Source organism: Oreochromis niloticus, linkage group LG17 (genome assembly GCF_001858045.2).
Source record: "Oreochromis niloticus isolate F11D_XX linkage group LG17, O_niloticus_UMD_NMBU, whole genome shotgun sequence".
NCBI classification, from domain to species: Eukaryota; Metazoa; Chordata; class Actinopteri; order Cichliformes; family Cichlidae; genus Oreochromis; species Oreochromis niloticus.
Window position 1 is genome coordinate 21,186,172 of NC_031981.2, and position 255,259 is coordinate 21,441,430.

Consider the following 255,259-nt stretch of genomic DNA (forward strand, 5'->3'; position numbering starts at 1 on the left):
TTGCTGCCCATCCTGTCCCTCTCTCTGTGAATGATGAGGTGAGAGTTTTTGTGGATTATGAGGAGGGTTTGGTTTCCTTTTATGATGTAAGTGCTGCTCTAATCATCACTCCTGTCAAACAACAAACACTTTTTTAGAACTAGTATATTTTGGTGTTTGGTTGTAATTTTGTTTTGAGTTGGTAGTTTTTGAGGGTAAACCTTTGGTTTAGTTTTAAGGGAGGCTCAATAAAATCAATGTTTCGTTTAGAAAAGCAGGAATTTAGAAAGAATGGAGATACAAATTATTTCAAATGAATTTTTTTATTTAGGTAAATGTGTGGGTTTTTTTGTTTATTTTAGAAACTTTGGAGTATTTTAGAAGAAATGAAAACAGTGTAATTAAACTTTAGTGAGTATCTTAACCTCCCCTGTTGACATTGAAATTAAACTTTTCTATTATGGATGTGTGCTATATTGTAAATATTATACCATAAAATAACATGAACACGAAATACACTAACATTTCTGATTATTTAATATTGATGTTCCATTATTTTACTGTATTTCCAATTTAGGTACAATTAAATATTAGTAAGTATTCTAAACTTAAACTTAAAGCATAAGTCTTGGGCATTATTAAGAAGTGTTATTTATATAGATATTTTGCACCACATAGTGAAAAAAAAAGTTTAGTGTATAACACTGAAAGCCACATGCTTGTCCCCATTGCCCTTTACAGACCCACTAGTAATATAATGTTGTAGTAAATGTTTTTATATTATAATAAAAGGGTGCAAATAAACATTTGAGAGGTTTTGTGACTCTGGCTGCAAGATGAATTTGACACAGGGTACCAATAGTACTACAGTCGTGATCAAAAGTTTAAGACCACTTGAACAATTGCAAAAAAAAATCATATTTTGCATCGTTGGATCTTAACAAGGTTCCAAGTAGAGCTTCAACACTCATCAAGAAGAAATGTGAGTCAGACAAAACATTTTTTGAGGATGCAATTTATTGAAAACAACGCTTAAACTGAAACAGGCTGTTTTACAGCTATTCAAAAGTCTCTTTAATAATGAATACCTGGAGTTGTTACTACAGCTTAGAACTGAATTGGCAGAAGGAAATGTTGAAAGCCAGGACGATTTTTGTATAATGCAAGTTTATCTAAGAAAGGCAACCCAAACACTGGCAACAACCTGCGCTTCTTTCTATGTCTCGTACCAATGCTGATATGTCCAAACAGGAAAAACTGGTCTATACAAAACAGTTACACAGGAGTGGATCATATGCAACAGGTGTCTTTCACAATTGCTGCAAAAGTTCAGAAACACTTAAATGTCAAGATCATTCGTGATTCATCTGCAATGAATCAGCAATAAGAGTATAAGCAATAAGATATTTGCAGTGTTTCTACACACATGAAATCTCACACTCAAAAACAAGAAATCTCACACTCAAAAACAAGGACCGTTCATGTGACATTTGTGTTACAGTGTTATAACAGCTCTTCCAGTTATCTTGTGTTGATCTATCGTTGGTATTGTTTATTTATAATGTAATTGCAGCGCTTTGTACTGTACTGAGTGTGTCTCACTGTCAATAGAAAATTGTACTTAGTAGTCAGTATAATCTTTTAATAATATAAGTTTGCATATGATAGAATACTGCATGATGACCTCTTTATAACTCAGACTGTTTTGATTCACTGTGACCCGTTATCATGCAGGGAAGGAGCAGTACCTGCTAGATAAGAGCTTAATAAGCAGTTTCACTTTGTACCAGGTAGAGGAGCCTCTCCTGGCACACGCACACACACGTGCACACACACACACACACATATCCGCACATGCTCACGCATCAACATTCCACTGAACAAACATATTCACTGTTGTATTACTCTTCTTGTGTATAAATAAAGACCAGGGCAGTGGCAGAGTGCAAGTCTCGGAGCCCTCACTCCAAGTGCAAGTGCTCTGTGGCTGCCCTTGCACGCATGTAAAACTGTGTGTTTCTCCTCTCTGATTCTCAGCTGAAGAAGTGTCTTAGAATAAATCTCTTGACATTTATTTTGGTCCTTCGAGCCGGATCAGAAATATCAGAACTGTTATCTGTGACTCTGTTCCAGGATCTGGCACACTGTTTCCTGACGCCGTGGGAAGCCAGCACCGAAGTCTGTGCACAGCCCTCTTAGACGAGGCCGAAAGACCTGGGACGTTAAAATTCGGGTCCAGGCCGGTGTTTTTAGTCTGGGCCACGGCGGTGGGATTCAGTCTGACGATCCGAATCACCAGTGAGAAGACTGAGGGTAAGAGAAACACTGTTTTGGTTAGGAATCGCCGTAATGAACCGAAAAATAAAATAGGTTAGGAATCGCCGTAATGAACCGAATAACAAACAAAATAGAAAAATAAAATAGATTAGGATTCGCCGTAACGAACCGAATTAGACTTAGGTTTTAGAGGTAGCCGTAATTACTTCGTAACAAATTGTAAAAGCGCGCAAATGTCTATGTGTGTATGTGTTTGGAAGTAAGTTGATTTTACAGCACAATACGCTGCTGAACTACTTCCGTTTTATTTATTTATTATTTTGTTTTTTCTTTGCTTGAGGCTCACGTACTGGTGACAAAGGAGAACGGCTGAGTTTCATCTCATAAAACTGATACCGCTTCATTTTTTAGAAGTGAAGTCGAAGGCCGTATCAGTAAACCACTCTGAAGTCAAGCGTGCCAGTGACGGCCCAGCAAAATCTTTGAAAATGGGGAATAAACAAGCAAAATTAACACCTGATGAGGAATGGTTAGAAAAACAACAAACCGGAGCAGGTAGAATAAGTGCAAGTAGGTGGAGAAATCCACGAAAAGCTAAAAACCGTAGCTGGGAAGGGAAATGTAATCCCTCAGCTGTTACCCAGCTGAGAGCTGCTCTGAAACAAGAAATTACATTAACAAAAGACCCAAAGAAAAAATTTAAACGTAAGGAAGCGTGTAGACTTTTCCAAGCATGGGAAAATGAAGCTGAAAAGGAAGATGTCTCCAGCTTGGGAAAGGGTGAAACTGCAGATCACCTGCAGCCCTTGGTGGATACAAAATAAAATATAAATAAAATATTGTAATACACTATTGCTGTTATATAAAAAAGATAATAACATTAATAATGACATAATATTAATATGAAGAGGCACCTTCGTCAGTTATGATGTGAGGTGGATAATTGTTAAAAGTAGTCTGCATCAAGCTTAAGGTTTGCTCAAATTCTGTACAATGACATATGAGATGAAGAAGATAAAGAAAATATCTAAACTACTAGAGGCACTTGACCTGTTTGAAAACCTGTCATCCTAGATGAGACATTGTTGAAATATAGAGCACACCTATACTAACAACTAATAATCTAAACCCTGTATATAACAGCTAAAGCTACAAGATTGAGAAGCTGAATTAAATATGTGGTCACTGCTAAGCTGATGAGCAAGTAACACATTTTTTTAGAGCAGGAGCTGCATGCTATTAAAGCTCAAACATGCAGCTGTCTGTGAGCTCAGTTTTTTCCCTCATACCTCTGATTTGTTTTTGGCAGCAGCTTTTTTGCATCGTGACTCATGTGTGTAAAGCGTTCATGCCATCAGCAACTTGTTTTGTTTTTTGTTTTTGTTTTTGTTTTGTTGGCTTGAAAAATGAATAAATTTGTGATCATACTTGTGGATCACAGTGACACATAATGATTAGGCATATGGTTTACAAATACAGATGGAGTTTATTCTAAAGTTTAAGGAGAACAAAGAAGAACAGCATTTTCAGTTGTGTCTTGGCTGTTGTTCTTTGTGTAGTGAGCTGAGGTTTTTTGTTTTGTTTGTATTTTTGTTTTGTTTTTTGTTTATTTTTTGACGTGTTGCTTGAGTGAGGAGTACTGTGACTTCTGAAGTAGCTCTCACCATGCGACCTTGATGATGATAATTTCAGAACTAGCTGAGAGCTGGGTTGAGAGCTCTGCTTTGTTTTAGGCGACAAGGCAGAAAAGTTCAATCTTAGTTTCTTATTTTGAAAAAAAAAAAGGGGGAGGTTTTGTGTTTCTCAGCCAAGAACAACTACAATTTCATTTTCTGTTTTTGAGAAAGGATAATAATGATAATGATAATAATAAAAATAATAAAACAAAGAGTGATGTTTTGTTTAAGTGTTGAAGAAAGCTAATACTACAACATACCGTCTAGTGCACGATCTGCGAGCAATAAATGAAATCATCTTATTTATCTTTAAATAAACGCCAATTATGGAGACCTGAAGTCACATGCTTAGGGCACACCCTTAGGTGAAGGCAGAAAGCTACTAAACAAAGAAAAGAAGCTATACAAAATGCACCACAGCCACAAAACTAAGCATTCACATTCTTTCTGACTCTTAGTGAGCCTGAGTTATGACCTTGGCTCCCTGTTTTTCTTCCTCCACCAAAGGTGGGGGTGACGCTCCCGTGGCATGTGCTCCGTTCTCCTTACTATCAAAAAAGGCCCTGACTCTCTGAACACAATATTCTTTTCATTACTCGGCAGTATGAAATGTCATGAAACAGTGTAACTCACTTACAATAAATCAGCAGTATAGGATAATACAAACCTATCTAATAAATCTAATGATTTTCACATTCTTTTAACTCAAAAGTATGATGCAAACTAAAACTACATACTGATTACACAAGGAGTATGATGTGGCCTACAGCACTATCTGATTCACTCATTTTGATTACAGGTACAATGTAATATATAACGGCATAATAATCTCACAACTGCTACAAGCACATTTACCTTTCTTAACACATGCGAGAGAAAGGCAGCTGTTAAGGAAATGCCCTTTTGCGTGAGACAGGCCCACAGGCCCTGCATGCAAGCATACTAACACACATACATGCAATGAAGAACAGCTTACACTATAGCACACACTATACATGCGCCTATATCTCTCATTGGTGTTAAAACAGGAAAAACTTAATAGTTTTGTTATCAAATGCTGAATTTATCCACTGCTGACATTTAACTCTCCAGCTTGCAGGACAATAGGAGAAACATTTGTGAAAATAGAGAAGAAAAAGAAAAAAAAATAAAGACAGAGAGTCTGGTATGACCAAGCAGTAATCAGACAATAAATTTAGTTGGTAATACAATAAATTGTGAGATGCTTTCTGTTTGATTGATGCAACACAAGTAATTTACTGTACGAAGGAAAATCTCTTTTGTGATAATATTTTGAACGTGCATTTCTGTTGACTTATTAACTTAGTGCATTATAAGCTGATATGCAAATTAGTTGATTGATACTAGATTTGAAAAAATGAATGGATTATAAAATAAGTGAATAAGATGTAACAGAGGGTTGAAATTAGTTTCTTATTTCTAGTGTGTGGAGGAAGGTTTTATCATGGCACACGTCTGTTTACATGGGAGGACACTCCTTATGTGATACGACATTTAGCAATTTGTAAATGTGCAGCACATCAGAAGGATGACTCTGAAATTACAAAGGGAAACAATTTTGCTGACAAAGCTGCAAGAGCAGCAGCCATAGCAACCACAGTCTTATTAACAACTCATGAAAATCACACCATTCCACTATCTGTACTGCAGGACAAACAAAAAGCAGCACCACCTAAAGAACAAAAACAATGGCTAAAACACGGAGCAGTACTAGACACTGATGACATATTGAAAATAGCAGGAAAACCCATTCTACCCAAATCATTACACAAAACAGCCGCTCTAGTGAGCCATGGTTTAAGCCATGCCCTCATCAGGAGGGAGGATCTGAGTAGTGATCTTTATGATAAACCGTCAATTCTACACTATGATTTTTGAAACTTCAGCAAAAGAATATGTGAGAACATGTATGACCTGCCAAAAACACAATACCCAAGGTAACTTAATACCAAATACCACCTCACCCATTTCATACAATTCACATGGACTTCATTGAATTGAATGAGTCTCAGGGCTCAAAATACGCTCTAGTAATTATAGATGTTTTCTCAAAATGGCCAGAAATCTACCCAGTGAGAAAAAAGCAGACGCAATCTCAGTTGCAAAGTGTCTATACAACCATTTCATTCCAACATATGGAATTCCTACTCTGATAAGATCAGATAATGGAACCCATTTTGTAAATGACGTGATCAGCAAAGTATCTGAAGCACTAGGTTTCAGTTTAAAACACCATTGTGCCTACCATCCATAGAGTGCAGGATTAGTGGAGAGAACAAATGGCACTATAAAACAAAGGCTCAGAAAAACAATGGAAGAAACTGGCAGACCATGGCCAGAATGTGTAGGCCTAGTCAAAATGTGGATGAGAATAACACAAGGAAATAACAAACTGTCCCCATTTGAAATCATACATGGGCGACCTTTTCCATTGCCAGTTATTAGCGAGCCACTAGATAAATCAATCCGTGAAACCACTCTGGCAGATTGGATGACTCAATTGTGAACAAACAGAGAAGTTGTTTTGAACAATAAACTGCCGCAAGACTCTTTTTCACCTATTTCTTGCAGGTTGAAGCCAGGTGACTGGATCCTTGTCCAAGTACTCCAAAGAAAAATTGGAGCTTGCCTCGCTGGGAGGGCCCGTACCAAGTGTTATTGACCACACCCACAGCCTGTAAAATTGCAGAGGGACCCTCCTGGATACATCAGAGCCACTGCAAAAAGGTTGAGGTCCCGGGAAGCCCCGACACCAAGGAGGAAGCACATTAGGGAAGTCTCACCCACGCTTGGTTGCTTCAGTGGTGAGGGGGGAGTGCTGATTGGGCCCCCGTAGGGTAAGCTCGCACTTCAACTTCCAGCCTCTGATCAACTCTAGGGCAGCCAAGTGAGAGGTGTGACGGACCTGTTTGCAACCATGGGCAGGTGGACCCTCTTGGTTACTTTGACTACGACGCTCACCCTTACAGGACCCCAGCTGATGCCAACAACAGCTGAACCACAAGGCAGACAGAAAAGATGGACGCACGACAACTCCCACCTAAGAGACATGACGCAAGACCACATCCACCCTTGGATGAATAATGCCTGGTCGGAAATCGGAAGAATCGGAAAATACAGACTGTTATGTCTGTTCTTATATGCCCAGCACGTCAACACACCCCACACTATATGGCAAGTATATGAACAACACTCAAGCAAAGTGTGCAGCTAGCTTCGCTGGCATTGGATTCCAACACAGCCAAATCATCCTCGAAGAGACAAACCCATCTACCTTTTACACTCTTCATGTCAACCTTCAAGGAGGGTTACAACGCAAGAAAATCACCGTCGAAGACGTTGTACTTGATAAAGGAGCATGTGATCAACTTTTCTGGATCAACTTCAATGTGACAAACCGCAATACATCCATCCACTTCCCAGTGACAATGGGCGTATTTCATACTGCCCCCAGGCTGGACAGGAACATGTGCTCCCATATTCCTATCAGACCAAACCTTCAGGATGACCGCAGTAAACACCACTTCTACAGCACGCCGGAAAAGAAGATCAACGCTCCCCGAAATTCAACCACATGACCCAATATGGGGAAGCAACATACCCGAGGAATTCAAATTATGAACTCCTGGACAGAAAGTACTTCATGCATTGTTCCCCTGGGTGGGAACCGGAAAAAACATGCTGAGGATTGAAACTCTGGACTACCTTTTGGACTTTTCCTGAACGCTTCGTGCAAGATCAACGAACAGCAGAATCAGGAAATTGATGCATTACGGATTGCAGTGATGCAACATCGAGTAGGTCTGGACGTGATACTAGCAGAGAAAGGGGGACTTTGTGTCCTCTTCAACAACACCTGCTGCACTTACATACCAGACAATGTACATTCATCAAACATGACTGACGCACTGAACGCCTTGAGACAGATCCAGCAGGCCCAAAATCAGGACTATGTAAGTGATACAAGTGACTGGTTTTCTTGGCTTTACACTGGCTCCTGGCTACAGGTGCTAAAAAGACTACTCATTGGAGTTGGAATATTTTTACTTTTATTTTGTGTTTTTGTAACATGTATACTGCCATGTCTAAAACTCATGATTAACCGCATAATTGTTTCCACTGTTGCTGCATACATAGCCGTGACAAATGATGATGATGACTCCGACCTGTTGGAACATGAAGACTTTGTGTGATTAATGATGATGTGACAGAAAATGTACAACAAGATGTTACATACTGATATTTCACTTAAAAGTTATACGTGACAACAGGAGGGAATGTCAATAGAAAATTGTACTTAGTAGTCAGTATAATCTTTTAATAATATAAGTTTGCATATGATAGAATACTGCATGATGACCTCTTTATAACTCAGACTGTTTTGATTCACTGTGACCCGTTATCATGCAGGGAAGGAGCAGTACCTGCTAGATAAGAGCTTAATAAGCAGTTTCACTTTGTACCAGGTAGAGGAGTCTCTCCTGGCACACGCACACACGCACACACACACACACACACACACATATCCGCACATGCTCACGCATCAACATTCCGCTGAACAAACGTATTCATTGTTGTATTACTCTTCTTGTGTATAAATAAAGACCAGGGCAGTGGCAGAGTGCGAGTCTCGGAGCCCTCACTCCAAGTGTGGGTGCTCTGTGGCTGCCCTTGCATGCAAGTAAAACTGTGTGTTTCTCCTCTCTGATTCTCAGCTGAAGAAGTGTCTTAGAGCAGCGGTCCCCAACCCCCGGGCCTCGGACCGGTACCGGTCCGTGAGTCGTTTGGTACCGGGCCGCGAGAGTTGAGGCTCAGGTGTGAAATGTATGGTTTTCAGGGTTTTTATCGGTTTTCAGCGTTATTCTGTTATCGTTTTTATTGTTAACTCGGTTTTCCTGGGTCTTTTCACGTGTGTTATGAATAAATCTTTTTTTCATACCGGTACTAGTTTTATTTTGTTGTATTTATCCGCGACACCTTAAAGGCTGGTCCGTGAAAATATTGTCGGGCATAAACCGGTCCGTGGCGCAAAAAAGGTTGGGGTCCGCTGTCTTAGAGTACATCTCTTGACACTCACAATGGCCACCATGACTGAGAACTCTGTACCAGTTAATGACTTCTGATCATTGTTTTCACTGTTTTGGATGTTAAGCTAATAATGCTGCATTCCTGTAGTTGGAATGTGAGGGAGCTTCTCCACAAGGGGGTTTACTTATCTAGCTATGATAGTCTTAGGACAGGGGTCTCAAACTCCAGTCCTCGAGGGCCGGTGTCCTGCAGGTTTTAGATCTCACCCTGGGTCTACACACCTGAATCAAATGATTAGTTCATTACCAGGCCTCTGGAGAACGTCAAGACATGTTGAGGAGGTAATTTAGCCATTTGAATCAGCTGTGTTGCATCAAGGACACATCTAAAGGACACCGGCCCTCGAGGCCTGGGTTTGGACACTACTGCTATATAGAACTTGACTGCATGCTGAGGTGGCAATTCAGTCATTTGATTCATGTTACAGTAGCTCATGAGTGAATGAACATGGTGCATTAAAAGTACTTTTAGAAGTACATTTTTTCCAAACACTTACATTTACTTAAATTTACTTGAGCAGGGTAAGGGGTTGCCACTTCAGCATGCAGTCAATTTCTATACTCTTGCTAATGACCTACAAATTTTATTCAGGTGTGTTGCAACAGGGACACGTAAAAGTTTCAGGACAACAGCCCTCGAGGACTGGAGTTTGAGACCCCTGTCCTAAGAGAACTCCAACCTCTCTCTTGGAAAATGTGACCAAATTCTGTTATCTTTAAGGTCCATAGTCGCTGAGTTTTAGGATATATTCTACCTATTACAGTCGTGTTTCTTCGAGGACTTCTTGTTAGCCATACATTTTTGCCAGACTAACTTTAGTGCAGGTGAAGATGTGCAGAACAAATTCACATTGACCAGACCATATTTCTCTGGGTGGTTTGCCTGACTTGACCTTACTGTATTATCTTCAGCTGTTTTATTGTGTTCAGGTGTTGTACTGTGCTCTTGTTCTTTTACCATCCTGTCCTTGCAATGAATTTTTATCTTCAAAGCATTTTATAATTTCAGAGAGTTAATAACCAGCTAAAGTTTAAACTGCTGTCTCTTACTCTGTTACACTGACAATGAACACCACAGCCACCCTGCAGTAAAAGTGAAAAGCTGTCAGCAAAATACTCAAGTATAGCACATATACCTGATAATCTTGGATAAGTACAGTAAAAAAAAATTGCACTTTGTTACTTCTCACCTCTGTGTATGAGCAAGACAAAAGTTAATTCATACAGATTTACTTCTTACAGACAGATTTTAAGCCGCTCCTTTTTTCAGTTGTGTGGGTTCAGGATAGTTTTTGATTGTTGATTTAGTTACAGTGCTCATGCCCTTGACTGTTTAAATGTCACAGTGTCAGTCCAGGAAGAGAAGGGAATGTGGGTGTCATAAAGATGAATATTTGTTTGGTTGTTCTTTTTTTATCTGCTGTTGCAATTTACCTTTAAACTGTGACACTCTCTGCATTAAAAAGTAAATCCTTACCTGTCTGGTAAGTGCCAAAAAACCCCCACCTGAATTTCATGACAAGTTGGTCATAAAATGCCTCCACTCCCTCAGCCAGCCTGCTTCACTTCTTCCTCAAAAAGACAAGCCATAAACTACAGACCACACCCTACTGCCACAGTTGGATTTACAAGTTGAAGCTAACACTTGTATTTTCAGAGGTGGTTGAACTGAAAATAATCGGTGGCTGCAGCTGTGGAATGCTTCCTGCATTTAAAAATAAATCCTAACCTGTCAGGTAAGTACCAAAAAAAACCATCAGATAAGTACGATCAGATAAGCAGCCGGTGTCCTCAGGTGAGGCCCACCGAGGCTCAGTTCACGTTTGCACACGTAGCAGTTTCTCGCATCTGGCAGGTTCCTGCACCTGTCCCGGTTCCCAGGATGAGTCTGTATAATCTCTGGCAGAGGTCAGCGCCCCACCACCTGCTCCTGAAACCAAGCTAGACCCAGAGTTTATGTGTTTGGACTTCTGGTTATCCTACAGTTGACCCTCTGTTTAGTATTTGTATTCTTAGGTCACCCTAGTTTTCTTATCTAGTCTTTAGATTTCTTTTGTCATGCCTCCACTCTGTTCCATACCCCATGTATAGTCATATCTCTGTCGTTGTTTATATTTTCAATGTATCCCTCACTCTTTTCTGTTTAGTCACATGTCTGTGTTTGGTCCATATCTCATTAGTTAGATTATTGTCCACTCGTGATTGCCAGATGTTTCTCTGACCCGATTCCCTGTGTGTATATATTGTCTGCATTTCCTTGTGTTCCTTATACCTCATCCCTCTGGATGTGTGTTCATCTGGTTAGTGCTTCCTTGTTCAGTTCTTAGCATTTTTCTAGTTTCTGTTATCTTCCTGTAAATGAGGCAAAAACATTTTCAAGTTCAGTTCTGCATGTTACATGACAGATATGTAATGATGTTCAATGTGTGACTCATTGAACATGAGTCACACATTACAGAATTGGTTCCTGATGTGCTGGTATTAAAATAGACATACTGTCAATTAATTAATGATACTATTTTGGCCAATTCAAAAGCAACAAATAAATAAATAAAACTCAAAAATATAAAAGCTTTATTATAATTATATAATATTTCCACAAAAGCACTGAATATTTCATAGACTCTGAAAATCAGAATCAGCTACAATAACAATAAAGATTCTACACAGTGCATTCAATGATTTTTGTATCTAATGCCTTGTGTGAGTACAAGAAAATAATTATTAGAATGTAATGTGTTAAATTTGTTTAGATCAGATGAATAGGAAAGGATTTGTCTGTGTGTTTCAGTTTGGTTTAGCTGTGGGCTTGAGAGTGTGTGTAATTGTTTAGAGAGAAAGGAATTTATGGACACTGGGAGTCTGGTGTCATAAAAGGAGACAGGAAGCTACAGTTGCGGGGTTGCTGATGCTGATGCTTGTACCTTTAATAAAAGTTCATAATTGCCATAACTTGGAAGTAGGTTTGCAGGAGACTCTCCACATGCTTATCTGTAAATGTAAAACAACAAGAGGCCAATGGCCCAGTGGATGCAGAGTGGGGGTCTCAGTGTTTGTAATATGTTAACTCTGTTTTCTATGTTGTGTAGAGGAATTTGGTGTAGCTTGGGTGAGGAGATTACTTTTATGACCAGCAGGAAGTCACATACATAGAGACACACACACAGTGCTTTGACTGTCACGACGCACCCACACCTACGCGCATACACTCACTCACGTGCACTCACATAGACATACAGGTACGCGCACACACAGGCACTCACGTGCTCGTGCATACACACACAGACACAGAGTTTGCAGCACACCATGGGGGTTTTATGATGGGGTCGCTTCTATAAAGCTGACTGTAACAAACAAAGAGGTGAAGATTTTGCAGAGGGACACCGGCCTGGCACGTCTTCCCTTCTAGAAGATGCATGCTTAAATGAAGATGAATAAAGATGAATAAAGGTTTTGTGAAATGACTACTGAGTTCTGGTGCCGTCTCTGGATGCCCGAGTAATCAAAAGAACCAGGGTGAAACTGATTTCGTAACACTTGCAACCTGCTCACAATTCAAGTGGGAATTTCGCAGAAGAGAAACAGATGCTTGAACTTCAGTGCAGTTCGGTGTCTAGCTGCAATTCTCTTCAGTTCAGTTCTGACAAATTTAATCTGACCATGTTCATGCAACATAATTTACTTCAACTTAGACAGCAGCTACGTTATAGTAGTGATTATTTCATCATAACATCTGCTGCTATTTTAGGGTAGACACATGCAGCACAGGTTAGAAAGGTTTAGGCTAAGAGTCTAAAGCTGATTCAGAGAGTTTAATAATCATCTTAAATGTTTCTTACCCTGTTACACTGACCATGAACACCACAGCCACCCTGCACTAAAATTAAAATCTATCAGAAAAATACTCAAGTACGTACATATACCTGATAATTCTGTAACAAAATATTTGTTATTTCTCACCTCTGTGTATGACTGAGACAAAAGTTAATTCATACAGCTCATTTACTGCATGGGTTATGGTTTCAGATATGAAGCCACTCTTTATTTTGAGTTTGTGTGTTCAGGTTGCTTAAATATCACAGTGGCAATACAGAAAGAAAGGAACACGTGTCATAAAGATAAACATGCATTTTTATCTTTAAATTCTTTATTTTCTGCATTTGCAGCTTTGCTTATTTGACATATAGTTGCGCATAATTTGTTTCTTGACTTTTAAACTTGTGATTCGGTTGATAAAGCATATAGTTAGGGCTGGATCAGGTGACCTTGAATCCTCCCTCAGTTAAGTTCTAATAGGCCTAGTCTGCTGGAGGCTTCCCATGATGCATCAGTACTTCTTCTTCACTCTCTGTGTGTTTATACACCTCTCTCCATTTCCACAGTTTGTTTTTTGTCCTGTTTCTCTCCACTCACCCCCTGAATCAGTTAGGGCAGATGGCTTTGGTTTTCCTTCCCACTGTCAAGTGGTTGCTTATATGGGATTGTTAGAGTTTTCTCTAAATTATCACCTTGAGGCAACTCCTGTTGTTATTTGGCACTACATACATAAAAATGAAGTGAACTGAATCGTGACAATGTTTGCATTCAAGTTAGTAAAGTGCCAAAAAAACACTTAATTACAAGTTGGTAATGTAATAAGGTTTCTCTCTCTCATGCAACCTGCCCCACTTCTACCTCCTACAAGCAAACCGCAACCCAAACTCTTGCTCCTTAACAAAGTGTGTGTATTTATGTGTCAAATACTTGCCATTAATAACCCATGCACAACAAAAATATTAATGACTTAACTTCATATCCACAGAAACTAAACGTTTACATCTCTGCAAGAAGATAATGATAGTGCTCATTATATAATAAGATTTAGGCTCGTGGTGCCATGTCGTCAGTCAGAAAGATGCAAATCAGCAAAAATCTCTGACTTAGTTTTTCTGATTAGAACACATCAGAAATGATCCACAATAGACTTAATCGAGAGAGTGAGCATCACAACGTCTCCCCAACAAAAGCTGCTACAACAGGTCTGGAACTTCACAGAAATGTAAGCTTTATGACAGAACTAAAGTACCAACATGCATCCATTAAGTGTGAGTACATGTGTTACTGATCGATAGAAAAATGTGCTTGGGTGAATAAGGCAAGTTAAGTAAAGTACTTTGAGCTAAAACAGGTATGTTAAACAGATATATTAAAACAGATGTGTGTATTTTAGATGGTGCTTTGCTCTGAGTTCATAGTTGCATGTCTTTGAGTGCTTTAAGAGAGACAGCGATCTTCCTCCAGCCACTGTCAGTTCGTACCTCTGATCACAATCTGATCTTTTTTTTTCCTTTTGCCTGAAGAAAAACAAAATGTATTTTTTCTTCACATCTGACTGGAAGCTCAAGGAACAAACTGAATGGACTCAGATCACTACCGCTCGTGTCTGCACACTACTTAGATCATAGGTGTCAAACTCTGGCCCGTGGGCCAAATTTGGCCCGCAGCCTAATTACATTTGGCCCGCGAAGCCATACCAAATTATTATTAGAGCTGGCCTACTGCTATTATACAGCTAATATATATATTGTTTAGTATTAAGCTTTGCTTGTTCCATATTCAGTTTTTCAGAAAAACTTGTTTGAGTCCATAAGAAGAGATTCATTCTTAAATCTGGAGGAAGAATTTTTTTTCAATAAATATTAATGTTAGCCCGCGACCTTGTTCCAGTTTTGAATTTTGGCCCACTGTGTATTTGAGTTTGACACCCCTGACTTAGATGCTCCTAATAATTAATGTACAGCTTCCCCTTGCTTCTTTATGTTTTGCTTCCAAGGAGCCAGACTTTCTGGTCATTTTGTAAAGTGTCCTTGAGCGATAGTTCTCCACTCTTCCTGAAGGAGTGGGAAGGAAAAGTTTTCCTTTGGACTTTAGCTGCTTTTGCACTCGTTTTCAGTCCAGTTCTTGTATCTGTCCATTCTTCATTACTAGCAACCTGTCACAAAAACACACATTCTTTAGATGGATCTATGAAAAATAGCAAAGGTTTTACAGGCATATATTTTTATTTTTGCACCAACAAGGTGATTCCTAAAGATTTATTAGCCAGAGGCTTGTCATAACTCAGCATGGTCTGCAGCATGTCCTTAAAAAATTGAAGGATAAAGTCTCAGCCCTAAAAAACGCCCCTCAAATCTACAGCAGATGAACAGTATATGAAAGTCATGTCCTTTAAAAACAGGAAGAAATCCAGCACCCAAGAGATCTGAACCCAAGAGATGCATCTGGACTTTCAGTTCATCCAGCTACTGTTCATTGAAGCCTCAACAGAAATGGTCTCAGTGGAAGGGTGGCTGGTAAGAAGCCATTCTTGAGGAAGGGAAATGGAGAGAAGAGGCTAAGCTATGAAAATTGCACAAGAACTGGACTTGAGTGAATCAGATAGGATGCAGTGATTTTTGGATTTTTGGCACTTCACATTTTAATAAACCAAAAGACAGAAATCAGATTATAGGATCTGTGGTGTTGTTTATTTATATTATGGTACTTATCATTTGTGATGTTTATTACTGTGTGCATACCTTATTAGGAAAGATGAGATCAAAATGTTGCCAGACAGGGGAAAATCTTCTCTTCATTGCTGATTCCAATGAAGAAGAAATGCTCAAGTAACTATGTAACACGTATGTAATCCAATTCCACAACACAATGTGATGGGGGAATCAGCTCTACTTTGCTGCCCATTTAATTTCGAATCTGCCGCGAACCGGAGCGCCAGTTCCTGAATCAGTCACGTGGTACGGACTGCCCGCAAGGCCTCGAACATCACTGCATACGTAATCAAAGCAAGCCTCGATACGCGCTACACAAAAACTCTCCCGAGATTACCCGACACACACTTCGAAGCTTCGACACACAGGACACATCACTAGTGTGAAGTGTTGAGAAAAGGACCCAAGAGCAGGCCCTGATTTTACTGCAAGTGAGCTTTATTTAAAAATGACAAGAAAATAGACAGAAGTAGAGATGGGCAGGGTTCAAAACCTAAAATGGGCAAACTAACCAAACAAACCTGAAACCATGAACCACAGATTGAACACAGGGGACATGGGGGAGGACACGCAGAATGCAGATGGACCAGCAACAAGCAAAGGAAAACATAGTGCTTAAACACACAGGCAGTAACGAGGGAGTGAGAAACAGGAGGGAAACACAGCTGGGACTAATTGCACATAACGAGACTAAGGAAGCAAAGCAGAACATGCTGACAAAGGACAAGGGCTGTGTCCCAATTCAGGGTCTGCACGCTTGAAGTACTCGCACTACACGTACTACGTACGGTGCGTACTATAAGTACGAGAAGTGCGGAAGTGAGAGGCTTGTGAAATGGGACGGTCTAGCCTTCGTCGCGCTGTTCAGGTTGCCTAGCAACCATAATACTAACCGCGAGAAACGTTTCATACAGCTTTGTTTGACAGAAATGAAGGAGACAAAATGTTTTGTTGGTCATTCATTTTTGTCATGACATCACTGTGATTAGTTGAGTATCTGAGGCTGAGACCACAGGACTGTAAAACATGATAGTTGAGCTTCATTTCTGTACTGAACAGTCATTTCAAGATTAGTTAGTAAATAACAATTAGCTAATGTTGTTCATGAGACTAAAATCATCTCACTGTGGTAATGTAAATATAATATGGCCAATATTATAGTATTGTCAGATTATTATGATATATATACTATAGCTGTCGAAATTAACGCGTTAATTGCGATAATTAAATTTTGGAATTAATTACGTTAGAATGTTTAACTATTTAGCGCAACACGCAGAAAAGTCGCTCCCATAATTCCACTTGATTTGTTTACCGCGCCACTGAAAATGGAGAAGCAGGAACAGGATGGCCTTCTGGATGGGGAATTTAAATACAAGAAGAACATAGATGGGACAATAAACAAACGCGTTGTAATTTGCACTCACTGTAGTAAAGAGTTTCAATTTCACCGTTCAAATTCGACCTTAAAATACCACCTTAATGCCAAACACGCGTTTGTCGGGGCAGCAGCTTCACCCGGCCTGCGTCAGACCACTCTTAGTGAACGCAGGCCACTCGGTAAGTCTTCTTTGGACAAACTGACCGACAATATAGCCAAATGGATAGCAAAGGACTGTAGACCGCTAAGCATTGTGGAGGACAAGGGCTTTGCGGATGTTTTAAAGGTTGCATCTCAGGACGCGTCCTACAAGCCCCCAGCGAGAAGCACAATAACAATTCGAATCCACGAACTGTATGAAACGGAGAAAAAGAAAAAAGAAGAGGCTTTAGTTCACACAGAATGCGTGGCTCTGACAGGAGACCACTGGACATCATTGAGTAATGACAATTACCTGGGAGTTACTGCGCATTTAATCACTGAAGCCTGGGGTCTGACATCCTTTGCGCTGACTATAATGAAAACGGAAGAGCGGCACTTTGCGGAGGCTTGTGCAGAGCAGTTCCAGACTGTTGCTCGCAGGCGGAGAATTGAGGAGAAGGTGACAACAGTAGGCACGGACAGTGCGCGCAATATGATCGCCGCGGCTCGCATCATGCCATTCAATCACATGCCGTGTACCGCGCACATTCTACAGAGATGCATCACAGTGAGTCTCGCAGACAGTGGCTTTGTCACTGCGCTGGCCAAATGCCGCAAAATTGTTGGCCATTTTAAGCACAGCTCAGCAAACACAGCAGAGCTGAACGCAGAGCAGGTGTCACTGGGGCGCAAGCAGGAGCCGTTGGCCCAGGACGTGCCTACGCGCTGGAACTCCACGCTGGAGATGGTGAAGCGCTTGATCCGCAACCAAACTGCAGTAACCGCGACTCTGGATAAACAAAAGCATAAACTTGTCCTCCTGACGCCTCCAGAGTGGGACAAACTCCAGAGACTGGAGACACTTCTAGAGCCCTGCAGGTGAGCCTGTCATTGTGACCATAATTGTAGGTTTAGATTAAATGTATCAAACATACATCTTAAATCAGTTTTGTTATTATGAAAATGTCTTATTTAAAAAATAAATGAAATCAAATATTTTATTAATATTACCTAGTATTAAAAAGCTTTTTTTAATTTGCTGTCTTATCTGTGTGTGTGTGTGTGTATTCCACTGCAGATATGTGACTGAACTGCTGGGAGGAGAGGCCTACGTCTCCTGCTCTGTAGTTCTACCAGCCTTCTGCCACCTGCGCCGTGTCATGGAAGTAACTGATGAGGACCCTGCATATGTGGTGAGGTTTAAAGAGAAGTTTAAGGAAGGCCTTGCTTCCCGCCAGGAACATACCAACTATGCATGGCTCCAGATCGCAACTGCACTGGACCCACGTTTTAAAGACCTACGCAGTGTGCCCAAGACTGACAGAGAAGCAGTGTGGACCACACTGGCAGGCATGCTGCATGAAGACTCTCCTAGAAGATCACACACTGCAGAAGAAGGTCCAGCCAAGAAGAGGCTGAGCCTGCTGCAGATGGACTCTGACTCTGAGTCAGAGGAGGAGGTACAGCAGGACAGAGCCATACAGCGCTACAGAGCAGAGCCCTGCACTGCCTTAGAGGACTGTCCCTTACAGTGGTGGGCAGCTCATGCAGGAGCCCACAGCCAGCTGGCCCGCCTTGCTCGCAGATACCTGGCCACTCCTGCCTCCACAGTGCCCTGTGAGAGGCTGTTCTCTGTAGCAGGGCACATTGTGAACAAGAAGAGGTCTGCTCTGCACTCAGAGAACGTGGACAAGTTGGTTTGTCTCAGCAACTGGCTGAAGGATGAGTAGACCAGAGGACCGTGTGTTTAGAGCTTGTTCTATGGTTGAATGTGATTTAAACAATACTTTTCACTGTTGTTCATATTTTTTTGCACTAATCTACCTTACCCAAAAGGATGATTGGAGATTTTTTCTATTTTGCCTGTTGAATTAGGCCTATGTTCTGTGAACTTGAAGATGTATATGGATAAAACAATGTGCTAGATTTAAACGGGTGGAAAACATTCAGTAAAAATCCCTCACAATTATTTGAAGCCCTGTTCTGCTTGTACTGCTTGTACTCACAATTAATAATAAATAAAACAAACAAGTGTGTTAAAAACCACTATCTGTCCCGATTTTTACACATATATACACATATACACATATATTTCGAGTTGCGATTAATCAATTTTTAGGCTGTGATTAATTCGCTTCCAGCACAACACCCAGCCTACGTCAGACCACGCTGAGTGAACGCAGGCCACTCAGCGTGGTCTTAGCATTAAATAACACTAACAAGTGTGTAAAAATCCGCTATCTGTCCGTATGTTTGCACACATTTTGGTCATATTTCGAGTTGCGATTAATCATGATTAATTAATTTTTAGGCTGTGATTAATCTGATTAAAAATTTTAATCATTTGACAGCCCTAATATATACATATATACTGCAACTTGAATCTGTATATATATATATACAGATTCAAGTTGCAGTTATTTATATTTCCTATCACCTTAAATCTTCACTCAAAGACAAGTATCTTTGACAGTGTATATATAGATGTATTATGCATAAGAGACAAATATTGTTTGTTTAATATGTTGGCATTATTACATTTGGCTCAATGCTTACATACATGTGTAAAAAGGAAAATGTACAAGCTGTGAAAACTGTTTCTGATAGAATGAAGATCAGACTGATATATGAAATATTCCTTTATTGGGTGAGAAAATCAGACCATGTCATAACTGCTTTAAGTCATACAGAATAGATATCAGAGCCTCAAACAGGCTGACTTCTGCTAAATGGGTCAAACTGGGTAGAAAGTCTACAAACACATAACATCCTTATAGAATATGATGTAACACTATAGATCAACTTACCTCAGAATATATAAAGCATATAAACAATTACAGCAATATGATGCAACAGACACAGCAGCACTACTAATCCAAAATACTCAAAGCTTCATAGAACTGAAACAAACATTTATTTTTAGCTCCATTCTGCTGCTGATACATACTGTAGGTTTCTGAATATTAAACTTGTTGCTGCCTTTCATAGTGTGTAACTTGAAGGCCCTGAGTACTTTCTCCCACACTGAAAACACTGGAATGATATAATTATTTGAACATTACCTAATAAGACTGATTCAGGACAGACAATTAGTTATTTTAAACTTTCCTAGCAGTCCTTCACAAACAGGGAACAGTCTGTCTATTCTCTCCATCTGTCAGCTGCTGCTGGCTCTTCCTCCTCCTCTTCCTCACACAGTGCTGAGTTTGTCCTGGTGGATCATCAGGGGTGCAAAGCCTCACAGATGATGTGCAGCAGTGGGTCCCTCAGTCTGTCCTCACTCTGGACACTTGCAGTTGTCACACATGGAAATCAAATGTGTGATAAGCTGCAGGATTCAAACACAAGTGTAACTTATAAATACATGTTCATACTTTTATTCCACAATCAGAGAGAAAGAAACAGAGAGAGAGTGCAGGACAGACAGACAGGTGACAGTCTCAGGTGTACACACTGCTACAAAACAGCACAAGAGAAGGAGGATTTAGTGTTTGTGTTATTACGAGTGCTAAACAAGAAGAGTTCCCAGATGGTACAGTGGACACATGTGTGACTCCTGTGATTAAAGCATCTTTCTTTCAGCTTAACGAGTGAACCGTCAGCTCGTTCAAACACACGTTAAAGTCTGTTTGGCTCGACACCACCAAACAGAGGCAGCAATATAACATAGCTAGCATTAACAGTGCAGTGAATCCTGCTTGTGCCGTGATATTCAGGACTGCAAGCAGCATTCACTGACTCTCAGCTTGTTGTGTTTGTGGATATATGACTGACTTTAATTATCCACAAAATCATCACATTCTCTGTAAGATTAAGGTCAACTATTGAATGGCGTGTATTTTAAAGTAAAGGCTTTAAAACCAAGTTACCGCTGAAAGTACAAACATCACTAATGTCACATAACTTTGCCAACATGTGGTCAACAGTAATGTTTTAATGTTCTTCGTTATTAAACATTCGTACATAAATAAGTGACATCATATTCACTTTTGACAGTTCACTCTTCGGCCGCTCCCTTCTGCCGTATTTTGTGGCAAAATTATCCACACCCACCGCCGCGCTATGAATTGTGGGATATATGGGACCACGAAGCGTGCACCAGACCACGCTTGATATTTGGGGAAATCGACGGTGCATTTGGAGTATGCATTTGAAGTACACTTCGAATTGGGACAGCCGTCGTCGCATGGTGGTGACGTAATCCCACTTAAAATGCGTACTTCAAGCGTGCGGTCTCTTAATTGGGACACAGCCAAGGACTATCAACGTAAGACATTTAACACACAGACTGAACTCAAAACATGTAAGCTTAACACTTGGTACTGGAGGAATGAAACAGAGCCAAGACTCACAAAACACAAGACTAGGGATAGACCAGTCCGACATACAGAATCGGTTTCAGTCCGATCCTGACGTAAATTACCAGATCGGATATCGAGGAGAAAAACAAAATTCACAAAAGCACCTCACAAAACCTGCGACATGGTGTAACTCAGGTAGTGACCTTAGCACGTCGGAGCAGCACGTGATAGAGCGGCTGTTGGGTGCGAGACCTGTCGGCGGTCTGGAGTTCACACTGAAAGCATCTGGAGCCTCGCTACGTGCTGCCAGTCTGCTTTTTAAGTTGCTGAATATAAAGATTTTTGTGTTGATATTGCACTTCTTTTTTCCAGAACCAAAGAGTTTTTGAAATCTGCATAAAACTGCATTTTAAATTACTTTTTAAATATTACTTTAAATACTTAAAGTTCTGCTATAAGCTTAAATAAAAAGATCAGTATTGCTGAACTGCAAAATATTTTAGGTGCAGTGTATTTTTCACATACAAGTATAAAGGAATAGCTTTAGTGTTTTGTTTTTTAAAACTTTAGTATGATTCAATAAAAGCACTAGATGTTACCAGTCCCTGATAATGCATTGCTTCAAATGGAGATAAATGAATGGCATCGTGCCATCTCTACACAAGACGTGGCTAGACACTGAAGGAGGTAAAACATAATCACTAGAAGCAAGGAACTAAATAACCTAACATAAACCACTCAGAGAACATAAACATAGAAATATTCTTTTAACCCCAAAACACAGTCCAATGGAGACTGAAGAGTAACATAAACAGAACAACCATAACTGATACAAAACAAGGAATATCAATCATACACAAAAACACATGGACACTGGGTCACCGGACCCAGGACCAACTGGCCTGCCTGCAGTCCAAACCTTTCATCAACTTTTGAGAAGCTTGCATGAGTTGCTGAATGCCTCCCAAAAATTCCCACAGCAAAGAATCATGAACATTTAGAACTACAATCTCAGCAGCAATACCAACACCTTTCTCAAGACCCCTTATAAGAAGAACATGTCCCTATACGACCTCTGAAGTCCCTACAATATCCTCAACATCTTTACAACGCCTTCAACAACCCAATTTGTTTAAGACTCGTACAGCTAATTTCAAGGACCCTTTTAATTTTTCCAAGGCTCATACAGCCTCCTCAGCAGAAATGTGAACAAAGACTCAAAGAAAACGTTAATGGACCTTTACAGCATCATCTACCACCTAAAACTTCAACCAGACCACAATACAACTTTTTCTAAGGTAAATCACCATCACATTTTCTTAAAATAATAAATTCTTCTTCTTTCTGCTGCTTCCTTTAGGGGTCATCTGCCTCTATCTCACCCATCTGGTAACATACAATTATTGTAGGGCCTTTGCCTTACAATATAAAGCTACTACTGTCACTCCTCAACAGTGTTGGGACTAAAGCGTTATTAAGTAACGCATTACAATAACTACGTTATTATTGTGGTAACGAGCATGGTAACTAGTTATTATGCCAAAATCAGGAATGCGTTAATCGTTACCGGGATTTAGATAGGGTCGTTATTCGTTACTTCGTGTGTTGCGTTTGACTTAACTCGGAAATCGGAACACGAACCTGGGAATAATGTCACACTCGAGTAAACGGCGTTCTGGTTAGCCTCCTCGGAAAAGTCGGGATTCCAATATGGCGACGCCCTCGAAAACGGTTGTTTTGCTAGCCCTCTACAAAAACAAATTACTACCAAACACATATGCAGCTCATCTGCAGTCTGGAGTTACCTACATCTTCCTACTCGGAAGGCAGAATTTCCGAGTCCCGAGTACAAAGAAAAGCACCACGACTGCAGTTTCCATGTTGGACGTAAAAAGCACACGTGACGCTGTGACGTAAGCTAGAATCATGGCGACAGTCGAAGATGGTCCAGGCGTGGGTTTTCTCTCCTGGAAATGTTCACATTATTTTTCCTTTCTGATGATAAAAGACAAGAATATTGTGGTGAACTGTACTCTCTGTGGAGGTTCTAAAACTCTTTCGACATCAGAGACTAGCAATTCTAAATGGTAAAATGGTAAATGGCCTGTATTTATATAGCGCTTTTACTAGTCCCTAAGGACCCCAAAGCGCTTTACATATCCAGTCATTCACCCATTCACACACTGGTGATGGCAAGCTACGTTGTAGCCATAGCCACAGCCACCTGGGGCGCACTGACAGAGGCAAGGCTGCCGGACACTGGCGCCACCCTCTAACCACCACCAGTAGGCAACAGGTGAATTGTCTTGCCCAAGGACACAACGACCGAGACTGTCCAAGCCAGGGCTCGAACCGGCAACCTTCCGATTACAAGGCGAACTCTCAACTCTTGAGCCACGATCGCCACGCAAGCATTCTAATCTGATGAAACATCTTCAGAAACAGCATGCATCTACCAAGTTAGTTGAAAAAGAACCCAAAGGTAACGTCGGTGACTCTAGCTCCGTTGACGCTATTCCAGCAAAACAACGAAAGCTTGATTTCACACAGCCTGCTGCACAGTCCATCACCCAGCCCCAGCTACACAGGCTGATTGCCAGGTATGTTGTGGAAGACATGAAACCCATCTCAACGGTTGAGTCGCATGCTTTTAGACAACTGATTAGTCACATACCTGTGCGAGGGAGAGCTGGGAAGGCACCATCCAGAAAGACTGAGCTGGACAACATTAACTCATCTCATGGCCTATCGTTTAAAATCACATCAACTGTAACGGATAATGGCTCCAATTTTGTCAAGGCTTTTAAAGTGTACCAGCCACCACCTGAGTCGGATGACTCTGAATATGAGGAGGATGAGGTGACTTTTGCTTCTATTGGGGATGTGCTGCAGAATGGAGCTGATGATGCTGATGACGCAATTTCTTTAACGCCACATCAGAGATGTGCATTGCACACACTGAATCTTATCCCTTGCACTGATGTGGAGAAGTGGCTATTGTCTGAAGCTGCAACAAAAACCATCTACAGAAGTGCCACCACAAAATGTGCAGGGCTGTGGAACAAGGCCAGTCGTTCCACAGTGGCTGCTGAGATTGTGGAAGACATTATTACAAAGAAGCTACTAGTACCTTGCACAACAAGGTGGAACTCGTTCTATTATGCTCTGGAGAGAATTTCAAAGATACCTTTGGTGGAGCTCAACACAATCTCATCCACATCACAGTTGAAATGTTTCAATGAGAGGGAGCATCAGTGTATCAGAGAGTACTGTGCAGTCATGAAACCACTTAATGTGGCACTGGAAATTCTACAAGGACATTGTTTTTATGGCACACTCCTACCCACACTGGAATCGCTGATGACCAAGACTCTGGCTATGAAAAATGGTCTGCAAATTCTTGTTGGGCTACCAGATGCAGTTGTCCAGGTAAGAGATGATATTTTCATTTGTGTTTATCTTTAATGAAATGTGTTACTCAATTGCTTTTTATATTGTGCTGTGCTGTTGTGTCACATGCAAGTGAATGCTGTTACAGTTACAGATACTTAACCCCAATAAATAAAATACATACAACGTAGTAAAATACACACTATTTACAAAATAAAATACAGGGTGGGCCATTTATATGGATACACCGTAATAAAATGGGAATGGTTGGTGATATTAAAGTCCTGTTTGTGGCACATTAGTATATGTGAGGGGGCAAACTCCTCAAGATGGGTGGTGACCATGGTGGCCATTTAGAAGTCGGCCATCTTGGATACAACTTTTGTTTTTTCAATAGGAAGAGGGCCATGTGACACATCAACCTTATTGGTAATGTCACAAGAAAAACAATGGTGTGCTTGGTTTCAACGTAACTTTATTCTTTCATGAGTTATTTACAAGTTTCTGACCATTTATAAAATGTGTTCAGTGAGCTGCCCATTGTGTTGGATTGTCAATGCAACCCTCTTCTCCCACTCTTCACACACTGATAGCAACACCGCAGGAGAGGCATCCAGTATCCGTAGTTTCAGGTGCTGCACATCTCGTATCTTCACACCATAGACAATTGCCTTCAGATGACCCCAAAGATAAAAGTCACTTTTGTTGTTCCAACAGTCTTGGAGGGATCCATCCAATGTGGGTTAGTGTCAGACCAATAGCGGTGGTTATGTTTGTTAACTTCACCATTCACATAACAGTTTGCCTCATCACTGAACAAAATCTTCTGCGTGAACTGAGGGTCCTGTTCCAATTTTTGTTTTGCCCATTCTGCAAATTCTGTGCGCCGTTCTGGGTCATCCTCATTGAGATGCTGCAGTAGCTGGAGTTTGTAAAGGTGCCATTTGTGAGTAGCTAATATCCGCCGAAGGGATGTTCGACTAATGCCACTCTCCAGTGACATGCGGCGAGTGCTACGCTGTGGGCTCTTGCTGAATGAAGCTAGGACAGCCACTGATGTTTCGTCATTAGTGACAGTTTTCTTGCATCCACATTTTGGCAAATCCAACACTGAACCAGTTTCACGAAACTTAACAAGCAGTTTGCTAACTGTAGCATGGGAGATGGGTGGTCTCGTAGGGTGTCTTGCATTGAAATCTGCTGCAATGACCCGGTTACTGCGTTCACCAGATATCAACACAATTTCGATCCGCTCCTCACGTGTTAACCTCTTTAACAGGTCAATGGCTGTGAACAAAGAGAAACTTGTAAATAACTCATGAAAGAATAAAGTTACATTGAAACCAAGCACACCATTGTTTTTCTTGTGACATTACCAATAAGTTTGATGTGTCACATGGCCCTCTTCCTATTGAAAAATCAAAAGTTGTATCCGAGATGGCCGACTTCTAAATGGCCAGGCATGGAAGGACCTCGCAAAGGCACGTCTGCTGGTAGAGTGTCGAAAACTTCTCCCTGAGCAAGATCAGCTAAAACCAGGTACCAGCACCACCAAGACAGCACAGCACCCGGGTTCTAGCAAAGAGGATGAGTTCTTCTCCTTTGAAGAGAATGAGGACATATATGCGACTGCTGAAGGTGAGGTAGCCGAGTACCTCAAATCAGGAGCAACAGGGTTAGACTCTCTGAAGCATTTCCTGATGATAAAGAAACTCTCTCTTAAACTTAACGCAGCCACTCCTTCAAGTGCCCCAGTTGAAAGGCTTTTCAGCCTGGGAAACCTGATTCTCACTCCAAAGAGGAACAAGTTGTCTGATCATAAGTTTGAGAAGCTTCTCCTCTTGAGGTACAATTGTTGGTTTGATGGAACCAAAGTTGAGTAGTGCTCATATGATGATGATGTGTTGCCTTCAGTGGTGCTCTACAAGGTCAAGGAGGTTAATATTTCCAAGTTAAACTTGGGCTTCTGAAGCACTACTTATTATTTATTTTATTTCTGTTTGTCAGGATGAAAATACTTATTATTAATTTTATTTCTCATCTCTTTCTCTGAAAATACTTTTAATGCTGAACATGAGGTCTCCAGTTGGTGCAATTCAGCAGTTAAGTTTACAAAGTTAAGTTCAGTCAAGTTTACAAAGAATGGACAAACCTCACCGTGTTTATGTTAAATCATTTTTGCACTACATTTTTTGCACTTTGTTTAATGTTTAATGTTGGCACTGCTAAAAGCATACTTTCTGTCCATTTAAATGGCAAAAATAAATATATCTTTATATATATATATATATCATCATTAACTTGCACTCACACTACTACACTGCCATTTTAACCATTTTAGGTTCAGGCCATTAGGTGGCACAGTGTACTTGTGGCAGGGTAGTGCTAACATGTAAGCAAGCTAGAAGACTGGCATCCTTTCTGGGTATCCAGTTAGGGAAGCACCACATTAATAAGAGAATTCTGGGTAAAACCAAAGTTACTTTCCCTAGTAACTAGTGACTTTGAAAGTAACGAGTAACTTGAAGTAACTGAGTTACTTTTGATAGGAGTAACTAGTAATGTAACTAAGTTACTAATTTAAAGTAACTTACCCAACACTGCTCCTCAATCTGTCCTCTTCTCTTTCTCATTAATCTTCTTTCATCTTCTCAGCACAGTCTCTACACTCCTTAAATTTTCTTCCCTATCCTTAATCACGCTAATCTGCTGCACATCCTTTCCAGCTCACTCTGCTGAGCCAATAGATACAATTCCTTTTCTCCTTCTTTAGTGTGCATCTTCACACACAGCTCACTAGAAGCCTTTTCCTTTGCCTCCTCTCTCTTTGCTGAACGCCTATTCCTCTGTCATTTCCTCTTCCTTTGAATGCATTTGGATATTTTTTTGCTCCCGTCGCTGTCAACCACACTTTCAGATCTACTCATATGTGAGTCTCTTTGAACAGACTGCATGAATCAGCGCTCTGTTTCATTCACAAACCTGCCGACAACCTGCGCCTGCGCCCAACACACATATACACACACACTTCTCCAAGCTCCGCCCCTCCCGCGGAGCAAGACGCAGACCCGGTGGCGAATGAGTAACACACATTGAAAGGAGCGACAGACAGCAGCTCTCTGTTCGTCTTTCTGCCGGTGTTGTTCGTGGCCGCGGGGACAGGTAAGACCCGTGACCGTCTCTGCTCACCTGACAGTCTCAGACTTGACCTCAAACGCATTCACGCTCTGTGTTACTTCTCTTTTAAACAGGGGTGGTTTTTACAACTAACAGTACCTTCGGAATTTGACTAGCATGTATTTTTAAATATATTTATATTTAAATTTGTTTGTTTCTTATTTGTTTTTCTGCCACTGTTTTCACAGAAATATTTTTTAAATATTTGTTTCTCTTATGTTTATTAGATTAATAAGGAAATTTAAAAATATATAAACTGCAGGTTAACTTCACTGTGTCTCGCTAATCATCTGATAATATGTAATATTACTATTAATAATAATAATAAATATACTACTACTACTACTAACAAGAACAAGAATAACAACAACAATAATAATAATAATAATAATAATAATAATGATGATGATGATGATGATGATGATGATGATGATAATAATAATAATAATAATAACAACAATTCACGGGTTATTTGCTCATTGATATTGTCTTATTAAGTGTTTTATTTGGCAGGTTTCCGTGTTTTGTTGCATTTAAACTCAAATATTCCTTTTTAATTCTACCAAAAATGTTTAAATGGCACAACTTAGTCAACAAGAAATATGCAGAGTAATATAATCTAATCCTACAAAGCGTCTCCTCACTGGATTAATGATCTACTGAGATAAAACATTTTTTATCTCAGTAGATCATGTTTTATATGACTGGTTTTACTAGCTGTGTACATGAAGACTTACTTGCTTCTTTCTCCTGAGGTTGAGAATTAGTACTGAACAGTGATGTGATGCTAACAAAATTCCTTAAAATTCAGGATGTTGGAGTCCTTTATTTTCAAGCAGAGACTTTATAAGTGGGAGGTATGGCTCTCAAGGAACAAGAGGATTATGCAGCAGCAAAGCTGTTTTTTCTTCTGGAAGTATAACATCCTGGAGGAAAAAAATTCAAAAGATTATTTCTAGGCAATGTCAGCTAATTTTTAATGCAGTTTTTAATCAAACCATATTGTGATTATATACATGCATTTTTATGTGCAGCTAACAACTGAAATTAGAGTTAATTTACAGAAAGCTTAAACTTAACTGCCCAAATAATTGCCCAGAGACATTTAAAGGGGGCGAGACTTGTTTCAAGACGGACTCTGTGCATGAACGTCATTGATTATCTGATTATCGTACTCTGTAGAGTTATAAAAACTTGTAAAAATGAGTAGAATGTCAGTGAAGATGTTTAAATTATTTCATTTACTTTAAAAATCGTTTTGTTTCCCTCCACAGGTCATACTGCAGTGATGTTATCACTCCTCCTCTTCCTCCTCCCTCCCTTCTTCCTCTTCACACCCACCTGGGCGTTGGAGTTTCGGTATCACAACAACCATGAGATTGAGCAGTACCTCAAGCAGGTCAGCACCTCCAATCCCGACATAACACACCTGTACAGCATCGGCCAGTCTTCAAAAGGTAACGCTGCTCCTTCCGCTTCCTGTCCCACCTGTAATTCTAAGACTTAGTTGGGAGTTGAAATGACAAAAGGTGTGAAATGACAACTTGTGATGATCAGAATAACAAGATTTCCTGTGCGGATGTGTTCCTTGTGAAAACTTCCCCCGCAGCATGTGTTTAGCATATTTTTATTAGAGTCATTTTATTTTGATAGCCATTATCAGATACGGTGATAACAGAATAAAGGAGGTTATTGTTCCTGCGCCAATGTCTTGGGGCTTTTTTGAGATGAGGAGCTCTTATTTAAGGGATATCCACCCAGCAACAGCTCAGTGAAAGAATCTAAAACGGTGATTTTGCCAGATGTGTAAACAGTGTTGAGGTTTGAGCCTGAGGCAGCTGCTGCTATGAGCCGGTGCTGCGGAAATGAAAATGAACTGAATCTGGTTAATAAGTGAACAGTTTCAGCTTTCTCAGCTCGACTGACAGACTGGGATAATTTGTATCTGCTGCAGTGAGTCTGCACACTTTTTTGTTCTCCTCATGATTCAGTTTGTCAAGATCAAGAAATGCTTCTAACGTTCTCTATTTTTCATTGCATTTGATATTCAAAACTGCATACATGAATGACTTGCACAACCACACATGGAGTCCTTTTGCACTACTTCCGAACACTTTGCACCTGTCCTCTACTGTGTGCCTTTTACGGAGCCCCACAAGGGACAATTGGAGAAAAAAAAAAAAAACGAAGATGAACTTTTGCAAGATCCCGCAAAACTTTTGCGGGACCTCGCAAAAGTAACTCAGGAGCAAGATCCCAGCCGCATCCTTCGAAGGATCCGGCCTTTGCGGTCTACGTGGGCCGGGTCCTCCGAAGACCGAGAAGGCCGGAAGTGCAAGGCTGTGAAATGGGACGGTCTAGCCTTCAGATTTGCATCACCAGCTGTGTTGGTGAAGTTTAATAAACTCAGCCATCTGCTCCTTGCTATCTAAAATATAACAGGACATTGGAGTAAATTCTCGACCATCTCACACTTCTGTTTAATCAGTTTGCTGTTTTACGTTTATTCAGCTGTGTGAAAACCAGAACTTTAATCTCAGCCAAACCAATTTACTGAGGAACAAATAAAATACTGACAAAAGCCAAACAATAACATTTTTAAGCCGTCTAGGTGACTTATATATCATAATCTGAGTAGCGAAAGGTTGCAGGGGTTTTGAAAATGATCTTAATTTTTTTTCCTCCAATGTCCCTTGCGGGGCTCCATAGCCTTTTCTCTTGATTTCTATATATTTCTCCTGTTTATTATTAATTGCTGCTGTCTTACTACTTATCCTCCTGCCTGTGAAAAATGTCTCATAAGTGAATATCGCTGGCTGGCCTTATATTTCTGAAAGTATGAGCAAAATCAGCCTCTGCCACTGTCTAATCACAGTCATCTGCATTTGAACATTTGAAACCTGACTACTTTAAATCTGCATCTACTAAACTTTCACTTCTGAGGCAAATTCAGTTTTTTTTTTTACATTCTGAGAAGAGACGTTAGGTCATAATGGGACTTCCTTCTTTCCAAATATTAGAAGACAACCTTTCATAATCCTGCAACACAACACCCTCTTAACAATTTTCTCTTCGGTGGGTATCATGTATTGTGCAGTGCTAAAGTCTTGGACTTGCTGCTAAAAAGCCAGACTTGCTCTAAAGCACAGTCCTTAAGGGCCGGTGTCCTGAAACTTTAACATGTGTCCCTGCAGCAACACACCTGAATAAAATTAGTAGGTCATTAGAAAGACTATAGATCTTGACTGCATGCTGAGGTGGCAGTTTAGCCAATTGATTTGTGTTACAGCAGCTCATGAGTGAATTAACATGTTGCAATAACAGTACTTTTAGAAGTACAATTTTCCAAACACTGACATTTACTTACATTTATTTGAGTAGGGTTTAGGGGTTGCCACCTCAGCATGCAGTCAAGATCTATAGTCTTTCTAATGACCTACTAATTTTATTCAGGTGTGTTGCTGCAGGGACACATGTTAAAGTTTCAGGACACTGGCCCTTGAGGACTGGAGTTTGACAGCCCTGCTCTAAAGCATGAGCTCTCCAGGCTTTAAGAAGGTTTTCACTCATTTTCAGTCCAGTCTTTGTACCAGAGGAATGTTTGTTTTTCTTTATTTTTAGGCACTTAACTCCAACCTATGAATCATAACTCAAGGGATGAACCAGTGTTGTGTCAGTGGCTACAGGTCTTATGAAATGATGAATACAAAATTGAAATCTTCAGATCATTGTGAGTATGTACGGAGGGGGTCAGGAGAGAGATCCAACTGTGAGAGTCTACAGCCATCTGTAAAAAACGATGGACACTCTGTGTGACTCAGTTTGGGGCTTCATTTCAACCAGTGATTTTGATCTTCTCAAAATTGATGAAATCACAAACGCAGTACCACCAGCTTTTGATCCAGCTTTCAATACCATCTGGAGAGCATCTGATTGCCTGCACCTTCATTTTTCAGCACGACAGTTATCCCAAACACACTGCCAGAGTGCAGTAAAACCACACTTAATAGAAAAACTGATGGTTGGTGTGTACTTTTGTTTTGCCTCTACATCCACGGATAATTTAGAATGACCAAGCTAACAGGCATGTCTTTGGACTGTGGGAGGAAGCTGGAGGCAGGCACAAGTAGAGACATGCAAACTCCACAAAGAAGCATTCAGTATTCAGACCCCAGATTTGTGCAATTCTTATTGGTTTGGAAAAAGAAAATGACAATTTCATCCATTTAACATTAAATCTCTGACAAAAAGTGAGTAACAATGAATTCTGTTTGAGGCGACTGCAGGAAATACAGTACAGCAGACGTAGATTTAGATTTAGACGCCACAATGGGAATGATGGTTAATTGATGAAGCATCAGGCATCAGTCTCTATACCCACCAATGACTGACTGACCTGACTCTGTGTCTGTTGGTGGATCGTATGACAGGACAGTATACAGTTTATAATTTAATCCCAGACTCCTTAATCTGACACACACACAGCTAATCTGAGCTAATCTGGGACACCAGCTGGCCTCCGTCCAGCCCGAGTGTGTTTGTGCATTTTCAGTCTCATCTTGTCTTTGTGCAACGAGTCAGTTTTTCCCTCAGGCTGCTGCTCTGATGACTGAGTCACACTTTGCCGTGATTTACATGAGTGTGTGTTCCTGGCTTGTTGAGACTTGTAGTTTCATTCATTGAGTAACCAGTAGTACTGGCACACAGTACAGTTACAGAAGTGTGTGTGGGTGGGTGTGTGTGCCTGTGAGGAAACTGACTAACTGACAGAGGCAAAATTTAAACCTCAAAATTGCAGGTTGCCAAACCAAAGCACAGAGTTCAAAGACACTGAAAGAGCAAAGAGGGATTAAATCCTTTGATTAAAAATATTAACTTATTTTAGTTTCTTTTAATACAACAGATAAAGAATATTTATTGTCCTTCAGTTTACGGCAAACATTAAAAACATTACGTGTAAACATGTGAAAGATGCATTGATATGATTCTTTCTAACCAACAGGAAGCGACTCGTCTGGTTGCAAAACAAGAAAAAAAACATATATTTTTTGAAAAATGATAAAATGAGCCCGCTTCCCACTTCCTCATATCCCTTTATGAGCCTCAGTTTAACACATCACAACTTTGATTTTGTAAATTTTGTCTCCATTTAAGGTCAAATGTGTGATAAAGCAGAGTGCTGTTTGGCATGGACACATGGTGATGGACAAGCTGAACATTTAGTGTTCCTCCGCCCTTCAACGTATCTGAAACTGACCTTAAAGTAAAATGGTATTCCAGATGTTTCCAGAAATAAAATGGAAGTAAGCAGGGGAATAAATGCACAGCTGCAGTTTCTCTAGTTCCCATAGACTCTTAAAATGTCCAACTTTACAGCAGAAATAATCACACTTACAGCCTGATATAAAAGTTTGTTTTTCTTTCTAAATAATTTACCCCATCTTACAGCTGTGCAGGGGTGAATTTTTCATATCAGTGTGTGTAACCTTGATCAGATATTTGAAGAAATATGTGAGAAGAAAAAGCCAAGCAGAGAAGAGCAGATCTTTCTCTTTGGCTGTGTTTTTTTTTACTCACTTTCAGTTCAGTCCTTCTGACCATTTTCAGTAGAATATTTCATTTTCTTGACCTTTGAATCATTGAAGCACAAAACAGGCTCCGATCTCGAGGAATGAACCAGTGGTTTGTCTAAACATAACAGATAACTTTACATAGACCTAATTTAAAATTGAAAACAGACAAGACAAGGACAAAAGAATAAGCGTCAGGCATTAAAAAAAAATACAGCAGATAAACAGTATGTGAAAGTCATGCAGTGAATCTGGACTTTCAGCTGATCATCTACCGTTCACTGAAGCCTCATCAGAAATGGTCTCAGTTGAAATGTGTTTATTCTTAAGGAGGGAAACACGGAGAAAAGGCTGAGGTATGAAAATTACACAAAAACTGGACTGAAAGTCAGTGAAACAGATTTGGTTGAGTGATAATCGCTTCAAATCATGACCAACATGTATGGAGGAGGTCAGGAGAGAGGTCCAACAGGGACAGTCTACGGCCATCTGTAAAACACGGCGGAGGCTCTGTCATGGTTTGGGCAGCATATCAACCAATGGTGTTGGAGATTTTTGTTAAAACTGATTAAATTAAGAACACAGAATATAGTTTGATCCACCCTGTAACACCATCCAGAAATCGCCATAGAAGAGCTACCTCACCAGGTGACCTCACTTTCAATGATGAGGATGTACACATCGGGGACAGGGAGGAACGCTGAACCAGGGGAAACTAAAGGTTGGGGAAACCTGCAGTCAGCTGACACTGAACATGGCTGATGAAGCCTGTCTCCCCGTGACAAAGCTGTGTTCAGATGAAGAGAATTAACTTTCTACTGTTTACTTAACTAGACTGTGGACCTTGTAATTTTTAATAAATAACTGTACCATTAATAATATAAAGAAATAAGGGGTGGACTTTTACACAGTAGTGCATGTACTAATCTGAAGGCTCCAGAATTTGTTAACAGGACACAGGGAGGGCCCTACAAGGATGGATTTTGGCGGCTTATCATCAAACTGACCTTCAAAGACAACAGATAGCAATAATTCACAGGATGCAGGCAGAAAGGCAGCATGGGATACTTATGTGGACAGAGCAGGGTTACTGGATGTCAAGAGAGAGAGATCACTTTCACGTTCACATGTTTTGAATTGCTGCTTACTTTCTTAGTACTGAATGCTGACCGTATTGAATGTTGTAATTCATTTTTCTCCTCAGTCAGTCTGTCAGCGATGAACGCTCACAGCCAATTTAGAGAAGCAGGTCTCTGGAGACCGGGTGGACATTCAGAGTTTTATTTATTTTGTGATTTTTATTGTTGGTTTCTGTCGTATTTTGTGTGTGCTTGCTTTTATTGCACATGTCGTCACTCTTAAGTGTGAAAAGCTTTTTTGGTAGTGAATATTTGTGTGCATGCTGGTGTGCTTTTCGTAGCATTCTTAACTAACCCAGGTGACAATGAAACGTTACTTAATCACATATTTTTATGTCCCAGTGCACATCATGTTCAATTAAGCAGATGTGAGCAGCACAAACTGTACCTCTAAGCTTTCTCCTGAAGGCTCTGTTTGCTCTGCGTGTCTCTCAGGTCAGCAGCTGTGGGTGTTGGCTTTGGGTGTCAGTCCTCACCAGCACACAGTTGGCATCCCAGAGTTCAAATATGTGGGTAACATGCATGGAAATGAGGTAAGACAACACACACACACACACACACACACACACACACACACACACACACACACCACACACACAACACACACACACACACACACACACAGAGAAGAGTGCCACTCCCTGTTAACAGGAAGCAGGACTAAAGGAGGACAAAAGAGATCAACAAAAGCCATTCAGAGTCCAGAGTCTGTGGATTCCTTTGTGTGTGGACAACAGTGTGTGATGACCTGCATTATTCTCAGATAGAAATGGACATTGTGCCGAGTCAACATTACAGCGTTACACAACAATAAAACAAATATGAAGAAATATAATACAAATATGAATTCAACGTAAATAACTGCCATGAAAAAAACTTAACAACGGAAAGAAACAATCGACCAGCTGGCACAGCAAAGAAACACTAATCTCAGGTTCTTTGTATACTTGGGCAGGTCAGTTAGTAACTGGGAATACTTGTAATGGAAGAAAGTGTCTCTTATTATATGTATATGAATGGCTATTGTACATCTGAATGAAGCTCATAGTATAGAGAACATAAGAATGTGACAGGCAGCTGACTTTGAATGCCTCACTGTTCCGTTTTAAAACAGAAATGGATTGGAGGCGTGGCTTCTGTCTGTCACGCCATGTAACATGCCTGATCTGAAAGATGGCATTTTCAAGGTTTTGAAGATTTGCTCATTTAGCATGTGGCCAAAACCCAACTCCACCCTTGGTTGGGCTCTCAATGACCTGCTGGATGTTTAGAGGAAACTAACCCTGTATGATGCCTCACTTCTTCTGACCACAAAACAAGAATAAACAACCTCCTTTTAACCACATCACAAAGCAACACTCATAATTACAACTGTATGCACAGGTGGTTTGATTACACCAAACACGGATCAGGAGAAAGTGAAGTGCAGCCAACGGCATGTAAGCTAATCACAGCACTGTACTGTGTGATTCAGTCTAGCACCAACCTTAACAGGGAGACAGCATTATGCAGGATCTTTGGTCGCACAGCTCTTTGAGCACAGGTTTGTGGAAAGTTTAATATAATATTTTCATATTTCTATAAATGTTTCTCATTAAACCCAACAAACACTTTGACAATGACCTGGTAGTCTTTTTTTGTCATCTAGTCACCATCAAGAAATGGTTCAAAATGAAAACTGTGCCATGACGTGAAGGAGTCACTTTCATGATCATCCAGTGATGTCACTCTCTGGCCAATCAGTGGTGTGCATTCTGTTGACATCACATCTTTGGCCCGACTCAGGTCACTTGGAACCCCAGTAGTACTAAAACAGTACCTGATACCAGGTTCTACCACCTAATGGAAAACTAAAAACTGAGGGCACTGAGACCCTTAATCTGTGAAGTTCTGCAGATAAAAAGCTACAGTTGACTTTTTATTCTATTTCTTCACAAGAGTACACAGGTAAATCAGTTAGCTTTTATTCTAAATGACAGTATGCAGTATTTGAGTGTTTGACCCTTGGGAGCCATATTTAAAAAATAAAATACCTTATATGCATTTTCAACGTGACGATTCTCAGATTTTGTGCAAAAGTTTTCAAACTTTCGTTTTAGAGGAAAATGATTTGCTTGATCTGCAGTGTTACACAGCACATTCAGCCAGAGTTAGGTCATCTGTGTGTCCCAAGTAAGTATACACTAACAACAAGTTTTGTTCTGACTGGAAAAAACAGAAAAAATTCAAACTGTGAACACAAAGGTTATTCTAATAACACAATGTAATCACAAACATCATTTAATAGTCTAATAATCCCATTGGGATAAGACAAATTAAGTCTGCATGAATGTCCTTAAAACCAGACTTAAACCTTTGACCAGTGTCAGGTTGCCATGGTGACAGTGGACAGCTGCACACTGCAAATGTGTGTGAAAGTCAATGGAAGTGTCCTTAAATAGACATGTTACGCCTGGACACACATGCACAAACAGAACCAGTGGCGTGTATCGGCTCAGAGGAACACGGCCCTTTCTCCGAGTCTCCCCATACATACACATGGAAACAGCAGGGTGGTGAATGGGAACGCTGAAAAGGTGCCGTGTAGCGTGCACTGTCTGCGAGTACTCAGGAGTTTCTGAGTAGAGTTTATTTCCTGTGAGGCTCACATGCGTTCTGCCACAGCTTCTACTGATTAACATTGAGAAACTCTGACTTGGCCTCCGAGGCGCCAACAGCAGTGAAGCAGTGAGCTTGATCAGGCAGACAGACAAATTTTATTGTATCTTCATTTTATCGCATCTTTATTTTCCCCACACTGACTTCCAGCTCAGTTCTGTATTACATAGCAGAGGGGCAGGTTGAAACATTCTGAAAATGAAACTTATTTATTATTACATATTTAGTGTATTTGATGCACAATGTGTAAAAAAAAAAAAGCATGTTATAGAGCTAAAAGAAAAAGCTAAACTGAAAAGCATAGGAGGAAAAAATGATATTAAAAGTGTAAATATGAATTTATTTAAAAACAACCTCAGAGTAGCATCAACCCAACATTTTACATTGTGTCATCATTTATGTAACTAAACTAAACTAAACTACAATGCAGAATCAGTGTGTGAGAAACAAACTACAGCCCACACCTTGTTGAGACGCTTTTAGCAATAATAACTGCTGACTGCTGACAGCTGTGGGTCTCACACTGACTCTAGAATACTTTGCTGTACGAGTTTACGGTCCACTCAGTGACTGTAAGGTGACCAAATCATCCCTTCACCACCGTGCTGAGAGCTGGTATGTGGTGTTTGGTTTGGCTTCCTCCAGTGCTTTGCATCATGGACAAAGATTTCCACTTAGAAGTGTTGCAGTTTGTCCTGATGTGTTTTTCCGCACCAAAGCCATGCTTTCATGTTTGTTTTAGAGAGAAGAGGCTTTCTCCTGCAACCCTTCCAAACAAAACATACTTGCTCAGTTTGTTTCTAACTGTGCTGTCATGAACTTTAACATTTAGCATGCTAACGGAGGCCTGTAGAGTCGGAGGTGGAGCACTTGGAGTTTGTTGCAGTATCTCTGACCGTTGCACTGTCTGATCTTTGAGGTGTAGAATGATAGACTTAAGGACCAGATGACTGTTTTTATTAACCTAGGGCTTAAAGTGAAAGAGTGTGTACTTTCTTTTTCACGTCCTGTTTGTTTTAAACTGTGCTTTGAGTTGGAAACTGTTGTTTAGTAAATTTTGCAGTGCAGGAAGCAAAGAACATCCATCGTATATCCACCGCATAACAGAAACTCTGAGTGAGCGAGGAAGAGGTCGGAGGATGTTTCTGTCATCGGTGCTCAGATGTGCAAAATACAAACAGCCATCATGGCCTGGCAGAATAATGTCAGCAGCAAGAATGCAGTCTTGCGTGTTAGAAATGTTTAGTAACACTAAATCAAACAGAGAACTTTCAGCGGCTTTAAACTTCGCCTGAAGGATGGTAATAAAAATTTAAACAGGAGGCACTTCCTCCTTTCACTCATTAACCTCGTACTCTGAGTGTGCTGCACTGACCTTTCTTTGGATTCACTTGGAAGCGTGTTTGTTATTCTAATTCTATTTTTTGTCTATTTTAATGACAACATCTGTCATATTGTAAATGACTCAACAGCTTTTGCACAGATGTTCATGTTCCCCAGTGGCTAGATCTTGATTTTAAAGTGAAAGTATTTTCCTACAGTGTCACTGAAAGTTCACGTTTCTCTCTTCAAATGTGATTTCTACTCTTGGATCGATGTCTGTGTGATTTTGGACATTTCTGTTCCCTGAATGATGAATCCTGAACAATTTGCCTCAGGTGTTCATGTTCCCCTTGAGATTAATTTTAATATATTTGACTATGTTTGTTTAAAGCCTTAGGCATATTTATTTATAGCATATAAATACATTTTAGGTTGTATAATAAAGCAAATATATGAGATGAGTTGCAAAGGAGTGACGACTTTCACTGACTTTGTGTTTAATTTACATTTTGTTACTTTTGCGTTCAAAATAAAGATTTGATTGACTGCCCTTGGTTGCTGCAGACCTTATGCACCATCCATATATTTATTTATTTATTTAAAACAATGACAACATTCAACATTTGACTCCAACAAAACTGAAGAGCACAGAGGTAATAGCGCAGAGTCGCAATGTGATATTAATAAATATAAAAGACACTAATGGGAATAAATATCTTTGGAACATCGTCATGTGTTTGGCAGTTTCAAACATGATCGCTTTTTTGTCATAATCTGACAGATTTCTACTCAGAATCAGGGTTTTCACATGTGCTGCTTCTGTGAATTAATTAGGACACACTTTTTGCAGTGATGTAAATTTCTGTTGCACATTACCCGTCAAACAGGTGACAAAGGGAGGTAGTTCTTTGGAGGATCCAACCGTTAAATCATTACTGAAATATCTAACAATAAGCAACAGCCAACGCCTACCAGCTCTTTCTGTGACATGGTGTGATTTTCTCCCTAGTTTTTTTGTAAAGAAAGAAAACACTGGTTTTGCGTTCGTGTGGGCGACAAAGAAAATGAGGGCACATCGGTGCTCTCTTGTCTTCCAGGGAAGTTCAGCTGCAAGCTGTAGACAAACACTGAGGTTCACCTCAGCTTCACTCAACATTAGGTCACATAAACACGGCTGGACGGCTTTAATCTTGTTATCTAAACTTGTTGGAGGAATTGTTCAATGACACATGGACTGTATGGGTGGCAAACACCACCATATATTTTGGTTTCATCCAGTAACGGCTGCTAGATTTTAAGATATCAGTAATTAGACTTGACTTTTTTTTAGCATAAACTTACTTGGGATATTTTACTTTACATTTACCTAATTCAGTAAATCACTGCCCTTATTTCCCATTTTCTAAACTGCAGAGCTATGGGGTGGCCAAGACTTTTGCACAATACTGTATGATGTTTTTCGGTGGTGGATATTCATATGAAATTAAGCCAAAGTTGGCCAGAGTTTCAAATAATGAGGTCAGTGTGTGTAAGCCAAAAGCTCAAGCTTCACACTGCTTCATTTCAGATGTTTTTTTCTGCTCATGGATCTGGATGATGTCATAGGGAGAGAATAAAACTTCAAGGGGGGCCCGTTTGAAAACAGCCTATTTAAGACAGAATGTGAAGGGAACTGTGAAACATGCAAAACTGCTCAAGTAAAGCCCAAGAAAAACAATCTGGAATAGATCCGCTGTCAACTGCCAATATCACCTGTGCCCACAGAGAGGGATGAAGGGAAGCCAAAATCTGCTGTTCCTCTAATGACTATTTGAGGGTCTAGCAGAGAGTCAGTTCCAATATTCAGTTCAATTTTATTTATATAGCACTGAACCACAGCAATAATTGCTTCAGAGCACTTTATATTGTCAGGAAAAGACAGTACAATAATACAAAGAAAAAAGAGAAAACCCCAAAAATCAAAGCAAGCACTCTGGCGATGGTGGGAAGGAAAAACTCCTCCAGCAGAACCAGGCTTAGGGAGGGGTGGACATCTGCCGCGACTGCTTGGGGGTGAGTGGATGAATAGACTTCGATGTTAAAATGCCTGCATTTACAGCAGACAAGTTTATATCCTGCTGAAAAAAAACCTGTTTTGTCCTCTATCACAACATCTTCATAGGGGAATTTTTTTATAACTCTTCCATTTGGTTGTTTAGTTCAGTTCAGTTTTATTTATATTGCACCAACAGTCGCTGTTCGAGGCATTGCCTCTCACAACTGCAGGGCGTCCCCTCCTCTCTGTGGAGACTGACCTGGACCTCCGAAATGCTTGAATCAGCAGCTGCTATGTGATGGTTTCCGCTTTCTGACTTTTTAGCGCCATTTAGCAGAGAAAGAGGAGCAACAAAGAGCAGCTCGTCCAAAGCCAACGATCCTTGAGTTAGTGTTTCCATAGAGACTGATAAGGAATGTGTCGATTGTACAAAACACAGGAAAGCCAGAACTAACAGTAGCTTACTTTATCGAATTTCCTCAACCATGAAAAAAGTGTTGGTGGATAAAATTTCCCGCGCTGAAAACTGGCTCCACACCGACCCTGATGAAGGAACAGTTGCCTAACGTAACAGAGCGTGTCAGTGATGTTCGGCTGATAGAAAGTAAAAAGATAAATCACAGTTTAAAGATGCAAAACTAAAAATACAAATGTGTGTTTTCGTGTGATGGCAACAGAGAGAAAAGATGGAGGGAGTTTAAATGAGTGACGGAGGAAAGCAATATGATGGCTGGAGGCAGCGCTAGTCCTGACATGTGTGTGAGTGTGTGTGTGTGTGTGTGTGATGTGGTTTTGGATACACACCTTTCCCACCCTTCTGTCATTCCCACTCCCAAGGCTCTCATTCATTCACAAATATGTTTTTCTTCCTCCTCCCTACACTGTCTTCATCGTCCAATAAGCCGCCTGTATCCGGAAAAAATGCCTCATCGTGACTCGTCCCTGGATTGCATTTCAATTCCTCGCTGACTCACGACATCACTTCCTCCCCCGCTGTTTTCTTCAGGCTGGAACATGCAGGGTCAACACACAGAAAACAGAGCAATGGTGGAATGAAATTAAAAGTTAAACTCACTGTTAGCCCAATAAAGTGAAAGCACTGCATTGTAAAGTTTATGAAAAAAAAATCACTCTAATTTTTTTTTAAATAACTGAAGCTGTTAAACAATGAAAATAAACATTTCTTCATGTTAAGGAAGTTATATTATTATTGAAGAGCTAACAACTGAAATTAACCTCGACTGTGTCTGCCTGTACTGTCATGTGATACCAGTTTATACAATTTTGCAACTAAACTTAACGTCCTCATCTGGAAATACTTAAACTTTCCACACATATCACTAAAAGAAAACTGAACTGATCTGAATATTTATTGACTTCACTGCAGTTTTCACGCTGTGCAAACCATCCATTTAGCCAAAATGAACCCTGGACACCCATAAACTTGGAGTTCATTCGTTAACCCATTCAGATACTCAGATTAACCTGGAAACATCATCTTTTCTACTGTTTTTCATATGTAATCATGTTTTTCGTGGGTTAGTCAAAGGTTAGTCTCAGTGGAGCGTTTAGGAGGACTGACCTCGACGGGTGTTTTAGCTCTACGATGAGCCACAGGGATGGCCCAGCTGCATGTAGGAGGTGAATAACATAATGTCTTTTGTTATGGTGGAAAGACATTATGTTATATTGGCGGAAGTGGAAGTGATTACTTCACAGTTGGTTGACCATACCTGCACTAACATCTGTTCACCCATTCTCCTGAATATGAATCCTGCATAATGCATAATGTAAACTTTGTGCTGTTCACTTATCACTTATGTGTGAGAACAAGCCATAAATTCCATTACAACATTTGTTTTTCCCTAAATTTCTTTGTGCATGTTTGTGTGCTTTCAGGTTCTTGGGCGAGTGCTGCTCCTTCAGCTAATAGATGAGCTGGTGCGCAGTTACCGTAGCAACGAAACATGGTCCTTAAGGTTGCTGAACAGCACACGTATCCACATCCTGCCGACAATGAACCCCGACGGCTTTGATGTAGCAGACAAGGACTGCTACAATGGCCAGGGCAGGTAACGCAAACAGTTTTACCTCTGTTTTAAGTTTCGAGAGACCTGCTGTACACCCTATGCTCATCAGCAACTGGTAAAACATTAAGACGGCAAACAGACGTTTCCTGACTGGGAGATGGAGACCAAAAACAGAGCTAAAAGAGAGATTGAACACTGCTGATTGTGTTGCTCTCTGTGTGCAGTGTGTATTTTAGCAAAAACTCCTAAAGATGAACTCAAAGGCATGAACTAAACTCTTACGTTAAACAGTAGGAAGTGAAATTGTACAAGAGAACAACTGAGCCGTTGTTGAGGACTCAGAGCTTTATTTGCTGCATGCTCATGCAATATGCATGACTCCCTCCTGAGGGACATATCTGCCTCTGTAGCTGCTAAATGCTCTGCTGTGTTCACCTGCTCGTCTTTGATGCAGCCTGCCTGCTGTTGGCTGCTCAGCAGGTCATGTACGGTGGCTTTTTTAGAGCCTCGACAACTGAAAGCAGCTGCCTGCTGTGAGATGCAACATCCAGATAATGAATTAAAACTGTCCAAAAACATTGCTGGAGGAAGTATTCAGATCCTCTTCTGTAATTAAAGTATTGACCGCACGCTATAAAAGTACTTAGATTAAAAAATATCACTGAAGGAAGAAAAGTTTAATATTAAAATTTTTAAATTTTACTAAACAGTAAATAAATAAATAAAAATAAATAAATAAAAATAACTGCACCCAAAATTATGTCAGATATATTAAACTTTAAAAAAACACACCTTGGACTTGTTTTTACTGCACAAAACAAAACGAATATGTAGAAAATATAATACTATCCCCTGTAAAGGCTGCCCAGCGACTGAGCTGGCCTCTGTAAATGCAACTTGTGTTACCGTGATTCTGGGAAGGTGTAACAGCATATCTTGAAAGGCAGTCTGTTTTTTTATACGCACTTCCACACTCCCCCGGGAGTCGTCTCATCCACAGGCATATGGAGACATTCCAAGTCTGGTATCAAAAGATCTGCAGTTGCAGTTTTCTTCCTCAATCAGCAGCAGAGCATTGAGTGCAGGAACACCACGATGTGTGCTGTCTTTCAGGACATCCTGTTGTTGTCCTGCACCATCTCCAGTTGATTAGGCTTGTAGTCCAAATAAATATGGCCAGATTTCAAACTGAAATAACCCATGACTATGGTGACTTATGAGAGGCTGTCTTATTTCATATTTTTAGAGGCAAAGCTCCAAATTTATGCAGCATTTAATAACTATGAAGTAGTATTAAAAGTTTACGTTCCTCAGATTTGTGAGGAACGTGCTTAGGGGCAGTACTTGACTTAAACCACTTAGTTACAGCTGACTGGGTGTAAAGTTCCTCGGATTACTGAGGCTATGCACCATCAGCAGCCCTCTTCATGGGATCCACTGTTAGCATAAACATATTGATAACATAACATGAAAGCTGGAAAATATTTCTCACACTTTACGTTTGCAAAGAAGAATTTTGTGTATGTGCATGTGTGAGTGTGTGTGAGATTAAATGCCAAGATAACACACAGATATCTTGCAGTCACAGCTTGATTGTTTTGTAAGCTTAAGCTTCATTGGTGCACCCAAAATACTTTGATTAGCAAGATAAACACACACACTGTAGATCTATATCACACATATGCACACACAATTATAACCTGTGAGTATCTAATTATGATTGTTTCGTCGTCTTTGTATATTCTGTTTACAGTAGACTCATGTCTGCAGTAACTGCTTGTGGGAACAGTCTCATTATGTGGACTTGCCTCCCATATAGGTTTAGTCCGTGTGTGTGTGTGTGTGTGTGTGTGCGTGTGTGTGTGTGTGTGTGTGTGTGTGTGTGTGTGTGTGTGTGGTCTCTTTGGGGGTCACTGCTTTCCAAACCTTATAAGGAAACATTTCACTTAAGCACATGAAAGTGAGTGAGATGACAAATGAGATGGTGAAGCCTTGTTTTTAATATACCAGCACTAATTCCTACACAAACGTGCCAGAAGAATCGGATCGTCCTATTGGCTGGATTACTTTTCCTTTCGAGTTCAGGTGGATGAGGGAAGAAGTTCACTTTTGAGATTTCAAAGAAGAATTGGATCATTATTTGGAGATAAAAGACTCAGATCAGACCTTTTATGATAATAGGTCCATATTTTTACTCTTGGACTTCAGTACAGCGGCTTTACATGATTAACAGATCAAAATAATCCTTATTTATCTCATACTGAGCCTCAGTGCAGCTACTTCTTTCATCCACGGTCTGAAACTATAGTCAGTAAATAAACGATGGACGTGACCATAGTGACATCACTGACTGGTTTCAGACTCTGGCGTTTTGAAGCTTCAGCTTTAGCATTTTTGTTGCTTGCATGTTGGTTTTTGTGAGAAGTGACCATTTGGGGTTTTAGTGCTAACCTATCACTAATGCTAGCTAAACTAAACTGTACAGATGCAATATGAACAATATAAACAAAGCAGCTAATATCTGCTAATTAGTGCTAAGTGACAAATTAGAGGCTCTATAGTTTATTTGTACATTTGTCTTACTTTGGCAACAGTGCAAAGGAAAAACGTTTTTTAGCAGCCACAACCAGTTTGAGAAAGATGGGCGAGAGATTAATAATAACTAGTTATTGTCACTTGAAAAAACTCAGTATATATATGCTACGTCATTCAGAACAAGACAAAAAAAGTATATTATACACACACTGACTTATCATGTTTAATATGAACATCCACCATTGATATGACAAAAAAATAAGGGACAGCACAATGGATCCCTACATGATGTGACAGAAATGCACTTCTAAATAAGTCAGTGCTCTGAGTTCTGTTAGAGTCCTGTGAGGTCACTCATGACTCGTGATGTCAGTGGGTCATGCGATCGAGATCCCCTCGACGGCCCTCGCTGTGATCTGAAATATAACAAATCCCAGTAGAACACAGGATGTTTGTGAGTTCGGATTTCCTTTGTGTAGTGTTCAAATAAACTTGAAAAAATCGGATCCTTCTGTAAATGCCTGAAAACAAGAGCAGAAGATGGCAGAGACAATAATGAAGACAGAAACAGCCTGATCGCAATGAAAAAGATGTTTGTGATCTCTTATCGTCAGTAATTAACAGTGAACTGATGGCAGCCTGTCTGTCCACAGAAATCATTTTGTGTCTCAGCTGCTCTTTAAATAGAGACACTCTCATCCTGCACACTCAGAGTATCGTGGGAACTGTTTTTAACACATGTGCCTTGCTCAAGGGAGCCCTGGCAGCAGCTATATAATTTACTGTAAGTTTTAAAAAGTTTTCAAAGTTTGTTTTTTAAATAGACGAGAAATATAAGAGGTAAACTATGATTCGCACAGAAGTCTAAGAGGTGAAGTCACACCCCTCCTGATTTCACTGTAATTGCCCAGGCAAGAGAGGAAGTCTACCCAAGAAGGCTGTGTACTCTGAGCTGATACAGAAATGAAAACAGCATTTTCATGCGTGATGTGACCATTTTTCTCCGTCAGGTACAACGGCAACGGCATTGATCTGAACAGGGACTTCCCGGATGCTTTCGCTGGTGTCCAAAGTCAGCAGGTCTTTGAGGAGAGAAGGGAAGCTGAGGTTGGTTTCGCTTTGGAACGAGACAGCGTTTTTAAGTTTCCTCTGTCATCAGGATGCTATGATGTGTTTCAGGTCCAAGCAGTGATTGGCTGGTTGAGGACGGAGAGTTTTGTTCTCTCTGCAAACCTCCATGGAGGTGCTGTGGTGGCCAGTTACCCCTACGACAACAGCAATGGAGGTAAGCAGCAGATCCAGCAGTCTGACTTTAGCTGGTCGTCCACGACGGTCCCACAGTCGTTTTTTTGTGGATCTTTTTAGATTGTTTTTGGAGCTTCTTACTTGCTTCATATGCAGCATGTGAAATGGAGAATGCAAAGCAGGAAATAGGCCCTCAGACACACCAGACAAATATACAAGTACAGAGAATGTGTGATGAGTGCACCTCTAAACAAGAGCGTAGCTTTCCTTCATGTGCTAGATGTGGAATATTTATAATTTTCAAAGATAATAGAGCTGGAATATTCAGAAAAGATCTTAATTTAACAGTTTGTTCTTCCCCTCACCTCATGGCCACGGGCTCAGGGTACTGACAGAAAGAATGAAACTACAAATGCAGAGAAAGGGGAGGCTCAGACCAGAAGGTATATTCACAGGAAAAATAAACACCAGTTTTCAGCATGAAATAAAATATTTGTTTGGCAATCTCCCTTTATCTGAAATAATAATGAAAAAATCTAATAAAGACCTGAGCTTTGAAAAACCTGTTGGAGGAGTCAGTTGAGGTATTTCAGGCACTGGGATGCCTCCAGGACTCAGATAAGCTGCAGAAAAAAAAATGTGCGGCTCATAAAAAGCTCATTCTGTTGTTCTGAAAAAGAAAGAAAAGACATTTTGAGTTTGAATAAATCTAGCTTCTCTTAATCTCTTATTTGAAAGGCTAAAACTCTTTAAATGCTGTACTTCAGATGTTTATGTGGGAGCACATAAAGCTATGGCTTAAAGCCTGTTTGTTTTGTATTTGTATTGTTTGAATTTGTTGTGTTGACTTCAAAATGCAGAAAAGGAAGTGTGTTTATCGAGATAATCAGATTTATAACTGCTCAGTAGAACTATTTTTAAACAGTCATTTAGTCAGAGTTACTGCATTAACTTTACCAGCCTGCAAACTCACACACAGAAAAAACATGGGGAAAACTTCAGGAAAAGGCAACAGGAAGTGCTGCTGGAAACAAAATAATTCTAAAGCTCAAAGAATCACCACCAATCACAGGCTTTTGCTCTCATCATTTAAACAGGTAGCGAACTGGTGGGCGGGGCTAGCATCGCTCCTGATAATGACGTGTTTGTTCACCTGGCTAAGGAGTACTCGAACAAGCACGCCTCCATGTACCAAGGTAACCTCTGTATGGACAGCAGGCCGTTCCTGGAGGGCATCACCAACGGATTCCAGTGGTATCGTCTGGAAGGTCAGCGAGTTTAGCTAAGCTTAGCTTACAGAGAGACTGGAAACAGGAAACATTCATCTGGTTCTGTCAAATAGTTCATTTACTACTGAAGTGTTTAAAGAAGGATAGCAAAATGATCACACAGGGATTTGTGATACTTTAGAGAACATACAGAAGATTACCTTCTGATTAGCATTGTAGAAAAACCACTACAATAACCACTACTAGCTTTGCTCCACAATTTATTTATATTGAAGTCCTGTGAAAAATTAAGTGCATCCTCACTGCGCCAATAGGAATTATTACTGTAAGTAGCAGGCAGGTGCTGATAATCAAATCGACTTTTTTACCTGATCATCAGTGAAATAAGCACTGAAGTTTTTGCAGGTTGCAGGTCTGCAAAATTCAGGTTTGTGTTAATTCAGTACCAGAATCTCCCCAGAAGTGGACGTCTGATCAGATTTACCCCATATTTTTGTATTTATTCTTTAAGTCCTCCCAGAAGTAAAGAAGTTAAGACTGTGCAAAACCCAAATACGTCATCTCAGATCCTACAGGCCTCAGTTAGCATGATACAGGTTAAAGTTTGTAAAGTATCATCTGAGCAAAACACAAGACAAGACACAAGACTGTAACAAAGTGGAAATCTTTATCCATGATGCACAAACCAAACACCTCATACCAGCTGTCAGCACAGTGGTGGAAGGATGATGGTTTGGGCACCTTGCAGTCACTGAGTCGACCATCAACTTTTCCCCAAAATTGGATCAACAGGACAATTTTCCCAAGAACAGCAGCAAATCTCCAACAGAATGACAAAAAATAATAATTATAATAATGATAATAATCAAGGTGCTGCAATGGTCCAGTCAAAGTCCAGACCTCAGCCTGACTCAGGTGCTGTGGTGGGGCCTTCAAAGACCTATGCACACATGAAGGCTGCAAACCTAAATGAACCTAAGCAACGCTGTAAAGAAGTGGACCAAAATTTCTCTATAGTAATGACAGTCTGATAAGGTCATACAGAGAACCATTACTTCAACCTTTTGCCACAAAAAGGAGGCTCTACAATCTGCTGAATCACAGGGTGGACTTGGTTTTTCACAGTGCAAAGAATCATGACTGTACAAAGCTTTTACAGGTTCTCCATCTTCACTCTTTGAGTTTTTATCTTTTGCTCTATCTGAGCAAAGCAGCTTTTTTTCCATTTTAATTAAGCAAGACTTTCATTGCTTGTGTTGCTTGGAAAGTTGGGTGAATTTCAACTTTAAATGCTGAAGCTTACACTGTAAAGATATTCCAAGATAGTGGGAATGGAAGGTTTATTGTCAAAGTGAAGGACAAGCATCCCAGCAAAACTACAGGACAGGAAATACTCTTACACTCATCACTTTAGCTTCCCTAAAATGTTCTAATACCTCAAAGGAGAAGAGAGTCCCTGGCATTAAAATCTCTGAGTGACACATAAGGAATCACTTCTAAAATAAATCCTCTTAAATCTTGGATAAACTCATATATTGCCTCACATTAAACTTTTGGTAGACTGTTTGTGAGCTCTTAATCTGTGACAAATTGAATGTTTAATTTCAGCAGTAGAGAAACTTTTTTTTCTTTAACTGTCATGAATTTGAAACTCGTTACAGGAACCTTTGGAAACTACTGCAGGTTAAACAAGGCCAAACAAATACACCAAGTCACCATAAAATAAACAAAAATCCCCTAGCTATGCAGCTTTAAGACTAGGAACAACCCAGAATGCATCTCTCACAACTAGAAAAGAACTTCCTGCGATTTTTCAAACATAATCTTCATTTAAAAATAATCTCTTCGTATTTGGAGACAGTTTCTGAAGACAGAAACTCGATGCGGAGCTGCTGAGCGCTCAGCACCCGCGCAGCCCGCTCTGGTGTCGTTCTGCAGAAACCTGATTGCAGTAACCTTATCACGTATGTGGGAACTGTGCACGGCTCGAGGGGCTCATTTGATTGTCACAATGGAGATTTGACTCTTGTTGTGGGCATTCATTAGAAACAGACTGGGATCCTGTTTTACAGTCCAGAAACCTGGTTATTCAATCAGGACTACTCCAATAGACACCTTATCTGAGGTTACTCAAAATTAAGACATAAAGATCAAATCCCTTTTTAGGATCACGTTTAAAGAGATTTTGAATTTCCTTAATCTTCTGACAGTTCATGGACCAAAAGTATTAACTGATGTTTAAAATGGTCAGCGAAATATTTGTAAGAGTAGCATCTGACCATCTGTGCTGCTGCAGCTTAGTCTCAGCGTCAGTGTGGACCTGAATGTGTTTGATTGTGTGCATCAGGTGGGATGCAGGATTACAACTATGTGTGGGGGCAGTGTTTGGAGATCACTCTGGAACTGTCCTGCTGCAAGTATCCTCCAGCCAGAGAGCTTCCTGCTTTGTGGAACGACAACAAAAAGGCTCTGCTGGCCTACATCCAGCAAGTCCACCTGGGTCAGTATGTCTCTGTCTTTGAGTCCACCTGTCTCTATTGAAGCAGTATTAGTACTTGATAATAACCTGGTATGTGGTGTTAAGGTGTCAAAGGTCAAGTGTTTGATGGTTCAGGCGTGCCAGTGGAGAACGCAGTTGTGGAGGTCAGAGGTCGCAGGAATATATGTCCATTCAGAACCAACCAACTCGGGGAATACTACCGTCTGCTGCTGCCTGGGAACTACACATTCACAGTAAGACTTTACAGCCCAGTGCAGCTTATTCTTCAACCCAAATAAATATTCACTGCCACATGATGTTTGTTTTGGGAATTATGGTCATGTTAGAGTAAAAAATAAAAACACAATAAAGCAGGGTGTACTTAAGGTTGGGCATACCATGTGATTGACATGTTAACCTGTGAGTCTGCAGTGTCTTTGGCTTTTTAGCTGCTTCGCAAATGTTCAATAACTCAATCACTGGATCTCACTAAGTGATGACAGCAACCTGATGATAATGAATTACAATAGTTATTCATTATTCATTCATTAATTACAAAGTGCATGAACTAGTTTTTCAGCATCACTCTGAGACAGGATGGTTCCAGTTTTAAAGATATTGTGCAAATAAATGAAGCAAGTCCTACTCATTTGTTTAATGTGGACATATCTTGGTCAAAAATGACAACCTCACAGTGTCACTGAAGGTCAAGGAAATGTCATCCAGAGAAAGCATATGGTTAGATACCATATTTCTAAGATTTTTAAGGCACAGTACAGTAACCTTAGTTTTGTCTGAATATAGAATCAGGTAATTGGAGATTTTCCAGGTCTTAATGTATTTTAAGATATGCCTGTAGTTTTACTAGTTGATTTATATCGCCTGGTTAAATGCATAAATAAAGCTGGGTATCATCTGCATAGCAATGAAAATGTATACTGTATTTCTAATGATATTGCCAGGGAAGCATGCATAATGTATGTCCTGCTCTCCCATATCTTTTATTGTAGGTAACATATCCAGGTCACGAGGTTTTGACAAAGACTCTCAGTGTCCCGTATGGTCCGGATCAATACTCTGCCCTTAAACATGACTTCCTGTTACGACGCATAGCCCGAACGACTAGACGGACGGTGGGTAGCGCTACCCAAACTGATGCCACCCCTACCTGTAACTACACTTTACAACAGAAAGCGGGTGGACCCATGAACAGGCCCACATGGAGCAGCCTGGCTATAGGGCTCAGCATGGCGGCAGTGCTGCAATCCCTGATCGACTGAAGTGAAATTGCCAGCCAGTGTTTGCAGGTTCAGTTCCTTTCAACATCAAACCAAACACGTACAGCAAAACTGTGACATGTGCAGCCTTCTGAGGAGACACATGGAGCAGGAGTTTAACAATTCCTGCAAGCTTTGTTGCCACCAACAAATCTGAGACCATGAAACCATGAGATGAAATTTAGTGGCGAATACTGTGATGATCAGAGCAAAAGAGGAGCAGCCAGGTTCATAAGCATAGAAGTTACATACTTCTGATATGGATAACAGGAATCATTTGCAAAAGACATTTTAACATGTAGCAGTAGGATGAGCACCAGGTTAGAGGTTAAAAACTTATATGAGCCTTTATGTTATATGCTAGCACAAATTTTAACCAAAGACCCCAACAACCCAAATGGCTGTTTTCTTAAGATAACTAATGGGTAGAGCCTCTAGGCCCCTTATTATAAATAGCTTTTCCTTACAAAGCGTACAATGGCGTTGATCATCACTTAGCTATTCACGTGGATTATACACACATAACTTGTCCGCTATTGTACGCAAAGGGAAAATGTGTATTCCATGATTGGCATGCAAGCGGTTTATGCATGTTGCTGCAGTCACTGGAAGACATCGGTTCCAAAAAGAGGGCTGTATCAAAAAACCTCTCCTTGATATTGCTTTGATTTGTATTTGACATGGTCACCTGTATCTTTTAATGGAGTCTGCAAATCGTCTGCAACATTCAGCAACTACCAAGTGTGTGTCACATTGTTAACAGTTTGCTGTAGTTGGCAATTGTTTGCAGACAAGTTGGCATCTTCCTCGCAAGCTATGGAAGACTAAAGCAATTGCAAGGAGGTTTTTGGTGCAGCAGCATAAACCTCTTTACACAGGCCTTATTCACTCAACCCTACAACATCACATATCCAAAATGTCACGCAAAACTTGAATATGGGTGCTAAGCTATGTTTCAAAGTGCTGACTGTTATTTGTTTTTTCCTTTTCAATGCTTTTGTAGATATCTTGAAGTACTAGCCAAGGTATATCAGATTGACTTCAGCTTTTAGATATGTGGAAATTTAATATATGAAAAATCCAAAAATAACAATTTGATTGTTGATTGTTGTTGATATACCTTTATTAGTCCCACAAGGGGAAATTTCATGTTAAGGCTGCCGACCTATTGCACGCAATGGCGGCGCCATCTTACCCTCCGACCATACATACATTACACAAAAACATCACATGGGGAAGACAGGTCAGAGAGGTATACATGGAAAAGCACAACATGAGGAAAGATAAAGAGAAAAAAATAACTCCCCCCAGACTGAGCTCCAACAGGGAGATCAGTTTGAGAACAGAAAAAAAACCCACCTCTGCACATAGCACATGAAAAAACTCTTAATACACCAAAGAAACACATGACAAGCAACAGGGATGGGTAAAGGGTGAGAGACAGCCAATGTAGACAGTACATCCGGGCCTGCAGCCTATGCGCTGGTCTCCATGATCCACCGTCAGCATCGGAAGGGAATAAGCGTCGAAGGCATTTGGAGGGGGAGGGGGATGAGTGTACATCTGCATGTGTATATGTCTGTGTGCGTGTGTGTGTGTCCAGAGTTCAGCTGAGACAGTGTCCTTCGCCCTGCCAGGCTAAGTAAACAGTCTTCCAGCCAACCCAGGTGGCCTTGCATAGAATGGGAAGAACAGTCTAAACACAGTCGTTATCAGGGAGTTTTTGTTCGGCTCCAGCCTTGAGCTCTCAGCTGGCACCGAAGGGATAGCCGAGTTATGATGATGGTTTTCTTTTTATGCGAACAACTCATGAGAATTTCAAAGTTGTTCTTAACACTCCGACACCGACACTGGTCTCTCCATTTCCCGTTGGAGAGCCGCTAACTTCTCCATGATGTTATCCAGCTTGCACTCCGTGGTCTTGTCATTCTTGTGCCCAGAGAGCCGATTCTGAGACCTCACGACCGTAGTGAGCTGTTCTAAGATGTTATCCAACTTTCGCTCAGAGGTGTTATCCTGGGCGAACTTTTCCTTGATGTAATCCCATGTACGCTCAGAGGTGTTATTCTGAGTATTCACTGCAGCTGTGAGCTTCTCCAAGATCTTAACCATGCTGCACTCAGTGAGCCCATTCTGAGAAGTCGCGCCTCGTCCCATCGTTTCAATCCCAGCGGGCAGCCTTGTGGGGGTTTGAAAAGCCGATTCCGCTTCCTTAATTCTCCGATAAGCCAGGGCCAAGCCAGCTCCGATCAGCAAGAACCCTGTTATCATGGTTCCAAATAGGTAGATATCTTCAGCATCCTCGATCGACAGTTCCGCCAGGCACACAACCCTGCATGTCTGCCACCTGTCCATCGTGTATCCAGCAGGAAAAGTTCCTCCAGGGCACTCAGGCTCTCCCGAGCTGGGGCTTCTCGTTGAGAAAAGGGTGTCAATTGCATTCAGAGACCAGTTGATCAAATCCATAATTCTCTTTTAGGTTTTAGAAACAGACTGTGAGAGAGTGTTCCAGGGAAAGTACAAAAAAACACGAGACTAGACAAGGACACAAGAGGCTAAGCAGGGAAGCTAAGGGAGAGGAGAGGAGGAGGAAAAAAAAGTGCGACCGCCTTCGCCGAGAGCAAGAGAAGTTCATGGCTAACTGGCACTTTAACCACCATGCCATTAGTAACACCTCTTTTTTCACCACTGTTAAAACCCTAAAAGCTAATAGCTAACTGTCTAGCCCCTCAGATAGCTGACTTAGCTTGGTCATTAAAAACACAATAATTTCACATTTAATATAAAAAATAACTAGACCTTTTGGAACAGTTTATGCTTCATCTTGGAAGACTCTTGAAAAATGCAGCTAACAAGGCACAATAGTTTCTTCAGTTTTAGACTTTTGGTTGCCTTACTTTGAGTAAGGCAACTGAGCTTTCAGTTCATATGTTGTTGTTCATATCAAAGCAAGCGCTTGCACAGATTTACACAGTTTTCACACCTCAAAGATGTTTTAAATGATTAATAAATATCTGTAAATACTTTAAAGTATCTTTTTTATAGCCTTAATAGTAATCGAGAAAATACCAAACAAAAATTCTTATGAAGGGTAATTGATCAGTGAGATAGGATTAAGGAGAAATGGGTGTTTTTATTAAGATTTTAAAAAGAAGACAGAGTAGCAAAAAATATTTCCTGCACTTCGACAGGAATAAACAGGTTTTAAATGTAGATTTATTCAAATGGCAGCTTTCTGGGGTTTTTTTTAACATTTAACATTTACACAGCAGAACAAAGCAGTGCTGCCTGAGGATTCAATCTCTCTGCTAAGATGTGATTTTTATTTTTATTTTTTATGTGACTGTAATTTTATATACGAGGAGGTGCAGGGGCACTTTAAAATTAGCACTTGCAGGGACTAAATGCTGTTTTTAGAAAGGGGGCAGTGTTCAGGACATTACAATGTGGAAATGATGATGGTGTGAGCTGAAGTGTTTCCAGTGGCGCTGCGCATTACTCAGATGGTCAGGCTGTATTAATCTTTTTCTGCTTATTCCATTCATTGTTACCAAAGCGGAGGCAAAATTAAGGTGTCACAAGATGATTTATAATATATGTAATACAATTCAAATTCAATTCTATGACTTCTATGCTTACTTCTCTGGCCTCTTTATTTCTTTTATTTATCGTGTATTATTTAATCTATTTATTTGTTTTGATATTAGATTAAGAGATTACGTGAAGAGGTAGGTGAAGGAAGTAAGAAGTAAAACCTGAAGAGCAAACAATTCCAAAGCACCACCTGGTGGAGGCAACTCACAGCAAGTCTGTCAACTTCAAATTCTCTTACTGTGTTGATTATGATGAGGTTTATTTTACATAAAGACTTATAAATGCCAGTTGTCCTCTTTGAAAGCCAACAGGAGGTTAGTGATGCTGATTTGGCTGCTTGGTGACACAGTTGGTGATTGTATTTGCAGCACTGCTTCCATAAAGCTGTCCTTCTCCGACTCATGACACACAGTCGTAAGCAAATATGAAAAAATCCTCTTGCTAATGATAGAAAAAATGATACTCCTTATAACTGCAGAACTTGGCTTAAAATAATCCACATTTTAGATTTTCTTCTGGATCAGAGTAAACCAGAGATACTTGTGCACACAGCCATGACAGCACTGCAAACAGAAAGTGTTAAAAGCTAATTTGGCATATTTTTAATGGCCAAAATGTAAAGAAATAAAGCATAACATGGCTCAGACTTTAGCCCAAACATTACACTTCCTGTTTGTATCCCTAAAGTAACCAAATTATGTTGCTTTCTAATATAAATATGAGAAGGATGGGACCCACAGTTTTATTTAAAACCTCAGGATTTAAACCTGAACCATCAGCCTCAGCACATACAGTATCTGTACGCAGTTTATATTTATATACAGTGTGTATGTAAATGTGTATCTAATTCAGAGCGGCTCGGGTGACACAACAAAGACCGTAAATCTGATTTAAACTCCACACAGAGCAGCACCGAGTCATTGTACCCGCCCTCAGGACACAAACTCAGCATTCTTCTGCAGATTTTTTTCCCCAGATTTAAACATTATTGTTGCCAAATGTCTTTTTCCACTTTTGTACTGTTTTGTATTAAATATGCTTTATAACAGTCCTCTGTGTCATGTTGGGAATGTTGTGACTGCAGGCTTCAGTCACTTTTTTTATGTTTCTTCTGTTTCAATAAAATTAAAAAGTAAATTCTGTCTCAAAGCCGACCTGAAGTAAACCCACTGCTCAGTCAAACTGGTTCTTGATGGAAATATGATTTTAATATAAAATGATTAAAAAGTATAACAAAATAACTGTGTGTTTCGTTTTTACATCATCTGCTAGCTTCATTCTTATCATCTTCGTTCTCTTGTGTGGCTTGTGTGGATCTGTATGGAAGCCAGGAAGTGTGTCCTCCATTTCCCCAGATTTGAAGGATGAGTCAGGTGTATCCTTCGTGGCCCAGCCAATTCCAGTTACCAACGATGGCAGCAGCTACGTAGTTTTAATATTACTCTTTCAGGGGAGAATGTCGCGGTGTAAACTTCAAATATCTGCTCGATTTATCAAGACATCACATTTTTGCAAAAGTGCTCTGACGTTTTCAGAGATGTCTGTTACCCACCAGATCAATAGCAGACCGGGAGGTCAAGGCTCACCAGAGCAGCGAGAACATCGGACTCCCAGCACATCGTTTTCAAATCCCCAGCGGTTTTTCGCTACTCAGGTTAAACATGATATATAAGTCACTTAGATAACTTGAAAATGTTATTGTTTGGCGTTTTTTCAGTGTTTTATTTGTTCCTGAGTAAATAGGCTTGGCTGAGATTAAAGTTATAGTTTTCACACAGCTGAATAAACATCAAACAGAACACTGATTAAACAAAAGTGTTAGATGGTCGAGAGACCAAAGAGCGGACAGCTGAGTTTATTAAACTCCACCGAGACAATCTGCAAATTTCATTAAAAGTTTTATCATCTTGTCTTTATTTATAGTTAGCACATACCTTAAACACTTCAAGCTGTAAGTGAGTGATAGTTATATAAGAGCAGGTGTATGCTGGTGCAATAAGCTGTACGTTTTACGTTCAATTGATGCATGATCTGATAAATAATCGGTGACTAGTCGACTATCAAAATAATCATTTATGGCAGCCCTACTGCTGGTTACCTGCTGCTGCTGATGTCATCGTGAGCACTTCAGGAGCAGCTTGTTGATTTTAATGATTGTTAGGCAAAGGATTCATGAAGAAAAAAAACTTTGTATTGATTTATTTTTTTCAACATTTGATGGAAATGCTGGTTCGTTCTGACTCACTCCTGCTTCCCACTGCAGCACATTCATGACAATACTTCCCCCCTGTTTCCTTAATGTGGAATTACACTTTGGGTTATGTGTTCTTTCTCTAAAATTTCACCTCAGATTGTTCTGCACCCTGCTCTCATTTACAGCCTCTGTTTCCTGGCATTAGGCACATTTGTGCAGCTGGAAAACTTTATGATTGATTATTATTTCTCTGCTTAAACAATGTTGAACTCTGTGTATTGATACCTGAATGTCTTCTGCATTGGACGAGTTTTGAAGACAAGCCCAAGAATGATGCATGACATCAGTTCGTGTATAAATAAAAGATCATATAAAAAAATGTGTGTCAGGTGAAAGCGTGGTGGATGTAGCCAGCATGACATCATCTTTGCAGACTGAGCGTTAGCATTGATGGCGTCGGCCATGTTGAATTTTTAAGCAGAAGCTTTACAGACAGCGCTCGGCTGCAGCTGTACATTATTTTAAACAAAATCCAAAAAGATGCATTATACCATAAATTTGCTCTCTGAACAGCTGTTATGAGGAGAACTGTCCACAGAGGTTAAAACAGTTTGGGTATCGGGCTGTAAACATGTTTATTCTGCTGTAGCCCTCAAGTGGTCATTATAGGAACCGCAGCTTTAGCTTCATTTTGTAGGCCTGAAGGTTGTTTGTTTCAGATCTGCAGAGAAAGAGTGTTTTCATCAGTGAACATACAATAGAGCGTGTAATTCCAAATTATTCAGCCTTTAGACATCCTTCCTTCCTTCCTTCCTTCCTTTTATTTTTATTTTCTGACCTGTTCGTCCGTTTCACTCTAATGTAGCCGCTGAAGGAGCGTGTCATCCTTGTTTTATTATAGCAGCAAAATCTTATCATCAAATCTTCCAAACTCGGCACGCTGAAACTTTTTTGTGAGGATGAAAAACTCTCAGCACGAGTACAGAAGTCATTTTCCACTTCCTGCTGGAAACGGCGAGAACAATCAATTATTTCCTGAAAGTCACTTTCCTGTCGCCTGTAATTGAGGTGAGAGCAGCGGCGAGGCTGGATGTGAGGTTAGAGTGTGGGTGGCATGACTCATTGTAGGTTTAAGCACAGAAGGAGCAGCGAGGACAGAGGCCAAGAACAATAATAAAAGTACTTCCGTGGAACAGACTGCTTTCTTCTCAACAACAGCTGTCATCAAGAGCCAGACACCACAGATCCGACCTGCTCAGGAACACTAAACACTCACTGCAGACTTATTGTTGGCTTTGTTTTGAGTGGAAGTTTGTTTTTACCTCCCACTCTGTGACCTTTGGGCGGTAATGAGGAGCACTCACAACAAACATCAGAAAAAATGGAGGGTCCCAAAATGTCCCAAATGTTTTTAACATCTTGGAGCTTTGGTGATAAAATTCCATCTTCCAGGTTGTTTTAAGAGGATGTAGTAAAAAAGCTGTCGTGGACATCGCAACACTCCATTTTTCCTCCATTTTTGTTTAAGGCCGAAGTTTGTTTTGCACGATGTGCTGGTTTGAGGTTTTATTTTGGCAGTTTTGGTTTTAAATTGCATCTCTTTGTGGTCTCTGTGGCCATTTACTGTCTGTTTGTGGTATAATTTTTGTATATTTTTCATACTTTGTTGTCTTATCTTGTTTCCCTTTCGTGAGTTGTCCTTGTATATTTTTCAGATCAGCTTCCCCGGTCCTGTTCCTGGTTGGTCTGATCAGTAACCGATCCATGCTTTAGGTGTGCTTCCCACTCTTCTGTCACCACTTTCCTCTAATCCTGTTTCAGCTCCATTTGAGCAGAAATCCACCAATTAAATCAATTCTAGCTGACTTTGATCTGCTTCCTCTAAAACTGCGCAGAGATTTTAAAGCATGACACACACTCTGAAACACACACTTGAAGTTCTGCTCCCTCAGCAGCAGGGGTCAACACACTCTCCGTCTCTCCTCCCTCCCTCCCTCTCCTTCACCTCCTCCCTCCCTTGCCATCATCTAATCCTGTCTCCTCCACACTGGGAGCTTCAGCTGAGAGTAAGAGCGAGATAAGAGACGTTTTTGTCCTCTCTGTTCGAGCTCACTCTTCTTGCTCCATTTCTCCTCTCGCTACTGTTTTTTCCTTTTCTTTCTGAGATGGGATGTGGAAATTCCTCTCCAGCCAAACACGTGACTAACAACAACAGCAGCAGCAAGCGCAGCAGAGGTGAGGGCACTGAAAAACTGAACATACTGTTAGTCGTATGGAGCAGCTTGCAGGTTTAAGGTGTCTTATTTTGCCTTTAGTTATTAAAGGTGCTTTAGTAACTTTTTTATGTCCTGCAGCTGTTAGCGGTCCAGTCTGTAGAGTTTTTGACTTTGGAAGTTGTAGGAGGTGAAAGCAGAGTCTGTCTGCTCAAAATCAATTAAAGTTTTCAGGGATTTCTGACACTCCTGGAAATGCTGGAAAGCAATTCATCTGTAAGGTTTAAGTTACAGTTCGTGGTGTTTGGCTGTTTCAAAGTTCATTTGTGCTTTTACTTAACTATAATTAAAAGCAATCAGGATCGACTGATTTTACTTTTTATTGTTATCATTTGGGTTACTTCAAAATAATTTAATGTGTGATTTTAGTCATTGTGCATGTCTTCAGGATGGTTTTGGTTTTGTGAGTAATTTTCTGTTAGTGTCTGTTTTTTTTCGGTCTCTTTCTGCTGATTCGTCTCCCATGTTGGTTGTTTTTAAGCGTCATGTGAGTCACTATCTGATGGGCTGATATCTCTTTATGACTGTAACCTTATTTTCCATCTCATTTTGGGTTGTTTTTTTTTTTTTTTTCTTTTGCTTCTTGTGCATTTTTTGAAACTCCTGGTTTGTTCTCTGAAGGGAAGGAGAATCATTTCCATTTGTTTATGTCTGTCTGTCTGTAGCGAAGAGAAGGACGGACGGAGACAAACGAGAGGGGAACAGCGACTCGCTGCCAGTCAGGAACAACAAGAGAGACTTTTTTTCTGAGAATATTATTTTTTAGGAAAGGCTGGATAAACTTTTAATAATCAAGATTTAAAGAGAAAAGTTAATAAAACACGACAGAAAGATGAATCAAAGTGTCAAAGATTGTTTATCTGGTGAGGAAATTATTGGTGATTTTTGAGCTGTCACAGATGTTTAAATCTTACAAATCATCAGTTTTTCCATTTATACAAAGTTTTCATTATAAATACCCAAAGTAAAGTTTTCATGGCTGTCTACTTTCTCACCTTGGCTCTTTGCTCTGGATAAAACAAATACTGAATTTTCAGTGTGTGAAAATGTCAAAGTTTTTTTCTTAACGAAGTGATTTCAGTGAGCAGGAACGAATTTAACTCTTGATTGATCTTGTTTCTGTCACTGACTTCAGATCCTGCTGAGTTTTCATCAACGCTGTGAGTACAGTTTCAAACGTATTTTCATCTTGAAACATGTCACTGTTGTTTGACCTTCCTCTCATGTTGTCTGTTAACATAAATCAGCTGACTCTGTGTGTGCGTGTTTGTCAACAGATCAGTTGAGTCAGTGCCAGAAGATGACAAACGGAAGTCAGTCATTCATTTTTTCATTATAAAATCTTTTTATCTCATACATCACAGTTATCTAATATATTTGTCTAATGAGCTGATCTGTGCAGCTGACTTTGTGTGTGTCTGTGTGTGTGTGAGAGATCAGGAACTATGGAGGTGTGTACGTGGGGTTGCCTACAGACCTGAGCAGCATACCCCAAGTCCAGATTGGCTCACTCAGAGGTAACACATCCACGGTATCAGCTGATACCAGTTTCACTTTTTATATTTATACAGCACCATTTCACATCAGCAGTGATCTCCAGACACTTTCTATAGTAAGGGGTAGATCCTACAACATTAGAGTGAGAACTCCAATGATCCCACCCATGAGCAGCAGCTGGTGAAAGTAAGGAGGAAGGACTCTTTTTAAACTGGATAAAATTCTTGTAGAGAACTCAGACTGTAGAACTCAGTTTGTCTTTGCAGTTTAGCAACCTCAAGACATCCAGATCTAAGCTAAAGTTTACCACAGGAATCTACTTTGGGACCTCTTTCATTTCCTATTTTTGGGATTTGAGTCAGGACGTTCAAGCAGAAATACACCTGATACTCCCATTTACATACATGCTCCATCTGTCACACATAGGATCATTGTCATGCTCACTGCCAATTAGAAGTTTCCATATGATCTTGGATGGTGAATCAAAGTCTAATGGTACTTTTCTGTATTCATGATTCCACCATACTCCAACACCAGTGGCTGATCACTGTTACACCTCTCTCCTGATCTCCTCTGTACATACTGATGACGATTAGAATCAAAACCTTCCGATTTGGGTTCATCTCTCCACCAGGGCTTAAATGGTTTCACAGTTTATTCTTCTTTTATAAGGACAAACTGCACCCTTCTGTTGAGATATGCCAAGTCTTCAGCTATCAGTTCTTTGGGAATCGACTAGTTGGTGTAAAAATATTATTTTATGTCTGTTAAACTGTGTTATCTTTGGCATTTTTTGTAAACTGAACTAAATAAATGAAAACAAATGAATGTGTCTCTGTGACAGGCTGCTAGTAACGAGGTGTCTAAAGATTGGTTTCTTGCTAAGCTGTCTCATTTATAGACACAACACTGTTTAATCCCATGGGTTAGGTGGCTTTTTATGCTTAAATGATTAATAGGTCAGATTTCAGAGGCTTAACAAATAAAACAATTCCTCTGAAAATGTTCAGGTACAAGAAGTGGACTGAAAATGAGGAAAAAGCAGCCAATGTCCAAAGAAAAATTTTGAAAGACTCGCAGAAAGCCTGGAGAACTACAGGTCAAGTGCACTTTAAAAATTACAAGTCTGACTGCTTGGAAGGAATATATAAAGAAATGAGGGGTGGCTCAAGGCTTTTGCACAGAACATAATGGAAGCTGTTTCAAAACCAGGCGTGTTCAAATCCAATAAACTGTGACATACAGGTGATCTAAACCAATTGAATATAATGACATAAATGATTACCAGACTAAGTCTGACCTCCTTTGACCTTGTGTGAGTTTCTGTGCTCTGCGTCCTGGTTTGTTTGCTGTGGGGTCCGGGTTAAGATGGAGCTGTTGTTCTGTTTGAGTAGGAGCAAAAAAACTGGGAGCACTGCAAAGTCTGAACACATAAAGAAGGAGGAACCACAGCGCCATAAACTTAATGTCTCTGCCCACATCATATCCCAAATATGATCAGAACTCATGACGAGTAAACATGCACATCCTCAATTTCCTGTTGAATCTTCAGGGTCACGAGAGCCTGGGAGAGAGAGAACTCTGAGCACGCTGTGTGTTAGTTAGCATTTTATTATTAATGTGTGTGTGTGTCTGTGTGTGTGCGATGTCAGCTCCGTATTTTGTAATGTAGTGATGCTATGAGTGCATTTAACATATTGTTTGAGTGTGTGTGGAAGTTAATTAATGAACTCTTCCACTGCTGCAGAGCCTCCGATCGACTCGCTGTCCCTCAGGAAACCGCTGTGGGGGGACTGACTCTGGTTTTAATGAAGGCAAGGCAAGTTTATTTATATAGCACAATTCAACAACAAGGTGCGAGACAAGCCTGTGCATGCTTCACTGTGTGAGTGACGACCTCCTCCGGTTCCTCTCCACTGTCTCATTAATGAGAGCTGAGATGTTACATCAGTGGTAAAAGGGCCATACCAGTGTGTCTTTGCATTGTACAATTTTCCCACCATGCACCATTAAAGAGTTACGTGGGTCCTCAACTCAAGGCTCGGGCAGTATGATGGTACATTAGGGTATTTAAAACATTTTAATGCAGCTAAAAAAACAGATATGGACACAGTGTCATGCATTGTAGTGCATGAAAACACCACCGGAGGGCAGTAACACCGCAGCTGAGCTCAGTGAGCTGTGAAAGACTTGTGAACAAAGTATAACAGGTGAACTGTTCAAGAGTATTCCAGGTTTAATAAGGTGTAAAAAGTTTTTGTTTTTTTTTAAAAAACATGATATGTAAAGTATAGAAAAAATCTTTTTTATACTTTATACTTTATTTCTAAGGTATAAAGTATAAAAATAAAATGACACCAGTAAAGACCTGGAAAGTATGGAAAAACACACTTTGAAATATAAAAACATGGAAAAAGGTGCAAAAATGGCAAACAGACTAAAATAAAAAGGGAAATACCAGTAATGACCTTTAGGACACACTGACATCCAAACTAAGAGCTCTGTATAGATTGCAATGGTGCCCATCGAAGCCTATTTTAGTCTGTGCTTCTCTGTGAACTGATAGGTACGGAGGAGGAATGACACAGCGAGAGGGAGTTTGTTGAGTGAGGAAAAAGAAACCCTGCAGGCGTTCATCAGCTCCTCTGTGTTGTCATCAGGAACCCACTGAGTCTCCACTGAGCAGCAGCAGCACCCAGCAGAGCCAATTTCATCTCTCAGCGTCCCCTCAGAGGGTTTGGATGGAATCAACTCCACCTGATTCCGCTGACTGCGGCGACCCTGACAAACTGGTTAGAGAGTTAGAGACGTAGATTTGGACCTGGACATTCAAATCGGTCACAGTTTGCTGCTCAGGCGACGTAACGCTGCAGGCTTTTTATTCCAGGCAGGTGCACCAGTGGGAGCTCAGTATTTGGCCTCATTGGATTGATTGGTAGCTGCCAGCTGTCCTTATTACATTTGTACAGTTTTTGTGAATATTATGGCATAGCTCCTCTTGTCATTGAAAAGTGAAGTCAATAGGCATGCTTTATATGTTTTTGTATTGTCAGCCGATGGCCTCAAGATTTTGAATGATTCACACGAGATTAAACTGCTCACAGAACACGATCTGCAGCTTACCGCTCAGTCACATTAGAGGAAAAAGGACGGCAACCTTCTGGCAGATAGGGACATTTGTTGGTTTGCATTGTTAGTTGCAAACTAAAAGACTACCCATAGGTTGAGCATACAACACTCTCAACCTCTGGGCAACTACTTTTGATCCCAATGCAATTGCACAGGTCGCCTTGTGGGAGGGAACCTGTCTGCAAACATCTTGATGTATGCTTAATCATCCAGGTAAGTAAATCCCTAAAAGTTGATTCTGTTCAGCTGGACGTAGCGTTTTCAGTGGGGGGAAAGTTTCATCACTCATCCAAGTGAGTTCTTCAGTCTCAGCTGACTGCAGGTTTCCCCAACCTTATAAACAGTATGGTACTCATGGCCATTCACTGTTAGACATTTTATTGTATTTTTACAGTAACTTACAGGCAACACTATTGCCAGTAAGTTACTGTAATTACTGATCTACAGTATCTTTACTGTTGTGATGTTTTACAGTTCAACCACTTTACTGTAAACATATATTACAGTATAGCAGCTTTACTGTAAATGTTGTTTGTGGTAATGCAGCTTTACTGTAAACGTGGTTTACAGTTAGAAAGACTTACCGTGATTAAGTTTTATAGTATCACTGTACTGCAAATGTGGTTTATAGTATAACACTGTAATTGTGTACAGTATAATTTGTTTAGACTGTAATTGTGTTTTACAGCATATAAAATAATATTAACATTCATATTCAATATAAGAACATTTACAAAAAACAATATAATTCAATAAAGTAGTCTCAGAATAGTGAATTAAACCAACATTTATTGTTGATAATTTTTTTTTAACAAGAAAAACATTTTTCAACTGATTAAAAACAATGTCAATAACCAAAATAAATAGAAGCGTACATGAAAACTACACAGTCCTTCACCTTTCTGTGTTTGATTTTTTTAAGGAAAACAGTTTTTCATTCCACTAAAAACAGGACAAACCCACCAGCATGAACATTAAATAAACTATTACAATTGTAAAACAAAAATCCTTTACAAAATGTAATAATTATCAGTGGGTCCCAGGAAATAGAATGTGACATGGGATTTAGATTTTCGTTACCAGGATGGTCGGGTTCAGCGTAGTCTTTATCACCACCTGTCAAAGACACATCATCAATATTCATGTTTGCTCAGGTTATTCACTTGTTCACATCTGTCTGAGATCATTCATACTGTTGTATGGATGTGTGTACAGTATGTATATAATTATCAGCTATGTAAAAGATATTATCATCTCTGTATTCTTACCTAGTTGGAAGTCCTCCATTCAAACTCAGAGAGCCGCTGGAGGAAGGTGGTGATCCGAGGGCTGATGCTTGTAACCTTCCTCTTTACGACACGACCTGTCTTGCGGCTTGTACCAAGTTTTGCAGGGCATTTTGTTCCCATGTCTGGATTGATCCTCACAAAGAACCTTTTAACGGAAAAAAGGCTGCTTTAATTTCAAAATTAAAACATACATTACAGCAATCACCTATATGTTTCTGCAACTGTAGTCAAGCTATCACATATATTTCATTCTTAAATGGTGTAAGCTTTAATGGTGTAAAGTATTTACCTCTGTATCATCTCCAGTGTGATGGACGCTGACTCCTGATACTCAAGGTTGAAAACGTAGTATGACGCAAAGAAGACAGCAAGGGTGCTGGCAAAGTCATGCATCTGCTCAGGCTCATAAAATACCTTGCCCTCCAAACTGATCATCCAGCGGCTTGCAGACATGAAATTATTCCCTAAAAACAGACAAGAGTCCAATAAGACAATGTGCTCACCCTTACAAATAAGGTTTCCACAAGAATGCTGGATAGCAGGCCTCACACTGTACAAAAATAGAATCCACACGGTTTGCTGCTATTTCTCTTATTATTTATTATGTAATGAAAATTATGATCAATTACAGGAAAAAACTGCCTAATGTTTTGGCATTTTGGCCTGTGCTGAAATGTTAAGGCTGTTTTTTCCTGTTGGTCATTGTGTATAATAAATAATAAGAGAAACAGCAGCAAACTGTGTGTATTCTATTTTTATACAACATAAAACAGACAAACCCCTGTTAAGTAAGTTGTTGTGGGTACAAATACCACAATAATTACATAGATTTTTTACAAAAATATTACAAGAGGATTGAAACTATTTACTTACCAAGCGCTATTACCCTTGGTGTGATGGGTAAGGTCATCTCTCTCTCAACAGACATCTTGGTGGAAAAAGCCTTTAAAACACAAAAGGAACTGATTTGAATGATGATACCCAAAATCATTGAAATATTTTTCCTTTGTTTATGTTGACAGTATTGAGAGTGCATGTGTAAAATTTTAAATATAATTACGTCAGCCAAGATGAAGATTGAGTCCTCTTTTTCTTGGAAGTACTTCATCAGAAGAAGGATGGCTGCTGTGGCGATCTGGTTGTGGTTCAGCTTTGCACTGTCGCACTCACGTAGCAGATGTTCAATCTCCTTGTTCCACTGAAGTCTCTGGCTTTGATCCTCTAGATGATCACATGGAGTTGGAGTCAGATTCTCCTCAGAAGGCTGAGTACAGTCTATATTTTCGGGGAGAGTTGACACCTGAGTTGTTATCACCGGCTTATGTTTCCTGGATAAATGTGTGGCAAAAGATGAGCGCACTCTGAAATGTTTGTGGCAGTCATCATAAGGACAGACAACTTTCTTGCCATCTATAATATGAAATCTCAAGTGAGTGCATAATGCTGAAAAATTCTCTGCCACATAGAAACATGCCTCAACTCCACAAGCAAGATTTCCTTTAAAATGGGTGTGTTTAGTCTGAGCCCTGCGATAGCGGTGGTTCCTGTGCATATGGGATCTGAATGCAGAAAATGTTCGATAGGAAGAAGGACATTGCTCTATTCCACATGTGAATCGATAATTAGCTGTGTGCTGATGTTTCTTCGTATGATAACAAAATTGTCTTAATTCTGAACTACAAACACCACAAAATTTACACCTGTACATGGCTGCATGTGTCTGAATTTGACTTAACTTTTAATTTGCAAAGAGCATGGCAACAACACAACAGTGACTGAAAAACATCTCAATCTATTATCTGTTTGTTCTATTATTAAAGAAGGGATCTACATTGCTTGGGTTGTATCAAAAAATGGGAAAAAGTTAAAAGAAAAACTATCTATAGATCAATGTTATTAACTTAAACCATGCAGACCCTGAAACACTGGAGGAAAAATTTTGGAGGGTCTGTCAAGCTGACGTTAAACCCCTTAACAATGGCACTGCAACTAACTGCGACTAATTTACAGACCACTACACTGTCTTGCTTTTTAAATGGAACCTATGAAACAATAAACCACAGTTGAGATTAGAGCAGGCTAACCTGCATGAGAAACTTCAAAACTGGGTTAGATTGTTTTAGCAGTCTTTAAATTTCCCAAAAAATGTTGTCTACCTTTATTCTCACTAAATATGTCTTTTTACCTGCTGTTTTGTCTTGTCTCTCAAAGAACTGAGGCTACATCACACTGTCAGCGCGGCCAGCAAGGGCAGGAGGACAGCAATGCACCACACTGGGCGGGAAAAGACAGAGAGACAATTGTTAATTTAATGTTGCATTTATTTAACCCTTGAAAAATATATTTACATAAGTAAATAAAAGAAAAAAAACACACAACCCATCTTTTCCAGAATAATTCAACTAATTGCTCTTTTGACCAACCTAACACAGACGTTACATGGTTTTCCTATGAAAAAGACCCTGGAAGACGTTGTATTAAAGGAAAAAAAACATGCTCCCCTTCCCACTTAAAAAAATAATAAATATTAAACTTAGGTTCAAGGTTCAAGGTCCTTTATTTGTCACATGCATAGTTATACAAGTATAACACACAGTGAAATGTATCCTGACATGCTCCTCGACATGTGCAAAAACGGGGGGGGGGGGGGGGGGGGGGGGTGTAGAGGAATAACATTATAAATATATATAGTATATACATTGGGTGAATGTGCAGTAGAAGCAGCAAGCAATGTGGTTGGAGTTCCTCGCGCCACCAACCTAATGTTATATTAACTTTTTAATGTTGTGTACTGCAGCTCACACAAAATTAAATAAAGCAGGCTAACCTACATGAGCAAGCTCAAAACTGGATAAGATTGTTTTAGCAGTATCTAAATTTCCCAAAAAAAAGTTGTCTTTCTTTATTCTCATTAAATGTGTATTTTTACCTGCTGCTTTGTCTTGTCTTTCAAAGAGCTGAAGCTAAATGTCCCACTGTTAGCGTGGCCAGCTTCTCAATAGTCATAGAACAGAAGCGCAGGAGGACAATGCACCACACTCGGCGGGAAAAAGACAAAGACTGTCGTTGCGCCTGTGTTCCTCGCCCCTCCCCATGGAAAATATATATCTAAATATATATTTAAATAAGAAAAGAAAAAAAACACACACAACCTATTTTTCCAGAATAATTCAGCTAATGTGCTATTTCGACCAAGCTAACACCGATTTTAAGCCCCCCCTCCCCACCCCCCACACAAAAAATATATATGCTCTTAAAAATTAATAAACGAGTATGTTAGGTAGGAGAGTCCTTTGCATTACCTTATGACGTCCCGTTTGCAGTTTCCACACAGAGGTCCAACAATAACGAGGTGCAAAATCTTTTGTCCTCTCGAGCATATCGTAACGAAGAGTTAGCAAAGTTGGCCTGTCTTTCCTCTCCTGTCAATCACTGGATCACAGGTCATGTCAGTCAGGATATGGAGTGGTGGTTGGTAGAGGTAGGTAGGTGGGCGGGGCCAGCATGCATTCAGTGTGTGTTTCACTAAGTTAGGTTGACTAGTTCCCAGAAGAGTTCTGTACATGTTGCACGTTCAGTAAATGAGCAATTCAGTTACTGCTCGACTGAGAAGCCTCCGCGAAATTATTACAATATTCTCCACTGACTGAAGTTCGCCTTTCTGCGTCTTTTTTAAATAACTTTATTCACTACTTGTCACAAGTACAAAATTACACAAAAACAGACAGCAGCAACAACCTAAGTGAAATCCAACAACAGAATAGTGGCAAGTAAAAAAATTAACAAAAGGAAGTGTGAATCTTGTTCAGGGTTAATCAGAGATAAGTGATGGAGATGCAGCAATGTGAATTCTGCTTTTTTTATTTGTAGTTAACCAGTCTTTACATATGAATGGAAGTCAATTAAGAAAACACAGAATTTTGGGAGAGATTTGGAGAACCTTGCTTTATAAAATTTCCCTACAAGGAGGCCTTTCTGCATTCTTTTCCCTCTCCCCAGGAGCAGCTGTCACTTGAATTGATCTCTATGGCAATGCAGTGGCAAGCACACATTTGCAGCAGCTGTGCATGTGCATACAACTGCATGCAGCAGATTAGATGATCAGAATTCTTGAACCTTACACACAGGCAAGTCCCCTAAAAAGTCAAAACCATAATACATTCACTGGTATCATACTGACAAATGGCACTAGGTTGGAGGAAATTCTGGAAATGGTTGGCAGTGAAAGAGTTAAAATGTAATGCACTATTGCAACCAACCACTGAAAGAGTAAAAATACACAAACAGTATGATGAACCATTCAAATCACATAATACAGTAGCACTACTGCTAATGTGTTAACGGTAGGTATAACTACTACCGCAATTTTAAAAAATACAGTAAGTTACTGTAAATAACCTTAATATACCCATAATGCAAAGCAAATTACAGTAATTAACTGTAGAAATGTTTTCAGGTAAGTTACTGGGCATTTTGTGGTATTTTACTGTGAAAAATACAGCAAAGGTTAACAGTGTTGATTAGTGGTCTTTGATCAGTGGTTATTGTCATTAGAGTTTGTATATTAATGATCAACGAACTGATCTCACAGGCCATTGTTACCTCAGTGGTGCTAGTTTCAGTCATTATGCAAATGTACTGTTTATAAGGTTGGGGAAATCTGCAGTCAGTCAGCTGCGACTGAAGAAGTCACTTGGATGGGTGACGAAACGTTTCCCCCACTGAAAACGCTACGTCCAGATGAACAGAATCAACTTTTGGGGACTGTCAGAAACAGTTGCAGTTTGACTCAGACTGTCTGCAGTCGCTCTTGGATTGATTGGCGAAGGTTTGCAAATGATCAAATGATCATTTGACCGATTGCCAATACAGTGCTGTCATTCAGTCATTTTGCACCAGTGAGTGCAATTCATCTGCAATGCATCTCAAAGCAGCACGGGACTCAACTCAGCTGGTTGCAGACTGGTTATGTTCCTATACAAATACCAGGTTGCTCAGCGCCTGTTTCATTCTGCAGTTAAATTGCCATCCTGCAGCAACTACGTCACTATTTGTGGAAGATTTTCTATTTGAAGTCTATGAAGCGCCTACGTGGCAACAGATTTTTAGTGCTTCACCTCAGTTAACTGCCCTATCAGCACAAACAGACTGCATGTAATTGCCAACGTGAGCAACTTAAGTCCATCTTATTTTCATGATGTCATTTTAAAGTTCACTGCACACGGCCACAGTAATTCTGGCCTTGCTGTGAACTCCAACCAAACGTTGGCATACTATGACGTAAATGTTGCCTTCACCAGTTGTCGTAACCACAGATGTAAACTGTAAAGAATGGGCGTGGCTCCCCAGGAACAAAAAGTGGAATAAACCTGCATTCTTTCTTATGGCCAGCAGGGGGCAACCCATCTTGTAGGGGAAAATTAACTTTAGGGGGAAATTGCTCCACTTCACATTTCCTTTATGACCTCCTGATGATTTTATGGTCTCAGTTGCAAGCCTAAAGTGTGACTGAATAAATAATACCTTACTTACCAAAAAACCATACCATATACATTCAAGGAAATTCCCTGATAATGAAATGATTGAATAAGCCTGTAAATTAAGACAAAATAATCGTTATCATTACCTGTAGTGTAATTGGCCAGCCAAAAAAATTCTCACTACCTTTTGAGGGGAAATGCTGAATAAATAACACATTTTAGAACCTTTCATTTTTCAAGATTAAAGTTAAAAAGTAGAAACTAGTCTAATGAATTTAGTGTTTTCAGATTTTTTTAATAGGGATTTTACAAATATCACAATAGGATGGTTACAGAGTGCTTTAGAGCCTCTGCAGACCTAATCTGAGCTTCCCTGTGATGTGCTCTGTTGGGAATAAAAGCTTGCAGCCTCTTGTCTCAGCTCTGCGGGGCACAAACTGCAAGCGCACTGAGGTGAAGTTGGTGATCCGGTGCCCCCTCAGAGCATTAACACAGAAGTGAAACTGAGAAGCCGTCATCCAGCTTCAGTGGTGCCGGCTCTCTCCTTCTCCTCAAACTTTCAGTGGACGACATCGTGATTCACATTCGGCAGTTATTATTTTTATTTTCTAAAGATCTATTCCAGATGGACGACCATGTGTCTAAAGCCATCAGGAGAAAACCAGTTGCATTCACTTTTAACCCCCCACGTTATATATAAGAAGCATAAAGTGCATACAGACAATAGCCACTGGGTCGCTCTGACAGTCGATAATTATTTTTCTGAATTCCAAGCAGATTTTATGAAGCAGGTTATTTTGGTGCCTTTCCTTTATTTCCACTGTGGCTTCTGGAGAAACAGAGAGGAAAACTCCAGGGCTGGAAAGATAAGGGGCGTTAATCTGATCCATGAATGTTTTTTTACCCTGGAAAGAAGCCAGAGTACTTGGCAACTCCACACATCAGGACAAAAGCTGGATTCAAACCTCAGCAGCGGTACTCAGCACTGTGCAAAAGTGCTGAAGCGCAGAAAATAAAAAGCACTTGAACACACTGAGTGAATAAGGCCTTTGAGTGAGAGTCCTCACTTGTTTACCTGCTCAATTAGCCTAGAAACTAGGATTATTGGTCAGACATTTGCATTAAAAATCCTCCAACAGCCCCAACACGGTGCAGGCGTCCAGTTCTGGAACTTTAGTTAGCTGAGGTGAAGCTGAGCAGACAGCTAGCAGCTGTTTCACATGCAGCTGGAAAAACCTGATTTAAAGCTAAAATTAATCCAACTCAGTTTCTATACAGTAAAGATTTGCTTTGTTATTGTTATACAGAATATATTTGTAGTTTTTGAATTTTTGTCATCATGGACAATAAAAAGGATTCAGTTTGAGCTGTAGTGTATTTCACAATCACAGCTTTGGTCGAGCAGTTCTTCCACTTATTTTAGGAATTTTCTAAAAATCTGGGAATTTCTGGCATTTTTAGTGCTTTTTCCCATCAAACACAACATTTTGATCTGAATAATCAGCCATAACACCTGAGTTAAAAATAAATATTTTATTTGTTTCTGGAACAAAAGTTTAGCTTTAATGCAAACATTCCCCTCCTGTTGTCAGCAGCTGAAGCAGAACAAACCACAAACTGCTAGCAGAGAAGGAACGAGTGTCAGCTGTGACCTGCACAGGTGCAAGAATCCACCAATCAGCTTAAAGTGCGCAGGAACGAGTGTGTGTGGTTTAACAAACTGAGGTCTGTGTGGTTTGGAGGCCACGCTGACGCTGGAGGAGAGGAAATTTCAGCTCAGCCTGCAGAAGGAATGTGACGGCTTACAGGTGTAAGTGAGAACGACAGGTCTGAAGAAAATGACGTTAAAGTTTGGTCCATTTATGCTCTCTAATTAGGCTGAGAAACTCTTCATGCTGGAAGCAGGTACTGAGTGCATGTTAACCTCTCCTCCTGCCCCAGTGTGGTAGCGGGGGATCTCAGAGGGGTGTTCAGGATCATCGAGCCTGCTGTAAAGTGAAGCTGAGCTGCAGGTTCGTCACTAAAACGGAGGTAGCTGTGTGGTTTGCTTGTTTTGGACTCGTCCTACTGCTTTTTAAGGCTTTACTTTTCTAGTTTGCACAGTTTCTTTAGGATCCCCCCCATTAATGTTCGGTCCTGTAGTCCAGAGCCCTGACGGCCTCTCCTGCAGCCAGCTTCCTGTACAGCTGAGAGAGCTCATCAGGCCGCGGCACCTTCGACTCCGGCGTGCAGGGAATATCGAAGTCTGACGACTGCTGAGACTCCGATAGGGTGATTCTGTCATCCCCCTCCTCCCTCTGTGTCTCGCTGTCTCCTTGTTTCTGCCCGTCCAGCTCTGGTTGGATGATCAGGGTGTCGGGTAAACACGAGTCCATGTTCTGAGAGGAATGATTGGACAGCGAGCCGGACAGCGTCAGGCTGAAGCCATCGGGGGCAGTTTCTTCGTCGCTGAAGAGATCGGGTGTCTGCGAGCCGGTCATCCCAGAGCAGCAGGACTGTGGTTGGCTCCTGAGGCTGTTCTGGCTGTCGGTCAGAGTCTCGGTTGTGAAGAAGTCCTCCCACCTTGGAGGCTGAGAGGAAATGTCCTCCGGCTGTCCGGCTCCAACCTTTTCCTCGTCACCTTGCTGCTCCTCCTCCTCCTCTTCATCCTCCTCGCCGTTGGACTCGGTGCAGTCGACGTAGTTACGAGCAGCAGGCTGGGCATCGGTGACGGTCGGCGCTAAAGACTCCTCCACACTCACAGGGAGCGCTGTTGTTTCAGGAGTTCCCTCTACTTATAGAACAAAAGAAACAAATGAAACAACAGTCACAGTGAAGTGCTCAGGGCAAAAAAAAATACTGCAACATGACATCACTTCCTGTCGTGGGCCCACTCGCTCATCTCAGACCCTGTGAATCCATTTCAGCTGCTTTGGTGCAAATCAAAGTGACAGCAAGTGACTTGCAGGTTTACCTTTTTGTACTCCCAACTTCTTCCTCACTGGTGCCACATCGAGTCCATCAAACAGCTCGTCATCGCTCTCTGAGTCTGAACAAACAAACACACATCAGCCTCGTTTTACTGACTCGTCTAGCTTAGTGAAGCACCACGGCACATTCCTGCCTGTTGTTCAAATGCTTATAAAGGTATCGCCTCCTGTGTTTGTGTGAAGGAGCTGAATGAAAGGCAACGCGGGAGAGGCACAAACTGGGCTGAGCAGTGATCTGTAAACAAGCGTGGCGGCAGGCCCGCGTGCTGTTGTGTAGAGCACCTGTCATTACGAGTGTGTTTGTGTTACCATAAGTAGGTCGCTGCACCCTGCTGCGTTTCAGGACTCCCAGAGGTTTGTAAACGAACGCCGCCTCATCAGACTGCTTCCTGCACATCAGCTTCAACCTGATCAGACATGCAGAAATCGCATCGTGTTAAACTGTTAGATTATAGACTAAAGACAGCAGTAAAACCCTTTAAAGTTACGCCAAGTTATATTTGATTATAAATCATGTAAAAGTAAAAGTAAGTTTAGACTTTTACATTTGTACAATTAAAATGAAGTAGACTCACATCTGTGTGACTTCAGTCAGTGTTCGACCAATGGGGATGACACTGGGGTAGATATTCACCGGCTGGAGGTACGACAGGAAGTCCTTAATCTGAAAATCAGGAGAAGCATAGCAACAGAAACAACATGAAGTCCTTTTAAAGTGGACTACTCTTCCAGCTTTGACTCTGATACAGCAGCTTTGCATGATTCACAGTTCAAAATAATCCTTACTGATATCATAGTAGTTCTTAGTGCAGTCTTCCTCTGATTGGCTGCCCCTCATAAACAGAAGGTTTGAAGAGCAAGTGGGTGGGGCTTTGGTTTCAATGTCCAAACAGAAATAAACATGGCCTGAAACATTAGCACTGATGCGACACAAGTATACATCTACTCATCCTGGGCAAGGAATATTGGGATAATTTGGGGGTTTTAATTCTCCGAACTGTTTTTCCAGAATGGAATGATTGTTTTGCACACATCTTTAATGACTTCAAACAAGAAGGTCCAAATACTATACTGTGTGAATGGAAGCGCGTTTACCTCGGAGTAGGAGGAGTGGAAGCTGAAACAGGCTCGGTATGAACTGCCTCCTGTCCTGCATAAACACACAAAAATACATTTGGAGCACAAAACCAAACTTTATCTCTAATGAGCGCATGACGCTGGAGCTGTTCTTACTTTATTATGACGCTGGTCTTCTTGGTTCTTTCTCCAAACCACATGGTGGACGGTTTGATGCTGATGATGCGAAGAGGCGTCCCATCAGCAGCCGTGCATCCACACGGCAGCCGGTTTCCTTGGAAAAACTCTTCATCCTACAAACAAAAGTCCAGAGAAAACATAGTGTCGCAGGAACGGAAAGAATGAAAGAAGAAAAGATTTAGGTTTTGTATAAGAAGTGGAAATGGTTCGTTATCATAAACGCAGTTCTTTTTCAGAAATATTGGAGGTTCAGGAAAACAAATCTAAACTTCTGAAGTAAAGGAACCACGAATTTGTTTGTGAGAGACTAAAACGGGACCTTTGGGTGTCGACAGGCGTGTATCTGAGTCCTGCGGTTGGTTGTCACGTAGCTTAGGATCTCCGGCATCTTCTTGAACATCGCCAGAGTGTTGACGTGGATCTGCAGGAAAAACAGTGGACTTCATGTTACAGTGATGATTATGAGGTTAATATTTCCATCCGTGCATCAGTTTCTCCCCATAGTTGATGTCTGTGGTTTACCAGCTACTGAAGTTTTACTCATCATGCCTCTAAACCTTTCATTAATAAATACTCAATGTAGCTTCCATAACTGTGTTTTAACATGTTTTATTTTATTTAGTTAGTTATTTCTTTTATTTTATCTTATTTTTCATTTTATTTTACTTATGCTATTTGTATATATACAGCACTTTGTGAACCCTGGTTTTATGTGAAAGTGCTTTATAAATAAAGCTGGTATGGTATGGTATGGTATGGTATGGTGATGAGGGAAGGAAGGCTGACAAAAGAGACCTGTGTGTTGAACTCCTCTCCCAGGTTGATAAACAGGTACTCGTATCCATACGCAGCTTTACAGTTGAGCCAAACAACATGATGAGGACTCTGAATGATCCACTTTCCAACCAACTCGGAGATTCCGGATAAACAGACCTCCTACGAACAAACGAACGAACACACACACACACACACACACACACACACACGCTCAAATACAGATTAAAATCATAGAAAATTCACAGCTTCTAATTCATCATAATCATCCTGAGTTATAACATAAGTCATAACAAGATTTTTTAATGGAGGAAATTTCAGTGAGGTTATGACTTATTTACAATAAAAGGTTCATGTACTAAATATTAAGTTTGAGCGAGGTGTCCTTAATGAACTGGCACCTGTCCCTGAGTGTTAACTGTATATCTCAGCAGTGACTGAAAACCAGCACGTACCCGCGATGGGATCTGGTAGAAGCGCGGGTCGTAGAAGGTGGAGTCCAGATAGATACTCTGAATGTCTTTGACCCTGTGAAGCACGACACAGCAGCGTGAACTTAGCGCTCCAAAACAAGCCACATCTGACGCTTACGTGAGCTGTCCAATCACAGCTCAAGAAGAAAACACATTCCAGACGCAGCGAATCAGAGAAACTCAGATTGAAACGAGGATCATGGCGATGTTTGGTGACAGACCTGCTGCCCGAGTGTAGGTGCTCCATTCTGGACACGTCTCCGACAGGCAACCTGAAGTCTCCTGTATACAACACGTTTCCATGGGAACCCTCAAACAGGAACCTGCAATACAAACAAACTACCAATTTGTTTGGTGTCCGATTTTCTCACCTGATCATGTGACCCCTTTAAAGTGTACACAGAACGCATTTTGAATTCCTCGAAGTCACAGACGTTAAAGAGTGAACTTTATTAAAGAGTGAACTTTATTTAGCCAATTATGGAAAAATTAACAAAAACGGGAGCTTCAGACTGAGCAGGTGGGAGCGGAGGTGAAACTGAATTGTTTGTAGAAGAACTTAGACGTGTTTTAAGTTCTCCTGGGTCTCCTGGTGTTTGTTATACTCTGTAACAAACCCACAAGGTTACATACTTTCTCTGATTCTAGCTTTGCTGACTTATATTTGACCCTGAAGTCACCTTATATCATATATTTCCTGACCAGGTGTAACAAAACCTCAGTAAGTAAAGGATCAGAAGATCTAAACAATAGATTTCCCTATGCGAGTTGTGTTCTGAGTTGTGATTAAAGTTTTGGGTGTTATGTAAAGGATCAGCTTGAAGCTTGGGAAGAGTGAAATCCTCCAAACGTACAAATGTTAGTGGAAAATTAAACTCACATGACGGAGCCGGGACAGTGACCTGCTGGAAGCAACGTCACCACAACCTCTTCTTTCTGTCAGGGTTAAAAACAACAAACTCACACACATGGACGACAGGTTGCATCTACAGCTACACGTCTGACTTCTATTAGTTTGAAATTCGACACAGAGCCAGACTCAAACTGATGAGCCCAATACCTCTCCTGATGCTTCGTCCACGAGAGAAATCTGAGTCGGGCTCTCGAGCTCAAGAGGAACCTGAACAGATGATTCATCAGGAGAGATAACTCACGTTATACATCTTCTGTTTAAATATTTAAAAAACAATCTGATAACAGCAGAGTTATGTACTCACGATGTATTCCTCCCAAAAAGCGTACTTTGGATTGTTCAGCAGCAGCTCTTTGGTTACAAAGGAGCAGTAAAGCCTCACAGTGCGACTGCAAACAACAAACTTATATTCAGCCCTGAGTTACACACTCATTAAAGCAGTGTAAATTTTTTGTTTCACAGCAGGAAGAATTCGTCTTTCCATTCAATGATGGGACTGCTTGATGCCCATAACGCCCACAACAAGCAGCTGAACTGTATCCTCTGTGACATAGTAAAGTTTCACAGTAAGTTTAAAAGATGGTAAATTAGTGCAGAAAGGTCACAATTTTAATTCTTCACCCGAAGTCTGAGACAAATCTCAACTTTGACTCAAATATCTGAGCATCACTGAATTAAATATCAGTTTAACAGCACCCAGGCTTCACCTGAACTGCAGCTTCCTCTTCAGCAGAGGTCCTTTCAGCCCCTTCATGTGATCTGTTTAGTGAAACAGACAGGACACCCGCCATCAGGAGGCCACACATATAATATGTACCGTTTCTAACAAGTCCTCCGATGATGTGCAGGCGCCAGGCTCACCTTTGTGACAGTGGGAGAGGAAATATGCCCGAGCATGTAGGTTCTCCCTGTCGAACCGGTCCAATGAGATGGTGGGGTACTCCTTCATCCGACCCGCAAACGAACTCATCTTCACTGCGACCCTTTTATTTCAGTCTCCCGGAAATTTTTCATGCGTACTTTTTAACGAAACCAACATATTTTTATTCCCGGTTTGTTTGTTTGTCCCGCCCCCGGAACTGAGCTCCTCTTCTTCTCTTTGTTTTTAAGACCATTTAGCCTGTAATATCGCCACCCAGTGTCAACATGTTCCTGTTGAGCTAGCGAACTCTGATCCAGTGGTATTTCATCAGAGTGAATTTAAGATGCTCCAGTTACTCATTTAACATTAATATAATCTCTCAGCCATCTTCTTGGACTGTCTTTTCTAATATTATTATCACCAGTGAGATGGCATGTCGTTTGTCGCCATCTAATGGAAGTTTGTGACCGCTGCCCTCCAACATAGAAGAAGAAAATTCATGGTTACCAGGTAACCAACAAGCGCAGTTAACAGCGTCGTCGAAAAGTCGTCTAAAAGATTTCGAAGCAAATTAATTACAAAAAAATGTAAATGAACAAACAACACTTAAATAAGTCATGCAGTGCGATTAAATATTCATGTATGAGATCCTTTACTTAAAATAAAACGTTTTGGTATCTGTGGCACGTCTGTAGGCAGAACTCCATTTAAAAAAAGCCCAATTTTAACATTTTTGTAAATGCAAATGAATTTGATATTTTTTTTTAATTTGTTGTTGTTGTTGTTTTGTCTCGATCTTTCAGCATGGCTTACATAGGGAAGAGGATTAGGCAACTGGAAAAAAGCGGGCACGTCTTTTTTTCTTCTTTTCCAGAATTCTGGAAAAGAAGTCAGAATTCTGACTTTTTTTCCTTTTTTTTATTTAAAAGATTTTTTTTTGATAAAATGGATCTTTTGGGATTATTTCCAGAATTCTGGAAAAGAAGAAAAAAAAATACGTGCCCACTTTTTTTCCAGTGGCCCTAATCCTCTTCCGTACTTACATGTAATACAAAAAAATATAACAGTTGGGGGGGGGGGGGGGGCTATCCCAGCTACGAGCGTAAGGCAGGGTACACCCTAGACTAAAATATTTTTTATAAAATATTTATTATAAAAATATTTTTAGAAAATATTTTAGAAAATATTTCAAAGGATTTTAAATTATTTAAAAGATTTTTTTTAATAAAATGAAGCTTTTGGGTTTATTTCAATGCCGAATTTACCGGAGGAACCGAATGATATGTTTAACATCTTCTGCAGTATCTAAGTAGCTACTTTTGAATAAAATCTAAAATGAACTAAAATTACATTCAACCACTTTGTTAAGCTGATACCAGTTTTCAAGAAAGTCCAACAGAATATTTTTATTGCATTAGTAAAAATAAATAAATAAATGATACAAACTTAAAGTTACAAAATACAGTATTTAAAATTCTGTTTGTAGGTATTAAATCGATATAACTTACTTCCAGCAAAATCCGATAACTAGCGGGGAGATCTGTTTGGACTTGAAACCTGGGCCTTTGTGCTTTTGTTTACATCAGGCTGCAGCCTTACTGTGACCTGTCGTGTTCTACACTGATAACTGAGCCAAAGTCCATGTGCAGAGCGGAAGGACGCTGACTGTAGAGCTGCAAATCTGGAAAAACTGAGCACCAAAGGGTATGTACAGATCAGATATTTTAGTAATTTAATCATAAACATATATATTCTCTAACAGATTAATTAATTCAGCACTGAGCACAGTTTTCTAATGTAACCCTGTAAACCATCAGAGCTGATATAATATTAAAATAATAGGGTTTTTATTTCCATGAGAGTTAGACAGTAGTTAGAAAAACCGATTTAATTATCAAATAATCAGTTTTACTGATGGTTTATAGATAATAATGCTCGTGTAAGAAGTATGTTAAACTCAAGGCACGAAAGTGAGTCACGTGATCTTGAAGCGAAGTTGTATTCTGAGAAAATTCTTCTGTTACGTCATTGCAGGCATTTTTCTTTCTTTGGGTCTGTTTTGCTGGGGTTAATCTCAGGGCCTGTCACACTGCCCTCATGTGATGCTAACATGAGGGGTGAGATTATGCATGGGCCCACTACTTCTCAGATCTCAGGCTTCCCCCACCTCAAATCAAGCCCAGTGGTTATTTAGCTGCCCCTGGAGTTTGTTTATGCTTATTAACTTGTAATTAAAGAAAGTTGATCCGGCCTTGCTACAGGCAGCAGGTGAGTGAAATACCATTACTTACACTTATGTTACAGGACTGCTTTAAGCTCCTATGACAGAAGTTTTATATTCTTCACACCGAACTCCATTCAGAGTTTGAGTGATTTAATTTAGCAGGGTGCAGAAATTGTTGCGGGAAAATTTTGCTTTTAATTTCCCAGTTTTAAAAAATCGTTTTGGTTTACCTAAAATCGTTTTTTAGAAATGTTTTGTATAAAGTAATATATTTACCGGTTTAAACTGTAAAAAACTTAATTTAAAAAAACAATTTGTTAAATTAGGTGCCTGTTAGTGGCCACTGTTACATTACTCTTACTTCTTTTTAGATACGGCGCTTTTGGTTATAAGCGGCTTTCAAATTGCCAGTTTTGTTTGTTTGTGTTTGTTTGTTTGTTTTGTTGGTTTTTATGGAGTTCGGCCTAAGCGTCGGCCCAACAATAATTCCACTCGCCTTTAACAGCAGAGATCTTTTAATGGAAACTGGAACGCCCGCCATTTTGTATTTGCTGTTTCTTAGAGGGCGCTCGCGAGATAGTCCGGAATGGACGGCGACACAAAAATGTAAATTTTGCGTTGTTACAATTATCTTCCGCAAATTTTCATCGTATTTTTGATTAAATGTGATTTTACAATGACAAACATAATTCTACTTTAATTTTTCACAGGTTTCTAGTGTAGTTAAAAAAGCCTTTCTGTGCTTATTAGGGACGTCACAGCACCATTACCAACTTTACGGCAGCCGCCATTTTGATTTCAGGCAAGAAGGCGGCAGCATCAGAAAATTTGTAGTAGCTGCCTCTTTGTACCATTACGTTCACTCATCTCAGTCAACTAAACACTTAACACTTAACAGTTTTCACTATGTTTTATGTGTGCGCATGTTTATCGTCAATAAATAAGTGCCATCAAGCAAGTGCCTACTGTCGTAAATACCTTACTAGGGAACTCAGCAAGCATGAGCAGAATAGGCAAAATTGGTTTCACAGCGTGAAAAGCTAAAACGTAGTGTAGTTTTATTTCAGTGCAGACGCAGAATGAATACTGTGTTAGCGAATAATACAATAACGTGACCTTTTGGAGCTATAAGCAAGTCTAAGTAACTATTTTAGCCGTGTACCTCCACTCACTCCTGCTCACTGAGGAGCGCCCCCTGTTGCGCTCCAGGATGAAGTGCAGCTATTTTGTGTACAGTAGGACCGACAGGAAGTGGAATGGCTACCTTACAGATCGGCTCTGATAACAGCTCGATGCGGACCTGCCGGGCTTTAATTCCCTTTAACTGTGACCCTGATCGCTCTGAAGTTGATTCCAGTAGAGTCAACACAGAAGTGGGAGGCAGGTATGTTTCACTGGAAGATTTAGATTAGAGGAAGATTTTTTGGTAAATTTGTGGGCTCTTCTCGAGCAGCCGGGGAGCAGTTGTTTGGAGTTAGCTTAGCTCAGATCACCCGCTTCGGTGCTGGCCCTATCACGGGTAAATCTCAGGTTAGCTTACATTACTAAAGGCAGCTTTAAGGTTATCGTCTTCTTTCCATTTCCGTGCATGCCTAATAACATTCATGGCTAGGATACGAGCTCTTCTCCAGCGTTTTCTACTCGTAGTGCTAATATATGGTCGTTAACTCTCAGGTGAAGCTAATGAGCTGTTTTGAGTGAACTTGAGCGATTACAGACACGATAAGCTATATACTGAGCCCGCAGAGTGCACCGCAACAATTTGAGTCGGGCTATGTTTTCAAAACAGATTAAAGCTCTTTAATTTCTGTGTGTTGGAGGACAGTTTAATGCTAAAGACTTTGGGATCTCTGGAAATGGATATTTATTGAAACAATAATGATTACTAACAAGTTATTTTCAGTAATTTCCTGTGAATTTTATTGTTTATTTTTATACAGCTTGTCTGTGGTTTTATGTCGCTGTAACTTGAAACCAACTATTACTAACAAGAGAGACGTTTTTGAAACCCCCCCAAACCCAAACTAAAACTGTGGTCCTGCTAACATTTAAGAGGTAAATGATCAAACCTTCATCACATGGGACTTCGCGGTCAGGCTATTTATGCTTAATGGTTTTTTCATTGCAGTAACACACTGCGCAAGTTCTGTAAAACATGTAGCACCCTACAAACATTTGTCCAGGTTAAAGCTGATGGGTCACAGATGTGGGAACGTGGTTCCTATCAAGAGTGCTCCATGGAACCTTTCTGCTGTTACACAAGAGCAGGATGATTGGAGCATGCATCACACGAGCAAAGAAAGGACATCAGATCATCAGATAACACCGATGTGTGTTTGTACCATGAAAACGCAGGTGCACCCAACTCACCTCACGCCACATTTTGTCTGAGATCGAAACAAGTGATCTCAGAAACGTGGCATTTACAGTGGAATAGAGTTTTAAAATCAGTTTTAATCACATGGGATGACTTTAAAATCTTTCTAAAGTCAGATGTTTGTGAGAAAGTCGTACATATTAAAGCAGCACACGTTTGACAAAGATTTAATAGTTTTTCTGCTCATAAATCTGATGTTATAGCCTTATAGTTTTTCCTGGCAAATTCTCGCTGCACTCTGAGAACGACCACTGTTTCATGACTACACAACTTCTATCTCCTTCTTAGTTTTGCCTGTATCAGCCCTGGCGTGTCTTCATGTGTTGTAAAGAGCAGATTTAGATATTTTCCTCTGATTTGTGCCAGTATGAAGCTGCTGTGTTTGTGTTCTTCCTTCTGGATTTATCGGGGTGTAATTGTTGTTTTTCTGTGCCTCTGTTCAGACTCGGGGTTTCTTGTTAAGCGGCCTAGTGAATCACAAGGCTTAGGAGGAATGTCGCCTTGGGCCGACCGTACGCTCGGTGATAAAGGGGCTGTTGTTTTGCACTCTTGTGTTTTTCTGCTGAGAAAGCTCTGCTGAGGGTTTTATTTCCTTTCCTGCCGCCTTCTCACCCAGAAAAGAAGAAATGTCTGCAGCCGCCTTTGTGAAAGTGGTGCTTGAATCTGCTGAGAGGATGCATCTGTGGACGGGTGGTGATGTCGACACCCTGCTCTCTCTCTGCAGGCTCACATATTATAGCTTTAGTAAAGTTTAGCTCCTGTTAAGGCCCTCAGACCGCAGAGGAGTGACTCAGTGATCAGTGCGACAGCCACTGTGGCCGCCACAGTCTGAAGTCCACATCTGGCTTTTGTTCATTGTTCTAAAACCAGCTTTGATATCAGAGTCTGAAGAAACTACACCGGATAAAATCTGTGACAGAAACGAGCGCTGGTGCCGCCGACCTTTGACACCAGACTCCTTTTCCAGCTGCGACTCCTGAGTTACAATCATTTCCTAATATGCTCATCTTTTTTTAAACACTCATGAAATATATGTGTGTTTTTTCTTTAGTCAGCAACTCTCCTGAGATGAAAATCTCTTTATTTTTGCAACGTTATCAAAGATAACGAGAACAAACAGGATAAAAATAAAATCCGAGCACTCAAGAGAAGAAACGCCAAGCTGCTACTTGCTTTATAGATGGAATTCTCTATTAAACACTTAAGTGTTTTTAAAGGCTTTTCCATAACCAAGGTGCAAAACAGGAGAATCTGCAGCCTGTGAGAACCTGGAGCAGGCCGCTGTGTCACCAGTGTAAAGATTCAGCTGTAAACGTGTCCTTATTGGTGTTTTATAAAAACAAAGTAAAATGGAACCTCGGGCCTCCCGACTTATAAACCATCCTGCGGCCTCATTGCCCAAACTCATATCACTGCATCCCTCACAGGGGTTTTGAAGCTTCTGTTATAGAGAACATGTGTGGCTGCTTCTGAGGGGATCAGGTGGAATCTTCTTCCAGATGTGGCTGGCTTCTCTGTGCCTCAGCCACAGCTGTCACTTTGTTTTCTATATAAAGTGAATTCTGCTGTGTATGAAATATTAATGGTGTTCATAAGAACAGCAGGTGTTTGTTTCAGTTTCACTGCAGAAGCAGAGCAACGTTTTCTTCTTCTCCTCCTGGTTTTCTGTCACACTGTAAAGTAGTGAGATCAGCGTGTGAGCAAGCAGTGACAAGCTCATGATCTAACTGAGCGGCCTGTGAACCGTCAGACTAACGACACGCTGAAGCTCACAGCTCTTTAAATGAGAATGTGAGGTTTTGATTTCAGCTTCCTCTTTCTGCACCATTCACTGTATCGATATCAGCAGCTGTGGTTTGTTATCTATCCTAAACGAAGAGGAAGTGAAGCAAGAGAAACTACAGTGTAAATCTTTCTGACGTATCTTTTGATCGGCGGCGGCTGCGGCTGACCGCTACTGACAAACAACCACGTCGTTCCTCTGAGAGAAACTTTGACACTCAGATATTTAATGCTTTTCAGGGAGCTCTGCCCATGCTGCCTCTTGTTGACAGTCTCTGTTTTCTGTCACTAAAGTGAAAGAGGAGCAGCAGCAGCCTACCTGGTCACTTCAGCCCACACCTCTATAATGTCCCCACGGCTCCACCTACACTGACCGCCTTCTCCCCGGCGTGCAGAAAGAGACGGCTAGCATGCAGCAGAACTGTCGCAGCTTTTCCACGAAGTGGCGCTGCTGAGAAACGATCAGTCGGAGCTGTGTCTGCCAGCGCCGCCATGGATGACTTCACTACAAGGACGTATGGCACAAGCGGCCTGGACAACAGACCGCTGTTTGGAGAGACGTCTGCTCGGGTATGATGTCAGCCATTACTGATGTTTCTACAGGAGAGCGACTGGGCTGTTTATAAAGAGTAAAAGCTGCAGGGGACTACTTTCATCAGCGGATTAATCTGAATATTTAATAACTAATGCTTGCACTGAAGTAATTAATTACAGTCACTTTAGCTGAAAATGATCAGTTCTGATCAGCAGTGCGTGATCCTCGGGGCGATGCACTCACCTGATCTGTTTCTTGCAGGATCGAATCATCAACATGGCGGTGGGGGGATTTACGTCTGTGGTGGTTCTGGTAAGTCCCGCATCGTTCATACAGACCTAAAAAATGTCACCACACCTGCTCTGGCACACAGGAAGAAGCCGCTCCTATGTGGGCGGAGGTGAAACCAGCCAGCCTGGCAGCTGCTGCTTTTCTCCTCTCAGCGCAGTGTCTCAATTGGTTTTTTTTGTCCCTGAACACATCCGTCCATCAGCCGGACACCTCTTTGATTTAAAACCCATGCTGCTGGTGTGCTGAGACAGAATTACAAAGCCTAACCTTAACCTAGCCTGTCTGTCTGAAGCTCAGAGTAAGGAGTAGAATAAAGGAACTCAACTTTGGGATTATTTTCATAACTGTTACGGCATCATTTAACATTTGTGCAGCTAAATTATCCACCAAGTAGCTGGATATCCTTATCAGCTAATGATTTGTCAATCACAAGCTATGAACCAATGAGCATACCTCAGGTAACCCTCCTCTCAACCAAACCAAAATTCACCAGCTTTTATCTTTTCTTCAGTGTGGCCTAAAAACGAGGGACTGAGCCAGTAAGATTATCAGAAAAGTGTTTCCTGAGGGTCAGCGACATCTCGCTCTGGAGCTATTGGCCATATTGGATGTAATATTTACAAACAGGTCATGAGGGGAAAATTTTGTTCCCAGACCCAGTGTTGCTAGGTGAAATCGCAGCTGTCTATGGTTTCCTGTAGGCTGCACATGAGACATCAGCATATCTGCAAACATTCGCTGAGTGGAGCGGCATTAAAACCCCAAAAAGTGGGGTGCAAACAGGAAATGGAACATTTACCTTCAAAGTAAAAGTTGCACATTTTGAAACATGTTGCCAGCCCTGAGATGAAATCCTTACTTTGAAGGAGAACGCTTTCAGTTTGTGTCAGCTGACTGCAAAACAGTTGTACAACCAAAAGCGTTAGCAACCGCAGCTATCAGAAGTCTTTACCATCTCTGGCTGCGACTGTCGCTTCATGCGGGTTGTGCTTAAAAGAACACACAGAAGAGTGACGTATCTTCACCAGCATGCATTTTTATTCATGACCATTTGTTTTGCAGGTGACTGTCATCTGTTCCTTTGTGTTTCCCACGATGCCTCCGCGGCCGCTGAACATCTTCTTCGCCGTGTGCATCCTGCTGACCTGCAGCTCCACGTTAGTGCTGGTAAACAAACATGGCCAAATGCTCACGCAAAGGTCGCCAGGTCACAGAAGGGAGCCTTTAAACATCTGTTCTCTGTCCTGCAGATATTCTGGTACCGTCAGGGCGACCTGGAGCCCAAATTCAGGAATCTGATCTACTTCATGCTGGCGTCCATCGTGCTGCTGTGTATATGTGCCAACCTCTACTTCCACGACGTCAGGTAAAGGCGGAGCCAAGGAAGGCAAGCGGGAACAAGGGAACACGTGGCCTTCATGAGCAGGACCAGCGTGAAGGAGTCACATGACCAAAATAATAACTGTTACACGAACTTGAACCTGCTGTGGAATCAGCACCAGTGGGAACTGGGCACAGAGACTGGACTCAGTGTGGGATGATGATGATGATGTACTGTAAGAGGCGACAAACTGCTGGAGCACAACACACAGTCGAGTGTGTTTACACGCACACAGACACACACATTTGTTTGGGACCCTTCATTTAAACGAAAAATCCACATCTGTTTCTCAGAGTCGCTTTAAATGTGACGTCTTTTACATTTATCTTTCCTTCACTTTCACGTTTGATCTGCAGTTCTTTAAAGATATGAGTTTTGATCATTAAACTCCAACAAAACACCATCAAAGGTCCCGTTAACAGGACAGCAGGAGGCAGGAACGCAGGCTGGATGTCAGAGAGCTCTTCTACTCACCAGCTTCGCTCTGATTGGCTAATTCTATCCCGCCCCCCTCATATTTAAGGGACCACAAGTTAGAAAATAAACATGTTGCATTAAATGAGACCTGAAACTAGCAGCTGGGACGATAAACACATCGGCAAAGTTTACTGTGATTCATGAAACAGGGAAACAGGCAGTGTTTCCCTGATTCATGAAATCTATTAGGAAACGGAGGCAGCGCCCCCTACTGACTCTTAGGAGGAACTTTAATTCCACAGACTATATATAAAACATGCATGAGAGCTTCAGCACATCTTCACTGGAGGGCAACAGAGTTACAGGCTGGATAAAGATGTTTAGAGTGTGATGGAATGCCGACAACACCAGAGAGGAAGTGTCTGAAAACAAAACCTGTAGTTCCTCTCGTGGCCACTAGAGGCTGGCTCCAGCAATGAGTCGGTCTCCATAGACTCCCTTGTTAAAACACAGAAATAAACATGTTTTTATCCTGATACAAACACTGTTCAAACCTTTAACAGCTGCAGCAGAGGTGAACCATGGTGGTGCCCAACAAACCTGTGATGTCATGTGGCCATGTCCATCTTTTATATACAGACTGTGGACATTATGAAGGCATAAACATGTTTTATCCTAAATCTACTTCCGAAGTGGACTCTTCAGAACAATTCAAACATTCAAACATAGAGAAGCTCTCAAAGGGAACAAAGGACCATTAATTAATATAAAAACCCATAGTGGTGTATTCAGGGGTCTTTCTGTTCTCAGCCCAAACTCAGATGTATTCCGCTGCTGTTACCTGCTCAGGTGGACTTTTCCTTTAACCTGGATGCAGGCTGTGAGCATGGAGGGAAGCAGCTGTTCAGTACTGTAGACGTTAGCAGGCGGCTGTATCAGCAAATCAGAAATATGCAAACCTGTGTTTTCTCCGTCTGTCGGGTTCTTCTGATCACCATGTATGTAATTACAGTCCAAATGTAGCTGAGAGGATTTTAAGTTGGATTTAAATGCTGAATTACACCGACTGCCAATTCTTTGCACTAAGCATTTCTAAATCACACACACTCACTCTCTCCCTTTCTCAGGCTAGCGCCAGTGGAAATGAATGAAAGCTTTGTAAATGGCTTTACAAGTAAAGCTGTGTCACTGTTATTAATCTGGCTTTTTCAGCTCCATTCAGTCCTCCTCAAGCATCCATTCCTCCTGCTGCTCCTGCTTTATGACCTGTTATCCATATAAGGTTTAAGGTTTTCAGTTTTCCAATTTTCCCCAAAAAAACCCCACCATTGAGGGTTTAAAGCCTTCAGCTCTTCTTTTACAATAAAGTTTAGCATCCAGGAATTGATTTAAAAACACCAAACAGGAGTGGGAGGTTATTTTCCATCTAAAGATAATAAACCCGAGTCTAACAGAAAAAATGAAGACAGAAAACTAACTAGCAGCGACGTTTGGACGGTTGAATGATGATCAGGTCGAATCTGATCTGTCCACAGCACGAGGCAGCATTAGCAACCAGGGAACAATGGCAAGAACCACCCTGGTGCTTAATTAGTTTGGAGTAAATCCTCTCAAACCGGCCTGTTTAAAGGGCCAGTTCACCCAGAATTACCAAACCAGACTATAAACTGGATTCCTCTTAATCATGCAAGGCTGCTTTTGTTTACACCAACTGTAAGAAATCACTGCCTCTTTGGGCAACTCTGACATCTGACCAGTTCAAGCAAAACTCACAAAAACACCAAAACCAGCAGCACTCCCATCTCTGCGCCATCTGTTTGAATGAATGCTCTCTGCGGGACTATTTTCAGCGGATAAATCCAGTGACTGTTACAGGTGTTAACAGCTGTGAAACTATGGAAATAGAGCTGTGTGTTACAGAGGAACAGGATAAACATCTTTAGGGCAAATAAGCCCAGCCTTTCACAATAAAAGCCAACCTCACCTCACTTCAGGATTATTTGTTTTTTTACTTTAAAATTTCACAGAGGTTCCTGCTGAAAACAGCAGGTTTAAAGTCTTCAAAAATGAGCATAAATAAATAAAGGTGAACTTCAGTCATGAAAAAACAGGTGGAAAATGTGTAACATTGAACTATTGCTTTGAGTTCTGTTGATCATTGTCACCAGTCCGACAAAACAGCTTCATGTAAAATGAAAAAGGATGATTTTTCAGATCTGAGGGTCCGTTCACATTAAAGTGTCCAGGCTTTAGAGTCTCTTTGGCACTGCGGTCATTTCATTCAGGGGCTCCAAAAATGTTTAGTTTAGTTTTTAAAGTGCTCGCATCCCCACGTTAAAGAGGAAACGGGAAGCAGGAGAGGAGCGAGTATCACAGTCTGACATGCCGGGCCAAGCCCAAGGGTGGAGGTGTCGCCCTGAGTGACAGCTGCAGCGGAAAGTCCAACTCAGTCAGAGACTTCCTGGTTTTCCAAGATGGGATCTGATGAAAAACAGAAAGGAAGTGATGCTCTGGTGTGTGCTCTGAGAAACTCATGCAGCAGTATGAATACTCTGATTACACACTCAGAGAGAAACTTAAGGCTACGTTTAAATTCACGTTTAATTTATTTTTCTATTTTTAATCATCAGAATTTCCAAATGCACCACAGGGGTAGAGGGCGTCAGATTTGAAAGCCTGGGTATTTTCACCCCGCCGCCATACAGACGGGCAGCATGGACACTAAAACACAACCTCATTTAAAAGACACAAAGGCTTAAAAACCCAATCAAACAGTTTGAATTTAAAGCAGCGCTCGTGTCCCAGCACACAGGGACTCATCTCTGAGCAGTAAAGGAGATGCTGAGCCTCATGGGACATGGTTACCATAGTTTCACTGACAGGAGGCAGAGCATAGATTCACAGTTACATTCTACTTTAACTGTGTGTGCGTGTTACCTGTTAGTGTGCTGCTGATGTTGGGAGGAGACACGATCAGCACGGCACTGCCAGACGTTATCCCAGAATGCACCATTGGAGCCTCCACCGGGGGGGAACGCAGGCCCTGACACACACAAACACACGCTGTTGTACTGTTCTCAGTCATCATTGTGTGCTCCCTCTGGGTACGAGGACAACACAGCTGACTTGGTTGTGTTGTGACCCCACCCTCCCCCCTTGTTGTTTCTCTCTGTACAAATATATTTATTTGTTTTATTTAAGTTAAAATTCTTACATATTCTGGCCATAAAAAAAGTTTTAATCCACAAAACTGGCTGGTGTTTCTATTATTTTGTCCACCCCTTTATTTATCAACAAAAACAGAACGATACTAACGGAAGCTTTACAAATTAAAAGCATGCAAACAACGTGTGAAGAAAAACAGAAGTTTCTACTTTGTCTGTGTCACTGAAGCCATTCGTCATTGGCTCCTGAGTTTCCGTGACGACGCTCTCCGACCCCTCCAACAGACTTGCGGTGTCGAGACGATCGTCCTGGCCCCGGGTCTCCGTCTCCACCACCAGCTGCGGCTGGCTGAGGGCTTCAGAGGAGGAGGAGGCGGGGTCAGAGGTGACAGTCTGGATGATGACGCCATCGCTGGAGCAGAGACTGTCGGCCTGGAGACGGAAAGCATGTGAAAAGAGGCACACACACACATACACACACACACGTTTACCCTCAGCAGGGCAGTAAACTGACCGACAGACTGTGGAGGATGATGTGTTCATGAGACGAGGGCGAGGAGCTCGTCGTCAGGGTAACGGTGCTGTTATTGGCTAAGCTCAGTGGAAGGCCCTGATTGGATGTTGTCTGGAGGTAGTAGGTTCCCGGGGTGCCGGTGGGCTGCAGGTGGAACGACTGCACAAAGAAAAGGTTTTAAATTCATTCATATTCATGTGTTTTATTGTGAAAGGCGCTCGTGGTGCTTACCGGCAGGATCTCAAAGGTCTGCAGCGCTCCAGCATTCAGTGTGATGGTCTCACTGTCGCTGGCTGCTGCCGCTGAATCTGACGCTAACACAGAAACACAAATAGAGCAACAGTCAGAGGTCTCGCTGTCAGGACAAGAACATCTGCAGCTGCAGGCAGCACACCTGTTACACGCTGTCCAACAGGTAAACCTCAATCACCTTCTTCTCTGATTCATCAGCACAGTCTGGTTCTAATTCTTCTTCTATGGTGGTTTAGTATCTCCATAAAAAAAAAAAAATTAGTGTGGCCACAGCACACGCAGAGGAAACGGACATGTGGGTGGTGTAGTTCAGGCGTGCAAGTCTCACCCAGGTGTGTGATCTGCAGCGGGATCTGTAAAGGAATCTGCAGTGCGGCCACAGAGCTGGGGCGGGGCTGGCTCCGCCGGTATTCTCGTCTAAACGGGTGAGTCGGATCTGAAGGGAGGAGGAGGAGGAGGAGGGGCTGCCCGGACCAGATGCCGACTGCGAGGAGGCCATGAGCTCCTGGAGGCCCTTCAGGAGGACTGGAGACGGAAACCACATCACGAGATTTTATTAATAGAAGGAGAGAATCAGAAACATGAGGAAATAAATGTTGGTATTAATTTGTGTGTGTGTGTGTGTGTGTGTGTGTGTGTGTGTGTGTGTGTATCCATACCACTGAAGGGGATGTCTTTATGATTGGCCACTTGTCTCTTGATGCTCCACCACTTGGATCGGAGCCACTGGGGCGATCGGACGCTGCTCCATCCGCCGGCGAGATCCTCCCACTTGATTTCATTCTCATCCTCCACGTCGAGCTCTGATATCCTGAAACACGGCATCAAGCTTACACATGGTTTACTATGCTCGCTCAGACACACGCGTGCACGCCCACGCCGCCATACCTGCGTACGAGGTTCAAGTCGTCCTCCTTCGTCCACTCAGTTCCTCCACTGTGCTTCCAGTTCAGGTAGTTCAGCCATTTAGACCGACACTGCTTTTCTGAGCGTGTGCGGACTCGATCAGCCACCGTCGCCCATGACACGCCTCCTGTGACCGCCGACCCCGGCGACACCCCTGCCATCTCGTATACGACCTCGGCAAGCCGTCGCTCCTCGTCCTCGCTCCATTTACCTGGTTTATAAAAACAGAGTGAATTTCAAAATAAAAGCAAGCATTTCAATATCTCTACAAGTACAAACGGCTGCTGTGCAGAACCTGTGTTGCATGTGTCCTTCATCAGCCGGCAGCGATCTTTCACAGAGGATGCGCTGCGACCTAGCGCAGCACCGATAGTCGCCCAGTCGTTCCCGTGTTTCTCCCTCAACCTAAACGCATCACATATAAACACGGGTTAGTGTGAAATCCATTCTACACCATTGTCAAGCGCTTGTTAAAAACAAAGTTGTACTTACGCCTTCAGCTTCTCGATCTCTTCAGGAGTGTACCTAAGACACAAATCACTCCTTAAACACAGAAACCAACAAACTTGCACTGCCTTTCTTCCACCATCTTTTCTCCGTGCACTCACTTGCCGACATGGTTACGGTTGTCGTACATCCGGAGGACTCGTCTGTAGACGGCGAACAGCGGCCTGTTTAACCCCAACGCCACAGAGCGGTAGAAGTCCTTCCTCTCCTCTTTGGACATCTCAAAGATGATCTCTGCCGGGTCCTCGATGCCACGGCCCTGAGATCGTGGCCACAAGAACAGTTTAACGTCATCAGACGTCACAGAGGCAGAAATTGTGTCAGGGACCAGCCCACGTACCTTCACATACTGGTCGATGTTCCTCATGAGGATGTCGATCTCCTCTTTAGACCACATGCCCTGTTTCCACTTATGACCTGAAAGGGAAGAGACCTGAAAAACCTGCATTGTTTCTAATGAACAGCAGGGGGCGACTCGTCTGGACTCCAGCCATATGAAAGTCTTTCCTGAGGAGTTCATGGTCCCAGTCGCTGGTTTGAGTAAAAAATTGTTTATTTTATACATTCGAGTTTCATTTAAAGTCAAAAAGGAGAAGAAAAATCAGCTTTTACCTGACTTTATTTTCCCCTTTGTTAAGTTTGGCTTTATTAGAACTTTTTATTGTGTACTTTGCTGCTGCTAACGGACTCCAGCATCCATCCAGGCGGACTACGAGGTGTGGAGTAGGCATCCTAAATAAACATCATGCTGTCTTCAACAGGACTCTAAACTAGAGTCTGACACCATGAAGTCATCAGGAAAGAGTTCACTGAGCTCATTTTCACACAGACATCCATAGACTCTGACTTCTTCTGGGTTGTGCTGTTTTCTCTAAGCCTCTGAGTGAGCTGCATTCACTGTCTGCTACAGAGGTTCCGGCCTCGTTGATACCTTTATTAGCCAGCGTGTCTTTGTCTTCTTTAGTCGTGAACCAGGCCTGACTGACGGGCGACACCTCCGTCTTCTGATTGGCTGAGAGGGAGTCTTCATCTTCCTGTAGGATCTGCAAACACAAAGTGATCAAAATGAAAACCTCTGTTCAGTCACACCCCATTCTCTTACATTTAATCCATTTCATATAAATAAAGCTCCTTTTTGTTTTCCGTCACTTTGCTTTTATTAAAGCAGAAACAGCTCACTTTCAACTGGTGGCTCATCCTTACAGGAAACTACACAGAGCAAATAAAGAACGCTTGAAGAAGAAAAAAGGAGCCTGAGCACCACCTGAATCTGAGTGACGCTGTCCTCAGACAGCTCGTCCGGCGTGGGCGTCATCGTCACCTCGAAGGTCTCCGCCTGAGTGTCCGACACTGAGAAACAACACGGATAATCTTTTACCCTCAAACCTTATTATCCTGCCAGAAACCCAAACAACTTCACATATCTGAAGCTTTCTTTGTGCCATTTAATGCAGACATTAACAGCAAACTCCATAAACCAGCATGAGGACAATGACATCACCAGCAGGTACTTTCTGGCTGAAGAGACCAGGATCTGAACAGTCTGAGTTACCTTACTTGTACAGGGAGTGCAGAATTATTAGGCAAATGAGTATTTTGTCCACATCATCCTCTTCATGCATGTTGTCTTACTCCAAGCTGTATAGGCTCGAAAGCCTACTACCAATTAAGCATATTAGGTGATGTGCATCTCTGTAATGAGAAGGGGTGTGGTCTAATGACATCAACACCCTATATCAGGTGTGCATAATTATTAGGCAACTTCCTTTCCTTTGGCAAAATGGGTCAAAAGAAGGACTTGACAGGCTCAGAAAAGTCAAAAATAGTGAGATATCTTGCAGAGGGATGCAGCAGTCTTAAAATTGCAAAGCTTCTGAAGCGTGATCATCGAACAATCAAGCGTTTCATTCAAAATAGTCAACAGGGTCGCAAGAAGCGTGTGGAAAAACCAAGGCGCAAAATAACTGCCCATGAACTGAGAAAAGTCAAGCGTGCAGCTGCCAAGATGCCACTTGCCACCAGTTTGGCCATATTTCAGAGCTGCAACATCACTGGAGTGCCCAAAAGCACAAGGTGTGCAATACTCAGAGACATGGCCAAGGTAAGAAAGGCTGAAAGACGACCACCACTGAACAAGACACACAAGCTGAAACGTCAAGACTGGGCCAAGAAATATCTCAAGACTGATTTTTCTAAGGTTTTATGGACTGATGAAATGAGAGTGAGTCTTGATGGGCCAGATGGATGGGCCCGTGGCTGGATTGGTAAAGGGCAGAGAGCTCCAGTCCGACTCAGACGCCAGCAAGGTGGAGGTGGAGTACTGGTTTGGGCTGGTATCATCAAAGATGAGCTTGTGGGGCCTTTTCGGGTTGAGGATTGAGTCAAGCTCAACTCCCACTCCTACTGCCAGTTTCTGGAAGACACCTTCTTCAAGCAGTGGTACAGGAAGAAGTCTGCATCCTTCAAGAAAAACATGATTTTCATGCAGGACAATGCTCCATCACACGCGTCCAAGTACTCCACAGCGTGGCTGGCAAGAAAGGGTATAAAAGAAGAAAAACTAATGACATGGCCTCCTTGTTCACCTGATCTGAACCCCATTGAGAACCTGTGGTCCATCATCAAATGTGAGATTTACAAGGAGGGAAAACAGTACACCTCTCTGAACAGTGTCTGGGAGGCTGTGGTTGCTGCTGCACGCAATGTTGATGGTGAACAGATCAAAACACTGACAGGATCCATGGATGGCAGGCTTTTGAGTGTCCTTGCAAAGAAAGGTGGCTATATTGGTCGCTGATTTGTTTTGTTTTGTTTTTGAATGTCAGAAATGTATATTTGTGAATGTGGAGATGTTATATTGGTTTCACTGGTAAAAATAAATAATTGAAATGGGTATATATTTGTTTTTTGTTAAGTTGCCTAATAATTATGCACAGTAATAGTCACCTGCACACACAGATATCCCCCTAAAATAGCTAAAACTAAAAACAAACTAAAAACTACTTCCAAAAACATTCAGCTTTGATATTAATGAGTTTTTTGGGTTCATTGAGAACATGGTTGTTGTTCAATAATAAAATTATTCCTCAAAAATACAACTTGCCTAATAATTCTGCACTCCCTGTATTTTATGATATTTTGCTGGATTTGAGTAAATTTAGAGTTTGAGTAAATGAAAACCCTCTCATCAGGATGCAGCTGCCGCAGCTGTTAGCAGGAACCATGTGAGGTGATTTCAGTGTGACTCACTGTAGTCATGAACGGGGAACGGTCCCGAGCTCGTCTGACCCGGCAACGTGACGACGGAGAACTGAGGTGTGTCCGAGTTTTCCTGCTCGTCTGTGGAGAGTCGCAGCTTCTTCTGGAGTGGCTCCGAGTCCTCGTCTGCGCGCACACACGCACACACACACACACGCACACACACACACACACACACACACAGACTTATTTCTATAGCCTTAATCTGACAAAAACATCATCTAAAATTTTTGTTGTTATTTTTAGTTTCACTTTTATATTAATTGGGGTTTTAATAACGTATAAGTTTTAAGAAGTGTCAAATTTATGAGAAAAAACTTTGTTTTACAAAAATTGGCTAATTTAAAAACTCAGAAAATGATCAGGAGAAAAATTCATTTATGAGGAAAAAAGGAAAATTATCAGAAAAAAAGAAAAATTTATATGAATAAATTTTTTTTTTTAAACTTAAAAACTGAGAAATATGAGGAAAATGCTCAAATTTATAGGAAAAATGACAAGAAAACATCACAAATTTGAACCCTGGCTGGTCCGCTTTGCACTCAGGTGCAGTGGGAGAGAAACAAACCCACAGGAGCAAAAAAAAAAAAAAAAAAAATGTTTTCGTTTATGGAAAGAATAAACTGAGTAATTAAACTGTGACAATTAAAAAAAGCAAAAAAGTGTTTTACTTTAATCAAAATCACCACACAGAATGTTAAATTTAAAAACTTTGAACCTGCTTTAAGTGTACTGATTAGTTACTGATGGCTGATTGATTTTTGTGTGTAGACCCACCAGAGGGAGGACAGTGCAGTATGATGCTTCCATCACTGTCCTGCGTGAGCGTTACAGATTTGACGGTTTCTAAAGCGCCGGCGTCGTCGTCCTCTGCGGCCGAACTCATCCTGCAGCTGCAGAGAGACACATAGACGAACTCAGAGCAATTTCACAGCCACAGGTGTTCTCAGGTACTAATTTCACTACGACTACCACCACACCAAATGATCACAATTTGGTGTGTTCGTAATAGGCAGCAAAGCGGCTTGTAGGTTAGAGGCGCCCTATATAGGATTATTCTCTCTTTTTTCTCTATCAGTGATGCTCCAGAGTCTGCTATGATCAATAATATAATAGAAGAAGTGCTGAAGCAGCTTCTTTAGTGTTTACAGGGTTCAATCAGCTCGTATTTTGGCATCAGACACCTCAGGGTCACCTCACTTGGATAGAAACCTTCATAATAAAAACTATTTACAGCAAAAAGCTGCAAGGACTGGACGGATTTCGACTCTGTGGCTGCCTGAACTGAAGATGGGAAAATCTACATTTCTGCACACTAAATCTGACTCATGACTAATCTCAGTCCTGATTAAGCTTGTTAATTATTTGCTTCTTTAAAAAAAAAGTAATAAAATGTCACACTTTCCAGGTAAGTCGTTTTTCTGTCCAACCATCAGGGTTTTTCTAGCTCCAAATGGGTCATTTGGGTGATTGATCACATAATTATATTTTATAAATATGTGCATATATTATATATATTAAAAAAATCAAATAACTGCCTAAAACTCAAATTTCACTGACAGTGATAGAATACTACTACTACTAATAACAATGTGCACAACACAGTTAGCACCCTCTTAATTAAAAGAAGCATAACACGGTAACTACAACATAATTTATTACTTTTAGGTGAGTTATAGAAGTTGTAAATGGACTGATTCTTATATAGCGCTTTTCTACTCTCCCGGAGTACTCAAAGCACTGTATACAACATGCCTCATTCACCCATTCACACCCACTCATACAAGCACTTCAAAACTCAAGTGCAAACTAACCAACATTCACACTCCCATGAATGCATTGGAGGGCAACTTGGGGTTAGTATCTTTCCCAAGGATATTTGGCATGCAGCCTGGGGAAGCCAAGGATCAAACCACCAACCTTCCAATCAGCAGCTGATCTGCTCTACCACCTAAGCCACAGTCACCCACTGTACTTTTGTAATTATTCAGACATCATATGATGCTGAGTTTGCAAAAATGAGGGTATAAAATGTTTTAGTAGATGTTTTTATAATGAAAAAGAGCTCATAGACAACAAAACTAAAATCACAGTCAGAACTCTCTTCCAAAATCTGTCACTGTAAGCTAAGCACCATCACTGTAACTCAGTTCCAGCAGTGTCACTGTAGATGTGTCATGCATGTGATCTTACACCGGTTTATGAAGACAATAAATACTGTTAAACCATATAAGTTAACATATGTGTTACTTTTATTGTGTACACACCAATGTCCTTTGAAAAACAGAGGGATTAAAAGAAAAAATGAATGCTGACAGACATTTCTTTTCCCCAACAATAAAGTATAATAACATTTATTATCATCAGATGCGGCCGGTAAATTCAGGGGAGTACCTGTGAATGCTTATGTGATTTATAAAATGCAATAATTCTACACTGCTCGCTGCCGCCCCCCACTGTTTTGAGGGGAAATATAACAAACAAAGAAAGGTGTAAATTTTTCAAATATTCCGCATTTCTTTGAGAGTAAATGCATAAAATGTAAGTCTTTAATATTTTCCTCCAATTTAGGATCAATGATACGTTTACTGGCATTTAATCAACAAAACTCTGTTAAATTTGGAGGTTTTTAAACGGAGTTTGACGAACGCTGCTGTGCATCGTTATTTACACCGATGAAAAGATCGATTCTACGCAGACTAACGCGTCTTTAATATTACGCTTACATGAACGTTAGAACAGAGACTAGCGCTATTCTAACACAGAAGCTGTAATGTGACACGAACAAAGACCGGCATCCCCAACACTCAGTGAAGCTGACTTAATGCTAACCGTTAGCCTGCTGAAAGCTAAGCAGCTGAATGAAAGAAGAAAACTCTCCGGCGCCATGTTAGTCGACAAGCTGTAGCTTATGGCGTCTGTGCAGTTTGACACTGTTTTTGCGATTTATTCTCGGCTTTGGTGCAATTTTTATCGCTCCGAGCTTTCTCCGCGCCCCTCACCGGCTTCGACAACCAAACAGAAGGTGAATTTTACTTTTGATTTGGCTACTTACTTCCTGTTTTTAGTCCGGGAACTTGCAAGTTACCAGGATGAAGGTAAGTGCCAGGATGGAGGCTCGGCAGCGCGAAGGCCAGCCGGTTGCCAGGTCCGTACAGTATCCGTAAATTGGCGGAGTTCATGCTTATGTTATTTATATTTCATGGTTTTTATTAAACGGCATCTACGACTGAAGCGCCATAAAAAGGTAAAAAAGAAAACACAGTTTTGTCTAATTAAAACAAGAAATAAATCAGTAAAACTGAAAGCTGCAAGTGTAAAATATATGAGGTTGTCTTTCCCCTCATGAATTTTGCATTTTTCTCTGGTAAATGTGTGATGAGTTTTTTTGTTAATGTAACTATTTAAAGTCTTAGAATTTTATTTTTATTTACTTATTTTGTTAGTTAATGTTTGATTTTACCTCCCTGGTGAAGTCCTTTAATTCGTTCATTCTTTAGCCTTCTGTTCCATTATTTATATGAATTATAAATAAGTTAAACAAACACAGTGCAGATTTAATAATTAAAACAGTAAACTCAGGATTACAGGCTGAGTGGATTTAAGAACAGATGTAAACTACAGAAACAACGTAATGAAACACGAAAGCTTCTTCAAACCACTCAAATCAAACCTGGCAACAACTATGTCCGCGCTGAAATGTGTCCGGGTAGCCACAGGGAATATTTCTTACTGTTTGAGGTACTTCTCTCGTAGTTTTAACAAATTAAAAGTATCAATTTTGATGTAATAAATTTTTGTCTTTCTTAGTGTGTCTCGCGCGGCCGCTTTTTGTACGTTAGCTACTCGCGCTTCGTAAATTACAAATAGTTCCGCCTTTGTTTTAGCCGGACTGTTACTAGCGACGGGCAGTTAATGGAAGCTGCTAAAATCCAAATCCACATTTTAAGATTTAGAGTAAAAATCTGCGCAGAGACATGGAGGAGCAGCCGCTCAGAGTGTAAGTGTGCTCCGTGAACACAGGACCTGCGGGTCTGATAACGCAGCGTCCGGTTAAATGTAGCTTCTGGTTAAATCGATGCTGTTTATGTTGTCCATGTTGATTATGTTGGTTTAACCTATGATGTCAGAGGATCTCCGTTTCTAATTCAAACACGTTGATAAAATAAAAATATGAAAACCCTTCCGTTAACAGGCGTGTAAAACTCACCGGGTCAGGGTCTTCTAATTGTTTCCTTTTTCGGAACTGTTTAGATGCAAAAATGTGACCGCTCTCACCAGACTTAAAACACATTTTAGACAATTTAAGCGTTTCTTATTAACTTCACATTTATATGTTATAAATACGCGTCATAGACACACATTTAATGTCAGTGTTCAGCAGTGAAAAATACGGCATACATATCCACCCCCAGGATACATTCTAAAACCGTCCGCCTCATGTACAATCTATTTAAAATTGTGTCACATTTAAGGTTTGAAAATATACGAGGTCATCACTTTTATTTCGGCATACTGTATTACACTAAAATATACAGAACTTCGTTAAAAACTTGCATGATTCAAGGTTGCATTAAACAGTCTCCACATTTATTTACGTTATATCATATGACGTAGAGGCATGTTTGATATTTGCAGTTTGTGGTGAAAAATCTGCACTTTACCAGAATATATTAACGTCATTTTAATTAAAAAGAATGAATTCTGTTGATATTTTTTAATCATTGTTATTGCTAATTTATTTTGTTTTAATGTAAGAGGCACTTTGTGCTATTGATGTTTCAGTGACCAACTGTCCAACTTTACCAGTGAACAAGGCAGCATTCAAGTCCCCAAAACACAATAGTTCTTTGTAGACTGTCTGATGTTTTCCAGAGGAAATCATCCATAAATTTTCTAGATTGTTAAAATATTAAAACGTGTGTGTTTCTAGTTTGGCGTGTGGGGACGTTGAAGGCCGTCTGAACGCTTTGTTCAACCGAGTCCAGGCCATCCAGAAGAAGACTGGGCAGTTTGATGTGAGTCAGATGCTTCACATTTATGGGCAGAAATCTGTGCCATCAGAAACTGAATTTGAATAAGTTAAATTTGAATCTGAATTGTAACTTGAATAAATGTTTTTGAAAACTGAATTTGAATTAGTCTAATTTGAAATTGAATTTATGGTTTGAAAATGATAATCACTAAATTGAAATGGAATTTTTATATATTGAAAATGAATTCATTTGCTTTGAAACTGCATTTTATCCTTTAAAAATTCAGCTCTCGAATAATTTCAGTTTCACTCTCACCATTCAGTTTCAGTTCTACAATTCAATTTCAGTTCCAAAATTCAGTTTTTTTGGAACTTACATTAGTAAGTCTAATTCATTAGTGCAGCATCACTGGATCACCAGTTTATCCGCTGGTCATTCGACATGACGAATGACTTCTGAAGTCTTAATTCAGCTCAAGACGCTGTAGATTCCCGTCAGTAACACTTTCGGTCTGCTAGTAAAACGTAGTTCTATTAATCTGCGCTCTTGAACCGGAACCGGATGTAAGTTCCAAAAAACTGAATTTTGGAACTGAAATTGAATTGTAGAACTGAAACTGAATGGTGAGAGTGAAACTGAAATTATTCGAGAGCTGAATTTTTAAAGGATAAAATGCAGTTTCAAAGCAAATGAATTCATTTCAATATATAAAATTCCATTTCAATTTAGTGATTATCACTTTCAAACCATAAATTCAATTTCAAATTAGACTAATTCAAATTCAGTTTTCAAAAGCATTTATTCAAGTCACAATTCAGATTCAATCTGAGCAATTCAAATTCAAATTTAACTTATTCAAATTCAGTTTCTGATGGCACAGATTTCTGCCCATACACATTACCCAGTTATCTTTTTAATGATTTGTCGGTTTTTATTTCTGTTTAGATTTTTTTTAATGTACATTTGACAGTTTTTTTTTCTTGTTGTAGTAGCCATGCTTTTATTTTAAATGTTTTTTTTTTAAATTATTTTAATTTATGACATTTTTATCATAAATTTGTTTTTCCTCATATCTGTCCTTTTTCCCCACATAAACTTGCCTTTTTTACAGTAAGCTTCTTCTTATGAATTTGCCATTTTCTTTTGTTACCAGTTTTCCTCTGTAAGTTTGCCAGTTGCTTTCACGTGAATTTGTCAGCTGTTTCTCTTTTTTTTTCTGGCAACTTTGCATTTTTTCTTCTAAATCAACCAGTTTATTTATTTTGAATTCACACTTGTTTATAGACTTATCCTTACAGACTTTCTCTGGTAGATATCTCATTTTGTTTCTCATAAAACTTTTTATTCTTTTTTTTTTTCCATCCAAGTTTCCCCCCGTCCATCCCCTTAAATATTTTCTTTTTGCCTTCAGTGACCTGGTACATCATTGTATAGAACTGTGTGTTAAGTTATATTAAAACATCCGTAATTGTCTTTAAGTTGTGGTGATTTTCACATCTGTTTCCCACCAGTTGCTGCTGTGTGTTGGAGAGTTTTTTGGAACAACGCCGGAAGCTGAAGCCGAGTGGCAGCTGTACAAAACCGGAGCCAAGAAAGGTGAAAAAACCTGGAACATCCGGGCAGATGCTCATCTTTATTGTTGCTTTTGACCACAGGGGGCACTGTTACATTGATAGAATTGCATAAGAACTCAACAGCGCCTCCTGTGGTCATGCTGACATTAAGCATGTTCTTTGGCGTTTTCTGAGGAAATTCGAAAGAATTTCTTTTTTTTGTGCCTCCTCAGCTCCAATCCACACGTACATCCTTGGAGCGGCAAGCCAGGAAACGGTAAAGAATTTCCCGAACGCCGATGGCTGTGAGCTTGCTGAAAACATCACATATCTTGGTAAGGGTACACGCATATTCATGACCTTTTAATAAAAACATGAAACCAGCATGTGACTCAGCGCTCTCATCTGTGCGTTACAGGCCGGCGTGGTGTGTTTACCGGCGTGTCAGGACTACAGATCGCCTATGTCAGCGGTCACGAAGCCCGGCAGGAACCGGCGCCGGCTCATTGCTTCACCTCCAAAGATCTGGTGGCCCTCATGACTCCTCTCACCAGCAGCTCCAAATTTAAAGGTGTTGACATCCTGCTGACATCGCAGTGGCCCCGAGGAGTGTGGCACTACGCAAACAACCCGGTAATAAAGAAGTCTATGCTGCTTTAATTTTACTGCCTCTGACCCCACGAGATGCTGAATGCATTCTTCTGAACTCTGTTTGGCAGGAAGTGAACACAAAACTTTGTGGAAGCAACTCGATAGCCAGCCTCGCAGACAAACTGAAACCACGATACCACTTTGCAGCACTAGAGGGCGCTCACTATGAAAGACTCCCATACAGGTAAGCTGAAGATCGGTGGGGGACCTCACTGATGACCCTGTTAATCAATTTCTTCTGGATATCAAAGAACCTTAAACCTGCATTATTTTGATTGGCCAGTAGGGGTGACCCCTCTGGCAGAAGTCAGATTGATTAGAAGCAATTGTATGGTTCTTGTTTTACGTTACTCCCATGTTTCACTCTGTCTATTGGCAGGAATCATGTTGTTCTTCAAGAAAATGCTCAACACGTCAGCCGCTTCATCGCTCTGGCAGCTGTCAACAACCCCGCCAAGAAGAAGGTGCGTTTCCATGCAAGACAAAGAATCAGTTACATGGAGATTATGTGCATAGCTGCATTTATTAAAACTTTGTATCAAGGTTTTCTTAAAAGTTGGGAAAACATCAAAATCTGTGATTAATATAGTCCTTAAAAAACTGCTTAGAAACCACACAGAAAAGACAGTTCAGAACTTGTCTGAGATTATCGTGTTTTAAAGTTTTCTTCACTGAGCAATGAATCCAGTGATCGTTGTCTGTGCATGCATGAATCCAGTGCAAACAGGAAGCCCTAATAGCCAATTCAGCTGAACTAAATTTAGACTCTAGGTAACAGCAGCCCACAGGAGACCCTCCCTGTTATTTTAAAACTCTAATGTAGACCCTGGTTCTCCTGCAGGAAATGCAGGTAACACAGCAGATCCGTGCTAAAAGGTTCCTGCTGTGGATAGGGCTGCCATGATTAGTCGACTAGTCACGATTACGTCGACTATCAAAATCGTCGATGACTAATTTAATAGTCGACACGTCGTTTGAAGCTTTGTAAGATCCCAAAAGACGCAGGAATAAGTTGTAGGATTTAAGAGTGTAATAATGGACTGAAACAGAAGATGGCAGCACTGCATGTACAAGGATGCCAGCTGCCGTTAAACCCCGAAGAAGAAGAAGCTGTGTCCCAGAATTCATAGCGTGGCCGTGCTCAGTTTTCAACAATGGCGGCAGCTAGTTAGTTTTAATATTACTCTTATTATTCTTTCTGGGTCACAAAATAAACGTTTAACATATTTTCAGGCAAGAATGTAGCTGTGTAAACCTCAAATATCTGCTTGGTTTATCAAGACACCACATGTTCTCAAAAGCGCTCCGACGTTTTCGGAGACGTCTGTTACCCACCAGCTCGATAGCTAGCCGGGGTTCAAGGCTCACTAGAGCCGGTGAGAACACCGGACTCCCGGCAAATCGTTTTCAAACCCACCGCCGTCTTTCGCTACTCAGGCTAAACATGATATATTAGTCACTTAGATAACTTAAAAATGTTATTGTTTGGCTTTTTTTCACTATTTTATTTGTTCCTGAGTAAATCGGTTTGGCTGAGAGTAAAGTTATAGTTTTTACACAGCTGAATAAACGTCAAGCAGACAACTGATTATCAGAAGTGTGAGATGCTCGAGAATATACTCCGGTGTCCTGTTATATTTTAGATAGCAAGGAGCAGACGGCTGAGTTTATTAAACTCCACCGAAACAATCTGCAAATTTCATTTAAATTTAATAAACTATCATCTTGTCTTTATTTTTAGTTAGCACATACCTTAAACACTTAAAGCTGTAAGCTAATGATAGTTATATAAGAGCCGATGCATGATGGTGCAATAAGCTGTACATTTTACGTCCAATGGATGCATGAATTAGTTGACTAATCGCAAAAATAATCTGTGACTAGTCGACTATCAAAATAATCGTTTGTGTCAGCCCTAGCTGTGGAAAATTCTCCAAATGTATCTTCTTTCTGTCTGCAGTATCTGTATGCCTTCAACATAATCCCCATGAAGACCATGGACCCCACAGAGCTTGTGAAGCAACCGCAAGACGTCACGGAAAACCCGTACAGATGCCCCACGAAAGACAAGACAGACACACAAAAGACTGCCTTCAGCGCCACAGAGGAGGTTTGTTTGGAGTCCTCACTGCCTCGCTGTGGAGATTCACAGCCACTAGAATTCACCTTGACTCTTATCTAAATCACCTTTGAATGCGTATTTGAGGTTTTAAAGTACAAAACGTTGTTATATTTGTGCCAGGAGCCAGCCAATCAGTATTTCTTCGACCTGAGCAAGAAGCAGGGTGGAGGCTCTCGGGGCCACAGCAGGAAGAGGCACTCTGACGGAGACAGGCGAGGGCGAGACGAGCAGCATCATCAGGGGCAGCCCAAGCAGCCCCGCCGGCACCGTGAGTCCAGCCACATTCTGTTTAGATCTGGTTTAAGAAAGAACTCGTTAGTGAGTGTGGTTTTGTGAGGTTACACAGATAATTTGTTTTTCTGTGTGCAGCTCAGCCCTCGGGTCCATGCTGGTTCTGTCTGGCCAGCCCTCAGGTGGAGAAACACCTCGTCATCAGCATAGGAACACACGTGAGTTCATGCTGTTCATAAATCCACATCACAGAAGCTCCTTCGAGACTTCACGTAAAAGCGTTATAGCCGAGTGAGGATGGTGATTTGTTCTGCAGTGTTACCTCGCGCTGGCCAAAGGCGGTTTGACTCCTCGCCATGTGCTGATCCTCCCCATCGGACACTACCAGTCGGTGGTGGACCTGAGCTCGGAGGTGGTGGAGGAGATGGAGAAGTACAAGTCAGCCCTGAGGAAGTTCTACAAGAGCAAAGGAGAGCGCTGTGTGCTGTTTGAGAGGAACTACAGGAGCCAGCATCTGCAGCTGCAGGTAGAAACACGACCAAGAAAACGTGTTTTAATTCAGTGTTATTCGTGATTGTTAGTATTGTTTTTCAGTTACACTGTAAGGTGAAGATTTTCAAGTTTTGACAGATGCAGTGTGTAGGAGTGTCACTTAATCTAAAATAACTAACTAAAGCTTCATAATTCTATTTTTTTTAATAAATGTATCTTGTATCTTAAATTTGATTATGCAGGTACACAAAAGATATTTAACTGTAACAAATGATGAAGTAACACAAACTAAAACAATAAAAAGGTTAACAAAGATGTGGTAAACTTGGGCACTTTATGCAAAGCTGCTAAAATAATTTGAGATTGAGCGTAGAATTAGATACATATTTTTTAAGCTTGCTATCGCTGACATACTGGCTTCTTGTAAGTCACACATGGGCAATAAATTAGCACATTTAAACTCCTTGTATCTTTATTTAGACTATGATTCCTGTGATCCAAGCACAGGATTAGAAACGTAAAACGATTTTTATTTACTGGCAAATTTGCTGATCTTTTTTTTTTTTTTTTTTAATTTATCATCTTCTTGTTATTGTCATTCAGGTTGTGCCGGTGCCGTTGAACCGCTGCGCCACAGAGGACATCAAGGAGGCGTTCATGGTCCAGGCTCAAGAGCAACAGATGGAGATGATGGAGATTCCTGAACACACTGACCTCAAGCAGGTACCCGAAAACACACCAGGAGTACAGTGGTTTGTCTATTCTTGGATTTTTAACATCTAATTGAAAAGCTGAATAAAACGTGTGTGTTCAGATTGCTCCTCCAGGGACTCCATATTTCTATGTAGAGCTGGACTCGGGGGAGAAGCTCTTCTACCGCATTCAAAAACATTTTCCTCTGCAGTTTGGAAGGTGAGCATCAGTCCCCATGAAACACCCTTTGTTTACCTGTGAATATAAAGAAAAGCCTCAAAACTTCACCACTGCCAGTGTCATCTTTTAAAGCTAAAATAAATCTGTTTCTAATGAAATGTTACGTATAAATGCAGATGTTGTCCCGATGTGTTTTTAAATCACATTTGGATTAGATTATTCGAATAAAAAGATAAAGCAGGTCATTCTGTTTATAGCTGGGTTCTCTATCAAATAACAGAATTATCAAAACGTCATCAGAAAAATTACATGATATCAGAAAGTGTAAAAACAAAAGCCTCCACAGGGGGCGCCAGAGAGCTGGACAGTCAGTAGGACTTACCATTACCCGTTATGTATATACAGATATACCCACAAACCTGTTTAAAAAGTCAGGGAAAAGATGCTTTGGTTGGCAGAGAATTATTTAGTCATATTGGTAAATAATTATTACCAATAATTCTGCGCACTGTTAACATGTTTTGTTCACGTAAATATGCACTGATCTTAAAATGACAAGTTGCTGTTTCCAAAATGTCAGTCAGGAAATTTTAGGGTAAAAACTTGATGGGAGGTCAGAATTACACTGCAGGAGAATAATGTCAGTGTCACAGAGTAACGGGGTGTGTGTGTGTGTGTGTGTGTGTGTGTGTGTGTGTGTGTGTGTGTGTGTGTGTGTGTGTGTGTGTGTGTGTGTGTGTGTAGGGAGGTTCTGGCTAGCGAGGCGGTGCTAAACATCCCAACTCGAGCTGACTGGAAAGAGTGTAAACAAAGCAAAGAGGAGGAGGAGGAGGGCTCCAAACAGCTGAGAGATGACTTCCAGCCATATGACTTCACCTGGGATGAATAATTTACACACACACACACACACACACACACACACACACACACACCCCTGCACTTGTACAACTAGCTTTGTGGGGACTATGGATGATGCAATGCATTGTGAGGACAGTTGCTGGTATAATGCATTCCTCTTCATCCATCCTGAACATGAAAATTGAGTCAAACGACCTTTTTAATACAGTGTCTTCTTGCTTTTGTTTCTGCTTTTTTTATGACATTCACTGTCATCTTAACTATATCAATCCACTATTTTGGGTGGAATGAGATTGCAGAGAGTTAACAAAGTTTAATTTTGTACGAAGCATCTCATTTGTGCCGTGTGTTAGCATTAGTTAGTTGACTTTGTTACCTTTGGATAAAGCTGTGTCCAGTCTTTATGCTAAGCTAACTGGGTTCAATTCTCTGGTGTAATGCTCAGTAAAAATTTGCATCATATCTCAAACAATTTTTTTAAAATCAGATTTTGTTTTACATAGTATCTGTATTTCTTTTTAATAGTCACAGTGAGGTAACAGGAGTGTAACTGTAAACCTCACTGTTGGGTTGTCTGTTTTTAATTTATTTGTTTTTGTTTTTTGTTTTTTCAAATTTAAAACAAAAGAAATTATGATTTCTAGCGTTTAAAATGTGAATAGTAACCCTTTTTTGTTGCCACCTGTTTATCAACATGCGACTTATGGTTTTGGAAAACAGTCTGTAGTATAGTTTGGTTCCCCTGCTAGAAAAAAAAAAAAAAAAAATACTTGACAAAAAAAGCAGAAATCTTGAGACTTAAATATTTCCTCAAATTCTGAACCAGCTCAGAAATATTTTCTATTATTTCTACCACACATATGGGTGAAGTTGCTTTTAATGCCTCATATTTTGTAAATAAAATCAAATTTAAAATGTAATTTTGGATTGATGTCACATTTTTTTCAGTATTACTATGTAGTTTAACACATCTCCCACTGTGCATTGCCCCTACAGAAATACAAAATTTGAAGTCCAGATAATTGTTGTATTCATTATTTTTTATGTAATTTTTTATTCAATTATACACAAGTGTTCTCATCTTTTTTTAAATTTTGTAGAGTATGTTATGAAAATATTTAATGCAATTTTAACATTTGTACATTAGACTGTATTGTACCCATTTAACACTCAAAGCAAGCACTGCATTTAAGACAAATCTTTGTTTTAGTTCATTTATTTGACATCTTAAAGACATGAACTGCAATCATTAAATCATTTGGATAAAACTCATAAAATAAAAAAATAATCAAAGCTTCTAACATGCAGCTTTAAAATAAAACATGGGTCATTAACATTCATTTAGCTGCAAAAACCCCGTTAGCTCAAACTTTTAGCAGATTTTGTAAACATAACTTAAAAAGAAAGGATTTAAAGAAAATGGGGCGTCCACCAGGGGGCAGCAGAGTTGCAAAAGTCTCCTTTCACCTGCATATGCTCAAACCTGTCCTATTATGAAAAGTAGGTTTTTTGATTTAAAAGATTGTATCAGTTATCACTTATCAGTTTACTTTGGGTATAAATAACTCGCTGCAGACCACACAGAGTGGAGGAGTTAAAGAGGCGTCATTGAAAAGGAGCCATACTCTCACAGGTCGACGAGGCCATCCTGTATGGACCCAAGCAGCACACGGAGGGACAAACCTTGTTATTCTTACTTAAATGATTTGAAGCAGCAGCAGAGTTAAAGGTGGACGGAGTTTCATGGGTTTTTACACATAGTCCCTAGACCTTTTAATGGCACAGCAAAGCATCATGCTGAAGATCATCCCGAAGATCTGCAGAGAGTCACAGGACACAGGAATGTGGCATTAAGAAATAAACCACACTGTTTACAAAAGTGTCAACGTTTCCATAATTGTGTATTTTGGTTATTTGAAATTTCACAATCTTGATAAGTTCATTTTAAGCATTTTCTATGATAAAAATGGACCGACCCTGAAAAAAAAAAAATAAAAAAAATAAACTGATTCCACTGATTCCAACTTCTTGAATATAAATATTTAAAATTTTTCTTGTTCTTCTATGAAAGAAAGTTGTCCTTGGGGATTGTTTTTTTGGGTGGCATCAGGGCAGGCCAGTCAAATTTCAGGGGCCAAACAATGTAGAATGTCTAGTTAGTGTGAAATTACCACATCGTTTGGTAGCTAGCCAACAAAACTCATAGCTTGTCATCATCAGACTTCATATTTAACATTCTGTACTCATGACTGAGCCATAAACTCACCAGTAAAGTGTTTACTGATGTCATATATGAAGTAAGTAGTAATGTAATTTTTCATAGATTTCTACACATATGAAAGTGTCTTTGCAACCACAGATGCTGCCCGGCATGCATTTTTAATTTCTCTTTGATATTTGGGCATCTTGGGGCCCAATGAATGTAAAAACAAAGAATTACCAGAATTTTTTTTTTTTTACCTTATTTTTGTTTTTAACAAAAATAAGAGGCACATGAGGATATTCGTGTAAAATTTTGATGAAACAGAAGCAGTATAATGTCCTCGTAAGTGGATATCAGGCCCTTATAGAGCAAAATTGAGTATTTTGGTCCAAATAACCCAAAATGTGATGTCCACATATGTGGACACCAGGTCCTAGGAGGTTAAATAAATCAATCATGAGCCAGACCCACTACTAGAACAATGAGACACTTGCCTTTTTCTAAACCAGCTGTCCTGACACATTTTTAAAAAAATCATTTCATTTAGTACCACTTCTAGGCTTTGTGCCAATTTAACAACCATATGATAGCTTTACTTAAGGTTTTGGTACATGTGCATTAGTGGCAGACTCACCATAATGACTCCAATGCCGATGCCGACTCCACCAATGATGTGCAGCTTGTTGTTAAACACCTCGTCGATAGCAGCGGGGCAGCTCTGCAGGAGGGAAGCAGGACAGTGAAGCAAAAACAGCAAAAAACAGGTGTGAGCTCCACATCTTATTTTAAACCAAATGTCTGATGCAAATATGAGCTTGATTCCTACAAAGCCAGAATACCCTAGAGACACATGTTAGCTGTAGCACTTTTTAGCACAAATCTCTTAGCTTGTTACTGTTACTTTCCATAAAATGGAGTTCTTAAAATGTTTAAGTAAAAATTTACATGATGTGACTTGGCCATAAGAGGTCATCTCCCTTTTGTTGCAGTCTGCCTTACCTTGGTGACGAGGACCTGCAGCCCCTCCTGCTTGGGGCAGATATCTCTGGCAGCGTCGATCACTGTTCCTGTTGGACCGCAGCAGTCGAGCTGCAAAGGGGGAGGGGCACAGGTTAGGCAGTCATCTAAGAGAGCCATGTGTTCTGCTTCAAAATAAGGAAACAAGTTGAATAAACTGTGTCCAGGTGTGTGTTCTCACTCCAAAGTGGATGAGGCGGAGGGTCTCCTTCAGTGCTGGTTGTTTGGTGTCCTTGTAGTTGGCGTAAGTCTGTTTATAAAACTCTGTGATGTCCTCCACCACCTGAAGACATACGGACAAAGTCAACACACCTGTCAATCAACAAAGAATGCGTGCGTGCATGAGTGCATGCGTGTGAGAGACAGAAGGGGAGAATTAGTTACCCGGTCGCTGTTGGAAAGACCCCAGATCCCGGCAGCCACTTCTGCAGCGAAGATGAGAAGCAGGAAGAAGAAGAACTAAACCGGAAAACAAGAATAACAAGATTTGGAGTGTAGACATGATTTTATTAGGTGAGCAGGAATGTTATCAGTCCTGAAGGGAACCTCAGAGTGGGTTTTTATTTTTATCTGTCACTTTTGTCCAAAGTTTCCTCAGCCAGTGGTAAAATCCATAGATTTATGTGTGGTGGACATAACATCAGCACTTTTAAGTTGTTGTGCACCAGCTCTGCTGTTCACCTTTGCTGTGAACAGAGCTCAAATAACAGATGACTAAGGAAGAGATGACCTGAAATGTAAGTTAAAACTAAAGCCATTTAATATTTAAAATAACGGCTTAGAGTAGATGTGATCACATCCACCGAGTTTATATGACCATTTCAATCGCAGGACAAACACATTTTGTAAAAACATAGCAGCGAATCGCCACCAGCGGTCAAATCACACCGATTGATCTGCAGCAGCCGACACGCTTGTGGTGACATGAGTATTTCCTTTTGATCTGTGTGATTACAGCCCAAACATCTCTGTGAAATGCGCCAACTGAAAAATCTGAGCATGAATTCATGATTCACAGCAAAGTCACCAGTCTTTAAAGTAATGTGAAGTAGTAACACACACACACACACACACACACACACACACACACACACACAAAAATATCACTCACCAGTCCCAGCATGCAAGGCGACTCTTTGATGGCTCCGCAGCATCCCAGGAAGCCCACCACCATCATCAGAGCCCCTGCTGCAATCAGGATATACACGCCTGCAACAAAACGTTCAGAGGGTGGGTGATTAAAGCAGCATGGGCCAGAGGAAACAAGCATTCTGGGGTCACCTGTGCCTTTAAGTTCCCAAGGCCCGTTACAAACAAAGGAGACACGATTAAATTAAACTTATGCACAGGATCTCAACCTCAGTGATTTTAGCACCACCCGGTTCAAAGTCACTGTTAGTTACTTCATGTTTTTTTGGTTTTGTTAAATGGGATGCGATTCACTATTCGATGTTCAATTCTCCATCGAGAGTTTAACGTTAGAACTTGATGCTCCATTTTTTGGTTTGTTGTTGACACAGATTTTTAAAAAATTGAAGGACAACAGGTGGAGTCTACATGCAGCACCTCCACAGGTGTGTCCTCACTATGGTAAACTGAATTTTTGTCTTTTTGACTCTGGATTGAACAAAGCGAGACACTGCAGAGTTCTTTTTCCAGCAGCTTGTTGAGGCCGTTTCACCTCAAAGTGAGGCCACGAACCTGTAGGGTTTATTCAGGCCAAAAACCCAGCTGTAACAGAGACCAACCAACCGCATGCAAAACAAGACAATACAGCGCTTTTTGTTGTTTTACTTGCAAGGGAATTTGGCCAAGGTCATAGACCTGTTCACCCTTCACTTGAACTCAGCCAACTCCAACCTGACTCCCCTTGCAACTCCTTTTATTCGAGTGAAATCAGTTATACATAGTTCAGTTATCCACGTGACAGAGCACCGATGCCACAGACACCGCACAGCTGCTATTTTTTTTTTTTGCGGGGAGTAGACGAGAGCACGAGCACTTTAGGTGAGTAAAAGAAATATATTCCACAGTACCCGTGTGTTAATAAGCATGCATGTGCAGGTACACATGCTTCAAATATCATCAATAATGCGCATCAATTCTGTCACTACCCTACTTTTGCGCACCACTTTCTTATATGCGTTTTTCTTGTTAACACACAGAGTACACACCGCTGTGCACAGCGCACGCACACGCAAAGTCAGCTGATCTCATCTGATGCAGATCTGCTCCTTGATCAAGTGACATTTGTCCGGATTTTTGGCACGAGTGGCGTATGATGAGCACCGCAGCTGGATGGCCCGATTTACATACCCAGCGCAGCTGATACTCACCAGAATAATTGACTAAAATTATATGGACTCATGTTATTAAGTCCAGTTCAGTCTGTTAATGCTGATAACCGTTTCAAACGAACGTTAATAGGTGTGTTGCTAAGCCTAATAACTTAAATAACAAGCTTGAAATGTACCCGTCCCATTTTCCCCTTTATTGTTTTTTCTCTGTGCTGTAAATCTTCTGTCCAAGAAGAAATCTGCTGCTGTTCTGAGAATGAGCTTCCAAAGCTTTTTCTGAATAAATCAATAAAGATCCATTTATGGAAAGCTGTGATGAAGGCAGTTTTGTCTTTAATTATATTCAACAATATAACACATTTGACCACTTTTAAATGATTTTTCTAACTTTAATACGCTACAGTTAAGGTTATATATCCAATTTCTAGTAAGTGGCCCAGCCCCTCCTATATTTTTTTATGTATGTGGCCCTCACTGAAAAATGTTTGGACACCCCTGCCTTAGATGAACAGAACCTTGTGGTTTCTAAATGTGTAATGGAAAAATTATAGCGACGAGGCTGCTTCCTCCATCATAGAAGCATAAACCCTAATAAGGAGAAACATTTTATCAACACACACACACACACACACACACAAACAATGGTTATATATATCTTAGCACAAATGACAATCTCAAAAGCATCAACTCTAACAGAACCCGTGCTGTGTTTCTAATAAAGTGTCAGTGACTGTACAGGTGCATGTGGAAGGCTGATTGGAAATCAGCCCTGATTTACCTGCTCATGCCTTTTAAAAATGTAAATGTACATCAGTGATTTGCATTCTGGCTCATAGAGCTGCTGCCGCTCTGATCCGAACAGACACGAAGGCCTGAGAGGCACCAGAAGCTGCTTTTAATGAGGAGTTATTTATCAAAAACACCTTCAGTCACGATCTGGTGAGTGGGAATCAGCTGCAGGGTGATTTAGAGCGATGATTCGACACTTCAACGGTGACTTCATGAGGATGAATCATAAACAGGCTGTCGGATAACAACAACAGTGAGCGCATGAGCGAGCCACACACACACACACACACACACAAATACTCCTCCGAAGCAGTTATTAAGATGTTTGTCATGTCAGGCCCGTCCTCCGTCTCCTCTCTGCCCACTTCTCTTATCAGTTTGATGGATGCGAAGCACAAAGACGGGAGGGTGGGACAGTTCCTCCGAACAAAGGAGTCCCTGTGCGCTGGGAAGAATGAGCGCTATGTGTGGAGGGATCTGCCGGGTTGGACGAGCCGCCTCGCTGTGGACCAACTTTGGCCTCAGCTGCCCTCCGAGTGCCCCACCTCTCTGAGGTCAGGTTATATCCATGTCCAGAGCCCCACAGAGCTAAATGCAGCTGTAGTGCATTTAATTTGAAATTATGACTTCCTCCACAAATATAAAGACTTCATTCTAGAAACACGACGCTGTGGTTGTTAATAAACGGGACGAAGCGGTTACTGAGGACTATTTTCAGCTGCAGATTATTCAGTGTGGTTTTTGCTGGTTGGAGTGAAATGAGCAGTGTGAGACTTCACATTGATAGGACAGCATGATAAAACGTGCAGGCTCGTAATGTGCGTCAAAGCTACACTACAGACACGTCAGCTGTAATTACAACAACACCCACCACCGCCATCACTACTATCACTCCGTGGCAGGTTCAAAGACCATGATGGTGGAATAGGAGCTGATCATTTCCCCGTCTTTCTGTGCACTATGAATCTTTGTATGTTCTTTTTGTTATTTTGTGGTTTATGGTTGTGAGATATCCAAAAATGTAAAAGCGAAGCTGCTGTGATTAAGATGCTTCACCTCTGAAAGGGTTCTTGCTGTCCTTAAGGTTATTCTCCTTCATGGTCTTTTGTTTCCATGTAAGTGTTTTGCATCCAGGGTTTAACCAGCAGAGGCCTTACCCGTAAAGAAGACGGAGGGCGACTCCTCCCCTTCGAACAGTCCTGCTGTCCTGGAGTCAAAACGCAGCCAGAGTCCCACAGCGAGCACAGCGGTTCCTGCCAGCTGCAAGACAAAAACACGTTTACTGTCTCTGAAGGAGGTGTAATGTTCTCTTCATGAGACAGTATTCAAATACTAATGTCATTTTGCACATTTGTCCTCATTTACAGATATTAACAGATAACATTAGTTTCTCTGTGGTTTAAGCAATAAGATACAAAACTACCAACTGAGCCAAGAAAAGGACTGAAGTCAGAGAGAAGCTGAGCCTCTACACTTCTATACAACTACAAGGGTCGCCCCCTGGTGGGCATAAAAACCCCAATGCAGGGGTCTAAAGGCAGTTTGATGCAGACTTCATTTTTCATACCAGCAGAGGCTATGTCCATGTCTGTGGTCTGAACCTGCAGAAATGCTTCTAAAGCAGGCGTTACAGCACGCGTGAACTTGTTCCTGATGTTTGGAAGAACACTGTGCTCACAACAAGGTAAGTTAACAGAGCCAGCAGCACCGGAGCACTTTTTCAAATTGTTATTGAGTTATTATCCACTCTTAAAATAATAAAAGGCACATACAGCTCAAGACTGTTGCATTAACAGGCACTTTCATCAAATCCAACAACAGCTGTAGGCGCGGGTGGGTAATTCCGGGGTCTAAGACACAGGCAACACATCACTGGTTAGACACAGAGAGAAGATGTGAAAAGCCCGAATGAGGCTGGATTTGAGAAGTATCACCTGACTGAAACCACAGGGCCAACCTGGACCTGCCTCACAGCACTCCACTGTCCTAACACTGTATACTTGAACGATGACTGTAGAAAAAAATAAAGCACACAACAAAAGAACAAACGAGGAGATGCTGCAGTGTACAGTACATCAGAGGCAACTTTATCCTAAACATCTGAGTTAGAAACAGACTATAACAGCACGGTAATCTGAGATGTGCAGGAACAAGCAGAGTGTTTGATGTGAACGCTATTTAGAGATTAGGGGTTAAACAGCATGCAGAGTCATGAAGAGGTGGACACCCACACAGTGGCAACTGATCCAGTATAAAGCATCCTACCTTAGACAATAACCAGATTAATCCTGCTTTACAGTGATTTACAACTGATCATAATGTTGTGTTAAAAAACAAAACAAACAAACAAACAAACAAACAAACAAACAAAAACAACAACAACAACACCACCACAAAACTACTGAGACCATGAACTCATCATCACTGAACTTATGGACCCATCACAGTTGTTTAGACAGGGGTTCGAAAACAGCTGCTCAGAGCAAAATGAAAGAAAAACTGGCTTTTGTAAGGTATGATGATGTAATCCTTCACTGGTGCAAAACTATGTGTAGCTAGCCTGGAATGCAATGGTTTCATATTCAAATCAAAGTATGTTAGTTTGGATGAATAAGAATTCATTACAGTGAGTGTGAACACGAGGCTAACATTTGAGGAATGAAGTTCGACTTCCTGCCTGGCTTATTCTCCTGAATACAGACCAACCCAATGACAGAGGAGCCATGACTTCAGTACATGTGGAGCCTCTGCACAACAGAGACTTAGATATGAAGGCATCCACAGATAAATAAATGACAGCCATACTTTGTCTCAAACAGTAATTACCCACTACCATGACTCAGAATCGCCTCAGCAACCACAAAACAGTTTACGTCAACTCTTTGTTGCCACCCAAATAACTCCCATAATGTCCTGCAGCGTGACGCTGACGTCTGTTGTTGTGCAACAGGGAGTATATGAAGCACACAGCATGAAGCATTCAGGCTGAATGGCAACACTTTGCTCCAACATGTCCTCCGTCTGGTTCCTCCTATGATCTGCTGACCATGATTCAGGTTTTTGGTTTTTTGGGGTGGGGGTGTTGTCTGTAAATCCAGGTCTTGAGTTCTCTCTTGAAAGTTTGAGTAACTCAAATATAACTCCAAATACAATTCCAAAATATTTGGTAAATTAAAATTTTGAGATATCAACTCAAAATTTTAAATTACTTCTGTCTGACAATTCCACCCTGATGGCCAGCTTTATTTTTCTAGCCAACGCTAGCTCATCAAGGCATACAAATAATATGACAACGAGCGTAGCAGCTAGCTCACCTTGTTTTTTTAATGCCATTAGGAAAAAATTCCCTTTCGTTGTTAGTTTTGTATGCTAGCATTAGCTAGTGTATCATCCTTTTATTGTTGTTAACCAGAATCCTTAACAAAGAAACACCTTAATATGGGTGTTAGCGGCAACAGAGAGTTAGAGTTAAATAATAATCTGTTAAAATGTTTCAAATAGCAAATATTTAATTCATTAAAAAGTATTAGCTAACATGCTGAAGCACAGCTGTAAATACCCAACTGAGTTGGAGGATCATCACGCCTTCGTTTTCTGTACAATACTAGACTTTCATTAAACCCACAGCACAAGCTGACTGGCTGTACTGTACTGTGAACACTGTAGTGCCAGGTTATCAAATAAATGCTCCAACAGAACAAACATGAAGATGAATACTCGGGGGCGAGCCATGTTTAAGCCATGTTTCAGTTTAAGCCTTTACAGAAAAGTTTAATCTCCCTACAGAGACTCAAACAGCATCAGGCTGTAAACATGTAGGAGCATTAGAGGCATCAGCTGCATAATTTATACACCTCTAAAAGCAAACACCATTGCTTTCATTCACTTTTATTACACAACTGTGTGTTTCAGCAGGGTTTCTGGCTCCATGTCAGATATACCTGTAAGTCAGTCATCCAACCTGGGATGCACAGACCTGCCTGAAACATCATGAGGGTCATTTTCACGGCAAATAAAACATGCCTCGGGCTGCTCGACTTAGCCTGTGTGTGATCTCAATGTGAGTAAACTGAAAGTAGACATCTTCCAGCAATCAGAGCCACACCTGTAACTGTCAGCATGTGACATCATCCCATCGCTGGTTTGTCAGAGTTAAGTCAGCCAGGCACACCTTATGATCATCATCAGTAAATCTTTCCAACGTAGCCTCGAGCTTAAAGAATGCAGGATCAATTTGCTTTATTTGCTCTGCAGTCGTTGTTTGATCCAACCGCTCGCTCTGTAAAGAATGAAGTGAGGTTTGAGCCTCTGCACCTTTTGCTAGTGTCACTCAGTCTTAATGCAACTTTCCACTTCTCATCTCTACACTGTGCTGTAATAAACAGGGCTAGAATAGCAGGAGTCCATGTCATGTCATGAAAGTAAGGTACTACATCTTACCTGCTATTTAAATGCAAGTATTAGTTAATGTATGATGGATAACTTTCCAGTCATTCTTCATTTAATCATCCATATTTAATTATATATAGTATTATCCAGACTATATTATCCAGACTAGTCAGCATATATTCAAATGAATCTCTTCACAGATCAATAGATTTAAATTCCAGTATCTGTATAGGAATATTGAGACATTATCAATGCGCTACCATTAAGTGCAGTTCCTCTTCTCCACTTGAGGCTCCAAGAGTGAGTTGATTGTGTCTACGCTCAGGTTAAAACATCCCGCTTTACTTTAACGACTTAAGCCCCACGCCGCCGGTACCGGGGGCAAAAAGGAGGAGATCACGTTTAGTCGGTTATAACACGGGGTAAGAAATATAAGTCCCGACATGTGTGGTCTCCACAGAAACCTCCCAATCGCAGCTAAAATCTCATATAAACCATTTCTACAACCACCAAACACAACGAAAACAAGCCATGATTAAACGAGCAGTTACGTAAATGCGCACAAGTCCGCTAAACAAACAAAACCGAACCAGAAATTCTTCAAACTTCATGTAACCGGCTAAAGAAAAGCTGGTTATCTTCCAGAGCTATCACTGACTCCAAACACCAAGTTTCACCACGCTCTGACCAAAATTCACTGAATGAGCCGCAAAAGAAGACCACAAAAACGTATAGCGGTGCAAATGCGCTAAGATAGAAATTGACTTACCGTCCAGATTTCCTCCGTTATTTTCGCCGGTGTTCCAGATCAACTGGCGTTTAGATCAACTGGCGTTGGTCGAACAGATGTGTGGCAGTCTTGCGTTTCAGGAGCTGCTACCGACAAACCAGCAAAAAAACCAAACCAAAACAACAACAAAACAACAACAACAACAACAACAACAACAAAAAAACCCCACCAAATGTGTCATCTGTGACACTTGTGAGGTTATCTCAAACACACTCCTTCAGTCTTGATGCCGTTGAACAACAAAATGTTTAAAAATGTCGCGAGTTTACCTGGTGATATCCTCATGCGATCCTAAACGATCGGGAGAATCTTGTCGTCGTTATCATCCCCCTCGCACGTTTTATTTCTCCGGTTTCAGCATTTTTGCTTCACAACTAAAGCGTGCAGTTTACTTTGTGCACTAACATGGACTCGAGTCAACCAGCGCCACCTCTGGCCAAGTGCCACAGCCTACAGCCAGATCAACTTGTGACACACATCTGCAGCACGTTTGAATTCGTTTCATGCACAACACATTTGTACCTTTCAATTGTGTCTGTCTGCTTTAGTTGTGAAGCAAAAACGCTGAAACCGGAGAAATAAAACGTGCAGAGGGACGATAACGACGACAAGAGTCTCCCGATCGTTTACTCTTGCTGTCCTGTGAACAACATCGGCGTGGTGTTAATTGTTTGCTGTTTTCGCGATCGTCGCGCATGAGGATATCACCAGGTAAACTCGCGACATTTTTAAACATTTTGTTGTTCAACAGCATCAAGACTGACGGAGTGTGTTTGAGATAACCTCACAAGTGTCACAGATGACACATTTGGCAGGGTTTTTTTTGCTGGTTTGTCGGTAGCAGCTCCTGAAACGCAAGACTGCCACACATCTGTTCGACCAACGCCAGTTGATCTGGAACACCGGTAGCTGGTAGCCACGTGATTATCAGCAGTTACCACGCCTACCTAGCCATATCAGAGCAGTTTTCCGTCAACAACCTCCATTTTAGACCCACCTAAAGACACGTGACTGGACTGACGTCGCATGCAGTAAATTTGGGCCAACGTGGGTTTTGGTCTTGCAAGGTCTGATTGGTTGAAGTGACGTGAACGTGGCATCGTTACTGTGATCCTATTGGCTCAAACGATTAAAAAGAGGTGTCAATCATGCAAATTGACCAAAAGAGACCAAAGTTACAGCCCCCTCAGAGTTTAAAGGGCCAGAGGCCAATTAAACGCTCCATGTGCACAGCAGAAAAGGGCCTTTGCCATGTAAATGTGTGGTTCAAAATATTAAAAAAAAAACAAGCAGTTTTAGGCCTGTTAATAAAATTGATTAATTTCTGCTCTTTAATACCTAAAAAATTCAACATGCACGATGTCCAATTGTGTGCCAAAATTGGACATTTTTGTACAATGTCTGGATATTCATGTATTGACAGTGCTGTAATTTTTCACTGTTTCATTTTAGGCATATTTTTAAAAAGGGTTATATGCTAAAAAACCAAACAAAAAAAACCAAACAAAAAAAAAAACTTTGACAGTAATATCTGCTTCAATATTTACACCTCTGATGAAATTTCATAAGTGTTAGCTTTATTTTGATACCAAGATTGTAAGGACAGAGTTTGTAATTGCAGAGAAATAATGAATTAATTTGGGGCATTTCATTTTCGAGCAGGAAGCTCAGAAACCCCCTTGTGGCTTAAGAGGTTAAAAAAATAAAACCAAAAAAAACAAAAACAAAAAAACAAAAAACAAAAAAACCCCAACATGTTTACATCCAGCTATGAAAACTATTTTAGTCTCTGTAGGTAGTTTCATCTTCCATAACTGCAGGTGGTAACATTATCACGAACCACGAGCCTCATAGACACTAATCTGAGGGAGTAAACTCGATTTTCAGCCAAGTTTAGAAGAATGATCTTACAAATCATACAGCTTCATGCAGGGCACGCACAGTCCACTTCAGTTTCAGTAAATTAAGGTAAAGTGAACATCGCTGGTTATGAACAATAGCAGAGTTCAAACATAGTGAAAAGCCTTCTCACATCTTTATTGCTTGTCTAGTGCACCATTACCAACATTTTCAGAACATTTAACATGAATTAACCAGAATAAGCATTTTGTTGTCATTCATTTGTAACAAATGAATGTTACAAAAACATGAATAAAAAAAGAAATAGAATAAAGAAAAGTAAGGAAGTCTGGCGTCCTGAATGCTGGGGATGTTGTTATTAGTGAACCACAAGCACTCTAGGGACTCGAGTGTTGTGTGTGGAGGAGATGAAAACAGCATTTTCCCCTGAGGTTCATGTTGGCTCTCATTAACCACAGATCTGCTCTACAGCACTATTAGCCATGCAGAAACAACAATAACCATGACGAGGTTAGTGTTTGGGAGTTCTGGCGATGCACAGGCTGGGGCCACCTAACAGCGCATCAAAACAGTAGAATTTCTCCCATGTTTTGGAAAATAAAACTGCAGTTTTTGTGAATGGAGTCTGGTGAAGTGTAACTGCTTGTAAGGACAGGTGAAGCAATACTGATTCAAGGTATGATAAAAATCAGTGGTGCTGTTGAACCTACAGCTCTTCACACTGTGGGAAACTTCCTCAGGTTAATAATCAGAAACACTCGAGGCCGACTCAAAGTAAATCAGTCTAATCTCACGTTTGTGTTTGGAGGAGGGGGCTGTGCCTCAGATCACGCTGTCGCCTCATTTGTCAAGTCAGAGCCAATTGTGGTGTCATTACACACTAAAGCCATGGACACATACCGTCAAAACAGCGATTAGGCTTAGAGCAGCTGTTTGTGCTCTGTACTGCGAGGTAACAGGAGCAACGACGGCAGGCAGCGTGAATGCAGAGGACTCAAACACTCACAGATAAAAATCTTCCACATATCACAGTAGCATCCTTTATGGGGCAATAGACACCCTTAAATTAGAGGGCAGGGTGGTCCACCAATGAGATGGAGTCCTGCAGGACAAAAGACCATTTAACAGCCGGAGGTGACGCACTGCAGAGACACCGCTACACATTGTCCAATCCCCTGGAAGTTTATCACTCCCTCCAGTCCTCTCATCAGAGCTGGCTTAAATTTCTGACACATGCACATTGTAAAATAATGACCTGAAATCCTAGCAGCGCAGCTTCAGCACACCTGTGTCATATGCAAATCATTTCTTTTTTTAATATATATACACACATGTGTCTGGGTGTCTGACCTACTAAGTCTATAAGTTTAGACTTAGTAGGTCAGACCTACACCTGGGGTTTTACCTCATGTCTAACCTGTTTTTATTTGCATTTATCAAAACCATTTAAAAAGCATTCCAGTTGAACTGCACTGGTTGAAGCTGCTGTTAGCCTCCCTGTATATTTTCCCCCTCGTGGTCCACACCCCACAGTTTGAGAACTGTTTCTTTGCAGATTTAATGCCATTTATTCACAGTCTGTTTAAAATCTGTGATTTTTAGACTTGATTCTGTAATTTCACAATAAATACATACATTTAAAAAAAAAAAAAAAAAAAAAAAAATCCCTGATCCTGGAGATGAATCAGGAGGCTTGGGGATAATTCACTCTCACCTGGATGTGTCTGAGTGTGACGTCACCTTAACATAAAAGTGGCTCAAAGCTACCCAGCTGATTCTCTTTGTTCTGTCCTGCATGCAGCATGCAGTGCACCAAACCACCAAGTCAGGCTGTAATTTCATGCTGCCCTACAGTCACTGCAGTTCTTGAGCAAATTAGCCACTCGTTTATCGTTCTCTTCCATTTTGAGTCGCTCTGCACATGTTTTCCAAGCACGTCCATCTGTCTGCAAAAGGAAATCACATTCTTTGGTCTCCTGCCCATCCTCGTTCCTTCGCGTTAAACTGCATTAAACTGCATTCCTTAAGCTCCTGCAACAGTGAGTCATCCATCACTCATCCATCTGTCTTGACCACAATTCACGAGCCCCTTCCCCCATCCTTCAGTATGACGTGATGATTTTTAATGGCCGTGGTTACCACAGACCATGTTCTTATAATACTCCTGAAGTCAAATCCTTTTGCATCAGAAGTGAATGAGCTTGTGACCATTTCAAAGGCACCTGAACTTCTCGATTTTGTTTGCAGAAGCAACAAACTGCAGCATTTACAGAGATTAGTGTGGGACATAAAATAAAGATTGGAAGCGAATTAAAAGCAAAGATTTGTGAGCTGAAACTCCCCAGAAGGAAGTGCTGCGTGGGTTTGCGTGAGGCCACTTTGATTCTTTCAAAAAGTCTCGATGACAAAAGCACAGCTGGGCATGAATTTAATGATGGTTTTAGAGGTTTGAAGCTCCCAAAACATCAAAAATAGTCAAATTATTTAAGATTTTGTGGCTCCAGCCAAACATAAACTCTGCCTGTGTTTTAATCTTAGATTGTGAGTCTTTCCTGAAATCTGATCCAGTCACAGAAACCATCAAACAATCAAACAAAGCAGCATAATCCAAAGCCAACCAAACCACTTCAGTCCACTCACTAAACCAGGCTACGTACCCAGAAGAGAAAGTTGAAGATAAACACCAGGTACTTGATGCACTGTTGTCCCTTCATGGTGCTCAGATCTGTTTATGCCTTCTTACGCAGAAAAATGGAAGAAAAAGCGTCCTGAGTGTCACACAGTGAGGAGGAGAAGGAGAACGAAGAGAGGTGAATGGAAGAAGCAGCTTTTGTTGTGAGCCACACCCCGCTGAGCACTCACCTGGCTGAGGGAGGAGCTAGAGGGGGGGTGCATGTGTGCTGCATAACCCAGCTTGTCTAACGCAGGTGAAAGCATTTAACACCTCTTGACTTTTCTAAATACTCAGGAAAGGTGCCTCAGTGCTTCTTGTATTATGAAGATGTCGACTCTTAACTCACTGTGGACCACCATTAATAAATCATCCACATACCTCACATGTGGCTCATAAATGTTAATCAACACTGTGTTTCCCAGTTTGATTGGCTGCTAGAGTCGAGGCTGAGAGAAAATCTGCTTCCTGTGTGAAGAACAAAGATTTATATCAAATAATTCAGTTTAAAGTTTGATTATCTTTCATTTATGTGGCTTCAATAACAGCCTTTAAATCAAAGTGGCCACACCACTAATGTCAGTTTCCATGGGGATGAATTATGAATAAATTCACCCACATAGAAAGGTTTAAACCATCCATAGAGAGCATAGAGGCTGTAAACATGTTTATTTCTGCTTTTTTTAGGTGACATCATGCACATACTGTTCAAGAGCAGTCTGCCAATTTGGACGTGATACAACCACCGGTTGCTAGGGAAATAATGTGGCAGTGGTTCCTGGAGGTTTCTGCCTCTCACTGAGGGAAATCAGCTCTAAAGAAGCTGCTGCATCAAAAACCTTCTGGTTTCTTTGGTTGTCTGCAGTTTCTCTGCAAATAGCAGTAAAGGTTGGAAAATGGGAAATGGACAAGGTTTGCCTTCAAAGTAAAAGCTGTGTCTGAGTGCTTCAGCCAATGTGTTACAAAGGGGACAACTTTTAATTTGAAAGGAAATCTTTTTTTCACTGTCTCACTACACCTCAAAGAGTAGCTGGAGAGGAAATCTACATGCAAACTTTCAAAGCAACCACAAGGTTTTTGGCAACAGGTTGGGGAATACTTAATTTTCCCTAGCAACATGTGGCTGCCATGGTGGTTGTCACTGACTGGTCTCTAGGTCTGTGTGACCGAAGCTTTAACAATCACATTCCCAGCAACCACTGGTCAGGGAACCCAGTTTCCCCTCATGACACGTGAGTAGTAATATACCTGTGGCTTTTTTGCCCCCCACCCCCCACCCCACGCCACCCCACCCCGCACGTTCATGTGAGTGCATGTACGCGTGCGTGTCCCCCTGTAGCAGGTGGCTTTGCTCATGCATCTGAGTTCAGGGGTCATGTGAGTTCATAAGTGTTTAATTTGCGTTTTATTTAATGAAACCATTATGTGTTTTAATTAAACTGTTTTTAAGGATTGTATAGGTCTCAGCGCTCTGTTATTTAGACATAGATGATTTAATTTAACTAGTTTAGGAGCATTTCACTTTCTTTTGCGCTCTGAAAGAGACAGAGGCTACTAGTTTTTAAATAGAGCACCACAAGAGATTGTAGATTTAAAGAAACATCTTAATTGAAGCAAAGGCAAAAAATTGGAATGAATTTTATGTGACTGTTCATATTAAATCCAACAACAACTGAAAATCCAAAACCTGCTCCTCTCCTTAATGATTTCCCTCTCTCTCTCTGTCTCCCCCCCCCGTGTGTGTGCGCGCGCGTGTGTGTGTGTGTGTGTGTCACGGTAACAACGTCACTCAGAGCAGCGGGTTTTTCCCTTCTCTACTCGTAAAAGAGCTGAGGTTTCGCTTCTCTACATCTAAATGTTCTCTGAAGACAGGAAGCGGTTAGTAGCTGCACACAAGTTATAGGTGAAAAGTCATGTAGAAATATGCTTAATGACAAATAATGAAAGGATACATTTCATGCAGCTGATCACATATATACAATATTCTCTTGACAGCTTCTAAAGCATGAATAATGTAAACAGAACTGGTCTTTGCACAGAAGCCTGTGGAGCTTCATAATTAACCTCAGTGTGTGAAGAGGACTCTCCATTTAATAATAACTGTAATAAAATGTTATGGCCAACGGCATCGAACGCTACACTTCGGTCTAGCAGGGAAGATTTCAATATTTCAATATGAATGAAGGCTGAAAACTGATTAGATTAATGTCTGATGATCTTTTCTGTGCTTCTTCAAGTTTGTAACACCGAACATATTAAAGGATGATTTACGGTTCACAGGAACAGTTTAATTAGACACACGTTTAGCATTTTTCTTTATATTCTTGTTTCCATCACTGACATGTTCAATATGATTACTATCAGAGGAGAAAATAAACCTTGTGTAGTTTAAAAACTTTTTATTTAATCAAACTGTAATGTTGTTGAACTCTGACGGACTATCTTTGAATCTTGTCAACAAATCCTTAATCATCTAAAGCTGCCATTTATCATCTTGTAAAATGTTCCCTCTGCTTCTGTTGCACATCTCCCCTGACATTCTCTGCTTCACTTGTCCTGTGCAGCTGGTCCAACCCCTGTCTCCTTAAACTGGTGTGTTTAAATCTCTTTACCTCTGTTGTGAACTTCACACAAAGTTTGTGGTAACAAAATCAAACTGATGAAGATCTCGTTTGAAAAACACACTCACGAGACAAAATAAAAACAGACTGCTCAAAGCAAAAGCAGAGCCCTCACAGCTGGTAGTACAAAAACACAGTGACGTGTGTATTAGATACCCTCACTCCAAAAGCATAAATATAAAAAATGGAATCTCCAAGAATATCACAAAAATGGCATTGAGGGGGTGTTACAGTGAAAAAAACAGCAGCCAAATTTTAATCTGAAAATGTTGAATTTTAGTAAAAACAATGCTCTGTAGTTTGATGCTGTCGTTACAGACAAAGCGGATGTTTAAAGCCTTTGGACGCGCATTTGAAATGCAGTCATTCTCCTTATAGGCTGGAAACATCAAAGCCATAAAATGAATTTTGAGAGAAGCTAAAAACTATTGAACAATAACAGCAATGTTGAGCCTGTTCCAAAATTTGAATGTACATGTGTTAAAGGTGCGGCTCTTGTTGAATTATTTAATTTTTCGAGCCACAAAAACCAAAACTTTTAATTTTCTTCCACTTGAATATCGGCCTAGGGTAGCTCTACTTATCATTGCTGAGTCAGTTGTGTGTTTGTGCTACTTTTTCAAGCAGCAGTCGATTATTGGTAAGGGTGACTTTATGTGTTTAGTTACTTACTTAGGTGGAAGTACTTTGGAAAGTTTTACGTTACATAGATCTGACAGTACAGGATCTGAGGAGGTTCAGCAGGTTCTGAGGTAACTGTTTACAAGATCTTGTATCCTATCCAAAAGTTCATTGCAATGTTACATTGAGAAACATCATCCTTAACATATTTGACCCACATAAAGTGCTATGGCCATCACACTGTCATTTATAATTGTTTTAATAACTCGTGTCTTAAGTCATCCCATCATACAGAAAATAAAAAAGCTGCGTGGTTCACTTTTACATCACAAAATGTTAGAAATATAAGCCGTTCATAACAACCTGAAAGGTTGGGAGTTTAAAATGCAAACCAATGGAAGCAGCAGTAGAAGACTATAATGTCACAGAGCACACGGTGTCTATTATTGTGTAGACATTTATAAATAAGAGCTTAATAAAGACGCTTCATTTCTTAAGAAATAAACAGGTGGAATGATCTTTATCAAAAGTAGAAGTTACGTCTGCGGCTAAACCATTATACACAAGAACTTTAAAAATCTATAGTGTGTGAGGCTGTGTGAGTAAAGCTTGCCCTTCTCGACTGCATGTAACAAACCATCTGTTGGGGGTTGTGGATTTGGACTCGAGGTGTCCAAGTTAACATCAAGTGTCTGCAAAGCCTCATTAAAGTTATCCCTATATCATAGGGTGACCATATTTTGATTTCCAAAAAAAGAGGACACTTGCGCCAGTCACAAAGAACTTTAATAATACAGTTTGCTTAAAGAAAACTTTAACATATTTAAACTATGCCTTCTCTGTGCGGTTAATGAATGGTGAAATAAAAAAAATGTCATGTAGGCTTTTAGAAGTCAGCGAGTGCTAAAAAAGAGGACAGCTGACCATGGTCATCCTACTATATCATCACAATAATGTTGGTGACGCTGCAGCTAACCAATCACATTGTCTCAACGTTCAGTTAGAATTAGCCCAGAATTTGGCCTATCCTATTAAAAACTATCTCTAGCAAACCAACATGAGTAACAAAAATTTGGCTAACAGCAAACCTAACTTGATAATATATTTATTATATTTTATAAATCAATAAAGGAAACACTTGAAATGCTTAGCTTTTGTTTCAAAAGAGGTTTATGTAAACAAAGGCACTTCTTTCTCTCTTCCCTCACATTTCAAAGCTATAATATCACAGCAGTTTAATCACGTTATTGCAATGCAGGAATAACACCAACATGGGGATCTCAGATAAGTTGGGCAGTTTAATACTGGAGTCTGCCGCCTCACTCTAAAGTGCCTCCAGTGGATGCTAGAGGACTGCAGTTTCTGGGACTTGCTTAGCCGTAACTGATTAATTGGAATAAAGCATTTTAAAAGTGTGCTCTTTGATTGAGACGAAACAAAGAGAAACAAACATGTTGAGTGCTGTTTTGAAGATAATAACACTGATACTCTTCCAGTTTAACCTCTGTGCTGCACAGCTGGACTCATGCTGCCCGTTTTACCTCCATCCTCCTGCAGTTGGCTTTAAAAACAGGTAAAAAAAAAAAAAGCCGAGCTGTTTCAGAGGAATCACAAACAAAAACTCCACAGGTGTATCCTCACACCTCTTGGGAGACTCATTGTTTGCTGCAGTAACTCAACGCTGCATTGGCTCCCAGTGGACCCAGTGAAACCAACAACGCCGGCTTTGTTTCCGGCCTCTGTTATCTCTCCCTGCCTGTCTTTTGTTCGTCGCTCTCGTTCTCTTTAAGGACGTCTTTAGTGATAAGCTGCTGTTGTTTGTTGAGCTCGAACTCTGATGACTTGACCGAACTCGATCATTTATCAGAGAAAGTGAGCGAGCAGCTCGACATAAACGAGTGAAAAAACTGGTACAAATTATTTATTCCTTAAAAAGATTTATTCTGCTCATTTTCAGCTCCATGTGTTCATTCGTAGACTCCATCAGAGGAGCTTTGGATGATTCACAGTTCAAAATAATCCCCATCTGTCCTGTGTGCTGAATGATATGAAGCTTATCAACAATAGCTTACCAGAGTCAATAAGGAAGCACTTAATATTCCATATGGAACAAATCAGACGTTTGATTCCCTTTAACTCAGTTCATATAGTCCAGGGTGTACCCTGCTTTTCAGACCCTGAGATGGATAGCTAGATTAGAAGATGGTTGATGGATGGTTCATTTATTTCAGAGTTTTAACCTTTTCTTTTTTCATTTTCAACATGAGTTTGCAGTGTAGCAGGTGGTAGTAAAAATATGTTTTAAAAAACGATAAGATTTGTGAGAGTTTTTTCATTTTAATAATAAAAATAAGTTATTTCTTTGAACTGATGGATGAATTTAAAATGTACATCAGGACTTTTAACATTCCTGAGGTGGAGGTCTGGACCCGAGGCTGGCCCTTCGACCTCTTTGACCTCTGCCCTGAGAAATCATTCAGACTTTTAAGGAGCCATCCTTCAGACTGCCTTAAGCTTCCTCACTGCACAGGACACCTGAGTAGGAGGTGAAAGCACTGATTACGCAACCACTCTGTCTTTGAATGACGCGTTAGGCTCATCTACGCCCCCTACTGGATTTCTGAACTACTGCAAAACCAACAAAACTTTAAAGTCACCAGAAATGAACAGTGATGGGAATAATGGCGTTACAAGTAACGGTGTTACTTTTTTCAGTAACGAGTAATCTAACTAATTACTATTCCTATCGTTACAACGGCGTTACAGTTACTAACAAGAAAATGCGGTCCGTTACTATTTTTCAACAAACAGACGGTTGAAGCTGTGTTCAGCTTACCGCATCTTATATCAGTTGCACGGAAGTAGCTGTAAGTAATCTGGACGCTACAGCTTTAAGCAGCTGCGCGCTCCCGCGGACGGTAATCACGATCACTGTCTAGCACAACACCTGGAGCTCAGGGGGCAAAACAATCGCATGAGTGCTGCTGTTTGACTGAGGAAGAATAAAGTAGTCGTGGTAAGCCAATCACATGACCACTTAAAGACAAAGCAACAAGGTGATATATACCAGTTTTTAAATTGTGTTGATAGGCCACGTAAAACCAGAGTCATGATAAACAATATATACGCGGCGTTTTTTCCTCAATAGTTTCGTCACGTTTACTGTCTAAGGACAGCGCTAGCAAGCACTCTCTGCTTATGAGCAAACACAAAAACAGGGGAAGTTTTAGGAGTGACGGAGAGAGAGAGAGAGAGACAGAGAGAAAGACAGCAGAAAAAGTATGTTTTTTGTCTGATTTTAGATCAACTGTGTTAATACAGTATGTCAAAATGAAAACATAACTGTAAATTCAGACATGTGAGGTTGTGCTGAAAAGGATGATACCAAACAAGGCAAAGCAAATAGTTTTTAAAGGTAAAATGTGGAGGGAAAATCAAAAGTGGTTAAAAATGGCCAATTATACCCTGGACCCCAGAGGGTTAAACGTTTTTTTTTTTTTAAGTAACGCAATAGTTACTTTTCAAGTAATTAATTACTTTTAGAATATTGTAACTCAGTTACTAACTCAGTTACTTTTTTGAAGAAGTAACTAGTAACTATAATTAATTACTTTTTCAAAGTAACTTGCCCAACACTGGAAATGAACACCATCAACTAGCAGGCCGTTTATCACTCTGAGGAGCACCGAAGCTGCTCCGGTGGTTTGTGATGTCTCTGCACTTTATTGATGCTTTTCGTGGGTTTTTCGTTTAATTTGTCAGCTGTCTACAGCTGCTGCAACAGCATCCCAGAATGTCAGAAACAAGAAAACAAAAAAAATGCGAAGTGCGATTTTAGTGGATAGTTACACATACACAAAATTAATATTATCAGCTTCATATAAAAGAGCACACACAAACCGGAACGACTTTAAACAAAACACACTAGTGTTCAAAATGCCATAGGCTAAATCAAAACAGGACGCTCCTCAGTTCGTCTCTGTTAAACACAAATCACATCACACAAAAATACATTTTCATCTTTCCAGGCTCAAATTTGAGAGATGAAGACTTATTTCTGTGCGCAGATAAATAAACACGGGCGGCTGGAGCTTTAAATATTTCATCCCGCGTGTTTAAACTTACCCAGAAGACGAAGTTGAAGATGAAGAGCGCGTACTTTACGCACAGCTCCCAGCTAGTTAGAGCCGTCATCCCTGCGGAGTGTTCAGCCGTGTTCGGACTAATTCAGTCTTGAAATTATCTCCTATTTATCGCTCAGTGATGTTCGTGGTTCCTGCTGTCGACCTGTCGCCGTTTGCTCGGCTCTGCTCGGCTCAGTTCGGACAGCCTCCGATCAGATCAGCTGCTGCTGGGAGGAAACAGACCATCGACTGCTCGACACCCACACACAGAAAGATCTCTGTCCGTCTTTGTCTTTTGTTTGGACTTTTGTTCATCACGGGACCGAACATCAAACTTCTGAATAAAACAATTCTCCAGATTTATTAAAAACGAAACCACAAGTCTGACAAAAATCCCGTTTCCGTCAAATCTACAGAGAACAGCCTCAGAAACTGAAATAAATACCACAGTCAGAAAGAAACACTGTGTTCTCTCATATTTATTAAAACCGTGAATCAAAATCAGAGTCCAAACATTCAAATGTTTGACTGTAAACCGTGTGAGTCTGTTTACACTTGTATTTTGAAAAGCAACTCTGGGGTGTCTGTTAATGCTGCAACTGTAAAAATTTACATTTCTGAGCAATTTGGGCAATTTACTGGAGATCTGCAAACATCTATAGAGAAAAGAGATGCAGATGAAACTTTGATCTGCAGCGGGAGTAGGGAGCAGGTGGAGGAGAGCCTGGAGAAGTGGAAGGATGCTCTGCAGAGAAGAGGAATGAAAGTCAGTAGAACCGTCCAAAGCAACAGAGTGCACAAAAAGAAGAGATTGCAGGCAGGGTGGAGTGGGTGGAGGTGCTAACTAGTAGTAGTTATTAATTAAACCTTAACCCCCTGCTGTGATGTTGGTTTGGAGGCCAAGCTGAACATGTTCAGATATTCAGTGGAAGCGAGCGGAGGACAGGGGGACAGCTCGGAGTCAGAGAGGCTGAGATGGTTTGCACATATGCAGACGAAGGATGATGAAGATAGAACTGCCGGGCAGAAGAAGGATGCTGGGATAGGAGGAGGTGGAGGCAGATCATCCGCTGTAGCAACGCCAGAAGAAGAAGAACACTGGAACTAGTTTGAACGGGAGTGCAAATAACTACACTGAACACATCAAGTACAAGTATCAGGATTACTGTAAGGTGACAGTAATTTGAATATTGTGTATTAAGCAAGACTGAATTTAAAGGACAAACACAAACTCATGAAACTCCAGCATCTCCTTTTGATTCAGTAAAAAGACTAGATGTTACAATCCTTGATACCTTCAAAATGCCACAAAGGTCATAACCAACCAAATCCAGTGTGTGTGTGTTTGTGTGTGTCATGAGTCTATATTCTCCCTCTGTCTGCTGGCAAAGTGTTTACTTCTTCTTCTGCAGAACAAAGACAGTAGTGTGCCCGGTCAGCCCACCGCTGCTCTTTGCAGCTGCACACAGACACAGTGATGGTGAGAAAGATGGTGCTGATGGTGATAAAGGAGTACAGTGCTGCCTGGCTGACAAGGACCAGTGAACTAAAACTGCAAGCAGTGACAGCTGTAACCCAACAGGAGAAAGGGCATCATTTTTATGATTTAGTCTTTATAAACATTCACTGTTTTGGTGTCTATTCAGAGTTGAGGATGTTGAAAACACAACATTTAGAATTTTTTTTAAGACAAAATCAAACAGCAGATTAAGATGAATTTGAATCTTTACCAAACCTCTTTGAGTGAAAAAGATTGACTCTGAACACTGCAAGAACAACAACCTTCATGCTGTGTGTGTGTGTGTGTGTGTGTGTGTGTGGTCCTCCGTTAATATTTTCATCCCGTTACAAAACCTCCCTTCAAACCGCCTGTGCGTGTGAAAGGGTCACCCTGAGGAAGATGAGGAGGACAAGGAGGATGAAGGAGACAATGCCACATTTTCAGCATTTTTCATGCTTCACACAAACGCAATCTGTCCCTGAGCAGCAGCACAATGACTTATTCTTTACTGAACCGTGGGGACACAGGAAGAAACTGTGATAATCTGCAGTCTGCCGTCCCTTAGTGGTAAGAGTCAGAAAGTGCAACAACATCGAAATTAAAAGCAAACATATTTTATTATCATTCAAAAGGTTTAACGCAGAGTATATGATTTTATAACACTATTAAATTACAACAATCTAATTTAAAGGGTAATATCCATAACAAGAAATTCATAATACTGCAACCTGAAATCTAACCTATTTTAAGCAAATAAAATGTAAGAAATTAACAAAATATTCCCCCAAAATATGGTGAATAAACAGAATCATTTAATTAATAACTAAAGTTAAATATCAAATGAAGTTTAATTCCATATTAAACCATTATTTGTATAAAACATTTTAAAAAAGAGGGAAATTAAAACCACTCAGTAAAACACACACACACACACACACACACACACACACACACACATATATATACAAGAACTACTACTACTAATAGAAACTAAAGTAAAAAGACACATTTATTTATTCATGATATATATTATTTAAGAACAGTAATTACTACATAATTACTGCGTCTGGCCAATCAGCAATGTTCCGCTCCTCTTCGCTGACCAATCAGAGAGCAGACGCACTGACGGCTCGAGTCATTGGCGCTTTACCTACAGCTCACTGTCCAGAGCCGGGACAGAACCGGCGGCGTGTGTTCACCTTAACTCGACTTTTCAAACTTACCGGATGGAGCGGGGTCGGGGAGCACCTACCTCGCGACAAAGCGGCGGTTGAAATCTCAGAGGTGTTACCGGCGACTCTACGGAGCGGTCCCGTCATGGCCCACAGCGGCTCCGGGTCGTTGCTGTACCGGCGGAACGCGCGGCTGGACTCGTTCCTGCAGCGGAAGCTGGAGCGGAGGGTGTACGAACGGATCCGGGCTTACGAGCCGTGCGTGGTGCTGTCTGAGTCCATCAACAAGGTGTACATGCACGTGGTGCTCAGCGACGAGTGCGTGTACCTCACCGAGTACCCGCCGCGCTCTCTCACGGCGGCCGTAAGCTTCAGGCGCGTGCGTTACATCGAGCTGGTGAGTTTGAACAGAAAAAGTGGTTTTAAAAAGTATTTATTTTTGTTTCTACTGCATCAATCAAAAGCTATTTTTTTAAACGAAAAAACAAACAAAAAATCTGAACATTACATATTATTACCCCTGTTTTTAATAAAATAAGATACGATGTTTTGAAAAAAATAGTATTTTGCCAATAGATAGTTTATATTGGAGAAAATAAGTGTAAATACTGTGAGGACTTAAGACGTCGAGTTTGTTCAATAAATGATAAAAAAGTTATTGATATAAAATCAACAGAAAAACATTCTACCATATTTAATGGATTTTCTATTAAATTGGCATTTAAGGTAAGTTATTTTTAAGGTAAATAAAAGTAAAATTTTAAAAGAAACAGTACAGAGTTAAAGCACTGATTTCCAGTATTTTTTATCTTAAATGATGACGTGACTGTTTTAATGTCTATGATGGATATTGTTGTGTAGACCAATTATTTATCAATTAATCGAGAAAATAAGCATACTGTGCAGTGTTCATGTCACGTTTGTTCAGTAAATGCTCGAAAACTTTAATAGTTAAACCCTAACATTGCATTTGGAGGCTGTGTTGTAATGAGTCTCTGTGGGAGTTGTGGATGGTAGGATACAGGCTGTGTTCAGGGGGGATTTGTGTCAAAACTGCAACTTGTAGCACATGAAGAGCCACATCAGGTGAAAGAGGCCAAGGCAAGGCCTACATTTTGAAGTGGCTGTAGGAGGAAATATCTGTTTATCTTTTAAGAATAAATTCCAGATCTCCAATGGTTGATTCTACTCATCCAAGTGACTTCTTCAGTCAACTGAAGAAGTCACTTGGATGAGTGGCGAAACATTTCTCCCACTGAAAACGCTACGTCCAGATGAACAGAATCAACCTTTGGAGATTTACTTACCTGGATGATTGAGAATGCATCAAGACGAAATAATCTCCAGACTGACATCACAGAGTGGATGATGAGTCAAGGAAAATCTCAGTTACCTTTGAAACCTGAACTGTGAACAAACCAGAGAAGACAGCAAAACAAAGTCCGAAGGGTTGTGACCTGTTTGCACTTTGGTTGATATTCCTGCAGTGAAGTTTATCTGAGAGCTAGAGCTGAAGAAGCATCACACACATTTAAATGGCCTTTCGTCTAGCTTTTTTAAGATGAGAATTAACTGTCAGACTTTAAATCTAAACTTCATATTGACACTTAACTCTTCACGTTTAGGTTTAAAACCAAGCTCCAGACTTTTTAAGAACATTTAGAGATAGATATGGATGAAGTTTGCAGTTTATAATTAGGACCCCATAGGTTTCTATTATTTTTGACTTGTGACATCTTTAAAGCTGAACCCAATGAGGTAATTAGTGGATCTTTAGCAGAATATGTTAAAGCTCAATTTTTTTCTGTCTAATTTGACAGTAAACTGAATAAGTTTAGGTTTTTGGAGACTTAACTGACATAACCTTCAGTGACAGCCAAATCACGACTAAAGCACGTTAAATTACATGCATGTCACACGGTGCGTTCACTGACTAACCGGCTTCTGCTGATTAATCCTGTTAAACTCTTCAGATTACACATGAGTTAGTTCGATTTATAGGTTTCACTTCTCACCTTTACTGCTGATGGCGAGAACAAGAGCGTAACACCTGCTCTGGTTTGCATATTTCATGTCTGTGCATACTGAGCTGCACTGAACCTCAGAGCACCTGAGTTGCAGGAAGCCTGGAAACCAATCATGGAGCAGGACTCGGGTATGATTAACAGCTGTCAGTAATGTTGGTATGTACATGTATATCAACCTGCCAAAGAGCAGCAGAAACAGCACAGAGAAACTGTTAATGAGGAAGCCGTTATCCTCAGATTTTAATTAAACTTTAAAAGCTTAAAATAGTTCCAGTGCCGCATAATACAGAGCTGCATAACATGCAGCAAAAGTCGCGCTGAGCCTCTAACTTCATCTCGTTATGTCAGAGGTTTAACTCGGCCCTAACAGAGTTAATCCCGTCTGCATTAACTCTAAGATTACCACCTGATGACCTGTGCTGGCCTCTCCATGGCCTCAGCACCACCCTTTAGCCACTTTGTGGAGGATCCTCAGAGCACCGGGAGCCGTCTGAGTGAATAAATAATGATGCACATGAAGCGTGTCGCTCCCAATGAAGGGATGGAAACTTACTGGGACTCGAACCTGCTCACTGTAACAAACAGAAATCAGGTCTTCTGTAACGCGATCTTTGGCAAACGCAAAATTAAAGCTGCTCAGAAGATGAGACGTGCTTTATTCAAGTTCCCGTGACAAAGCAGCCGCCAACATATTCAATGCAACATTTAAAAAGCAGTTAAATAAATTAGAGTCACTCAATAAAATAAAATCTGACAAAATACAATCCAGAAGTTTTGACCCACTATTGATTTCTTTGTATTTTATAGATGTTTCTGCTGTTTTTTTTAAGTGCTCTTTAGCAATACTTCTCCAGGCTTTCAAAGTAACTATCATCCAAGCATAAAAAGGATCTTAACTTAGATGAACCAGTGTTGTCTCCACACATAACAGAATATTAGCAAAGAACCAGTTTACTATTTTTTGACAACAGCAGTGTGTCATAAAAAAACACGACCATTCTTTCTGTCATTTAGTTGTCAAAGATGACACAGTTTCACAGGCACAAAATAATATTTTTACACCAACAACATTATTCAAAAAGATCTGTTAGCTGAAAACTTAGATTTAAAATCTATCTTAAGCAGATGATCAATGTCCATGAAAGATGTGAGAGGAGGACCTGGACCTTCAGCTGATCAGCAGCTGATCACTGAAGCCTCATCAGAAATGGTCTCAGTGGAAGAGCAGCTGTCAAGAAGCTGTTTTTAAGGAAGTGAAACAGAGAAAAGGTTGACGTATTAAAATTACACAAGAACTGGACTGAAAATTGTTGAACCAGATCTGAGGGAACGATGAGATGTTGTCAGGAGGGAAAAAAACACAGTGGAGTGATATCAGTCATGGATTGGCCCCCCCAGTGCCCGGACCTCAGGATTACTGAAGCAGTGTGGGATTATCCTGCATCCTTTTATTACACACAGATTCAAAATCAGTCTACAGCAGATGATCAATATCCATGAAAGATGTGAGAAGACCCACTTATAGTGGGTATTCTATAAATGCACAGTATGTATGTTCAAATGTTGTATATGGCGCAAAATATAAACATTATCTTTATTTAATCTTGTTATTCTGTAAATATCCGATTTTATTTCAAGGACTGAAACTCATCATAATGTACAGATTCATCTTTTTATTAATAGTTTGATTAATAGTTTCTACAAAACCAAAATTTGCTTGAAAAATATTCAATCATCAGAATCGATGAGCTAATGTCAGTTTTCTGTCGACTCGTTTCTGCACCGCTTGGTTTTGTCTTATTTCTGATTCTGCTCCCTCATATTGTCACATGTTATAATCTTTACAGCATTGTGTTTTTTACAGGTGAACGACCTCCCAGATTTCCTCAGTGGGAAGCATCAGAAACGCTGCCAGCACATACGGATCGTCTACGTCACCGAAAAACCTGCAGCGAAGCAACGCAATTGGTTAAAGAGAGACAAGAAAGAGGGGCTTCCTCCTGCAGCCCCGCCCTCTCGCAGAAACAGCCACTGTCCTGAAATAACAAGCACATTACAAGGTAACTGAGACAGTTTATGTGATTTTAATGATGCTACGCAATGCTATCAGACTGAAGTTTATGCTTTTTGTAAAATGCGTCAGAGACGTGTGGAATGGTCTCTTCAGAGATCTGATCCTTTGGAAAGACACCAGTGAGGTTTATGTGTCGTCTTGTTTCTTTATCTGTAACTCTAACCATCCTGTGTGTCCATTTCCTCCACAGAATTTTCCACAGAGAGGTGAGTAAAACACAGATACACTTCAGAAGCATGTTTTATTTTAGGATGCTCACACATGAAGGGTTTTAAGTCCTCCCTGCAAACACATTATGTAACACCAGCGTTGAATTTGGTTATAATAATTTTAGAAGCTGCAGAGTGTGCAAGAGTGGGGCGGACAGTGAAAGTTTATGTGTGGGGACTTCAACACTGTAATGTGGTTGTCTGTTGTGAACGTGTTAACAGCTGAGCCACTTTACCTGAGTATGTAATGACCACCTCAGTGTCTCAGGTAGCTCATGACTTATTTACTCCAGGGACTAGTTTACCTGCTGCTCATTAACATGTTCACAGAGTGACTCCAGTGTTGCTCCTCAATATCACACCTGCAGTGCTTCATCCACACACCAGGCAGCAGGTAACACCCACCTGGTACTGCTGGTCCATAATTTATCCTCTTTCAGCAGAATGTGCCCACTGATGATTGAAATGTAGAGATGTGCTTTCCAAACACATTTTTATAAATTCACACAGCAAGAGAACCTGCTGGTTCGCTGCTGGACAGTTTGCAATTTTACTTGGTTGCATGCGGGGTTCCGATCCTCCTGAGTTCTTCTGTGAATGAGGCAGGAGATGGAGGGAGGAAGGAACAGATTTACTGTCATCGAACTGTTGCCTGGTAACGATGAAGTGCTGTAAAACAGACGCAAACAGCATAAAATGTAAAAGCTGTGTCACGCTAATGTTCCCTGCTGCTCAGCTGTGCTCACCCCCGGGAGGTCATTAAACGTACACACTTTTCTTTCACTGCCAAACCTTAGACTGCTTGTAAAGTTGAACCTAAGGATGAGCTGACAGCATGAAGTCTGAGGAGCACGAATATCATGACTGTGTGAATCTACCTGAGAGCTCTTTCTGTTTTTAAGCTGCAACATTTGTGCAGAAAAACAATAAATTAACAAATAAATGAAGTTCTGAGACCATGAGGCCTGCAGAGGGAATTATCCCAAAGCAAAGCATATTTTAGAGGCTTATGCGTCTAATGTGACGCTAATTTACTACATGAACCTTGTGTTGTGTTCAGGTAGACCTCAAACTAGCAACCGAGACCATTAACTGATCAGGAAGGTGTTTTTAATTGTTTTAACTTCAGATGGAATACAACATGAAACTCACACAGTTGATGATGCAGACACTTCACAGAAACCATGAACCTGATGTGTGCGCTGTTTCTTCTCTCCAGCAGCCAATGGAGGAAGGAGGAGCTCCCCCCAGTGTTAAAGCACACCCGCTCAGCCTCGTGCCCGAACCCAGAGACTCTCGGCCTCATAAGAGTCCCGCAGCCTCCCCCCTTTCACTCCCCCTCAGTCTCACCTGCCTCATCGCCATCGCTCTCAGAGAAAAGCCTGAAGAGCCTCGAGAGTGGTCAGGTATAAACGTGCGGTTGTTCCGATGAAGATCTACTCAAATTTAATTTGAATTAACTTACACAAGGGTCACACGTCTCTGTAAATTTGGTCGAGCTCTGTTTATTGTTATGACCCCGCCGCTGTGCTGTTGCAGTTACAATGGAGGATCGGTTCGGTCCTGTCGCGCCTGCTGAGACGAGGCTGCGTGGACAGTGAGGAGGAGCGGGAGGCGGAGCTCCACCTGTATGCCGTCTCAGAGACGTCCAGACTTTACCTCCACCTGCAGAGCTTGTGGAACAGCTTCAGTATTGTGAGTGAAGACTGTCTATGAAGAATATTTAACACATTGAATGTTAGCTTTAGAAGTGTTGTGGTTATTTAGATGAAAGTGGAGCTTTAAGGTGCCCTGTAGATTTTTGGAGTAGATAACTAAATGTCACAGTGTGCAGGTTAAACAGAGCGTGTCCCGTGTGCCGGGATGTGTCTGATGGTGTACTCCCTCAGATTCCTGAGGTGTGTTAATGAGTGTGTGTGTGTGTGTGTTCAGAGGTCCACCCTTTTGTTAGATCCGCTCTACAGAAGGAGGAACTGCGCTTCATTGTCTGCTCCTGCCATCAGGTAATAAACTGTTCAGTGCAGACTGCAGACACACAACTTCCTGCTTGTCCAGTCAGAATAAAGGTCACAGGTCAGTTAGTAGTAAGTCAGTTACTGTGGAAACAGAAACTCTGGAGAATCATTCACTCATAGAATATACTGGACATAGCTGTGACGGCACCCACTGGTTTTAAACTCCACTCTACTGATTAGTGCTGCGGATACTCACTGAGGCTGAAGCCGAGGCGTCCTGGAGTAGCTGTAGATTACAGTATGGTAGCTCTCCACAAAGCTCCAGCTCAGTGACTGCAGTTAGCTGAGGTGAAGCCTGTCAGACAGCTGACAGCTACAGCCGCCTGCATCAGCCACCCATAATCATGCAGAAGTTCACATTCAGAAGAACTGCAGCTCCAGATGTTTCACTGCACATTTAATACTTGCAAACATGTACATTTGTTTAGTTTACATTTGAGTGGAGCTTAAATAATGAGACCATGAAATGTGAAATGTTTTAATGAACTGAAATATTATTTTATCTTGGCTGTGCTGAGCTGTAGCGCTCATATTCCAATATAAACATTTATATAAAAACATTTCCAGAGATTTCGACCTACTCTGAGAAACCTCATCTGAGCCCTGAAGGTTCATCACAGTGGGCTGTGACAAATTTAGGCTCATTTAAACTTGTTATTGCTAACAGGCTCAAACGTCGGTGTTAATGATGATGTTATATTTAAGCTGGGAGCGGACGGCTCACCTGTTTGGCCAGCTGAGCTCCGAGCTCCTGCAGGACGGGATCAGCGTGGAGAGTATGTACCTGCTGCTGCAGGAGCTGAGGACCGCCGCGCACCGCAGCGTTACGCTGCGCCGGCTCTTCTGGAGGGTAAGGTTTATAAAACCTACTCGGCACTGTGTGTTTGACGTACAGAACGTGCCTGTGAGTTGCAGTGAACGACTCATTTTCTGTTTTCCAGTCCAGTGAGGTGTGTACTTTCCTGCTCTGCACTCTGGAGGGATGTCTTCACAGCCGCCAGAGCCTCGGTGGACTCTACACAGCAGATCAGCTCCTGTAAGCCCCTTAGCAGGTGTTCATAGCTCCACAGAGGCGAGATTTCAGATTCATTAAGGTGTTCCTCTGACTTTATTCAATGTGGGGATTACAGAGATGATGTGCATTATTTCACAGCTGTTTCCAGAAAGTGGGTTTAGTGAAAACTTCAGATTTTTGAAGCCTGAGATGTTTTCTTTAAACAAGGTAACTTAAACTTAGTTTGCATTAACAGCATAACACACTGTGAACCTAACATGCTCACTGGCAGGTTTCCTCTCTCTGCCTCCTCCTGTTGAGCCTGAAGCAGTTTCACCTCCTCATTCATAAATAAAGAACATGTAAAGAGCTGAAGTTTACATTATAGTCCCACTGATGTTCGCAATTATCAGTACTGAGGACAGAGAGGACAGGTCCTGTTATTGTTGCGTGCGGTTATACCAACAAAAATATTCACAGGATTCAGTTTGTTCAGAAACACAAATCCAGGGTGAGTGGATGAAGACCACGATATTACCTAAAACACTGAAAAGAATCTATCTGCATATGTGATAATATTTATAGTAACAATATAATAACTAACTGCAGGTCATATCTTCCTTGCTGTGTGTTGCTATGATGATGATGACGAGCATGTGACTGAAGCTCTGCTGTTTGTGTTTCAGACTGAGCTCTCTGATCGTTGACACGCTCGCCATCATGTTCAGAGAGACGGAGGTCGAAGCTGCCAGACTCAGCCTGCTCTCTGCCAAAAAGTAAACAGAAATGTAAACAGAACACAGTGTATGTGTGTGTTTGTTCCTTTCGTAAAACAGTCCTCATTTCAGGTATGTTGAAATGTGTGTTGGCAGCTCCCGCAAAAGCCTCAAATGATCTTAGACTGGAATACAGAGATTTTCTATGTATCTACAAGTGAGGGATCCACATCTAAGGAAGTCAATACACTAACTCACACTGTGATGATACACTGTGACGAACTGTACTATAGAACTACTCCAGGGGCTTAGGATCAAAATGAAATGAATACTGGACACATTAAGTTAAATGGGAAGAGATCAGGAGTAAATTGTCCGAGTCATTGGAGGCAGTGCAGAAACCAAAGTATCTGAGGAAAAGTTAAAATGCTGAGATATGAGATTCCCCGTACTGCTGAAGTTTAGGATTTCTGCCTTTTTAAAGAGGATGTGGTTACAAAAGAAGACTGGTATCTTTGTGAATTATTACATTCTTGTAAAAACTGATATAAATCTGAATCATACAGGCTTGAATGATAGATGGATAATGACGCCAGTGTGATGGAAAAAACTGAATTCAGTCTGAGATCCAGAGAAGTTTAATGTCTTTACTTATGTTACGCCCCAGTCTAGGGGTACAGCATAAGGGTTAAAAAGGAAGTGACCCCGCCCTGGTCCCCAAAACCATACACAGAAAAACCATTTCTTAAGTGAAAGGTGGTTTATTGTCTACACTGAAAACTAAGCTCTGGGGTGAACGAAGTTCCAAATAACAAACAAAACAAGCTAAGTCAGGAGAGGAGGTGCTATCTAAAACCCTATGTAAAACAAAAACCAAACAAAAGACACGTGCTACACCTAACTCCCTACCTGAAATAAACAGGAGAAAACAGTACAAGAATGAATACATCCCCAGTGTGTTTGTGAGGTTTATCTATTAACAATAGTAAATAAAAAGTGAGAAAATAAATGTGAAATTTTCTATCATTTCTTTGGTTGCAGCTGGAGCTGCTTTGTTGTAGTCTGGTGAAACCCGGAGAAAAGTTATCAAGCTCATTTCCAGATGTTAGCACACCTTCCCCTTTCTGCATTAACTGCTGTCTCCCTGCAGAGGTGCTCTGGCCTCCCGAATGCTGCTTGCCTTAATATGTGACCCTCAGCCACAAACTCACAGCGGAGGATCTCTGATGGACTCAGAGGTTAGCTGCTCTCTGCTCACATCAAGTGTCTTTCATGTGCCTTCGATGCATTAAACCTTGTGCTTCTTACAGCTTCAGGCCTTACTCGCTGAGTATCTGGACACCGCCGCCTCTCTGCTCTTCGAACTGCTGCTCGTAGGCCACGTGGTGAGTTTGATAAAGCGTACAACAGGGGGCGCTTCTCAGCTGTGAGTAAAATGTGTTTATGCAACACCTCAGGCTCTCCTGGGAATTATAAAAACTAAACAATTGTAACACAGATGAAGCGCTAATGAATTAATACACATCAGGTATTAGGTGGAATATTATTAATCAGAAGATTTAAGAATGGCTACTGGAGCTGATGGTCAGTAATCAATAAATACACACAACACAGAACGCTGTTGCAGGTACAATGTTTTTAAACAAAACCAAGGAAAAATAACAAGGAAAGAAAAGGAAAAAAAAAATTACTCCTGCTGCAGTGGTGCCCGGTTTAAAGTGCACAAAGACAACTAAATAGTCCTGTAGCTTAGCATTACAGATTCTCAAGTTCAATAATGTTCCCCATCAATAACACACCACCAATTCAAAAACACTGGTCCGCACTGATGAGAGAAAGTCCATGATTTTTATCTGAGTGTCCAGTGTCTCCCAGCCCTTCGTTGGCTCGCCATCCTTTTTAAACCCAAAACGGGTCACCTGGCATGCATTAAATAAACAGGACCAATAAGAAATCACAAGAATAATATGAAAGTGTCAGCCAGTTTAGCTTAATACATTAAGTTATTCTTGTTCTTGTGTACACAGTAGTCCATAAATAAACAGTATATTTAATCAATAAAGACTTATCTCAACAGTTCAACTGCTATACAGTGCTCAGCATAAATGAGTACACCCCACTACATTTGTCAGAAAACCTTTAGTTTCCTTTCAGAATCAACTCTTTCTATGACATGCTATACTACAAAATACTCCCACAAATGTGGGCCATTCATTGCAAATAAGATTTGTTAATTTCCATACAGAAAAAAGTGATTTTCCTAAGAAATTCATTCAAGCCCATGTCACAAAAATGAGTACACCCCAATTATAGTCTTAGGAGAAAAGCCCCACTTAAGACTACAAAATTCGGATTAACAGGCATTCAACCACAGGTGAGTATAATGATTCATTTAAGAGGTGTCCAGCAGACAGGTGACTATAAAAGGGCATTACTTAACAAAGAAAAGCCCTTCTCATTTCATGCTGTCAGCAATGGCTCCACATGGAAGAGAAATGTCACAAAATCTGAGAAAGGTGAGGGCTACAAGAAGATCAGCAAAGCTTTACATATCAGTCACAATACTGTAGCAAAAGTGATCCAAAAGTTTAAGAAAGATGGGAGCGCAACCATCTTACAGAGACGTCCAGGCTGTCCACGCAAGTTAACATCTCGACAGGAGCATCTTCTGATGAGAAGGGTTGAAGAAAATTGCCATGCAAGTTCACTGCAGTTAGCTAAAGCAGTAGAACGCCAAACTGGAGTGACCGTTTCCCGTGACACCATATGGCGCACACTGCAGAGGAACTGTCATTAACTCAGCCAGTTAATGCGAGACAAATCAGCTGCTGATTAAAGCTTTCTGGTTTGATCAGAAAAGAAAACATTGGTCTACACACCTGAAGGTCCCGAAAGCACATTGTGAATTCTGTCTCGAGTCTACGGATGTATCCATGTATTTCCGTGGTGCTGATGCTGCGCTGAGTGGACAGCTCCTGAAGCATTTGAAGTGTCGGAAAAAACTGCCAGCTAGCAACGTCCCTCTTACCGGTAGGCTAAGTTATTTTTAGCCAATTACAAGTTGAATCTGATAGTTGGGGTTGTTAGCTAAGATACCGTCATTAAGAGGCAGCACAACTAATGTGTCTATGTGAGGTAATTTGCAATGTGCACCGCTGGCCCGGCCATTTATTTTTTTTAATGCACTTTCTCAGATTAATTCACTGCATGTCGTGCCCAGGGCTGGACTGGGACAAAAAATCGTCCCAGGCATTTTGACCAGAGACCGGCCCACCAGGTATTATAGGAAAAGCCATAAAGCCTTTGAATGAAAACAAACGCTGTTGTGACAGTGATGTACGCTGTCTTGTTGGTATATGTATGATTTCTATGCATTTTACATCAGATAAAAACTTTGGTTGTAAGATTCAGGAAATTATTTAATAAAAGCCAGACATTTTAAATGAGAATAAGAAAGAAAAGTTTTTCTTTGTCCCCCCCTTCCCCTGTTAAGGCCCTACCCTGCCCCCCTGGCAAAACTTTGCTAGACCCGCCCCTGCACAGTTACCAGCTGTCAGCTACGTAGAAAAGGATCCTGGTGTTATTTGTCCCTCAGAAACAGTTCATATCTTCCCTTCAACTCATTCATGTCACCTAAAAGGTAAACCTGTTTCTCCATCACCTGTTCAGCTCTGATGATTCAGTAAGGACATCTCCTGGTTTCATCTTTGTTTCCCTCTCCCCAGATATCCGAACCAATATCATGACCAGCAGCTTTACAGCTGTGGCTCCAGCAAACATCAGCTGATACTAGAAATTAATATTAAATAAATTCTATCAACAGCTGATCAAGCTTAAACGTGCTGCTGTTGTTTAGCGCGACATCCACTGGTTTCCTTTCTGGCGCAAAGTGGGCGATAAACAAGAGAGAAAAGCCGATCAGCTGATCATTGATCAGTTTCATGATTAAAGTAGCAACAGGAGAGGGAGGGGGAGAGAATGAGAGAAGAAGAGGCAGCTGTGCAGCAAAGACACAGAATAACTCCAGCTGTGTGTCTTTTTCATTGTAGCTAAAGTCCGGGACAAACTTTTTCCTTTTCGGCTCAATACGAAACGCATATTTTCTCTGAATACAGGACAATTCCGTTTTTTACGGGACTGTTGGCAACTCTAATAACTAAACTTATGAACAAAATAAAGTTTACTATCAGTAACATCACAGCACCCACCCAGCTGTATAGAAACTCCATCATGCTAGCTAATACACAGTACGAGTTATTGTAACTGACGGTGAAAAGTCAGCACAACGAAAATAAACTACACCTAAACTTGGTTTATATCTGACCCAGATAGACTGCAGGTCATAACTTCTTACCTGAAGTTCAGTTCACCTGTCACTCGGACCGGCGGCCGCCTCGGGTCTCTCCTCCTCCTGCCTCACCTTTCCCCTATCCACCTGCTGGCCTCTGTGGGAGCTCCGCCATAGCCACCACCAAACAACTGACTTATTTTTACACATTGGCCAGCATCTGGCCAATCCGCCACCTTTCACTGTTTATACCGTTACAAAAAATCAGTTAACCCTTTGTGTGCCAGCTGTGGCATGCGTGCCCAGGGTTGTCCACCCCTGCTCTAGAGTAATGAGAAAAAGATCACTGTTTTTGGAACTAATAGTTTCAAAACTGTATGGCGTCGTAAAGGTGAGGATTTCAAAGAGAAATGCATGGTGCCTACAGTAAAACATGGTGGTGGCAGTGTCCTTATGTGGGTCTGCATGAGTGCTGCTGGTGTTGGGGAGCTGCATTTCATTGATGGTATCATGAACTCAACAATGTACTGCTCTATACTAAAGGAGAAGATGCTGCAATAACTCCGTGCACTTGGTCGTCATGCACTTTTCCAACACGACAATGATCCAAAACGCACATCTAAAGCTACTGTTGCATTTCTGAAGAAGAACAGGGTGAAGGTGATTGAATGGCCAAGTATGTCTTCTGATCTGAACCCAATCGAACACCTGTGGGGAATTCTGAAGCGACAAGTTGAGCATCACTCTCCTTTCAGCATCCAGGCTCTAAAACTGGTTATTCTAGAAGAATGGAAAAAGATAGATGTTGCACTATGTCGCCAACTTGTTCATTCCATGCCTAGAAGACTTGGTGCTGTCCTTGAAAATCATGGTGGTCATACATATAGTAGTTGTAGTAGTTTTTGTTGCAGGGTGTATTCATTTTTGCTTCAACCAATTTGAGTAAAACTGAAGATTTTGTGATGTAAGTTATATTATTAACCTTAATTTCATATTATGGCGTTAAACAAGTGTTCAATAAAACTCAGCTTTGTGAAAATTTTCGAAATTGTTTATTAGTTCACTGAGCTACTGGTTAAATTCATACTTTTTAAGGGGGTTGTACTTATTTATGCTGAGCACTGTATACAGATTGCATAGCTTTAAAACATTTATTTGCTATCATATTCAATGGTCCAAGAAAGTTCTGAATATCCACACAACAAGAAACAAACACAGTTTTTGTTCAACTCTACGTGTTTCAGACCAGCAGGTGTGTCTCTGCTGACAACTTCCTGTCTGTCGGTTGGATCCTCAGAGTCCTGCAGCCTCATCCCCACCTGGTAAAGGTCTCATCAGATTTAACTGTTTCTGTCAGAATGATAAGAATAACTCAAACGCTGACCCTCTCCGCCCCCGCAGCTCTCCTTCATTGGTTACCAGGTCCAGCAGGTGGTGCTGATTCTGACAGGCTTGCAAGGCTCAGTCCCGAGTCCTGTTCAGTCCGTCCTGCTGTTCCAGCGCCTCCACCTTCTGTTGGCCTGTCTGCAGTACAACAGCCAGCTGGCTCAGCATCTGCGCTCGCATTTCAGAGAGGAGTTCAGGTATGCTCAGGACAGCCACGACAGTCACTAAGTATAAACGGGCTCACGTTAACTTCTTATTATAAAGAAGAAATGTGTAAATGCTCCAAAATCTGACTGCTCAGATCTGTTTCCGTCCTGCAGATACTCTGTGATGCCGTCAGGCTCTGAAGTGAAGCTGCCACCTCACTATCCTATAAGCCGACCCACTCTGAGACTTGTCGAGCACATTCGAACTCTTATGCTGCTCAGGTGACAGAACACCAGCGTGCTCCTAACCTTCACTTTACACAGGCATCCTCAGTGAAGGAAGCAGGATTTGGAGTCCTCGGGATGATCTGCTGAAAGTTTCTGGATTATTATTTATCACAGACATCTTACTGTTACTGCAGACAGAGAGATGGAGATATATGCTTGGCCTGTAAAGACTGTTCAAATGATGTGCACTCCTAATAACCTGAGCTGTTTTAAATGCAACTTGTATTTAGTTCTTTACTTGGCTCTCCTAAGCACATAGTGAAGGAACCACTGTGAGGGACTCCATGGTTTGAAGCTGTCTGCCCATCGCCATTTTGATTTCCTGAAGCCAGAAGTTAACTTCTTGGACCGTCTGTTTAACTTTTTATTTCGTTCTTTTTATTTTTAACACAGAAAGACAACATTCGCTGATATAGGACCGTTCAGTTTAAAATAATACAAACAAAGCTCCCCTCAATTCAACTTCTTTATATAATTTTGGTTCTTTTGGCTAAAATAGATGTTAAAATGTTTTAGTCCATACATATTAGTCTTACTGGGCAATAGCTAGTACAATGCATAGGATCTTTTTCTTCCCTATGCATGACTGTAATAATTGCATCCAACCATAAATTTGGCTGCTCTCCTGAGTTTAGTGTAGAGTTATATACTTTGCATAATTTGGGGGTTTATTTATTGTTTTTAAATTTAGCATCGACTCTTTTATTTCAGCTTCTGTGATCGGTACTACTAATTTAGTTGCTTCCATCTTTGACAGTTTAGCCAATTTAAGGGATTTAAGGAACTCTAATTTTTTTGTTTCTGAGGTTTTTGTGCTTCCTCCTGTACAACTGTCTGTAATATTTTACAAAAGTATTGAATATTTCTTTAGTTTGAGTTTCAATTCTGGATTTCTGATCTTAGGAACTGTGCTTTTCTGAGCTGAAAGGCCAATAACAGTTTTTATTAATATATCTGAGACCCTCTTCTGCCTTGTATGGTAGGGGCAGAAGAGGCACTTGAGCCACGCAGTTCGTCTTGTAATCAGAAGGTTGCCGGTTCGAGCCCCGGCTCTGACAGTCTCGGTCGTTGTGTCCTTGGGCAAGACACTTCACCCGTTGCCTACTGGTGGTGGTCAGAGGGCCCGGTGGTGCCAGTGTCCGGCAGCCTCGCCTCTGTCAGTGCGCCCCAGGGCAGCTGTGGCTACAATGTAGCTTGCCATCACCAGTGTGTGAATGGGTGGATGACTGAATGTAGTGTAAAGTGCTTTGGGGTCCATAAGGACTAAGTAAAGCGCTATACAAATACAGGCCATTTACCATTTGTATGGAAGTAGCTGATCTAATTGTTGTATAGCTTCTTTTAGCTTTTTAAATGTATATTGTTTATGTTCTCTCTCTAGTCTTTTTACTTTATCTTTAAATGTCATTTGATCTTATATTCATTTTCATAACAACTGGGCTATGGTCAAAAACAATGATTGATTCAATTGTCATCTGCTTTATCCTATACAAGTCGTTTTTTGACATGAAACGTCTATTCTTGTGTACCTTCCATGTATTTGGGACATGAATGTAAAATCTCTGTTGTTAGGATGAAAATGACACCAGACATCCACCAGTTCCAGTTCAGTCATCATACCTAATCGGTCATTTTGGACTGAGGTTTTATTATTACCAGTAATATGTCTAGGTTAGTATTCAGAGTACAAATTAAAATCTCCTATTATTTTTATGCCTCCTGTTGTTCCAGTTACCATGACAAAACGACCTTTTTGAGATGCTCTATCTCAGGTAGGTGAGTTTCTTGAATCAAGGCCACAGAGCACTGCAATTTCTTTAGGCTTTTTTCTCTTGATTGGGTTAATGATTCTGCTTACATTATAATTTACAAAATTTAAATAAGTCATAATCTCTGTACAATATTATGATATGCTTCCCTTATTTAAACAACTATGTCTAATAAACATGTTTAACTGTCTATGTGTTGACAGCTCAGTGCCCCTCTTTCTCTGCAGCACGTTTTGACTTCGAGTTCCTTCAGCAGCCTCTGTTAGTGTTGCAAAGGTCTTCTCTGTGGTATCCAATTTAATTTTCACTTCTGCCAGGTACAGACATTTCCCCTGCACTTTCCTTTTATTTTAGTTGTTTTATGATTTCGTGAACCTCTTTTCTACATTGGGAGTGTAGTCTTGATCGAAGAAGACCTGTCTCTGGCTCCATGCTTGCTCTATAATCTTATCTTTTATTGCTGCGTTGAGAAATGTCACTATCATTCTTGAAGTAGCTCTTTCACAAATCTGACCATATCCTTTCCTTCACTTCCTTTTGAGATCCTAATGTTGTTACGTTTCAGTCTGTTTTGGAGATCCTTGCACTTTGCTGAGAGGTCCATATTGCAGTGAATCAGGTATTGCAAACCCCTTTGGTGTCGCATGACTTTGAGCCATACTGACACTTTTCTTTTTATGTGCCTGGTTGGCTTGAGTCGCTAGCATTGGTGTTTAAGCTAGCTGGACTCTGGTCTCTGTTTATCTTCTCTTCTTTTCCAGGTATCTTTCTCTCACGGCTGTACATATTTTGTAGGAGTTTATTTAACTGCCTATTACGTATAATAGCTACTTGTTTTCTCGTTGTCTGGCGGACAACCATGGCTTCACCGGAGGTTAATTAGTCAAATAATTACATTAAGAAAGTAATACACCGTCTTAAATAGAAGAAAATGACTTAAAATATCAGTGAAAGTATGTAGTGTATATGATAATATTTCTTAGCATGTGTATAGATGAAAGGTGTTTTTAGGGTCTTCTCGTGTTACAGAAGCAACAGTTTAGGGAGATAAGAGTGGATTTTGAATCAAGCAAGGTTCATAATAAGAAATGTGGTTGTAAAATTATTATGGCTTCATGCCTGCATTGAAACAACAACACACTTTGAGCTTTTTTGACACAGAATCCTAGTTTTAAAAAATACCTTTGTACGTGTGGACATTGCTTCACTTAGATGAGTCAGGCTGTTTAATTTGAGCAGATAATCAGAATGAAACCATGGTCAGTATATCACAGCAGTGAATCGACATCATGTGACTCTTTCACAGATTTGCTTTAACACTCGGGCTGTGGTACAGGTGAAGCTGCAGAAAACTCAAGATCTTCCTCCAGGAGTCTTCCTGAGCATCTGAATGAGGTTTGGTGTGTCCTCCCCACAGTAATATCACTGCAACACACACAGTTATAGAACTCTAATAAATCAAAAACCACAAAGCAGAGGATTTTAGCAACCTGGTGTGTAAACATATTTTTAAGGGACCTCAAAATTCAAACCCTTGATTTTCAGGATTTTCAGGTGTACCTAATATAGTGGTTTACAACCAGAAATTCTTCCTGGAAGCCAGGTTGAAGTGTGTGTGTGTGTGTGTGAGGGAGAGAGAGAGAGAGAGAGAGAGAGAGAGAGAGAGAGAAAGAAACTGACCCTTCTCTTTACTGTTTAGTATGATAAACTTCGTAGCTCTAAAATGAGGAGAGAATGGCGGCTCAATCAGGTGTCCAGCACCCGGATACGCTAATCTGCTCAGCAGGTGTTCCTTTCCACCTTCACGCAACAACCTGGCCACCTGAGGGTCAGAGGTCAACTTTAATTTTATGCTGACATCATGATTTAACGAAGTTCATATTCTGAAATTTTTATTGTTTTTGGAGTGTGAACACATCTCTTAAAGCAATGCTCCTACAACAGGGGTCTCAAACTTAAATGAGCTGTGGTCCATTGCTGGCACTGTCATCTCATTGGAGGGCCACTTTAGTGTTCAAGTAGAAAACAAACAAAAAAAATAAACAAGAAACCACGTACAAATATTTCTGAAAATTGTAGCATTTTGAGGTTTTTTTAAAAAAAAATTTCAAATACTGTGTAACAAGCCATAAATTCAAATGTGAACACAATTATTTTCCCCCTTCACTCTTAACTAACTGAAGCCTTTCATTGAACTACCAAATAAACAAACTGGTACTCTTAATGGCCAGACACGTGGCAGCACTTCTGCTATAATTTTGTTTGTATTTAACAAGCAAGCAGGGATGACTTGGGCCACAAGTGGTGCCAGGCCGCGAGTTTGAGACCCCTGTCTTAGAACATCGCTAACCTCCTCCGCTGTCTCAACTGTAGGCCAGTTCTGATCGTCACAGCCATTAACCAGCAGCATTGGGCAGTTAATTCTCCCCACCTGTCAACAAAGCAGATTTGAAAATCCTACAGGAACTAAGAAGTCCAGCTTAGGCTTTGAGAGGTCATTAGTTCTACTGGTAGTATAATGCAGTATAATACAGCACTCACTTCCACGTTGTTTGAGGGGTCAGCGATAAGATCCAGAGCAAAGCTTCTCCAGCTCATATAGTTGTTCTCATCGAAATGTGCCTTGTGAAAATGCCTATGATACATATTAGTATTTGTATTATCATTAAATTTTAATGACAAATAGTACGTACTTGCTCAGTATTTTAAACCCGGCCTTCAGGGTGGTCCCAGGTGGGTGATAGTGATTGCTGCTGATGCAAACAATGCAGCGAGGCTGGAACACAATGATAAATCAAAACGTTTGATGTTACACATTGAATTAAAAAACCCAAAGACCAGCTTCCAACTTTGTTTTCAACAAAACATGGAATGTTTAAACCTTCTGGAATTGCCATTTTGACCATCTGCATTGAAGGTCTCCTTTATGTGCTTATTTTTGTCATACTGAAAAATGTAGATGTATATAAATGTAGATCTTTTTTTCCCCTCAATTGAACAAAGTTAGCATAACCCATATAGACACATTAATGGGAAATACTATGTTGCACTTCAACCAAAAACTTTTCCACTCTTTTCCAACTGGGAACACAGCTGTGAACTGTCCCAGTGCAAGCTGGAGGTCATCAGGTGATGAAGCCAGAAGAACCACGTCACCTGCAAAAATACAGATGTGATCCTGACGCCACTAAAAGGGAGTATATGCCTGCCGCTTGGTTCCACCTAGAATTTCTGTCCCATAAATTGAGAGCAGAATTTGTGATAAAAGGCAGACCTGCCTGACTTCAGGTCAAACTCGCTGAACAGCCTGCAACAATCATTCAAACATTCAATATATGCTTGGGCAGGCCAGGCCCATCAAGCATCCTCACTTTACACCTCATCTGCCCACATAAGTGCCGACTTCATCCAATAGGACAATGGAGTTCCAAGATGGAGCACCTTCCACAACCCTATCCACCACTCTAAGAAAAATTGTTATTAGGTGCAAACAGCAGTCAGGACCCATACTCACTGAACCGAGTAGAAAATAGTATACCCACCCCTGCATGCTGCCTCTCACCAAGGGCAACTCCATAGTGAAAAGAGTCTAGACCCTCTTCAGGACGCTAAAGACGTCTTCAGGATGCTAAAGACGGTCTCATTTCTGACTTTTCTGGTGGTTAAGAAGTTCAGGCTCTTTTTTAACCAGAAAAGCCACATCCTAAATACCTACAGCCACACTTTTCAAGTGGCGATCAGACCACCAGGGTCCTCACACCTGACAGCCACCCAATCCACAGGACACCGAACTGTTACGAGAGACTGACAATCAGTTTGATCATTTTCAATCCATGACATCACTGCATCAAGAAGGAAGGAACTCTTACCCACCACACTTACCTTAATAATGGTGCTGTAGGCTGTTAAGTTGAAGGCCACCATGGAGCCCAGGGAACTACCAAGAATTCCAACTCTGTCTGGTATCACTTGAGGATGGTTCCTAATAATGTTAAATGCTGTCTAATAGGAGAACGATACTGGAAATTAATGAGATATTAAAACTTTGTTTTAATAATTTAGATATTACGGTATTGAAGAAAAATTAGATTGTGCTATCCACCCACAGTGAAGATTGAAAGATGGGGGGGTTTTTTTATTTTTATTTTGAATGATTTCACCCAGAGTTTAATTACTAATCATGTAAAACTGGAAGTGCAAGTAAAAAAAAAGTAAGGAAAAGTATTTTATTTGTCCAAAAAGACAAAACAAAAAAACCCCAAAAACCCATAAAACACATTAGTATGTAAATCGCACAAACCTCGAAGTACTTAAACTCTACATCTGCTGACAGGTGTTCAGACCGTAGGTAATCCAGCGAGAAAGAAACGTAACCACGAGACGCCAACAAGGCAGAGCGATACTCCAGCAGCCCTGCACCACCTCCCCACATGTCCAGCAGCGCAGGGAAGGGTCCAGGACCTGACGGGAAAAAACAGAATCAAACACAGTATTTCAGTCAGTTTTTTCTACTCTTAGTTCTGTTTGATGTCAGAAAAGAGGATATTCCTCATGTAGTAATTTCAGGGTCAGAAGTTTCACCCATCCATCTCACAAAATCCAGATTATTAAAAATGAAAAGAAAAAAAAAAAGAAGTAAATGTGTTATTTCAGGTGTACCTGGTGGTATAAACAGGGTCCCTTGCACTCCTTGCTTATTAATATCAATTCTCTTGACACCAGGAGCCATGTACCATCTCTCTGCGAGTGCTGATGCCAGAGGGGTTCTGTCCCTGAAGCCCTCGTGTCCACTGTGGACTGAGATGTTAACCAGCATGGGTGTACAGACGTTTATCTTCCTCAACCTGACCAGTAATGACATGAGTTATTGAACAGAATAAACAAAGGATAGTCTACCCACACACATGTTAGTCATGGTGTTCGACATGGTCCTGTACTGTTTACTGTATACACTCTTCCCCAAGGCAATATTATTAGAAGATGTTGCATACGTTTTCATTGCTATGTAGATGATACTCAGTTACAGTGACTTGCAAAAGTATTCGGGCCCCTTGAACTTTTCCACATTTTGTCACATTACAGCCACAAACATGAATCAATTTTATTGGAATTCCAGGTGAAAGACCAATACAAAGTGGTGTACACGTGAGAAGTGGAATGAAAATCATACATGATTCCAAACATTTTGTACAAATAAATAACTGAAAAGTGGGGTGTGCGTAATTATTCAGCCCCCTTTGGTCTGAGTGCAGTCAGTTGCCCATAGACATTGCCTGATGAGTGCTAATGACTAAATAGAGTGCACCTGTGTGTAATCTAATGTCAGTACAAATACAGCTGCTCTGTGACGGCCTCAGAGGTTGTCTAAGAGAATATTGGGAGCATCAACACCATGAAGTCCAAAGAAAACACCAGACAGATCAGGGATAAAGTTATTGAGAAATTTAAAGCAGGCTTAGGCTACAAAAAGATTTCCCAAGCCTTGAACATCCCACGGAGCACTGTTCAAGCGATCATTCAGAAATGGAAGGAGTATGGCACAACTGTAAACCTACCAAGACAAGGTCGTCCACCTAAACTCACAGGCCGAACAAGGAGAGCGCTGATCAGAAATGCAGCCAAGAGGCCCATGGTGACTCTGGACGAGCTGCAGAGATCTACAGCTCAGGTGGGGGAATCTGTCCATAGGACAACTATTAGTCGTGCACTGCACAAAGTTGGCCTTTATGGGCGAGTGGCAAGAAGAAAGCCATTGTTAACAGAAAACCATAAGGAGTCCCGTTTGCAGTTTGCCACAAGCCATGTGGGGACACAGCAAACATGTGGAAGAAGGTGCTCTGGTCAGATGAGACCAAAATGGAACTTTTTGGCCAAAATGCAAAACGCTATGTGTGGCGGAAAACTAACATTGCACATCCCTCTGAACACACCATCCCCACTGTCAAATATGGTGGTGGCAGCATCATGCTCTGGGGGTGCTTCTCTTCAGCAGGGACAGAGAAGCTGGTCAGAGTTGATGGGAAGATGGATGGAGCCAAATACAGGGCAATCTTGGAAGGAAACCTCTTGGAGTCTACAAAAGACTTGAGACTGGGGCGGAGGTTCACCTTCCAGCAGGATAACGACCCTAAACATAAAGCCAGGGCAACAATGGAATGGTTTAAAACAAAACATATCCATGTGTTAGAATGGCCCAGTCAAAGTCCAGATCTAAATCCAATCCAGAATCTGTGGCAAGATCTGAAAACTGCTGTTCACAAACACTGTCCATCTAATCTGACTGAGCTGGAGCTGTTTTGCAAAGACGAATGGGCAAGGATTTCAGTCTCTAGATGTGTGAAGCTGGTAGAGGCATACCCTAAAGACTGGCAACTGTAATTGCAGCAAAAGGTGGTTCTACAAAGTATTGACTCAGGGGGCTGAATAATTACGCACACCCCACTTTGCAGTTATTTATTTGTACAAAATATTTGGAATCATGTTTGATTTTCATTCCACTTCTCACGTGTACACCACTTTGTATTGGTCTTTCACGTGGAATTCCAATAAAATTTATTCATGTTTGTGGCTGTAATGTGACAAAATGTGGGAAAGTTCAAGGGGGCCGAATACTTTTGCAAGCCACTGTATATCTATCTAGAAGCAGATGACACTAATCGGCTAGTTAAACTACAAGCACGGCCTTTAAGACCGGAGCTTTAAAATAAAACAAAAAAAAAACAGATTCTATTTCTAACTTCGCTCGGTGTTTCACTATGTGAATCGCTTTGGCATGACCAACTATGGAAGCTCCAATGGCACAACGTCTGTCCATGACAGACCTGTCAATCTGTGCTCAGGGCTCTGCCCCTTCATTAGGTTACTGTACAGTAACTAACAAATTCATTATCAGCTTTCATAACAAGAAAACACATTTTAGAAATCTGTCAAAAATGTATCTGAAACTAAAAAATTATTTTGTTAATCATCAAGGAAACACAGTGAATTTACAATTTACTTTTTTTTTTTTTTTTTTTTTTTTTTTAATACCCATAACGGAGCTGGCACACTGGAAGTCAGACATTAATCAAGCATAAACATTAGTTTCATTGGTTGAATGTTATGTTCAGGAATGTGACTAAACACTTGGCCTACAGTAACACTGTGGAGCATCTTGTAGCCACTTTTGACCAGGATATGTCCTTCAATGCACAAAATAAACAAATATCTATTACTCCTTTCTTTTCCCTGTGCAGTGTTGCCAAGATGAGTATTGTAATTCCTTATTATGACATTACAGGCTGCCGTTTTTTATTATGCAGACAGGATTTTTCCTAAACAAAGACTTTCACCTTTGGCTTTATGCAGCCTAGTTATGTCTGTTGTTAGCCCCCGAAAAGCCTGCAAGTCAGTTCTTATAGTGCCGAAACTGGTATAGCGATATAAATATTGATGTGATAATTTAAGCTCCTTTACACGCCATGCCACGAGCTCGGCAAGATGACCGCCGAACCCTTACCTGAGGCCTTTGCGGCTGCCTGGGACCGGCCGCATGCTCCACAGTAAACCCATTGGCTCTTTTCCCGTATACATGCCTCCAAAACTCAAATCTTCTGATACTACAAGAGAACAAAGCCCATTTTATTTCATCCAGTTTTGCTAATTATTTACAGTTAAGTCCATATGTATTTGGATACTGACACAAGTTTTGGTTTTTTTACCTCTCCAGGAGGTAGGCGTTATCAATATCCAAGTCTATCATAAAGAGAAAACTGCATGAAAGTAAATACAGAAGGTTCACTGCAAGGTGCAAGCCACTCAGAAGCCTCAAGAATAGAAAGGCTAGATCAGACTTAGCTTCTTAAAATGTTTTTTAGCAAACAGTTCTGGAAAAACATTCTTTGGAAAGATGAAACCAAGATCAACCTCTACCAGAGTGATGGCATGAAAAAAGTATGAAGAGGACGTGGAACAGCTCTTGATCCAAAGCATACGTGCATAGCGTGCATGGCTGCTAGTGGCAGTGGGACATTAGTATTTATTTATGATGTGACACTGGACAGAAGCACACACTGAGGTGTATGCAGGTAAGTGTCAGAGGTGAAAACTGTATGCAAATAAATGTTTGCGTTCTATAAATGAATAACTTAATGTTGTATGAGCTGTAAATTTGTATTTTTTTTTACCCTCTTAATAAAATGAAAGCAGTGAGAATATCAATTTTTTCCCCCTTACATGTTTGATATTCTTTAAAAGTCCTGTAGTAGAAAATCAGACAAGGTTAATTTTCTACATCCCTTCTAAGTCAGGACTGTCAAACGCATTTCACATCGCGAGCAACATGCAACCCACTTTACTCTTAAGTGGGCCGGACAAGTGAAAAACCCCTGCTGTCGGGAGACAGTAAGACAGGCATTTGGAATTTCATAAATGATCCTGGGGTTATGGAACACGTCTAGTGTAAGACCCAAAAAAATTTCACCAGCACTGAGCTGGAGGATCCAGTTGACTGTCTGTCAAGATACTGGATGATCCTCGACCCAAATTAAGGCCGTTACTGGTGCCGACTGCAGCCCCATAACCCTCAGACGGCATCTGAGACTGAAGGGCTTCAAAAACAAAAAACGTCTTCAAAGGCCTCGTGTCCTTAAATGCCACAGAACTGTTGGACTTTGCAAGAGACCACCAAACATGGGACTGTCAGGGTCCTGGGTCTGAGGGACCCAGGGTTCATGAGCAGTCTATGGACTTGATGGTGTGTGTTTGGTGCTGCTGTCCCTTGTTTCCCTGTGTACTGGTGTGTGTGTGTGGGGGGGGGGTGTCCTGGTTTTCTTTGCACACCAGGCCTGTAGGGTTGTTCCCGTTGGAAGGCTGGCCACACCCAAGGAGGAGGATCATTCACCTGCAGCTGATCAGGATCGTCGGGGGAACTACAAAGCAGTGTGGCTGAGAGCTCCTCAACGCTGGATTATTGCGTGACTTCCCATCAGTTTCTCAGCCACTGCGTGAAGTAAGTGCTAGTCTGCTGCTGTGTGAAGGTACTCACGGTTGCCTTTGTGTGTGTTTCCCAGGAGGATTTGCAGAAACAAGGAAGCAGCGAACGGATTGTACACAGTGAACAGAGACACGGAGCACGGACCCAGGGAGAAGACACGAAATGGGAGTCAGGAGCTCACGGGGATTTATTGTATGCCTTTTATTTTTACTTCACTGTAAATAAAGACACCTTTTCATCGCAAGAGTCCTGCATTTTGGGTCTTACTTTCCCACATCCCCACGGTCTGCCACCCCAGATCGTGACAGAGACATTGAAAGATCTCTTTAAGCACAATGAGCAGGACAAGAAGTTTTTATTGGAATTCACATTCCAATAAAAACTGTCCAACACAAATATTTTTAGCTTGTTCACCCTCCAAAGACCAGCTCTGAGACAGCATCCTAAGTCTTCTGCAGTCAGCGGTGACCCACCTGACACAACGCCTCTGTGGTCGCTGACGTAGTGCCCATACGCCTCCCAGTCGTCCTCGTCCTCGGAGCGGTGGAGGGAGCGGAGGGTTACCGGACATCCTGGAGGAAGATTCTCCACCAACACTTGAAACTTCTCATCAACCAGAGCCCGACTCGGGGTGACAGAGAGGATCGGGGGAACCGCCTGTGTCATGGCTGAGAGCAGTCTGTGGAGAGAACAGGTGACAAGTGAGAAACAGTGATGTTCAGGCCCAGATTTAGATCCAACAACAACAAAAACAAACAAAAACGCATCTACCTTCTAGAAGTAATGAAGTGTTAAATGGTCTACTGAGCAGTGTTTTGTCTTCCATCGGATGGCTCTGGGAAATCAAAAGAACTCGGTGAAGTGTTGATATTTACACTATGCACGCATTTAAGTATTTATGTATGCAGGAGTAACAGGAAGGACAACCCCTGCACCTTTACAGGAGAATGATTATGAATCTATAAAGGTCAGCGCCATGTGAGGATGCAGCTGAAAGAGACTGCAATCAAGTGAGCAGTCATTTGTTTAAAAAACACCAAAAAAAACCCGGATGGACTGATGGATCATATTCAAAAATTGATTATGAATCATTCTATGTATGCATGTATGTATGTATGCATGTATGTATGCATGTATGCATGTATGTATGCATGTATAGTTTAATGTTTATGATGATGTAACTCAAGAACAGTTTTAATGCGGGAGTTTTCATCAAAACACAAAAAGTGAAGTGTGCAGCCAGGAATATACAAAGTACGGTTACATAACCTTGGGAACACAGAGTACGGAGCCCACAACTATGACAGCAGGACGTGATAAAGGAGAGCAGAAGATAGAGACAATAAATACACATTGCATAATGAGAGGAGAAGCAAAGTACAGGCATAACAAGGAAGTAAACAACATGAGTCACAGAAAGCAACAGTTACCACAATAAAACAGGAAGACAACTGGATAGGGAACAAGGATTAATGTACACACAGAAGAACAGGAGAACTAGACACGGGAAGATAAGAAGGCAAAAGGATAAATGCAGACAAGACTGAGATGGCAGGAAAGGAAACAAATCAGGATTAATGATACGGGGGGAGGTAAATGTCAATAACCAATCACATGAGACTATGAAAATACAACAGCAACTAACACGAACACACATACAGACATGCTGAAAACAGGAAGGGAGATATAGCTGAATGAGAAGACAAGGCACAACTAAATCGGAAAACCAGACAACCACAGGAAGACAAAACAGACACAGGGACATGACTGAGGAACAGAAAGGGATCACTAAGGAAGATAACTAGGTATTACTGAACCAAGAAGAGGAACTACAATTTAAACAGACACAACAGAGGATATAATAAATCCTAAAAGAAATTAATTTATATAAAGTCAAACTAAAGCCCAATAGATTATCAAAAACACAAGGAATCACAATACCCAAAATTAATGAAGAAGTTGCAAAACAGAAGAGTCTTAATGTTATTCAAACATAAAAATGTGTAATTTGTTCAAACACAACATGCAGTTTTTAGACAATAATTTAAAGAAAAAATATCTAACCCTGTTATGTTGAAAGCATTGGCCTGGGTTCAGGTCTGACCTACAGCTCTTTGCTGCATTTCTTCACCTTCTCTTTTTCTTTACGAGAGAGAGAGAGATTGAAGTCCCCCCAGCTTAACTCTGAAAGAGTGCGTGCGTATGTGTGTGCCAGTCCATGTTTGCGATCACCAATGAAGGCGAATACGCGCTGCCGTAAAGTCTATTGTGAACGCGCATGAAAATGATTGCGGCGGATAAGAGGCGGCTGGCTTCACCGCGGTTCACAAATCACGGCTCGCTTGACCGCGGTTGAAAGAGACATCTGGCCCAGGAGGCAGTCTGTCACTTAAAAACCACCTACCTGTAGTAGGTGAGTGTACACTCCTGCAGCAGTGGCCTGGTCACACTCCCCAGAGTCCCTCTGATAAACCACAACCTCTCATTTCACTTACCTCAGTTTCCAAACTGCAGTTGATTTAACCCGGGCTAGCGCGTGCTCCAGGTCAGCAGCCTGGCTCTGACGCTTCTTCTTTAAACGTTATTGGCGGTTGGCAAACAACTGATTGGTGCATTACCGCCACCACTAATATGGAGTGTGGACTGGAATGACGACCCCCCTCCCTCCCCAAAAAACAAAACAAACAAACAAACAAACAAACAAACAAAACAACAACCCCAAAACAAAACAAAAAACCCTCAAATCCTTTCAAACACTCTTCCCGCTTTAAAAATCTGAAATAACGCCTGGTAACTTTACTTCCAGAATCCTTTTGCAATAGGTCAACCAGATCCAGTTTCATTTTCATAGTAATGAGATTTTGGTTCAATTGTCTCCTCTCCACCTGATATTTCTGACAGTGCAATATCACATGCTCTATAGTTTCCTTTTCTCCACAGAAGGCACATTTCCCCGTATTGTTTCCCAATCAAGAATAGAGTAGCATTCAACCCAGTATGACCAAATCTCAATCTCGATATGACCACCTCCTCTCTCCTGCTCCTTCCAGTGGTCCTCATTTCTCCTACCCCCCTTTGTATTGTATACAACCACCGTCCTCTCCTTTCCTCCTCCCACTGCTTTTGCCATCTACTCCTCATTTCTTGCCGTATGATACTCTTTATTTCAGCTCAACCAAAAATAACAGCCAGGTCAACTGTCCCATGTTTTGTTGCTTCCTTCGCCGCTCTGTCTGCCATTTCATTCCCCTTTATTCCATAATGGGCTGGAATCCACAGAAACACAACTGTAAGACCCATCATGTTTACTCTGAAAAGTGTTTGCTGAATCTCCGCTAGAATATCTGCTCTCACATCTGAGTGACTACACTGTAAACTAAGCTGTAAACAAATGTTTCAATCTAATACCACTACTTAAAACTTAATAAAAGGTATCTTTTATTAAGTTTTAAGTAGTGGTATTAGATTGAAACATTTGTTGAATACATTTTTATACATTTTACATACAAGTTAAGCTCATCATACACAGGAGGGCCTCAACCTGGTTACATAAGCAGAAAGGTCAAATGAGGTGCGAGGCGAAAGGAACACATGCACAGACATGCACGCACCCACACGCGCACAGAGATAGTAGTGGGTTTATTTTTGTAGGGGAAAGGTTAAGCATGTTTGCTAGGGTTGCGGGTTTTTCTGTGGGTGTACGTGACGGTTTGATGAAGGTACAGGATGTCTAACAGCTATGTTGGAGCAGTGGTTGCGGGCACTGCACCTGGATGAAGATGGGAGCTCATGTTCTTTTAAAATGTGTCAAAAGGTTAACTGGGGGCTTGTGGTTTTGATTTTACGTATGCAAGTATTGTATCTGCTTAGTGCATGAAGGAGTGATGTATTCACCCGACCCTATAAAAACCTTTGGTCTGTTCATTGTCAGAGAGACACACCTTTGATATTCTGCAGGGTGTGACTCCCACGCGTGTGCTTTTCATTAAAATCATCGCTTGAACTCATCTTCTGGACCAGTGTGCCATCACCAGTGTGTGAATGTGTGTGTGAATGGGTGGATGTCTGGATATGTAAAGCGCTTTGGGGTCCTTAGGGACTAGTAAGGCGCTATATAAATACAGGCCATTTACCATCTTCTGGACCAGTATGGTTACTTGCATGTGGTTACTTGCATTCCTCCTGTATTTTCTTCCCAATATTTTTGAACCCAACAAAGACCCATCATGTTTACTCTGAAAAGTGTTTGCTGAATCTCCGCTAGAATATCTGCTCTCACATCTGAGTGACTACACTGTAAACTAAGCAATGATGCTCTTGAATCTGAACAAATGATAGCTTTTAATGGCCTCATATCTTCCACCCACTGAACAGCCAACAGAATTGCAACCAGTTCTCCAGTGAATACTGACAGTCTATCAGTGATCCTTTTTCCTATTTTAACCATGAACTCCGGGACCACAACTGCTACACCAATTTGACTGGCTGAATTCTGAACATAATTCAGAATTGAATATAACCATAAAACTGGTCAATGTAAGCCTGCACAGTATAGGAGTTTAAAATAAATGCCCCATTCTTATTCTTCTTATCCAGTAGAGTGAAATCTACTATGGCTTCAGGAAGTATCCATGGATGTATTGCTGGTAACAAAACTCTTTGACAAATGTCTAACTGATCCAGTTTAAATTCTCTTGCTCTTCCACCCACAATCCACCCAAAGCGCTTTGATTCCCGCCTTTCTTTCTCCCAGCAAGGGTTGAGAACTGCTTGTGTTGGGTGATCCTGTCCATGGCCTTGAAGATTTGCCCAATAATTAAGTATAAGCTGTGTTCTTCTCAGTCCTAGTGGCATCTCCCCCATCTCCACCTGCAAAGCTGCAGTAGGAGTTGTTTTAAAAGCACCTGTACAAAGTCTTAGCGCCTGATGTTGAATAATGTCTAACTTAACTAGAGTTGTGTCTGCAGCTGAACAGTATGCTACACACCCGTAATCTAACACAGATCTGACCAACCCCACGTATATGGCTCTCAAGGACTTCCTGTCTGCTCCCCACTCCCTCCCAACCAAACACCGCAATATATTTAATACTTTTTTGCATTTATCCACCATTTTCTGAATATGAACACCCCATGTCAGCCTTTCATCCAACCACATTCCCAGAAACTTAAATTGCCTAACTCTTTCTAACTCTAAACCATACAACTTTAGCTTAACTTCCTTACTAACCCTTTTCCTTGTAAAGAACATTGTCTTGGTCTTATCCACTGAAAATTTAAAACCCCACTTATACAACCACTCTTCAACTTTCCCAATTGCTCCCTGCAGTTTCTTCACAATAAAGTCAACATTTTTCCCTCTCTTCCATATTGCCCCATCATCATCAAAAAGCGAACACCCCATTCCACCCTATATGTCATCAAACACATCATTTATCATTAAAGAAAATAACAATGGGCTCACTATGCTTCCTTGAGGTGTACCGTTTTCTACCAAAAACCTTTCAGAATAAACCTTCCCAATCTTCACTTGAATTTGTCTTCCCTTTAAAAAAATCCATTATCCACCTGTACATCCTCCCCCTAATACCCAATTTACAGAGTTTAATTAGTAGGCCTTCTCTCCACATCATATCATAGGCTTTCTCTATATCAAAAAAACCACTGCAACTACACTTTCTTTGTTTATTTGTGCCTTTCTAACTTCATGTTCCAAACACAACACTGGATCCATGGTATTCCTCCCTCTTCTAAACCCACTTTGATGTTTAGAGATAAATCCTCTAGTTTCTAAATAGTACGTTAACCTTCCATTTATCATACGCTCCATTACTTTACAAATATGCGAGGTCAAAGCTATAGGTCTAAAATTTCCTGGATTTGTGTCATCATTTCCTGGTTTCCATATGGGTACCACCACAGCTTCCTTCCAGCTTTTCGGCAGCTTCCCACCCTCCCAAACCCTATTATATATTATATATATTATCTCTTTACCTGACTCACTAAGATGGTTTAACATGATATAACACACCTGATCTTTTCCTGGTCCAGATATTTTTGATTTCTGGAGCACTCGATGCAGTTCTGACTTCATAAAAGGAATATTCAATAGATCATCTGAATCTTCTACCATATCCAATAAATCTCTATTCTCTGTGACTGTCAATTCTCTTCCTCTTCGCCCTTCTTCACTAACATTGCCTGAACTATGGATTTTGACAAACGCTTTTGCCAACATGTTAACCTTTTCCTCATCTTTAACCGCTGTTACTTCTCCATCCCTCAGAATTGGATACCCATACTCCCTTTTTACGCCATTCATCCTTCTAATCATTGAGCAAACACTGTGTATTTTAGTCTCCCTCCCAACTGAGTTACAAAAACCTCTCCAGAAATCCCTCTTTGCTTTTTTAACGGTTTGTCTTACTTTAGCTTGTAACTTTCTGTATCCAACAAGATTCTGAAAATTGTGATTCCTCTTTAAAATCTTAAAAGCCTTATTTTGATGTTTAATCACTTCCTCACACTCCTTTGTCCACCAAGGTACAATCCTCTTTTCCCTTTTCCCTTCCTTCTTCTTTATTGCCCTACCTGCCGCCTCTAATACTGCCTTACAAATAGAATCATTTAAATCATCCACCTCAACATTCATATTGATCCTTTGCATTTCTTGATCACTAATTAATCTGAATGTATCCCAATTAGCACCACCGAAACACCACTTCTTGACACCTATCATATCTTGTTTCTCAACCCCCAGCTCTACCTCAATCATAATAGGATAATGGTCACTCCCTACAGTAGTCTCTTTTAATATCTCCCATGAACAAATGCCTGCCAATGAGTCCGACACTAATGTAAGATCAATTGCTGATTTGACCCCTGTTCTAACATTTACCCTAGTCCCACCTCCATCATTCAAACATACATAATTCTTTACCTCCATCAATTCCTCAATCACCGCCCCATTCCAATCATTACTCTTACCCCACAATGTGCTGTGTGCATTAAAGTCCCCACACCAGATTACTCTGCCCCTTAAATCAAGTTCCTCCACTGCTAATAATTTGTTAGCTGGATTATAAAAATTTACCACTCTGCTGCCAGTTCCTCCCCATATTTCAAGAATGAGAAATTCTAACTGCCTTCCTGTAGCTACAACTCTATATTGGATCCCTTGTTTCACAAACGTTACACATCCTCCAGCATTACCCTCCTTCCTATCCCTCCGGACACTATCATAACCTTTAATAACAAAATCCAAAGACGGTTTAAGCCATGACTCCTGTACACAGATTATTTCTGGAGGTTTTTCTACATTTTCTAATGAATCCCTTTAACTCTTGACCATTAGCTATCAAACTTCTGATATGTTCCAAAGAAATATCTTTAATGCCAAAAAACCTCTCCGCTCCTTTAACAATGATCTAAATTTTCTCTGTTTTGTGTTTGACTTGGTTGGTGCAATTTATAACATAGGCAATGAACAAAATCATCTTCTCAACTGTCAGGCCTGGGTTAGTTCCATGCGGTTGCACCAGTTCTGACTGGACTCTTCCTGTTCCGTCCTTCACTGTCTGAACCCTCCTGACAGCCTCTGCATAACTTGTGTTATGAGCTACTTTAACTTGCTCGACCTCCATGGCCTTCTTCCTTACCTCACACCCCCCATAACTTACCCTGTGCTGCCCCCCACAGTTACTGCATTTCTCCTGTACATTAAGGACGCTGTGATAGCCTGTCAAAGACGTTGATTAGCTGCGTATATACAAATGTGAATTGCGTGATTGGCTGGACTATGGGATAAGGTGGCATCGTTCTAATCTCATACAGGAGCAGCCAGTCACTTACTGACTAACACTGCAAAACAGAATTGTTAAAGTTTTACTTTCAATTCAGGTTAGATTTCTTTTTTGTGCACAGAGACCGTGCCAGCAGTGCGCAATTGCGCACACGCGCAGCTTAGAGGGAACATTGCCTCAGAGTAAGTAAGTAAGTAAAGTTTATTTATTAAGCGCTTTTCATAGACAGGTAGTCACAAAGCGCTGCACACAGAGATTAAAATAAACAGTACGATAAATAGCAAAATGCACAATATACACAATATATATATACCTCCTGATTTAAGAAATATCTCTACCTTCTCTCTCTTTAAGTCCCAACTCAAAACCCACTTGTTCAAAATAGCTTATCCCACATAACCTCTCCATTCGGCTATTTTAAATTTGTTTATGTTTTATGATTGTGTAAACTCTTTGCTTTCATGTTGCTTTTTACTCTACTGTGTACAGTGACCTTGAGTGTTTTGAAAGGCGCTTTCAAATAAAATGTATTATTATTATTATTAATATAGAGTTTAAATGTCAATTAAAAATATAAAAATGTAAAAAAGCATTGGTCAACAGAAAGCTTGTTTAAACAGTAAAGTTTTTAACTGTTTTTTAAAGGATTCAGAGTGTCACTATCCTGGGCTTTTTGACCCAGCGTTTTGAGTTTTAGTTTATTTTGATCTTTATGGTTTATGTTTAAGTCCTTTAGTTTTTCTAACTTCATTTCTGTTATGCCTAGGTTGCTGTTATAGTTCTTTCTTATTAGATTCCCCTTGTGTCTTCAACCCCTGTGTTAAGTCGCCCTCGCCCTTGATGTGTTTCATGTCTGCGTGTCTTGTGTTGTCAAGTTCTTCTTGTCATGTCTGCATCTCATTATGTTTCCTGTTTTATTTTGAAAAGATTTGTGTTTCTACGTTCAGATGTGTTTAGTTTTACTCTCCCCCTCTTCATTTCTCGGAGGAGGAAGTATTGTGGCAAGGAAAAGAAGTTTTGAAATTATGTGTGATTTTACAATATTAATACGTGTTTTATAATTTGTATCTTTATTTTCCCATTTCATGTTTCCCCATGTGTTTCCACTTCCCCTGATCACCTCATGTGGCTACCGATCATGGTGTGACAGTTTGAACAGCACAAATCTGATATTTTCAAATCCGACCTAGGTCACTTTCGTATGTGGTACTGAAGTCCGAAACAAGTCTTTATATTAAGGGCCATCAGTCGAACAATAATGTTTGGTCTGGGTCTAAACAGAGGGCATTGTGTGTGACGTCGTCTTTTGCGCATGTGGGCCGCTTGAGGGCCGTGAACGGTTCACACTGGACCGCGTTTGCTGTCACATTTTATTTGTAGTGTGAACAACCAGACAAAAAAATTGGATTTGATCCAAAAATCGGAATAGAGCATTAAGACCTGCAGTGCATAGCCTTAGGCTACATTCACCAAACAGTATTGTTTGACTGATGGCCCTTAATATAAATTTCGGACTTTACGTTTCCCAATTTTGCTTTAAGGTATAAAGTTATTGTGTTTTTAACATATGGCCTAATAATGATCCTTACTGCTGTTTTAGAGAGGAGCGGTGCTTCAAAGGATAGTTGCAGATTTCTGTCAGAATTTGCAGATTATACAGTACAAATAAAATGTTCACGTTTCTCCAACGTTGTCTTCCCAACAGTTTCACTAACATCTACACTGGATGGCCAGGAAGCGTTCTCGATGTCTTCTCGGGCGCTTCTCCGGCGCTGATAATTGGCGTCTGTCTTGTGTCAGTGGCATAAAAGACGGATTTAATGCGACATGTACATTCAAACAGCAGTCGCTTTCTAAAACATCAAATATGTATCGGATTCAGTACCACATAGGAAAGTGACCCAGATCGGATTTGAAAATATCGTATTTGTGACGTTCACACTGTCATACCATGATCGGATATGGGTCGCATAGGGTCAGAAAAGTCGGATTTGATGCGCTGTCGCCTGCAGTGTGAACGTGTGTGTTTCCAGTCATTCGTGGTCAGGTCGTCTGTCAAGTTCAAGTCACTTTTCCAGGTTTTATCCATGCCAGGTCCCACGTTCAAGGTTTCTTCATGTTTCAATCTTAGTTCAGGTTTAGATTATTGTTTAGTTTCATCTTTTCCTTTTGTTTTTTTTATTTTTTTATTTTTTTTTTGCCAACCTTAATAAATGGCTCGCTTGCCACACTCAAGTTTTGTTTTGTCTCTTTGTGTGTTGCTCTTGGGTCCACCTCCTCGATTTACACAGTCAGCACAGAATTTACACTAGCGTCTCGTCTGAGGTCTCAGCTTCTGTGTCACAGAGGTCTCGTCTCAGCCTCTCTGTGTAAATGTGTTCAGGATCTATTCTGGATTCACCTCATTTCCAGAAGTTTTGAATTTGTATTCATGTTTGTTTTGTATTAATTTGTAGCCAAAAAAGCAACATTTTGGGGATATTTATGGGCTCAAATTGTGGTCATAAATATTTTGTACTTGTAAATCAAATGCATATTTGTGAACTGAGTTTTGTGACCTTGTAAACCAAAATGTCTGAAAATTTTATGTTTGTGCATCTATAGATGAGAATTTGTGTGTGTATAAAAAAGATTTGTGTTTGTAAAAAATATTTACACAAGTTACATTTTTTTTGTTAAGGTCTGGTTACAGATACAAAGCAAAAAACTATGTGTAAAACTCTGGTTTCTCAGGTTTCCTGGCTGTGTGTGGATTTCAACTTACAGTACGAATTTTGACCCAATTTTTCTTCCTTTCAGCTGATTGGCCAATGTCATGTCAATCACAAATTTAACAATCCAATCAGAGAACAGATGGGTTTCTGTCACACTTCACAGATTGTGTTAATTATTGCACATCAACAGCTAAGCTGTGTGTCTCTGTGTTAATATTGTTTCTCTTTATGGTATGTATTTGGTCACTTTACTTTTGCTGCACTCTGGCACCTTTTTGCATTAAGGCATGAAGAGGAACAGTCTGTGACAGAAACCTGAAACCTGGCAGCCTCTCCCTTATCACGTTCCCAGTCAGGCTCCTTCCTGGTTTCCATGTATTCACTGACTGCAGTTCCATCATAAGGTCCAGCTTACTGTTTGGCTGACATGTGGTAAGGAGATGAGGAGCCAGTTTCCACAGTTCCAGCTGACCATAAATTCATTCATAAAATGACACTTGTTCACAGCAGCAGATTTATCTCAAATTATGAACAACTCTTTTAAAGACAACTTACTTCTGGAGCTTTTCTGCAGAACAATTAGAATAGAATAGAACAGAATAGAATAAACCTTTATTATCTCTTATAGCAAGAGCAATATAGACATAAAGTAGTCTTATATATATAAGCAACCGAAATTCGTATGCATAAATAAAAATGTACAGAGATATGTATAAAATCTACAGTGATATGTACACAAGTGTGTGTGGGGATGTATGAATACTCCTGGTGAAATATACAGTGTGCAAACAAGATGCAAATGAGTAGCAGCAATTAAAAACATATGATATGTCAATTAAACCAGTGATGAGTAAAATAACCATGTTAAACTGTGTTATAGAGTCTAACAGCTACTGGTAAGAATGACCTGTGGTAGCGCTCTTTCCTAAACTGTGGGTGTAAAAGTCTATTGCTGAATGAGCTGCTCAGTGCTCAAACAGTGTCATGCAGGGGGTGGGAGGTGTTGTCTATGATGGATGTTAGCTTAGATAACATGCTCTCCTCCCCAACCTGCTCAATGGACTAAAGCGGACAGTCCAGGACAGAGCTGGCCCTCTTGACCAGTTTATTAAGTTTCCCCCTGTCCTTCTCTGCCATTCCACCACTCCAGCAGACCCCGTTTTTTTTTCTTCTAGTCACTGAACTTCATTTACTGCAAGTGCTGAAAAGTTTCTTCTTCCTTTGTCCTCCATCAGTCTGTTTTATCCATCCTTTTTAAAGTTACTGCAGTACAGCAACCGTAATATGTACAGTGGGCGTGCATATGGGCATAGACCTCTCTCATCAGACAGTGCTCACTATCACAACCATACGTACCTAAATGCACCACATTTGAATCCCTATACATCCTCACAGGTGATATTACAACACTAACATTAATATATTTCATATTCATGAAGTTTTGCTTGTATACTCCTTCATTTTTTTTAATTTAGTCTAATCACTGATTCTAATTTTTTCTTGTACACATTATTTCAAGTTTGTCATAGGGGGACACAAATATAACCCTGTCCTGATTAAAGAATGGTCATTGCACATGCAGGGTGCCCACATGAGATATAAAGAGAACATTAACTGCAGTTCTCCATCATGCCACAGGGTGACACTACAACATAAAGAACCATAGTGATAAGCACACACTTTGCACTAGTTGACAGCCAACTAAGCTGCCTCTCCACTGTATACATGGCTGTAAATGCTGTTGTGTAAATGTCCTAAGCAGACATGATCTGTAGTTTCTGATCTGTAGTTTCGAGTTTCTGCAATTCTGGCTGCAGAATATGTGTGAATAAAAGGATGAAATAAAATACAGATTGGGGAGGTGTGTGAGTGTGAAACACAGGACTCGCTGTGTGTAGAAGGACAGAACAGTTCAAATACACTAATCATCCAGAGGGACACACAGGGGTGATGCTGCACTCTACATAATGTCTGACAGTGGAGTTGTTCACAGAGCAGTTCGCTTTGCAGCACTGACAATCATCTGCACATCGTCTCATTCATCTGTCAGACACTGCAGAATGAGTCCTTCCACTATAACAGAACTGATATGTGAATCAAGTGTTTCCATGGGGACTCTTCATCAGCCGTCAGTCAGTAAGACAGCACATCCAGTACAGAGAACAGGAGAGGAGTCGGGGAGGAGCTGTGTAGTGTAGCCAGCTTCCTTTCAGCTCTCATATCAACATGTTGGACTGAACTTGGTGAGCTGGAAGCTCACACTTGCAGAGATTTTTAGCCTCAAACCTGCAGATGTCATTCAAGTCCACAGTGGAAATAAACCTCTGAGACTCCTGAAACACTTTAGTGATGGATTATCTATCTTCACCTGAAAGAAACAGCTTCTGTGAGGTGATGACTCCTCTGTCAGTCACTGCTGGATGAAGCTCTGCTTTCCACTCAACCTCCCAGTAACATGGCCCAGTCAGAACATTGCTACTTCAACATCATCAAGACACAGCTTATCCTCTCTTGGCACACACGCTGTCTTGTTTACCAAAATGACTTCACTCTGCAGAAAAAACAACATATTTTCTAACTGATTGTTTACAGATATTAACAGTCATCATCATCATCACCTGTCAGTCAGTGATGCAGAATGTCCAATATGAAGATCTGCAGGGACTTGATTCCTGTTCAGAGCAAGAGTGGACCATTTCCTCTTGTTCCACTGAAACAGTCTTCATATGTTCATAATAGGGCTGTCAACATTAATGTGGATTAATCCGTCATCATGATTAACGTGATTAAAATGTTTAATGCAATTAACCCATCTGGAGCAGCGGTCCCCAACCTTTTTTGCCTCACGGACCGGTTTCTGCCCGACAATATTTTCACGGACCGGCCTTTAAGGTGTCGCGGATAAATACAACAAAATAAAACTAGTACCGGTACTGAAAAAAAGAAGATTTATTCATAACACACGTGAAAAGACCCAGGAAAACCGAGTTAACGATAAAAACGATAACAAAATAATGCTGAAAACCGATAAAAACCCTGAAAACCATACATTTCACACCTGAGCCTGAACTCTCGCGGCTCGATACCAAATGTCTCACAGACCGGTACCAGTTCGCTGATCTGGAGCACAGAATAACTCAAAATCCCTGAAATGTCTCTGTCAACGCATTTCTCCAAAGTTTGTCCTTTCTGCACTCAGATGGATTAAATGCGTTAAAATTTTAATCTTGTTAATCGTGATGACGCATTAACGTTGACAGCCCTAGTTTGTAAACATATCTGATTCTGAAATATCAGCTGACTAATAAACACGGATGCTAATAAACAAGCACTGACAGGACAGATGTATAAATATGTTTCCTGGAACTTGGCAGAACTTGTGCTCTCTATGAGTATTAAATGGTTGCTAAATGCACTTTTGGTTCTCTGAAATAAGAGCCACTGATTTGCAGGCTTTAGTCAGAGGGATTCCAGAACTGTGACAGAGATGAAACTGACAGGTTGTATAGTGTTGAAAGAACAAGCAATGGCTTAGACATGTGCAGAGGATAGTGGATATACTGGAGGCTGCAGGTTTGCAGGAAACACTGGGTCTTTGCTTTCATATAACTCTGTTTAGGAAAATATTACTGTAAGCACCACTCCAACCTTGTACTGACCTCAGATCCTAAGATCCAGTCTACATTGTGGACTCTTCAGAAGCTCAAACAGGTGCTGCACATCTGAATTCTGCAACTTGTTGTAGCTCAGGTCAAGATGTTTCATATGAAAGGGGTTGGACGTGAGAGCAGACACCAGAGCAGCACAGCTGATCACTGACAAATCGCAACGATACAATCTAAATAAAAAGTAAAACATATAAAATCATTTATAATGCAATCAGATCTCCTGAGTTTTTAAATACGCATCTATAACCTGTACGCCCAGTTGTAAGTGGCTATTGTATAAGAATCCTCCCAAAACTCTGTAATTATTAAATTACTAAATGTATGGTGCATAGATAAATGAATAAAATGTACAGTGGCTTGCAAAAGTATTCGGCAGTTTTCAGATCTTTGTTGTAAGCAGAAACACACTGTGTATTATTCAAGAACTACTTTACTTCTATTACTGCATATTATTTCATGTTATTGTAAAAAGAAAGTGCACCTCTTGGTTCCAAGGTTTTATCTACTATTAGAACATAATTTTAAAAAATCTGGTCTTTAAAAGGTCTTAATAATAGTTTAATACAACCTTAGATGTAGAAAAAGCAATGTGTCATTGTTTATTTAAAGAAAGCTAAGCCAAAATAGTAAAAGCAGCGAGTGGAGAAACTAAGGGTGTTTTCACACCTGTGGTGTTTAATTCATTTATATTGAACTGGTTTGTTTCCTCCCTTCGCAATTCTTCATGTTCTCTGTTGGTCTCTGTTGGTCCAGACACAAAACTAAAGTTGGGGTAGGAGCAACTTTAGCTGCTCCTACCCCAAACACCACTGGCCAATACAGTTCCATACTTGTCCGTATCAGTTTGTGATTTGATTTATTTTCACACAGAGAAAAATCCAAGTGAAATCCATACAAGTTAAAATGTGTCACTACAAACCACGTGAGAATGTTCACTCCACTTACAGTGGCTTGCAAAAGTATTCGGCCCCCTTGAACTTTCCCACATTTTGTCACATTACAGCCACAAACATAAATCAATTTTATTGGAATTCCACATGAAAGACCAATACAAAGTGGTGTACACGTGAGAAGTGGAACGAAAATCATACATGATTCCAAATTGAGAAATTTAAAGCAGGCTTAGGCTACAAAAAGATTTCCCAAGCCTTGAACATCCCACAGAGCACTGTTCATGTGATCATTCAGAAATGGAAGGAGTATGGCACAACTGTAAACCTACCAAGACAAGGCCGTTCACCTAAACTCACAGGCCGAACAAGGAGAGCGCTGATCAGAAATGCAGCCAAGAGGCCCATGGTGACTCTGGACGAGCTGCAGAGATCTACAGCTCAGGTGGGGGAATCTGTCCATAGGACAACTATTAGTCGTGCACTGCACAAAGTTGGCCTTTATGGAAGAGTGGCAAGAAGAAAGAAACCATAAGAAGTCCTGTTTGCAGTTTGCCACAAGCCATGCGGGGGACACAGCAAACATGTGGAAGAAGGTGCTCTGGTCAGATGAGACCAAAATGGAACTTTTTGGCCAAAATGCAAAACGCTATGTGTGGCGGAAAACTACCACTGCACATCACTCTGAACACACCATCCCCACTGTCAAATATGGTGGTGGCAGCATCATGCTCTGGGGGTGCTTCTCTTCAGCAGGGACAGGGAAGCTGGTCAGAGTTGATGGGAGGATGGATGGAGCCAAATACAGGATAATCTTGGAAGGAAACCTCTTGGAGTCTGCAAAAGACTTGAGACTGGGGCAGAGGTTCACCTTCCAGCAGGACAACGACCCTAAACATAAAGCCAGGGCAACAATGGAACGGTTTAAAACAAAACATATCCATGTGTTAGAATGGCCCAGTCAAAGTCCAGATCTAAATCCAATCGAGAATCTGTGGCAAGATCTGAAAACTGCTGTTCACAAACGCTGTCCATCTAATCTGACTGAGCTGGAGCTGTTTTGCAAAGAAGAATGGGCAAGGATTTCAGTCTGTAGATGTGCAAAGCTGGTAGAGACATACCCTAAAAGACTGGCAGCTGGAATTGCAGCAAAAGGTGGTTCTACAAAGTATTGACTCAGGGGGCTGAATAATTACGCACACCCCACTTTTCATTTATTTATTTGTAAAAAATGTTTGGAATCATGTATGATTTTCGTTCCACTTCTCACGTGTACACCACTTTGTATTGGTCTTTCACGTGGAATTTCAATAAAATTGATTCATGTTTGTGGCTGTAATGTGACAAAATGTGGAAAAATTCAAGGGGGCCGAATACTTTTGCAAGCCACTGTATATCTATCTAGAAGCAGATGACACTAATCAGCTGGTTAAACTACAAGCACGGCCTTTAAGACCGGAGCTTTAAAATAAAACGAAAAAACTGAGATTCTATTTCTAACTTCGCTTGGTGTTTCACTATGTGAATCGCTTTGGCATGACCAACTATGGAAGCTTCCCAAAATGTGGGAAAGTTCAAGGGGGCCGAATACTTTTGCAAGCCACTGTAAGTGGAGTGAACATTCTCATGTGGTTTGTAGTGACACATTTTGACTTGTATGGATTTCACTTGGATTTTTCTCTGTGTGAAAATAAATCAAATCATAAACTGATACGGACAAGTATGAAACCAGCTTCCAGTTTGGATTCAGGAGACAGACACTATCTCTACTTTTAAGATTAGGCTTAAAACTTTCCTTTGTGCTAAAGCATATAGTTAGGGCTGGATCAGGTGACCCCGAACCCTCCCTTACTTATGCTGCAATAGGTGTAGACTGCTGGGGGAGACCCATGATGCATTGTGTATTTCTTTGTCAGTCACCTTTCTCATTCACTATGTGTTAATAGACCTCTCTTCATTGAATCAGAATACTTTATTGATCCCTAGGGGAAATTATTTCATACAAGAATCATACTTGTTATTAATCTCTGGCTGTATTCTACAGCATTTCTTTTATCCTGTCTTCCTTCTCTCACCCCAACCGGTCGCAGCAGATGGCCGCCCCTCCCTGAGCCTGGTTTTGCAGTAGGTTTCTTCCTCTTAAAAGGGAGTTTTTCCTTTCCACTGTTGCTAAAGTGCTTGCTCATAGGGGGGGGGCCATATGATTGCTGTTTTTTTAAAATGTATTTTTGTTCGTGTGATTTGGTGCTGTATAAATAAAATTGAATTGAACTGAAGCATAAACAAACTATAGGTGTGAAAACACTATGTTATCACTGCTGACGTAAAATTTAAGAGCAGAAGTCACGCTTCTAATCAAATGCACTTGATTAACTGATTATCAGTTTGTGGTGTCATGAAGTATTGTGTTTCAAGTTTTGGACCCAGTATATAGGACACAGAGGACACAGTTCAAATACATAGGCAGCTGTATTGCTGGAACTCAAAGGAACAAAATACCAAAACACAAAACCGGGGCAAGGCTAGAGCCAAGGAACTTCGAACACACAAGGCACACAGCATGAAGGAGGACACGACAATAAACAGAGGGAGACACGAGATAATGAGGGAGGATGAAATAGGTGGGAGGATAATTGGGATCAATCACAAGACACTGGAAGTAAAGCTGAATTTTAAAAAAGGGAAAAAAGACTGTCAAAATAAAACAGGAAATAACTAACATGGAGACACCGACACAACCCTACAAACTTGACAAAAGAACAGAAAGGTAAACAAGCATGGACCAGACTGACTTTACAAATGAGATACTAAGGAAAAAACACAGAGACAAGTCTAGGACAAAAAGGGAACTAGCACCATAAAGCTAGCAAAAAATAAATAAATAAATAAATAAAATAAAAATGGTCAACTCAGCTTTGATTACCATGAAGTTACAAATTTACAGGTCAGTGTGTGTGTGTGTGTGTGTGTGTGTGTGTGTGCTGATCAATAAGTGTAAATTATCAGAAACTATTGTGATGTTACACTGAAGTAAATAAAATAAATGCTAGTATTTCACCGAACATTCTCAAAATACATTAGAATACATTGTGACAAGAAAAGAAATTTTTCAGATCATATATAGGGAGTGAAAGGGTGAGTGAGAGAGAGCTAAGTAAACTGACCTCAGAGTCTCCAATCTGCAGTGTGGACTCTGAAGAAAATCACATAGGTGTTTCACTCCTGAATCTTGCAGTTTGTTGAGACTCAAGTCCAAATATTTCAGATGGGAGGGGTTGGACTTGAGAGCAGACACCAGAGCAGCACAGCTGATGTCTGACAAACTGCAATCCCATAAACTGAATAAAGAATTATTTATAATCCAATCAGATGTGTTTAAGTGTTAAATGTGCATCTCAACATTACTACACGCTGATGAACAAACTTTTCTCTAAAATGACTAGTGACTTGGTCTGTTGTGTTGGTTCTATCATTGTGTATCATCATCATGTCAGACTTCTACACACATCATCTAAATGTCAGTATAGCATTCAATAACCTGTTCATATCAACACAATGTATCGCATGACCTTCTTCTTGTAAACAAACCAGTTGAGTGCATAACCAAGCAGTGAAACAAAGTATTGAAAAAAAAATTCACTCTCTGAGTTACTATGCCTTCACTGCAGCTCAGCAGCAAAACGCTGTGTAAACACCGAGAAAAAAACCATACATAATGGGCCAATTTTGAAGGTATTTCATCTGCTACAGGAACAAGTGGTCTTCAGCTTGTCATTTGTGTGTGTGTGTGCGCGCGCATGTGTGTGTGTGTGTGTCCTGGAATTGCAAAAGTCAATTCAATTATGCACCTATATCCACTAAAATTCAAGTCCTGGACACCCAAACCTAAAGGTTCATATAATTGGGGTTAATTATGGAGCTCCTGGTTCTGTCATGGTTCTGTGATGGGTCCAAATGTATTTGCATTATGCATGCTTCCCTTAGGCAGTATTATTAGAAGGCATAGAATACGTTTGCATTGCTATGTTGAGATGATACTCAACTTTATCTGTCAACAAAGACAGATGAAACACACCAATTAATTAAACTGCAGGAATGTAAAGCTCTAAGGACCTGGATCACCTCAAATTTACTGCTTCTAAATTAAGATAAAACTGTGGTTATTGTATGTGGGCCTAAAAATCATAGGAACATGTTTTCAAGTTTTTCATTCCCACTGCAACAAAATGTGGCAGTGGGGATGAAAAACATATGGTGATGACTCTATGGGTCTTCATATTACAACGTAAAGCAGCTTGAGTTCACTATTGTTGTGATCGGGCACTATGCAAATAAAACAGAATTGAAATTAAATTGAATATTGCCATTCAAATTATTAAAATATCTTCAAAATAAAAACAGTCTTGATGAACTGACCTTAGAGTCTCCAGCCTACAGTTTGCACTCTCTAGACCAGTAAACAGCTGCTTCAAAGCTGAATCAGGGAGTTTGGCTCCACTCAGGTCCAGTTCTGTCAGATGGGAGGGACTGGACTTCAGAGCTGATGCGACAATTTCACAGTGACTTTCTGAGAGTTCACAGCTAGAAAGCCTGTGATGGCAAATATATCACCACAAAGGTTATAAAGTGGACAAATGATATTTCCTGCATTTGATGAGAAACACTTGAAAACGTCCAGCTTCATCTACATAAGTGGAACATTTAGAGTCTGTTGTCCAAACAGTATAGAAATTAAACTAAAATTAAACTAACTGAACAGCATCAGATTAAATATTAACACATTACTTAAAAAGCAGTTACTTGATCCACTTGTGGTAGCTAACTATAGTTTAAATTTGAAAGACAGACATCCTCTCTACTTTTAAAATTAGCCATTAAAATATACTTTTTGCATTGCAAGGGCTGGATGAGGAGGCTCTGATCCATCACTTTGTTATTCCTCTATCATCTCATGCTGGGAATTTTCCATAATGGACTCTTTTGCAAGTGCCTGGGTATGAGATAGGCCACCATGAACTACTCAAAGATGCAAGTAGGTCAGACAAAGTAGGACTGACAGTGGCAATGTGGCAATTCTAGCAGACAGCAAATCAGACAGAATTACCATGAGAAGCTAGAAAAGTACTGTCAAAAGATCTTGTCAATTTCTGCAGAATGAGTCTTTCTCTCATATAATCAGTACTTTACAACATAAATTTGAGCACCTCTCCAAAAGTTGAATCTGTTCATCTGGACGTAGCGTTTTGTGGGAGAAACGTTTCGTCACTCATCCAAGTGACTTCTTCAGTCTCAGCTGACTGCAGGTTTCCCCAAACCTTATAAACAGTACATTTGCATAATGACTGAAACCAGCCCACTGAAGGAACAATGGGCTGTGAGGTCAGTTCCTTAATCATAATTATGCAAATTCCCATGACCATTGATCAACAATCACTGACCAAAACCCACTGATCAAAGAACACTGATCAATGGCCATGAGTACCATTCACAGAGAGTTGGGGAATGGCTGCAATCACAGCATTGTAAGATGGCGAAAGATGTACCCTTAGGCCCCCTCCTCGATTCAGAGATGGTCTTTCCCTTTTCACGTAAATGGCCTCCTTGACTCCGCGCTCAAACCAGCGTTCCTCCCTGTCCAGGATGTGTACATCCTCATCGTTGAAAGAGTGTCCAGTGGCCTGTAGGTGTAAATAAACTGCAGAGTCCTGGCCTGATGAGGTTGCTCTTCTGTGTTGTGCCATCCGCTTCGCTAGAGGTTGTTTGGTTTCCCCGATGTATAAATCCTGGCAATCCTCCTGGCACTTAACAGCGTACACTATGTTACTCTGTTTGTGTCGGGGGACCCGATCCTTGGGGTGGACCAGTTTTTGGCGCAGCGTATTTTGGGGTTTAAAAGCCACAGAGACCCGGTGTTTAGAAAACATGCGTCTCAACTGTTCCGATACTCCTGACACATATGGGATCACTACAGGTTTTCGCCTGGGCAGCGGTTGTCCTTCTCTCCTGGAACGGCTGGAGCTTTCTTTAGGTGCCTTCCCAGCTTTGACAAAAGTCCAGCTGGGATAACCACATTTACTCAGGGCCTTCTTGATGTGCTGTTCTTCTGCCTCCCTGGCCGCTGTGTCAGTGGGGATGGTGTTCGCTCTGTGTTGTAGCGTCCTGATGACACCCAGTTTGTGCTCCAGTGGATGATGAGAGTCAAACCTTAGATACTGATCCGTATGCGTAGGTTTACGGTACACGTCAGCTGTTAGATGTCCCCCATTACTGATGGAAATCTCACAGTCTAAGAAGGCTAACCTGCCACTTTTCATATCCTCCCTGGTGAATTTGATGTGTCGGTCCACCGAGTTAATGTGATCCGTGAAATGTAGTATGTCCTGAGATTTGATTTTCACCCAGGTGTCATCCACATATCTGAACCAATGGCTTGGTGGTGTTCCAGGGTAGGATAGCAACGCCCTCTTTTCCACTTCTTCCATGTACAAATTGGCCACGATGGGTGAAACTGGGGAGCCCATGGCACACCCATGTTTCTGCCTGTAGAACTGACCCTTGTATGTGAAGTAGGTGGAATGAAGACACAGTTCCAAAAGCAAACACACTTGGTCGATGCTGAGAGTGGTCCTGTAAGATCTTTCGCCATCTTACAATGCTGTGATTGCAGCCATTCCCCAACTCTCTGTGAATGGTACTCATGGCCATTGATCAGTGTTCTTTGATCAGTGGGTTTTGGTCAGTGATTGTTGATCAATGGTCATGGGAATTTGCATAATTATGATTAAGGAACTGACCTCACAGCCCATTGTTCCTTCAGTGGGCTGGTTTCAGTCATTATGCAAATGTACTGTTTATAAGGTTTGGGGAAACCTGCAGTCAGCTGAGACTGAAGAAGTCACTTGGATGAGTGACGAAACGTTTCTCCCACAAAACGCTACGTCCAGATGAACAGATTCAACTTTTGGAGATTTACTTTCCTGGATGATTGAGAATGCATCAAGATAAATTTGAGCACTAACTATTTTTGATGTTTACTATATCTGGTCTTACCGTGCCTTTCTGCAGTTCCTTACAGCTGGAATAAGTCTTCGCCGTCCCTCCTCTGATGTGTTATACTTATTCAGGTCTAGGTCATCCAGAACCTCCTCTGACATCTGCAACATGTAGGCCAGAGCTGAGCAATGGATGTCAGAGAGTTCCTTCTCTGATCTGTTTTCTGACTTCAGGAACTCTTGGATCTCCTGATGTACTGAGAGGTCATTCATCTCCATCAAACAATGAAAGATGTTGATACTTCTATCAGGAGAGATTTTACCACTCTTCATCTTCTTCAGATTATTGATGACTCTCTGGATGATTTCTGGACTGTACTCTGTCTTATTGAGCAGACCTCCTAAGAGTCTCTGGTTGTAGTCTAGTGACAGGCCATGAATAAAGCGGACAAATAGGTCCAGGTGGCCATTCTTACTTTGGAGAGATTTCTGCATGACAGTGGACAGAAAGTCCTCTTGAAAATAGATGGCCATGCCATCATCAAAATCATTGGTAAATAAATCAGGAAAATCATTTCTCAGAAACTTCTCCAGCTCCTCTTCCTTCCTGTTGCTGTAACAGTGGAACATGTAGACAGCAGCCAGAAACTCCTGGATGCTCAGATGAACAAAGCAGTAGACTGGTTTCTGGAAGATCACACACTCTCTTTTGAAGATCTCTGTACAAACTCCTGAGTACACTGAGGCCTCTGTGACATCCAGACCACACTGCTCCAGGTCTTCTTGGTAAAATAGGATGTTTCCTTTCTCAAGATGTTCAAAGGCCAGCCTCCCCAGCTTCAGGAGAACTTCCCTGTCAGCCTCCATCAGCTCCTGTGGACTTGTCTCATGTCCCTCATGGTATTTGTGCTTCTTTCTCTTTGTCTGGACCAGCAGGAAGTGTGAGTACATGTCAGTCAGGGTCTTGGGCAGCTCTCCTCTCTGCTCTGTAGTCAACATGTGCTCCAGAACTGTAGCAGTGATCCAGCAGAAGACTGGGATTCTACACATGATGTGGAGGCTCCTGGATGTCTTCATGTGTGAGATGATTCTGCTGGACAGCTCTTCATCACTGAATCTGCTCATGAAGTACTCCTCCTTCTGGGCGTCAGTGAAGCCTCGTACTTCTGTCACCCGGTCCACACATATCGGAGGGATCTGATTGGCTGCTGCAGGTCGGGAAGTTATCCAGATGAAAGCAGAAGAAAGCAGATTCCCCTCGATGAGGTTTGTCAGCAGCTCGCTGACTGATGACTTCTGTGTGACATCAGACACGAGCTTCCTGTTGGTGAAATCCAATGAAAGTCTGCTTTCATCCAGGCCATCAAAGATGAACAAAAGTTTACAGACAGCGAGCTGCTCTGCTGTGACCTTCTGTAATGTTGGATGGAAAACATGGAGCAGCTCCAGAAGACTGTACTGCTCATCTCTGATCAGGTTCAGTTCCCTGAATGAAAGCAGAATCACTACACTGACATGTTGGTTTTCCAAACCTTCTGCCCAGTCCAGAGTGAACTTCTGCACTGAGAATGTTTTTCCAATGCCGGCAATGCCATTTGTCAGAACCACTCTGATGGGTCTCTGTTGGTCAGCTAAAGCTTTAAAGATGTCCTGGCACCTGATTGGAGTGTCATGGATGGTCTTGGAAGCTGTCTCCAGCTGCCTCACCTCATGTTGGGTATGAACTTCTTCACTCTGTTCCTCTGTGATGTAAAGCTCAGTGTAGATCCTGTTGAGCAGAGTCCCACTTCCTGTTTCATCACTTCCTTCAGTCACATGTTCACATCTCCTCCTTAGACTGATCTTATGTTCATCTAAAACCTCTTGCAGGCCAACATCTGCTAAAAGAAAGAAAAACAATGATGCTAAATAGACAGAAAACTCTTTAATGCCCATCACAATAAGAAGTCCAGGCTTTAGATGTTCAGTCGTACTTTGAGCACAACCTCTCTGACTGGCGGTCTGCACTTTGGACTTGCATCCATACTGTGGACACAAGGAGTCTCTCCCTTGTCTGCAGAACCAGTGTCTACAATTGGTAGAGACTGGATGCTTCAGGATGTCCTGACACAAAGCACAGTAGGATAGTTGCTCCTCCACACTAACATAACTCTTCTCTCTGTGGACATAAAGGAAAAAAGATTCTGACCAGAAAAATACACAGTAAAGTCAGAAATATAGACTTTAAATATAAGTACTCAGTTCAGCAGAAACAGTCTCTTACTGTTTGTCTAAGGTGGCGGGTTCATCACTGAAGTTTGGATTATGCTCTTTGGACCAGTCACTCTTCGCAGACACACAGCTAGATTCTGCAGATGATGTGATGTGTATGTGGTGTTGACCTCTGGAAACACAAACAAAGCATAACCCCCCAAAAACCCTTGTCATTCATGGACATAAAATGTTTTTTGTTGGGGGGTTTTTTCATGGCAGTTTTTGAGACAGTTTTGTGTTTTGCCATGAAACGAGGCTGAGCAGTCAGGCCACTGTGATTAAGAGAGGATTTAAGAAGTGCTCACTTGTAACTTCCTGATAGAATCACATTCAAGAGCACAGACTATTGACTCAAACATAGGCTGCAGTTAGTCCAACTTTTCCAAAATGGCACATCATTACATCCCATTGCCATAAGGGTTGCTTAGCCTCCCAGCACAGTCTCAAGTGTATGAAGGTCCAGCAGACAGGCAATTAATCTAGGAGTAAGTTAAACAGAGCCGTAGAATGTCTTTACCAAACAATTGTCTCTGACCAAAAAATTAGAAACGGACTTCATGAGGGTGACCTGACGGCCTGACATCCTCTAGTGCACAGGTGTCAAACTCCAGGCCTCGAGGGCCGGTGTCCTGCAGGTTTTAGATGTTTCCTTGATCCAACACAGCTGATTTAAATGGCTAAATGGTGAAATAAGCAAGCCTGCCACATAACTTTTCCCTTTATATTTCGGGGTGTCTTTGAATTCAGCCCTCTGTATGTTGATCATTTCCATTTCCATCAAACAATGTTACATCCTTTCATTCCTAACATATTACCCAGTCCAAACCAGTATAGATATCCAGCATCACTCTTTCCCTATTGAGATCTAATGTGTTTTCCAAGTGTTCCTTTTACTGAGCAGTGAGCAGTGTGTACTTCTAGTCAGCAACATCAGCATCTGTTTATCTACAGTTCAGCTTTTGCCATTATATTGTGACCAGTTCTGTTCATCAAGATAACTTCATGGTCTTTGGTGGGTAAACACATTAGATTGCAGCTGGATATAGTAAAGAGCGTCAGTAGGTTTGAATGACTTTGTTTGTTCAATAGAAAAAGGTTAAAAATCAGAAAGTGGGTTAATTTGACACTAGAAAACAGCCTTTAGTTTTGTCTTCCTATGAAATGAATTATCTTCAGTTCGATCTACAGACAGAAAGTATCTCTTACTTAGTGTCTGAGAGTCCAGGTTCAGTGTTGAACACTGGAGGCTGAGCTTTGGACCAGTCACTCTTCATAGATAGACAGCTGGATCCTGGAGACTCTGCTCTGTAATCCTCTTGATGCAGATCCCTCATTTTCAGTGCATCTGAGAGAAACCGGCAACACTGAAAGACAAAAACTTCACACCTGGAACAGGAAGTAAAACACAAACACACTGCAGACAGGAGTCTAGTGTGTAATAAACCAAGCTGACAATTCTCATAAATGAGCAGATCCTTATTTTCTCTTGCAGTCCACGAGACAGCAGACCCCATGTTTATTTTCCTCCACCATGCTCCTGTGTATGTTATGTCACAAGCGCATGTACCAAAATGTGCTACAAGTACAAAGATGTTCAGAATTGAGGCACATCTTTTCGGTCAAAAACAATTGTTTATGGTTATTCTTACATCATATAAATACACAATAACAATTACCTTCTTTCCCTCCTTGAGCTCCATTTCTGTAAAATGAAGTTTGAACTCTAAATACTTTCGCTATTGAGCAGAAAACCACTTCCTGCCATCTCAATTTTCAGGAAATCATATGCATGTATTACTGTACACGAGAACTGTTTATCACCGAACAAAGCCACACAGTTACAGCAAGTCTGCCACACAGAAAATGGATGAATATTTTTCTTGGTTTTATGGAAACTCAGAACCTGTAGAGTTACTTGGAGATTCTGTGATAAGGTTTATTTTTAAATCAAACGCTCTACTTTTTGGTTTTGCTGGGCAACTCAGTCCTGGCCAGACTGAGAGTAGAAATTTACACCACCTACATGGTTTTCTGACATATCATTTGGAGATTTTCTTTGACCCTCACTGACACTGAATCTTTTGTAACAACAACAACAACAACAAAAAAGCAATAATTGAAAAAAATAGGAGTAGAAATGATGTACACTATAGGTAAAATGTCAGCTATTCTGGTGGTTAACATGGAATAAGGTCAGTAAAGTGAAAACTGTTGCAGGTTTTAGCGCTACAGTTGTGGATGTTTATGCTGCTAGCCTAAAGTTCACATGAAGACTACACTTTTGAGTTGAGGGATAATGGTGGGGCACCAACGTTAGCAATAACTGAGTGCGCTTAGAAGAAGGTTACCTGCTCTCTGTGAATCTAATGTGACTAAAAATGTACCTGTTTGGGGATTACATTCAACATTTTCCTAACATGTACAGTTCAGAGACTTCCTGATGAGGAGAATGATCCTTTTTACAAATCTTGTTATAAGTTTACAGTCCTAAACAGCCTGTCACTTATGGAATCTGAGCTGTCTGGGTTAGACTTTAACAACTTGATCAGTGATTGTTCTCCTGTCATGGTGATCTGTCCTCCAAGGCTGAAATGGTTCTGATTCTGGACTGAACTGAAAGACTTTGAGGTCTTCCAGTGGCTTCGGGAAGTTGCGGTTCCTCTTTCCTTTTCTGCATCTGTGGCCACAGCAGCTGAGGGCTGAAGGTTTCCAGTAGAGTTTGAAATCTTCTGGCCTGACAAGCTGGAAATTTATTCCCCTTCGGCGTTTTTGCAGTAAGGCTGAAGCAGCCAAAGGAGTATGTGAGACAGTATACATTCTCTCTGTATGGTGGTTAGATCATTCAGATCTCGTATTGTCAGAACAGTTTTGTCATTTTCTTGTTCTGGCTCGACTGCATGAACATTCCTATCTTGTGGATTCAGATAGGTTTAAATAAGGCTCAAGGAGACAGCTTGACCTATCACAGTCCCCCGCTCAGGGAGTGCGCCTTTCTCTCTGAAAGAGCAGGAAATTCCAGGCCAGGGCTTGGAGCTCTAAATGAATTCATCAGTTTTACCCCCTGAGAAGTTTGACATGCGCACTTCTGTCTTCTCGTAAAAGTCAGCTGGGCACTTGATAAACAGTGCTCTCTGGTGGCCAACTGCCTGCAGTACAAAGATATCCAATGAGAGCGGTTGACAAAGGACACACATTTAAAGCTTCTTATTTCCTTTTTGTTCCTCAGGCTGTTTAAAGAGTGACTTTTAACCATCAAAATGTTAGACCTAAAAAATTAATCAATTTGATGAAGTCATGGCTCAGACATCATAACAGGCCTCTGGATACTTACATGGAAATCTATCTACACATGAGCTTAAACAGCCAGAAAGAAATAGAAATGACTGTGAACTCTACTTCTGTTTGTAGCTCATCTTCTGTCTCGATATTTGCATGTTTCTGTTCATAGAGATTACTAAACTGAATGCACTGAATGACAGACAATTAATCACAACAACAGTCATTTCAAGGCACTTTACATTCTAAGCTGGAGACTCTACAGTAATAGAGAGAAAACCCCAACAATCAGATGACCTTCTATGAGCAAGCACTCGGTGACAGTGGGAAGGAAAAACTTTTAAACTTTTAACAGGAAGAAACCTCGGGCAGAAGCAGGCTCAGGGAGGGGCGACCATCTGAACAACCGGTTGAGCTTTAAGGGAAGCAGAGACAGGACAAAAACACACTGTGGGAGAAAGAGCCAGCGATGATTAATTATTATTTATTATTAATAATTAAATGCAGTAGTGGTGTGGAAAGAGCTGAGTGTCTGTGCTGCTGACTCTGGAAACAAAGACAGGTAATAAAGCACACATTGTTCTTGTGCATAATCCCAATCCTGCACGCAGCCTTCCACCCTCAAGGGAATCGACTTTACAGATTCTCTTTTATCACCTTTTATTTTTGTAAGTCGTCGATGTTTACATCAGAAAAATCAAACATGGCAAAAACAAGAGACCCACAAGAAAAAGTAGAACAAAAGATTCCCTTTCTAAATATTTAAAACGCTGTTTTTTGTTTTTTACATCAACAGTGCTCAGTTTTCAAACAGTAATAATGTGGCCAGAGAGGAAATGTGCTTTTCTTTTAACTACACGTAATGGTGCCGAGATGAAAGAACGCGGGAACATTCACCAGCAGATGGCATTTCAAAGATTTATAGATTTCTTTTTCGTGTGTGTGTGTGTGTGTGTGTGTGTGTGTGTGTGTGTGTGTGTGTGTGTGTGTGTGTGTGTGTGTGTGTGTGTGTGCAAAAACTATGAGTGGATTAAGATCAAGGAGTCCACACTGTTTAAAAAAAAATTTGCTTTACCAAAAAAACCACAATGATTGTTACCGGCTGCAGCTTTTTTCAAAGCGACTTCAGGCCAAAATGAGTTGTTGGCATGTGTGAGTTTTCTTTTGAATCCATGCTTGAATGCCACTGACTGCATAACCCTCATTTTCTTCTTAAAAATGGGAGGAGCTTTTTTTCCCTAAAACATTTTATAAAAGTTCTAAAGTTTTAGCAAGACTTTTAAAAATAAAAATAAGATAAAAGTATTGGAAATATATATATATAGAAAACACATTTAAACCTCAGTATTTAAACTTTGAATCCAAATAATTAAACTTTTAATTCTTAGTAGTGCTGTTTGTACCAGGTCTCTTTTGGAGAGATTTGAGCTTCACTTTCACATCCCTTTTCTTTTTTCATGTGATGAACCTCTGAACTCTTAACATGTGACGAAAATAATGATTTCTGATAAAACTTGATTCTAAATGAAAGCCATATGTCAAATCTTGGAAAATAGAAAACATTTCTTAACTTGAAAGCAAGAACATATAAGATAAATAAACAGTAGCATAAGAACAATGTTTATGTATCAAAAAAGTTGTGGCATTTTTCAGGCTCCTTAAAAAAAAATAATCATGTTTTCACTGCTCTTAAAGGAGCCACAAGTCAGAACTCCTTACAGAGCTGTAAGGCACTTTGGACACAAACCTCAAACTCAATATTTCACGTTAAAATTCAAGAAAAACAAAACTAACAGGACTGCTGGAACTTCCTGCTAGCAATAAAGGAAGTGTGCATCGTTCTGTGTCTAATATGGTGGAGGGTTGTACAGCTCCTCGTATTTTGGTGGCGATGTGGAGAAGACGGTGGAAACTGTGAGCAGGATGGGGGGCCTGTTGGGGTGACGCATCTGGTGGATCATGACCGACGACAGAATCATGCCGAGCAGCTGCAGGGGACACAGAAAGGAGAGTTAAAAATCAGCTGCTCTGCAGGCTTAAAAATGTTAAATTGATGACAAGGAAATTCAACTTCAGTTTTCTTTATATAGCACCAAATCACAACAACAGTCTCCTCAGGGTTTTTCATGTTGTCAGCTAAAGGCCCAACAATAATACAAAGAATCAGATCACTCTCTACGAGCAAGAACTTGGAGACTGTAGAAAGAAAAAGGTCTCGAATTTAAAGGTAAATGAGAACTGAACTCAGAAAAGATTTTCAGCTAAAATAGATTCTGGTTCCACATACTGTTAATGAGAAATATCAGACTTAACACACAATGAAACAATTCTATTTTTACATCAAAATAATCATATTTATCTTTTTTATCTATCTGGGACTTGGTGAAAGTTCATTCTCTGACTAACACAAAGATTTCCTTCAAAGGTTTCTCTTTGCTTTTATTTGATTCGTTCTTCAAACAAGATTTGATGAACTACTGAGTTTGGCTTCTGTGCCTGAGATAACGATATGATATTTTATGTTCCTGCAGAGACCTGGATTGGTACACATAATTACTACTTGTACCTTAGTCATGGGTCCTACAGTGTTTTATTGTTTTGCGGGTCTTGCAGGTGACTCCATAATATGACTCCCATTCCAGAAAGTACAGGGTACTTACTGTGTACTTGTCCCATTGTTTCCTGCAAAAACCTGACTTGCTGCCTGCAAATAGCATGCAAGTACAGGGTACTTGCACCTTATTGGCAGGCCGTGTTATAAAGTGCTACCAAAAACTGAACAACTTAATGTGTTATACACCCAATGACCTCATTATTTGAAACTTTTCTATGTTTACTATGAGCGGCCACCTCAGGAACAGGAATTCCAGGTGTATTTGGTTAAAATGAAACCGAACTGAGAACATTTTATTGAACTCATTTAAACTAAAAAAAAAAAGTTTTGACTGAAATTTAATCACAGAAATGTTTCTTTTTACTGTCACAGATCAAATGCTGATCTTCTGGAGCATGTGGCATTTTCAAGTCTTTGAAACATGATTTTAGGACTTTTAAAGAGAAAGTTTTGGCTATTATTTTGTAAATCAAAAATAGCAATGACTGATGTAAACTTGACACTCCCCATCAAGACAAAAGCTAAATGACTGGCCATTTGTTTTTTCAGTTTTAAAGGATCATTACAGATCACATGGTAAATGACTTGCATCTATATAACGCATCATAAGTCTTACCTAAACATCAAAGCACTTTAGACAAACCACATCCTGCAATTTCACCATATTTAAAAACTAAAAAACAAAAACAAACCACCCGCTACTCTGAATACTTTACTGCTATATTAAACTACTTTCTTAAAAATTATATTGAATCAGATTTTTTTGAGTGCTGCCATTAGTAACTGAAACAGGACATTTACTCTGTGGAAACCTTGTCTTTAAATAGCTAACAATACTCACTGCCAGAATAGCCAGAGTGAAGACGACTCCGAGTACGATGTCAAAAGCCAGCAGGAAGTAGTGCATTATTATGGGGAAGCAGGTCTAAACACGGAAAAGAAATAAAGTTAGAGTTATAGTTTCTGTCAATCAGCTGATGAAATCAAGAAACTTTTTCAAAATGAAGCCGAGTCACTCACTTGGGTGTAGACGGATGTTGATCTCTCCATTAAATACTGGAAAGACAGAAAAATTAAAAGATATTACTAACCGAGATACATTTAATAGAGAAGTTTTAATAGTGAAGCTGTGTGTGTTGATACTCACTCTGTAGCCAACAGTCTGACACTTGCCCTCTTCCTCCTCCTCCAGGTTGCACTTACAGGATTCAGGAATGTTCTTCCAGTCATTGTAGCTGAACAGACCACAGCAGTGAAACTAGAATAAACCAGAAGAAACAGGAGGGTTATAGTTGAGTGGCACAGATGAGATGGAGAACAATTCTTTGAAAAGTGTGAGAGAGTGTTAAAAGACACTGTCCAGGACATTTCCTTCTCCTGCTGTTATAAATAACTGTAATCGATACAATCCATATAATCCAGTCTATGTAATCTGGTCTGTTGGACAGCTCTGGAAAAAGTGAAGGGGGCAGAAATTCTGGACTTTTCATTGTCATGATAAAGACTCTCCTCTGTGGTCATTCATATTTTTCACCATCTACAGAAATCTCAGTTAAAAAAGAAAATGTATAAATCTATAACCAGCCGAGATGTGTTCATGAAACTGCACATCTGTATCTTACAGTGAGACAGAGATAAAATGTGTCATTAAACTTCTTTAGACTGACAGAAAGGATAGTTTCTTCAGATCAAAGCTTGCTATATGTTGACCTCAATGCAAAAATATGTTTGGCACCTCTCATTTACATTGTGCCGCAAGAGAGGAAGTTGAAACTTCTGCTTTTTACCGAGTTTCAAAGTAGAGCTGTGGTTTTGATTCTAAAGGGAAGTCAGATACACATATCATTGTCACGGTCCTGGGTCTGTGACCCAGTGTTTTCTGTTTTCTTGTTAATCTTTGATTTCATTATGCATCTTTGTTTATTGTTACGTTTTGGTTCTGTGTTATAATGTACCTCTAAGTTCCGTCTATGTGTTTCCTGTTTTGTTGTGAAGGTCCGTGTCTCAGGTCAGTGTGTTTAGTTTGCGTTTCCTCTGTCTCCTCATGTCTGATTACTGCCAGCTGTGCCCTCCTTCTGTGTCTCATTCCCTCGTTATCCCTCTGTGTCTTTAAGCCTCATGTCTGCCTCGGTTGGTTGTTGGTTCGTCTGCGTAATCTCCAGCCGTCATTCTGTGTATTTCCCTGAGTCTCCCTGCATCGCTGTTTCTGGTTTGTTTCTGTTAGTTTTTCCCAGTTCAGGTTATTCTTAGGTTTTGGTTCATGCCCGTTACGTTCCTGTTTGTTTTACCATATCAATAAAGCTCGCTCACATCAGAAGCTGCCTGCATCTGGGGTCCTACTTTTAACCTCCACTCGTCTACCACTGCAGACGTGACAATCAGTCCTTCTAGTGTAAAAAGTTTAAAGATTCAGTTACACTGTTTCATGTGTTACTTTTAACAGGACAGTAAAATAAAGGAACACAGTTTACTGCCTTGGTAAAAGCATTTCCTGGCTCCTCACTTTGCATATCTTGATTTGCATTTCTCTTTGAGACTGCATCTGACAGCTGGCCAGCCAATAAGCAGCCTGAACTCAACTGGGGGCCCTGTGTGGAATTACAGGAATGGAAAAACTGGTCTGACAACAAATGTTTGTGAGATGAAAAGTCAACGGCTGCAATCTGAATGTAGCAAGCAAGAGGAAGCTCTTTTGTCAAAGCAACCAACCATGACTTTTCATACTTGGCAGTTAGTGCGCGGCTACACGGTGTCTTCATGAGTAACACAGTCACGTAAACAAATTTCAGGTTCGATACTGATACTGAAGAAAATACACAACATAAGGAAAAAAAATGACAGAATGAAAAGGCACAGTTCTTATTTTATGTTTTAAATAAATGTTCAAACACTTCGACTCTTTGGCTCCTCATCAAACACAGCTGGTATGTTAGGCTGTCACAGTTTCTGGTTGCTGGTACTTACTTTACTTCCTTTTGCTTCAATATGGGAAACAAACTTTATAATTATGCTTTGCTGTTAAATTAACACCATCTATTTATCTATCAAAACTGAACAGACCACAGGAGTGAAACTAAAAACCCCCCAGAAGAAACAGGAGGGTTACTGTTGACTGGCACAGATGAGATGGAGAACAGGATTGGCAGTCCTGACTGATGACAATACCCCAAAGTCAAACGATAACCTTTTATTATTAGCCATCGCTTTTACACACTACCTTAACGATAGCCGCACTAGCTACCTATTAGGTTAACTGCTAATAGCTAAAGTAGTTAAAGCTAATGCTAATGTTTAATACTTCAGCTTAAAAATGCTGACCTGACAAAATTCCGCAGAAACATCAGGTTGTCAGCTTCACCAAGTTGGTTGTGCTGCTGTTATTTTTTTAATTTTAGTATTATTTAGTATTCACGATTCTGATTGTTTTCCCTTCTCAACAACCCTTCTCCCAGTTTTGGCACTGAAGGGTAGCATCAAGTTTTAGTTTCGTGGAAATCCCAACCCAGCACACAATTTTTACCTTTAATGGCACTCAGCTGGTTTGGATGTAAGAATAAACCATTAAATTGAAAAAAAAAAGAAAAGATAAATCCACAAAGTACATGAAGTATAAGACACAAGGCGCAGCTGAATATCTCACAGTTTTCTGGAGGTTGTCAGCCATGTTCTTCACATCCTCTGAGTGTTCATCCAAAGGCAGATAGTTCCGGAACTTATCCTCCATCATACCTTCAACCTGCAAACAAAATCGTCATCCATATTACATATCACTTTTTATCACTTTTTTTTAGCCAGTGATTATTTTGATACATAAAGTGACTAAAAGGGTTTAAAGCAGAGACATTTGTGCAAAAAGAATTGAAGTACTGAAATATTTTAATATTACAGTTTAATCTAGACCTCATTAAATTCTTTAAGGAACAGTTTAAATAAGATGAAAACCATCCAAAGCTTGAGAAGATTAAACTGATGAAACTCAGCTTTACGTCACTTTTAGGCCCCATTTATAGTAATTTCACTAAAAACTATGTCGACATTTGGATTATTAAACTATGTTATTTGTCAGTGCTGTTGTAACGCTGTAGTTTGCAAGTACTTTTCCTTGAAAAACAAAGCTACACACACTCTGTAGAGCTGGTGTGGCAACCAGACACTCACGCGATTGCAGTCCGTGAAAATGTGGTTATTTCGGCTTTCTCAGAGGAAGCTGAAATTCCACTATGTCTTTAACCACAGTGAACTCTTATACTTTCAACTGATGAAGTTGTTAGTTAGGTTATCATCTACAGTATTTTACTGAAGTTAAACACGGTCATTAAATATATATTTATTTTAACAACCTTCCACCTTACCTACATATACCAGGTACAATAAAACCAGGTACAATAAAACCATGTAAACCGAATACTTGATTAAACTTCTCTGCTGCTGCTGTCAGCTCATGTAAACCTCTTTACATGTACCAGACACTGGTGAATCTCTTTAGGGCTGGGGACAAGCTTAGTGTTCAGTTCTATCAACCCCTTTGCATCAAATTTTTATCTATTTGGCACAACATATGGGACATTTTTGCATGGAAAGCACTCTGAAAATGCTCTACTTTCTGAAACTACGCAACACAACAACTGCCAATAAATGAATTACTGGAAATTTGATGGCTTTTAATTATGTTTACTATTTAGCTTCATCATGTTCGCAGCATAAATAAAGCAGTGCCTGTATTTACATTTCCTATCATTAGACTCCAAAGCAGGGCCTTTACCTGTGGACGCATGACGGCGACTGGGACTGCATATCTGAACATCACCAGACATCCAAGGACCATACACACCAGGAACTGCGGGGAAGAACAAGAAAACACTGAATCTTATGTATTTGGGGATTACTGACATTTGTCAACCCTGACCAGTTTCACTGTGAGGAAGAAGAAAAAAAGATCATTTGACTCTCTTCAGTAAATCATAGAATATTTCTAAGATGGTGTAACTCAGGTTAGTTTTGTAACATGTAAAAAGGAAGCAATTTTTCTTCTTTCACAACTGTGCATGTGATCTACTTCAAACTTTGTGGCTGTATAAAGCTTTTCAACTGTTCTCATTTTACCTAAAAGCGGTTTGCACTTTAACAGCAGTGCCTCCAGAACATGTTTTTTGCTCCAGTGTGCTCTGCACAGCAAGTCTATACTCACAGGGGGACACTTCCTGAAACAGTGATCTGTGTGTGTGTTAGTTTTACTCATTGGGGTCATATTGGGTACAAACTGCAGTCTTTGGGGCTTAAAAATTAAGGGCTGAAGTATCAAAAGTTACAGTACTTGCCCACCTAAGGATGCCCACCTAAGGCTCCAGCAGTAAGTGACATTTGGAGTTTTTATTTTGAAGTTAGAGTATCCCAGAAGTTCAGGTAATCTTTGTACTCACCACAATCAGGGCAACTCTGCTCTCCTTGTGGGCTCCGTAGGCTCCCAGGATAGCCAGCACCATGATGATGGCGCCCACGATATAGAGGCCGAACAGGCCATTGACCCGACCCTCCAGCTACGGCCAAAAACAGTAAATAAAAGTCAGATACAGTTTCAGAGTCTCACCCATGAGTTAAACCTGTGTTTCAACAGCTTTGCTCTCACATTTCCTCCTTCTTGAAAGCTGGTGGAGAACTGAGCCAGCAGAGTGAGGCTGATGATGACGCCGCCAACAATCTAAATACAAAATAAAACTGACTGGTTAGAACTTTATGGACCACGACAACCGAAACAGCTTTGAACCCAAACTTTAAACAATAAAACAGTAGTTAGAACAGCAGTTTAGTTTTTCAAAAGTCTAAGTACAGCATTAAATTATTGATTATTTGATGAATAAAAAGACACCGATTCATTATTTTGATTTATTTATGCATCACTGTTGTGCTAAGGCTCAGGCTCAGGTTCAGCCTCAGGCTTGGGTTCCTTCTTTGTGCAGGTATGAACAGGTATGTACATTCTGTTTGGATAAAGTCATCCAGTGCACTCCACAGATGTGTTATAATACAGCGACATGAACAAAAAGATAAAAACGAAAGAATTCACAAAGCTTAAAAACCGCCCAGAAAAACAGGAAACTAGGTCATAGCTTAGAGCTGCTCAAATAATGAGCAGCTATTTTGAAATACAGGTAACCACAGCCTAGCTAACGATCAGCTAGCCTACTTCCAAACACATAAAGACTGAGCTGTAAGCTAATGGTGACTGGTCGAGAAACAGAACTGAAACCAGTGAAACAAAGTCCACCAACCCCGAGCGAAACAGTGACGCATCTGACATTCCAGCTTCCAACATTCTTAGCTTCTCTATTTTTTTTATGCATTTTTATATTTTTTGTGTGTGTGTGTTTTTTAGCCTTTCAATTGATGACTTTTTACATTTATTTAACCCGTGATGTCATGTACCCCCGCAACTCTAAAGAACAAATTAAGCATGTTGACCGATGACGAACGCACCGCATAAACGGAAACAGTGAATAAAGTTTTTAAAGGAAGCAGATTTTCAACACATTTCTATGTGCCTTCGGAGAACCTCGGGACAATGACTATGCACTTTTCCCCCATCCAGACATGATGAACGGGAGAGTACATTAATAAAAAATGAAATAAAATAGAAAAACTAATAACAAACCTATTGATTAGTTTTATTACTTTACTATTTTATACTTTTTTGTTTGAAACCAAGTAAAATGTGAAAAAGCGGACAAACTCCACCTGTTTTCCCTGAAGAAGGGCTGCTGAGTGCAACATCTGTGTGCTGACAGCTATATGTGAACTTTAATATTTTTTTTTAAGTGCGCAGTGCTCCACGCGGCACTGCGCACTTTAAATTACTGCTGGGACCAAACACGTTTCAGCTGCTGTTTGAAGATCAACTCACCGCGAAGAAGATATTGAAGATGGTGAAGGTTCGTTTAAGGCAGGTGTTGATTTGAGCCATATTTGCAGCTGGAAAGGGGAAGAACACTTTTGAAGAAAACAGTTCTGTTTGTGGAGACCGCAGGAGAGCCGACTGCTGCGGAGAAAGTGAGAGAAGATGGGCGGGGTGAGCTGCTTTTAAACGACCCCAGACGACAGCGGGCGGGAGTTCCTGTAAACCACGGAGCTGCCGGTAGATGATACTTAACAGGAGGAGTCCGGGGCATTCCGGTGTTTGCCAAGACGGTTCGGATTTAAACTGCTGTAAAGACTTGATAAGATGCGAAGATCAAATATATCCCGCATAAATCATATCAAGTCATATTGAGCCACAAACAACATTTCTATCACAAGCTAGTAACTTTTAAATAACCTTTATTTATTTATTTATTCATTGATTCACAAATGTCTCTATAAAGAGCGAGCTGTAATATAAAAATGATTCTATAAAGATATATACTATATCACTGCCATCTGGTGGGGAAAATGGAAAGCAAACATTGTCTGTGTTTTACCTGATGGGGTTCAATGTTGCTGTTGAGGGGCTGCTGCTGCTCCTGCTGCTGCTCCTGCTGGAGGGCAGGGCTGTGTTGATCTGACACTGTAGACATTAAAAAGTCCATAGGAGAGATGGTAGCTGATTAAAGAAGTGTTATGAGATAATAATAAAATGCAAAGATTGGGGACAGCGCTTGGAACCATAAGGCAACAGATTAAAAAGAACTGTGAGAAATAAACTAGGCTCTTCCTGTGAATCACACTCTTCCTTCTTCCATCTCCTCATCTTATCTATCACTCTCCACTTGCTGTCCACCTGAGAGCAAGGCACAATTTGCTATTGCATTAATCTATTATTTAATTATCCACACTTAACAACTCTTGCACCTAATCCATAATAAAGTAATGATAGGAAATGGGGGACACTCCCATAGGGCTTCAAATCTGGGACTCTCCCCCATTTGCTCTTGGAACTGAAGAAGCTTCTCGGATGAGAGTCGAAACGTCTTCAAGAAAACTAACGAAGTCCAGATGTTTTCTTAGCTCATTAGACGATAGAAAATGTTATAGAACCAAAAGATTGCATTTGTGTTTGTTATTGTTTTTATACTTGATTACCTCTGCAATGCAACAACCATTGCATGTGTGTATTATTACCTGTGCTATTTTTAATCCAGCTGGTGAGGGATCCACTGCCTCACTGTTTCCCCCTCACGTCCTTACAGGGCATGTCTGGACAACACACACACACACACACACACACACACACACACACACAGTGACATTTTATACCTTCTCCAGAATACTGTATATACTAGAGATGGACGTAAATTACTGGATCGGATATCGGAGAGAAATAAAAAAAAAATGTAATCCGATCCATTAAATATCAAAAAAGCACCTCACAAAACTTGCGACATGACGTAACTCGGCTCATAACCGTAGCAAATCGGAGCAGTATCCATCACGTGATAGAGCGGCTGTGTGTATTTGTAGCCTTGCTAGCAATCCGGCATTTCATCTCCGAGGAAGTTATCCCAGAGAGAAGTAAAGCAAGAGTGTAAGTTCATCTCTGAATGTTTGTAAAGCATACCCACCTTAAGCTTAACAACCGATATATGGAGCGACTGCCTCTTCTCGCTCCAACTTATTAATGATCAGCTGATCGGCTTTTCTGTCGCGAGTCCGTCTCTCTTGTTTGTTTTTGGCCCACTTTGCACCAGAAAGAGGAAATCAGCAGCTGAACAACAGCAGCACGTTTAACCTTGATAAGCTGTTGTTAGAATTTATTTAATATTACTTTCTACACCAGGATCCTTTTCTACGTAGCTGATGGCTGGTAACTGTGCAGGGGCGGATCTAGCAAAGTTTAGCCAGGGGGGCCGATAGGGCATTAACAGGGAAAAGGGGGCACAAAGACATACTTTTCTTTCTTATTCTCATTTAAAACGTCTAGCTTTTAATAAATAATTATCTGAATCTTACACCCAAAGTTTTAATCTGATGTAAAATGTATAGAAGTCCATTACTATATATAGTAACTGTTAAGTCTAATATACCCTAGTAAGCTATAGTACTTTTTCCTTTGGGAAGGTACCATCTGTGCAGTCTGCAATTCTGTTGAAGAAAGATGTTGAATCTATTTAATTATTCTTGAAAAATAATTTATTTCTGTGCATTTTTTTTCACACTGCATCAAATTAAAGTTGATTACGTCGATTAAGCATCATGAGGTGGAGGGTGGGGGGTGGTTCCCTATTTTTTTTGCTGGGAGTTTGCAACCCTATTAGTTAGGTTGCTTAATATTTCTGCTAAGTACTCTTTAAAATACCAGAATAGGGAGGATGGAGCAGGTTTAAGTTTATTAGATTGATCAGTATTGCTGAACTATGAAATATTTTGGGTGCAGTGTAGGCTATTTTTTTTTTTTTTTTTTTTTTTTTTTTTTAAACATACAGGTATAACAGAATAGCTTTAGTGTTGTTGTTTATTTAAACTTGAGTATGAACTTATACAAAAGTTTGTCAGTTTGTCACAGCAGGCAGGCTGACGGTGATCATTTACGGATTTTTACGACTGCAACATTTTGAAATGATTACATCCTAGAAATCACTGCAGCATGAGCACAAATTCAAAGAAAAAATTGAAAACTTGTTTTCTGCAAACACCACCACATTCTTATTAAAATGTTTTTGGGTACACTTGTGATCATTTTCAAGGTATATGGCTGCAGTATTCCTGAATTTACGAGGTGCCCTTAAAGGCACCATGATGAATTGCGCTGGCATATTGAACCGTATAGGTGCACAAATTATTTTGGTGTGACTGCATGACTGGTCAATAAGAAACAGTCATAAAGATATTTGATATTTTTATTTCTTTATGTTATACTCTTATCATAAATCCTGTTCACTGAAAACTATTCATCAATACAAGCAAAGATATTGGGCATAAAACACACACACACACACACACACACACACACACACACACACACACACACACACACACACACACACCTAAACGCAATGTTTTGGCACCAGGAGCAGCAGTGGAAAATTTCTGCTGCTGCGCCGGAGGGAAAAGCTGTATGGACGTTGTTGTGCCCACGCACACACAGTTTAAACATCCAGCTGTGACTCATTTTGCTTCCAAGAGTTTTACTTTCGTTGGAGAAGAGAGAGAGAGAGAGAGAGAGAGAGACTTTATAGAAGCTTTCTCAGACTTTAAACATCAACAGCCGTATAGGCTGGGTTTTTTTTTTTTTGAGTGTGTAAAAACAATGCAGAAAAAAATCCACTGAGTCTGTCGTCATTGTTACACAATGTGCAGCTTTGTGGAAAACAGGCCAGTAATGAGAAAAGGAAATGATAAGTATTCTTGTCATTTTTATATTCTTTTGCTCTCCTTTTTCAAAATAACTGTTTTACTAATTGGCTACTCTTTCATGTACAGTAGCCTAAACACTTTTATTAATACACCAAACTTGGGAATAACACGAGTTAACCCAAAGTGCTTTTGTGGTTGCTGACAGTTCATCAGACTGTGTCTCGCTGTAGCAAATGAACTGTTAATAGTAAGAAGATATGGGAAAGAGAGGGGAGACCTGGAACTGAGTACCAGAGCTGTCATGTGAAACAGAGCGCGTGGGAGGACTCAACAGAGAAACTGACAAACACACACACTGAAACTAAGTCATGTGAACCTGACGCTGGGAATGGAGATAAAGGGATAACTAACATAACAAAACAAGAAATCAAGAACTATAAATAACAAACTCAGAAACTAGAACATTAATTATTTTAACCTTTCAAAGAAATAAATACCAAGTTCAGAACAAAACTCAAAACGCTGCGTCAAAGACTCCAGACAGGTCACCCTTAACTCCAGCTCGCCCTCAAAGCGGTTCCAAGGGCGGCAGATATGAAGCTCAGCACAGAGGAAAGATTACAAACAAATTGAATCTGCTTATCTGATATTTAATCATATATATTTTCTGTCACCAAACAACATCTGAAGGTTCCTGATTTTTTTTTTATTCCATGGTGGGTTTGGGGCTGAAGGCGTCTTCTCTGGCACGTCGTCCAGCAGCTCGTAGGCAGGTGGCTGGCCCGTCCACTGGCAGTTCAACCTGATGCTGGTGTTATACATCTGATAGATCAGCAGTGATGACAGCACCATGCCGAAGAGCTACACACAAACAACAGTTAATAAAGAGTGACACGATAATGTTTGTCACTCATGCTCTCTGCGGTGAAGATGAGTTTACCTTAGCTAAAGGATCATAGCAGGAAAAACTTTATTATCCATTTACTTTTGCAGTGCTGAAAAGTTGGTGTATTTCCAAAGTTCTGAATCAGCTCTTTCTTTAAAAAAAACATTCTCTGTAAAGTATTTGTTAAGAGCACACATCATTCAGCATTACCGGGGCTTTCAGAGATGTGGACATAAATCATTTCAAAATGCTGTTCTACATTTTTGGAGGAGATTTAAATACAAGGCAAGAAAACATTAAAACAGCAGAGCTATGGTGACATAACACATTTTACTTTAATGATTAACTCACTGTTAGAACAAAGAGACCAAAGGTCACGCCCAGGGTGATGTTGGCATTTCTTGCAACGCTGCTGATGATGATGGGAAAGCAGGGCTGAAGACGGAGAGAGAAAAACATATAAACTCTGACTGCAGTGACAGGAAAAGGAATTTTTTTCAGGGGATCAGGAAACACACTCTAAAAAATATTTGTTGTGTTTGTCGGTAGAACTTAACAAAAAACCACTTTTCTGCTAAAAAAAAAAAGTAAGTTGTCTACATGTACACGTTTCAGTGAATTGACTAATCAATGTTAAAAGTCAGTGCAACACAAAAATTAAAAAACAGCACCTTAACTTAAATGTTTGAGTATATTGAATAAAATACTTTTGTCATCAATCAACAACAGAAAATATTAAGTTTGTGTAACATGTAAAAATGAGTTTCAACATCCTTCTTGTTTGAATTGAGACCATTCAGACAGCAGAGGGCAACCCCGTAGCAACAGTTTCTGGATTCTTGTGGCCTCGTGGGAGAAGAGGTGTGTTTGCCCTAGACTGTGTTTGGTGAGTTAAGTACTGAATTCTAAATGGATGAATTACAATTTATATTTGTACACTTTAAAATGTCATCTTTAAAAAAATTAAATTTGATGGTTTTAATCATAATTTAGCAAAGTAGAGTTGTTGTTGTTGTTTTTTTAAGTTTAGCTAGCCGTTTCTTTTAGCTAGCAAACGTTCCTCACAAATAAAAGAGTACAGATACAATTAAAATATGTCACTTGTTAGGGTACATTTGGTTAGCTGATAGACCATGCCGACAGCAGAGCATGTTCAATTTGAACCCGTATATGTTCAAATTAACCGGTCAGCAGCTGCCTGCATTTTTATCATGGTGTCAGAGTAAATTCGTGTTTCCACAAGATGGTCTCGGGTGAGGTAACTAATTACTGACAGAGTAAAATGTGGTGAATTTATCCTTGACTAAAAGTATTTATATCAATTGTGTTGATGTTCTAAGCTCGACTGGGAACTCTGCCTGAGGTTAAAGTTGGTTGACCTAGCAAAAAAACCCAAAAAACAATATTGTGTGTGTGTGTGTGTGTGTGTGTGTGTGTGCGCATACACTTGCATTTGCTTTCTGTAATTGTAAGCATAATGTAAAGTGTGGGATTGTGGCATGTCCACAGTGGTATTTAAATAGTTTAAAAGAAATTTCTCTTACACATTTTGATTTGACACCTTATTACAAGTTTAAACTGAAGTCTGTAGATGTAAATTTTAAAATTCAATTTTGTTCAGTCTTTATGATTCATTTTTTTCAGTGTTGCATTGTAGTGTTTTAGAGAAGGTTTTATACTTAAAATAGCTTGTTAACTCAAAAGCTTCAATAATTCTTTGCATTACAAAAGGTTGCAGTAAATTTCAAAATGCATTGGACTTGCAAAATTTGCAAATTTGAAACATCAAGAAGGAATGAGCTCTTAAAGCATTACAGGCTTAGACATAGCCATGGTGGACTGTTTATGCCTTGCCTGTACTGGGATTGTTACTGCTCATTTGAACATATGCTTCTCATAGGAACCGAAAACACACTCCTCACTCATTGGATGACTTCAACCCTGACCTGATACAGAGATGTGTCAGTCATTTGAATGCAGGAGATGATCCTCTTGAGGAACATAATGAAAATCCATTGTGTGAAGATGTAGCAAATGCAGAGGATGAAGAAATTGGTGAATTGCCTAATTTAATTGAGAAACATTTAGCCCACCTACTACTAAAACTGGAAAGTATATATAATGTACCTCGCAGGTGTATTGATGAATTAGTTGTTACAGTTACAATTCATTTCTTCCTCTGCTTCAGGTCCTATTCATCAAAAGCACAATTGTGCTGTTGATGAAATTTAGGTTACATTTACTTTTACTCACCTTATCCTACTGCTAGCAAAGTGGGCATTTAAAGCAGGCCAGTGTGTAACAGTTTAAATTGAAGTTACAAAGATTAAATCTTTAATTCTTTTAAAAACATATTTAAAATCAATGGCACAACGCAAGTCACATAAATGTAATAGTTTTGACTTTTCACCTAATAAACTGTAAGTTTAATTTTTGTTTTTCTTTTTTTTTTTTATTCTCCAGAGTTTGGTGGAAAAGAAGAAAGAGGTTGCAATCCGTTGCCTGAAGGTGTATCTGAAAGAGAAGGAAGAGGATCTCTTCAGAGAACAGCCGGTAGGTGAATCTCGCATTCTTTTGTTTTATTTTTAAATGGCACATAAAATGCTGACATGTTTCCATTTAAACTACCTACTTGCCAGGATGGTGAACAACAGTTCCCAGAAGAAGTGGTAAAGATTGTAGTCACCAGACTTGCAGCAGTGTCTCTCCCAGATGTCGCTAAAATTGTGATTGAAGGAACAGCAGTCCTGGAAGACCTTGATGTGCCCAGAGCGTGTGCCTTAATGATGGGGCTTATATACGCTCTCAATCTGAGCTACCCCAAACAAGTAAAGAACACTCTAGAGGTATTTCTGGAACTTGATGGGCTTAAAGCCAGTCCACGGGTAATGTCTCTTAAGTGCAAATTTCTGTCGTGAAACGAATGTGACTTGGACTGTAGTATTCTGATGTGCCTCTTATGTTTTTGTATGCAGTCCTAGATGAGTGTAGTTTTGAGAAAAGTTTGTAATACATATAATCTTAGCTTTGGATTGTTCCGTTGTTGAACATTAAAATCTTTTGTCATTTCCTTGATTCTGCGACAAGTTGAACAAGTTGATACCAATTTAAGTTATTGTTAATGTACATGAAGTACTTTTTTTTTTTTGCTTAGTCATTTATAATTAAAGGGCTGCTGTAATGTTTCATTTATGTTGTATTGATACAGAATTGTATTACTTTGAAAATGTTTTGTAATAAATTAATCAATTGGAATAAGTGAAATGGCTTTGTGTGATTTTAGAAAAGTTACTATAGAAACCTAAACTAATTGGCATGGATAATTGTGAGTAGGATATATGTAAAAAAGTTAGTTGGTGTAACTCAACGAATGTGATTTCTCAACTTAATTTTACCAGAAATTTTAAATTAATATTAGGTTGGATAAACTTAATTATGCTTTTGGAGGTCAAGGTAAATCATGTTGGCTTGTTAAACAAGTTGAGTTAGCCAAACCTAAAAATTACTTGCTGAATTTACTTAATAATATGCAAAATTTATAAGTTAAAAAGCTGAGTGGAAATTGTTGCCTTAATTTTTTAAGTTGGGGCAACAAAATATTTTTTAGTGCAGATCACACTTACCTCCATTATTGTATATTCATAATCACATATCTATTAAAACTTCTTTAAAATTGTCAGAGAGAGCCTTGATGTGAACGTTGAAGGAATACACTTTTTATATGTTCACACCTGAGTATCATGTGATAACTTTAATATTAGCATTTAGCAGCTCTCACCTGTGTGAAGACAGACTTCTTCTGCCAGAAAAGGTTCAACAGGAGGTTCTAAAAACACAGGAAATAAACTCAGGAGTCATTTTGTTTGTGTTTCAGTTGGACCCATTTCAGAAAGCATCAACAGCTCACATGAAACTGAGTTAATACAATAACTCTGCAAGTTATTAGTGTCTCAACAACTTCTTTTACTCACTGTGTAGCTGACTGTCTGACATTCCTCTACATCCTGTTTGCACAGGCAGGAATCAGGGATGCTGTTCTCCCAGTCTTTGTAGCCAAACAGACCACAGCAGTGCAACTAAACACGGACGGGAAGAAGAGCTAAAAGCTGCAGTGTTATTTACACCACACAGTGCAGAACAAACCACGCAGAACTCGGTGCTGGTGACTGATGCCACATCAAAATAATACTGAATAATACAGAGCATATTTTGTGGAAGTCAGAAATCTTAAAGCTCTGGCTTTCCTTTTGCTCCTGGACTCAAAGTATAGTGCTATACTGCCTGACAGTGTGATAGGTGCTTACTGATGTCTGTAGTCTTTCAACCTGATCCCTGATGTCAGCTGAAGCCTGATCCAGTGGCAGAAGCAAACGAAACCTTTCCTCCATCACACGCCCCAACTGAAAAATCACACAGGAGTGTTTTTATTAGTTCATAATAATCTGTAAAACATCAAACAACCTGCGTTTGATGACATTTTACTCAAGTTAAAATTGTGCATGTCTGCTCAAAACTAGTGGAAACAAAAGCAATCAATACTAGGGTAGACAAAGAAATGAAATCAATGCTAAAATTACTATCGGTCTGGATACTTATTTGGATCAGTATCAGTGCCAATCAGTGCCACAAACAGACAGTTCATCCTGACCTCACCACCAGCTGAAGCTGACGTTCATAACAGCGAATAAATCTTTATGATGAATTTTAAGAGGTCAGTAAAGCTCCCATCTCAACAGCACTCAACAGTTATCAGTAACATTAGCTGTTTAGCCATTAGCAATTACCCATCAGCCACATTAGCCATCTGCTACATTGCATTAAGCCACCGGCTAATAATAAAACGATCAGTGTTGGAGCTATGGAGCAAATTTCATCAGTTGTGCCCGTCTGAAACATTAATAATATTAATTTACAGGATAAAACTATTATTTGCGTTTAAATTCTCTTGAGAAAAAAGGGAAACATCTGCTATACCTCTGAAAAATAAACTTTATGGGTCCTGTAACTTTTTCTTCCACTTCATACTCAAACTCAGGTTCCCCCACAAGCTTTCCTAATTAACTTTGAGATAACCCAGCAGAACCCAAGTGGTGTTTTGTTGTGTTGTCATACTTTTTGGTAAATTACTGTTATGGTTGTTTAAGGAGCTTGGAAAGAAAAGCGTCTGGACTTCTTTGAGTTGCTTGAAGACGTTTCACCTCTCATCCGAGAAGCTTCTTCAGTTCTAAGGGTCAATGGTGGAGAGTCCCAGATTTAAACCCAGTGGGAGTTCCCCCCCCAAAGAGGAACAAAGGAACCCCTGATGATCCTCTACCTGATCACGTCCAGACACTTTTCTTTCCAAGCTCCTTAAACTACGATGACCTGGATGACTGAGAACCTTCACAGACATACTGTTATGGTTAAAATACATTTCTTCTTTCAGGATGTCAACTCTGACAAGGTCCATGTAGCACAGTGAAAAACCTCCATGTTTCTGATGTTCCTGCATGAACCTGGGATCTGTTTGTGTTTTGTTGGGAATGCTGAGTTTGGGGGAGAAGCTTCGTTGCTGACTGTCGAATACAGAACCGACACAGTAAAAAGAAACCGGGTCCTTACGTTTGGTCGGGCTGCAGCAGCGATAATTCCAGCGCTGAGCATCAGCAGACTTCCAATGAACATGCACACCAGGTACTGCACAGAAGGAACCAAAGAGACGCTGCCTCAGCTCCTACATGTAATACCTTTTTTGCATTTTGTTTTATTTTGGTTGTAGTTTTCTATTTTGTATCTAACCACATCAACATGGGACTTTTAAGGAGCAGGAGAGACGTGAGAGAAAAATAACTCTGTTCTTCTGCTTTTCAGAAATAAAAATGATGTGGGGTGCATTATCTCAAATACTTTTCTAAGTACAGCTTTCATGAACTATAATAATATGTCATGCTGTGTTTTATTTTGGATAAAGAGAAAGAAACTTAGCAGTAAATAAGTAACTTACATTACCTCCTGTCACATTAAAGTAATAAATACATGAATCAATAAATATGATCCAATGTGATCATGTGTTCTGCACAATGAGCACTTTTACTGTCTGTACATGAAATATATTTTAAAGTAAAACTTTTGTACTTTTTAATTAAGTAAAAAGTAGAATTTGTTTCACTACGTTTTTTCTCTATGCTGCTCTTATTTCTGATTAAATAGTCTCGTTAAAAAGCAGTATGCTGAAGCAGTTTTTAAAAATATGAATCTGGATTCAAGTGCCAGAAATTCTTCAGTTTTCAGTGTTTTATTATCAAAATCAATCAAAATTTCCATTAAACTAAAAAAAAAGGTGCATGCTGGTAGTTTTAGTTTGGTTAAAAATGGGAGAATTTACAAAAAGAAAAAATTCAAATGGAAACAGTCGAGAAAATGATAATTGGTGTGTATCTGTTATTGATTATTTATGATTGTATTTTTTTTTTGAAGCAAAGAAAAGACCTTTTTGAGAATCAGCTTCTCGACTGAGAACGGACTTTTCCTCACTGCGAGGACTGCTGCTCAGACTGGGGCTCGTAATATCGGAGTAATATAATAATGTCAGCTCTGCTTTTCATGTGTGGGATGACCCAAGATCAGGGAACGACCCAGCTTTGGTTCCACTATAGCGCCAAAATGTAACCTACTTACTCCCCAGATGTTTTATATTACTTTACTTTGGGGTTCATGGCAAACATTAAGTGAATAAAAAGTTCAAATCATTAAAACTGTATAGGTGACATTGGGTGCTTTTGACAAGGTCGTAAAAAAGTGGAATGAGGTAGATATTACAACAAATATACACCTCAGGTCTGAATGAACCCTAGTGATTAGGATGGGGGTTAAGGCCACCTTCCCTTTAAGTCAGCTTTATTATAAGTGTTATTAGTGATATCCCCTCTGTGACATCATACAGCTCCAAGAGCCGGAAAAACAGACTCCAAGTAAGTTAAAAGTTAACAGGGATGTTCGAGTAACGTACACGTGACAGAAAATAACAGACGGCAGAAGTGAGAACAAAACAGTTTCATGCTTCAGTTTACCTGAAAAATTACTAATATTTGTCAATCAGCAGCCATTGTGTTTCTGCTCACCACAGTTAGGCTCATCCGGTTTGCCGTGTGGGCTCCGTGAGCCCCCAAGATGCTGATCACCACGGTAATGGAGCCAAAGATGTAACGGTGGGTTGTCTGAACTTCAAACTGAATGAAAAATAGTTTTATGCTTGATTAGTGATGCATAACAAACAGCTGTGTGTGTGCGTGTGTGTGCGTCTTACATTGTCTTGGTAATGTTTAAACAACGGAGCCGGAGCTGTGACAGTAACGAGTTCCACTATGACCTGAAACACAGCAGAGCAGCATATCATCCAAGGAAGTTTCAACAAAAGGGGAATCCTGTGTTTTCTGGGGCTGGTGCAGCAGAGTGTACACATCTGTGTACAAGTGTCAACCACCAACAACACTCCATTAACTTTTTCTCTGTTTATGTCTGAGATGGAACGTCATTATGGAGTCGTGGTCTTCGAGTCTCTCGAGCTGGCCCGCCTTTTCTGTGTGTTTTTCTACAGTTGTTTTCTCCCTTTGTCTGTATACCATGTTTACATATCTTTGTGGGGACCAAAAATTGGAACGCGACTATACAGGGAGTGCAGAATTATTAGGCAAGTTGTACTTTTGAGGAATAATTTTATTATTGAACAACAACCATGTTCTCAATGAACCCAAAAAACACATTAATATCAAAGCTGAATGTTTTTGGAAGTAGTTTTTAGTTTTAGCTATTTAGGGGATATCTGTGTGTGCAGGTGACTATTACTGTGCATAATTATTAGGCAACTTAACAAAAAACAAATATATACCCATTTCAATTATTTATTTTTACCAGTGAAAACAATATAACATCTCCACATTGACAAATATACATTTCTGACATTCAAAAACAAAACAAAAACAAATCAGTGACCAATATAGCCACCTTTCTTTGCAAGGACACTCAAAAGCCTGCCATCCATGGATTCTGTCAGTGTTTTGATCTGTTCACCATCAACATTGCGTGCAGCAGCAACCACAGCCTCCCAGACACTGTTCAGAGAGGTGTACTGTTTTCCCTCCTTGTAAATCTCACATTTGATGATGGACCACAGGTTCTCAATGGGGTTCAGATCAGGTGAACAAGGAGGCCATGTCATTAGTTTTTCTTCTTTTATACCCTTTCTTGCCAGCCACGCTGTGGAGTACTTGGACGCGTGTGATGGAGCATTGTCCTGCATGAAAATCGTGTTTTTCTTGAAGGATGCAGACTTCTTCCTGTACCACTGCTTGAAGAAGGTGTCTTCCAGAAACTGGCAGTAGGACTGGGAGTTGAGCTTGACTCCATCCTCAACCCGAAAAGGCCCCACAAGCTCATCTTTGATGATACCAGCCCAAACCAGTACTCCATCTCCACCTTGCTGGTGTCTGAGTCGGACTGGAGCTCTCTGCCCTTTACCAATCCAGCCACGGGCCCATCCATCTGGCCCATCAAGACTCACTCTCATTTCATCAGTCCATAAAACCTTAGAAAAATCAGTCTTGAGATATTTCTTGGCCCAGTCTTGACGTTTCAGCTTGTGCGTCTTGTTCAGTGGTGGTCGTCTTTCAGCCTTTCTTACCTTGGCCATGTCTCTGAGTATTGCACACCTTGTGCTTTTGGGCACTCCAGTGATGTTGCAGCTCTGAAATATGGCCAAACTGGTGGCAAGTGGCATCTTGGCAGCTGCACGCTTGACTTTTCTCAGTTCATGGGCAGTTATTTTGCGCCTTGGTTTTTCCACACGCTTTTTGCGACCCTGTTGACTATTTTGAATGAAACGCTTGATTGTTCGATGATCACGCTTCAGAAGCTTTGTAATTTTAAGACTGCTGCATCCCTCTGCAAGATATCTCACTATTTTTGACTTTTCTGAGCCTGTCAAGTCCTTCTTTTGACCCATTTTGCCAAAGGAAAGGAAGTTGCCTAATAATTATACACACCTGATATAGGGTGTTGATGTCATTAGACCACACCCCTTCTCATTACAGAGACGCACATCACCTAATATGCTTAATTGGTAGTAGGCTTTCGAGCCTATACAGCTTGGAGTAAGACACCATGCATGAAGAGGATGATGTGGACAAAATACTCATTTGCCTAATTCTGCACTCCCTGTACTTGTGGGGACCAACAGTCCCTTATGGGGACAAAATGTCCGTCCCGACGAGTTTGAAGGTATTTTTAAGACTCAAAATGTGGTTTGAGTGTCAGGGTTACATTTAGGTAATGGTTAGGCATTCATTTTTGATGGTTAGGGTAAGTGGCTAGGGAAAGCATTATGTCAATTAGATGTCCCCACTAAGAAATGAAAACAACTCTGAGAGTGTGGGTGCTCCCCCATGTCTCCTCCTTCCTGTTGGCATGCTGAGCAGCTGTGGGGTTAGGACTACTCACCTGCTGCTCAGCAGTTATCAGGCTTCCTGCTTAAGGCGCGTTGTGTTGGCCCAGAACGCTCACGGCCTCCATCTTGTTGTGGAGTCTGTGTTTTTATGCTTTGGATAACTGGTCTGTCTGTGGCCATGAATACTGACTCCTGTGAGATCTGCTCTATGTGTTTGGGCCCTTGAAACTGGCAAAACCTGTTGCAGCTATTGGAACTCAAATGCCTCACCACCAACTTTGATTACTGCCTTTTCTTTCCTGAGTGATCATTCTGTTAGTTTCTAACACATGGTTTAAAAATCTAACTAGCCAACAAACAAACTAAACCAAAGCTATTTGTCTTCCCTGCATGTCCTAATCTTCTTAAAGTTTTTGTACCTTTTTTTTCTGATTGCTTTGTGTTTTTCTGGACTCTTCAGCTATCATGTGCTTTGCTGCAAACTCATTGTTTCTAAGATTTTGATGGAGGTTACCTTTCAGCCCCTTTGCATTTGCAGAGGAAATGATAAAATCATTCAAATGTTTTGATCAGTATAACACCAGGATGTCTGAAGTAGAACAGAATATCTGAAACTCCCTTTAAAACAAACAGCAGCTTCATGTGACTGTAGAATATGAAATTATATCCCTGTGCCTCTGAACAGATCACGTTCTAGCTTCAGACTGTCATAAACATTACATTTTCAGATTGTTTGTATTGATTTATTTACTAGCTCTGTAGAGATGTGAATTGTCAATAACTCAAAAATCCCGAGTCATTGTGTGTCTTCACTGTTCTCCCTCTCATATCTTTCATCTTCTTAGAAAGTAAACAGAGCCATATTCCCCTTTTAAAATCCAGTTACTTACCAAAAAGAAGACGTCGAAGCCGAAGAAGAAATGTCTGAGAGAAGGGCTGACCTGACTCATGCTGCTGTATGATAAAGCATAAATGTATCGATGTGTACTGGGATTCTGCGTCCAGCGGTGGTTGGAAAAAGTGATAGTGCAAGTGAATCTTGGAAAGCAAGAGAGAAGGGCAGGGCTTCCTGTAGAAGCTTCCTGTAGAAAACAGCATTAGAAAGCTAATGAATTATTTGTCATGATGTGCTGTGAAGACAGATGGACAAAACCTAAGAACTAGAAATCACCAAACAAAGAACTAGAGCACTAGAAATACAGAGAAAGAAACCTAAACACTAATAGTGATAACAATGATAAAAATCAAAAAATCAAATAAGAACACAAGTCATTTACAGCAAAGAAACCATAGAACAATAATAATAACGAACAAAACACTGGGTCACCGACCCAGGACCGTGACACTATTAAATATTAATTAAGTGACAGCAGCACAGTCGAACAAAAACAAGAACAAAATTCATTGTGTTTTCTTAACATTCGTTTTTTGAAAAGGGATTTTGTGATTGTGGTTTTTGAAATACTGAGTTTTCTTAAAATTTGGTGTATGAGCATAAATTTGATTTTCCAAAATGTTTTTTTTTTAAATGTACTTTACTTTTTTTCTTTCTTTTCTTTTCTTTTTTTTTTTTTTTACCTTTTTATGTCCAGAAATGTGGTTTTATAATAATAAATGTAAAATTAGGATTCCAGCTTCGTCTGCTGTCAGTTATCATTTTGGTCAATGATGACCACAGAAAGTAAAAAAATATAGTTTTATCCTGCCTGTGCTGATGATGGAGTGGACAAAAGGATCTGCACAAATACATAGAAAATCAGCAGGAGGACTTTGGAGCCATTTGTCTTTCACTCTGGCTGCTTTAGTTCTCTGTAGAGAAGTTTACAGCATCCAGATGGCTGTTATGGCTGTCTGACTGATCCATGACTTCACCTGAGTTTTTCAGCCTTGACCCTTTTTTACACCTTGACTATTGCATGTCAGTTTGTCCAGGAGAGAGCACCCCAGCAAACAGGTTTCCTATTTTCTTCCTGGGTCACTGAAAATAAGGGAGCATCTGCACAAAAGAGCATCAAGTCAGTTCAAAGCAAAAAAGCAGCACATGAGTGCTAAACTCCTCCACCACAGGAGGTACAATGATCTGGCAGCAACCAAGGCCAACCTTCAGCCTAAATAGTAGCTGAGTAATTATCACATTGCATACAGGTGAATGATTCTCCATCTGCTTCCAGGTATGAAGGAAAGAAATGCAGATGAGCCACAAGAAGGCTGCTAGAGACATGTCGACCCCACAGACAGAGGAGAGAAAGAGAGTAACAAATGTTAAACTTGGAAAAAACGAACTCAACTGAAATCTCTTTACTTTAATCTCAATTTGAACAAATTTTCCAACACAGCCAGACTTTGACGAGGAGGCTTTGATGTAGGGCTTCCACTCACCTGACAAACACCCTGCCCCACAGCAAGGCAGCTCAACTCACGAGGCAATATTTACTTTCCTGTTCCTGCTCAAACACAGTGGTGTTTCTGAGTAGCTTTTCTGCTTAGCAATTTAATTTAAATCTTTTGATACATCCCTTCTTCATAGTATAATCTTAACGTGCTTCATCTGAATCACCCTTTCTGTGTACTCACTACCTAATTTATAGCCAAAGTATTCACTCACTGTCTCTTTACTGTTTCGCTAGCTTAGCTTAGCTCGTAGCCGACTCGTTAGCACCATGGCTACTTCACCTGTCCCTCCTGCACTTTCCTGCTCATTGTGTCAGATGTTTAGTTACTCCTCGGCCTCCTTTAGCAGTAATGATACCTGTAATAAATGTAGCATATTTGCAGCTCTGGAGGCCAGGATTACTGAATTGGAGACTCGGCTTCGCACCCTTCATTCACCCGTAGCTAGCCAGGCCCCTGTAGCTGGTGCAGCCGAAGATAGCGTAGGCCCGCTAGCTGTTCCCCGGCAGACCCCAAGCAGCTGGGGAAAGAGGGCGGCTGGGTGACGGTGAGGAGGAAGCATAGTCTTAAACTGAAGCCCCAGGTACACCACCAACCTGTTCATGTGTCTAACCGTTTTTCTCCACTCGGCGACACACCCGCCGGGGGTCAAACTCTGGTAATTGGTGATTCTGTTCTCAGACATGTGAAGCTAGAGACACCGGCAACCATAGTCAATTGTCTTCCAGGGGCCAGAGCAGGCGACATTGAAGGAAATTTAAAACTGCTGGCTAAGGGTAAACGTAAATACAGTAAGATCATAATTCACGTCGGCAGTAATGACACCCGGTTACGCCAATCGGAGGTCACTAAAATCAATATTGAATCGGTGTGTAACTTTGCAAAAACAATGTCGGACTCTGTAGTTTTCTCTGGTCCCCTCCCCAATCAGACCAGGAGTGACATGTTTAGCCGCATGTTCTCCTTAAATTGCTGGCTGTCTGAGTGGTGTCCCAGAAACGATGTGGGCTTCATAGATAATTGGCAAACCTTCTGGAGGAAACCTGGTCTTGTTAGGAGAGACGGCATCCATCCCACTTTGGATGGAGCAGCTCTCATTTCTAGAAATATGGACAAATTCATTAAACCCCCCAAAATATGACTATCCAGAGTTGGGACCAGGAAGCAGAGTTGCAGTCTTACACGCCTCTCTGCAGCTTCTCTCCTCCTGCTACCCCCCCAAAAACCCATCTCCATTGAGACTGTGTCAGCTCCCAAAAAGACAAAAAACAAACTAAAAACCAGCAATAAACAACTTAAACATAAAAAATCACAAAGAAAGAACAATACAGTATCCACATCTGAACCAAAGAGTAAAACAGTGAAATGTGGATTATTAAATATTAGGTCTCTCTCCTCCAAGTCTCTGTTAGTACATGACTTAATAATTGATCAACAAATCGATTTACTCTGCCTTACAGAAACCTGGTTGCAGCAGGATGAGTATGTTAGTTTAAATGAATCAACACCCCCGAGTCATTCTAACGTTTTTGTACCAGAAATCCCGAAGCACAGGCCGAGGGGCGGTGTGGCAGCAATTTTTCACACCAGCCTATTAATTAACGAAAGACCAAGACAGACTTTTAATTCATTTGAAAGCCTGATGCTTAACCTCGTCCACCCCAGCTGTAAAACTCAGAAACCAGTCTTACTTGTTATCATCTATCGTCCACCTGGGCCTTACACAGAGTTTCTCTCTGATTTCTCAGACTTTTTATCTGATTTAGTGCTCAGCTCAGATAAAATAATTATTGTGGGTGATTTTAACATCCATGTAGATGCTAAAAATGACAGCCTCAACATCGCATTTAATCTGTTACTAGACTCAATTGGCTTCTCTCAAAATGTAAAAGAACCCACCCACCACTTTAATCACACTCTAGATCTTGTTTTAACATATGGCATAGAAACTGAATATTTAACAGTGTTTCCTGAAAACCCTCTGCTGTCTGATCATTTCCTGATAACATTTACATTTACAATAATTGATTACACAGCAGTGGAGAGTAGACTTTATCAAAGTAGATGTCTTTCTGAAAGTGCTGTAACTAAGTTTAAGAATATAATCCACCCACTGTTATCATCTTCAATGCCCTGTACCAACATAGAGCAGAGCAGCTATCTGAACGCTACTCCAACAGAGGTCGATTATCTTGTTAATAATTTTACCTCCTCACTACGTACGACTCTGGATACTGTAGCTCCTGTGAAAACTAAGGCCTCAAATCCGAAGTACCTGACTCCGTGGTATAATTCTCAAACACGTAGCCTAAAGCAGATAACTCGTAAGCTGGAGAGGAAATGGCGTGTCACAAATTTAGAGGATCATCATTTAGCCTGGAGAAATAGTTTGCTGCTTTATAAGAAAGCCCTCCGCAAAGCCAGAACATCTTACTATTCGTCACTGATTGAAGAAAATAAGAACAACCCCAGGTTTCTCTTCAGCACTGTAGCCAGGCTGACAAAAAGTCAGAGCTCTACTGAGCCAACCATCCCTTTAACGTTAACTAGTAATGACTTCATGAACTTCTTCACAAATAAAATTTTTATCATTAGAGAAAAAATTACCAATAATCATCCCACAGATGTAATATTATCTACAGCTACTCTTAGTACCATCGATGTTAAGTTAGACTCTTTTTCTCCAATTGATCTTTCTGAGTTAACTTCAATAATTACTTCCTCCAAACCATCAACGTGTCTTTTAGACCCCATTCCTACAAAACTGCTCAAAGAAGTCCTGCCATTAATTAATTCTTCGATCTTAACTATGATCAACCTATCTCTAATAATCGGCTATGTACCACAGGCCTTCAAGCTGGCTGTAGTTAAACCTTTACTTAAAAAGCCATCTCTAGACCCAGCTGTCTTAGCTAATTATAGGCCAATCTCCAACCTTCCTTTCATATCAAAAATCCTTGAAAGAGTAGTTGTCAAACAGCTAACTGATCATCTGCAGAGGAATGGCTTATTTGAAGCGTTTCAGTCAGGTTTCAGAGCTCATCACAGCACAGAAACAGCTTTAGTGAAGGTTACAAATGATCTTCTTATGGCCTCTGACAGTGGACTCATCTCTGTGCTTGTCCTGCTAGACCTCAGTGCTGCGTTCGATACTGTTGACCATAATATCCTATTAGAGCGATTAGAACATGCTGTAGGTATTACAGGTACTGCACTGCAGTGGTTTGTATCATATCTATCTAATAGACTCCAGTTTGTACATGTAAATGGAGAGTCCTCTTCAGACACTAAGGTCAATTATGGTGTTCCACAGGGTTCAGTGCTAGGACCAATTCTATTTACATTATACATGCTTCCCCTAGGCAACATCATTAGAAGACATAGCATAAATTTTCACTGCTATGCAGATGACACGCAGCTCTATCTATCCATGAAGCCAGGTAACACACACCAATTAGTTAAACTGCAGGAATGTCTTAAAGACATAAAGACCTGGATGGCCGCTAACTTTCTGCTTCTTAATTCAGATAAAACTGAGGTTGTTGTACTCGGCCCTGAAAATCTTAGAAATATGGTATCTAAGCAGATTCTTACTCTGGATGGCATTACCTCGGCCTCCAGTAACACTGTGAGGAACCTTGGAGTCATTTTTGACCAGGACATGTCCTTCAACGCACATATTAAACAAATATGTAAGACTGCTTTCTTCCATTTGCGCAATATCTCTAAAATTAGAAATATCCTGTCTCAGAGTGATGCTGAAAAACTAGTTCATGCATTTATTACTTCCAGGCTGGACTACTGTAATTCACTATTATCAGGAAGTCCTAAAAACTCGCTGAGAAGCCTTCAGCTAATCCAAAATGCTGCAGCAAGAGTACTGACAGGGACTAGAAAGAGAGAGCATATTTCTCCTGTTTTGGCTTCCCTTCATTGGCTTCCTGTTAAATCCAGAATTGATTTCAAAATCCTGCTCCTCACATACAAGGTCATAAATAATCAGGCCCCATCTTATCTTAATGACCTTGTAGTACCATATCACCCTATTAGAGCACTTCGCTCTTGCACTGCAGGCCTACTTGTTGTTCCTAGAGTATTTAAAAGTAGAATGGGAGGCAGAGCCTTCAGTTTTCAGGCCCCTCTTCTGTGGAACCAGCTTCCAGTTTGGATTCGGGAGACAGACACTATCTCTACTTTCAAGATTAGGCTTAAAACTTTCCTTTTTGCTAAAGCATATAGTTAGGGCTGGACCAGGTGACCCTGAATCCTCCCTTAGTTATGCTGCAATAGACGTAGGCTGCCGGGGATTCCCATGATGCATTGAGTTTTTCCCTTCCAGTCACCTTTCTCACTCACTATGTGCTAATAGACCTCTCTGCATCGAATCATATCTGTTATTAATCTCTGTCTCTCTTCCACAGCATGTCTTTCATCCTGTTTTCCTTCTTTCACCCCAACCGGTCGCAGCAGATGGCCGCCCCTCCCTGAGCCTGGTTCTGCCGGAGGTTTCTTCCTGTTAAAAGGGAGTTTTTCCTTCCCACTGTCGCCAAAGTGCTTGCTCATAGGGGGTCATATGATTGTTGGGTTTTTCTCTGTATTTATTATTGTGCTATCTACTGTACAATATAAAGCGCCTTGAGGCGACTTTTGTTGTGATTTGGCGCTATATAAATAAAATTGAATTGAATTGAATTGAAGTATTATATTTGGAATTCATGTTGTTTTCTGTGTTCTTTTTAAATGTACTGTAAGAAGTTTGTAGTGCATTAAAAACATCATGGTCCTGGGTTTTGGGTTTTGGACTGAGGATGCCTTCTGAATTCTTATTTATTATTTGATGTTCTATTTTGTTCTTGCTTTGTTTCTTAGTTCATTGTTTCATATATGCCTATTTCAGTTAATATGCTGCTTAGGATTATTTGGTTTATTATGTTTGTTATTTAAACAAAGAGAGGCACTCCTATCTCTTTAAGAAGCTGATCCAGTGCTTGCAGACAGGAAAGCTGCCATGTGATATCTGGGAAATTGCTCGGGGGAGTGTTACTGTGCGTTTATGTGGTGTGTCGACTGACCACTGTGTAACTGGGGCCATAACTCTGTGTGCAATCTGGGCAATCCAGCTGACTATCTAAGTACAGGGACTGGTACTAAAAAAAGTCCTCCAGTCTTCAGCAGTGAAGTGGACCCTCACACACAAAGTAAGTTCCTGTTTCTGCTGTAAAGTGAGATGAAACTGAGTCATGCACTAGGATGAAAAATACCATCTGTTAGATATGCTTCTCTGAACTGTTTCATTTGCAATAACACATCTAAAAAACTGCAGTCCTCACCTGCCCTAGTTAAGGTCAAAACTCCCAAATCAACAATAATGTCCAAGAGAAAACCTCTATTGACACATGGTTTCAAAGAAAGACGACCATTCAGCCTCACAATGGGTCCAAGGGTTTTATCACCTAATGGCAGTGTTGGTGCCAATGCCTAGCATGTAGAGGTCTGTTTGTCCCTGAGTGGATATGCCTCTCCAGACTGACCCAAGACCAAACTGGTCATGAATGATGTAACAGGCAGCATAACATTCTTCAAAGCTTCTCCAGACCCTTTCATGTCAGTTACATGACATCCTTTCCTGATTTTCTGGTGAGAGACAGTGACATAAGCGGCATGTTGGAGATGATTTTGTAGGGCACTGTTACTACAATGCTAATCCTGTTATACCAATCATGCTGGTGGGTTAAGGACCTTCTACCTTCCAGCTCTTCCAGTGTAACTTCCTATCTTCTGGACTCTCTTCCATGCTCTTGAGGCTGTGCCAGGAGACACAGTAAACCTTAAACAGTGCCATGTATTGATGTGGCATCCTGGCAGAGGTGGACTACCTGTGCAACTTCTGTATGGTCCAGATATAACCTCATGTTACCAGTAATGGGCCTACTGGGTCTTTAGCTCACAATATAAAGCAGCTTGAGGCCAGTGTTGTTGTGATTTGGTGCTATATAAATAACCCAGCCCAAATGTCAAACTATTGGAAAAACAGTCAGAAAAGATGAGGAGGGAAAAATGCCTCCACCTGTTTTGGTGGTTGTCTCATTGTGCTAATGCACTTGCAGTGATGGGAATAACGGCGTTACAAGTAACGGCGTTACTAACGGCGTTACTTTTTTCAGTAACGAGTAATCTAACTAATTACTATTCCTATCGTTACAACGCCGTTACAGTTACTAACAAGGAAACGCGGTCCGTTACTATTTTTCAACAAACAGACGGTTGAAGCTGTGTTTAGCTTACCGCATCTTATATCAGTTGCACGGAAGTAGCTGTAAGTAATCTGGACGCTACAGCTTTAAGCAGCTGCGCGCTCCCGCTGACGGCAATCACGATCACTGTCTAGCACAACACCTGGAGCTAAGGGGGCAAAACAATCGAGTGCTGCTGTTTGACTGAGGAAGAATAAAGTAGTCGTGGTAAGTCAATCACGTGACCACTTAAAGACAAAGCAACAAGGTGCCAGTTTTTAAATTGTGTTGATAGGCCACGTAAAACCAGAGTCATGATAAACAAGATATACGCGGCGTTTTTTCCTCAATAGTTTTGCCACGTTAGCGCTAGCAAGCACTCTCTGCTTATGAGCAAAAAAACAAAACAAAACAGGGGAAGTTTTAGGAGTGACGGCGAGAGAGAGAGAGAGAGAGAGAGAGAGCAGAAAAAGAGAGAGAGCGAGTTTTGAGATGTGAGATTTGTGATGTTTAGCGTGTTTGGAGTGTGTAGTTAATGTGTTGTCTTGTGTAGTTAGTGTGTAGTGTTGTGGATAGTTTTGTGTTGTGTGTCAGAACAATGAGGCGACTGCTGTCTCCAGGTAGAAACAGCAGTGATACACCTGCTGCTGTCAGACCTGCAGGTATCAGGCTGTGATGTTCTCCTTTGTAGTGGACACAAAATATTTTTTTGGAGTGGCACAAATAATTTGTGTGGCATCTTATTGTTGTTTGCAAAACTTGTGCATAGGATTTTAAAATGGACAATTAATATTTGCATTTGAAGTTATGAAATATGATTCATTAAACATGTTTGTGGTTGTTACAGTAAAAATATAACTTTTTCTACTCTGATTTTATGTTTTTTGTCTGATTTTAGATCAATTCTGGTTATACAGTATGACAAAATGAGAACATAACTGTAAATTCAGGCACGTGAGGTTGCGCTAAAAAGAATGATACCAAACAAGGCAAAGCAAATAGTTTTTAAAGGTAAAATGTGGAGGGAAAATCAAGAGTAGTAAAAAAATGGCCAATTATACCCTGGACCCCAGGGGGTTAAACGTTCTTTGTTTTTTTATTAAGTAACGCAATAGTTACTTTTCCAAGTAATTAATTACTTTTAGAATCTTGTAACTCAGTTACTTTTTTGAAGTAGTAACTAGTAACTATAATTGAATTACTTTTTCAAAGTAACTTGCCCAACACTGTGCACTTGTTAATTTCATAAACACCAAAGTAGCTGAAACTGATTAACAAGTTCCTCTGCTATCTAACTGACCACATCAATATCCCAGAAGTTTAACTTACTTGAAGCTGTACTGGGACTAAAAAGCATTCCTTTATTTTATTTTTTTTTCAGTCATTATATATCTGACCTGATATTTCAGGAGAAAGATCACTCAAGGGAAGGAGGAGCTGTGTCTACTGTTGTGTCAGCACTTGACTCCGCCCATTTGTCTTCAAGCTCATCAGTTCCTACACAGCCGTGAACATGATTTAGAATCCAAATATCAAATGTGATGATGTTCAGGGCCTCAGCCTCATAAACATGACACTGACAGAGGATCATCTCAGTACCCAACAACAGGAATATACACAAGAATGTATATTCTTGTGGGATTTTTTTTTTCTGCTCTTGCTCTTGACGGAGGCGGTCGCACTTTTCTCCTCTCCTCCTCTCCCTTAGCTTCCCTGCTTAGCCTCTTGTGTCCTTGTCTAGTCTCATGTTTTTTGTATTACTTTTCCCTGGAACACTCTCTCACAGTCTGTTCTCTAAAACCTAAAAGAGAATTATGGATTTGATCAACTGGTCCCTGAATGCAATTGACACCCCTTTCTCAACGAGAAGTCTGGGCTTGGGTGAGCCTGAGTGCTGAAGATATCTACCTATTTGGAAACATGATAACAGGGTTCTTGCTGATCGGTGCTGGCTTGGCCCTGGCTTATCGAAGAATTAAGGAAGCGGAACCGGCTGTTCAAACCCCCACAAGGCTGCCCACTGGGATTGAAACGATGGGACGAGGCGTGAGTTTCTCAAAATGGGCTCATTGAGTGCAGCACGGATAAGATCTTGGAGAAGCTTACGGCTGCCGTGAATACTCAGAATAAAACCTCTGAGTGCAAACTGGATTACATCTTGGAGGGGCTCGCTCAGAATAACACCTTTGAGCGCAAATTGGATCACATCTTGGAGAAGCGCACTGCGGTCGTGAGTTCTCAGAATTGGCTCTTTGAGCACAAGAATGACAACATCACGGAGCGTAAGTTTGATAACATCATGGAGAAGCTCACGGCTCTCCAACGGGAGATTGACAGACCAGTGTCGGATTGTTAGAACAGCTTTGAAATTCATATGAGTTGTTTGCACTAAAGTAAAAAACACCATCACTTCATCCGGATACCCCTTTGGCGCCAGCTGCGGTCTCAAGGCTGGAGCTGAACAACTACACCCTGATAACGACTGTGTTTTGACTGTTCTTCCCATTCTATGCAAGGCCACCTGGGTTGGCTGGAAGACTGTTTACTTAGCCTGGCAGGGCAAAGGACACTGTCTCAGCTGAACTCTGGACATACACACACACACGCACACAGACATATATATATATATATATATATATACACACATGCAGATGTACACTCATCCCCCCTCCCCCCCCAAACGCCTTCGACGCTTATTCCCTTCCGAATAGTGATGCGCGAATCATGAACGAATCGTTCAATACTCGAGAATCACTTTACTGACTCGTGAATCATGATTCACAAGCGCAACTGACTCACTGACTCATCCCTGTTGCTGTTAGCAAACTAATTTCATTAGTAGAAATATATCTAGCTTATAATTCAAATTGTGAAGAAAAACACAACATCCAGTATCTTAACAAAAACATTTCTGCTCTGAACTGGAAGAAAAAACTCTGAGTAGAAGCTCACATCAAGACAATAGCTCCTCGGTTCACAGTAGCATCGCTCTGCTAACATGCTAACAGCACATTTGAGCTACTCACCCCCTCCCTTCCTGCGCTGAATCGTAGGGGAAGCAAATCACTCAGGACTCACTAACCCCCTCCCTCCTGGGCTGAATCATAAAGCGCGCGAATCACTCATGACTCGCTCACCCCCTCCCTCCTGTGCTGAATCATAAAGCGCGCGAATCACTCATGACTCGCTCACCCCCTCCCTCCTGTGCTGAATCATAGAGCGAGCGAATCACTCATGACTCACTCACCCCCTCCCTCCTGGCTCGCAGCTACTTCTTCTTGGTTGGCAACCAATGTTAAGGCGCACTACCGCCCCTGGCTCACAGCTCAGTGGACATTTAGATGAGAAAATATATATTTGACACATGTAAGGACAATACTAATAAAATAAAAATAAACAAAATAAATGTTCCCTTTAGAAATTCTTTTGCTCTTTTTTGCTATATAAAATAGTTGTTTTCTTTAAGAATCACTCATCTTAGCAGTAGGATTTACATTAAAAGAGAAACAAATTAAGTTTGAGTGAAAATGTAAATTTTTTGCACTCTCTGGTCAACTGACTCAGTGACTCAAATGACTCAAAAAACCCGATTCACTTTGGTGAGTGACTCATTAAAACTCGATTCAGTAAAAAGAATCAAATTTACCATCACTACTTCCGAAGCTGACGGTGGATCATGGAGACCAGCGCATAGGCTGCAGGCCCGGATGTACAGTCTACATTGGGTGTCTCTCACCCTTTACCCACCACTGTTGCTTGTCATGTGTTTCTTTGGTGTATTAAGAGTTTTTTCATGTGTTATGTGCAGAGGTGGGGTTTTTTTTCTGTTCTCAAACTGATCTCCCCGTTGGAGCTCAGTCTGGGGGGAGTTATTTTTTTCTCCTTATCTTTCCCCATGTTGTGCTTTTTCCATTGTTATACCCAGAGGTGGAAAGAGTACTAAAATATTTTACTCAAGTAAAAGTACTACTACTTTGCTGAAATTTTACTCAAGTACAAGTAAAATTACCTGTCTAAAAATGTACTCAAGTAAAAGTAAAAAGTAGCTAATTTAAAATGTACTCAGAGTAAAAGTTACATAGTTACTTTTCTGTCAGCAGGAGGACAGCCGCTTCTGAGTAGTGCAAAAAAAGACAGTGGGATATAAATCTCAAAGTAGTTCTTTTTTAGTGAAAAGAAAAACTTTACAAATTAAAGTGCAGTGGCAGTTAAACTGCAAGTCTACACATGAAAATGGATAATGGTCACCAAACTGTCAGGTATCACAGTGTTTTCAATACAAAACCATATCATTCTTTCACATGAGAATGTGTTCTAAACTGTCAAATAAGAGAACAAGTACTGAACTGAACGGCAGCTGCTTTAAAAATGTTTTTTAATTTTTTAAACTTGGCCCTGCCCTACTGTACCTCTAGATTAAAGTTCCTTTGTGTCCATCCTAGAGTGTTACTCTCTGAACTTCCTGTTAATTTTGAGGAGCAGTTGATTTTCAAAGTTAGTAGAGTTCATCCTTGCTCGCTTTGCAGTGAACAGTAGTCCAGCACAGCTAAAGAGACGCTTGAAGGCAGCTGAGGCAGGCAGGCCAGTGTTAAGTTTGAGAGAAAGTTTTTTGACGTCCCTAATAAGACATCAATGCATTACATAGCTACCGCTGGTAAATTATATCAATATACCTCGTGTTTTTTTTTATTGGACAGTAACAGGCTAGTTAACGGGAGGTTGCAAGTGCTAATTAACAAGTAACAGAAGTCAGCTGTCTTTGACTAATCTAAGGTAAGTGAGCGTTCTGTTATTCTTTTGCCTGCAGTGTGAACATATGTGGGTTAAGTAAGAAAGTAGCCGCTTCTGTCTTTAATTTAACTATTTTTTAAAATAAATTATTATTATTAACAAACAGGAAAAACGTAGATAAACACATTTTCTTTTGGCAATTTACCAACCCAGTAAAAAAAATGTAAGTTGCGTGGACAACAACGTGCTAGTACCAACCAACGTTATCTGTGTTCTTCACAGATGTCTTAACTTAATGTGAGTAATTTGAACACAGCCTTTTTGCTACCATAACGGTACGAGTTGTATTTAACTTACCTCTACATGATTGCGCAGGTTTGATGTGTAATTTTTAAAAGCTGCTAACTCGGTCTCTCTGGGCAAACACAGCTTACACTGCATAATAAAGCTGTTGCCTTTCTTGCACTTGAAGCCGAAATGGTCCCTTAAATACGGCCAGGGGTTCACATCCGTTTCTTCGAGTTCAGGGTCAGCAGAATTCGACGGGGCTTCTTTTTTCACTGGATCCGTAACACCGATGTCAGACTCCATCTTTAACGTGACCTTAGCGCCAATTTGTTCTACTACCCATCATTCCCTGCAGTATTTCCGAAGCGCAATGTTGTTTTTATTTTTAATTTACTCAGTAACGGGTGTGATTGAAAACGTAGCGAACTACAATACTTTTAAAAAAATATACTTAAGTAAAAGTAAAATTACAGACTTGAAAAATGACTTTAAAAAGTACAAATACACAAAAAAACTACTCAATTACAGTAACGCAAGTAAATGTAATTCGTTACTTTCCACCCCTGGTTATACCTCTCTGACCTGTCTTCCCCATGTGATGTTTTTGTGTAATGTATGTATGGTCGGAGGGTAAGATGGCGCCGCCATTGCGTGCAATAGGTCGGCAGCCTTAACATGAAATTTCCCCTTGTGGGACTAATAAAGGTATATCAAATCAAATTCTGTGTTTGTGTTTCCAGACATCAGCAGGACAACCACAGAGCAGAGTCTTCAGGATGTCTATGGAGAGTGACCGGACCAAGAGTTAAAATCCAGATTTTAATATTGAACCTGAACCCTTAAACCCAATGTTTACATAAATAAATAAATAAATATGTATACCCTTTAGCTTTCTTCCTTGCTTGAGCAGTTCTTTCTTTTGTTTTCTATTAACAAAACGTATGATAATGGCAGGTATTTGATTTTTGTTTTTCCTTGGAAGAGGATGGCATCCCTCAATATTTTTGCTGTCCATTTCGATACCCTTGCTTTTGAAGAAGGCCATTACCTGCTCTTCCAAAGTGCGTAGCTCTTGCTCGGGTGGCTCCCCTCTCTCTGATGCTGCTACCCGTGCATATGTCTGATGCTTGGTTTCCAGTCCCGTCACTATCACATCATTTACTCTTGAATATTGTTCCAGATCTGACACCCATCCTTCCAGCATAGCGATCTTCTTGTCCTTTTCCTCGCTCTGCCTTCTTATTTCTTTAATATCTTCCATTAAATTAAGTATCAGTTTTTGTTGTTTTGAAATTGTTGTTATTTCTTCTGACATAAAGTTTAGGGATTTCTTTATGTCCTCTAGTTCCTCCTCGTTGACGTTGCTCCTCTTAGGCGGCATCTTATCGGTGTTTAGGCCCGTTGGTTGCGAAGCACCCTTGAGGGTTGCCGAAACCCGGCCTGTCCTGGCAGTTAACCTCGCTGGCTGTTGGTGGAGCGAGGCTCGGCCTGCCAGCTAGCCTTGCTGGTTAGTGTTGGTACCCGGCGTGGCCTAGCAGCTAGCCTCGTGTGGGATTGGAATATTACCTTATGCCATGTTATACCCGTAATTAAAGACTGTGAAATATTATGTAGTTTTAGTTTGCATTATTCTCCTGAATTAGAAGAAGGTGATAACTATTACATTTGTTAAACTGATTTGCATTACATTAGACTGCTGATTTATTGTGAATGAATGATATTGTTTTATGATGCATTATACTGCTGAGTTATAAGAAATACTGTTCTCAGAAAGTCATTGCCTTATTTGTCTGATTAGAAGAAAGCAGAATATACCGGAGAGGTTTTCTGCCCCATCTCAGCAGGAGCAGATAAACAGGGAGCCAAGGTCATAGCTTAGGCGCCGTGTGAGAGAAAGAATGTGAATGTTTAGGCTTTTATGACTAGGTGGGGGCCACTAGAGGCTATAAGAGTTTGAGCAATGCTCCACCATTTTGAGATCTTATGCTGTCTGCGTACAGTGTTCATCTCCCACGCGTGTGTTCATTAAAAATCATCGTTTGACTCAACCCGGCCGGACCAGTGTTGTTATTGTGGTTTTCCTCTTGTATCCATCTCCAATACTTTGAACTCGTAACACTCGTTAGCTGGTGGTGGAGCCTGGTGTGGTCTGGCAGCTAGCCTCGTTAGCTGGTGGTGGAGCCCGTTGTGGCCTGGCAGCTAGCCCCTCTGGCTGTTGGTGGAGCCCGACGTGGTCTGGCAACTAGCCTTGCTGGCTAGTGTTGGTACCCGGCGTGGCCTGGCAGCTAGCCTCACCACCAGCTAACGAGAATCAGGTGTTGAAGCCCAGTCAAAGTCCAGATGTCAACCAAACTGAAATGGTGTGGCGAGCCCTTGAGAGTGCTGTGCATAAATGAACTGGCCGCAATCCTCAAATTTGTCCCTACACCCTCAAGTTTTACCTCTCATTCATTTAATTTTCTTTTAGTCTTAAATTAAACAAACAACATATGAAACAAAAGTAAGGCAAAACAAAACAAACATACATAAATAAATAAAAAGAAATAAGCAAGCACCACCACAGTATAGTTTCTTTCATATGAAAAATACAGAATGTGTAAATTTGCAGATTCACAAGTTATGGAAAAAAAACCCCCAAACAACACCCCCCCCCAAAAAAGAACTACAACACCATTACCAGCAACATTACCGTCCTGGGTTAACCCTGTTTTCTTCATTCTTATACTTATTTAAAATTAGTTTTTTATATTTTATTTTAAACTGGTTTATGTTTTTACTTTCTTTTATTTCTTCTGTTAGACTGTTCCATAATTTAACTCCTTTAACTCCTGAGATAGACATAGTTTTTAAAGTTGTTCTAGCACTTTGTATTTTTAAATTCCATTTCCCTCTTAAGTTACACCCACCTTCTCTTTCTATGAACAATTTACAGATTTCTTTTGGAAGCAATTTATTTCTTACTTTATACATTATTTGCGCTGTTTTAAGCTTCACCAAGTCTTGGAATTTAATAGCTTGCATTTTGACAAAGAGTGCATTTGTATGGTTCCTGTACCCCACATTATTTATTAATCTAATGGCCCTTATCTGTATTACAGTTACTGTCTGTGTATTACTTTTGTATGTGTTTCCCCAGATCTCTACACAGTAGCTCATATATGGCAGTAGTAAAGCACAGTATAATATGTGGAGTGCTTTCTGATCCAACATATGCTTTGCTTTCCCCAGGACGGCAATGCCCCGTGCCAATTTCCCCCGAACATAAGTAATGTGTGGCTTCCAACAGAGCTTGTGGTCAATGATCACACCAAGAAATTTTATTTCATTTACTCTTTCTAAATATACATTATCAACACATATTTCTACTTTGATGTTTTTCTTTTGGTTTCCAAAAAACATAAATCTGGTTTTATCTAGATTCAGTGATAATTTATTTATATCAAACCACTTCTTTAATATCGTTAATTCCTGTGTGATCATCTCCAAAACCTGTGGCAATTCCACACCTGAACACTGTTTATTTGTGTCATCTGCAAATATTACAAACTTTAAAATCTGCGATACTCTGCAGATATCATGTATGTACATAATAAACAGTTTTGGACCCAGTACTGAACCTTGAGGTACTCCACAAGCTATATCCATCAAATTAGATTTATATTCATTTATTTGTACATATTGTTGCCTATTCCCGACATAGCTTTTTAACCAGTCCAAAACCACTCCCCTGTGTGAAAGACTTTTTGTCCTTAATCAATCTGATGCTCTGCTAGCAATAGGAAAAATAAGTTTTCATGAAAAAAACACTGATATTTCACTGCAGGAAAAATTGTGAATTATAGTCCCAACAGAGAAAACAGTGGTTGGAATTTTGATCTTGTTATGTTTATATGTAGGACATGTCTGCAATGACCTCTTATAATTATTTATTTCATCAATAATTATGTTTCATCCTGCATTCTGATTCAACACACCGACTAGCCCATGACCTCCGCTTAGCGTACAGTCTTAGGGTGCACAACGTGGAGTGAAACCAGGAGCTTGTGTTTTTCTTCTGTGGTGTTTGTGGGCTCCACTTATATATTGAGGGAGCTTTCCTTAATGAGCTGATGCACGTTATTAGTCGGAAGCTGGATGGGACTAGTGTCACGGAATGCCAGGCATTCCGTGGGGATATGGGGAATGAGGACCCAAGATGCAGGACTTTGTGATGAAGGCAGTGCGTTTATTTACAGTGGTGTAAATAGTCACAGAATCAACCCCGTGTTTTCCCCTTGACTTCCGTGTCATGTCTTCACCCACAAGTCCGTGCTCCGTGCTCTTCTGCTCCGCTGTGTCCCCGCACCCCGTGCTCGTTGCTCTTGTCTCCCCTGCTCCTTCCTGGAGAAAATAACAAAGAGGCAACTGTTCAGGACAGTCGACTACCGCAGGCATGCACTCACTGGACTATACATTAATCGACACTAACGTGGAGTTTCACACAACGATCCCACGCTGAGGAGCGCTCAGCCACAGTCTTAAGAAGCTCCCCAACGACGCTCCATTAGCTGCAGGTGTGTGAGTCATCATCTGCGTCAGGTGTGGCCATCCTCTAGGTAGGACACGCCCACCAGGCCTACCTGAACCCAGTACTCAGCCGCACTCACAGACACACCCACTTGCCTATACATACAAGGACGGGAATACAAGAACAGCAGCAGTGCAGACAACACACAAACATCACATAATAACAGCAATGATTATAATAGTAGTCCACACTGCCCACGGACCCTAAATCCCTGGAGCTGGGTCCGTGACAACTAGTCCCTTTGGATTCTTGATGCTTGGAGATCAAGACTATCTGGCCTTCACTTAGCAGTTCTGGATTCATCTCATCCATTAGGAGCTCGTTTATCTGTGCTGCCAGACGCTCATGGAGTGTCATCATGTCCCAGCATCTTCACTGATTTATCCTTTAACTTTTCAGTGTAACACCATCACAGAACTCTGTGGAACTCCATAATTAACCTTAGTGTGTGAAGAAGACTCCTCATTTACATGAAGAAAATGGAAAGTGGAGTGTATTACATATGATTAAAACCACTGCATTGCAGTTCGTTTAATACTGAATAGATGAGTCCACCGTCAGAGGCCATAAGAAGATCATTTTTAACCTTCACTAAAGCTGTTTCTGTGCTGTGATGAGCTCTGAAACCTGACTGAAACTCTTCAAATAGCCATTCCTCTGCAGATGAGCAGTTAGCTGTTTGACAACTAACCTTTAAAGAACTTTTGAGATGAAATGCAGGTTGGAGACAGCTGGGTCAAGAGATGGCTTTTTAAGTAACTATTTAGCTACTGCCAGCTTGAAGGCCTGTGGTACATGATCATATTTAAATTTGAAGAATTAATTATGGCAGGACTTCTTTGAGCAGTCTTGTAGGAATGGGGTCTAAATGACACATTGATGGTTTGGAGGAAGTAATTACTGAAGTTAACTCAGAAAGATCAATTGGGGAAAAAAACTGAATTAGTATCAATGGTACTGAAAGTAGCCGTAGATAATATTACATCTGTGAGACGATTAAGAGTAATTTTTTTTCTAATGGTTAAAATTTTATTTGTGCAGAAGTTCATGAAGTCATTACTAGTTAACGCTAAAGGAATGGTTGACTCAGTGCTTTGACTTTTTGTCAGCCACAGAAGAAGATGATAACAGCAAATGAATTATATCCCTAAACTTAGTTGCAGCACTTTGATAAAGACATCAACTGTTATTAAATATATTCCCCACTGCTGTGCAAATGTAAATGTTATTAGGAAATGATCAGACAAAAGAGTTTTCAGAGAATACTGCTTCTATGCCATATTTTTGGACAGGATGCAGTGTGATTAAAGCTGGAGGAGGTGGTGAGAGGGAGGTATGAGCTTCCCTGCTGCCTCTACGACTTTAGATAAGAAGAAGAAAATTGCTGATTTATGATTTTGTTATTTTAGATTTTTAACTTTGTGATGAATTCAGTGTTCATCAATCAAATTGCATGGCACAATTCGCTGTGCATTATTTTGTTATTATTTTTTTCAGATGTCAATTTGTCATGTTTTAACAATGTGAACATCTTTTATAGTAACATGTTTTCATGTCATATTCAGCATGTCTGTTGTCTGTCTGGAGTATAATGTGTAATGTTGTCAATGCCCCTGGGATGTTCCTGGCCAGTCGCCTATCTTGGGGGTCACTGTACCGAGTGCTCCGATTACCACTGGGACCACTTCACCCTTCATACATAGGGAGAGGAAACAAACAAACAGCAAAAGATGGCACAGCAGATAGAAACGCAGGTTTGTCCTCTAACTCGTTTGTGCAGTCCAAAGGAACGCTTCATCTGGATTGCCGAATGTCAACATGCATTTGGGCCTTCAGGCTGGAGGTGGACGCAAGCACTACTGGCACTGGGGCAGTACTGCTACAAGATGGAGTTGATGACATCAGTCACCCAGTTTCCTACTTCTCAGCTGAGTTCAAGCCTCACCAACTTAACTACTCCACCATTGAGAATGAAACGCTAGCCATGTTGCTTACTTTGCAGCATTTTGACGTTTACGTAGGGTCAACTACAACTCCTGTTATGGTATATACCAAGCATAACCCTTTGATATTCCTGAAGCGCATGTACAACCACAGCCAGAGATTGATGAGGTGGGCTTTGCTTGCTCAAGAATACAATCTAGACTTCAGACATAAGAGAGGTGTGGACAATGTAATAGCTGATGCACTTTCAGGGCGCAGTGTTGACCTCCCTGATGAACATGGTGGTATGTGTTAAAAGAATGTCTGTTTTACTTTATGTAAAATTTTATGTGGGGGTGTTACAGTCGCTGACCTCTGGTGGCTCTCCCTATGTGAGAGAGCTTTTTCTCGTTTCTCCCTCTGCTGTATTCCAGGTCTGCCTCATGAGCCGCAGCTGACATGTGTTGCAGCTCATCAGCCATGGCATGAAGACTGCGTCTCTAACTGCCAAGCCCCTTCTTCTTCTTCCTCCCCTTTTTGCCTGAGCTGTGAGCTGCAGTGGTTTGGGCAGCGGGCTGTAGCTGTGTGTGTGAATTTATGAAACTTGGCGTAACTTTGGCTTTTCTTTTTGTGAGTAAAGGTGTACCTTTACTGAGATAATTGTGAACCACACTGGAAGCAGGTAGGGGTTCTCTGCCATTTTTGTTTTGACTGTTTTCTCCTGTTTTGTGGCTAGACAAGGAGTACAGCCATTGTATTTTGTTTTCTGATAGAGAGATCTTGGTTTGTCTTTTAGTTAGAAAGGAGATGTTTTGCTTGTTGCTTTGGCCTTGAAGACCCTGACGCGTAGAGCTTCCCTGTGTTTATTTTTGGGCCTAATTAGTTCTGTGAAATAAATCGTGTTTTAATGACATCGACTTTGCAGTCGTAAATGGGTTTTCATTACACTTTGTGTTACCCCCCCACCCCATTACTACTTCGTTTCTAAGTGGGGTGTAACAATGACAAGCAAGTTAATAATAAAAACTTTACTACTTGTGTTCATATACATGCTATTTAAAAAAAAGAGAGGTGATCATATCGCTTTAAGAAGCTCAACTATGACTTGCACACAACAATGTAGTCATGTGATGTGAGGGAGGAAAGAAGAGCTGCTTTACAGGAAACTGCTCAGTAAGTTCTGACTATATGCCATAGTTAACAGAACAGGAAGATTGTCTAACAAGAATGACTGTTAAAAAAACCATCCACTCTTCAGCAGTGTAAGGGCCTGCTTCCAATGAAAAGTGACATGAAGGTGAGTCATATCCAAGGAAGAAAGAATGCTGCTCTGTTTGTTAGATCAGCGTCACTAAAACTGTTAACAGTTATTAAAAGATTCACACATAGCTGTGGTAGTCTGACGGTGTGAGGAGGCTTTGCTGCTTCAGGAACTGGACAACTTGCCGTAACTGATAGAGCAGAATTTATCATTCTACCAAAAAAAAATAATAATAATAAAATAATCCTGAAGTACAGTGTTCAGCCATCAGTTCATGCCACCTCTAAATTGCTAAAAAACAAATTTAATGTCACAGAGTGAGATGCTTTGGCATGATCTTAAAGGGGCCATTCATCCTTAAAACTTTCCATTGTTGCTGAAATAAAGAAAATCATAATTTAAAACCTGCAATTTATGTTTATTCTGGTTACATTTATATAATTAGAAAATTTGTTGTAGCTGAAATATTTAAGTGTCACAAATATACCCCTCCCCACCCAGGAAGGGGCAAATAATTTTTCATGACACTGTTTCCATTCAAATGACTTTATGCTTAAATTTTTCAAAAGGCATGATAACATCAGAGTTGGTGTGATAGAGATTTTAGTATTGTCTAAGCACTTTACAGGCTCAGAGTTTAAATGTAGTATTTGCACAGTGAAGAATATCACTTGTTGAATAGTAAAATAAAACAGACAGCTGTTTTTTCAAGCACAGCAGCATGTGTGTATGCAGAAAGATCACACAATAGAGCTGTGCCTTCTGTTCTGCCAGCACTTCATTTTGACTGCCCATCTTCAAAACACAAGTTCCTGCATAGCCATAATCAGGATTTAGGATTTAAATACCACACTTGATCATGTTCAGAGCCTCAGCCTCATGAACCCGACCATGATAGCGTCATCTCAGTGTCCAAGCAACAGGAACATATACAAGAACAATGTGGGATTTATTCTATGTTCCTGTTTCCAGAGGTCAGCAACAGAGACAGAGAGCAGTCTCCAGGATGTCTATGGAGAGTGAGCAGCCCAAAGATCCTAATCCACATTTGAGTACTGAACCTGAACCTTCAAACACAAGGTTAGAGACTTTTTGTCCTTCATGGACTTGAGGGTCAGCTCACAACGGAAAGAATGTTTTCATTAAGGAGAGCTAGTCCTGTAGTGATAGTTGTATAGCTACATCTATCACTACAGACTTCTTTCTCTGCTTGTCCACCTATGTGCGGTTGATTGCCGTCACCAGATTGCCTTTCTGTATCTGGAAGTCTCACAGGATCTTAGTCATTCTCACCCATCACTGGGGGCGTACACCATCTTAACCTTGGGACCAGCACATACTCTGCACAGATGTTCCTGTATAACTCTGTATGTATGCCCTGCCTGCTAGCATCTTGCACTCAGCTGTTATGTGCTGGATTATCTCAAGGGCATCTCTATACAGGGTTTTGGCTGGTGTGGTAGACCACAGCCTCTATTGATCTCAGGCCCAGAGCTCGTTCCTGTGCTGCCACAATTACTGCTTCTGTGCCATCTTTCAATCCAGCTAAGAGCCACTTCTTCTATCTGCTGGTGTTTGCTGTGCAGTCGCCTGTCCTTCTATGATAGTTTCTCTCCTTGCTCCTCTTATTTTACAGGTTTGTGCTACCTGAGGTATTCACAAAATACACGATCATTTGTGGTCATCTTTCTGATGTACTCATGGCTCTTTCTCGTTTCATCCTGGATAGTAGTTCTGACACTCACTAGTCTTTGGCCTCCTTCTTTCCACTTAGTGTATAGTCTCAGGGTGCTGGATTTTGCACGTAACCCTTCATGCATGGGTAAGGGGCTTTCTAGTCTTATTGTCAGTGGTTTCTATTTTCTTCTTTGGCCAGCTTATTGTCCAAGCAGGGTATCTGATAACCAGCAAGGGTGTAGCTGTTCATTATTCTTCCCATTAAGCTAACGTCTCAGGACTTGCCTTACTCTTCAAAGGTATAGCCTGTGGGATTCCAAGGTACTTATAACTATCCTCATTTTCTGCAATGTAATACTTCTGGTAGTACAATCCTCTCATTTCTGACTAACTTCCTTCTCCTTATTACTATTTGAATGTTATCTGATATTGTTGCTCCTCGTGGTGGGGATCAACAAATCAATGTCTCATTCACTCCTGGCATACAGCTTGATGTCATCCATGTAGAGGTGGTGGCTGATGTTTAGTCCATTCCATAGTTGGCATCCTTAACCTTGTTAATGATCTTGCTGAGGGTTATCAGGACTATCCAGAACAGCAGTGGGGATAGAGCATCTCTTTTGTAAATGGTGACAACTTCTGCAATTGGCTTGAAGTTGGTGTTTAGGGTTGTTTGCCATATCTACATCTAATTCCCAATGAAGGCTCTGACTTTACTGTCTTTTGTACTGGTCAGAATCAGAATAATCTTTATTTGACTAGTTAGCGCACACAAACAAGGAAATTGACTATGATTTTTCTTCATGTCCACAGCCAAAAGAGATGTCATGTTTATGAGGACAAGCAGCTATCCTGCTGTGCTTTGTGTCATGACATGCTGAAGGATCCAGTCTGTACTAGATGTGGACATTGGTTCTGCAGACAGTGCATCTGCCCATACTGGGACCAGTCTGCTTCATCTGGGGATTCCTGTCCTCAGTGTAGGAAAACTTCAAGAACCAGTAATGGACTACAGACAGCAAGTTGGAGCAGCGGTGTACAAAGTAAGACTGAATATCTGCCTGCTGAAGGGCTTATTAATGAAAACTATTTTTTGGTGTTTTGTTCAGATATTAAATCAATATTAAATTCTTTCTTTGTTTTTGATTATTTTTCTTGTCTTTCAGAAGATGCTGGCGGTCAGAAGGTTTTAGATGAACATAAGATCGATCTCAGGAAGAAATATAAACATGTGACTGAAAGAGCTGATGAAATGGGCAGTGGAACTGTCTATCAGGGAATCTATGCAAAGTTCCATATCACAGAGGGACAAAGTAAAACGGTTCATACCCAGCACGAGGTGAGGCAGCTAGAAATGGCTTCCAAGGAGAAACCCATGCATGACACTCAAATCAGGTGCCAAGACATTTTTGAAGCCTTACCTGAACAACAGAAACCCATCAGAGTGGTTCTGACGACTGGTGTTGCTGGAGTTGGAAAAACATTCTCAGTACAGAAGTTCACTCTGGACTGGGCAGAAGGTTTGGAAAACCAAGACATCGATGTGGTGGTCTTGCTTTCATTCCGGGAGCTGAACATGATCAGAGATGACCGGTACAGTCTTCTGGAACTGCTTGATGTTTTTCATCCAATATTACGAAAGGTGACAGCAGAGCAGCTCGCTGTCTGCAAACTTTTGTTCATCTTTGACGGCCTGGATGAAAGCAGACTTTCACTGAATTTCACTAAAGGGAAGCTTGTGTTTGATGTCACATGGAAGTCATCAGTTAGCGAGCTGCTGACAAATCTCATCAACGGGAATCTGCTTCCCATCTGGATAACTTCCCGACCTGCAGCAGCCAATCAGATCCCTCCTACATGTGTTGACAGGGTAACAGAAGTACGAGGCTTCACTGATGCCCAGAAGGAGGATTACTTCAGGAGGAGATTCAGTGATGAAGAGCTGTCCCGCAGAATCATCTCCCACATGAACACATCCAAGAGCCTCCACATCATGTGTAGAATCCGTTTTCTGCTGGATCACTGCTACAGTTCTGGAGCACATGTTGACTACAGAAGAGAGAGGAGAGCTGCCCAAGACCCTGACTGACATGTACTTACATTTCCTACTAATTCAACCAAAAAAGTACGAGTATCATGAGGGACATAAAACACGTCCACAGAAACTGATGGAGACTGATAAGCAAGACATTCTGAAGCTGGGAAGCCTGGCATTTGAACATCTAGAGAAAGGAAACATTGTGTTTTACCGAGAAGACATGGAGCAACATGGTATCAATGGTGCAGGGGTCTCTTTGTACTCAAGAGTTTGTACAAATGTCTTCAAAAGAGAATGTGGTATCTTCCAGAAACCAGTCTACTTCTTTGTTCATCTGAGCTTTCAGGAGTTTCTTGCTGCAGTCTACATGTTTCACTGTTACACCAACCAGAAGACAGAAGTGCTTCAGAAGTTCCTGAGAAATGGTCTTTGTATTTATCCTGAATCTTTAGTATCTTATTCATCATCATCCACAGATATATCCTTTCTGGATAAATTTTTGTGGAGAGTCATGCAGAAATCCCTCGAAAGTAAAAACGGCCACCTGGACCTGTTTGTCCGCTTCCTTCATGGTCTCTCTCTGGAGTCCAACCAGAGACTCTTAGGAGATTTGCTTTGTCAGACAGAGACAAATCCGCAAATAAATGACAGACTCATAGACCTTTTCAATTCAGAGACTTCAATTCAAAAAATGACACTAAACAGCTATAGAAACTTCAGAGGCCTGTGGGGTCAAACAGAGGAAAGACCCAGAGCATTATCAATCACCCAGCGAGTCATCAACAATGTGACGACAATGAACATTTACAACATGTCTCCGGACACAAGCATCAACATCTTCTATTGTCTGTTGGAGATGAATGACCGCACATTGCATCAGGAAATCCAAGAGTTCCTGAGGTCAAAGAACAGATTAGGGAGAGCCCTCTCTGAGTCCCAGTGCACTTTTCTGGTCTTCATGCTGCAAACATTTGAAGAGGTTCTGGATGAGTTGGATCTGTGGAAGTTTAACACAACATTGGTGGGAAAATGGAAATTGATTCCAGCTGTGAGGAACTGCAGAAAGGCTCGGTGAGACAAGGAGTGATTAACATCTTAAATCGGTGTTAATTAAGCTGTTCTGGGTGTTTTTTTTGTTTTTTTTTTTGTTTTTTTTCTTTTTTTTTTCTTTTTTTTGTGCTTGATTATTTGTGTGTGTGTGTGTGTGTGTGTGTGTGTGTGTGTGTGTGTGTGTGTGTGTGTGTGTGTTTGTTTATCTTTTTAATTTTTATCTTTTTTTTTTTTTTTTTTACAACTTTATTTATAGTTTTCAACAAAACAGTTCAGCATTTCTTACAAAAGTTGTGAACCCCACCCCCCACCCCCATCCAGGTGGCATCCCCACAAATAAGAAAACACAATTAAAAAAAACAAAACAAAACAAAAAAAAAAAACCAACCAACCAAACAAACAAACAAACAAAAAAAAAAAACTCAAACCAATCTGTGTCAATCATTATAGCACCAACATCCGGACCTCTGGCACATGAGAGAAGTAACAAAAAATAAATAAATCCCAACAGTCAAGGTGCGGACATTGAGGAGACTAGGGACGGCAGTCAGAGAGGAGAGCAAGAGCATAAATTACCAACAAATAAAGAACAATAAGTCAGGCAAAAGGCAGACTCTTGATATGAGTTATGAACTGCGACCAGGTTCTGTCATATTTACCCTCCAAGCCGTGCACTGTATACCTAATTTTTTCCAGAGCTAATCCCAACATCACCTCTCTAATCCAATGGACATAGGAAGGGGGATTCGTCGCCTTCCAGTCCAACAGTATCAGACGGCGGGCATGCAACGAGGCAAAGGCTATTGCATTTTTATGGAGGTGGGAGAGCTTTAGCTCATCACGAGCTACACCGAAGATAGCTATCAAAGGGTCAGGCCGCAGTGTTTCGCCAGATATAGCTGACAGTGATTGAAAGATTGATGACCAGAAACCATACAAAGAGGGACATGACCAAAACATGTGCCCCAAAGAAACAGGAGAATAATCACATCTAGGACAGTTTGGTGCAACATTAGGGTATAATTTAGACAGTCTGTCATTAGAATAATGCAACCTGTGGACAACCTTAAATTGAATCAAGCCATGTCTAATACAGAGAGAAGATGTGTGTATACGCTGTATGGTATTTTTCCAGGTGTCTTCTGGTATAATTTCTCCGACCTCCCCTTCCCATGCTGCCTTAATTTTGTCCCATGTATGAGGGCAGCTATCAAGAATTAATGCATAGATCTTTGATATTGCTCTTTTAGTGGGTTGACTCACATTAAGAACTAAATACAGTAGGTCTTTAGAGGGTGGAGATGGGTACCCTGAGAAAAATTTAGAGGCAAAACTCCGAGCCTGAAGGTATCTGAAGTAGTGAGACTTAGGTAAATTATGGTCTTCACATAAAGATTTAAATGAAACAAAGCCATCCTCAGTGAAGAGATCTCGAAAGAAGACCAAGCCACTTCTGTGCCAAGCTGCAAATGAATGATCTATTTGAGATGGTGCAAAAAGATGATTAAACATTATTGGAGAGAAGCTACATGTATTTGTCAAATTAAAATGTTTCCTGAATTGACCCCAGATCTTAATCGAATTTTGAACCACCAAATTTGAGTTCAGCTCAGGTGCTTTGATATTTAGTGGGAGAGGGGCAGTTAAGATCGAAATCGGAGAAACTGGGAGTGTAGCTCTCAGTTCCATATCAGTCCAGACTGGACCCTCCTTACCTGCAAACATGGTTATCCAATATGTCAGCTTGACAATATTAGCTGCCCAATAGTAAAATAAGAAATTGGGTAAACCCAAACCACCATCAGATTTAGCTCTCTCCAGGCTTGCTTTCCTTATACGTGCAGGTTTTTTGTTCCATATGAACAAAGAGATAAAGCGATCCAGCTGAGCAAAATAGGATTTGGGGAGAAAAATGGGAATCATTTGGAATAAATAAAGAAACCTGGGCATTACAGTCATCTTCACTGCATTTATCCGTCCTGCCAGTGAGAATGGAATTTTTGACCACCTATCCAGATCAGTTTTGGTACGATGTAAGATAGACCTGTAGTTATACTGGAAAATAGCCTTAATTGAGCCAGCTATTTCTATTCCCAGATATGTAAATTTGTCATTTTCAATTTTAAAAGGCAAATTTTCACAAGTGATCTGTTTTGCCAGAGTATTTAATGGAAACAATAAAGATTTTGACAAATTAACTTTATACCCCGATATGTTACTAAACTCTTGTAGCCAGTGGAGAAGGTAGGGCATACTCTCAATTGGGTCTGATATCTGCAAAAGGAGATCATCAGCATAAAGCAAAGTTTTATGGTTTATTTCACCCCTGGATATACCTTTAATCCTCCCATCAGATCTGATAGCAATTGCCAGTGGTTCGATTGCAATGTCAAACAGGAAGGGCGACAGGCAGCAACCCTGCCTCGTTCCCCTGTAGAGCGAAAAATATTCCGAAATCAGACCATTTGTCCTGACTGCAGCCATAGGTGTTGAATATAGGACTTTGATCCACCTACAAAAAGTAGGCCCCATGCTGAATTTTTCTAAAACTGCGAAAAGATAGGACCATTCGATTCTATCAAACGCCTTTTCAGCGTCAAGGCTCAGAATAACTTCCGGATGTATTGTTGAATGGGGGGAAAATATCACATTAAATAGTCTTCTCACATTAAAAAATGACTGCCGTCCAGGAATGAAGCCTGTTTGGTCCTCATTAATAATGGTGGAAATAATAGGGTCTAACCGTTGTGCAAGAGTTTTGGTTAAAATCTTATAGTCACAGCACAGAAGACTTATTGGCCTGTATGAACTACACTGTACAGGATCCTTATCTTTCTTTAGTAAGACTGAAATCGTGGCCTGGGTAAGCGTCTGCGGCAGATTTCCAGTAGCAAAAGATTCATCATAGACTGATTTTAGGATGGGTGTGAGTTTTGAAGAGAATTCCTTGTAAAACTCTATGGGGAAACCGTCCGGACCTGGCGCCCTTCCAGTCTGAGACAACTTGATAGCACTCGCTATCTCCTCAATCGACAATGGCTGTTCTAAAGACGACTGAGCATCTGGAGAAAGCTTGGGAAGATCCAGCGAATCAAGAAACGACTAGATCTCAAGCGAGTTACTACCCACCTCTGATTGATATAGGGTAGAATAGAATTGTTTAAACTGGTCATTAATGACTCGGGGGTTGCGGGATATCGAGTCAGCACCTATTTCAATTCCTGAAATCATTTGTCCAGCTGACTGCTGTTTGAGCTGAAGTGCAAGGAGCCTCCCCGCTTTATCTCCATGCTCATAGTATACCTGTCTGGATTTAAAAATATTTTTTTCGGCTTTCCATGTCATAAGCGTGTTAAATTCAGTTTGCAACAGTAGTTTCTCCTTAAAAAGATCTGGCGTAGGTGAAAGAGCATAGCGCTTGTCAATATCTGCAATTTTGTCAGCCAGTTCTTTAAGTTGTTTAGAACGCTCCTTGTCTCTATGTGCCACATAAGAAATAACTTGGCCCCTAATATAGGCTTTCATAGACTCCCACAAAACTCCCCTTGACACATCCTGAGTGTCATTAATTTCCAAAAAGAAGTCAATCTGATTGTTGAGAAATGTTCTAAAGTGTTCACATAAAAGTAATTGGGGGTCTAGCCGCCATGTTCGTTGGGGCGCTACATTGCCTGGAAAAACCAGACCCATCTGCACAGGGCTATGATCTGATAACACTATACTGTGATATTTGGTGCTGGAAATTAAGGGAAGTAGCTGGTTATCGACAATAAAGTAATCAATCCTGGAGTAACTATGATGAACAGGGGAGAAAAAGGAAAATTGCTTCGTAGTTGGATTTTTTATACGCCAAGGGTCTGATAAGCCGTAAGAACAAAGGAGGGAATTAATAGCCACTGCAGCTGACGAGAGATTGTTGCTCGACCTTACGCTTGACCGGTCCAACTGGGGATGAAGGACACAATTAAAGTCTCCACCTAGAATTAGTTTGTAGGAGTTAAGGTCTGGGAGAGTCGAAAAAAAATTAAGAAAGAATTGTGCATTGTCCCAGTTAGGTCCATAAATATTAGCCAATATTAATGGTGTATTAAACAGCTTGCCCACTACAACAATATATCTGCCATTAGGATCTGATATTACTTCAGAGTGTTCAAATGGAACCCCCTTCCTAATTAAAATTGCTGTTCCCCTGGCTTTATAGTTAAAACGTGAATGATATATTTGTCCAATCCACTTACAACTTAGTCTTTTTTGGGAGTTAATATTTAAGTGTGTCTCCTGTAGAAACATTACATCAGGTTTGAATGATTTCAAATGACTAAATACTTTGCTCCTTTTAACCAAATTATTCAGCCCTTTGACGTTCCAGCTAATGAATGAAACCGCTTCTTGTTGATTATTTACATTATCCAGAATCATAGTGCCACAATCGATAATAAACCGATCCTACACGTTGGCTATATCTCAGTACTTCAATGCCTGTTTGAGTCAAATCATAAACCACAAATAAACCCAAAACAAAACTGACAAAAGCAAACAGATAAACATAGACAAACCTCTTACCATCCTGGACCCCTGGGCTGGTCTTCCTTAAACCTGAGACTGCCCTGAAAACTCTCCTCTCTCTCCTAGGCATATAACACGTTTACACTAACTTAAACTCTTACATGAACTCAGCAAAGGCAGAACAAAATGCAATAGGACCCTTGTCTCAACACTATTATTGCTGCATGCATGCCGGCACCCATCCGCTTACAGGCTGGTACGGTTCCGAACACTCACAATTGGAAAATAATCCCACAAGAAAAGAGTAAAATCCAATAAAATTAATGACACTGGTGGTAAAAAGGGGATTAATTAAACAGAATACATTAGAAAACAAAGTAAAAGTACTATTAGGGTTATAGTGTCAAGTTGGGACTCAACGTTAACCACACTGACGTGGCAGAGAAAAGAGAAAACCAATAAGGATACTAAAGATATTCTTAAATAAAATATTCTCCAGGCCGCATGATGTCCACAGAAACCCTCAACATATTGTAGCTATACATTGTCCAAACATAAAATGCATCCAACTGTAGCGTGGCGACGTTTACCAGTCAAAGTACAGCCTGTGCAGACTACCTCAATGCTAGCATGCAGCGTATGATACCTGTTATGGCCCGTGAATTAACTGTCACTCTCCCTCCGTCTCCCGTGGGCGCAGATTGGTCTCGACGTAGTGCTTTGCCTTGATCGGGTCTTCGAAAGACATCTGCTCGCCAGCTGGGGCCGTGATCTTCAATGTAGCTGGATACAGGAGACCATATTTCACGCCCGTACACCGGCGAAGCAATCCTCTCACCTCGGTAAAGGCTGCTCTCCTTTTTCTGACGGCGGCCGAGTAATCTGGGTAGATGTAAAAACGCTTCCCATTATGGGTGATGGGACCTGCTCCCATGGCCTTTCGAAGAACATCCACTTTCTCCTGAAAGTAGTGGAACTTGACGATTATCGGTCTCGGGGCATCTCCATCCTTTGGCCTCGGCTGCAGGCTCCTATGCGCCCGATCAAGCGTCGGCGTATAGTCGAGGGCGAGCGCTTCCTTCAACAATTCAGCCACGGCTCTCTCCAGTCGTATATTTCCGAATCCCTCTTCCACTCCAATTAGTCTGCAGTTATCTCGCCGCTGCCGGGACTCCAAATCATCGGTCTTGTCTGCCAACCGGGCGACTTGAGTAGATAGCGTATCAACTTTAGCTTCAAGTGCTACAACACGGTTAGCCTGGCCATTAGCTTCCTCCTCAAGATCATCAATGCGGGTCGAGAATGTGGCGCTTTCTTTCTGTATTTCTTCAATAGCCTTCGCAAACTCTGCGCGCACATTCAGGATTTCTGTCCTTAAATCACTCGCTAAGTTGTCTATTTTCTTGTGTAGTTCACCTGCAGCTGCCATCACAGACGAGTCGATCTTGGCTAGCACATTCTGCTCCGTTTGCTTTATGGCAGCCATGATTGCGCCGAGATCCGACCCTGACCCCACCCCCGCGGCCGGATCCACATCAGGCAAGTCTGAGGCATCAGGCCCCGGCCTCGGCTTGTGCGATTTAGGCATTTTGAACAGCTTTAGACTACAAAACACAACTAATTCGAAAGACTAGGCACTTTTGAGACAGGTTCGCACCGGGAAGTACGAGAAGGAGAGTGGGAAAATTAAATAAATGTTCAATCTAAGCAGAGCTCGCAAGAACACGTCTTCACATGTCGCTGCTCAGCTGCGCCCCCCTTAATTTTTATCTTTTGTAGTGATAAAAGAATGAGGGTAGTGCATATAATGTACAATGATATAAGGCTAAAGGTTGTCCTTGTTACTGAAATTATTGCTATTATTTACATTTATTTTGCCTAATCCATTATTTGAGAAAGAATACTGTTAGACCCGGCCTCTCCCTTAGATAGTGTGAGGTTTTTGGCAATTCAGGATGGGCTCAGCATATAAGCATAAGTGGATGGATGCAGTAATAAAAGAATGTGACTGTGGTTCTCATTGTTGTGGTTGTTTGTTTTGTCTTTGCCTTTAACTATCGAGTATTATTGACTATGTTTTTAGGTGCAAGGTCATTTTGGGTGACTTAGCATCAGAAGGCCACCAATGCATCACTTTTTCACACCTAATTCAAATCTACATGATTATCATATCTGCATTTGTACACCTTTGGGCCTTTAGGCCAAAGGACAAGGGAGTGAACTGATGAGGACATCTAGTGGGCAAATAATATAAGATAACCACAGATTTGTGTGTGAGCACCCCATTTCCACATGAAATGTATGAAAAATGTGCTATCTTTATAATAAATTTTAAAAATGTATCTGTCATTGTAGACTTTCTGGATGTCAACTGTCACTGGCTCACTATGAAACCATAGCCTCAGCTCTAAAGGCCAAGAACTCCCATCTGACAGAGCTGGACCTGAGCTTGAATGTGATGCAGGATTCAGGAGTGGATCTGCTGTCTGCTGCATTGAAGAGCCCAAATTGTAGACTGGAAACTCTGAGGTCAGTTTACTGAATGAGCCTTAGTTTGAAGTGTTAAGCAAGTTCGTCTTGCAATCGGAAGGGTGCCGGTTCGAGCCCTGGCTCGGACAGTCTCTGTCCTTGGGCAAGACACTTCACCTACTGGTGATGGCCAGAGGGGCTGATGGTGCGATATGGCAGCCTCGCTTCTGTCAGTCTGTCCCAGGGCAGCTGTGGCTACAACTGTAGCTTGCCTCCACCAGTGTGTGAATGTGAGAGTGAATGAATAGTGGAATTGTAAAGTGCTTTGAGGGTCTCGAAAAGTGCTATATAAATGCAATCCATTATTATTACCTATGCTGTGTGATGAATGTAATGTTCCCTGTCTCTGCTCCGCCCCCCGGTGATGCATTGGATATATTTGTGGCCTAGTGTGATATTTTATGTGTTAGTAATCTCTGTTTTCAGTACTTTCAGTACTGGTTTTCCTTTTAGATATGGCTACTGAAGATTACTTGTAGTTAGAATGCTCTGCCTCCAGTGTCTTTCAAATTGGGTCCTTTACAATCCATACACCAAACCAATAGTTGAGGATAAAATCAACAATTCTGTTCTCTAGGTAAAAAAAAAAAAAAAAAAAGAAAAAAAAAAAGGTTACCTCACAGTAATCTGAGATAAGAAAACCTGAGGGCCATATAAATTTTGTTCTTCAGCATGTAATCTGTGTTTGTGGCAATTGAAGTCTTCTTTCTGGTTAGAGGACTGTGTCAGATGTCTGAGAGTGATTTGATTTTGTTCTTTTTGATGAGCTTCTAATTTTTGTTGTCATTATTTTGTTTTTAATAACTTGATATTGGAAGTAGCTTTCCTTTCTCTTTAAGTTTAGTTTTTAATTGTAAACAGAACTTGCTTTGTCATGTGGACTTTTTAAACATTATTATTATTGTTACTCCCCCACATTACCGGGAACCCACGCTAACAAAAGCTTTTTTTTTTTTTTTTTTTTTCCCCCCAAAACTAGAAACAATGACATGAGACACGTACCTTCAAAGTAAAACAGTAAACACACCAACTGAACTCTAGACATGTAAACTTAGCAGACTGGGGAGACAGAACATAGGGACCTGAAACATGGGAGAGAAAGGCACAGTAGACATAACACGGAACACAGGGAAGCCATCACACAAAACCTAAGAACTAAACCCTTGACAGCAATAATTGAAACCTAGGGAAATGACAATAATCAAAACAGTACAACCAAGGACTCAGAAAATAAACCATAATATAAAAATACAAAAACTCAAAATGCTGGGTCACAAAGACCCAGAACCGTGACACTATCATAATGGTGTAACGCTGAAGGGAAATGTGATTCAATTTTATTTCAGAAATGGTCACTGATCAGGACAGACTGAACATCCACATTTAAAAACACATCTGATTGTATGATCAATGGTTTTGTTCCCGTTTTATTCTTTGTGTAGATTGTATGGCTGCAAACTGTCAGAGACCAGGTGTGCTACACTTGTCTCAGCTCTGAAGTCTAACTGCTTCCATGTGAAAAACCTCGACCTGAGTATCAACAGCTTGATGGATTCAGGAGCAGAACAACTGTCTGACCTTGTGAGGAGCCCACACTGTAGACTCGACACTCTGAGGTCAGACATCATGTTTTCGTTGTTTGTTGAGATTATAATGTTAAGTGCTGGAAACACTAAACAACAGATACGAGCATTACACTGGTACATCACAAGTATCCTAATGGCAGCCTGCTTTCATATTCTGTGGTTCATTGCATTTGCTATTACAGATCAATACTGAGCCTCATTCTTAAAATAACAAACAGTCTGCTACTAAATTTGATCTGCAAAAGGTGATATTCTGTACTATTGGTCACATTAAAAAAAAAACTACTATGATTTTTTTTAATTGATTGATGAATATTCTTTGACTGGTATTCATTTTCTAAACATCTCTTCTTCAGCCCAGCTCTGAAATTGATTTTGAAACAATGAATGAATTCATCAAGCATGCTGTTTAAAAATCGTCCTTTTTTATTTATTCATTTTCTTTTAAAGATTGGAGGAATGCAGTTTGTCAGAGTACAGCTTTGTCTCTCTGGGCTCAGCGCTGAGGTCCAACCCCTCCTATCTGAAACATTTGAACCTGAATGACAACAACCTGCAGGACTCAGGAGTGAAGCAGCTCTGTGGTTTTTTGGAGAATCCACTTTGTACACCGGAAACTCTGAGGTCAGTTCATTTTTCTTTTGCTTCATATTTGTTTGCATGTTTTAGAGCAGAAAAGGGAAAAGCTATCCAAACCGACCTGGCCCTATATGAGAAGGTAAGTACTCATAAACCTAATAACTGGTTTTGCCATTATTGGCAGCCATAACTGCAATCAAACATTTGTTATAACTTACAAGGAATCTTTTATATATCTGTAGAGAAAATCTGGCCCACCCATTTTTGCATAATTGTGTTAATTCAGCCAGAGTAGAGGCTATTAGAGTATTAAAGGGTTTTTTATTTATTTAATTTTCTTTTTACTTGTGTCCTGTCTGGCACCTTTTGTAATGAGAATTGTGATCTGAATGTGATGTTGAGCAAACTATATTTGCTTGTCCAAGATGTGCTTTGTAAATTCTTTATAGGCTCCTCTTCCTCATGTGTTACTTTTATCATTCTTCATTTCCATTTGTGCCACTTGACAATAGTGCATTAAATGTACAATTTGGCAAAATCCAACCTGACAGGCAGGAGGGGAAAAAAAGACAGAACGGAAAAGGAACTGGGGAGAAAAGGGAAAAAAATAGTTATAGTTAATAAAAATAGGATAAAAATAGAAAAGATTTTCACATCTATGGACAAAAAATCCTCTGAAATCCACATGAAAATGAGAATACGTGTGATTAGAATGTCTATAATTTTGTCCATCTTATATTCTTGATTAAAGATTGAGGAGCTGCGATTTGTCAGAGATCAGCTGTTCTTCATTGGTCTCTGTTCTGAAGTCCAACCCCACTCATCTTAAATATCTGGAGCTGAGTAACAACAACCTGAAGGATTCTGGAGTGAAGCAACTGTGTGGTTTTCTGGAAAGTTCAGACTGCAGACTGGAACATCTCAGGTCAGTTCGTTACCTGAAATTTTATGTGTTGTAGAAACTTAGATACGCCGTGTAAGTTGTGAAAGGAAATAAGCAGAGTTATGTTTTGATTATTCTCAATCAAAAAATGTTCAGTCATAACATATTCTCAAAAGTGTCAAATCTGTTTACAGAAAATTAGAGTTAGAAAATGAATTTCATGAAGGAGACATTTTCTGGGTTTTTTGTTCTGTTGATTTGAATTCATTAAAATGCCTGATAATCCTGTGGAACAAACACACATAAGCGAAAGCCTTTTTAATGAGTATGAGATTAAATGCTGTCGCAACAGTTTACTGATGTGTAAAATGCTAACATGAAATTGATCTTCAATAACAGGAGGAAGTTCTTTTAGAATGTAGAGGTCACTGAGACATAGAGCTCTTTAGGACAATTAATCATTTTTTAAATATAAAACTATATATAACTTATTCTTTATTCAGATTAGGGTGGTGCAGTTTGTCTGGGATGAGCTCTGCTCTTCTTGGCTCAGCCCTCAAGTCCAACCCCTCTTATCTGAAGCATCTACACCTTAGTGGCAATGAACTCAAGGATTCAGACGTGGAGCTGCTGTTGGATCTAGCCAAGAGTCCACACTGCAGACTGGAGTATCTAAGGTTAGTAGAGGGGTCGAGTCATTCAGGACTCAATTTTGTTCCACGGTGGACTGGAAACGGAGTTCACACATGCAAGGACTTTCAGTGTGGAGCTTCTAATTTAGCACATTCACTCCAACTTGTTATCACAAGAGCTGAGAGAAAGCTGGTTACGCTGCTCCACAGCTGCTCTGAACAGGAGTGGTTGCATGTACTGCATCAGCTAATGAAGGGAGCCTATGTACACAGCCATTTATCAATTCTGTTCTTTGTTCTCTCTTCTTAGCTGGAAGTAAAGGGTGGAGCCTTGAGAAAGGATGATCTGTGTCCCGATCTCCAGAGATGTTGAAACAGCAGCATCAGCCACAATCCCCGTGTGTACCTCTGGATCTGACTGAGGCTCATCAGTGTATCTGCACTGCTCTGCTGCTGCTGTCCTTTTACAGTCTCTGCAGACACATTCACACTCCTCCTTGACCTGCATTTTATTTCATGTTTTTATTTATTTACATATTCTTAAGCCAGAATTTTTTCTGTTTATGACACAAGTCCGAGAATCATATAAGTGGCACACAGAGTACTTCAGTGACTTTGAACTAGTGTAAAGTCTGTGGCTATCACTGTTTTCGTCTTCTTCTTCTTCTTCTTCTTCTTTATCATGATACCTGATCACAGTGTTGGGTGTCACTACTTCAACAGTAAAACTAATCTCTGTAATCAGATTACATTTTTCACTAACACAGTAATGGACCATAGTGTAATACTAAATTAATTAATTGCATTATAGTTACTTATATTATCTGTGTTATAAAAGGTTGTTCAGTTGTCTGCATGCCAGTCACACTGAAGTCTCATTAGGCTGGTTTTCAGCTGCTTTCTCTTCCCGTTGCCTTTTTTGTTTGTTTGTTTGTTTGTTTGTTACCAACACACAACCACCCATATCTTAATCAATACATTTTCTTTTGTATCTTAATGTTTTGTTGGTCAGTTTTCGTAATATATATTCAATATATTATGCCAATAAAGGTTATTGGTAATTGTAATCATTAGAGATGTCTCCGTTTTATATGTGAAACATCCATGCACACAATAATGATAACAGTCACTACTGCAAACCTTGACGGCTAATGTACAAAAAACGATTAAACAATAAAAACAATACAAAAATAAACAATAAAAAATAAAAATGTGGCTCTGTATCATCGTCTCTCTGTCACGAGTAACCTCTGGCTATGAATATTTGCAGCTACATGAGCATATCTGTATGTGCATAAATAATCTTAAGCTTATTGCATAATGTGATTAAAATTTGCTTTATTGTTCCCAGTGTGGGCATTTATAATTTGATCTAATATCAGCCTTCTCTAATAGATGATAGCATCTTTAAAGTCACTGTTTCACATTTAACTTAAAAAAAGCTTTCCAATCATTCATGGATGTAAAGTTTTAGAAAGAGAGAGAGATAATTTTGTAGTGGTTAAAGGAGCTGTGGCAGTTAGTGTTAAAATAACAACCTTAATCTCAACATTTTGATCTTGAATAATAATATAAATAATATAAATTCTATTTTGAATTTAATCTTAAACCCCGGTTCCTCCGGGGTTTTCATACAGCTGAATAAATGTCAAACAGAAAACTGATTAAACAGAAGTGTGAGATGGTCAAGAATTTGCGCCACCGTCTGGTTATATTTTAGATAGCAAAGAGCAGGAGGCAGAGTTTCACTCCACCAAGAGAGCTCATGACGTAATTCTGAAGGCTAGACCATCAAATTTCACAGTCGCTCACTTCCGGCCTACCCGGCTTTGGGAGGACCCGGCCTTCGTGATCTAAGTGGGCCAGGTCCTCCCAAATCCTCCTCAGGAGGATGCAGCCTCTGAATTTGGACACCCCAGCTGTTTCCGGCCACTACTATCACTAGGTATAGCAACATCTATCCCTGTGGTTGTCTTCTTTGGCTTGTCCACCACTGCTATGTGGTTGTGGCTATCATTCTGAAGTACTCATGAGTCTTTGTTGTTTTATCCTGGATAGTGTTTCTAAAACTCACTAGTCCTTGACCTCCTTCCTTCTGCATAGCGTACAGTCTCAGGATGAGATGAAATCCACCATGCGCTATAAAGAGTTTCCTTGTCTCGATGTCAATGGCTTCTATCTCCTCTTTTGAGCGATTTATAATCCCAGCAGGCTATCTGACGACTGGGTTGTTGACCGAATCTTGTTCTACCCATTCAGTTGACTCTGTACCACTTGCTTTACTCTCTGCAGATATTTAGTGGTTGCAGCTTTCCCAGTGGCCTCTTCATGATTCTCATTTGCCTGTGGGATTCCCAGGTACTTGTAGCTGTCCTCAATGTCTGCAATGTTGCCCTCTCATTGTGCAGTCCCCTCAGTTCAGACTACTTGCCCTCTCTTTGTTACCATCTGACTACACTTCTCCAGTCCAAATGACATTCCAATGTTGTTGCTTTAGATCAGGGGTAGGCAACTCTAAGGCTGCATTCACACTGCAGGTCTTGATGCTCAATTCCGATTTTTTGATCAAATCCGATTTTTTTGTCTGCTTGTTCACACTACAAATAAAATGCGACAGCAAACGCGCTCTAGTGTGAACCCTCAAAGCGGCCCGCACGCGCAAAAGAAGACGTCACACACAACGCCTTGTTTAGACCCAGAGCAAACAATATTGTTTGACTGATGGCCCTTAATATAGAGACTTCGGACTTTACGTTTCCCAGTTTTTGCTTTAAGTTATTTTGTTATTTACATAATAATGTAAATAACCTAATAATGATCCTTATTGCTGTTTTAGAGAGGAGCTGTGCTTCAAAGGATAGTTGCAGATTTCTGTCAGAATCTGCAGATTATACAGTACAAATAAAATGTTCACGTTGTGTTCCCAACAGTTTCACTAACATCTACACTGAATGGCCAGGAAGCGTTCGCGATGTCTTCTCGGGTGCTTCTCCGGCGCTGATAATTGGCGTCTGTCTTGTGTCAGTGACGTAAAAGACGAATTTAATGCGATATGACCATTCAAACAGCAGTCACTTTCTAAAACATCGGATATGTATCGGATTCAGTACCACATACGAAAGTGATCCAGGTCGGATTTGAAAATATTGGATTTGTGCCGTTCACACTGTCAGACCATGATCGGATATGGGTCGCATAGGGTCAAAAAAGTCGGATTTGATGCGCTTTCGCCTGCAGTGTGAATGTAGCCTAAGGCTCGAATGCCGGTGTGTCCTTGATCCAACACAGCTGATTCAAATTGCTAAATGGCCTCCTCAACATGTCTTGAAGTTCTCCAGAGGCCTGGTAATGAACTAATCATTCGATTCAGGTGTGTTGACCCAGGGTGATATCTAAAACCTGCAGGACACCGGCCCTCGAGGCCTGGAGTTGCCTACCCCTGCTTTAGATCCTTGTGGTGTGGATCAGTGAATTGACATCTTGGTCATTCCTAGCACACAGCTTGATGTCATCCATGTAGAGGAGGTGGCTGATGTTTGCTCAATTCCGTAGTTGGTATCCTTATTGATTCTTGTTAATGATCTGGCTGAGGGGGTTTCGGCCTTTGCAGAATAGCAGTGGGAACAGAGCGTCTCCTTGGTAAATTCTGCATTTGATGGTGACTTGTGCAGTTGGCTTGAAGTTGGCCTCTAGTGTTGTTTGCCACATCCCACATCCCTGCCACTAAGTTCCTGATGAAGACTCTTAGGGTACTGTTGATCTTGTACAGTTCTAAGCAGTTCCTGGAGCCATGTGTGGGGCATTAAGTCCTAAGCTTTCTTGTTGTCAATCCACACTGTGCACAGGTCATCTTGTAGTCTCCAGCGATTGCTCTGCCTACCAGTAGTTGATGTTTTACTCCTCTGGTGTTCCTGCCAATTCCTTTCTGGGCCCCGCTCATGTAGTGAGCCATATGCCTGTTGCTATATGCCTGTTGCTATAATGTCTGACAGGAGTTTCCATGTTGTGCTGAGGCAGGTCATTGGCTGGTAATGGGATGGGACCAGACACTTCTGGGGATCCTTGGGAATCAGGGATGACTGGCCTTATGTTAGCCATTCTGGGTATGTCTCGTCCATTAGCAGCTGGTTGACTTGTCCTATCAGGCACTCATCGAGTGCATTTATCTTCTTTAGTCAGTAGACATGAATCATGTCAGGGCCTGGTTCTGTCCAGCTCTTCATGCTTGAGAGTCTTTCTTGAGATGTCTGCTTCAGTCTGCTCTTTGACCAATGATTCATAGCCTCAAACATGAACAATGTTATTTTTTATTTTTACTTAGTAACAAAAATGTACATATTAACCCTCTGGGGTCAACGGATGCGCTGGTGCGTCAAAATCACATGACCAATTTAAGATGACACAGCACCAAGATGCAGTGACCCAGACTTCAAACTATATACCAGTTTTTAAATTGTGATGATAGGCCACATAAAAATAGAGTTATGATAAAAAATACACAAAGTGTTTTCTTTTCTGAATAAAACAGTGGTATTTACAGCAGGAAAAAAAAATGTATAAACTGCATTTTCTAAGGACAGCGCTAGCAAACACTCTCTGCTTGTGAGCAAAAAAAAGAAAAAAAAGAAAAAAACACCCCTTCCCTATTGGTATTAAAGTGCACCATGTCGACCAATCAAAAAAAAAAAACAACATGTGACTTTGGTTGTTTAGGAAGAGGGGGAACTTTTAGGAGTGACGCTGGCGAGAGAGAGCAAGCAAGCGAAAGAAAGAGAGCGAGTTTTGAGATGGGAGAGATTTGTGACGTTTACCGTGTTTGAAGTGTGTAGTTAGTGTGTAGTGTAGTTGATAGTTTTGTTTTGGGTGTCAGAACAATGAGGCGACTGCTGCAAAAAAGCCACCAAAGGTAGACTGCAGCGTAAATGCTGTCTCCAGGTGGAGAACAGGAGTGATGTTAGACCTGCAGAGTTTAGGCCTGTGCTGTTCTCCTCTGTCTTATAATGGACAGAAACTATTTTTTGGATTGGCACAAATAATTTGTGTGCCTTCTTATTTCATGGAGAACACCTGATTGTTCTGTAAATTGTTTTAAATGGTTATATAAAAAACACATTGGTACATTTTAGGTTAATAGCAGCATATAACTTTGTTTGCAAAACCTGTGCATAATTTAAAAAAACAAAAAACAGTTTAAATTACAATTACAATTCAGACATGTGAGATTGTACTGAAAAGAATGATACCAAACAAGACAAGGTAAACAGTTTTTAAAGGTGAAATATAGAAGTAAAATCAAAAATAGTCAAAAACAGCCAATTATACCCTGGACCCCAGAGGGGTAATACAATCCAAATTATCTTATTTCTGGCATAAAAGTAATTTCAAGAAGCTAAAATGCAAAGTAAAGTTGCCTGCACAACCAGGCCAGATATCAAAACTTCTAAATGGAAGAAACTACTGGGTACTCACAACCACAAACATTCCAGAGATATTTTTTTTTCTGTTATCCAGGGTTGGCATTCAGCTTTTGTATTTCTGATTTTACTGTGTTTTGCACTGTAAGATTACTTTTGCTTCATGTTTACAGTCAAAAGAGGAGACACACTGATATGGAGAAGCAAGTGTCCTGCTGTGCTTTGTGTCACGATGTCCCAAAGGATCCAGTCACCACCAACTGTGGACATTGGTTCTGCAGACAGTGCATCTACCCATACTGGGGGAAGGCTTCCTCACCAAGAGACTCCTGTCCCAAGTGTGGGAAATATTCCAGAACCAAAACTGGACTACAGTCAGTCAATCAGAATACCTCTGTACAAAGTAAGACTGTGTGCTTCTAGTTAACTACTGACAACTAAACTTCTTGTCATGACATTCAGACATTAACAAATTTCCTTGTTAATGTTATTTTAATTTTGTGTGTCTGTCTTTCAAAGATGCCAGTCTTCACGAGGTTTTAGATGAACATAGGATAATTATGAAAAACACATGTGAACATGTGACTGAAAATAATGATGAAACAGGAAGTGGAACCCTCTGTAAGGGGATCTATGCAAACTTCTATATCACAGAGGAACAGAGTGAAGAGGTTCATACCCAGCATGAGGTGAGGCAGCTGGAAATAGCTGGAAAGAAAGCCATGCATGGCACTTCAATCAGGTGCCATGACATCTTTGAACCCTTACCTGAACAACAGAAACCCATCAGAGTCGTTCTGACAAATGGCATGAGTGGTGCTGGAAAAACCTTCTCAGTACAGAAGTTCACTCTGGACTGGGCAGAAGGTTTGGAAAACCAAGACATCGATGTGGTGGTCTTGCTTTCATTCGGGGAGCTGAATCTGGCCAGACATAAGCCATACAGTCTTCTAGAACTGCTCCATCTTTTCCATCCAACATTACAGAAGGTCACAGCAGAGAAGCTCGCTGCCTGTAAACTTTTGTTCATCTTTGATGGCCTGGATGAAAGCAGATTTTCTTTGGATTTCACCAACAGGAAGCTCGTGTCTGATATCACACAGAAGTCATCAGTCAGTTTCCTGCTGACAAACCTCATCGAGGGGAATCTGCTTCCCTCTGCTCTCATCTGGATAACTTCCCGACCTGCAGCAGCCAATCAGATCCCTCCTACATATATTGACAGGGTTACAGAAATACAAGGTTTCACTGATGCTCAGAAGGAGGAGTACTTCATGAGGAGATTCAGTGATGAAGATCTGTCCAGCAGAATCATCTCACACATGAAGACATCCAGGAGCCTCCACATTATGTGTACAATCCCAGTCTTCTGCTGGATCACTGCTACAATTCTGGAACACATGTTGACTACAGAGCAGAGAGGAGAGCTGCCCAAGACCCTGACTGACATGTACTCACATTTCCTGCTCATTCAGACAAAGAAACACAAATACCACGAGGGACATGAGACAAGCCAACTGATGGAGGCTGACAGGGAAGTTCTTCTGAAGCTAGGGAGATTGGCATTTGACAATCTGGAGAAAGAAAACACTGTGTTTTACCAGGAAGACCTGGAGCAGTGTGGTCTGGATGGCACAGAGGTCAAATTGTACTCAGGAGTTTGGGCAGAGATCTTCAAAAGAGAGTGTGTAATCTTCCAGATACCAGTCTACTACTTTGTTCATTTGAGTATTTGTGATTTTCTGGCGGCGGTTTATATAATCCACTGCTACACTAACACAAAAACAGAGGTGCTGCAAGGCTTCCTGAGAAATGGTCATCATTATTATTATCACACAGATTATTCCACAGATATCCCATCTCTGGATGTCCTTCTGCAGGTAGCCATGCAAAAGTCCCTCCAAAGTGAAAATGGCCACCTAGATTTGTTTGTTCGCATCCTTCATGGCCTTTCTCTAGAGTCTAACCAGAGACTCTTAGGAGATCTGATAGGACAAACAGAAATGATTCTAGCAACGAATGAGAGACTCATAGACCTCGTGGAAGTGAGAAATATTAGACAGATAAACAACCTGAGAAACTTTAGAGGTCCACAAGTTCAAATAGAGAACAGACCCGGAGAGTCATCAATCACCCAGAGAGTCATCAACAATCTGCAGACAATAGACATTTATGACATTTCTTCTGACAGAATGATCAACATCTTCCATTATCTGATAGAGATGAATGACTTCTCAGTACATCAGGAGATACAGGCGTTCTTGAAGTCAGAGAACAGATTAGAGACAGAGCTCTCTGAGTTCCAATGCACAGCTCTGGCTTGCATACTGCAGATGTCAGAAGAGGTTCTAGATGAGTTGGATCCTTGGAAGTACAACACATCATGGGGAGGACAATGGAGCCTGATTCCAGCTGTGAGGAACTGCAGAAAGGCTCAGTGAGTTCAAATGTTAATGAAATCATAAATCATTGTAGGTTTGTTTAATATTACTTCAGATTCTTTTTGTGACATATTATTGTTCTCATGACTAGGGATGGGTATTGATAAGATTTTCACGATTCCGATTCCATTTTCGATTCTGTTTAACGATTTTATTTTTAAAAAGGAGAACACACAGGTCGATTAGCTTAGAACTTTGTTTTATATCTTCTCTTTGAACAAGATAGAAATTTAGGAGTAACATGGCCTTACAAACCCAACAGTGAGATCTTAAGAGATCCACAGTCTACGGCTCTTCAATGGGGTGTCACAGGGTCCCCAGGAAAAAAAAATTGTAAATGTAAAATAATAAAATAAATATTGTTCTGTAGCAATAACAAAATATAACATAAATTATTCTGTAGCAATTACACAAGAATATCCAGTAATGTCCCTGCCTACAATTAAACACATTCACTTACCGAAAATCGGGGGCATCTGCTGTGGCAAATGGGTGCAAGCCTTTGACCACAAACTTAGTCACTGCTCGGTGACATTCGTCTATCCTGGCCTGAAAGGAGACGCTAACGGTAGACTGCAGCGAGAACTGCCAGCCAGACTGTTGTCTGTCTCTCTCATCATGGTCACCTAAATGCACAGTAATGGCAGGTTTTGTAATAAGGCAGATCGCGCTAACATAATATGCACTGTTAGCGGATTATTTACCTGCCGTATTAACGGGAGAGGATGTGCAAACGTTACTGCTGCTGCTGGGTTGAGATTCACGAGTCCGGAGCGGAATTAAAAACACGACATTCATTTAAGGTTATCGCGTGTTTTGTGAGCAAATGCTTTTGCATATTTGTAGTGTTTCCTCCTCTAAATGAAATATCTACTTTGCAAGTATTGCAAGTTGCCCCGTTGTCATCCGTTCTCGTCAAGTATAACCAAACTTTTGAGCGTTTGAGCCGCTTAGGCGCCCTGCCAGGTAAGTGACGCTCCGCAACGTGGTGACGTCATTCGGGGCGACTGGAATCGATAAGGGAATCGTTTGCAAAAATGGCAAACAATTCCAAGGAATTGAAACAGTGGGAACTGGTTCTCAACAAGAACTGGGTTTCGATACCCATCCCTAATCTAATCTAACTAATCTAATCCAAATAGGTCCAAATTAGGGATTATTAGTTAAAATAAATAAATAAATTGTAGGCTAACCGTCGCTGTCTCAGCTTCCCCAGGCACCAGGTGAAGCAGCCAATCTCTCTCCTTTACTACACCTGATAAACAA

The 255,259-nt window shown here is 40.6% G+C and overlaps 14 protein-coding genes and 1 long non-coding RNA gene across 46 annotated transcripts; 7 read left to right on the top strand and 8 right to left on the bottom strand.

The window, feature by feature from the left end:
- Positions 1–16,829: 16,829 nt before the first annotated feature.
- Positions 16,830–19,135, top strand: LOC106097885 (zinc finger BED domain-containing protein 1). Its single transcript, XM_013268702.3, has 2 exons — positions 16,830–17,968; positions 18,168–19,135. The coding sequence occupies exons 1-2, from the start codon at positions 16,896–16,898 to the stop codon at positions 18,817–18,819; spliced, it is 1,725 nt and encodes a 574-aa protein (XP_013124156.2). The 5' UTR covers positions 16,830–16,895; the 3' UTR covers positions 18,820–19,135.
- An 8,701-nt stretch (positions 19,136–27,836) lies between these two features.
- On the top strand, positions 27,837–56,303 carry cpm (carboxypeptidase M). Of its 2 annotated transcripts, none has more exons than XM_005463490.4 (11): positions 27,837–27,942; positions 29,232–29,414; positions 35,102–35,199; positions 42,582–42,754; positions 46,258–46,354; positions 46,427–46,532; positions 47,590–47,760; positions 50,069–50,221; positions 50,306–50,454; positions 51,211–51,507; positions 55,185–56,303. In XM_005463490.4, the coding sequence occupies exons 2-10, from the start codon at positions 29,246–29,248 to the stop codon at positions 51,478–51,480; spliced, it is 1,386 nt and encodes a 461-aa protein (XP_005463547.1). In that variant the 5' UTR covers positions 27,837–27,942; positions 29,232–29,245; the 3' UTR covers positions 51,481–51,507; positions 55,185–56,303. The 2 variants fall into 2 exon arrangements, with proteins under 2 accessions (XP_005463547.1, XP_005463549.1); XM_005463492.4 differs by having other exon boundaries at positions 51,211–51,333.
- On the bottom strand, positions 28,733–31,404 carry LOC112842695 (uncharacterized). Its single transcript, XR_003214650.1, has 3 exons — positions 31,325–31,404; positions 29,203–29,445; positions 28,733–28,883 (listed from the first exon to the last, which is right to left on the bottom strand). It is a non-coding gene; the product is annotated as an uncharacterized LOC112842695 (long non-coding RNA).
- Positions 56,304–59,292: 2,989 nt separating the features above from the next.
- Positions 59,293–64,148, top strand: LOC102082896 (overexpressed in colon carcinoma 1 protein). 4 transcript variants are annotated; one of them, XM_005463489.3, is made up of 6 exons: positions 59,293–59,500; positions 60,674–60,698; positions 60,816–60,851; positions 60,979–61,055; positions 62,783–62,854; positions 63,602–64,148. In XM_005463489.3, the coding sequence occupies exons 1-5, from the start codon at positions 59,431–59,433 to the stop codon at positions 62,830–62,832; spliced, it is 258 nt and encodes an 85-aa protein (XP_005463546.1). In that variant the 5' UTR covers positions 59,293–59,430; the 3' UTR covers positions 62,833–62,854; positions 63,602–64,148. The 4 variants fall into 4 exon arrangements, with proteins under 4 accessions (XP_005463546.1, XP_005463545.1, XP_013121734.1 ...); XM_005463488.3 differs by having other exon boundaries at positions 62,783–62,849; XM_013266280.2 differs by having other exon boundaries at positions 60,816–61,055.
- Positions 64,149–72,447: 8,299 nt separating this feature from the next.
- dclre1c (DNA cross-link repair 1C, PSO2 homolog (S. cerevisiae)) lies at positions 72,448–79,049 on the bottom strand. Of its 2 annotated transcripts, none has more exons than XM_003458457.5 (15): positions 78,181–79,049; positions 78,027–78,078; positions 77,624–77,708; positions 77,467–77,526; positions 77,287–77,342; positions 76,628–76,729; positions 76,389–76,461; positions 75,955–76,095; positions 75,479–75,580; positions 75,136–75,272; positions 74,998–75,052; positions 74,478–74,566; positions 74,212–74,309; positions 73,887–73,961; positions 72,448–73,703 (listed from the first exon to the last, which is right to left on the bottom strand). In XM_003458457.5, the coding sequence occupies exons 1-15, from the start codon at positions 78,287–78,289 to the stop codon at positions 73,057–73,059; spliced, it is 1,881 nt and encodes a 626-aa protein (XP_003458505.1). In that variant the 5' UTR covers positions 78,290–79,049; the 3' UTR covers positions 72,448–73,056. The 2 variants fall into 2 exon arrangements, with proteins under 2 accessions (XP_003458505.1, XP_005463544.1); XM_005463487.4 differs by having other exon boundaries at positions 72,448–73,706; positions 78,181–79,045.
- Positions 79,050–79,775: 726 nt separating this feature from the next.
- tmem243b (transmembrane protein 243, mitochondrial b) lies at positions 79,776–88,405 on the top strand. Of its 6 annotated transcripts, none has more exons than XM_005463483.4 (5): positions 79,776–79,885; positions 84,859–85,134; positions 85,361–85,411; positions 86,453–86,557; positions 86,641–88,405. In XM_005463483.4, exons 2-5 carry the CDS (start codon positions 85,057–85,059, stop codon positions 86,758–86,760), a joined length of 354 nt encoding a protein of 117 aa, XP_005463540.1. In that variant the 5' UTR covers positions 79,776–79,885; positions 84,859–85,056; the 3' UTR covers positions 86,761–88,405. The 6 variants fall into 6 exon arrangements, with proteins under 6 accessions (XP_005463540.1, XP_005463542.1, XP_005463539.1 ...); XM_005463485.4 differs by lacking the exon at positions 79,776–79,885 and adding an exon at positions 80,234–80,449; XM_005463482.4 differs by lacking the exon at positions 79,776–79,885 and adding an exon at positions 81,626–81,789.
- A 479-nt stretch (positions 88,406–88,884) lies between these two features.
- Positions 88,885–98,964, bottom strand: dmtf1 (cyclin D binding myb-like transcription factor 1). Its single transcript, XM_005463478.4, is given in 18 exon segments — positions 88,885–89,669; positions 90,126–90,231; positions 90,563–90,784; positions 90,867–91,025; positions 91,098–91,180; positions 91,447–91,504; positions 91,507–91,643; positions 91,778–91,929; positions 92,007–92,235; positions 92,320–92,429; positions 92,517–92,549; positions 92,633–92,790; positions 92,872–92,948; positions 93,463–93,574; positions 93,796–93,881; positions 95,781–95,915; positions 96,567–96,682; positions 98,845–98,964. Coding segments are annotated over 17 exon segments (2,001 nt in total). The 5' UTR covers positions 96,676–96,682; positions 98,845–98,964; the 3' UTR covers positions 88,885–89,634.
- Positions 98,965–99,631: 667 nt separating this feature from the next.
- cwf19l1 (CWF19 like cell cycle control factor 1) lies at positions 99,632–108,465 on the top strand. Its single transcript, XM_003458444.5, has 14 exons — positions 99,632–99,789; positions 100,723–100,807; positions 102,277–102,361; positions 102,552–102,653; positions 102,737–102,951; positions 103,038–103,153; positions 103,349–103,433; positions 104,930–105,079; positions 105,212–105,359; positions 105,461–105,540; positions 105,639–105,848; positions 106,418–106,537; positions 106,629–106,726; positions 107,432–108,465. The coding sequence occupies exons 1-14, from the start codon at positions 99,767–99,769 to the stop codon at positions 107,574–107,576; spliced, it is 1,662 nt and encodes a 553-aa protein (XP_003458492.1). The 5' UTR covers positions 99,632–99,766; the 3' UTR covers positions 107,577–108,465.
- A 280-nt stretch (positions 108,466–108,745) lies between these two features.
- LOC100690342 (CD9 antigen) lies at positions 108,746–131,177 on the bottom strand. Of its 2 annotated transcripts, none has more exons than XM_003458443.5 (8): positions 130,929–131,177; positions 115,009–115,111; positions 111,877–111,974; positions 111,150–111,224; positions 110,947–111,048; positions 110,748–110,837; positions 110,383–110,466; positions 108,746–109,362 (listed from the first exon to the last, which is right to left on the bottom strand). In XM_003458443.5, the coding sequence occupies exons 1-8, from the start codon at positions 130,995–130,997 to the stop codon at positions 109,297–109,299; spliced, it is 687 nt and encodes a 228-aa protein (XP_003458491.1). In that variant the 5' UTR covers positions 130,998–131,177; the 3' UTR covers positions 108,746–109,296. The 2 variants fall into 2 exon arrangements, with proteins under 2 accessions (XP_003458491.1, XP_005463534.1); XM_005463477.4 differs by lacking the exon at positions 130,929–131,177 and adding an exon at positions 123,548–123,744.
- A 2,215-nt stretch (positions 131,178–133,392) lies between these two features.
- On the top strand, positions 133,393–148,874 carry lg17h12orf56 (linkage group 17 C12orf56 homolog). Of its 3 annotated transcripts, XM_019346704.2 has the most exons (13): positions 133,393–133,997; positions 137,492–137,687; positions 137,892–137,907; positions 139,130–139,316; positions 139,450–139,605; positions 139,843–139,913; positions 140,631–140,775; positions 140,867–140,961; positions 141,606–141,695; positions 142,786–142,873; positions 142,946–143,020; positions 147,168–147,506; positions 147,630–148,874. In XM_019346704.2, the coding sequence occupies exons 1-13, from the start codon at positions 133,509–133,511 to the stop codon at positions 147,654–147,656; spliced, it is 1,974 nt and encodes a 657-aa protein (XP_019202249.2). In that variant the 5' UTR covers positions 133,393–133,508; the 3' UTR covers positions 147,657–148,874. The 3 variants fall into 3 exon arrangements, with proteins under 3 accessions (XP_019202249.2, XP_019202248.2, XP_005463533.2); XM_019346703.2 differs by having other exon boundaries at positions 139,133–139,316; positions 147,168–148,874; XM_005463476.4 differs by having other exon boundaries at positions 133,395–133,997; positions 147,168–148,874.
- A 1,436-nt stretch (positions 148,875–150,310) lies between these two features.
- On the bottom strand, positions 150,311–161,099 carry LOC100693577 (acyl-coenzyme A thioesterase 3). 13 transcript variants are annotated; one of them, XM_005463468.4, is made up of 12 exons: positions 160,982–161,099; positions 159,258–159,321; positions 158,960–159,165; positions 157,011–157,110; positions 154,172–154,356; positions 153,813–153,973; positions 153,395–153,514; positions 152,206–152,288; positions 152,054–152,147; positions 151,863–151,943; positions 151,193–151,334; positions 150,311–150,937 (listed from the first exon to the last, which is right to left on the bottom strand). In XM_005463468.4, the coding sequence occupies exons 3-12, from the start codon at positions 159,150–159,152 to the stop codon at positions 150,813–150,815; spliced, it is 1,284 nt and encodes a 427-aa protein (XP_005463525.1). In that variant the 5' UTR covers positions 159,153–159,165; positions 159,258–159,321; positions 160,982–161,099; the 3' UTR covers positions 150,311–150,812. The 13 variants fall into 13 exon arrangements, with proteins under 13 accessions (XP_005463525.1, XP_003458502.1, XP_005463524.1 ...); XM_003458454.4 differs by having other exon boundaries at positions 160,891–160,995; XM_005463467.4 differs by lacking the exon at positions 160,982–161,099 and adding an exon at positions 160,551–160,853.
- Positions 161,100–169,596: 8,497 nt separating this feature from the next.
- On the bottom strand, positions 169,597–184,605 carry LOC100693306 (protein NLRC3). 5 transcript variants are annotated; one of them, XM_013266275.3, is made up of 9 exons: positions 184,481–184,605; positions 184,011–184,168; positions 182,815–182,934; positions 182,525–182,709; positions 180,610–182,431; positions 177,976–178,149; positions 176,724–176,897; positions 172,661–172,839; positions 169,597–171,552 (listed from the first exon to the last, which is right to left on the bottom strand). In XM_013266275.3, exons 1-8 carry the CDS (start codon positions 184,502–184,504, stop codon positions 172,662–172,664), a joined length of 2,835 nt encoding a protein of 944 aa, XP_013121729.2. In that variant the 5' UTR covers positions 184,505–184,605; the 3' UTR covers positions 169,597–171,552; position 172,661. The 5 variants fall into 5 exon arrangements, with proteins under 5 accessions (XP_013121729.2, XP_019202862.1, XP_019202860.1 ...); XM_019347317.2 differs by having other exon boundaries at positions 182,537–182,709; positions 184,011–184,570; XM_019347315.2 differs by having other exon boundaries at positions 184,011–184,570.
- Positions 184,606–186,726: 2,121 nt separating this feature from the next.
- LOC100693038 (tetraspanin-8) lies at positions 186,727–195,756 on the bottom strand. The gene is made up of 9 exons (XM_005463465.3): positions 195,593–195,756; positions 194,321–194,392; positions 194,115–194,231; positions 193,457–193,531; positions 192,335–192,430; positions 189,842–189,952; positions 189,715–189,750; positions 189,536–189,619; positions 186,727–188,068 (listed from the first exon to the last, which is right to left on the bottom strand). Exons 1-9 carry the CDS (start codon positions 195,650–195,652, stop codon positions 187,928–187,930), a joined length of 792 nt encoding a protein of 263 aa, XP_005463522.1. The 5' UTR covers positions 195,653–195,756; the 3' UTR covers positions 186,727–187,927.
- A 2,726-nt stretch (positions 195,757–198,482) lies between these two features.
- LOC102075864 (tetraspanin-8) lies at positions 198,483–223,463 on the bottom strand. Of its 3 annotated transcripts, none has more exons than XM_019347032.1 (10): positions 222,977–223,463; positions 210,155–210,346; positions 207,129–207,191; positions 206,944–207,051; positions 205,445–205,519; positions 204,148–204,243; positions 203,815–203,919; positions 203,622–203,669; positions 200,195–200,278; positions 198,483–199,818 (listed from the first exon to the last, which is right to left on the bottom strand). In XM_019347032.1, the coding sequence occupies exons 1-10, from the start codon at positions 223,208–223,210 to the stop codon at positions 199,612–199,614; spliced, it is 1,212 nt and encodes a 403-aa protein (XP_019202577.1). In that variant the 5' UTR covers positions 223,211–223,463; the 3' UTR covers positions 198,483–199,611. The 3 variants fall into 3 exon arrangements, with proteins under 3 accessions (XP_019202577.1, XP_013121743.1, XP_019202578.1); XM_013266289.3 differs by lacking the exon at positions 222,977–223,463 and adding an exon at positions 211,137–211,334; XM_019347033.1 differs by lacking the exon at positions 205,445–205,519.
- A 10,664-nt stretch (positions 223,464–234,127) lies between these two features.
- LOC100692765 (NACHT, LRR and PYD domains-containing protein 12) lies at positions 234,128–247,308 on the top strand. The gene is made up of 7 exons (XM_025899666.1): positions 234,128–235,444; positions 242,285–242,458; positions 243,901–244,074; positions 244,495–244,668; positions 245,375–245,548; positions 246,010–246,183; positions 246,449–247,308. Exons 1-7 carry the CDS (start codon positions 234,378–234,380, stop codon positions 246,456–246,458), a joined length of 1,947 nt encoding a protein of 648 aa, XP_025755451.1. The 5' UTR covers positions 234,128–234,377; the 3' UTR covers positions 246,459–247,308.
- Positions 247,309–255,259: the final 7,951 nt, after the last annotated feature.

Bases quoted from the DNA above. Each gene is read 5' to 3' on its own strand.
- LOC106097885 (XM_013268702.3), top strand. From the start codon at position 16,896: ATGGAGAAGCAGGAACAGGATGGCCTTCTGGATGGGGAATTTAAATAC. The intron at 17,969-18,167 runs GTGAGCCTGTCA...ATTCCACTGCAG, and splicing joins ACACTTCTAGAGCCCTGCAG to ATATGTGACTGAACTGCTGG.
- cpm (XM_005463490.4), top strand. From the start codon at position 29,246: ATGTTATCACTCCTCCTCTTCCTCCTCCCTCCCTTCTTCCTCTTCACA. The intron at 29,415-35,101 runs GTAACGCTGCTC...CGTGTCTCTCAG, and splicing joins CATCGGCCAGTCTTCAAAAG to GTCAGCAGCTGTGGGTGTTG. The intron at 35,200-42,581 runs GTAAGACAACAC...GTGTGCTTTCAG, and splicing joins GTAACATGCATGGAAATGAG to GTTCTTGGGCGAGTGCTGCT.
- LOC102082896 (XM_019347336.1), top strand. From the start codon at position 59,431: ATGGGATGTGGAAATTCCTCTCCAGCCAAACACGTGACTAACAACAAC. The intron at 59,501-60,673 runs GTGAGGGCACTG...CACTGACTTCAG, and splicing joins CAGCAGCAAGCGCAGCAGAG to ATCCTGCTGAGTTTTCATCA. The intron at 60,699-60,815 runs GTGAGTACAGTT...GTTTGTCAACAG, and splicing joins GCTGAGTTTTCATCAACGCT to ATCAGTTGAGTCAGTGCCAG.
- dclre1c (XM_005463487.4), bottom strand. From the start codon at position 78,289: ATGAGTTCGTTTGCGGGTCGGATGAAGGAGTACCCCACCATCTCATTG. The intron at 76,462-76,627 runs GTCTGTCACCAA...CGTGCTTCACAG, and splicing joins CACCTACACTCGGGCAGCAG to GGTCAAAGACATTCAGAGTA. The intron at 73,962-74,211 runs GTAACACAAACA...TTGTTTGTTCAG, and splicing joins GGTGCAGCGACCTACTTATG to ACTCAGAGAGCGATGACGAG.
- tmem243b (XM_005463483.4), top strand. From the start codon at position 85,057: ATGGATGACTTCACTACAAGGACGTATGGCACAAGCGGCCTGGACAAC. The intron at 85,135-85,360 runs GTATGATGTCAG...TGTTTCTTGCAG, and splicing joins TTGGAGAGACGTCTGCTCGG to GATCGAATCATCAACATGGC. The intron at 86,558-86,640 runs GTAAACAAACAT...TCTGTCCTGCAG, and splicing joins GCAGCTCCACGTTAGTGCTG to ATATTCTGGTACCGTCAGGG.
- cwf19l1 (XM_003458444.5), top strand. From the start codon at position 99,767: ATGGAGGAGCAGCCGCTCAGAGT. The intron at 102,362-102,551 runs GTGAAAAAACCT...GTGCCTCCTCAG, and splicing joins CAAAACCGGAGCCAAGAAAG to CTCCAATCCACACGTACATC. The intron at 103,434-104,929 runs GTGCGTTTCCAT...TTCTGTCTGCAG, and splicing joins ACAACCCCGCCAAGAAGAAG to TATCTGTATGCCTTCAACAT.
- LOC100690342 (XM_003458443.5), bottom strand. From the start codon at position 130,997: ATGACGGCTCTAACTAGCTGGGAGCTGTGCGTAAAGTACGCGCTCTTC. The intron at 111,225-111,876 runs GTGAGTGATATT...TTTCCGGTTTAG, and splicing joins CGCCTTGCATGCTGGGACTG to TTCTTCTTCTTCCTGCTTCT. The intron at 111,049-111,149 runs GTAACTAATTCT...GTATGTCTTCAG, and splicing joins GTCTTTCCAACAGCGACCGG to GTGGTGGAGGACATCACAGA.
- lg17h12orf56 (XM_005463476.4), top strand. From the start codon at position 133,509: ATGTTCCGCTCCTCTTCGCTGACCAATCAGAGAGCAGACGCACTGACG. The intron at 139,914-140,630 runs GTAATAAACTGT...GTTATATTTAAG, and splicing joins TTGTCTGCTCCTGCCATCAG to CTGGGAGCGGACGGCTCACC. The intron at 140,962-141,605 runs GTAAGCCCCTTA...TTTGTGTTTCAG, and splicing joins TACACAGCAGATCAGCTCCT to ACTGAGCTCTCTGATCGTTG.
- LOC100693577 (XM_005463468.4), bottom strand. From the start codon at position 159,152: ATGACACAGGCGGTTCCCCCGATCCTCTCTGTCACCCCGAGTCGGGCT. The intron at 153,974-154,171 runs GTACACCTGAAA...TTTTCCCGTCAG, and splicing joins GACCCTGTTTATACCACCAG to GTCCTGGACCCTTCCCTGCG. The intron at 151,335-151,862 runs GTTAGCGATGTT...TCTGACCCTCAG, and splicing joins CAGTTGAGACAGCGGAGGAG to GTGGCCAGGTTGTTGCGTGA.
- LOC100693306 (XM_019347315.2), bottom strand. From the start codon at position 184,318: ATGGGGTCTGCTGTCTCGTGGACTGCAAGAGAAAATAAGGATCTGCTC. The intron at 182,432-182,524 runs GTACGACTGAAC...TCTTTCTTTTAG, and splicing joins TCAGAGAGGTTGTGCTCAAA to CAGATGTTGGCCTGCAAGAG. The intron at 172,840-176,723 runs GTCAGTTTACTT...CTTTTTATTTAG, and splicing joins TGCAGATTGGAGACTCTGAG to ATTGTATCGTTGCGATTTGT.
- LOC100693038 (XM_005463465.3), bottom strand. From the start codon at position 195,652: ATGGCTCAAATCAACACCTGCCTTAAACGAACCTTCACCATCTTCAAT. The intron at 194,393-195,592 runs GTGAGTTGATCT...TTTTGTATTTAG, and splicing joins TCTTCAATATCTTCTTCGCG to ATTGTTGGCGGCGTCATCAT. The intron at 192,431-193,456 runs GTAAAGGCCCTG...TTTTGTTTGCAG, and splicing joins TCGCCGTCATGCGTCCACAG to GTTGAAGGTATGATGGAGGA.
- LOC102075864 (XM_019347032.1), bottom strand. From the start codon at position 223,210: ATGGAGTCTGACATCGGTGTTACGGATCCAGTGAAAAAAGAAGCCCCG. The intron at 200,279-203,621 runs GTGAGAGCTGCT...CTCCGTCTTCAG, and splicing joins AGAAGTCTGTCTTCACACAG to CCCTGCTTTCCCATCATCAT. The intron at 199,819-200,194 runs GTGAGTTAATCA...GTTTGTGTGTAG, and splicing joins TTGGTCTCTTTGTTCTAACA to CTCTTCGGCATGGTGCTGTC.
- LOC100692765 (XM_025899666.1), top strand. From the start codon at position 234,378: ATGTTGACTACAGAAGAGAGAGGAGAGCTGCCCAAGACCCTGACTGAC. The intron at 242,459-243,900 runs GTCAGTTTACTG...TTCTTTGTGTAG, and splicing joins TGTAGACTGGAAACTCTGAG to ATTGTATGGCTGCAAACTGT. The intron at 244,075-244,494 runs GTCAGACATCAT...TTTCTTTTAAAG, and splicing joins TGTAGACTCGACACTCTGAG to ATTGGAGGAATGCAGTTTGT.